The sequence below is a fragment of the Saccopteryx bilineata genome, chromosome 11 (assembly GCF_036850765.1).
Source record: "Saccopteryx bilineata isolate mSacBil1 chromosome 11, mSacBil1_pri_phased_curated, whole genome shotgun sequence".
Lineage (NCBI taxonomy): Eukaryota > Metazoa > Chordata > Mammalia > Chiroptera > Emballonuridae > Saccopteryx > Saccopteryx bilineata.
The window spans coordinates 11343332-11631689 of NC_089500.1; the positions used below are offsets into that span (position 1 = coordinate 11343332).

At 42.6% G+C, this 288358-nt stretch overlaps 1 protein-coding gene, 1 non-coding gene and 1 pseudogene across 2 annotated transcripts; 1 reads left to right on the plus strand and 2 right to left on the minus strand.

Moving 5' to 3' along the window:
* Positions 1 to 11454: 11454 nt before the first annotated feature.
* CDH20 (cadherin 20) lies at positions 11455 to 206187 on the minus strand. Its single transcript, XM_066247016.1, has 12 exons — positions 206069 to 206187; positions 58946 to 59352; positions 50795 to 51089; positions 50106 to 50225; positions 47571 to 47738; positions 44356 to 44543; positions 34926 to 35179; positions 29237 to 29373; positions 26803 to 26924; positions 22560 to 22677; positions 17026 to 17277; positions 11455 to 12874 (listed from the first exon to the last, which is right to left on the minus strand). The coding sequence occupies exons 2-12, from the start codon at positions 59189 to 59191 to the stop codon at positions 12369 to 12371; spliced, it is 2406 nt and encodes an 801-aa protein (XP_066103113.1). The 5' UTR covers positions 59192 to 59352; positions 206069 to 206187; the 3' UTR covers positions 11455 to 12368.
* Positions 148892 to 149105, minus strand: LOC136315763 (small nucleolar RNA U3). The gene has a single exon (XR_010727563.1). It is a non-coding gene; the product is annotated as a small nucleolar RNA U3 (small nucleolar RNA).
* Positions 206188 to 218896: 12709 nt separating the features above from the next.
* On the plus strand, positions 218897 to 219766 carry LOC136315028 (histamine N-methyltransferase pseudogene; annotated as a pseudogene).
* The last annotated feature ends 68592 nt before the right edge of the window (positions 219767 to 288358 follow it).

Genomic DNA, 288358 nt, shown 5'->3' on the forward strand with positions numbered 1-288358 from the left:
AGGAGCACAGAAGCCTTCACAGTCTCATTGCCAGCTGACTTTCTTTTGTTTCAGATTTACTGTGATTATGGTCCCAGAATTTGCCAAGACCTTCAAATGTAACAATTAGTGGTGGAAAGGAAATATGAAGATGAGCTGCTTGTCTCAGAAAGCCATAGAACTTTTTTTTTTTCTGAAGCTGGGGAGAGACAGTCAGACAGACTCCCGCAAATGGGGAGAGATAGTCAAACAGACTCCCGCATGCGCCCGACCGGGATCCACCCAGCATGCCCACCAGGGGGCGACGCTCTGCCCACCAGGGGGCGATGCTCTGCCCCTGCGGGGCGTCGCTCTGTTGCGACCAGAGCCACTCTAGTGCCTGGGGCAGAGGTCAAGGAGCCATCCCCAGCGCCCGGGCCATCTTTGCTCCAATGGAGCCTCGGCTGCAGGAGGGGAAGAGAGAGACAGAGAGGAAAGAGAGGGGGAGGGGTGGAGAAGCAAATGGGTGCTTCTCCTGTGTGCCCTGGCCGGGAATTGAACCCGGGACTTCTGCACGCCAGGCCAACGCTCTACCACTGAGCCAACCGACCAGGGCCAAAAGCCATAGAACTTTGAAGGCAAATATAGATGTCCTAGCCACTTCTCAGGAAGGGGGCATCTTCTTGAGACCTGTAGGAAGCCAGCAGATACTTTGAGATACTTCAAGGAATGACAAAACAGCCGAGCTAATTAAAACATCCCCCAAGTGCCACGGATTGGGAAGATTAATGGTGCAAGCGATGCTTCAAGGACCATCTGTTTGCCTGTAAGGGCTATGATTTCAGATGATGAGGTTGATTTGAGAAGCTTGTAGGCATTCAGTAGTTTGAGAGAAGACCTTGAGTTGGCTTTCTTTGTGTGTGAGACTGAAATTTGCATGTTGGTTGCATTTCAATACAGCGAATCTTAATCCTCATGAAATTGAAATGTGCTGGTTCTCAGGTCATTAGGCCTCCTTCCAAACCAAAAAGAGAAATTGGCTTTGCCTTACACTTGGAAAGAAAGTCAAGTGTATATGGAAGCCAACAGATAGCGCACCTGTGAGCCAACTCATTAAGACCAATAACAAATGAGTAAACAGAGCTTCTGTTGAGGGATGTGGTTCTCATACACAGTCATCAATGACAGGGCTGTATGCACATGGCATCTCATTTTTTCAGACTAACTTGACTTTTGCCTCTTAAGTCTTAGGTTTCTTGTTCTGCCCTCAGTGATTAATGATGTTCCCGTTAGTTCAAACACTCCAAGCCTAGTTCTAGTGGTTGGCTGCCCTTTTCCTTGCCCTGATGTATTCATGGATGGGAATGTTGTAATGGACCATGGAATAGTTGGCATCTATCTATGGATGGACCGATTTAGATTGGCTGCCAAAGAGGCCCAGTTTATTGTTTGGTAATTGGCCATGAAAGGAGCCAACACTAACAGACTTAGTAATCAGTTGTCCTAAATCACTATTTAGTATAAGATGAGAAGTACACAAAGAATAGGGGAGTGGCCACTGTGCCTTCTATAGTTTTCTTAGCCAATATTTCAGAGGCCCTGCTGTGGACCAGGCACTGCTCTAGGTCTCAGAAGGTATTGAAAGAGGGGTTAAAAAACAAGACATTGCTTCTGATCTTGATGGGGTGTATTTGGTGTAAGAAGAGTTTGGACTCATACCCTGATTTACTCAATTCAGGAAGAAGCCTGGAAATTATTAAAGTTTAAGATACAAGGATGTGCAGGACCAATGTGTAATGAGTCATTGTGTAAGAACTCATTGTAAAAATGCCAGTCAGGCAGAGGAGTGGTAGAAAATGTTTAAAGTCACTGTGTTCATTTCCTAGCACTTCTGTAACAAAGTGCTCAAAACTGAATGGCAAACATTAATAATTTATTTTTACAGAGGTCTGGAGGCCAGAAGTCCAAAATCAAGGTGTCAGCAGGGTTGACTCCATCTTGGGGATTCGTGCTTCTGTCCCAGCTTCTGGGGGTTGCTGGCTTCCTTCATGTCACTTGGCTTGCAGCTGCATGACTCTGGTCTGTGTCCATTGCCACTTGGCCTCACTTCCCATGTGCCTGTCCATCTCTGGGTGCAGTGCTATTTTATGCCTCTAATCTTGGAATTGTGTGCTGTTGATTTTGAAGAGAAATGAAAGAAAGTGAAATGAAGTGGTCAATGAAATTCATTCTTGACCATGGAAAAACAAAAGAACAGGGAACATACATTTTTGATGACACATTAGTCGTCATCATTCTATTCATACCAGTTGGTTAGTTTCTGTCTTTTTTTAAAAAAAAAAATTGATTGATTGATTTTTAGAGAGAGAGAGAAAGGGAGCAAGAAAGGGAGAAACACTGATTTGCTGCTCCTCCCATCTATGCATTCCCTGGTTGATCCTTGACTGGGGATCAAACCTACAACCTTGGTGTATTGGGGTGACAAGCTAACTAACTGAGCTACCCAGCCAGGGCTATTTAGTTTCTCTTCTTAAGAGGAGTTGTTTTGCTCTTGTATTAGTCAGGCTAAATTATACTGCCATAATAAGTAACTCCAAAATCTTATTGGCTTTTATACTGGGAAGGTTGATGTCTCTGTTGGATGTCAGCTCTCCTCTGGTCCAGGCCAGTGGGAGGGCCCTACTTAGTAGTCACTGAGAGACCTAAACGGACAGGGGCTCCGTCTTGCACTGACTTTAAGATTTTTTTATTTATTGATTTTAGAGAAAGGAGAGAGAGAAAGAGAGAAGGGAGGAGGAACATGAAGCATCAACTCGTACAAGTTGCTTCTCGTATATGCCTTGACTGGGCAAGCCTGGAGTTTTGAACCAGCAACCTCAGCATTCCAGGTCCATGCTTTACCCACTGTGCCACCACAGGCTGGGCCATCTTGCACCGACTTTAAAGATCGCTGCAGCAGGGAGCAGGAGACGTGGCAAATTCTGCATTGGCTGTAAAGGTCCTGGATTGTGTTTGATTGGCTCTGGGCAGTCACTTGGGCACACTTAACTATAGCAGGGTGGAGAAGAGCAGAGTCTTACTTACCTGTGTCCTACTGCGCACCTGGGAGGGGGAGAACGGGCATGTTGGTGAGCAGCCCCGACGTCCACCTGGTTGAGATGTGGATTTCTTCAGCTCCAGGGTCACTATACCTGGACCTCACTGTTCATTTCAGTTTGGAGAGGGAGAAACCTGCCCTGCACAGTGGAACTTCAGCTCAACAACCGAAGACAACACTAGGCCAACTCTTAGAACGCGGCCATGTGCAGTCACGCCAGTTAGAAGCAAAGACTTGGAAGGAAAAAGACTACGTGGTCATCCCTGGAACAGTCTTATGATTAGTAGCCAATAATTTAGACTCCCAAGTGTGCTGATTAATATAGACAATATAAAAACAATCTGTCTACTTCAGCTTGCTATTTATCTATCTTGTTTATTCATTGGAAAACCGTGCCAACAATAGCTAAGTAATTCAACTGATGCGACCCTCTTTGAGATGGTCGCATTCTTCCTGTGTTGGCATTTTTTATTTTCATGTATCTTTGGCTAGAAGGAGCCTATGGAGACTTCTGTGCTGTGAGTTCCTATTTCCACAACCACAAGTGTCTTTTCGTTTTTTCTCTTTGAGATAAAATGGGAGGGTCCCATCATTTCTTTTTCCTCACTGGAGAGTATTTCGTTGGTAGGGAAACTATTCAACTATGATGATGCTCAGGGGTGATCCTAATTAATTTGTATTTTATGGACCCTGAGATTGACCCATGCACTTAACAATGAGGGGGAGAAATAAGCACAAACCTCCCATTTCAAGGAGAAGAAGCCCTCATCTTTTCTTCCTCAGAATAAAGGGACCACATGAGGGCAGTCCCTGCTTGTGCTGCTGCCTGACTATAACAAAGGAGAAACACTAAATAATGAGCAGCCTACCTTCACTGTGGGGAGCCCAGCTGCAGAGAGCCCTCAGCAACGGTGTGCTTAATAATTAGAATTATGAGCAGGAATTGACCTTCCAAGTCAGGTATGTGATTTTTCACTTTCCTGCTCACTGTCACAGTGGGTGCTGTCACTGAGACCATGACTAAACACCCTGATAAAGACTTCTCTGCCAAGCTCCATAAATAACCGTTTGGCCTGGTGTGCCCGCAGTGTACACGGCCTATGCTTAGGTCCACGTGGGAGCCTGGATGTGGTAATTGGCCTTGAGTTTACAGAGCATTTTATCCAGTTTGAAGGTAAGGGATACGCTATAATTCCGGCAGTGTGCCATTGTTCTCGGAAATAGACTTTGACCTTTTGATAGGAGATTACCTCGGGTTACGTAAGGCCCCGGATAGTGAAGAAATAGTGTCCAATGACACCTATTTTTTACACAATCCTTACAGATATCGTGAAATTAGGATTTCCGAAAAGACTGTCGGACTGAGACTTTGAAAGCATGACCATCCCTCTTTCTCAGACGGCTCACGTCAGCTGTCCCCACCTGGCTTCTCTGTCCCGTGATGAGGCCAGCGTTTGCCCCTCTGCTGCAAGGTGGGGAGGGATATGAACAATCAGCAGTGCTCACTGGATGGCTCAGTGGCACGAACACGGCACACAGCTCCGTGCCCTTGTCTGGGTTTGGGTCTGTGCTTTGCTCATGGCTCAGTGTGCGTGAAATACTCTGTGTGGAAGTGCCAGGCACAGCGTCTGCACGCAGTAGGTGCTCAGTCATCGGCGGCCTTCTTCTTTCTTCTTGCAGTGTTGTCAGCCTGCCCCACGCTGATGAGGCCCTGTGTCCCCTCTGGGGAGTAATTAACATTCATCCTCCAGTAGTGCCCCTCCTCTGAGAATCTCATTTTGCACCATCAGATAATCCAGTAGTCAAAGTCCCAAGAAGTCGCTGGCAAATATAAAAATGTGAAGCTGATGAAGTTAATCCTGGAGGTAAATGCCAGGTCAGACAAGGAGTGTCCCTCCGCGGGCCAGTGAAGTATAGCAATTAGGGTGCGTGGATTTCCCTGCACGTGGCCCTGGCAGAGGCCCAGAGGACTGTGCCAGGGCCCAGAGATAGCCCGAGCATGTCAAGTGCCAGAGGCAGAAGGAAGCCACTTTGAAGGGCAGTCCCTCCACTCTGCAGTGCAGCCCTGCACCCACAGGAAGGGGGACTTCACTGGCAGGGCACCGACATGGGATGCCGGCCGTTGGCTGTGGAGCTTGTGCACCCAAGGGCACTTGGTACTGTTCCCAGCACGCACACACTCTGCTCCATTCTCTGCCCCCTCCTCTGCACCATCCACGTCAGTAGGGTTGTGTGCATGGATATGTCTGCTCAGCCACCTGCTGGTCGTCCCGCCCTCCCCCTGCCTGCACCGAGGGAGCGGCTCCCTGGGGCTGTGCCAGCAGGAGGGGCAGACGCAGCCCACGACCCACCAGACAATGGGCATCTCAGAGGCCGCTACACGCATGAAACATGGGAACGGCTGTTCTGAAACACAAACATAGTCCCACAAGATGAACACACTGATTAGTTAATGAATGAATGAATGAATGAATGAATACGTGTGTGCGTGTCTTGTAGATCCAGCCAAACTGATAGGCACACAAAGGCTTAGCAGACCTTCGAAAATGTACTATATACAAGGCTGCTTTCCAAGGGCTGCCATAGCACCTTACCATAGATTGGGTGGTTTCAAACCACCGAAGTTTATTCCCTCTCAGTTCTGGGAGACTGAGAACCGGTGTGGGCAGGGCCCCTTCCCGAGGTCCTGAGGGCCGTGCGTCAGGGGCCTCTCTTCCGGCCCCTGGATGGGCGGTCAGCCCCGGTGCTGCTTGGCTTATAGCTGCATCACTCCAGTTTCTGCCTCGTTTTCACATGGTGTTCTCGTCTCCGTGTCTTTGTTTCCAAATTTCCTTTTTCTTACAAAGACACTCGTCATTGTATCAGGACCCACCCTTATCCAGTATGACCTCATCTCAACTTAATCACATCTACAAGGACCTTGTAGCCAAACAAGGTTATAGTCACAGGGTCTTCGGGTTACGACTTGAAGGTGTCTTTTTGGCTGACACAGTTTAACTCACAACAAGGCTCAAAGATGATGCAGTTAAGAAGAAAGAAAAAGAATAGCTTTTTCCAGTAAATGATACTAGAACAGTTGGAGATCCATATGCCAATAAAAGAAAACAAAAAGAAAAAAACACAGCCTCAGTTCATACCAAATAATCCACAAAAATAAACCTAAAATGGATTCTAGATCTAAATGTAAAATCTTAAAACCATAAAACTTTTAGAAGAAAACATGGAAGAAAATCTTTGTGACCTTGAGTCGGCAGAGATTCCTTAGAAATGACACCAAAAGCAAAATCTATGAGAGAGCAAATTGATGAATTGGATTTCATCAAAATGAAAACCTCTTGCCCTTCAAGAGACATTGTTAAGAAAATGAAAAGATTAGCCACAGACAGGGGGAAAATCTTTACAAGGCTTTATTCCTGTTAAAGGACTTGTATCTAGAAATAAAAAGAAAACTCAACTAAAAAATGGGCAAATATTTTTGGATACTCCACCAAATAAGATATATGAATAGCAAATAAGCACATGAAAAGATGCTCAACATTACTGGTCATTAAGGTATTTATTACAAACTAAAACCACAGTGAGAGACTATGACACTCCTGTTGCAATGACTAAAATGAACAAAACTGACCCTACCTAGGGTCAGTGAGGAAATGGAACCCCCACACCCTACTGGTGGGGATGTAGAAGAGTAAAAAGACTTTGGAAAATAGTTTTAGCAGTTTAGGAAAAAGAACCACATATCTTTACCATTTGATTCCGGCTATTCCACTCCCACGTACCCAAGAGGAAAGAAAATATATATCCTTACAAAGACTCATACACAAATGTTATTAGCAGTTTAACTTGTAACAGCCCAAAGGTGCAAACAGCCCAAATGACCATTAACTTATGAATTGCTATCTACTGAACTGTGTCTTTCCCAAATTCACACGTTGAAGCCCTAACATTTACTGTTTGGAATAAGGATGTGATTAAGCTTAAATGAGGTCATAAGGGGCCCTAATATGACAGGATTTGTCTTTTTATAAAAAGAGATAGCGGAGAACTCACTGTGCCCTCCAAAATGTGAAGACACAAGGAGAAAGAGCCATCTGCAAACCCGGAAGAGAGTCTTCATCAGAACCTGATCCTGGCAGCACCCTGATCTTGAACTTCCAGCCTTCAGAATTTTGTGAGAAATTTAGCTTCTGTTGAGCCACCCTGTCTATGATATTTTGTTATGGCAGTCTGAGCTGACTAATAGGTGAATTAACAACCAAACAGTGGTATAGCAATACAATAGAATACTACAGCTCAACAAAAAGCAATGAACTATTGATATACACAATGACATGAATAAATCTCAAAATAATGCCAAGCAAAAAAAGCCAGATCTTCCCCACCTCCACAAAAGAAGTACACATTATATGATTCCATTTATATAAAACTATAGAAAATGCAAACTAATTTGTAGAAAGCAAAGCGGTAGTTGCTGGAAGTTGGGGGGGGGCAAGCAGGGATGAGAGGGAGGTCTTACAAAGGGGTATTACAAGAAAACTTTTGGGGGTGACATATTCACTATCTTGATTGTGGGCATGGCTTCCTGGGTGTACATATGTCAAAACCTTCAATTGTGTACTTTAAATATGCAGTTTATTGTATGTTGATTGCATTTCAATAAAAATATAATATACCTGTTACAGGTCAGATATTTTGCTAGGTGCTTTCATGAAATATTCATTTACTTCTGAGAGTACTGTGTGGTAGGGAGAAAACGGAATTTCAAAGAATAAGAATATACCTATAAAACAAGGAGGTATCCCATAGAGAGGAGAAGTGGTAGAAGAGAGAAAGGAAATGGTGAATGGAAACAAAAGTAATTTCTGGACTAGAGGGAGGAGGGAGGGTAGGAAAAAGGGAAAGATGATGTGGTTGATTGTATTTTCCAACAATGGGCACATTGTTTCTTCTTACAGTGTGGCTCTGACACTTTCCCATTGAGAGGTGGAGCCTGTGTTTCTTTGTCTTTCATATGGGGAGGATTGTGATCGTGGACGTAGTGCTATTAGATTGCTGAAGTAAAAAAAAGTTGATTAAGCTTTTACCTGGTTTTCTGCTGATGCTCACTTTTGAAACTTCGCTCCCATGATGGGAAGAAGCCCAAATATCCATGAAGAGGTCTTGTTGACAGCTCCATCTGACTTCTTACCTGATAGCCAGTAGCAACCAACCTTTGGATGAGTCAACTCAAGCCTTCGAGTCACCCAACTAAGGTCCTGACATTATGGAGCAGAAGGAGATGTCATTGATATATTTATCCTTCCTGAATTTCCTGACCCACAGAATCTGTGAGCACAATAAGCGGTTGTCCTTTTACACCACTAAGTTTGAAATGTCTTTTTATGCAGAGACGATAACATAACAGGTCATAGGAAGGAAGGGGGGAGAAATACAAATAATGAAAGAAAAGCTAGCATCCAGATCTTCTGAACAATTAAAAAAGATTTATAGGTAGTTTCAGTGGCTTTTGAGAGTGAAGTTCTCAGAGAAGTTGCCTAAGGTTTTCCAGAATGGGCTGTAGCTCTTGTCATCATGGCTACCAGGAAGCTGACCACAGTAGCTAAAGTATCGAGTGGAAGGAACTCTCTCATCATCAGCCACCTGACAGTCCTTACAAAGCCAAGACTTGTGGCCAACACATGGGGCAAGATTGCCAGCTTCCTGTCCCAAGAAGAAAGACTTAAGAAAAATTGTGTTTTGGGTTGTTAAAGTTAACTACATATACTATAAATTAATACTCGTGGTTTTGTCATAACACGAATTTCAAGAGGCAGCTATGTCTTATAGTAGATCACTTTAAAAAGAGGATTCCTTGATCTAATTTTTTTCATTCCAAATACCAGAACCATGACCTTTAAAATCAAGTAGAATCCTCCCAAACCCTGGTATTTATGCATAAAAATATCTTGGAAGTTCTTTAATTCTGTTATGGAGATGACAAATAGATTTGAGAATGAGTCCATCTGCAAAAAGAACTACTTCTTAAGAGTATACTATGGTCATGTGGCCCCGGCGCCATAAAGAACTACGTGCTATGAATCCTGACATCAAGGTCTGGTTCTGGATCCCTAAAGTGAACCAGGAACAACCCTCAAGCAGTTTGCCTGCGCTGATTTTTGCTTGTTTGAATTTTGTTTTCAGGATTTATATATAGATTCCTTCCTGTGTGAACTACTGTGATTTGCCTTTGCTATCTGCCATGTTGGGGTAGTCTCCTTTTTTGATTCAGGAAATTCATTGCTAATTTTTCTTTCTTTGTGTTCTTGTTCAGAATGCAGTTTTAGACAGAGTCTTAATTGTTTTTCTACAGATGCTCCTGTTTCCTTCCAACATATATAGTAGAGGCTGGTGCTTTACCTGTTAGCAAAGGAATGGCTGAATAAAATTTGGAGCTCTCTTGCCTAACCGGATCATATCCTGCATTCTGTCTGGCGAGGATGGTGTTTGCTTTTCAGAAGGGCTAGCATTTGTGGTAAACTGTGGTGGTGGAGAGGGAACTGAAAACCTCATTTGGAGGAAAAGTCTTTTTCAGCTGCATGTGAGCTGAAACATCTCCTATTCTGTATTTCTGTCTCACTTCCTGTACCACACCATTAAGCATCCTCCAGGAGACCAGAGCTCCAGGAGGTTCTGTTTAGTCACTTAATGCCCAGTATCATGGGTACCACACTTGCAGGATGTGGGGTATGATAACCCCCTGTAGTTAGGATAACAGCTGTTCCCAGTTTTTAACACACGCACCACAAAATAAAATAGTCACAAAATTATCCTCAGGGCTAGTAACAGAAAGGAAGAATATTATAGGGGTTAATTTGCCCACATTCAATTAACTTATTTTTTACAGCCTCGTTTGGATTCAAGTTCATGTTTTTGCTTTGCTAGTTTATTTTTACATCATACCTTACCCTTAAAGAGATGTGTAAAAACTGTCTTTCATGGGATGAAAACATTAGTACGCTCAAACTGAAGGTGAGAATTGGCCCGGCTGTTAGTGTACCATGTGAAAAGCATATAACATACATAGCCTTCTGGCTCCCAGATTCTCATCAGACTTTTCACACACTTCCACCAAACTGTCCTTTGTATTGGAAAAGAGATTCACGATACCACTCTATGGGTGGGTAGGCCCCAGTGTAAGCGGGCTGCTATACACAGGAGTTCTCAAAGTGTGGTCCCTGGACCAGTAGATCAGCATCACCCAGATACTTGTTAGAAACCCACTTCTAGAGCCATGACATGCAGAAAACGGTTTTGTTCACAATTTGTCCTCAATTTTAAGGACACTGTACAAAATATCTTTTAGTGTTAGGATGTCAAAGAAAGAGATCCCTTTATTATGTTCTCATCACACACTTATTAAGCATCTACTGTATGCAAAGGACTGTGCTAGCTACTGTGGGGAAAGATGGATAATACATGGTCCCAGCCTTCTGTGAGCTGATCCAGTGTTGATGAGTTGTACGTATTTGGCACACATGTGTATGTGTGTGTGTGTGTGTATGTATGTATGTGTGTGTGTGTATATATATTTTTTTACAGAGACAGAGAGAGAGTCAGAGAGAGGGATAGACAGGGACAGACAGACAGGAACGGAGAGATGAGAAGCATCAATCATTAGTTTTTCGTTGCGTGTTGCAACACTTTAATTGTTCATTGATTGCTTTCTCATATGTGCCTTGACTGCGGGCCTTCAGCAGACCGAGTAACCCCTTGCTTGAGCCAGTGACCTTGGGCTCAAGCTGGTGAGCTTTTGTTCAAACCAGTTGAGCCCGCGCTCAAGCTGGCGACCTCAGGGTCTCAAACCTAGGTCTTCCACATCCCAGTCCGATGCTCTATCCACTGCGCCACCACCCGGTCAGGCCATGTATACATATTTGATTTGCCAATAGAACAGAGATGACAGTACAGTGTGCTGTCTCCTTGGTGGCTACGTGTAAAACCATATCACAAAGTGAAAGATAGGGGCGAAATTCACAATTGTTTTGTTGATGTTCTCAAACTAGCTTTTGCTCTTTTCAGAGATGGGGGAAGAGTGATCATGGAAAGCTTATCAGTTTGAACCACAGCTGTTCATCTGTTCAGCGACTGAAATAGAATGCACAGCCTCATACTTGGCTGTAGGCTTTGCTTTATGCATCAGTCCCAGCCCCAAGACCCTCAAGCCAGGACAGGATCACCATGCCATCTTGAATCTGCTCAGCAATGAAACAAATTAGTGATAGGCTTTCCCTTCTCTTTAACTTTTATTAAAAGAAGCGCTAAGGTACTGAGATGCAGTACATCATATTTATTACCAAAATTATTAACAAATATACAAAACTTATACATGTAATTCTCTTACATCCATTTATCTTCTATAATACTAATTTTTGTTCAAGTAGGTTATCTACAGTATGTAAACATCCCTTGGATTGACCTCACACAGATTAGGAAAGCCCTCTAATCCATGCTTTTATCAGATACTTCTTTTTTTATTTGGCTTTCATGTGTAGCATCAAATCTTCACATTTGGCACATGGAAGAGACATCTACAGTGCAAAAGAGGCAGATTTTTCTGGTTTCGTTCCAAACAATTTTGCAGGGGCACAGTGAAAGTGTTGAGAGAGCACTCGAACTTGACGGAGTTTAGTTAGTTGCAACGCCAACAACTCTCGGTTTAGCCAGTAAACTTAGGTGCAAAGACAAATTGTCTCTTCCTTCTCCCACCCCACGCATCCCCCATGCAAGGCCGATTTGCCGTCACCTTGTCTCAAAAGGGTTAAAAGAAATTCCATCCATCCCCAGGACAAGTAGATTAATGTCACCGAGTAACATTTCCTTCAGTGTTCTTTCATGTGGTGTTGGTTTGTGTGGTTTGATGAGCCAACAAACTCTGAAGAGGAGAAGAAAATAAAAAACAGTATGAGAGTGGAACTTCCTTCTGCTTTCAATTGCCACCCCTAAGATCAGAGCCTCCTTGGGGTGGCAAAGTGGCAAAGGCCTTGGTGAAAGGCAAAGAAAAGCCAAACTTGTCATACTTAACATTGGACTCCAAGCCTTTGAAGACCGTGTCCCAAAAGTTAAAAAGAAAAAAAAAAGATACGCGGCTATTCTGCCCCCTTCTTCATGTGTTTCCTCGTGTTTATTTAAACCTAGCCAAGTAGTAAAGCTGATCCAGAGACAACGCTGTTCCCCTCCTCCCCCGCCTCTCGCTCTCCAGCACAGTATTGCTCGTGTGGTTGGCGGCACCAGGCCCGCGAAGCACGCGCCTCACACGCATGCACGCGGGCTTCCGTCACCACAGGGGTGCTGGCCCCTCCGACGCCCCGTACAGCTCGGCCAACTTCCGGAAGCGCGGCCCCCAGTCCGTCAGGAAGTCGAAGCTCTGCTCCGAGTCTGACGTGGCCGACTGCAAGGTGCTCAGCGAGCTGGCCACCGAGCCGTCCCCCTCGAACATATAGGTCTGGAGGGAGTCAAAGGGCGGGGCCCACAGGTCCATGTCAGCCTCGTAGAGCTTGGCCAGCACGTAGCTGTGGACGGTGCTGCTGACGGCGCACGTCTGAGGCACGTAGCGGGACAGGCTCTCGATTTCTGGCAGCATGTCCTGTCGCGTCTTGGGCACGCCAGCCACCTGCGCCTCCCGCGGGTTCCACAGGGCCGCGATGTCGAAGGCCTCGGTGTCCTCCTCGCCGCCGCCCTCGTCGTCGTAGCGGACGATGTTCTCGTGGATGTTCTCCTCATCGTCGATGACATATGGCTGCTTCCGGTGCCGCCGCAGGGACAGGATGAGCAGAACCAGCACTGCGGGAAGAGGAGATGGCGAGTCACTGGGGGGGGAGGGGAGGCAAGGGCGCATGCGCGGACTTGTACTGCAGGTGGGGCGAGTCTGAGTGGTGAGCAGGGACGGCCCTGGGGTATGCGTACATGCATATACGTTTTAACCGGATTTATTGGGATGACATTGGTTAATGAAGTTATGTGGGTTCCTGGCGTCCATGTCTATAACACATCATTTCTCCCTGGGCAAGATCACGTGTAGTCTCTCTGTTCTTGGCCATACACTAGTATTGCAGCTGTTCTAAACCAGAGGGCCCGCCTCGCTCTCCCGCAGTTAGATTGAGGGTGCAGACAAATGAAGGCCTAGGTTTTGTCCGGGTGGTTGCATTGGAAGGTGCATGTAAAGTCGTTGTGCATCAGCCTGCATCTGTGAAATTGCGTGCGGGCGCGATCACCCAGCCACCCCGAGTAAAATTCGGTCAGCAAGGCACACAGGGCCTGGGGAAGGTCAGGTTGCGCCGCCTGACTGCGTGGGCACAGCTGTGCACTTCTATTAAAACGTGGATATCCTACTGTGTGCGTGGTAGCTGTTTTATGTGGGCAGCTTAATGTGAGCCTGCTCTGTCAATATCGTGTTATTAACGTGTGTGCAAAGAGACCCACGTGCTACGTCTCAGCCAAAGCCTCGGTCTTTTTATGCCTCCTCCAGAGTAGAGAGCATAAGGGACCGCTGGTGTCCAGTCCTCTCAATTCCTCGCAAAAGCCTTTTGTTATTGGAGAGGAGGTGGTGACTCTCTGGATGCTATGATGGTGGTGGAAGGGAGGGGATGAGCAGTGACATTTTATATGATTCATCGCGTTATCAAAGAAGCACCCTGCTGTTAGATGTGTGCCTGCAGGTGTGTGTACGGTTTTATTCCGATAAATACGTATTTTCCCCAGATGTGTTCACTGAAGTTTAAAGGAGAGACAGAGAGAATTTTATTGAACTGTTTATCCCTGTGACTGAAAATGTTTTCTAGGAAGTGTGTTGGAGTTTTAGCTGTAGACCTGCTATTGATTATTTTTCTGGCTTGTGTTGTCACCGCTGGTGAACAGGGACAGCTTGACAAGGCTGCAAAGTACGACCCCAGTGTATCCAAGGGGAATAAGAAAAAGTATAGTCATGTGCTCGGTGAGATAATGGACGGACTCAAAATACTTAAAATAATGCTTTTCAAAATCTGAATGTAGAATGTACTTTTTGTATATTGCAATTAATGATATTAATACCCAAATAGCTTGAGTGACAAAAGTACATCTAGGAAACAGTTATATACTCTTGTATATTTTCTCTGTGTGCAAGAAATACATGTAACTAGTGACTGCAGGACTGGGATTTCAGAGCAATGGATCTACAGGGCTCTAAGAAGCAGAGGCTTGACTGTGGGAGGCTGGGCTGTGGTTTGGATGGATGCAGATTGAAGAAATGGGATTCTAACTAAACATGCTGTTTGTGGGATCCAGTAAATACTTATTGACCCTAAATATTTTTTAGGCACTGTGCTAATCCATGAGGAAACATGTTGAATAGGATTACTGCTCTTATGCTCTTATAAACTTGCAGTCTAAGGAGTTTATAGACACCTGTAATTAACACAAATCTGGCAGCAATAAGGTCTATCATAGGTTTACATGTGTTGCAAAGAGAATGTAGAGGCAGGGCTGGTCAGTTCTTCTTAAGAGTATGGGGACAACCTTCACATAGGGGACACTTGGTCGGTATTTTAGGAAGCAAAATTTGAAGAGTCTGTGAGTATCTGCTGGAAAGAATTTTGATAAAGAATTAGACCAGGGGTCCCCAAACTTTTTACACAGGGGGCCAGTTCACTGTCCCTCAGACCGTTGGAGGGCTACCACATACAGTGCTCCTCTCACTGACCACCAATGAAAGAGGTGCCCCTTCCAGAAGTGCAACAGGGGGCCGGATAAATGGCCTCAGGGGGCCGCATGCGGCCGCAGGCCGTAGTTTGGGGACGCCTGAATTAGACAGTTCATGGAACTGGTCCCTATCTTAAAAATAAAGACGGCTACATATTTTTTAGGTAATCTGATTTAAATAGCTATTGCAAAACCAGATTTGGGGGAAATGGCCTCACTTAGCCTGAAGGCTTCTCCACAGAAGAGTTGGCCCTCAGGGTGTTCATTCTTTAGGTGCTCTAGGCACAGCATATAGAGCCTGTGAGATTTTTCCAGGAACTGGATACATATTTGAGATGTGAAATAAAAAACATCCCACCAAGTCAAAATTATTGTTTGTTTATTGTCCACAAAATGTGGCTGTTGACAAATCAATTGCAATTTAATCTTTTAAGAATTATATTTATTGTGGGATGTGCACTCTTAGAAATAAGAGTGCCTAAAACTATGAGGATTTTATGACAGCTCTGCTGGGTTTAGCTCCTGACAATGTATTTATTCTGTACAATTCAAAAGACCGGACACAAGGGTTTGGGAGGCACAGTAAACTCTTCCTCGCATACCACTTTTGAGAGCTTTTCCACACCAGGCTCTTTAAATCAGTCTTTCTTTAAAGATGGCACTTCTACTCTTTGTGGGCCAGGGTGAACTTAATATGTAGACATTTTCCAAAGATAGAGCTAAAGACAGCCTGGAAATTTCTAAGAGCCAGTTTCAACAAAGGCCTCTTGAAGGTTATCTTGTTATGTACTCAAGGACTCCTTATGCCACCTTATGGACACTTGGGGAAGTGCAGGAAGGTTTTATTTGTCAATACCAAAAAAGAACAAAATCATGACAATTCTCTGATTCAGGGCTCCAAGGCCTTAGAATGGTTACTTACTTATATATTTCTCCCTTCATATAACATTGAACTAAAACAACAAAATTAAACTACGTGCTGTATTTAAGTTTTTTTCTTTTTTTGAGAAGCATATTCCACAAATCTACCTAAAATGCAATCAAGTGTTAAGATTTGCAGTCAGGACCTTCTTTCTTTGGTCTGACTGGAGTCCCTTGGTGTGGAGGTAAGCCTGGGGTCACAGGGTATGTGGGTATCTGCATGTCTATTTTAATTTAAATCCCCAATGCTTTATTTCTTCCTCTCCTAGGATGCTACGGTTTCTTTCATATTGAATAATATTACTGTCTATTAAGTCTGTCTTTCTCTAAGCAAAATATGTATGCTATGGATTCATATGGATTCAGTTAGAAGAGTTGGGATATATGTACAGATATTTTCTTGGCTTCAAGAATTGGTTTAGGAGTTTCATTGCTTGTTTTCAGTGGGGAGTTCAAAACCAATGACACGAATGGCCATCTGTGCAGGGGAGCTGGGTGGCTCCCTTGCAGTGTGACTTGAGCTGAGGAAGAAAGGACCCCGTATCCCAGTTGTGCTCTTCCACGGGCCCGTTAACACGTGTTGTCATTTCATCTGTAGAGGGCAGCTGACGCTTTTGAGTCAGTGCTCCCTGTTAGATGGCCACAGTCCCTCGGAAGGGAGCTAATGCCCCAGAGTAGACATCTCATTTCCCCAGCTATCCACGTGGTTCACCTCGTCATTCCTTTCAGATCTCCATTTGAAGGTCTCCTTATCGGGGAGTCCTCCCTCACCAGCCTCTTTCAAATGGTGCCTACCCGTCCCCTGTCCTTCTCCCCTTTTCTGTAACATCACCCCCAGAATCTGGGGTGAACATTTAGGAGAAGAGCCGTACGTCTCTCAGACACAGACGTGCACGGGGTAGGGCCAGCCTGCATTCCACCTTGGTGACCCTGTCTGTGACGTTTGGCTGTGGGCCTGTGTCACTACCTCTTTGAGCTTTGGCTAGTACTTATCTGCAGCATCATATGCTGTCCAGAATTGTCATTTTGGCTCTGTGATGTCAGAATGAATGCTTTGTTCTGAAGTAAGCTCTGTGGGGGCTGGGGCTCGTCTGTCTTACTGATCCTCGCACCGACAGCAGTGCCCTGGCCTATCGCAGACACCTGGTAAGTGAGTCCCTGCTCCCAGGAAAGGGCTGTCTTCAGTTTCTTTGCATTTTCTCAGCCTTCCTCTCCCCCCTTTTCAATAAGCATGGCCCAGAAAACCAGTTCTGAACAGCTGTGTTGGGACAATAACTGAGGGACATCTCAGTAAGCATTTGCAGGCCCTCACAGACTGGAAGGGAGCCACTTACCTAAGAGGACAAAGATGCAGGCCAGGATGGCGATGAGGGCGCCCCGGCTCAGAGTGACTGGGAGCATGTAGGCCTCGGGGCTGCAGGACAGGACATGGCCACTGTCATCACAGCTGCACACCTGGATGGTCAGCGTGCCCGTGCTGCTCAGCACCGGCTGCCCGCTGTCCGATACCAGGATGGGCAGGTAGAAGACGCTCTGCTCCTGTTGCCGGAAGCCAGCCCTCCGAGTGAGGATGCGGGCCGTGTTATCTGAGGAGGACAGGGGAGACAGGTTGAAAAGGGGGAGAAGGAAAATGCGAGGGCAGAAGAAGTGGGAAGAACCGGCAGGTGAGTTGGTCCTTCGGGCTGAGGAAAGCGAGAGGGCAGGATGGGGTGTGGGAAGGATGGAAGGGCCCCAACACTCCCTGCAGCTGTGCAGCTGCAGTTAGTTCCATCTGGATCAGCATTTGGATGCAGAAACCAAGATTTTTGCTTGCTTCTAGGCAAAACCCTGAGGCCTAGGAGAGAAGCCCTTTTTGAGATTATGTTTTAGCCTTTGTGACATAAAATGCCCAGGGCGAACTGTCAGACTTCAGATCTAACTGAAATGTCCCTGGGAAAGCTTGACAGAAATGAACAATCACTGGTGACTTGTGGCCCTCAGCAGCTCTCCAAGGCCACGTGCTGCTGCTCCCTGCCTCCAGGAAAAGAATGCTGAGGACCCATGTGGCGGTGGCAGATTGCTTATTTTTGCCACTCTGGCTGGAACGCCTGTCTTTTGCTATTTTCTTTTATGCCTCTGAAATGCATCACCAGCTCCTCCCAGCTTTCTGAGGAACCTGCTCATTTAGCAGAAGCTTATTTGAAATCCCCTCAATATATAACACACCCTGTTCTTTCTCCTGACTCAGTGGCCTAAGTGTAAATAGTTAATGTGAATTTGAAGATTCGTAGTACTGATCAGCAGTACTAGTTTTTTATTTTTTTCCCCTCCAGTTTTAAAAGGGATTAGCAAAATTATTTGTTGCATTTCTACAAAGCTGGTATGTGTGTGTCCTTTTATTATATTTGCCTGATGTGATGTTTCCGGATCTTTAATTTTTTTAATCTGTGTTTTCCAGTTCTCTTGAGTCAGTCTGAGTTGTAAATCAGATACATTTTTTGCAAAGCTCAGATCATTTTCTGCAGGGGAAGAGTTTGAGAGATGTAGTAAGACAAACAAAGACCCAACGCCGATATCCACATGATATCAACATGGAAGGTCCTCTGGATACTTCACACTGGTCAGGGAAGAGTCAGAACTTCACAGAAAATTCTGAGAGCCTAACCAAAGTAAACATTATTAATATCAGTATCACTATTTCTGATTCTCTTTCACTTCTTGGACGTAATACCGTATTTGAATTTGGGCATGTTTAGATGATAAAAAATGAACAAAAAGTCATTCATGTCACTTGCAGGCAGGAACATGTAACAGCTGGCATGTGATTCTCTGTGCTTTGCCTTGGAGTGGCATTTTGAAGAAATGTTTGAGATGGAGATCCAGGCAGCCAGGGTCACTGAGCTGCACAGGGACAGCTATCCTTGGTCACTCAGACTGGCAGTCAGCTGTATATGAGCAAGAAATTAACTTTAGTTGTGTTAAGTCATTGAGATTTTGGTGCGGCATAACCTTGTCTATACCAACTAACATGTTCCCTCGTAATTAAGTTTTCCACCTTCCCCTCCCCCTGCTGTTCAGGGTAGCATCTGTTGCTCATTAAGTGCTTGTGTCAGGTACTTCGACTTTACAGGTAGCATCTTATTTAATCTTACAGCCACTATTTTAAAATTTTTTTTATTTTTCCAAAGTTAGAAGCAGGGAGGCAGTCAGACAGACTCCTGCATGCGCCTGAACGGGATCCACGCGGTATGCCCACTAGGAGGCGATGCTCTGCCCATCTGGGGCTTTGCTCCACTGCAACGAGAGCCATTCTAGCACCTGAGGCGGAGGCCATGGAGCCCTCCTCGGTGCCTGGGCCAACGTTGCTCCAATGGAGCCTTGGCTGCAGGAGGGGAAGAGAGAGACAGAGAGGAAGGAGAGGGGGAAAGAGTGGAGAAGCAGATGGGCGCTTCTCCTGTGTGTCCTTACTGGGAATCAAACCCAGGACTTCCAAATGCTGGGCCTGAGCCAACCGGCCAGGGCTGATAATGTCAACTATTTATAGTGAGAGAGTTAAGGCCTAGAGAGAGGATATAATTTGGTCAAAGTCACTATCTTAGTAGTAGAGCTGGGATTTGAACTCTAGTCTCTCTGACTCCAGTCCTTCTATTGTATAGTGTAGTGTGTCCATAAAGTCATGGTGCATTTTTGACCGGTCACAGGAAGGCAACAGAAGACGATAGAAATGTGAAATCTGCACCAAATAAAAGGAAAACCCTCCCAGTTTTTGTAGGATGATGTGGCAGCATGTGTGCATGTGCAGATGATGATGTAACACCATGTATACAGTGGAGCAGCCCACTGCCATGCCAGTTGAGATGTGGACGGTACAGAGGAAAATTCAGTGTGTTCTGTGGTTCGCTAAATTCGAATCTGTGACCAAAGTGCAATGTGAATATTGGCACGTTTATAATGAAGCACCACCACATAGAAATAACATTACTCGGTGGGATAAGCAGTTGAAGGAAACCAGCAGTTTGGTGGAGAAACCCCGTTCTGGTTGGCCATTAGTCAGTGACGAGTCTGTAGAGGCTATACGGGATAGCTACCTAAGGAGCCCTAAAAAAATCTGTGCGTGAGCCCACATCGAACTGCGCTGAATAGGTATGAAACTGGGAGAGTTTTCCTTTAATTTGGTGCAGTTTTCACATTTCTGTCGTCTTTTGTTTCTTTTGTTACTTTCCTGTGACCAGTCAAAAGTGCACCATGACTTTACGGACACACTGTATTATGTAAAAGCTTATTTAGTTCATTGACATGATGAAAATTCTTCAGCTACTTGAAATCTCTTCCTGCCCTGTTATGGGCCCTTCCCCTTATTTCTCGATAAAGATAGCAATTGGTTGCCAGCCTGAGGATTATGTTCTTATTTCCAGGTGCCGCACAACCCAGCCACTTTTCTGTTTTCCAGATTTAATTGCCAAATATGTTAGTTGTGTTTCGCAGTTTTAATTTGTCAGAAACCAAGTTTTTCTGAAACAGAAACCTTTTTTATTTTTCAGTTATTAACTGAGTGTATGTCATAGGAAGGCCTGACTAGACTGAATTTCATAGAAGGGTCATAGCATGCCTACTACATATCATGTGTTTCTTGATCTCAAAGTTGTTTAAGATTAAAAAAAATAATAATAATAAAGAGCAGAGCATCACATTGTTGAGTCTAGTCCTGGAAGGGGTCTGATTTAATAGCCACCTGTAACTTCTTGTTGAATATGTTAACTAAGGCTTCAGCAACTCATTTGGAAAAGTATTTGTTTCTACAGTGACACAGAACTTTTTTGGGGGTGTGTGGCTAAAACAGGTTCCAACTTCCAGTCCTCATCTTAATGTTTACTTGCTGATTTGGGGACCTTTGGCTTTTTTCCTTATATAACAAATGGAACAGTGAAAATCAAAGGAATTTGTAACGTTCTTCAAACTTATAGTATTATAAATATCAATTAAAGCAAAGTATGGGAAAATGCATCTGAAATTGTAAAGTGCTGGATACACATGATATTTTTCATGCTTTGGGGATTAAAAAAAATAAGGCTTTATTGGAGATAGTGCTCTTCTGTGTTCGTGAAAGGATATCATGCATTGAGCACGGAAGTTGGGGGCTTGACAGTCGATCTACCAGATCAGATGTAGGTCAGACTTTTATTGACCTCAGTAAAGGAGACCTGTGGGGTGGATTGTCATGAGGAGGTTGAGAGTTTATTTTTTCTGTTGAGAATGTGCTAACATCTGTTTTGGAAAACCTTTCAAGAGATGAGTCACTTTATTTTATAGTCCTGCTCTAGTGGCCTATCCTTTTAAGGTATTGGCTCCGTGAATTGGTGCCCAAAGTTATCTTTAAGAAAGTTATTTCTGTATTCATTCTGATGAATACCAGAGTAAAGGAATGGAGTGACAGTTGAAAATGTGAAGAAACAGTATAATGTGTTATTTTCTTCCCTTGGTTTCCCTGTGAAACCAGTCCTAAGGGACTGAACTGCTTCTGGCAGGAAGGGCCCCTGTAAAGCATATAAATGAACAGTTTAAAATCTGACCCAATAAAAATAGCAGAATATTTAATTGTAGTAGTTCTGTTGTTATAATTTATATTATCTTTCCTTCCACAATTATCATAGTGGTTTTATGATAACATGTAGAAGGTTAAGGTTAAAGGATGACTTGGAAGAATGGTTTCCATTTAGAAGAACACAGGTTTGATATTCTCTCCTTTTTAAAAAAAAATTATTTTTATTTATTTTTTCATTTTAGAGATGAGAGAGAGAGAGAGAGAGAGAGAAGGGGGGAGGAGCAGGAAGCATCAACTCCCATATGTGTCTTGACCGGGCAAGCCCAGGGTTTTGAACCAGTGACCTCAGCGTTCCAGGTCGATGCTTGATCCATTGCACCACCACCAGTCAGGCCAGATATTCTCTACTTTTAATAACAGAATATCACACCGTGGAGTTAATACTTTAAGTCTCACATAATTAATGTTTGAGACTAAGGCCAGGCATGCCTAGTCATGACTTTTTGTTACCCTTTGTTTAGATTGTTATAAAGCACCAATTTATATTTTAGAATTAGAATGAAAATGAGGGGACTGCAGACCTTCCTCATCAAGGTCAAACTAGTTGATAGCATAAGGGGTTCACCTTGACAGAGTTAAATTATTTTTTTCACTTGCTCTGACCTTTCTTTGAATGTGGGCTGGCTAGAGAGCAGAAGTCCCTCGTGTTTCCCACGTGTGCCTAAGAGGGAGTTGGCAGCTCTGTGAGCCTGCAGCTGATCTGATGCTTATTGGAGAAGAGGGGCTAGAATTCCATTCCTGCAGAGCTGTAGTGGGAGCTCTTTCTGGAATAGGGAGGTCCCAGCTTGTTTTTCTAAAGTAAGAAAGTTGTTTTAGTGCCAGAACTACCCTCTGTGTCCCCATATTGCCCCCGTATTTGCCCTTAGTAATCTTCATTACTTAGACTTTGCTTCCCTTTTGTTCTGGGAGCTTCTTACTGTTTCCCCCTTTGATTGTTACTTAGAAATGTTCCCTGAGTGTTTCGCTATCTAGTTCTGTTTCTACCACCTTTCTCATATTCTCCCCATAGTTCAGAACTCATAAACAAGGCTGCTGTCTGTGGGGTGAAGGAAGGCTCTCCTGTGGGCCTTGCATAGTGTCTGGGGCAGAGCCGGCGTGCAGACGTTTGCGAACTGACTGAGTTTCAGAGTCAGCAGAGGAATATTCTGAAAAAGACTTTGGAAGACACTACAAATCAGCATTAATGTTGTCTCTGCTAAGGAGCGGGTGGATTTTGACACTGTGTATACCCAGCATATCCAGCCCCAGCTGTAGAGAGCGCCAGGAGCCAGCTATCCGCCTGATTACCTTGGTTGTCCCTCACGGTGAAGTTGGGGTTGTTAGCAGCCTCGGGAGCCAAGCTGTAGTAGAAGTGCTGCCCGTTGTGTGGATCATCGTGGTCCACTGCGCTCACTGTCTGGATCAGCTGAGGGAGGGACAGGAACTCAGGTGAGTGGGAGCCAAAGAAAACGCTGCAGGGCGCAGGAGAACCCAGCCCTGAAATCCAGTAGCGGATTCTTTTCTCTAATGGGAAGGACACCCTGACGCGTACCTAAAAACCTTCACGCCATCACACTGACGAGGATTTAATTTGGGTTTACTGTGGGCCTGAGTACATGACCATCACGGGGGGAATGTTACCCAGCTACCTCAGAGGTTAGACACCGATATCACGTGCTCTCACACCAAAGCCAGCTGTTTTTAGGCGGTCTAAATAGAAGATTCTGAGTAAATTCTAGGATGCTACAAGGTTCTACTTGTCTGTTTCTCATTTTCTCACCCGACCGACAAAAACCCACTTTGGGGTTACTGTTTCATGGTCAAGCTGTTCTCTTTGAGAGGTCCCTATTTAAAAGTGACCAATACCCAGAAGGGAGGTAAACAAGTACAGAAACACTGGTTATGTCTGGTTAGTGGGTCACAGGGCAGTCACTCTGTTGTCAGGAAGGGGAGTTGGACAAGGTGTAGAGCACAAGACCCCCAGGGTATGAAGTGAGGAACAGAGTCACATCAGAAGCCAGGCATGGGCCGAAGAGAGGAAGAGGTGTGCTGGCCTCCTTTGGGGCTCTCTGGTCAGAACTTGGCCTTTCCCACCTGCTTTTCAAAGTGGTGAATGACGTCATGGTTCTGAGGACTGGGATGAAACAGCCACTGAACCATTGGCAGGCCGACTTGAGATGTAGAAAAGGCGTTGAACGGGTGTCTCCTTCTCTGTATTAGTGTTCTCAATGGGCCAGAAGCACAGACTCCTCCCACCCCTCTTGGGCCTGGCCTGTCGATGCAATGTCCTCGCTGCTAAAAGCCAGCCTTGTTTCTGCCAGGCTGGAAACCAGACAGCGAAGGTCAGCGGGGGTCCAGGGGGCTGGCACAGTCTTTATTTCTTCCTCTGTAAGTTCAGGGAGGCCATGCTGCCCCACAGGAAGCTGAGGATTAGACAACAGGGAAGCCGCAGCAAGGGGGCTTTTGGTGGACCCTGTGCTGCTCAGATCCCCCTTCATGGACAGGCTGTGTCCCAGCCTTCACTTGTTTCTTTGGGGATTACCTCGGCTGAGAGCCACCTGCAACCCTTCCTATCACCACAGTTTTTCAGGGCAGCCCACCATCCGGTGACTGATGCAGTTGTGTGAGGGCCTGGCCATCCTGACTCAGATAGGGAAACATTAGTTCGAGAGCCCCATGAAGCCATTAGGGCTGTCGGTGGATCTGCACTGCGGCTGGACTCCTCCCTTTGCCCAGTCCTGTGGGGGTCCTTGCCCTCCGCGGGCTTTGGCCAGAGGCTGTCCTTGATCAACGTCTTAGACTGAACCCCAGCTCACCACCTGCCTCCTGGCGAGCTCAGCTGGCAGCCGGCCTCTGCTGATCTAAAACCTGGGGGACGGTGCTGCAGTGAAGGAGAGGGGTCAGGAGAGCCCTGACAATAAACGTGCCCCTATTCAGTGTGCTGTCGGTACCGCTTACACGAGGGTCACCCTACTGCCTGTCCCTGCCAGGATGGATCCTGTACATGCCATCATGTCTGTAGAGCGAACACATGAAGACATATAGCATATTCATTGATATATGTTAGAAATACGTGGTTATGTATAACTTGTAAATGTAGTTGAAAAGTCATTTTAGATCATCTGACCTGTGAAATCAATTGTATATGTGTTGGTGAGGTGGGGGCCTGAGGCGTGGGACTGGTTGGTGGCAGGGCTTTAAAGGGTAAGTGAGCAAAGATGCAGCCTTGCTGATTGTGAGTCAGGGCATCATGGCTGCTCTCCTGCCCTCTGTTCTCCTGTCGGTCAGGTTTTATCCTTGGCCTCTGGCCATGCGATGTTCTGCTCAGCAGGTTTCATTCTGCACTCAGCCCCACCAAGGGTGTCATCTGATTTCTTTATGGGCTTCCCTCATGGCTGCTCACTGAGAGAAGCACATGTCCCAACGTGGCAGAGGCAGAGGTGACGACAGTGTCCAATAAGCCTAACCCAGGAGGCTTGGCTTTATAAATTGGACATACCTCCTGACCTGCGTGCTTTTGAAAATCTTCAGATATGTCCCAGAACCAAAATCAAAGGGTAGGATTTCATTATCTTGGACTAAGGTGACAGATATGAGAGAGTTGTGGCTCATGACCTGAATTTTACGTCGCAGATAAACTGCTTCAAGGGACTTTATACTAGACCATTAAAAGCTATGTTTAGAGGTGTGGAAACAAGAGATGTGTTTATGTGCCCCAAAAATGAGAGAGGTGGTTGAAGTGCTATCAACCTGGCAGAAAGCAACTTTTATTGGGAAGCCCTTGAAGAGAGGGAATGTTTCTTTTTGGGGAAGGGGGGTTTAATTTATTATGCTACTTGTTACTCTCTTTGTATTCTAGATTAAAATTAGCTTCTTGTGTTGTAATATAAAGTATTATATTTGTCATATTATATCTTTTAAAACAAAATTTTATATATAATATTTCTTATAACAGTTGTAATAGAAAACAAGGATTATGAAAATTAAAGGCCCAAACTCCTGCACTCAAAACCCATCTATGCATAGTAACTACTGCTATTTTTGTTACCTTGTCCCTCAATCTTTGTTCAGAGCCAGACATAATTTTACATAACTTCAAGTATGTACATGTAGTTTTTAAACCACCTCTCACCTCTCTTTACTTATAATAACACGGATCATTTCTTATACTATAGTCTTCATTGTAACTTTTATTAGTTGTGTAATACTTCGGGTCTTTCTTGACTAGAAATTCAGTAGATGTGGAAATATAATTATCCTAGACTTGCTAAAAAAGTTTTAGGAGTGCTAAGACCATTGCACAGAGTTTCAAGACTCACTGGATGAGATAATTTAGATCAGAATCACTACAGGATTTGTATTTCCCCCGGGGATAGGAAAGACTTTCTGCTCTGCCTCAGTACAGTGGTATGATGTGTTGGGTCAGTCTTTGATGAGTTCAAGACACTGGTAGAAGTTGGGGTTGTACAGATGTGATGTGTGCAGCATGACGCCAGGGCGCTGATGCAGGTGAGGGAGAGGTGGGAACAAAACCGTGCTCTAGTTGGAAGGCCTGACTGGCCAAAGCAGGAGTCCTTGCCTTGTAAACACACATGCCACAAACTCCTGATTTTCACAGTGAAACTGTCCTGACCCATTCACACCTCCCCGGCAGCGTCTGTAGGGCCACAGAGCATACTCTGGGGGAACAGGGCTGTTAGGGACTCTGTTGGGCCATCAGTAGAGGGGAAAGAGGCTTACAGGCAGGTGCAGCAGGGGCCAATGCCTGTGATCTGGGGTGTGGAGGGTGGGCGACCACCCTACACCTACATTAATACCTGGCCACTCCAAGCAGAGTTTTGGATGTTTCTCAGTCATGCCACTTGGAATTTGATCAACCAAATATTCATTGAGGTTTAAAAGCAGACTTTTAAAAGTATACAATTTTCTTCTGAAGGTTACGGAACTAGAGTTATTTCAAATAAGTAGAAATTTGTTCCTTTAGATTAATTTCTTTCAAAACTTAGGTGATATGAGCAGCACCGAGGAAATGGGTGTTTTAATTGAGGGTTTGAGGGAGGAGAGGGGATAGGTAAGTAGATCACACAGCATCCTGAGAACCTGGCAGGCAATCCTGAAACAAGGTTCCTGCAGCCAAAAGTTAAAGGGGATAGGAATGTTGAGAAAATAAACTTTCCCTGCCAGAATATTTTCAGAGATTGGTGCTGAACCGAGGAAAGGGGAAGCCTCTTCTTTCTTTTGGTCTTCATGGCTGCTCACTTCCAGCCCCCAGAGCACACGTCATTCCAGTTGGTTCTATACAGTTCAGTGACACGGTGGGTAGGTAACTTATTACAGGCTAGCCACTGAGTCAAACCATCACAAAGCATCCTTTAGGTCATAAAATGTAATGGAGTCTCCCGATAGGTGTCTTAAGAGATACACTGGTGCAGCGCGATCTACAGAGAATTTGGGGACTCTGAATTTCTCTGATGGCAGATTTGGTTCTTTGTCACCGTCATTTCCATGTTTGGGGAGTTAACCAAGGTGCACGCCTCACAGGCCCACTTACCTGCCCCGATTTGGCGTTCTCACAGACAAAAGCTTCATAGAACCTGGGGAACTCTGGGGCATTGTCATTCACATCTAAGACTTTGATTGTGACAGAAGCACTTCCAACCTGGGAAGGATTGTCTAGAGAAAGCACAAAGATATGCAAAGGTGAGGGTTTAGTAGTGCAGGAAAGCCGCTCTAGACACTTAGGTATTTCCCTTTCATCCTGGATTTTAAAGGAATGGCTAAAGCACGTGGAAATGGCAGCCCAAGCATTGGATCATATGTCACCTGGTGAGAGTGTGGCCAGAACACAGAAGCATGGGCAAAGGTGTGTGCCTGCTCTCAGGGAGAGAAGGGCCAGGCTCAAGGGGAAGCAGGTGTCACAAAACGAGTCTTTAAAGGAGGTTTCAAATCCCTCACTTGGCTCATACTTCAGGTTCTGAAATTCAAGGAAGTAAGTTCTATATGCTGGGTTTGAAAGTAGCCCATTTCTAATCGAATGCATACTATGTGACTTGGCGTTATTCCCGTTAAATAATCCATTCTATGAATTATGGTTCAGAAGGCTTCAAGTTATCCACAGGAATACAAATAACACTGCATGTTTATTTGTGCTAAGGGACCCAGAGGATATTACAGGATCAAACATACGCAAATCCCCATCTTTGGCTGGGGAAGGAGAAGTTACTCATCGTCACTCACGGGGAAATATCTTTTTGGTCGGTGTTTTGTTTGGCATTACCACACAGTTTCACAGCCCCAGTAGTTCCCTTCTGTCTTTTTCTGTTTGGGCCACCCTCCCAAGAAGACAAAATAGGTATTATAAGATATAGCAATTATTCTTAGTAAATAATTTTATTAAATCTCAGAATGCTTTATTCTTTTGGTGCATTTTTCTTTCTTAAGAATACTTATGCTCTCCTGTGTTCTGCCCCCTATTTCTATGGCTTAGCCAAAAATGCTGACATATTTACATTTTTTATTATAATGATGGAACTTGTTTATAAGAGGAATAATGAAAATTTCAGAAAAACAGGATAAATATGAACTACAGTCCTACCAGCCTTGTTCTTTATGTGCTGTATGTAATATTGCATATGTGTCCAAAATGCAGAGCTACACACACACACACACACACACACACACACACACACACACACACACACCAGTTAAGCTAAATAAAAAAGTTGGATTCAAAACTAGTATTTTAGGACAAAGTCTTATGTCACTGAAATATCCTTTGAAAGCTCAGGCATTAATATCTGCAGGGAAGTCTCATTGTACTGACTATACCATAACTTATTTAGTCAAATTCATTAGACATTTAGATAATTCCCACTAATAAATAATACTGCAGTAGACATTTTGGTATATATACCTTGGTTAATATGTATGATTATTTCCTTAAGATAATTATTAGAAGCAGAATTCTTGAGAAGAAGAGTATTGTCATTTTGGGGAGTCTTAATACAGAAGATTAATGGCCCAGGGCCCTCCTGAATGGCTCTGCATACTTCTGCCAGTACCATAGGGTCAGCTGTTCTCCAAACCTCTACCATCACTGGGTGTGATTAGAAAAGGAAATGCAGTAGTAAATAATCTAAGTTTTGTTAAGTTTATAATAAACATGTTAATCTCAATTTTGTTACTTTTCTATTCCTTTTTTTTTTTTTCTGAAGTGAGAAGCAGGGAATCAGAGAGACAGACTCCGGCATGGGCCCAAATGAGATCCACCCGGCATGCCCACCAGGGGGCGAACTCTGCCCATCTGGGGTGTTGCTCCGTTGCAACTGGAGCCATTCTAGTGCCTGAGGCAGAGGCCACGGAGCCATCTTCAGTGCCCGGGCCAACTTTTCTCCAATGGAGCCTTGGCTGCGGGAGGGGAAGAGAGAGAGAGAGAAAGAAAGGAGAGGGGGAAGGGTGGAGAAGCAGATGGGTGCTTCTCCTGTGTGCCCTGGCCAGGAATCGAACCCAGAACTTCCATATAGCAGGCTAATGCTCTACCTCTGAACCAACCGGCCAGGACCTTCTATTCCATTTTTAAGTTTATGTTAATCTACATTTTATTTTAAGGTGTCTGAAATTCTTGTATGCATATATGTGTGCAATAAGGGTCATTGTCAGAAGTACTTCCTTTTATCCAGTGATAGTGTCTTACCCTACTTGTGTATTCCCAATCTTGTCAAAGATTGAAAGCCTCTTAGGTTTCTCAGGAACTGTCCCTTTTCCTTATGTAGAAGTCTAGCTCCTTGGTTTAAGGATGCTATTTTTTTTTACAGCTTTTGCATGCTTTATTTTTATCTCTAGTATGGGACTAACTATACAGCAGATGCTTAATAAGTAATTGAACTAAATACAGTCACCTACATGACTACGATTATTGTTTCTTTCTGTGAAGAATACAATTCTTGTTCCACACTATATAGAGACCAGTTTATTGTGTTACTTACTCATTTCCATAGCAAGGATAGTGATGTTATGCCAAGAAAATTCTTCCCGGTCAAGGGGTCTTGCAGTCATCAGGGCACCTGTGGTAATGTCAACATAGAAGAATCTTCCAGGGTCACTGCTTCTGTCAATGGAATATCTGCAAAAAACACCAATTGAACACATCGTCTCATCTGGATAAATATACTGCAGCATATTGCATGAGAGAACTGAGTGTAGACCATGTGAAACAGGACTCCACTAGTTTCGAGCTGTGGACACTTGGAAGACTGAATTTACTGTTTTATTACGTCCACCCTCTCATAACCCCCATAAAACCAACAATGAATTATTAGTACATTGATTTCCTGATTCATAAAATAAACCTTAGGGCATTTAAAGATCAATTTTAGCTATTTTTAAAGCTTAAAACTGCCCAAGGTGTTTGGAACACGCTGAATATCAAGTCCCACATACCTTTGTTCAAAATGAATTTTATTCAAATAACTTCTGAAATGCTAAATTGGAACTGGAAAACACAGTTTAATGATTCTGGTCCCCATAATTAATATTAATTACTGAGAAAAAGAGATTTGCATCAGGTCCTTTGTAAATGTGCTAATGACTGACCTGTCTGCAAACACACTAATGAATTCAGTCGCTGCAGAGTGCTTATCTGTGGAATGTTTCTAACAGGGTGGACCGGGTCTGTCGAGGTTGCTTATTGTAAATAAGCCTGGAATTTATGAATTTATGAGGCACAGCTTGTGGAAAATGTCATGTGAGCTGTGTAATTAATGTATTATGAAAAACAGATGTTTCATAACCACAACAGCTCCTTCTGTTCAGGCAAGGCACTGAATACCAACATCCATTGCTTATACTTTTATGTTCAGTGTGGACCAGCGTGCATCCTTACGCAGGAAAATAAGGATATTAAAATCACTTGTGCCTGATAGTTTCAGACTTTTCCAACTTGTGCCTGATAGTTTCAGACTTTTCCAAGGAAAGAATACTTGGCTTGTACTTTGCTGTTGTCTGTATCCTTTGAGCCATTATTTACCTTGGTATTGGAAAGATCTATAATTCCTTTTGAATATGATTTGACAGTCCGACCCTTTGTGTTATCTCATCTGTGTTAACTTGCTTGGTTCCCATCTTGGGAGATTTAGTAAGTGTGGAGGGAATTTAAGGCATCTGTATATTGAAAACCCTCCATAAGTAATTTTATATGTAGTCATGGTTGAGAGCCATTCTTGAGAACCTTATGTAGTCCTTGGTAATGACCAGTAATTTATAATATCTGTCATTATTGAATACCAGGCATTTTGTAGCTTCTTTTTAAATTCTTACAACATCTCTTGGAGGTTGGTATTATCTCAATTATCAGAGGAAACTAAGACTTAGGTCACTTATAAACAGTTGCACAGTTAATAATTTGCTAAAGTAAGATTTGAACACATACACACACACCACACACACACACACACACTCTTACTCTAATGTATTGGGTTCAAAATTCTATTTAAAGTTGCCAGCAATAGTGAAACTCGGAAACTGCCATTTAGTGGGACTAAGCAGTTTCTTTAGTACATTGCTTTTCAAACTGTGGGTTAGTTAAATTGCTGCGGTGGCTTCTAACTAATGTTGAAAGAAAATGAAATAAAATATCATGTCTGTATCAGACTGTCACATGCAGCTTACTGCCAGTGTTGATGGTGAAACTTCTGTCTCAAATATATGTACATGCATATATATAGTATGTGCACACATGTGTATTATTTGGTAATATATTTTGTTTCAAATATGTATTTTTTCCTGCAGGAGTCAGGATGGCTGTTCAGAGAATTACGAATTAAAAGGAAAGGTGACCACCAAGGGCTAGAGAAGTTGGAATCACTTCAGTGACACCTCTCCAAGAGTTGGGAAATTCAAGGAAGCAGATTAATGTCTGTTTCTGGTTTTGACCCTATTTAGTGACCACTACTGCTGTCAGGTCCTGATATATACACCTCACTCACTCAATCTTCACAATAGGTACTGTTATCTCCATTTTACAGGTGAGAAAACTGGGGTGCGGAAAGGCTAAGTCACTTGTCCAAGGTCTCAGCTGGGAATCATGAGTAGGCCATTGGGTTGTAGGCTCCTGTTCATAATTACCAGGCCAAGTTGCCTCATGGCACATAGAATGAATGAGATTGTTGAAGGAAACAAAACCTGATCTTTTAAAAAAAAATTATTGAATTTATTGGCATGACACTGGTTAATAAAATTACATAGGTTTCAGGTGAACAATTTATAATATATCATCTATATATTGTGTTGTGTGTCTGATCTCTTCTCAAATGTAGATTAAGCCATGATAGCAAACAATAGAGTTTTTATTAAAGAACAAACACATGCCTATAGAGATTATTTGAAATTAACTGGAGCATTCTTTTCCCCTAGGTATAATTAGTGATTTAGTTTCAAAGCTTACTGGCTATTTTAAGGGTTGAATTTGTCTTAGGAAAAACATACCGGGTGGCTCCTGAGTCTTTCTTTGAGCATACCCCCCACCCCATGAGTGAAGCCGGCATTCGGCCCACAGAGCCAGTAACCCTGATGGCCGCTCTCCTGGCCACAGGCCAACTGTAGGGGGGGGGGAGCGCTGTGACGAACCAGCTTCCTGCACTCAGACTGACAACGCCGTGGCGCTGTCACAGGTGCCGTGGGAGACGGAGTGGCAGAAACAGCTAACTGAAAGCCTCCGAGAAGCACGGCCTCATCAGGTGGGATCCCTTTCCCACTTCCACTCAGGGCCTGGACAGAGGCGGTTACAGCATTCAGAACTCCCAGTGGGACACTGAGCCAAACTTCCGGAGGTAGGAGCACAAACTGAAGGTGTTTGTACAGATGGAAATGAGGACATTGGGACACACCAGTGAATTATGTGGGTGGTTTTCCTTTCTCCAACCATCCTATTCTCCTGTGGGCATGGACACACACACAACTCCCTCGAGTGAACCGTGGCTGCTGTGCTTTGGGCTCCCTGCTCACTCGCTTGGCTCAGGACAGCCGCTGAATTCAGAGCAGTTTGGAGGGAGGCTCATAGCAGGCTCGCTAATCCACACACACGCCTAGACGGTGCAAGAGGGCTGGCTGTTTCACACAGCACGAGCGACTTCACTTGCCAAATGGTTTAGTTCCCCGCTTGCCAGAAATTCCTTGAGCGTTTACTAAAATTTTAGGAGATCCAAACATTGTATTTTTCCTGTATAAAACTATATCTGTAGACTAGTTGTGGGATTTGCTAGTACATAACGACCTATTTCTATGCCTGGACACACCATAAATTTCTACAAAGAGATGATAAAAGTTCTAATAATCTTTTTAAAAAGTTAAATGGTTATTTGTTCCTAACATTTAAACTTTAGGTAACATGTTGGCTTTTGGGTAATTTAATATGTATTTTATTTTTAGGAATATAAATCTCATTTATTTATAATAAAAATGCAGAAGATAAAAAATAGCCAAGCAGCATATAACATAGGCAAATTATTTCAAGAGAAAATAATTTTTATAGGAAAAATAAGGATAAATTTGGGGAAAGATAACATAGAGTAATTCCCAAATGGGTTTATTAAATGATGGCCAGACTCTTGACTTCCAGGTGCTTTTCCCTTTGTGATTCAAGGAGCTCTGATTTTCTGCTTGGGTCCAGGGACCATTCTTTGTTCCTGGGGGACAGTACAAAGAGTCAGGGACATCGTATCTAGCAATATGAATAATCCTTCTTTGCAGCTGAAATGTAGAGGGAGAATGACCCTCAGTTCTGAGAAGTGGGATTCTACTTTGCCACTGTGTCCGAGCCCTTTGTTACCGCCAGGCCTGTGGCTGTTGCCTTGTTCTTGCCAGTTTCTCTCTCAGAACCCAGAGCCCTCCCGCCCCCCAGAATAATTCCAGTGGGCTCTGCTCTATACCTCTAGCGTGTTCACTCTTGGGTTCCTCTATTGGAGGAGCAGGCATTTCATATGGACTTCCATGGTGCTAACTGTGTGTTATGCTGGCCAACTAGTAGCTTTCAAGGGCCCCTGAGGTAAAGCAGCACTTCCTGTTAGCAAGACAGGATTCCTCCATTTTGTATTCCTCATTTCATTTCATGCCTGTAGTGGAGCTGGGCCTGCTGGTGTCACTCCTTCCTTCCTAGCTATGTCTTGAGACAACTTTAGTCCTGAAAATGCACATTCACTTAGAGTGGGGGTGGGGGAGGTGGAGTGGTGTGGTGTGTGTGTTTCCTGACTGCATTCAGCCTCTTTTGCTTGTCATTTAGTAATGTGACTCCTAACAAAATCATATTTTCAGTGCTTACCATGGAGGAGTCCAGAGTCAATCTGGAAAGATGTGGAAGTATCCACTGAGTATTCTGTTATACATTTAAACAGCTTAAGGTAGAAATATTACTCCTATAAAGTTGTTATGACTCATAAAGATTAATTGACTTCTAAAAATCAAAGACCAGAATTCAAACAAAATCACTGTACCCATTTTAAATGCCTGAAAATGTAAAATGTTTACAAATTGGTCAGAGGAAGCAGATTTCCTTCAGTGTATTCTCAGGAGAGAACCTCCTTTGTTAAACTGCAAAAGCACATTTTCATTACATACAAAATAGCACTAGGTTGAGGGAAGTAGCTGACAGAAAAGGCATTCAATAAATTGGGGTGTGTTTAAAATGTGTTAGCTGCATTCAAGCCTCAAATCCATTTGTGTGACTTGCAACATTTAATGTGATAGATGGCCGCAAACAGCCTTGGCCCCCTGATCTTTTGTGTCAGGCTTCAGAGGCTTGGCAGTTGCTCTGGAAGGTTGAAGTGTCAACCTGTCCACCAGCTGTTTGCACTTCGGTTCCAGAGTTGATGGGAAGTGACTGTGGCTGTAAGAGCAGTTCTCCTTCCCCGTCTTGGGGGGGGGGAGCATCTTGGTGGGATCCGTAAGTTAACACATTTTGGAGAGACTGATTTGTGGGCTGGCAGTAGAAAGCCCTGTCTGACCAGTCTACGTGGCATTGAAGCCATTGGAAACACGAGTAGTTTTCTGTGTCTGTTCTTTTATGGTGTTTGGAAATATATATGTCATGTTTTCCCCCATTTTTTAAAGCAAAAAAGTCAAAGGTTCATAACAATCAAAAGAATGTGCAATGATCACTTTTAATATTTACCTCTAAGATTCAATAATTTTTAACATTTTGACATCTATATATCTGTTTATCTGAATTAGTGGTTCTCAGGTGGGAATACTTTCACACCCCACCCTCTTCAGGGACTTCTGGAAATATCTGGGGACATTTTAAGTAATTACAGTTTGGGGTGCTACTAGCATTTAATGGTTGGAGGCCAGAGATGCTGTTAAACATTGTGTAATGCACTGGAAAGCCCCCACAACAAAGAATTATCCATCCCCAAATATCAGTAGGGCTGGGATTAGAACTAAGAGGTGTGTGTGTGTGTGTGTGTGTGTGTGTGTGTTGCTGAACCAATTGGCAGTAAGTTGTAGACATAATGGTACTTCACTTCTATCATGAATAGGCCATGCTACTTAAATAGAAAGAATTTTAAAAAATAAGAGAATCTCCAGAGATAGAAAAAGCAAAGGAAAAAAGTGCTAGAAAATTTGATGCAAGGGCAGGGAAGACTCCATGACATAACGGAAAGGTGAAATCAGTGGAAAAACCTGATTGAGTTGTTGGTCACATCTGGGTCCTTGGCAGAAATGATTTGTATGGTTGTTCCAATTGTCACATCTTCAGGTACCTCCACAAAATAAAAGCGAGGTTCAAATACGGGGGGCTCATCCACATCTTCCACACTGATGTGCACTGTGGTTGTGTCCTGAAAGGGGCCCAGGTTCAGAAAACGCATCTCTAGGTGAGGATTGGCTCCCTCCACTTTTAAGGTGTAGCTTTTCTTGCTTTCAAAACTCAGGGGCTGAAAAGTAATGGCAGGAAAGTTGATTAGCCAATAGCATATAGGTCAGGGTTCCAAAGGATGACTGACATTAGTGGCTAGTGGGTAGATCCCCCAATTCATTAAAATGATAGAAAAGAGATACGGGGAAAAATAAGGGGAATTCCTCTTTTGCTCTGTAGTTCTTGGCCTTATTGTCAGTTTCAACAACTTGGGTAAAGAAAGTAAGAAAGGTGCTAGATGCTTCAGAGATGGTGAAGAGAGCCACTGTACTCTGGGCAGGGCTGACTCTAATACAGCTGCTCTTTAATCAGCACAGTCATCTTGTCTTTAGAGCTGTTTGCTCATTTGAAAAGATGTCATGATAATTAAAAGTAGAATTCTGTTTCAGAATACCCATATAACTGGGGCCTAGGCTTTTTTGTTTTCTTCCTTAAAAAAATTCTTGAGTACAAAGGAAATAGTGACTTTTTCCAAGAAACTATCATAAGCACCCTTCCCAAGAGTTCTCAGGGTACTGTGTCAGATCAGTATTTGTGTATTTGGTTTGTATCGTAGATGATATTTAAAAAAAATCTCTTTTAACAATCTACTCTAATGCCTTATTTTACAGTTGAAGAAACAGACTCAGACCTCAAAGACTGAACCAAACTGACATGGTAGGTTCCGAGTCAGAATAGAAATGCTGGACTGGACTTCAAGATGTCCCATTTAGTGCTCACCCACAAAATAAAATTTTATAGCATAAATTTTTTTTTTTTTGTGTATGTGGTTCTTTTTTTGATTTAGCCCTACCTGCAGAATGTTTTATATCAAAAGAAATACAGCACTTCAGGACCGAATGTGAATACTATCTTTTCAGAATAATCCATTTATTTATTTATTTAATTTTTACTAACATAATGTTTAAATGTTTTAAGGAACAATTACTTCAAAACATCGTCAATAATAAAAAAAATCATAGAAAGTCAGTCTTGTAAAGTAATTGCAGAGAATAGCAAAGCTGTTACTAAAGATGTAATTTACATACATTAAAATTAATCTCAGTGTCAAGTTTTGTAGGTTTTGACAGATGCCTGCATGTTTCCACCATGATAATCAAGATACAGAGAGATTCAGTTGTTCATGTAGGCAGCTACCTAGATATTGATGGGAAAAGAGAGCCAACGGAGTTGGACATTCTATGCTATAGAACTTGGAAAGCCTGCTTCAGTAGGAAGCTGCATCATCCCATGTAGCTTAATTAACTGCACATTTCTGGGTTCCATTGTGCCCTCAGAGTCCCTTGTGCCTCAGTCCTCCAGACTCCGGTTTGTGAGGAATCTCCCCAAGGCACATCTGGGGGAAGTTGTTTCTGTGCTTCCACTGTAAGACCTGTGCATGGGAAGCCAGAACGGTGACTACAGAGCCTTGTCAGTCTAGCCTTGAAGAAGGATCTAATTGATTAGCAGGAGGAACAGATCCAGGCCCACAAAGTTTTTAAAGAAACTAATTGATTAGCTTAGGGAATGCTAGTTCTTCTCAGCCTGAAAATAGAAACACAGGCTTAGCAAAGTTCGCTCTCCTGCTTGGAAACGAGTCTGTCCTGCTCATCTGTTCGCGGGGTCTGCAAGCAGCAGCCATGCTGCATAGGCTGGCAGTTGGATGGTCTCCCAAGTATAAGCTCTGAGCAGTGCTTGACCTGGACTGAGCTTTGATATGGGCTAAACCATGGTGCAGGATATCTGGATTTTGGTTTTTATACTGGGCTTAACGAAGAGAAGGTGGAAAGGAGACATTGAATACCGGTAAGCAACCTTATGTTTCAACCTTGAATAAATTTTACTGCAAAAGTCTGAGTTCTCCAACTGCAGGTCCAATAAAATGCTTTTTATATGACACCATACAGAAACCCCACTTCCAGAAGATTCAGAACTGATATCACCATCACCCCTGTTCTCCTCTGCCCTGTGCTCCATTGTGGGAAACCCCTCCCCACTGGCAAGCCCTGATCTATGCTCTATTCTTACTGCAAGAATATCATATCAATGGAGTTGCTCAGTGTATACTCTTTTGACTCTGATTTTTTTACATTTAGCATGATACATTTGAGATTCATATATGTTGTGCAAATGAGTTGTTTATTACTTTTTATTGCCCAATAGTATTCCATTGTATAGATGTACCACTATTCATTCTCCACTAGGGGTGCATTTGGGTTATTTCCAGTTTCTGATGGTTTTGAAGAAAGCCATTGTGAACATTTATATTCAGGTTTTTGTGTGAACATAGGTTTTCTTTTCACTTGGGTAAATACCTGGGAGTGGGACTGCAGGATTATAAGGTTAAGTACTTCTAAGAAACTTCCAAATCAGTTTTTAAAGTGGCCACACCATTTTGCATTTCCACCAAGAATGTATGAAAGTTCTAGTTGCTCCACATTCTTGTCATTATTTGGTTTTATCAGTGTTTTTTATTTTAGCATCCTAGAGCATGTGATGTGGTATCTTGTGGTTTTGATTTGCATTTCCCTAATACTAAATAATGCGGAACATTTTTATAAGTCTTCGCAAGACATCTTTATATATTTTGTATTCAAGTCTTTGATCAGATGTGTGATTTGTGAGTATTTTCTTGCAGTTTGTGCTTTATTCTTTTAATGTCCTTGAAGGAGCAGAAACTCTTAATTTGATAAAGTCTTATTTATCACTGTTTCTTTTGTAAATTGGAGTTTTGGTGTTATATCTAAGAAATCTTTGCCTAATCTGGGTCACAAAGATTTTCTTTTTTTTTTTTTTTTTAATTTAATTTAATTTTATTTATTCATTTTTAGAGAGGAGAGAGAGAGGGAGAGAGAGAGAGACAGAGAGGGAGAGAGAGAAGAGGGAGGAGCTGGAAGCATCAACTCCCATATGTGCCTTGACCAGGCAAACCCAGGGTTTCGAACCGGCGACCTCAGCATTTCCAGGTCGACATTTTATCCACTGCGCCACCACAGGTCAGGCCAAGATTTTCTTTTATGTTTCCTTATAGAAATTTTATAGTTTTAGTATTTTTGCATTTAGGTATATGACCCATTTTAAGTTTATTTTTGTGAAGTATAAATCGAAGTTCTTTTTTTCTTTTAAATATGGATATACAATTGTTCCAGCACCATCTGTTAAGGAGATTAAAGTGAGTTTTTAATTATTGTTAAAATTGCTTTTAAATTAAGTTTTCTAGTGTCTGACCAGGTAGGTGGTGGTGCAATGGATAGAGCATCAGACTGGGATGCAGAGGACCCAGGTTTGAAACCCCAAGGTTGCTGCCTTGAGCGTGGGCTTATCCGGCTTGAGTGCGGGCTCACTAGCTTGAGTGCAGGGTCTCTGGCTTGAGCATGGAATCATAGACATGACCCTATGGTCGCTGACTTGAGCCCAAATATTGCTAGCTTGAAGCCCAAGGCTGCTGGCTTGAGCAAGGCGTCAGTAGGTCTGCTGTATCCCTCCCCCCCGCCCTGGTCAAGGCACATATGAGAAAGCAATCAATGAAGAACTAAGGTGCCACAACGAAGAATTGATGCTTCTCATCTCCCTTCCTGTCTGTCCCTATCTGTCCCTTTCTCTGTCTCTCTCACTGTCACAAGAAAAAGAAGTTTTCTAGTGATCATTACATCGTTTCCTTCACTTAAATAATTTTATTATTTAAAATTGAAAGGCATTTCCCTAAATACCCTAAAATTTTATATTTCCCACAAAAATATGAGCTTGACTTTTTGTTTCAAAAAGTTTTCTTGGCCTGACCTGTCGTGGCGCAGTGGGATAAAGCGTCGACCTGGAACACTGAGGTCGCCGGTTCGAAACCTTGGGCTTGCCTGGTCAAGGCACATATGGGAGTTGATGCTTCCTGCTCCTCCCCCTTCTCTCTCTCTCTCTGTCTCTCTCTCTCACTCCTCTCTCTCTAAAAAAAATCAATCAATAAAATATTAAAAAAAAAAAAAAGTTTTCTTGTTTTTTAACATAAAAGTATTGTTTATTTCTTATTCATAATAGTAAATTACAGAGGTGTAATGTCTCAGCACTCAAGTTCCAAATTCAAGAACTTTCTTAGAGCTGGGACACAAAAGTGAATTGCCGTTATATTCTTAAAAACCGAGTCATGAAAATTATGGCTCAAAATAGTAATGCAAATCTAAGTAGAATTAGTTATTTCTTCCTCTGTTCCCATAACACTTTTCCATAATTTTATTATGGCTCTTCCTATTTTGTACTACAAATATTATTTTCTACTGTCCCTCAAGGGCAAAGGCCATTACTTGGTCAGATTTTTACTCCCCGGTGCCTATTGAGGGCCTAAAACTCAAAAATCAAAAAAATTGTTACATTAAATAGTACAAAAATGTTTTTCTTTCTTTCTTTTTTTTTTTTTTGTATTTTTCTGAAGCTGGAAACGGGGAGAGACAGACAGACTCCCGCATGCGCCCGACCGGGATCCACCCGGCACGCCCACCAGGGGGCGATGCTCTGCCCCTCCGGGGTGTCGCTCTGCTGCGACCAGAGCCACTCTAGCGCCTGGGGCAGAGGCCAAGGAGCCATCCCCAGCGCCCGGGCCATCTTTGCTCCAATGGAGCCTTGGCTGCGGGAGGGGAAGAGAGAGACAGAGAGGAAGGGGAGGGGGTGGAGAATCAAATGGGCGCTTCTCCTATGTGCCCTGGCCGGGAATCGAACTCGGGTCCCCCGCATGCCAGGCTGATACTCTTACCGCTGAGCCAACCGGCCAGGGCCCAAAAATGTTTTTCAGTATGAGTATTAACAAGTATTGGTTGAGTGATTATATATATATATAATGTTACCATATTTCAATGATTTTAAGGTGTACATTTTTTCATGTTTTGACATTTTGGAAATAGGGTTGATTCTCTAGTTTTAGGCCCAGTAGGAGATAGGGTACATTTTTTTCTATTTGTGCAAGTCATATCTGATCAAAGTTGTTCATGTTGTGTATAGTTCAGTTGAATTCTGCACATTGTTGGTATTAAACATGTTGAACTTTGTTGCCTTCTAAAATGTCTTCAAAAAAGTTTGTTTTATGATTCAATATTGAAACAAAAGTTGTGTAGGCAGAAATGGCATGTAAACAACAGCAGGGAGTTATTCTGAGGTTAGTGAAGCAAATATATCTCTGCAAGAGATTTTCAAAAACTGAGCTTAGGAGTAAGAAAACATTGCATCGCTGAAATTGGCAAGAGATTTTTTTTTGTTTTTTTTTAAGTGGTATATAATATAAACAAGAATGGGATTTACATTTCATGGACACCTTAGGTTTGATGAAATCCAGGACTTTGCTCTTTGTGGCCTGCCTAAGAGGATAATGGACTCAGAACTCTTGTTTACTGGGCGCTGGGAGCTAGAAGAAATACTGAAGACGGAGAATGGCATAGCAGCATGCTCACAGAATGAAGACTTCTGAAAATGTATATTTCAAATTATCTTTCAGGCATTTACGAGACTGAAAATCAAATGATTGATTACTTAAAAGCCATAAAGACCCAAGATACTGAATAGTAGTAATCAGTGTGGCTTTATGAAGACCCAGTTCTATCAATTCAGCTTAATTTCTCTTTTTGAAAAAGTATGTGCTTTTTAGGTGAGTAAAAGGCCTTAGGGAAATAAATCAAAAGCAGAACTTTGTTTCCATTTTATACATCAGTAATACAAAGTAGGAAGATGGGTGTGGATCAGTCATCTGAGTGAATGCTGTTCCAAATGCACAAATTGAGCAGTCATGGCCTTTGGAGTATTTATTATATTTGACTTGCCCATATACCCAACTTATTGACCTCTTTCTTAATTCAGTTTTCTGTCACCTTGTAAGTTCAGAAGAGAAATACAAATGACCCTGACAAAACTGACACCTATTTTGATTAAACATGGATGTAGTTTTAGTAGTGACAATGAAGGACTGTGTTCCGTCTTCTGAGATTTAATCCTTCCCCAGGTGTGGGAACTAGAGAGATGACATTCTGAAGTTCCTTTCAGATACTCGGTGCTATGACTCTGCCTCCTTATTATATCTTAATAACGACATAAATTAACATTACATTATTATTTAGAATTATATATTATTTTAAGATATAAAATTTGAAACACATTAAGAATTCTCAAACTCTTTTTCTGATTGCTTACTTTTTTAAAGAAAATTTTTTGCATGAAAGAATCCACAGTTATTCAAAACTTTGAGCGTTTCCCTGTTTACAATTACTGGTCATGATAAGCAATGTATTGACTGTTAACTTCAGCCAGACTGTAATAGAGGAATGTTCTTAATCCTGTCATACACTAAATTTTATTATTTCTATTTCTCTTTTATAAACTTATAAACCCATGTGTCACTAATTCTCAAAGAATGAGAAGAAAATAAGGAACTAAAATATTTAAATTACATTCAGACTTATTGAATGACTCCGAAATGAATCTCAGCATTCTGCACTGTTTTGAAGTCATCATGCGCTGGTTATAAGGATTCCTGGTTGGTGAGATGCTGGTGTATTTGTTCTTCTGCTGAATTTGATTGCACCTTAAGTGAAACAGGAGAGACGTGAGCTCTTCCCTTCTAAAGCAGCGTTAGTTCAACCCTGGGGAACACCACAGAATCAAGTTATTAAATGCATTAGCTTGGGCCACATTCTCCATTACAACTTTGTTGCTTTCATCAAGGTCTTCCATGGTCCTCATGTCTGTGGGTAGTTTTTAGTGTTCTCACATGACCTGCAGCAGCATTTATCACAGGCGGTCATTCTCTTCTCTTGGCAGGTGTTTCTTCATGCCTTCCAGGACACCACACTCCCTTGATTCCCCTCCTTTCTGTCTGCGCTCTCCTTCTCAGGCTCCTCACTTATCCCTGCTCTGCTCCCTGACCTCATCACGCTGGGATGCTGTGGGGCTCATTTCACTGCTTTCTCCCTCTACGCTCAGTCCCTTGGGTTTTTTAAAATTTTACTTTTATTAATTTTTAGAGAGGAGAGAGAGAGAGAGAGAGAGAGAGAGAGAGAGAGAGAGAGAAGGGGGAGGGAGGAGCAGGAAGCATCAACTTCCATATGTGCCTTGACCAGGCAAGCCCAGTGTTTTGAACCAGCGACCTCAGCATTCCAGGTCAACGCTTTGTCCACTGCGCCACCACAGGTCAGGCAGCATCCTGTTTTATTTTCTTTAAGTACCATCTGAGTGCTTATGACTCTCATTTATATTTCCAGGCCAGGAATCTTCTCCAAATGCAGACTCCACTTGGGTATGTAATAGACACTGCAGGTGTCACACGTACAGAACTTAATCTCAATCTTTGTCACCCCTGCCTCCTTCTCTGCTTGCAGACTTCCCATCTCAGTTAATAGCAACTTGATTCTTCTTGTTCCTCGATTGACTCCTCTCTTTCTTTCATAGCCACATCTGATCTGTTAGGAAATCCTCTTGGCTCTACCTTCAAAATACATCCAGATTCTGACCGCTTCTCACCACCTTCATTCCTACTATGCTAGGCCAAGCCACCGTCATCTCCTGCATGCATTATTGCAATAAACTTTCAGCTTGGTCTCTGCTCCCATCCTTGTCACAATGGTGTTTTCTTGACAAAACCTACATGGTAATCATTTTATAATGAAAGTTCAGTCATGCCACATATTTGTTAAAGTTCTCCAGCTGTTCTCCACTTTTCTCAGAGTGAGACCCAAAGTCCTTACATCAGCCTATAAAGTCTTACACAATCTGGCCCTCTTGCTACTTTTCTGAATTTTTCATCTCCTACTAGTCTTTCCCTCCACTCAGTCCTTTTTTGTTGTTGTTATTTATTTATTTATTTATTTTGTATTTTTCTATTTTTTATAAATAAATTTTTATTTTAATGGGGTGACATCAATAAGTCAGGGTACATATAGTACATATATTTAAAGAAAACATGTCCAAGTCATCTTGTCATTCAATTCTGTTGCATATATTTAACCTAAAGTCAGATTGTCCTCCGTCACCCTCCACTCAGTCTTATCATGTCCCTTGTTCTTCAAATAAACCAGGCAAAATCCTGCCTCAGGACTTTTGCACTGATTGTCCCTTTCCTCAATGTCTCCATGCCCATTCATCAAAAGTCATTTATAGGACACCTCCAAGGGTTGTGTATTGTCAACCTGCTCAACTTGGTGCTACGATTCTGCCCACTAATGTAAATCTGTATAAAACATCACTTCTCTGGAAGGCCAAACCCAACCACCCAATTTAAATTTAGTCCTTTTGGCTCTTCTGATACCAGTTTATTCTATTTTATTCATTCCTCATGGTACTTACCAGTTCCTACTCTATTACTTTATTGACTGCCTTGCAACTTTGATTGTCTTCTTCCTCTACTAGAATATAAGCTCCATTAGGGCAGAGATGTTTGGCTATTTTATTTACTCTCTACATTAAATGTCTAGAGAAATACCTGGCACATAGATAGACACTCAACAAATATTTGTTCAGTAACTAATTTAAGATATCTTAGGTTTTCAAATGTATTTAAATTTGAAGAGGAAGAAGATTAAACCAATGAGTTTTTGAATTGATTTTCTCAGATATGTATTTACTAAGATATTAAAACTTTAATTTTTAAAAACTTTTTTTTCACCTGAAGATATCCATCCATATGTGCTTTATACCACCAAAAACAAACAAACAAACAAACAATAGTTTATATTCAGAAAACTTGGTAATGTAACATGAAGCAAAGGATTTTCAAGTGATATTCTCACCCAACAGCTATGTTGGATAAAGCTTTTCCAGGTCTAATTAGCATCTATGTATCTGTAAGTAGCAATTTAAAAATCCTTGTTATTTATTGATTTATAAATATTATTACAGCTTATGTTATTGTTATTTATGGTATACTGTGGTAAAAAATGAGTTATTCAAGTGCAAATATTGATTAAGTCATTAACATTATTAGGGAATTAAGCTATAACAGTTTTTTAAGTGGCTAAGTAGTGAGCTGGGAGAAATGATGTCTTTGTAATGTATTTTTATCATGATCTGCTACTCTCTCTGTAAAATGATGACACAGTCAGTGTTTATAGGTAAGCAAAAGGATTAAGAGTTTTTTAAATAATAAAAAAGTGTGCTTATTAGAGGATTTGAAGCAATACATGTCAGTAGTGCAACAGCCCATATTGACATCTCATATACGTTCAAAGACTCCATTGAAATAATTTGGATTACCTTCTTCACAGTTATGATGCCGACTTGGAAATTGGGGTCTGTGTTAATGTCAAAGGCGTCTGCACCGTCTCCATCCACAATAGTGTACTTCATCTCTGCGTTGATTCCTTCATCCAAGTCCTTGGCAAACACTCTCCCCACAGTGGAGCTGATGGGCGCTGATTCCAGCACACTCATCTGGTAGTGTTCTGTGAAGAAAGGTCAGAGCATGCAGTCTTGTCATTTGTCACTATAAAAAGTGCCTCATCAGTATCACATCATATAAGCCAGGAATGCTGTGTAAACCATCTTTGTCCTGGTTCAATAATTAAAACTTGAGTATTACAGATAAAAACCGAGGTCGGTCCGAAGAGGCAGTGCTGTTGGGTCTCAGCCTGTCCTGGAGGTTCGGTAAGGAGGGGCCAAAGCAGCTTGACCATAATCCTAAGAGTAGGACGAGACACAAGCAAAAATATTTCTTATTTCAGTGCATCTACCTTCAGAGTGGCAGGGAGGACCTTGCTTTTCAATCTTTCAGTCCTTCCTAATGAACTTTCCCCAAATGTTAATTCCTTCTGAGGAAGAAAAAACACTGAGGTTATGAAGTACATTTTATTCTGTTCACATTTCAAATGCCCACGTTTCCCTTTGTGGCCTGGCCAGTGTAGTACTGAGTATCCATCTCTGAGCAGCTGCCCTTGCCCACATTTACTGGTGACCAGCGATCTGTAAAGGAGGAACGGTGGCCAAGAGCGGCTCCACCAGCTCCGTGTGTCGTCTGTCAATGTGGTCCTGCACCTGGGACTGCCCACGGACGGCCTCTTCCTGGACAGAGCTTGGATGTGTCGTGTCCTCTTGTTTTAGCATAGAACACCCCCAAAATTCTCACTTATGTAAGAAGCTCAGGGCTTGTTATGTTCTCCTTTTCAACCTGATATCCTGGATTCACAATGCAGTTTATTTTTGTCTCCATGGATTATAGCCTTACTAACTTACCTTCTCAGGGGCTCAGCTTTTTCATGCTCTTCATCATTTTGTCAATCATAACGTGACTAACAGGAAAAATTACATTTTCAATATGTACATAGTCTCCTGTCTAATATGCATTGCCAGCTACAGGGAAGCCTGGGATGTGAGGGCTTGATTTCAGAAAACTGGGGAGGCTGACAGCACCCAGCCAGCCTGCAGCTCCCTCCCTTGCACAGGAGAAGTGATGCCTGTTCTTTGCCAGTATGAGCCAGGAAATTGCCAATGTCTGTATCAAGCTGGCAGGCATTCGGATTTCATGATCTCTTTCTATTCACTTCCAAAGTCGCTGATGGATTAGGCTATGCTGTTGCAGAACTTTTGGGAAACGCAAACAAGATTCTGCCTGCAGTTTTCTCCACACCAGGAAAGCTGTGTGTTGTGTGGTTTTAAAAAAATACATTTAATTTCTTATCTGGTATCCTGCCTTTTTGTTTCGTGAAATCTCATGGGGACTTTGCGTGTACTAGTTGTGTATAAATATTTGAGCTCTTGCTGTATTTGCATTGATAAAATAGGTGGTACACTTGGTCTGGCTGACTCAAACTGTAACTATTCAGCTGATAGCCAGGCTTGATTCTTTGTTTTTAGTTCAGTGGTTATTCAATCGGATTTCCCTGCTCAAGTCTTTCTCCCTGGAATTGTGTCTGCTGCTCTCAACTCCTCCAGCTACTCCTTCTAAATGTCTTCTTCTTAACTTCCTGTCCCCATTGCTGGGCTCCATTCCACATCATAGCGCTGTGCTTCCACGTTGCCTGAGGACATTTAATCTGATTGTCCTGCTGCTACTTCATATTCAACTCTGTATATGTCTTCCTCATTCCCTGACTGTAGTTCCATTATTTTTTTATTTATTTATTTATTTTTTTTTAGAGAGGAGAGAGAAAGGGAGAGAGAGAGACAGAGAGAGAAGGTGGGGAGGAGCTGGAAGCATCAACTCCCATATGTGCCTTGACCAGGCAAGCCCAGGGTTTCGAACCGGCAACCTCACCATTTCCAGGTCGATGCTTTATCCACTGCACCACCACAGGTCAGGCTGTAGTTCCATTATTATGCATCCTTTGTTTCTATCACTAGTACAGTTTCCCTGTCACCCAGTCATTGTCAGCTTTGATTCCACTCTGCCTAGTTCCTTTAGCCAAGAAATCAGTAGGCAGAAATCCATGTTTTCACATGTCTCAGTCCACTCCTGCCACTTCCTCAAGTCTTATTAGTTTGAATCTGTACCACTCTCAGAGTCTCCTAACAGACTTGCATGCTTCTTGTCTCCAGCCTGGCCAAGCCATTCTGTGCATGGCTCTCTAATCAGGCCTTCTTTTGTGTCTATCCCTTGCTCAAAAACTTTTCTGTGATTTCATTAGACAAAAACACATTCCAAACACTAAAGACAGGTCTTCATTTCATTAAACAGAAAATTACACTTGCAACTCTATTTCCAGGTATGTGTGTATATGCACACATGCATGTATACACACACACATGTAATTTTCCCCTCTTATATTGAGGTGTTCTACTTGAATGAGCTCTGGGAGAGCAGATATTTCCTTTATTTGGTGTACTGTTCTATATCTCATACCTAGAATGGTGCCTAAAACAAATAATTTTTGAATTAATGATGGCTTCCTCTTTCTGGAATGTTTTCCTTTCTGTCTATTTAAATCCTTTATATTCTTTAGCCCCCTGTTGAAGTCTCATCCTTTTATGAAGCTCTCATTCATCTTAGTTTATTGTGAAGGCTTCATTCTGCATTAACCAATAGGTATGGCAAATGCTGCTTCTTGGTTAAGTCTTTTTCTTTCTTTGGTTAACTTGATTATGTGGAGTTTCCCTGTGTGCATTCTCAACAGGGCCCAAAACTTGGTTCTTGCTGGGAGATGAAGAAACCCTAGATACTCAATGGTCGGTGGCTCTCTGAGGTTCAACTTGACCCAATGAAACCTTATTCCTTAGCATTTAACTTTATGAAAAGGGGCAACGCATGGCAATAAGGAAAAAGGTCTAAAAGGGCTCATAGGGGGCAACAATGAAAAATGTAAGAAACCCTGGTTAATGCTGTGGGCTAAGGGAAATGGTTATGTGAAATTTGCATGATGCGGAGGAAAGGAATCCTGAATGGATGAACTTAAGAAAAACTCGGGTCTTCCTCTTTCACCTCTATAAAGCTGTACCCCTCTGGCCTGAGACCTCGATCTCACTGGTTAGGTACTCACTTTGGGGAAAGCGGGGTGGGTTATCGTTGACATCCGAGAGGGTGATGTTGACCGTTGTGGTCCCAGACAACCCTCCAAGCTGTCCTCCCATGTCCTTGGCTTGGATAATCACTTCATAGTATTCTTTGGCTTCTCGGTCCATGTTCATGAGTGCCGTTCTAATTACACCTGCAGGGTAGAAACGACTTTGTTTTTAAAAACAAAACCGTCCAATTTTTAAGATTGAGTTCTAGGTTTCTCCCTTGTGCATTGTTAATACCTAGAGTCAAGATGCACGTCACCTGTACTTTATTAAACTTGAGGTCCGAATCCCAGCCTCAGAGAAGTGCGGTGCTGACACAGTAGGTGAGTAAATGCGTTCCCGTCGAAAGCGCAGAGGGCTGACTTCCTCTGGCTGCATTACCGAGGGAGTGCAGGAGGGGGCAGCAGCGGCCCTCTAACAGACTTGGGGACAGCGGTCCTGGCGATGTCATGCTGCTGTGTCTCACTAAAGGAAACTGCGGGCCCAGAAAACAGCTTCCTGTGTCTGCAAACCTATCATTTTAGCTCGACTCTTCTTCAGCTCTTCTTTCCTTTAGCCCCTAGAGCCCCTGCAGTGTGAATGACTCTCCTCTAAGAGACTCTCCCCTAGTCTGCTTTTTTCTGCCTCCCCAGTGCCTATCAGCAGGGTTGGACTTCTCATTGGCTTTTCCTTTTGTTATATGTTCATTCTGTGTTGTTATGTTCTGGTAACGTTGGTGCTTCACTAAGTTTTGTGAGCTAGGACACAAAAGGTGCTCTGAGTTATTTCGACCACGCATAAGGAACGCACTTCCCCAGACGGTGGGGGCAGTGTGCTAATATGGCTTCGTTAAGAGGAGTAGGAGTCAAAACGCAGCGAGTGTGTTTTGACCCTGCCGGGGATGTGTGGTCTTGTTTTATCTGCCGCTTAACCCTTAAAGTTGACTTCCATACACTCTAGGCAAAGATTAAAGACTTGTTTAGTGCAAGTTTACAACGTGCCCCTTGGCTAAACAGACCTTTACACGCCAAGGGAAGGGGTTGGGCACCACAAACCGCCCCCAGTTTAACCCTTACAATGTATATACTGCATTTTAGTAACAACATTCTAAAGTGAAATATGCAGAGTTTTCTTTCTTAAAATGCCCCATGGGCACAGCAATAACGATCATTTCATGTGTCTTTGACCTCAACACTAAAGATACCTCTGGGAGCTGTCAAAATAGTGTAAGGTTTCTCTTAGGACTTAAAGGACACATTACCCTCTTCCTGTCTGCACTTTTCCTCCCTGTGGGCACCCTCATATCCTCCCCATTTTTAGAATTGTTAAAGTCACTGTTTTATAGAACACCTAACTGTAGTCTTTTTTCCTTCCTCCTACTAATTTACACTCCTTCACTTTTTACCTTTATGATACAATTTTCTGAATGCCTGCTTCCCCTTAGGACTTCTGGGGAAAAAAATTCTATCAGGTTGCTAGAAAAAATGCATTTTTTCCTCTTTCAAATAAAGAGATAACTTTGAGCATGCACCACTGACTCTACCTCTGTGGCTGTAAGTTTCTTTACTTTGGGTACTTGCTAATTATTCTTAGGTCTTCAATTCTCCTGTATGTCAAATGGGAATAATGATACTTCCATGTATTTCACAAGTTCACAGTATTTCTAAGCTCAAATATGGTAATTTGCATAGAACTATTTTAAGAGGGAGAAAGCCTGGCACAAGTGCCATGTAATGATACAATTATTACTCTGCCAAACTCAAAAGCGTTCAAGGGAATTCTTCACGATAAAACAAATACTGAACTTGAAGCTCTCAGGTAAAACTGAAACAAAATGAAATAAACTTCCATTGATTTGTCCTTTTCTGCCACGTTGCTCCTACCCATCAGTTCTCTGCTGTCCCCCTTTTAGAGCCTCCCGCTCAACAGCTGCCTTTGGGGGGCACATCCCATGCTCTGTGCTCTTTTCCTATCAAATCCTGTCTACCAGCATCCATTCATTCTGGCCTTGTCCTCTGCTTGGTACAGGGGTAAAGAACATCAGCCCACTCGTCAGGGGATAGCTCTATAATGAGAAGCACTTTTTCAGGTCTCAGTTTCTAGTTTCCTTACCTATTAATTGAATAGTGATGGATTGTGTGATTTCTAGAAGGCTCTTTCTAGTTTCAAAATCAATGGTTCTAGTTCTATATTGAGCCGGGTTAATGTCAATCCTCTCAGGTCTTCTTAGAGTTATAAAAGGCCTTAATCCTTGGGAATAAATACAACCATAGTATCTTTTGAAGGCTAATGAGGAAGCACTTCTGGGTATGCAGGCCTTTGGGCCTCTCCAGTCCTACCCTGTCTGCACATAGCACTGCACTGCTCTTACAGTGCTGGTTTGCCTTCTTAATGCCCAGGCTTATACTAATTTTTCCTAGTTAATACACTCCCAGGAGGGTCCTTGGAAAGGAGAGTTGGCTCTGTCACAGTCACAGTTATAAATGATTAGGGGATAAAGCAAACACCCCTGATACAACTGTTGCATCAAATACCTGTTTTGGAGTCCACAGAAAAGTACGGTTGGCCCTGAAGAATGCTGTATACTACCCGGGCACTGTTGCCGTAGGTTGGGTCATCAGCATCTGTGGCTGTCACCTGGATAACAGAGGTCCCTGAGGAAGAGAGATGGTGGAAGCCTGGTTAAGTTGAGTTGCTAAAGGCTGAACTCAATCCTACATGGGCAATCTGAAGGCTTGCTAATGTATGTTTGCTTTCTTGGAAGGGCCTGTTCCTAGGTCAGGCATCTATAACTCATATCTTATACCTCTTTAGAGAGCAGGGATGTGAATTATGTTTTAAATTCTTAATAACCAGTAAAGACAACACAGTTTTGGGGTCTTCATTGCTCTTGATTTTACCAAAATGCTTCTCCTTTATGAATCAAACATTAACCATCTATCCATCCATCCATCCTTCCATCCATCCATCCATCCATCCATCCTTTTTAAAAAACTAGAACTGAATAACAACTCCAGGCTTATTATTAATATTATTACTTTTTTTTTTTTTTTTTACTAGAGTTGATTTCAGTAGTTTACTGCCTAAGGACTTGGTTGTCACTTTTGGTTCAGTTTTATAATTTGTTAGCTGTTCTTCACATTCTCTCCTTTTCTACATTTGGACAGGAGGACCGTCTATAGAGGAATCACTCTGTATGAGAATCACTGAATCTCTTCCTTACCCACTGGTGACATTTCTGGCACAGTGGCCACATAAGGTCCATCCAGAAACTTGGGCTCATTGTCATTGATGTCCTGGATTTTAATGATGAACTCTGACTCCGGCTCCATTGGCCTGCCTGTCCGCCTGTCCAGGGCTTGAGCCCTTAGCGTGTACTGGGCCCTTTCCTCTCGGTCGAGCCTCTGAATGGCATGGATGTCCCCAGTGGTGTCGTCGATGGTAAACACGATGCCTGCACCTTCTCCTGAGAGGATGTATTTGATGGATCCATCCCCCCTGTCCATGTCTGAATGAAGCTGGGGGAAAAGCACCGAAATCTCATTAGGGATAACGAACAGGTGTCAGAAAGAAATTGATTTTTAGTTTGCTCCTAACATATGTTCTCTTTTCAAACAGGAAGAATTTTTAATTCAAATGTTTAAATTGTCTACAAAGAACTAATATTCATTGAACATAATTGCATCATAGAGCAAACATAAGTTGGGGAATAAGTAAAGTTTTCCACATCACATTCAGCATCCCAAACTTACTACTTTTTTTTAAAGTCTCTCTCCTTGAGAAATAGAGAAAATAGTAAGGAACTCCAGGAAGTGTAGGTCCCCAACATGAGAATAGGAACAAGGCGAATAGGCAAAACCAGCCTTTCCATTAATTTTATTTTTTAAATGGAGAGTCCTGAACATTTTAAAATAAAAAAAGTGTTGATGTAACTTAGGCTTTGGAGTTTCAGAAACTATGACAATTTTAAGTTGGCTGAAAACCTGGTGAAATGATTGGAAATAGGCTGTGGCTGTGCCCTGGATGCGGTTGGACTTCTGGGGTCTGCAGTGCCCGAGTCTGGGCTCCTGTTCTGCACTTCCTCGCAGCAGACTGTGCCCGCTGGTGCCCCAGCTGCCCAAGTGGATGACAGCGGCTGGTTATCATTCTTTGCATCAGTGCCTCTCTTTCTTCGGTGGGACCAGTTCCTGCCCTCGTAACTGGATCACACAAGTCTGTAAGTGGATGCTTGCATTAGGGACATGCTTTTATGGGCTCATGCAACTGTATTTTCTTCCAAATGACTTTGTAATGACTCTTGAAAGGAGTCCAGGGGCACTGTTTTCATATTAAACCTAGAAATAAATTTCTGCATCTCTAATTATAGACAATGTATATAGGTGGCAAGAACCCTGGAATTTTGTACTATGTATAATTACCAGTCTCTCTCTAAAGGGAGCAACAAAAAATTAGTTATGTTTAGTCTGTTACCACTAACTCTGTTGTAGCTGGGGTCATTAGCATTTTGAGTAGTTTGGAAAAGTGTATGAGATTTAGTTTATAAAACACAACCAGTGTTAGGCTTAGGCCAGAGAGGCAAATATATGTCAGTTATAAATTGAGTACCCTTTGACAAATTATTGTTTATAACTCTTAAAAGTTCTCATATTAGACATAAATGTAGAGAACAATGTGAATACTTATTTGCAGGGTTGTTGGTATCATTAGAAATTAATGAGGTCCTGGCCACTTGGCTCAGAGGTAGAGTATCAGCCTGGTGTGTGGAAGTCCAGGAGAAGTGAACATCTGCTCCCCCCTCCCCCCTCCCCTTCTCACTCTCTTTCTCCTGCATCCATGGCTTGAATGGTTTGAGCAGGTTGGCCCCAGGTGCTGAGGATGGCTCCATGGCCTCACCTCAGGCACTAAAATAGCTTGGTTGTCGAGCAACAGAGCAGCGGTGCCAGAGGAACAGAGCATGGCCCAGTAGAGGGCTTGCTGGGTGGATCCCAGTAGGGGTACATGGAGGAGTCTGTCTCTCTGCCTCCCTGCCTCTCAATTAAAAAAGAAAAACAGTTTAATGAATACTTACTTTGAAGGGCTATTGGGATCATTAGAAATTAATGGATATAAAGCATCTAGCACAGCATTTTCCATAATAAGAACCCTATAAATGATGCCAATTATGATGATGATATATGTGCATAAAGACAAGGGTGTTAACATGCCCAGCTCATCTCTGCTCCCTACAAACCTTCAGGCATGTAGCAGAGTCGGCAGAAACACCTGTTGGCTTTTTAAAATGCATAGCCCACTGGCAAGAGCTGCAGAAGGCTGCCTGAAGCATTGCTGGGACTGTGTGACGCTGAGGATTAAGTGGCACAGACACCAGGAGGACACTTGAAAATGGATTCACAGCGTCCTCAGATGAGGATAGTTGTGAGGCTGTGGCTGGCTTTGAGCTGACCTCGGACTGACTTGTGGCCAGATCATGCAGGCAGAGCAACCTGGCTGCCTGGAGGAGTTCAGCTATGTCTTATCCATGGACGGAAATAAGAGAACAAAATTGACCGAAAATAGCTGTGGGTCTCTTTCTACTTAAAGAATTCTGTTTAGAATACAAAGTGCTCATATTTCCTCATTCTATATACAGTTCATTATTTTTCACAATCTTCTATTTATGCAGTTAAAAAAGCAGAGGTGCCCAGCTGTTACTATGTAGACTAGAAAGCCATTTTGTTCAGACCTGGCCACAAAGAAATGAAAATCCATTCCATGTGAACTGTGTTCCAGGCAGAGGAATGGAGTCAGGAGAGGAAGGGCAAGGATCTCAGGATTTTTTAAAAAAGATTTTATTTATTTATTTTAGAGAGGGGAAAGAAAGAGAGAGAGACAGAGAGAAAGGAAGGGGAGGAGCAGAAAGCATCAACTCCCATATGTGCCTTGACCAGGCAAGCTCAGGGTTTGAACCAGCAACCTCAACATTCCAGGTTGGTGCTCTATCCACTGCGCCACCACAGGTCAGGCTCAGGATTTTTTTAAAATTAAAAAATATATATGCATGCATGTGTTTACATATATGTATATACATAAAGATGGACTGTAAATAATTTAAAGGTATGTGGCATAGGACTTTGATGTAGAATGAATGGGTTAATTCAGGGGTTGGCAGATTAGGGGAAAAAGAAAGAATGGAAGCTGACATAAAGAACCCAAGAGTGTTTTGAGATGTTCTGTTTGTCATCTAAACAGGTTTGTTCTCTGAACCTGCACAAAGCTAAGCATACCTGTGCTCACCATAGGCCAAGTTTAAGTGTTCTGCCCATGGAGAGAGCTTGGCCAAACATCTCTGCTGCGGGAGGAAGTTGTGGTTCCTCAGCAGCCGTCTGGCAGGCTGATGTTAATAGTTTGGACTGAAACTCAGAGCTGTTATCTTTGTTTTCATCTAATGCAGAGGAACTGGAAGAATTTGAAGAACTCTCTAGACTGTGAGTTCCTTCAAGTGAGGAACCATGTGGCTTTCATCTTAGTGTGGGTCCTCACATGTAGTAAATTCTCAGAAAGTTTATTGAAAGAATGGTATAAGACTAGGGTTAAAGCTTTTTGTGACATTATTTTACCTTTGTTTGAAAAGAGCTAGCAAGTATCTTTCAAGTAGCTTCTGAGTGTGTGTTTGCTAGTGGGTCTGTGAGAGAGAGGGAAGGGAAGGAGAGTGAGGGAGGAGGGGGGAGCCAGGGACATCAACAGAGAGACGGGAAGGGCCTCTCATGACCAGGCAGAGCACAGCTATGGGAGGGGCCAGGATCTGGTTTCTGGGGAGCATGATTGTATCAGTTCAGGATCCATTCAGGGAACACATCCAACACCAATTATTCTAGCGCAGAATGAATATGAAAAGGCACAAGGCACGAAGGGAACCCTGAGGTGTAGGAGGCAGTGCCCTGTGGCTGGGGCAGCAGGGTCAAAGGCTGGGGCTCTTAGAATCAAGGTGTTTGGGGGAGGCTGGGCCTGAGAGCTCAGGGGAGGGAGGGCTGCTCTCTGGGGCTGGGGATTCAGGGGCTTGGCGGAGGTGTCCCCAGCACCCCCTCCCACAGAGCGAGGGGTGGGAGAAGGGATGCTGTCCTTGGTGCTGATATTAGGGGTCCGTGCGGAGGCCGGTGCTGGGAGTGTGGAAAGAACCCGGAAACTGGAATACTTGCTGGCTGGGTACAAGGAGCAAGCCCCTTCCCCCCTCCTCCTGCCTCTTGTGGTTCTCCCTCTAGAACATTCTGCTCTCACGACCTCATCAGGGAGCTGGTTGGGAAAGGAGAAATTGTGGCCTGTCGAGTCCCAGCACCAGTGTCGCCAAGTTGAGAAGGAAAGCGTGAATGCAGAGCTGAGAGACGCCGCCTAATAACCAGCACAGAGCTGTGAATTTCGCATAGGGCTCACTGGCCGTGGAGTGCACGTTTGCTTGTGCAGATTGCAAGGAAGAGATCTTAACTTTTTTCTAAGTCACTCAGCAAATTGGCACAGTGATAAAAATGTTTTATATGTGTCTCTTGTTTAATTCAGCTGACACTGCCTGAGCACCAGGCCTTTGGCGGAGGGCAGGGAGGTGCTACAGTGAGGTTGGCAGCACACAGTTATGTGTTTCTTGGGAAAACTCCCCCCCCCTCCAATCTTTTAGACAGAATAAGATGCGTGGATATTCTGCATATCCTAATAATATTTAGTCTATACAATCTTCAGCCAAAGGAGTAGTGAATGATGGGAAGGACACACAGATTATGAAAAATCCTAGTTGATGTAGGATTTTAAACACAAGGGTGAGGTCCAGTCCTCTGGCCTGCTTTTGTAGTGCCTTGTGTGGTTCCAGGAATGCAGTAAGTGCTCTAGTTTGAGGTCAGACGGCTTCCGTGCAGTTGTTAACCTCAGCATGACTTGAAAGCATGAAGCCGTGCACAAACACAAGCTCTCTGCATCCCCTCTTTGCATGTGTCAATAGAATCTAGCTTTAACTGCACACCACCTGTCCTGGAAAGCCCGGTGTGGGTTGTGTAAGGCCATACCAATCTCTGCAGGTAATTGTTGCCATACTCCTTTCTGAAATAAGCAAGTAATTTGGGTGGGCTTTCTAAACAGACATCTTCCAGAGCTCGAGGTGACAGCTGGGGCCCTGTGGTGTAAAGTGAATGAAGGTAGATGAACTCTCTTAAAAGAGAGTGGAGGGGGAAAGTGCCTGGGTAAGTGAATAGATAATTATCTTTTCATGTGGAGGTAGCACACCCACTACCAGGTAGAAACTTCCACTGGTTGCTGGTGTGTTGGCTGGACATGACTTTAGGGATGCACCGGGTGTCCTGTGTCATGGGTCAAGGTGATTAGGACACAGTGAGCACTAATCATGAGTATAGCAGCTGCTACACAGCTAAGTGCTCCCAGCTTCAGGAAACAGTCAGGCTTGGATAGATTCTTGGTCCCATCCTAGCACCATTGACTCTTCTGTGTATCTTTCAGGGCTAGGTCTAAAGTCAGGACTTCATGCAGGGTGACATTAATGAGGCCCATTTCTTCAGTGTCAGATTTCGGTGTATATTTTGATCTGGGCTTTTTCTGTTACCTTTTGTGTAACTTGGAGCAATGACCATGTGAGCCAGGTTCTCCAGGCAGTGGTGTCTTGTCCATACTCCCTCCAGCACTGTTACAGTGAGAACTGATCTCTGTGTGAATGTGACTGACGCACATACCGTGGTAGCCCAGAAGAATGTTAGGGACCTTAGCCTTTCTGCAGTTTTGTGTGTCCAGTTCTGTGCTGGGTTTTCAGCGTTGGGAGGTGTAGAGAAGGCTATTGGTGGCATCTAAGTTTCTGCCCTTGAGAGGGTAGAAGAGGGCTCCAGACTGTCAATGCATATAAAGCAATTACGGAATATATATGTGTGTTCTTAATTTTAACAGTAGCTGTGTGTTCCTAGTTACAGGAACATTTTATAACTATTGGGTAGTTGGAAGTCTTTGGAATTCTGAATGATGGAAGATGTGTTCCCATGGACACATCACCTGGGATGCTGAGGAGTTTGGATGTGACTGAATGGAGAGCAAGGGGCACATGTCTTGGGCAGGGCAGTAGTGTGGATGTATATATCTGGCGTAGGGACAGATGTATGTGTGTCAGGGCCAGTAAGGAGACCAGCTCAGCAGGATCAGAACTAAGTTTGAGAAACTGGGGGGGAGGCTGGGTAAGGGAGGAGGAGTCGTTTCTGAAAGCCATGGATGAGAGCCGGGCCCTCGGCTGAGCACTGGACAGGCCCCGTGCTTTCCTACTCAGAGCAGCACCGGCACGGAAAGGTGCTCTGAGGAGGTGAGTGGCCTGAGCCCCGGGGGAGCAGGGGATGGCTCTCTGCAGGGAGGCGGGCAGTGGCTGCTTGGTTCTTCTGATCACGAGGAACAGGGGGCCCGGAGAGGGTGAGGTGAGTCTGAGAACAGGAGTATGGACCAGATGTGGTGATGCCATCCGTGGAGAAAGGAGAAGGAAACAGCGGGTCCTGAGAAACCGCTAACACGGTTGCTGTTGTGACCATGACCACTGCCACCATGATTGCCACGAAGCAACGATTGTGAAAACTTTCCTCTGAGCCAGGTGCTGTGCTAAGTGCTTCATGTGTGTGAGGCTAGTTCATTCTTACTGCACCGTTCATCGTTCTGGAGCCTCCTCTGTGTGCTAGATGCTGTGCTGGGCCTTGAGGCTAAAGTGGGAGCAGTGTCCTTGACTCATTGAGCGTCTAGTCCATTCGGGGGCTTCAGACAATGCACGTGTAAGTAAACACGTCAACTAGATCCCATTGGTTGTGATGAGAGCTGGGAAAACAAGGGTGGTGAGAGGGTCCAACAGAAGGGCCTACCTTAGAGGGTGGTCCAGAAAGACCCAGATCCAACGAGGAGGAGGCAGCCCTGAGAGCGGCAGGGGAAGGGCGTTTTGTTATGAGCTAACGGAAGGCACAGCTGGGCAAGTTGTAGGAACCAACACAAGCAGTGTCCCTGGAACACAGGACTGGGAGACAGTGGCATGTGACTTGGGAGGCCAGGGAGCACACTGGGTCGGGGAGGAATGGGGGAGGAGTTTGTTTGGGAAGGAAAATAAGAGTTCCTTACTAGACACACTGCATTTGGGAGGACTTTGTGTCAGACGTGTGGAGCTGTCACAGATGCAGGAGGTGTATGAGTCTGCAGCTCGGGTGCATGTCTGAGTCGGAGGGGGGTCTTGGACTCAGTGGTGTACAGCCCACCCCGGGAGTGAGTGTGGGCAGAGCAGAGGCCCGGGCGGAGTTTGTCAGACCTCCAGGGACTGGGGTCGGGGAGAAGGAGAGGACCGGAAAAGGCTGAGAGGCAGGAAAGAGGTCATGTGGAGGTCATGAAGCTGAGAGACAGTGAGTCAAGAAGGGCGGACTGGTCAGCAGTGTCCCAGGTCCCTGTTGGGTGGTTCCATAAAGTGAAACCATTGGCTTTGGCAGTGAGCAGTCCTTAGGAGCATGGAACACACACTTCAGTGCCGCAGTGGTGGGAAGAGAAGGCAGGTAAGGGCTGTGAGAGGTGGGTGGGAGTTGAGAGAGTTTTTGTAGACAGCCTTGGAGAAGTTATAGCTCTCTAATTATCCCTATTAGACATTTGAAGAAACAGAGGCTAATGAGGCTTGGTGACTGAGGAGCAGGGTTTTGAACCCACGTGTGTTTGACTGTGAAACTCCTAGCCTTTGTGCTAAACAAGTGTTTATCACTTGAATGAATTATGTATTTGCTAATTAGTTCCCTGTTTCCCATTTTCTCTCACTTGGTTGGCTTTCATAAAATGGTTTCTAATTAACAACCAAATAATATAAACATAGGAGAAAGCCTGGATTAGAATGAAATAGCTATATCAAGGGAATTCGAATATAAAGTTTATAGGTATATTCCTTGATTGTCTGCAGCTACCCTTTAGGATAGAGCACAAGCTCGTATCTTCTGAAATAAAGAGGGTTTTCTTCTTTTCCCCCCCCATTAAATTTGAGCCTCAGGCAATACCTGTGGAAATGCTTTGGGGAGGAAAGGAAAAGCCCTCTGCCTCCCGTTTGTGTCCCCCCTGGTTCCTTTCTTCCCTCCTCGTTCCCAAGGCCGCTGCTTCTTCTGGGATCTGCATGGCTCTGCAGGGCCCACGCTCTCCCCCTGCTCAGAGCAGAAGCACGAACAAGAGAGAAATCTTCCCTTTCTGACTGGTCATCTGACAAAGCAAAAACTAGATCCACCTAGCTGTCAGGTAACACACTGCTGGTTAAAATTGTTGTCAGGCTTCACACACATGCTAGGCGAGCTCTCATATTCAGTTCACACTTAATTACAGTATTCCATATCCTGATAATTTCTTTCTCTCGGGCAGCTCTTACCTTGCCGACATACAAAGGGTCGGTGCCAGTATACTCTTCCAGAACAAAAAACTGGTTCCAAACCCAGCTCCTCTTTGTCCGCGAGTGTGGCCCTGGCTTGTCTGACAGGAGTGCTTCTAAGTTGCCGGGCAGCGTTGGTGTGCTCGAGAGAACAGTGGTCATAAGGTCCAGCAGGCCCCAGAGGTACAAGGACATGCCAAGTCCCACCCAGCGCTTAGCATCGCTCATTCTACCAGAAGTCCACATGGGCTTGCCAGGGCTCCAGAAAGTCAGGACAGGATGGCAAGCCACTGGAACTTGGGTGTTCTCCAGTGATGATGATGACGATGATGATGATGTAGTCAATTGGATACTTATGCTTCCCAGATGAGATCCCAGTTCAAGTCAATCTGCTTGAAGTTGACTTCCTGTCAAGGAAAACACCATGGAATGATGTCAAATTCTTTTCTATGGGCTTGTAGCAAGTTTTCAAGAAGTGTTAGTATTCTGTTTCCTACTCAACAAATTAAAGAGTCATCACATGTTATTGTTTTAGAAATGTGTGAGTAATAAATACTGTTTTGATAAAAAAAAAAAAAGACTACTATTTTTCTTGCTATAATCAATTCCAAATCTTTGTATATGGATTTCAATGGGAATAAAACTAGTGAATAAATTTCTTCTCATTGGTAGTATAGCTAGGGGGTTATACTGTGTGATTAATTGGGTTGAGTTAATAGTATATACTTTGAAATATTTATGATAAGACAGCCTTCTAAACTCTTAAAAATGGCATTCATTTCCAAAATTTATAGCAAATAACTAATATTTTCATTAACTCAGCTGCTTTTTTTGGCTCATTAAAATCTAAAAGCAAGATCTAAGTATCCTTTTTGCCACCCACAATTATCTTATACCCTACCCCATGTTATTGATAATATTAGGAATCTTGGGCTTCATTTATAAGCAGCCGTGGATCACTTCTGACTTGAATCATTGCCTGAGCACATAGTGGAATTCGAGTTTCACACCCTACTGCTCCGGCTCTGAAGCACTGATAGGGGCTGTTAATGTGACCTTTCTAGGGTCATCTGAATGGCCTGTTAATCATTATGTCATTCACAAGAGACTATAAAGTGCTATTAGTCACATGCTGTGGTGGGCACGCAAAGAGTCTAGCCTGCAAAATGTTTCCCCCTGATCTGGAAGACTCATTTTGGCAAAGGGACACCTTGTCACCAGTCAGACTTCTTTTGTGCTATGATGCCAGATTAGCTGGCCACCTCCCTCCTGTGCTATGACCTCATCAACCTTTTCTTCACTTGGGCTTCCTGAGGTGGCATAGCACTGAAACTGCTCTCAAAAAACAGCCAGAATGTCTTCTGTGGGTTTAGTATTTCCCTTGTTAACGTGGATCACTGCTGCCAGCTTCTCAGAACAAACGTGTGGCCCTGGGAGTTCAGACCCGTGCTGCTAATAACACTCAATTTCTACAAGTCGTTTAAAATGAATGTATCGACGCCAGCTCAGTCACCCCCCCCCCCACTCTCCCCACCCCCTGTCCTCGCCAGGACTTGTTTTAGCTTTTCTCTCAAATACTCACCATTGACGTGAACAAAAGAATTAAAAGATATCTTGTAATCATTTTATACAATATGCCATTTAATTTCCAAGAAATCACTTCAGTGAGAACTGGTAAAGAGGGGAAAGAAGAGGGAGACTCAAGTTTCTGTAACAGAATGGGGGCTGTGCCTGTCCCGAGTTCTAGCTCCGAAGGCGGACTGAGTGCCGAGTCACAGCAAGCCTGGTGTGCCTCATTTAGGGCGATGCGTTTGTTAATCAAGAACAACAGTATGTCGCATGGCGGTTTCCAAGCTTTAGCGATCCTTCCTCCTTGGACCAGTAGATAGAAACCCAGCTCTTGTTTCTCTGATCCCTATGGGAAGATGTTCTGGAAGAAAGAACCTTAACCCAGGAGATCAATTAATGACACAGAATGGTGAGAAATAGCTATGTTGTTTCAGAATATGGACTAAAGGACATTGCCAAAACAGAAAAGAAAAGGCTATTGCCAGAATACTGTGATTGGTAACCATAAAGGGAACATTCCATTTGTAGTGAGACAGAAACCTATCTGTAATTTCCCTGGAGAGCATTAGACTAACAGTCGGTCACTTTAGCTCCTGGTTCTGTCTTCACTGCCTCTGATTTGTTTACTGCGATGCACTTTTGTTCCTCATCAGATAAGCAGGGATGACACTTCTCTCCCCTACATCACAGGACTGCCACGAAGGCCCGTGGGATAATGGAGGTGAACGTGCTCTGAAGATGACTAAGGTGCCCACGGACATTTGAACAGTAACGTAAGGAGAAATGACCAAGATTGTGTGTAAAATAGTAAAGCTGAACCTGAAACATGGTTCCTGGCTACTTTCTTGGACCAAAATTCTGACAGGCTGAGGTACAGATGTTATTTTACAGACTTCTACATCTGTGGTAAGTTCTGCTGGGTAGTGGGTTCTGGCTCAGCCTGATTCTATAGCCAAATAGTGCTCTTTCATATGAGGAAACCTAATAAAAGATGGGCAATTTAAAAAGTCAGTAGGATAGAGAAAATTCTGTTTTTGGATTGCATTAATTAATCATAGAACTATATATACAAATATATTCTAATATATTTCCTTTAAGGTTTGTGTTTCACATGTTTACATTTTGCCTAAGAATTATCTGATTATTTTGATGATTTTTCTGGTTAGTTTTAGCATCTTGCTTTGGATCCGAAGTGCACAGGCGCATGCATGTGGGTGGCGTGTGCTGAGGGCCCCGTCTTATTTCCACTGACTAAATGTTATGGAAAGAATGGGATTTGAGGACATTTTGAGGGATTTTAAGTGCCGTCCCTTATATTCTCCCATCTCTTACGAAGTCAACATGCATTCTTGCCAATTAAAACCCCCATCGTATCCCTGGCCTGGTGGCTCCGTTGGTAAGAGTACCATCCAACAGTACGCCAAGGTTGTGGGTTTGACCCCCAGGTGGGGCACATACAAGAATCAACCAGTGAATGCATGGGTGGGTGGAACAATACATCGATGTCTCTCTCTCTCAAATCAATACATAGAAAAAATTTAAAGCCCCACATTTACCTGTAGGTGCCACTTGAAGAGTTCACGGGAAAATAAGGCAACCTCTGGAATCTCTGTGCTGGGTACTTTGCAGGTGGATTGGTGCAGCTTTCATCCCTCTCCCCTGTCTGCTTGGCTCCTGCACACCAGTGCAGAGCCCTGTGTTCCTCCCTCTCAATGGGCACATTCACAGTGGCTTCTGGGAGTTTAGGACTGTGGAGCCTTCGGTGACTCTGTAAAAAAGCTCTGGTGGCCCATGAGCCCCTCTCCTGTCCCCTTTTCCAAACTTGAAGGCTGCAGTGCCTGTAAACCCTTTCTGTGTTAAGTAACTCAATGGCTGCAGTCACGGAAAACCCTTTATTCCTGCTTTCTCATGGTGGAGTGCATGAAAAATACTCCCTGCCTAACTTGAAAAGTAAAATCTGGGTTATACCATCATTACATTGTTCTTTTCACAATTAGAGCTGTTTTTGTACAAGTGAAGGGGAAATCATGTCTATCAGATATACCAGCCGCTTTGCAATTATTGTCAATAATATGGTTTTCATATTCATGGTTTTCCCCACGGGACAGGAATAAGGATGGTGTGTTTGAAAGTGAGCTAGTTTCTATTGTTCTTATGAAAGAAGAGGCTAATGCATATGTATTTGTGTGTACAGATCAGTTTTAGAGGACCACATATGCCACACGAAGACTGCATTAGTAGAAATTGACTTCTGCATTAAATGAATCTTTTAAAACTTTCCCCCCCATCCTGCCTGAAGAAAGTAAATAGCTTGGTAATGAACAACACAGTAGGAAGAAATTAAAGTTGTATATAAAGTGTGCTCTCAGTGAATTGCTTATTTTGTTATTTGGATTCCTTGCGATATTTAGCATAGGGGGAAGGGATGGTTACTGCTGTCTTACTAAAATGCAGTGGGCTTTTATGGTCCCCCTCTGATTTCTTTCTTTATTATTACCATTTTGCCGAGCTTTTCATGGTTAATGGAAGTACGACTTCGTCAGCTCAAACGCCAGCCCCCTGGCAGCAGGAACTCAGCTGCCTGTGCTCCTGGTGAGCTATGATGGTCATGGGGTGGTTTTCTGACATGGCTTCATGCCTTAAGGGTGAATGTGGACAGTGGTGTTGTGGTTTTATGCAGCTAAACTTTTTAAGCTATTGCTTTTACTTATAGAAAGAGCCTCAAAAATGCCCTTAAAAAGAAAAAAGAAACTTTGTAAAGATTCTAGAGATTCAGTGAAACCTTGCAGTAGACCCTGTGGTGCATCAACATTAAGCCAGAACAGAACTTAACTGTCGCTGTGTTACCTGCCACTCAATCAGGGGTCTCTCTTGACAGATATAGATGCATTCACGGAGGAGCCAGAATCCTTCAGAATAGAGTATAGAACCCACAGAGAACAAAGCAAGTGTGGGTGTAAAGTTCAGGGGAAAATCATATGAGGGTGATGTCTTTGAATTGGTAGAGTTCACAGACAAGAAGCTGGATGTGTCTGTGTGATGGACCCAAGTCTGCACTGGGGATCTGTTCTGGGAAGGCGTGGAGTACGGTTTTGTATGCTCAACGGTGAGCCAGCTCTCTGATGTCACAGTCTCTTTCAGTTACTGCAGACTTCCCGTGTGGTAGATGCTTCATCCCTCTTTCGTGGCCGCCAGCTCACCAGCCTACTACTGAGGCGAGCGGCTCCTAACAGCGCCTGCAGAGCTCCAGGCACTGGGCCTCCTGCGTTATGATCCTCTGCGTTATGATCCTCTCCCACTCCTCCTCCACGTCCAACCTGCCATGACCTCGCCCCCATCCCCAAAGTCTACATTTCTGAAATAGGGCACTTCAAGTCAGTGCTCACATTTAATGTGGTCCTATTTCCTTCCCCAACCCCTCAAAGAGGTTGCAAGTAAATTGATGGTGGGACTGGAGTTGAGGAATTATAATATTAGCTTTCTATTTTTTTCTTTAGCTAGTGGGAGAGAGAAAGAGAGCAAGAGAAACAGAGACAGACAGAAAGGGAGATAAATGAGAAGCACCAGTTCTTCATAGCGGCTCCTTAGTTGTTCATTGATTGCTTTCTCATATGTGCCTTGACTGGGGGGCTCCAGCTGAGCCCAGTGACCCCTAGCTCAAGCTAGCAAACTTGGGCTTCAAGCCAGTGACCTTTGGGCTCAAGCCAGCTACCATGGGTCATGTCTATGATCACACGCTCAAGCTGGTGATCCCACACCCAAGCTGGTGAGCCTGTGCTCAAGCTGGCACCCTTGGGGTTTTGAACTTGGGTCCTTGTCCCAGGCTGTTGCTTATCTACTGTGCCACCACCTGGTCAGGCAGTATTAGCTTTTTTTGTTGTTGTATTTTTCCAAAGTTAGAAGCGGGAAGTCAGTCAGACACACTCTTGCATGCTCTCAACCAGGATCCACCTAGCATGCCCACTAGGGGGTGATGCTCTGCCCATCTGGGGCATTGCTCCAATGTGACTGGAGCCATTCTAGTACCTGAGGCAGAGGCCATAGAGCCATCCTCAGTGCCCGGGCCAACTTTGTTCCAGTGTAGCCTTGTCTGCAGGAGGGGAAGAGAGAGATAGAGAGGAAGGAGAGGGGGAGGGGTGGAGAAGCAGATGGGCACTTCTCCTGTGTGCCCTGGCAGGGAATCGAACTTGGGACTTCCACACGCCAGACTGACACTACCGCTGAGCCAACCGGCCAGGGCCAGTATTAGCTTTAAAAAAAAAAATTGAACAGGAAAACAAAGAATACTTAATTTCCATGGAGACTGTTTAGACAAGTGAGTCTCACTTGCTTATTCTAATTTTGTTTGTTTTTATTTCTGTGAATTACAAGTTCCTCAGAAATTGTGCAAATTCTGAGCCTAAAGGCTCAGCTCGTGCAGTGTTAAGTGGCGCTAGAATCAGTCCCCGAGCTCTTCCCTTTCCTTCTATCAGTCTCCTGCTCTCCTGTTCCTCTCACGACCCGCCCCCCAGCCCTGGAGAGGGCACGCTGCCTGTGCCACTCAGAGATGAAGCTGTGGGGTTGGTGTGGCTGAGAGCGAGGTGCAGGCTGGTTTAGGTGAAGAGTTTAGGAGCAGTATTTGGTTTTATTTGTGTGTAGATGTATGTGTGTGTCCACATGTGGGTGAGAGGAGTGGAAGAAAAAGAAATGGAAGAAAGCTTGAATCATGTAATTTAGAGCTGGCTTTGAAAAACTGGGTCAGTCCCTTGTAAAACCTGCTGTGTGCGTGCTCTGTGGCTCCTGCTCAGGTCACAGGAAAAGGCCTTTCCACTCCAGAAGTCCTTCTGGAGAGTTCATGCCCAGCTCCTCTTTGCTTTTCATTCTCATTATAATCGATTTTTCCAGGGGAGGGTGCCCTGTCTTTCTTTCCCTATCCTCCAAGGGTGGGAAACAGATATTCACTGAGCCTTTCACATGCATTTAGTATCCAGTGAATATTTAATCCTAAAGGAGTCAGGAAGTTCTTGAACTACTTTACCCTTCATTCTGTTTTCCCTTTGAAATAAAGCTGATGAAATAAAGCTGATGAACCTGCAGCTCAGTCCGTGGGCAGTTGCCTGGACTAGAGTTAGATAGGAATGATCAACTGGTTTTCCGGAGTTGTTTCTCAGGCTCGCTAATGGTGAGTCTTATATGGCATTTACACAACATTTACCATTGCATTACATTTGTGCTTGTTCATTTAAAAAAGCATGTATTTTAAAGGTGAATTTTTAACTAAAGTTTTTCTTCAGTAAGAACTTGCAGCTAATTGATACTCGGTGTTTTCTCTTACAACTTTGCCTTGTACAGAACTTAGGAAGGTGCACAGTGCGATCGCCTTCCTGGACCATAAAGATTAATCCACAGGAAGAAGTGTTTTGGGTAAGCGTTTGCTATCTAAAATGAAGACTTAATTTATTAATTTGATAAATATTGAGTATCAACTGTGTTTACTCAAAGAATGGCTTGTGAAGCCAAACAACTTGGGTTTCAGTTTCAGCCCTAACACTTCTCATCTGTGCAGTCTTGAGCAAGAGACTCGAACTGCTTCAGCCTCTGTTCGTTATCTCTAAAGTGGAGGAAATTATACACTCTCCCAGGATGATTGTCAGAATTAAGTGAGAAAATATATATGAAGCTCTTAGCTCAGTGTTTGGCAAAGCCTTCAGTTTGAAAAATAGTAGGTGCTTAATAAATAATAGTTCCCTTCCCCTCCTTCAAGGAATTTACAGTGTAGAGGGCGATATTACCATTAATACTAGCATAGAAAGGAGTAGAAGGGTGTAGGCAGAATGCCATAAATAGCAGTGGTGATAGTGTTGTAGCAGCAGCAGGAGTAATAGAAGTAATCATAGCAAAAGCCATAGCATGCAGTGCTTAAGGTATGCTGGCTGTGTTAAGTAATTTGCGTTTACTTTGTCATTTAATCTTTATAAGAATTCCATGAAAAGGTATTCATTTTCCAGTTTACAAAGAAACAAATTAAGAGTAATATGCTGGTGTGGTTACTGCCAGCTCTCATGAGAGCTGATTTTACATCTCTGCCTTGAGTTGTCCTTGAAATTGTCTGTGATGTGAGTATTTACACCACAGCTATTGGCAGATGCTACATAACAAGGAAGTGGATGAACTGGGATTCTTCTTCAGGAATGACTGCAGCATGGACCTTGTACATAGCTGACTGTCACACAGATCTGTTTGTGATAAGGACCACAAAACTCCTAAAAACAAATGCTACTCCAGGTCAGAAAATGGATAAATGATTTCTGTCAGGGAGGAAAGGTTTTTTTTTTGTTTTTTTTTTTTTGTTGGTTTTTTTTTTGTATTTTTCTGAAGCTGGAAACGGGGAGAGACAGACAGACTTCTGCATGCGCATGCGCCCGACCGGGATCCACCCGGCACGCCTACCAGGGGCAACGCTCTGCCCACCAGGGGGCGATGCTCTGCCGCGACCAGAGCCACTCTAGCGCCTGGGGCAGAGGCCAAGGAGCCATCCCCAGCGCCTGGGCCATCTTTGCTCCAATGGAGCCTTGGCTGCGGGAGGGGAAGAGAGAGACAGAGAGGAAGGAGGGGGGTGGAGAAGCAAATGGGCACTTCTCCTGTGTGCCCTGGCTGGGAATCAAACCCGGGTCCCCCGCACGCCAGGCCAACGCTCTACCGCTGAGCCAACCGGCCAGGGCCAGGGAGGAAAGGTTTTAACATAGCCTGTGAACTACACCTTGAAGGATAGCGAGGAGGGCATTTCAAGTGAAAGAAAATGCAGGTGCAAAGCTGCAGATGTAGGATGCAAAGGGCCGTCTGGGGGGATGGAGTCCATGCAAGAGAGTAATGAGAGATGCAAGGCAAAACCACTGGGAGTTTGAATATTGCTGGACTGAAGTGTTTAGAATATATTTAGTTGTTCAGTATCAAGGCCCTGGAGAGTTGTTATTAATGGATCATTTTGTACTTTAGTGAAATGAAAGGTAAGTAACGCTTTATAGGAGTAAGTCTGTATCAAGTGTTTAATAATCATTCATAATGTTAAGGATACCTAATCTCACAATCACTCGATATTGAGATTTTACCAAAATGGAACAAATTAAAGTGATGGCTTATCTTACACATGTGGCTCTTGGGAGAAATACTAGAATGTAGACAGAGCAATGAAGAGTGAAATAAAATCTAGTAACATTTGGAAATTTAATGGCTCCTCATTTCTTAACTGATACAATGTAAACTCCTTGACGAGCGGCTCATGGCCCTACGCCATCTGTCTCCTGCTTACCATTCTAGCCTCATCTGTCCCTGAGCCCCTAAAGCACAGACGCTATATCTAACAGCACATGCTTGCGTTCAGACGGGACCGCCTTTCCCAGGCTCTGCTTAGCAGTCTTCCAGGAAGCACTTCCTAGTTACCAGGAGTGAGGGCTGTGTCCCCGTGCCCATACGGTTTCCTCTCCCCACTGGCCTGTGCGTGGTCGCGGGGCAGTGGCCGTCACCTTCAGAATTAGCACACTGTTGGCACCAGGCAGGAATTCAATCAAGGTTGGAATAGAGTCAAATGAAATAGAAAGTGAACAATGATTCAGTAATAGAATCTCATTTCAAGGGGATTGTGGCTCTTGTATGGCAACAGGAATAGAGTAGGACTCCGAGGAAGCTCCCAGTGGGACTGGGGTCCTCACCAGAGCTTTGCCAGTTTCTAGGGAGTCAGGATGGCAGTTTGGAGCAGGTACAGAGGAGCCCATGGGTCCCTAAAGATGCACCCTACAGTGGCCCAGTAGAGGAATCACTAAGGCTGCTGGAAAAAAGTTAAGGTTCAGCTTAATAAAGACATCCAAATTTTAAAATTCATCTTCACTGAAGACGGGCGACTCCCAGGAATCGGGAGCAAAGAACGTGGCCTTGGTCAGTAGCAGCTGAGGTTTGAACAGGGACGGCTATTCCGACAGTGATGTGTATAAACTGGGATGGGCTGCTGGTGGAGATGAAGAGCTCTCCTGCCCTTCTCGGGCAGGGGATGCAGCCAGCAGGAGGCTGCCTGCCTGGGGAGAGGTGCCCGGCTGTCTTCAGGGCAGGTCTGCCCAAGGGTGGCGGCGGAGCGAAAGGGGCTTCCGGTTTCTTAAAAACCCTGTAAACCGGTATTTTCAAATGCCGACTTTACATTATAGCCCACATTTACTGCATTTCACTCATTTTGCCTAGGAAAAATGTTGGATTTACAAGCACACAGTGATAAATAAGACTTAGTGGTCCATGTGCAATCCACTGATTCTGCTGCCCGGATCTATTTCTCCTTTTACTTGCTGTAAAGTATCAATGAAAACAGTTTTTAAAAATGACCTGCTGGTTGGGTCCATGTAACACCTGTGGCGAGATAGGCCCATTCGCTGTGCTGCATGGAGACGGTGGGCCGCTGTTCTCTGTGCTGGCCTGCCCTTTCTGTGTTTACTGCCACCGAACAGTGCCACAAGTGCCCAGATGCCACCGGGGCAAGCCGCACCAGCAGTTCCTGTTCCCCTGTGCTCTTTTCTCTGAGTTTCTTTGGAATGGAAAAGGCTCTTATGTAGCTTTTGCAAAATTTGGTTTATTATTACTTTCTCCTATAATTCCTTTCAACTTTCCTTTGCAGTAAGGACTCATGAAAAGAAACCCATATAAACTCTACAAGTTTTTATTCTTAGACTGTGAGGCTGTAGTCAGGCGTCCCCAAATTACGGCCCGCGAGCCACATGCGGCCCCCTGAGGCCATTTATCCTGCCCCTGCCGCACTTCCAAAAGGGGCACCCCTTTCATTGGTGGTCAGCGAGAGGAGCACTGTATGTGGTGGCCCTCCAACGGTCTGAGGGACAGTGAACTGGCCTCCTGTGTAAAAAGTTTGGGGACCCCTGCTATAGATAGTTTAACAGGAACCCAGTCTACATACTTTAATTCATGTTAAGGAAAAAGATTTTGCAAATGTTTCTCTTCAAAGCCCTGAAAGTGAATGAAGGAGGCTCAAAAGAAAGCCTTATTACTGGGAAATACACTCTAATAAATTAAACTGATTCCAATCTTAATAGTCAATTTAAATAATGGAATTGGTTAATAACATCAAATTAGGATTAAAGAAAGGGATAAAATCTATTTCCATAAGTTTCAAAACAAGACATTCACTGGCTGATGCCATAGTATATCAATGTGATTGTACTTTACGTAATAAAGCATTTCTTGGGATAAAACCCTACAGGGAGATGCGTTTAATCAGATGCCTTTGATATTATTTGAGCGAAAACTACTTTGGATTCAGAAGAATCAAAGGTAAAAATCTTGTTCTCCTGCAATCAATCTTAATGCACGGTGGCTGTGAGAGCTGTGCACACACCCGTCTGGGCCGCCTCCCAAGTGTGAGCACAGGCTCGCTGGCTGGGGTTTCAGATCCGTCTCCTCAGAGGCCATGGACAGAAATTCGTTTTGTTTAGTAACCACTTTCCACATCGACAGTTCATTTCTAAGCTTATCATAAATCAAGTCGAGATAAAGATTTTATGTTGGCAGGAATTTTAATGGCCACTGGTGACTACAATTAACAGCCGCCCAATAATTTAAAATTACTATCCTAGCTGGCTTGGTTTGTCGCCCATAGCAACTAAATTGACACAGTCATTTTCCAACACAGACTTTCCGTGTCACTGACCAATTTTAAACCAAATTTTGTGAATATATGTCCTAGAAATAACAGATGGCACGAAAAGTTTTATAACTTACTTTTCTCCTTCTTCTATGGTGGGCACTATTTTTGCCTTCCCCTGAGCTTGTCACTTGAGTTGTGGAGCTCACTTCCTGCTGCCAGCTCCCACTGTATGTCAGAACAGCTGCAAGTGGTCCCCTCTTTGCCAGCTTGAAGCTGGTCTTCAAGTTACGTTCAGCTCTGAAGGAGGCCGTTGGACATGGGGCATTCAGTCCAGCAGCTGAGGGCGGACGCCTGTATCTGGCAGAGGCACTCTCCCCCCGTGCTGTGGGGTCAGAATGCATCTGGGGGTGGGGAGACCCAGCCAGCCACCGCCTTGCCTATGCAACCTAAAGCCACTTGGGAAAGGGGTGACAACAAAAGGCATCACTTATGTGAGGTGATTAGCAGCAAATGATGTATGTATGCTGGGAGGGAGCCTGGCGCATACGAGGAAGGGGGGCTAGCAGTGGCCCTTGTCTAGAGGGGAAAGAACAAAGAATGCTGTCCCTGAGCATGCGAGGCCCTGGGGGATCTGAACAGACCAGACAGCGCAGGACTCTTAGCAGCATTGTGCAGTGAGAGCTGAAGTTCACTGGACATGCTAGACTTACAGAGAGCTGAAAATTTCTCATGGAAATACATCGCAGCTGCTTATGTATCTCAGAAACAACAGGTCGTGGGAAGGCTAACAAATTGCATGTCCTTTTCACTCACCATTGCTTAGTGTTTTCAGTGAGTCAACGCTGTATCTTGGCTGAGCTGCTCTTTCACGTTGTTGTTAATTAAATAACACTCCCTAAGAAATCTATCATTACCGGCAGCCAGGAATGGGTTTGTCGAGTTTGCCTGCGGGTGTTAGTGCTCCAGTAAATGGGCTCTTAATTGCCGTCAGAGGTGACTTCACTGGGGACTGTAGTTCACTTTGCCCAACAATTTTATGGTATAATTTTATATCTTAAACTTCCTTTTTTGTTTCCATGCCTGGAATTCCATAAGACTAGAGGAATCATTTTCTAATGATTCATCTATTGAATTAGCCATTCTTCATAATGGAAAAAAATGCTTGCTATTGAATCTGTAATCCCCCCCCCCCATTTCCATTATGACTAAAGAGAAGCAGACAATAATAGATCTGAAAATTAACTTAATTTCCACCTGTTTTTTCACTTTTTATTCTTTGAAATAAGTGACTTTGGGAGAGACGATTTCTGGTATGTCTTGGACATGACTCTGACATTAAGTCCAGTCAGCTGTTTTCCTAGTAGCTGGGAGTGTTGGATGGCAGAACAGTTAGCATTAGACATGGTAGGAAGGGGAGAGATGAGGGCATCCAGCCTCAGAGAGGACATGAGCCGTGGCCTCCAATGGAAAGTAACCTTTCCACCAAACATTTTCTTTCTGCTCGTGAGCAGACAATAAGGACAAATATTAAGAAAAAGTCAGGTTGTTTTTTTTTTAGTGTCAGAAAGCACTCCATATGCCATTTCAAAAAGAAGTGTTATTTCAGCTTTTTCTTAAATGACCTCTTTTTCATTGTAATGTAATATACTTTGTCACCTTTTGACTAGTACTCTGATTTTTTAATCATGTTACATACTTATTTCAGGAGAATTGCACTTTCGAATGCATCTCGGTGGTATTTCATCCTAACAGTTTCATTTGGTTCGATTGATGTGCAGCTCTATCCTAGAGAAGAGGGGGGTAGAGAGAGAGAGAGGCAGAGAGAGAGGAAGAAAGAGAGAGACACACACTCATAACCCAACCTCCCAGCATACACTCTTCCCTTCCACAGTTCAGTGCCAGTAGAGTAACCTTTATCTGTAATAAAACCATCAAATAGCTGGGTACTGCTATGCATATATATCCACATGATATCAGTGATTTACTGTTCTGTGGTCTAAACAGCCTCCATTCTTTTCCTTTCTTCCTCACCAAGTTCATGTTTTGTTGTCTGCTGTCACTTGATAATCTTTTATTTTCCTTTTTTTTTCCAGGTTCTTGTCTCTCTTTTTCCCAGTAAGATGCGAATAGGCAGGCATCTTGGCCAGTCTGTCTGTACACGGCTGAATGCACTTGGAGAAAAGCCGGTCTCCCTTTGTCTGGGCCCTGGATGGCTGCGCGTCCTTCTGCACCGGTGGGCGGGGCCTACCTCACAGTAGGAACTTCACAATAATTGCCGGAGCCAATTGAGCTCTGGCTTATCGGTTCTTTCCTTTTTCAGTTGGAACGTGGAGGGAATGGGAGAACAAGGTCACTTTTGACCAATGACAATGCAGCGTGGAAATAGATTGGATGCAGCCAGTGCCCACTCGTGTTGCAGACAACAGGCATGGGGTGTATTGTTGGTAAGAGGGACCCATAATCACCTGGCTAACCGGCATTGTTTTCTACACACCTCCTGGGCATTCCAAAGCTAATGACCACTTGTCCCGGTGCCAGCCAAGCCTATATATTTTTAATAACGCTGCCTAAATAAACACTTGGATGTGTGTATATGTGCGTGTGTGTGAGTTCTCATTCAACAGGGGTTCAGCCTTGCTCAGCTGCTCCAAAGCCACTGGAGGTAGACAGACGAGGCTCCGGCCAACCAAATGGCTTTCTGTCTGCCCACCGCTGTGCCTATAAATACCCGGCCAGACCAAGGGTTTTGGCTTGGTTTGGCTTTTTTTTTTTTTTCTTTTCCTGATGTGAAACGGAGGCTAACATGAAATAAACATGGCATTTCCTTTTGAAAACTGCATTCTGGACTGGCTTCGTCTTTCCAGAGGCACAGCACTACTGCACTTCCTTCCCGGGTCTGAGGGTATCACGAACAGTTCGTGCACAGAGCCCCAAATGTGGAGGCGAAGACCACAGGAGGCTTTGAGATTTGGGGGGCGGGGACGTGTTTGGTTTTGGTGGTCATGCAGGGGTATGTTGTAGTGTGATGAGTGGGAATGGTTTCCCCTGAACAGAAAGGGACGAAGAAAATGGGGGAGCAAATTAATAATAAAAAACACATTTGCCAGTCTTTTATTAGCAGTTTTAAAGGAGACACAGGAAAATGTGAAGTCATGCAAATGCGGCTTTTTATTTTTTTCTGAAGTGAGCAGCGGGGAGGCAATCAGACTCCCAAATGTGCCTGACCAGAATCCACCCAGCATGCCCACCAGGGGGTGATGCTCTCTGCCCATCTGAGGGGTCACTCCATCTCAGCCGGAGCCATTCTAGCACCTGAGGTGGAGGCCATGCAGTCATTTTCAGTGCCTGGGCCAACTTTGCTCCACTGCAGCCTTGGCTGCCGGGAGGGAAGAGAGAGATAGAGAAAGGAGAGGGGGAAGGGTGGAGAAGCAGATGGGCACTTCTCCTGTGTACCCTGGCCGGGAATCAAACTCTGGATGTCTGTGTGCTATGCCAACGCTCTTCCACTGAGCCAACCGGCCAGGACCCAAATGTGGCTTCTTGAAGAACTTTATTAGCATCACCCACAAGCTGTAGCTTACAATAAATGGCCACCAGGGCCAACTCACTGCAGATGAAGTGACACTTTCTGTAAGGAGAGTCCCCTGGACGCAGTATGTGAGGTATGGATTGCAGTACATTATCTCAGCCAGGTGCACTGCCCTGATTTAAAATTGGAAGACTTAACATAGCAAGCAGGGAGAAAGAAATATACTAGAGGAATACCATCTATAGCAGAGAGAGCAAATTTGCTGTGTTTAAAATGAGAGGTAAGGAAAAGAACGCTTGAACTTTAGAAGAGATTTACCAGTGTTCTGCCCATCCACAAACACACACGTGCGCGTGCACACACACATACATATAGAATGGAAGGAGATTCCCCTCCTTCACAGCGTCCCCAGCTTATCTGGCAGTCTTGAATCTTTAGAGGATGTAAGGACACCGAGCCGTTTCAAGGTGAAATGAGGACTTGAGAACCCCGACTGCCGAGATGGTTGCTTCCATTCTGCACGCATGCGGTGAAAAGGCGAGCTCTACAACTTGAACTCCATTTCGCTTCGGACTTGTGATGGGATTGTGTCTGCTCCTGCAGACGCGGTTGAGGTATGCTGACTCAGCAGGGTGAGCTGTCACTAGGAAGGACCATGCCGTGTGTGCGCCCCCCGCAGACTGGAACCCTCTGGAGGAGCAAGCTCCCCAGGCTGTGTGAACTTGGGCTGGCACTGCACCTCCTTGTGCTTCCCTTTCCGCACCTGCAGAATGGAGCTGCTGGTAGCTCATTCATACAACCAGTGCCTACATCAGTGCCTGGGAAGCCCTGGCCACTGGGCATTGTGCTGGCTGTGCCCCCCACCCCACTAGCTGTTAGTGCCAGTCAGAGAAACGCTGTGGGTCGTGGATCAGGCAGAACCAGGTTTAGACTCTACTTCCATGGATTTTTCTCTTTCCTTTCCTCTCCTCTCCTCCCGTCTCCTCTCCTCTTCTTTCCTCTTTTCTTTCTTTCTTTCAGCAAATTATTTAATTTTTCTGAGGCTCAGAAAGTTTCCCCAGTCCTCAGAGTTGCAGGCTTGCTATAAGAATTAATTCATGTATGCAACAGGCGAAGCATTGTGTGTGGAACATAATAGGTGCTCAGTAAACATTGGACTCTCCCAGAGTAGGGCAACAACAGTCCTGTGGTGCAGACTATAAGGTTCGCTTCTTCTCGTGATTGTTTGGATTTTTTCCTTCAGTTTTGTGGGGCAGAAGTTCTTTACAGCCTGGGATTTCACATCTGTGGTTGGTCAGCTGTGGTGGTTTCCCTAGAGCTGTTGAAGTCGCAAACATCTATCTGGTGGCTGATAGGGACAGAGCTTATTAGTAATGGGAAGTACAGTTCTACCTGGCCACTATTCTCGACATACTTTGGGCTGAAACAGTCTTCTTAGATTTGACTGTGTGGAAACTGTCAGATTCTTGAGAGGAGGGAAAGGAAAACAGCGCCACATAGGGTCTCTCCAGATGGAGAAGGAACATGCCATGTTTTTCCTAGAAAAATAATTTGCACAGGATTCTGGTCATGGATTCTGACGGTGTCTTAGCAATATGTCTCCCTCCCCACGGCCGACTCACCACTATGGATGGTCCTGTCACTAGAGACTGTCCCACAGGCCTTTGGGGTGCCTGGGCAGCATATTCTGCTCGTGTAAGAACTGCCCCCTCTCACAAAGGTGGGCCTCTTCAGCTCTGTTTGTTACCATAGGCTCTGCCCCTCCCTCAGGCCCAGACTGTAGGGAACAGGGGTGGACACTTGAGGTATGCTGCCCAAGCAGGTTCTGTTCCCTGGGAAGCTGTCCTGCAGAGGCAGCCTGGAGGGGCCCAGCAGGGAAGAGACTGGGAGGGCAGGGGACAGAGAAGTCCCCTCCTCCCAGGTCCTGTCCTGTGGGAAGCCAGACCCACTCCCTGCCCCGATCCCACCCTTTTAAGTGCACGCTGATCTCCCCTTTCTCCTTAAAACCAGCTCGAGGGCATTCTGGTTCCCCCAGACCGAAACTAGATTGGCAGGAGTTCCAGCTCATAGAAAACTGGCCTGACACTGGGGAAAAGCCGTTTCAGCATTTTCATAGTTATCTTCTCCCCTGATCTCTACATTGTTTCAACCACCTCCTAATCAGCTGGCCTGGGGAAGGCAGAGTCTTAACAGGAACAGCCCTGGGAGAAATGGTGGTTCATGTGGTCACAGGCTGCAAGTTCCGTAGCCAGAGCACTACGGTGTGATAGGACTTATGAAGACCGATTCTTGGGGAAGTGCACGCCAACCCAGCATTTGAAGTGGTGACTCTCTAGTGTCAGCGGTACAAAATATGGTTTTTTTTTTTAAGTTTATTCATTTTAGAGAGGAGAGAGAGAGATACAGAGAGAGAGAGGAGAGACAGAGAGAGAGAAGGGGGAGAGGAGCTGGAAGCATCAACTCCCATATGTGCCTTGACCAGGCAAGCCCAGGGTTTCAAACTGGCGACCTCAGCATTTCCAGGTTGATGCTTTACCCACTGCGCCACCACAGGTCAGGCAAGTTTGAACCCTTGAGAGATACTCAAGGTAGATTTTTTTTTTTTTTTGTAAAAAGGTAGGCGGTGAACCACTCTCAGAATTATCTGTTGTGAATCTGATATTTATACTTATTGGTTCAAAAATAATGGGGGGTTCTTCAAACAGAGAAAAGGGCTTCTTCTGACGTGTATGCCTTCATTCAGCTGTCTGTTGTTTAGACGAGGAGTGTCCCAGCTTCCCTGGACAGCTCCCAGCGTCTGGGCAGTGGCTGGCTCTCTGCAGAGTGGGAACGCGGGTCCTTCTGATCGACTCTGCGCTCGCAAATACCCCCTTCCCTCTATTTTCTGGATGCTTTGCTGCACTATTGTGTTCAACCTTCCTGTTTCATTTCCAGGTTAATTTAAGACGAGCTATTAAAATCCACCTGGCTTGATGACAAAACTGCAGACCATTGCTCTTTTCTAAAAGTTAAGAGTATTTTGGTTTCCAAAATACAGAAGTTTGAAAATATTTTGGAGACCAAATATCGATTTATTTTTGCAAATCTGGTGACTCTAACCGGCTGCAGGATTCTTACTGTCATTTCAGCTGGATTTTCTTCAGCATGATGGGAAATATGGATGTCACTAGCACAAGGGGTGTACGGTTAGACGGGAGTGGTGCATTGTGGGTAAGAAGTGGCAGCTGGAATGCCCAGATGCGGAGGTGAGACCGAGAGGGTGCAGTGGCTGCGGGATGGCTGCCGCTGGTGGATGTGATGCCACTGCTTGCTTTTAGGCATAGGAGCGCAAGTGCCTGCCAGTGCCCGTTGACAGTGACCCTTTTTTTGTTATCAATTAAAAAAAGGTATCAGAGTGTTCTTGGGCAACCAGGCCAAGCAGTTGATTTCTAACGAGCTCTGGGATGAGCACATGTGAAGTAGTCTGTAGGATTTACTTTGGGGCGACGTTGTTTGCTGTTACAAGGCACCTTGAAATCATTGACTCCATTTATGGGTGCTGTCATTGCCTACATTTAGTTATCAATCAAGGTAAGTGATATATGTGATAGATAGTATTGAGGATTTTAAAGATATGTTCAGTAGTTCCATAGATTTTTTTTTTTTTTTTTTTTGGTAAAAATAATTCATATCCAGACCTCGATGGAGGGTTCTAACAGGTTTCACCACAACCTCAACTTCAACTTGAGCTCTGTGCTTGGTTCATTAATGCCTGCTTTCACGTTTGAGAGGGCTGGCTGTTTTTCACTCTAATGCTGATAGGTCCTACCAGTCTCAGATGTGATCAATGGGTGTGGGTGCTCTTGCCTCCCGTGGCATTGACTCACTGCCCATGTGCCCCTCCCCCAGCCAGCGTTTAGGTCCGGGATGCTGCAGGGAGGGAAGTTTGGATAAGCAGCTGCCAGCGCCTCACACGCTCTGCCCTGGCTGGGGGCCACGCTGCCGGGGTTGAACAGCAAATCAGTCAACGCTTCCAGAAACAGATGGAATGGGATCTTCCTGGAGTTTGCCTGGCCTCTCCAGCACTGTAAGAAGAGGGCAGCAGGAGGAAGTGTCATGTGGAGGGTAGGGCAGGTGGCAGGTGTGACGTGCAGAGGTGAGGGGTGCAACTGGGGTCAGACAGGAGGGTGAGATCCCACAACTGCAGGGAGAGACTGAATGTTGTTGTTTTTTTACCTTGTTAAACCATTAAACTGTTCTTCCCCCAGATGTCCCCTTGCTTTTTTTTTTTTTTAAGTTAGGAACAGATAGATAACTGTGCTGAATAAGCAGAAAAATTCTGAGCTTACGTAGAGTGTATAGTGCTGTTATCAATAAAATTTTTAAAACGAAATGACCATCATGGCACATATTTAATTAATTGCACACTTACTGTGCCCTATGGTAGTAACAGCAAGTGGGTAACACAAACAGGTTGCTGGCGTGACTTTTAATAGGGACAGGCACCTTGACATCCACTGGGCTCTGTGCTGGGTGACTATGTGTGTTCTCTCCTTTAATGTGAGGGCCAGTGTGAGTGGAGGAGGAAGTCCCACTTCCCGGCCCTGCAGGCCACCTGGGGTTCCGTTTCCTTTGGAAGGGGTACACATTCTCCCCATAGTGTGGGCAGCTTTGCCCTCCCCCAGTTGGGTGGTTTGGGTGTTCTGGGCCCTGAAATCTTAGCTACAGATGGACACAAGGAGGACACGGCTTTCCCTTCCACATCTGACCTGACCTCCAAGTCTCAGCAAGGGCTGCGAGTTGCACTCGCAGGCTGCGCTCCAGCCTTCAGGTGGGAATTCTGCCTGAATGCAGGAAGAAGAACTGAAGCCATGTCTGAGCATTAGAGGGACTGTGTGTAGGCCAGTGGCAGCCCCAGCTCTGCCATCTTCCTGCTTCAGTGAGCAGCATCGCAATCGGGAAGGTGGGAGGCCAGGCAGAGGGCTTTAGGGGGAGGTCCCTCCACCCCTACCCCTGTCACCCCTTCCGACGTGTTCATTTGACAGTACCTGACATTTTGCTATTTAGAGTATGACTTTTTTATCTTTGGGGACTAGGGAATTCTTTAAAAGTATGATAACAATCTTGACTCTGCTCCCCAGAAAAAAGTACTGATATTTATAGTTCTAAGTGAAGACTAATTGATTTTATTTATTTATTTATTTACTTTGATTAATAATTTTATTTTTTTAATGGGGTGACATCAATAAATCAGGATACATATATTCAAAGATAACAAGTCCAGGTTATCTTGTTGTTCAATTATGTTGCATACCCACCACCCAAAGTCAGATCGTCCTCTGTCACCTTCTATCTTGTTTTCTTTGTGTCCCTCCCCACCCCCTATCCCTCTCCCATTCCCCCCTCCCCCCCCGTAACCACCACAATCTTATCAATGTCTCTTAGTTTCACTATTATGTCCCACCTACGTATGGAACAATACAGTTCCTGTTTTTTTCTGATTTACTTATTTCGCTTCGTATCATGTTATCAAGATCCCACCATTTTGCTGTAAATGTTCCGATGTCATCATTTCTTATGGCTGAGTAGTATTCCATAGTGTATATGTGCCACATCTTCTTTATCCAGTCATCTATTGATGGGCTTTTTGGTTGTTTCCATGTCCTGGCCACTGTGAACAATGCTGCAATGAACATGGGGCTGCATGTGTCTTTACGTATCAATGTTTCTGAGTTTTTGGGATTATATACCCAGTAGAGGGATTGCTGGGTCATAAGGTAGTTCTATTTTCAGTTTTTTGAGGAACCACCATACTTTCTTCCATAATGGTTGTACTACTTTACATTCCCACCAACAGTGTATGAGGGTTCCTTTTTCTCCACAGCCTCTCCAACATTTGCTATTACCTGACTTGCTAATAACAGCTAATCGAACAGGTGTGAGGTGGTATCTCATTGCCGTTTTGATTTGCATTTCTCTAATAGCTAAAGAAGATGAGCATCTTTTCATATATCTGTTGGCCATTTGTATTTCTTCCTGGGAGAAGTGTCTATTCATATCCTCTTCCCATTTTTTTATTGGATTGTTTGTTTGTTTGTCGTTGAGTTTTATGAGTTCTTTGTATATTTTGGATATTAGGCCCTTATCTGAGCTGTTGTTTGAAAAAATCATTTCCCATTTAGTTGGCTTTCTGTTTATTTTGTTATCAGTTTCTCTTGCTGAGCAAAAACTTCTTAGTCTGATGTAGTCCCATTCAAGGACTAATTGATTTAAAGATTTCACATGGACTGCCAAGGAGAACCTCTGGGAAGGAGAAGGAAGGAGAGACTAGGCTAGGAGAGTGTAGGAGTCATTGATTCTTCAGTAGGATTATTTTATTCGTCTGCTCACCTGAGATGTGCTTGAGGCAGCAGGAGCTGATGAGAGGGGGCTGGGCGTGGTGATAAGAGGTCATTGGCAGTGTGAGATTTTGTGGGGGAGGGAGGCCCACCTGGGAAAGGTAGTAGGGTGGTTAGACTGTATAGCCTTTCCATGCAGAGTGGTCCAGGGAGTGGCACGGGTATCACCCAGGGGCTTGTAAGAAATGTGGGCTGGCAGACAGCACCCTGCCCTGAAATACTGGATTAGAATCTGCACTTGGACATGATCCCACATTCAGGTTTCAGAAGCATGGTGTAGATTGAGGGCACTAGGAAAGCAGAGGGAAGCTGGGGTCGAGAGAAGAGGCAGCCAGCACCTGGTAGGGGGCTGCTGGGCGGTGCCTGTGGGGGTACCCATGAGTGCCTCATGGGAGTAAAGGGGCCCAGACAGGGGAGGGGGAGGGAGACAATGGAAAGGGCCCTTTATGTGTTACCCAAGGGGCAGAGGGGAAAATTGTAAGTCTGGGAAGAAAAGGACATATTTAAAAAAAGACTTGAGTGTAACAACAATAAGAAGTTGTTTACTACAGTATGTTAAATCACGAATGGTACATACTTTACTAGGGTGAATTATGTTTCAATTGGTATCAAAATTGTCATGTGAAATTATCTGTGATATTTCTAGTGTAAATGACACTAGACAGACTTCTATTGCTGTCCCTCGATGAATCTTTTAACTTTTAACTTTGCTTTCTTAAACCCTGTGCCATCCAGGCAGATGATTTACTTGAAAATCTGAAGGATCTTGAGTTCTGTGGTTAAGGTCTCTTGTTACACACAGGGAGGATTGATGATATAATTGTTTATGAGCCAGTGGAACACATTTTTAGGTAGTAGTGAGGTTACCAGGAGGTGAGAAATTTATATTAGAGGCAGCAGTGTATGTACGATGCTGGCTCAGAAATCTCATCTTAAGAAGAGGACCTGAAGATGGCAGCGGAGTAGGCAGATGCACAGACTCCCAGCTCACACCACCGAACTGGATTATAAACTAATTTATGAACAATCAGCATGAAAAACCAAATCTGGACTACAAGAACAGCTTTCAAAAACCAAGGAGGAAAGAAGCCACAACAAACCTGGTAGAGAGCACCTGAATCTCCTCTGCTTACAGGACCGGGGGGGTGGTGAGGCTGGGCTCTCACTCCAAGGAAAAGAGGAGTAAATACTGCTCACAGCCACTTGCCTGGCAACCAGGGAATGAGGTGTATTGAAAGGGCCCGCTTGTCTTCCAAAAAGAAAGGAGAGAGAGAGAGACGGATAGTGAGGGGGAGAGGAACATAGGTGATGACATGAAAAGCTGACTCATTCAGTGCTGGAGGTGGCCATAACTGGGGGAGGGGCTGATCCTTCAACAAAGCAAAATAAAAAAGTACTTCCAGGTCACAGAGATACAGACATCTCTCCAGCTCCAATCAGCACAACAAGACACAGCTGAAAACAAGAAGTGGGGAGGATGGGCAGTAACTCAGGTCTCCATGGAGATCTGAGATACACCTCCCCCTACGGAAGATGAGAAAGCAACCCACCCTCAGAGATTAACTGGCAGAAGAGGACTTCAGAGCCTCAGGTACCACCCACCGCATTCCTGGATACAGTTTCAAATAAGCCCCCTGCTAAGATCAGCAAACAAGATAATCACCTGTTAAGAAAACAAACAAATCAAGACTTCAAAGTAGCTCAAATCCTAAAGTGGATTACAAATAATAGCTGATGCCAACACAAGAAGACCTAGAAATAACACAAGTAAAAACTGGAGGCAGACAACACCAAGCCTGGACTCAACCAGCTCTACAAAGAAAACACCCAAATACCCAGACACAATGAGAAGACAGAAAAGTGCAATCCAAATGAAACCACAAGAGAAACCTTCAGGAGATGAACTGAGTGATGTGGAAATAATCAAACTTCCAGATGCAAAGTTCAAAATAATGATTGTAAGGATGCTTAGGGATCTTAGAACAACAATGGATGGTCATCACAAACACCTAAATAAAGAAATAGCAAGTATAAAAAAGATATTGAAATATTAAAAAAGAATCAGTTGGAGATGACAAATACAATATCAGAAATGAAGACCACAATAGAAGGAATTAAAAACAGGATGGATAGAGCTGAGGATTGAATCAGTGAGTTGGGGGACAACTGGAATGAAGGCATGAAAGCAGAGAAGAAAAAAGAAAAGAGACTCAAAAAGTCTGAGGAAACTTTTAGAGAGCTCTGTGACAACATAAAGAGAAATAACATCCGCATCATAGGGGTTCCTGAAGAAGAAGAGAAAGAACAAGGGATAGAGGCTTTGTTCAATCATATCATAGATGAAAATTTCCCTAAATTAATGCAGGAGAAACTCTCACAAATTCAAGAAGCACAGAGAACTCCACTAAAAAGAAACCCAAAGAAACCTACACCAAGACACATCATAATTAAAATACCAAAGCTAAGTGATAAAGAGAAAATATTAAAAGCTGCGAGAGAAAAAAAGGCTATCACCTACAAAGGAGCCCCCATAAGGATGACATCAGACTTCTCAACAGAAGCACTTGAAGACAGAAGGGAATGGCAAAAAATATTCAAAGTAATGCAGAACAAGAACCTACAACCAAGACTACTTTATCCAGCAAGGCTATCATTTAAAATTGAAGAAGAAATAAAAAGTTTCCCAGACAAAAAATACCTCAAGGAACTCATTACAACCAACCCAATGCTGCAGGAAATGTTAAGGGGCATGGTGTAAATAGATCAAAGTGGGAAAAGAATATAGCAAAAGAGGAATACAGCTTTAAAGAATAAAATGGCAATAAACAACTACATATCAATAATAACCTTAAATGTAAATGGATTAAATGATCCAATCAAAAGACATAGGGTAGCTGCATGGATAAGAAAACAGGATCCATACATATGCTATCTACAAGAGACACACCTTAAAACAAAAGATGCACATAGGTTGAAGGTAAAAGGATGGAAAAAAACATTTCATGCAAATGGAAATGAAAAAAAAGCTGGGGTAGCAATACTTATATCAGACAAAATGGACTTTAAAACAAAGAATATAGTAAGAGATAAAGAAGGCCACTACATAATGATAAAGGGAGCAATTCAACAGGAAGATATAACTATTATAAATATCTACACACCTAATATAGGAGCACCTAAATATATAAAGCAGACTTTGATGGATATAAAGAGCAAGATCAACAGCAACACTATAATAGTAGGGGATTTTTTTTTTTTGTATTTTTCTGAAGCTGGAAACGGGGAGAGACAGTCAGACAGACTCCCGCATGCGCCTGACCGGGATCCACCCAGCACGCCCACCAGGGGCGACGCTCTGCCCATCAGGGGCCAATGCTCTGCCCCTCCGGGGCATCGCTCTGCCACGACCAGAGCCACTCTAGCGCCTGGGGCAGAGGCCAAGGAGCCATCCCAAGCACCCGGGCCATCTTTGCTCCAATGGAGCCTTGGCTGCGGGAGGGGAAGAGAGAGACAGAGAGGAAGGAGGGGGGGGTGGAGAAGCAAATGGGCGCCTCTCCTATGTGCCCTGGCCGGGAATCGAACCCGGGTCCCCTGCACACCAGGCCAACGCTCTACCGCTGAATAGTAGGGGATTTTAATACCCCACTAACATCACTAGATAGATCCTCAAGAAAGAAAATTAACAAAGAAACAGCAGACTTCAAGGACACATTAGATCAACTCGATATAATAGATATCTACAGAACCTTTCACCCTTAAGCAGCAGAATATACATTCTTTTCAAGTGCTCATGGTACATTCTCTAGGATAGACCACATGTTAGGGCACAAAAGTGGTCTCAACAAATTTAAGAAGATTGAAATCATATCAAGCACTTTCTCTGATCACAATGGCATAAAACTAGAAATCAACCACAACAGAAAACCTCAAAAATTTTCAAACACATGGAAACTAAATAGCAGGTTGTTAAATAACGAGTGGATTAAGAATGAGATCAAAGAAGAAATAAAAAAATTCCTAGAAACGAATGATAATGAGCATACAACAACTCAAAATTTATGGGACACAGCAAAAGCAGTACTGAGATGGAAGTTCATAGCACTACAGGCACACTTTAAGAAGCTAGAAAAAGCTCAAATAAACAACTTAACCCTGCATCTAAAAGAACTAGAAAAAGAACAGCAAGTAAAGCCTAAATGTAGAGGAAGGAAGGAAATCATAAAGATTGGAGCAGAAATAAATGATATAGAGACTAAAGAAACAATACAGAGGATCAATGAAACTAGGAGCTGTTTTTTTGAAAAGGTAAACAAGATTGATGAACCTTTAACTAGACTCACCAAGAAAAACTGATAGAGGACTCAAATAAAATTAGAAATGAGAGGGGAGAAATAACAACTGACACAACAGAAATACAAAGGATTATAAGAAAATACTATGAAGAACTGTATGCCAAAAAACTAGACAACCTAGATGAAATGGACAAATTCCTTGAAACATAAAATCTTCCAAAAATCAATCTGGAAGAATCAGAAAACCTAAACAGACTGATTACACCAAATGAGATCAAAAGAGTTATCAAAAAACTCCCAACAAAGAAAAGTCCTGGGCCAGATGGCTTCACAAGTGAATTCTACCAAATATTCAAAGAAGAACTAACTCCTATCCTTCTCAAGTATTTCAAAAAATTCAAGAGGAAGGAAGACTTCCAATCTCCTTTTATGAGGTGAGCATAATTCTGATTCCAAAACCAGGCAAAGTCTACAAGGAGAAAGAAAATTATAGACCAATATTCCTGATGAATATAGATGCTAAAATCCTCAACAAAATATTAGCAAACCGGATCCAACAATATATGGAAAAAATCATACACCATGAACAAGTGGGATTTATTCTTGGGAGGCAAGGTGTACAATATTTGCAAATCTATCAATGTTATTCATCACCTAAACAAAAGGAAGGAGAAAAACCACATGATAATTTCAATAGATGCAGAAAAAGCATTTGATATAATCCAGCACCCATTCATGATCAAAACTCTCAGCAAAGTGGGAATACAGGGAACATACCTCAATATGATAAAAGCCATCTATGACAAACCCACAGCCAACATCATACTCAAAGGGCAAAAATTAAAAGCAATCCCCTTAAGATCAGGAACAAGGTAGGGGTGCCCCCTTTCACCACTCTTATTCAATATAGTCCTGAAAGTCCTAGCCACAGCAATCAGATAAGAAGAAGAAATAAAAGGTATTCAAGTTGGAAAAGAAGAAGTAAAGGTATCATCATTTGCAGATGATATGATATTGTATATAGAAAATCCTAAAGTCTCAGTCAAAAAACTACTGGATCTGATAAGTGAATTCAGCAAGGTGGCAGGACATAAAATTAATACTCAGAAATCAGAGACATTTTTATACACCAACAATGAACAGTCAGAAAGAGAAATTAAGGAAACAATCGCCTTCACTATTACAACCAAAAATGTAAAGTACCTAGGAGTACATTTAACCAAGGAGACTAAAGACTTGTACTCGGAAAATTACAAAACATTGATACAAGAAATTAAGGAAGATACAAACAAGTGGAAGCATATACCATGCTCATGTTTAGGAAGAATAAACATCATTAAAATGTCTATATTACCCAAAGCAATTTATAAATTCAATGCAATAGCAATTAAAATACCAATGACATATTTAAAGATATAGATCACATATTCCAAAAATTTATATGGAACCAAAAAAGAACACGAATAGCCTCAGCAATCTTAAAAAAGAAGAATAAAGGGGGAGGTATCACTCTTCCTGATATCAAGCTATACTGCAAGGCCATTGTACTCAAAACAGCCTGGTACTGGCATAAGAGCAGGCACATAGATCAATGGAACAGAACGGAGAACCCAGAAATAAACCCACAGCTCTATGGACAACTGATATTTGACAAAGGAGGTAAGGGAATACAATGGAGTAGACAGCCTCTTCAACAAATGGTGTTGGGAAAATTGGACAGCAACCTGCAAAAAAATGAAACTAGACCACCAACTTACACCATTCACAAAAATAAACTCAAAATGGATAAAAGACTTAAATGTAAGGCATGAAACCATAAGCATCTTAGAAGAAAACATAGGCAGTAAGCTCTCCGACATCTTTCGCAGCGATATATTTGCTGTTTTATCTCCACGGGCAAGGGAAATAAAAGGCAGGATAATCAAATGGGACTATATCAAACTAAAAAGCTTTTGCACAGCCAAAGACAATAAGAACAGAATAAAAAGACATACTACACAATGGGAGAACATATTTGACAGTACGCCTGATAAGGGGTTAATAGCCAAAATTTATAAAGAACTTGTAAATCTCAGTACCCAGAAAGACAAACAATCCAATCAAAAAATGGGCAAAGGAAATGAATAGACACTTCTCCAAAGAGGATCTACAGAGATGGTGAATAGGAATATGAAAAAATGCTCAACATCACTAATTATTAGAGAAATGCAAATTAAAACCACAATGAGATATCACCTCACACCAGTCAGAATGGCGCTCATCAACAAAACAACACAATAAGTGCTGGCGAGGATGTGGAGAAAAGGGAACCCTCCTGCACTGCTGTTGGGAATGCAGACTGGTGCAGCCTCTGTGGAAAACAGTATGGAGATTCCTCAAAAAATTGAAAATCGAACTGCCTTTTGACCCAGCCATCCCACTTTTAGGAATATACCCCAAGGATACCATAGAATGGTTCCAGAAGGAGAAATGCACCCCCATGTTTATAGCAGCATTGTTCACAATAGCAAAGATCTGGAAACAGCCCAAGTGTCTGTCAGAGGACAAGTGTATTAAAAAGCTTTGGTACATATATACTATGGAATACTACTTAGCCATAAGAAATGATGACATCGGATCATTTACAATTACATGGATGGACCTTGATAACATTATACAGAATGAAATAAGTAAATCAGAAAAAACTAAGAACTATATGAACCCATGCATAGATGGGACATAAAAATGAGACTCAGAGACATGAACAAGAATGTGATGGTAACAGGGAGTGGGGTGGAGGGGTGGGGAGGTGGCGAGGAAGGAGAGGGAGGGGGTGGGGGGGAGGGGAGGGGCACAAAGAAAACCAGATAGAAGGTGATGGAAGACAAATTGACTTTGAGTGAGGGGTATGCAGCATAATCAAAGGTCAAAATAATCTGGAGATGTTTTCTCGGAACATATGTACCCTGATTTATCAATGTCACTGCATTAAAATTAATAAAAATAAGAAAAAAAAAGAAAATCTGAAGGATCTTAAGTTATTAGCTCCTCTTATTGATGCAGCCACTATGGACATGCCCTAACAATTTTTTTGTTTTGCAAGGTAAATAAAAAGAAATTATAATTTCTGGAGCAGAGAGAGAGAGAGAAAGAGAGAGAATAATATACTTATTTTGTTGGAAGTTACAGGCTATACTCCATCATTGAGAAAGTGCTAGCCACGTGTTTGGCATTGAGCTATGTCTTCCCTCCAAAAAATATATGTTGAATACCTAACCCCTAGTACATGTGAATGTGGACCTATTTTGAAATAGAGTCTTCGTAGATATTATCAAGTTAAGATCAGGCCATTAGGGTAGGCCCTTCATTCAGTAAAACTGATGTTTGATATAGGAATAAAAGACAGAGACACTAGAGAGATGGATTATGAGAAGATGGAGGTTGGAGTGATGCTGCTACAAAATCTAGGAATTCCTGGGACTATCAGCAGCTGGAAGAGGCGAGTGAAGGCGCCCCCAGTGGTCTGGAGGGATCATGGCCCTACCAAAGCCTTGCTTTTAGACTTCCAGTTTCTAGAATTGTGAGACAATAAGTTTTTGTTGTTTTAAGCCACCAGTTTATGGAACTTTGTTATGGCAGCCCAGAAAACGAATATACTATGCTTAACTATTTTTCTGTAGTTAGTAATTATTTGATTCAATTTTGAATGAGTTCATTCATTTTGTATACTCCTGTTTGAGATGGGATAGTCAGTATAGTCATTAAAGAAACTAAAACATATTCCCAAAAGTAAATTTATTTATATTTGTTTATATTTTAGCGAGTGAGAGACAGACAGACAAAGATAGGAAGAAAGAGATATGAGAAGCATCAAGTCAGTTGTGACACTTTAGTTGTTCACTGATCACTTCTCATATGTGCCTTGACTGGGGCACTCCTGCTGAGCCAGCAACCCCTTGCTCAAGCAAAAGACCTTTGGCCCAAGCCATGACCATGGAGTCATGTCTATGATCCCATACTCAAGCCAGCAACCCTGTGCTCAAGCTCAGGAGCCCATGGTCAAACAAAATGAGCCAGTGTTCAAGGTGGCGACCTCATGGTTTTGAACCTGGGTCCTCAGTGTGCCAGGTTGATGCTCTATCCATTGTGCCACTTATTTGTATAGGTCACTTGTATAATTTTTTAAATTTATTTATTTATTTATTTTTTACAGAGACAGAGAGTGAGTCAGAGAGAGGGATAGACAGGGAAAGACAGACAGGAACAGAGAGAGATGAGAAGCATCAATCATTAGTTTTTCATTGCGTGTTGCAATGCCTTAGTTGTTCATTGATTGCTTTCTCATACGTGCCCTGACTGCGGGCCTTCAGCAGGCTGAGTAACCCCCTGTTGGACCCAGCGACCTTGGGTTCAAGTAGCTCTTGCTCAAACTAGATGAGCCCGCGCTCAAGCTGGTGACCTCGGGGTCTCGAACCTGGGTCCTCTGCATCCCAGTCTGACGCTCTATCCACTGCGCCACCGCCTGGTCAGCAGTCACTTGTATAATTTTTATATATAATCTATATATACTGGTTCAATTCTTTTTTATTTATTTTTTGTATGAGAGAGAGAGAGACAGAGAGAGGGACAGATAGAGACAGACAGGAAGGAAAAGATATGAGAAGCATCAATTCTTCGTTGCAGCACCCACCTTAGTTGTTCATTGATTGCTTTCTCATATGTGCCTTGACCGTGGGGCTACAGCAGACTGAGTGACTCCATGCTTAAGCCAGCGACCTTGGGCTCAAGCTAGTGAACCTTGCTCAAACCAGATGAGCCCACCCTCAAGTGGGTGACCTCATGGTTTCAAACTTGGGTCCTCCGTGTCCCAGTCTGACACACTATCCACTGTGCCACCGCCTGGTCAGGCTATACTGGTTTAAATTTACCTTTTAATGGAATGTCAAAGTTTCTATTTTTCTTTTAAAATTAAGACACTCATTTGTATTATCTTAGTGAAAAATATAACAATGTCATGCAATTGTTTAGCGCTAAACCACCAGACATATTCTAAATTATTAATATATTTTCTGATTAAAAATATTGAAAGATGTATTTATTCCTAAATCAATAAATTATTTGAAAATGAGTGAAAAGAAGTTAAATATTGTCTGATGTTGGCAGCTACTGGTGTCTAGGATATCAACTTATTGAAAAAATGGCAAAAACAAGAGGAAAATGCAAATGGCTCAGGAGAAAGGGGCTTCTGCAAACTAGCTTTTGCAGTAAATCACCATATATATTGTCAAGGGATGTCAAAATCTCCAATTTATTTTGAGACCATAATCAGACCCTGCAAGTCACCTTCAGGCAAGGACGGTGGGGCTGCCGCATCACACCCATGGCTGGCTGTCATGAGAGTGAGGATCAGGACAGTTCACTGCGCAGAACACGGCCAGTTCTGAGACGCCATTGGCTGGGGAAGCGCAGACTTTGCGGTGTGGTTGCCCGTTTATGTTATGACCTTCCAGTATCGACCACCTGCGGTTTCTGTGACTGGCTCGTCCACTTAAATTAGAGGTGTTTTGGGTCCTACTACACCTCCCACTTGTTGTCATTTGCCTGAGCGAAATTTAGCATATTTTGCACAGTAAAGGAAATCATCAACACAATGAAAAGATGATCCACTGAATGAGAGAACATATTTGTCAATGATTTATTTGATATGGAGCTGATACCCAAAATTTATAAAGAATTCATACAACTTAATACAAAAACTCAACCCAGTTAAAAAATGTGCAAAAGACCTAAATAAACGCTTTTCCAAAGAGGACATACAGATGGCCAATAGACTTATGAAAAGATGCTCAACGTCACTATCAGAGAAATGCAACTTGAAATCACAATGAAATATCAACTCACACCTATCTGAATGGCTATCATCAGTGAATCAACTGGTGTCTAGGATATCAACTTATTGAAAAAATGGCAAAAACAAGAGGAAAATGCAAATGGCTCAGGAGAAAGGGGCTTCTGCAGCTTGTGAGGCGAGGATGTGGAGAAAAGGGAACCCTCATGCACTGTTGGTGGGAAGGCAGACTGGTGTGGTCACCGGGCAAAGCAGTATAGACATTCCTCAAAAAATTTAAAATGGAACTGCCTTTTGATCCAGCAATTGCACTTCTGGGACTATATCTGAAGAAACCGAAAACACTAATTTGAAAGACTGTACGCACCCCTATGTTCACTGCAGTGTTATTTACAATAGCCAAGATATAGAAGCAACCCAAGTGCCCATCAGTAGATGAGGGGATAAAAAAGTGGTGAGATATATATAATGGAATACTACTTGGCCATAAAAAAGAATGAAATCTTACCATTTGCAACAGCATGGATGGACCTAGAGGACATTATGCTAATTGAAATAAGCCAGTCAGAGAAAGACAAATACCATATGATTTCATTTACTACATATATGTGGAAGCTAAAGAACAGTATAAATAAACAAACACAACAGAAACAAACCCATAGACACAGAGAACAGGCTGATAATTGTCAGGGTGGGAGACTGAGTGAAGGTGAAGGGATTGAGAAGGACAGATTGGTAGTTACAGAACAGTCACAGAGATGTAAAGTAGAGCCAGAGAATATAGTCAATAATATTGTAATAACTATGTATGGCACCAGATAGAGACTGGACACATCAGGGAGAACACTTTGTAAAGTGTATGATTGTCTAACCACTATGCTTACTTTACATCCCGAAAACTAATGTCCTGAAACCAATACAAAATAATATTGAATGGAAACTTTAATTGAAGAATTAAAACTTGAAATCGAGTGTCATCTATGTTGTCTTGAATGCAAGGTCAGCAAGCATAGTCACAAAGGGAACCAGAGGAGCCTGTTCCGATGTAGCTCTTAGGTGTGACTATCACTGCAGAGTTATATTGAGGCCACTTGTATTTATTTTCTTCTAAATAGTTTTTTGACTTTAAAATGCCTTTGTACTTTCCAGCTCAGAATTCTAATCGCTCCCAGCTAGCTGAGTCTCTATGCAGCTTGCTTCCTGCCTGCCAAAGCGAAAGCCTCTGGATGGAATACTGAATTTAGGTCATTTAAAAAAAATGTACCCCAGAAGAAGAGAAATCAAATCCAATAACATCATGTAGAGAGGGTGGTAAGGCAGTTCCAGCAAGAGGGTTTTGCTTCAACAGTTGGTTGGAATGAAGCATGTGCCACCTTTCCTCTTCCCCACCTCTCCCTCTCAGGCCACCAGATCCCTATGGTTGGTTTGAATTTTTAAAAAGTCACGCTCTTCTTCCTGGTAAGCCTGTAGCACCATTCTCTGCCAAGGGGAGTGACGAGTATTCCTAGTGAGTTCCTGAGCTCGATCAAGGTAGACTGCACCGTCGCCCCAGTGGAGGCGATGGGCTGGGTATAGACAGGGCTTTGCAGACTTGAAAGTGCCAGGGATCCTCGGAGGGTCTTGTTAATGTGCAGGTTTTATCCGGTCGGCCTGGGGTGCAGCCTGAGTGTTTGCATTTCTAAAAATCCTGGTGGTGTACATGGCTTCTACATGGTGAACCCCGTCTAGAGGAGAAGGGGCGGCCCCACTTTGGGTGCCTCTAGCTTCAGGCTCAATTTCTTGGCCCAATCTTGCCTAACACCTGGCCATTTCTATGCCTGATATGTTGGGTGCATTTAGGACCTAGCATTGAGCAATAGAGTTAACCCATTCTCCATTCCAGTTCTCTTCCCACCAAGCGCACTAGCCGGGCAGTTCAAAAAATCAGTGTACGCAGAAACTTGCCTTACAGAGAATACATTTTTAATCACATAGAGTGAGGGAGACAAGGAAAGATGTGTATCTACACTGACCTTATATTCTATCTTCAAATAATTCAGGATAGAATTTACCAGCAGAGATCATTACATTAGTATTTACCTAGCACTAAGTAACAGAAAGATGGCAGATTGCAACGTTTAATTTTCAGCTTTCCAGGTGCTCTAAATAAAATGAATTACAATAATATGACTGAAGCTATTATATCCATAGCAGCACTTAAGACTGATAGGTATAATGTTCCACATTATATCATGGCACAATTAACTACATGGTTTTAAAAAGAAGTTTCTTAAAACATTTAAAGTTGTGAAGCTATTCAGAAATAGATCTGTGTTTCTCAAGTAAATACAAACAAGGGTGGGAGTCATTCTGGTAGATAATGGAGGAAACCAACAAGTTGCGTGCTGGCTCCCCACTGATGAGATTTAAAGCAACAAATCTATGCTACTTTATGCAGTTAATATAAAATATACTTAAATTTGGTAGACTTTCTCTGCTGTCACCTTCCTACACAGCCAACACAGCTCCTGGGCTAATTTGCTTTTATCAATTCACAAGCCAGTGTAGGGCAGCTTTTGCTCTCAGATCCTTCTGCACAACCTCCTTCCAAGTTAAGTTGCTGCATGTGGGCACATTAGCTTCTGTTTGCATCCTGGTGGACTTGCAGGTTGCACAAGTCAGGAGCCTTTCGGCCTGATTCCCCACCCCAGAAGGATGCTCTGTTGAGAATGCAGAGCCGAAGAGGCTTGTGAAGAATCGTTTCTTGCCTGTCGCCGGGCAGAGCTCAGAGCCAGCTGCATGGCGGTGGCGGGCTCCTGTGGGAACAGACACTTCCCACCAGGTCCCTTTGATAGGCTACTCTCCTGAGTCCCTCTGCCCTACATATTTAGGAATGAGACTAATAAATTATGATTGAAGGCTAAATAAATCATTAAAAACTCCAGGTGTTTTAGAGTCCTTTTTGGAAATGGAAATTTAGAACATTCCTCTATCCCCTTAACTAGGCAAATTCTATTCGGAGAGAGTAAATAATAGGTGATCTATTGGTTCAATATGTATATTTAATTTTATTTAGAAAACTAACAGGGTGACATTGATCAATAATAGCGCATAGGCTTCAGGTGAACATCTCTACAGCATTTGAACTGTTGCTTGTGTTGTATACCCATCACCCAAAGTCAAGTCATTTTCCATCACCTTATATTTGCCTCTCTAACACCCTTCAAGGTTCGACACGACGATCACAGTGAGTGGGAAAGGATGAGGGGCACAGGAGAAGGTGGGGGAGAAGAGAAGGAGCCAGGCTGAGGGTTCTTACAGCAGCGAGGCACACAGGACAAAAGACAACAGGCACAGAGAGGGAGGGCCGGGTGCCGAGGAAGCAGCAGACCAGCGGACACGCGATTGTGTTTGGTTCAACACTGTGTGGGGCTCCGTGTGTTTTCTTTAAAGGTGTGGGAGGAATCTAGCTTCTTCACTCATAGAGTCAGCTGAAGACCCTGGTTGCTCACTGGAGAATCTGCATTTTAAAAGTAGATACCACATTCCAAAGAAACTGCAGCAGCACGTGGTGGGCCAGGACTGGTCCGGCTGGGCCGACTGGGCGGGGCGGGGGAGGGGCAGAGAAGCTGGCGAATCCTCTGCCCCTCTGCTTTTAGAGTAGCTTTGACTCTGGAAAGCACCCAATTCCTATCCAGATAGCTATGATCTTGCCACATATGTTATCTATTTTATATTTTTTTTCTTACAGATTTGTTATTTTTTAAATCTGTTTTTTTTTTTTTTTTTTTCATTTTTCTGAAGCTGGAAACAGGGAGAGACAGTCAGACAGACTCCCGCATGCGCCCGACCGGGATCCACCCGGCACGCCCACCAGGGGCGGTGCTCTGCCCATCCTGGGCGTCGCCATGTTGCGACCAGAGCCACTCTAGTGCCTGGGCCATCTTTGCTCCAATGGAGCATCGGCTGCGGGAGGGGAAGAGAGAGACAGAGAGGAAAGCGCGGCGGAGGGGTGGAGAAGCAAATGGGTGCTTCTCCTGTGTGCCCTGGCCAGGAATCGAACCCGGGTCCTCCGCACGCTAGGCCGACGCTCTACCGCTGAGCCAACCGGCCAGGGCAAATCTGTTGATTTGATAGAAACATCAATTTGGTGCTCCACCTGTCCATGTGCTCACTATCTGACTCTTGTATGTGCCCTGACTCGGGATCGAACTTGCAACCTTGGCTCATTGGGACATTGGGACGAAACTCTAACTAGTTGAGCTACCCAGCTGGGGCTATAGTCTGTATTTTCATAACAGCTCCGAAGAAGAAGGAGAAGGAGAAGAAGAAGAAAACCCAAAGGCATTCATTCCCCTCCCATCATATTTGATCATTCTAACAATTCTGTGAAGTAGACGAGACAGGTGTTAATACTGACGTCACTAGTGCTATGCCCGATGAGGAAGCGAGGACTGGGGAATGAACCGCTTGGGGAAAATCACCCAGCGAGGAAGAATGAGTATAGTTAATATTTATGGGGGCTGCACGTAGAGTGCTCCACCACTGTAATATGAAGTATTCTCACTGCTCTGTGCCTGGATTGCCTCATGTGTGAAACAGGGGAGGGGATTATAGAGGTGCCTGTCTTTCAGAATTGCTGTCAGCGTTAAGAGATCATATAGCAGGCACCGAGAGCAGCATCCAGCAAAACTCATCAGTGCGAGCTAAAGGCCGGTGGTTTTTACTGTAATTGTTAATGAGGACTCAGCCATTCAGAGCCAGTGCTCTGGATTCACAGCCACAGCGTGCAGCAGTGAACTGTGGCTGGGTGATCACAGAGGCTTCGGTGGTTCATCAGGGATCACCCCCTCTTTTCAGATTCTGGGACTGCTTCGAAGACCAGACTGCTGCCCCGCGGTGGAAGACAGACCAGAGCTTCAGGCAGAACCAGGGTCCTTTTAGAATTTCGGATTGGAAGAGCTAATGGAGATGACTTCACTAATCAAGGTTTTTGTTTATTTTGTTTTTGTAAGATATCTCTTTCTGGAGGAGGACAGGAGAAGCCAGAGTGGATTTCTCAGGAGGAAAGGAAGACCGATGCTCAGAGGGTCTCCGTTACTCAGGGCGACCCTTTCCTCCCTGTGTCCCTCCCCCGTGCTGATCCCAAGCCAGCACACCGGTGGGGTGGGCGATTTGAGGGCAGACAGGGAGCCGGTGGCTTGTGGTGTGACACTCCGGGGAACTATGAACTAAGATCACCTGTCTTTCTCCACTAATCTACTCTCACTGGTTGAGAGGTCACAACGATCCTTTGCCCTCTTGAGAGGGAAAAAGGAAGGATTAGCCACAGAAGAGAACAGATTCTCAAAGATTATCAAGGAGCTCATCACAGAGATCAAATGAATATTTATCTGTCATTCTCATCACAGAGATCAAATGAATGTTTATCTGTCGTTCTCTTTTCCAAACTCACTCCAAACCCTGTACTGCTCCTCCACCAACCAAAACAATGACAACCAAATACACTCCGAAATTGTAAAAAAAATTAATAATATAGATAAGTCTATTTCCATTGTGGAATGTCTCCCATGCAAATCTAGGTTCTTATGGCTAAAATTGTCTGTCTCTCTCAAGACTTCTCTCCTTTCAAACTGGTTTTGTTTTAAAATAGTTATATAATGATATAGTTCTGATTAACCATCCACAGCTTTTATTTTTTCAACATAAAAGGAGCTCTATTAAAATAGCTTAGAAATCTTTGAGCATTGGAAGAGATTTGTTTTGCAGGTCTTAACTACCGAACATGAGAAGTGCACCATCTAGTGGTGTTACCCATGAACAGCAAATAAAGACAAGCACAAGTCTGGCAGAACTTCAGAGAGGTTATCTGCCAAATCCTGTGCAGAGCACAGAATGCCAGGTTATACTTTGTATTTGATAACCTGAAAGAAGGAAAGAAAAAGATGTAAGCTGAATACCATCAAATATGCTAAAATTTATGATCTGACAGGCATTTGGATTCCACACCCACTTGGAGCAAATAAGAGGAATGGGGTCACCCAAAAGGAATGAGGTGGGGACACATCAAGCTGTAAGCTTATCAAATGATAGGGTTGCAGGAGTTCAGGTTTTAGAACTCCACAGGGTACGTTCTGTAGTGAGGAGGGGTGTGGAAGTGAAACTCCTCTGCCTTTGTGAAAACATTTCTCGGTAACTTATTAAAAACCCATTCTGAAAAAAATGCTCACCGTGGAGATGATGTTAACTGTACACTTTATGTAACAAGTATTAATTGCAAGAAAATTAAAGGGTCATCTTTTATATGCCATTTAGCGCAGAATTATATGGTTGTTCTTTATGGTAAATTATGGATTTTTTGCTTGCTTGTCTAACTCAAGTTCTCATATCTTTACATTCCCACACTTAGCAAATAATTATGTACTTTTAGAATTTCTGAAATGATGATAATGTGGCCTAAAGAATCCTGTTAAGAGAATAAGGTGACCTTACAGTGGTTTCAGAATTAGCCATATTGAAGAAACCCACAATATGGACTATATTACTCAAAAGTGGTGTCATTTAAGTATGCACTTGTTCACATTTATAAAGAAGAGTTGACCTCTTTCTTACAATATAGCTTCATTAATGACCTCCAAAATTTTATCTTGCAAGCTGTGCTATTAAAAATTTTACCTATCTATCATACTTTTTAATTAAACTACAGACTTTATTTAGATTTCCCCAGCTTTCCCACCGATGCCTGATTTCTATTCCAGGATTCGATTCAAGGTCCCTCGTTGCATCTAATTGTCGTGTTCTCTTTAGTCTCCTTTAATCTGTGACCATTTGGGGAGCTTTTCTTGTTTTTTTCATGGTATTGACACTTTGAAGAATCCTGGTGAGGCATTTTGTAGAAGGCCCTTCAGTTTGGGTTTGTGTCATGTTTTCTCCAGATGGTTGGAGGTGGCTTATAATAAAAGCACAGATAAGATATGAGACCCTGCGATGATGGCTAGACTTTGGATATAATGTGATCGGCAGACGGTCCTGATGTGGGAGGGATGGTTGAAGGGCTGACATCCTTTATCCTTTTTGAGGAGATGAGGTAGGAAGTGACTCCCCCTTCATTTGGAAGTTTTCATATCAGTGTATACTACGTGTTTTCTTTGCGATAACTCTTCTCTTTCCTACATGTCTAATAAGTGAAAACGCGCTTTTCTTCTTCCCCTTCCATTAAGTATACGGGTACTGGAAGACTGACAGAAAATACTGTTTTGCATTAATTTGGCAATTCACAACTCCACAATTTATGTATAGAACTTTTTGGTTTTCTACTTACTCTGTTAAGGTGAGGTTTTATTATAGTTACCAAAATAAAAGACATAAGCCAACAGAGTAGGAGAGAGATTTTGCAAACTACATATCTAGACAAAGGACTAGGATCTAGAATACATAAAGAAGTCTCAAATCAGAAGCATACAAAAAGAAAAGAGTGGAATTAGAATGTGGGTTAAAGACATGAAGATGTTTCACTGAAGAAGACTCAGAGATGGCAAATCAGCACATAGACAATGTTCAACATCATTAGCCATTAGAGAAATGCTAATTAAAACTACAATGTGATCATACCATAGACCAATCAGAATGGCTGAACTGAATTGTGCGACACCAAAGGCCGGCGAGAACATGGAGCTACAGGGTTACTTGTGCATTGCTGGTGAGAATGTAAGATGGTACAACTATTTTGGTAAATGGTTTGCTAGTTCCTTAAACTAATCGTGCAACTACCATATTATCCAGTAGTTGCACTCCTGGGCATTTCTACCAGAGAAATGAAGACTTGTGTTCACACAGAAACCCACACCAGACTGTTTGTAGTGGCCTTATACATAATAGCCCCAAACTGGAAACAACTAAGATTTCCTTTAGTGGGTAAATGATTAAACAAACTGTGGTACATCTACACCATGGAATACTATCAGCAATGAAGAGGACCATTGCTACGTGCAGTAATCTGGATGAGTCTCCAGGTTCACTACTTAGTGAAGAAAACCAGTTCAAAAAGTTTATACACTACATGAGTCCGTTAACACAGCAGTCTTGAAATGTCCAAGTTCAAACTGGTGGTATAACGTCTGTGATAAATAATAATTAAAAGTATAAAAATCCTACATATCAAATATGTAAAAATACATAATACTTTTTGTTATAAATAAATGTAATTCTGGATCTAGTATATTAATTTTCCCAGACTGCTTTTCTTGATTGCTATTCTAACTTTGAATCTATAGTCACTATTCAGCCTTCAATTAGAAGTGGAGTTGCATCTGAGCCTGCTAACTCTTTTCCCAGTCAGTTGTTATGAAATCTGATATGTGGCTTACTGTTAAACTTCTTCTTACCCATATATAAACTATTAAACTAAAAAAACTTTCTGTTTCAACACTGAATCAAGCCCTGATGTATAGCACTTGCTGAATTCTATGATATATAAGGTCTACCGGAAAGTTCTGTTCATTTTTGGAATAAAACAAAATACAAATTTTTCTTACCGTCAATAAACTTTATTAAATAATATAATTGCCATTATTATTAATGATTTCTTGTCAGCGTGAGGGCAATTTGTATATCCCATTCTTGAAAAATGTTTTATCTTTTGATGCCAAAAATTGAACCAGGGCTTGTTTGATATCTTCTTCATTTTTGAATTTTTTGCCCTTCAAAAAATTTTGTAAGGACAAAAACAAGTGATAGTCAGAGGGTGCTAAGTCCGGGGAATATGGTGGATGCGACAGACATGCTTCTGTAGCATTTCTTCCTTGTTGAAATTTGTAAAAATTACAGTGGCGTAAATGAACTTTATCAGTAGTCATGGGTACACTATGGCTTCACACATAAGACTAACATGAATCAATTTTGTTTTAGTTAATTTGCTATGTCAGTATGTATACATTAAGTGATAAAAATAGAGAGGCACACATGCGCCAAATAAACATGTGCTTACGTGTCGAAACTTGTTGTGATAGAAATGGACAAAACTTTCCAGTAGACCTTATATGTAGATTCCCACCATGACCAATTTCAGGGTGCTGCCATAGCCACTGAACGTGGAGTTGGGGAGATGTGGGGCAGCACGCTACCCTCCCAGCACGATGGCCATCACTGACTTCAAGGGTGTGGGTAGTAGAAAAATGTAGTGAAATGATTCAGAAGTAGTACGCTTTGGGCATTACTTATATAGTGAATATAACTGTAAGTTTACATAATTTCAAAACAGCGGCTACATTTTACAACTGGGTAGCAAAATTTCTAAACATTTGGCAATTGGCTTTGTAAGCTATTGGGCTCTTACTCCCACATATTGCTGTCCCTAAGACAGAGCCACAAGGTAGAAGATCTGAGACTTTATGAAATATTTAAATCATAACAGTAAAAAAATAAAGATGCAAATAAAAGAAAATTCATTTATTTCCTTTCTGGGAGGTAATGTAACACAACAATACCTATCAAAAGATAAGATTTGGCAGTTCCTTGACCAAGCCATTTTACTTTCATTCATTCATTCATTGAACAAATTTATTGAGAACCTATTATGTGGCAGGAAGTTCTAAGAATTGATCTTACAAATATATAAAGTTGTATGAAGTAGGAGATTTTCTACAATGTTTTTATGGAAACAAAAAAAATTGAAAAAATATTCCAATATATTGGAATATATATACCTTGGATTGGTATATTTATTATATATACCAATGTACCTTGAATTGGAATATATATACCTTGAATTGATATATTTAACCAATTCAGGGGATTGGTTAAATAAATGGTAGTTCATTGATATAGTGGAATACAATGCAAACATTAAGAATGAAGCTGTAGATTAATGTTTATTGTAATGGAAATATACCCATGGTACATTTAAAGAGCAAAATCCGCTGGTTTTAAAAGTGTATATATAGTATGATTATGTTTTGTAAAAAACAGTTCTATCTTTCTATATGCCCACGTGTAAAGAAAGTCTGGAAGGACACGAACAAGTTATGACTAGAGGCAAGCCTTTCTACTGTGAACAAATGGGTTTGTAATGAACATGTATGACCTCTAAAATTAGAAATAACAATAAAGCTCTTTCACTTAAAAATCGCTGTGATAAATTCTTTTATCTCATAGGTGAAACATATTCTAGAAATAGGGCTTTCGACTGGGAACTAAAAGCCTTGTTTTGAGTTCTTCATAATACCATTCTCTACTTGAGTATCCATTTTGAAAATTTCCATCATAAAAAGCAAACATTAAAAAAATAAAACAAAAAAATGGGGAATTGCATTTTATCCTTATCTCTATGTGACCTAGATTGAGATAATTTTCCACCCAGAGCCTTATTTTCCTTATCTGAAAGACAGGATAGACTGTTTTAATCTCAGCTTTCCACTTACTGGTGACTTTGACCCAATTATCTAAGTGTTCTGTGGCTCAGTCTCCCCGAGTGGGGGAATGAGGCTATAATGGTGGTGATGGTGACCGTAGCACCTACTTTAAAGAGTTGTACTAAATGAATTAAAATGCATTGCTGGTATTTAACAAGTTATGAATATAATTCTTATCTGCAAAAAAAATGGGATGATGGTGATGATGATGATGATGATCAGGAGGAGGAGGAGGAGGATGCTAAATAAGCCCTGAAGGTTTGCTGTGGTGATTAATTTAAATACTTGACGCCTAGTAAGCATTTACCAAGTGATAGTTGTATCTGCACTGGAAGCGATACCATACAAACACAGTCCGAGGGCTTTCTCTTCAGACTAGCCAACTTGACTTACCTTAGGTCCCATCTACAAAATAGATAACAGAAGATTGAATGCAAAACTCTTGATTTTGACTCATTGATAATTGTTCAATTATCCAATCCATTTTCCTTTTTTTTTTAAAAAAAATGTGGACTGTCATATTAGAACAACAGAAATATTTCTCTTTTATTTCCAGAAATCCCTATTGGATCATTGTAATTCTTTTATTATTCCATTACCTCAAAACAATTTGTATTGCCTTACTTGATGTTCTCTGTAAATGGAAGCGATACAGTTATGCTGTTTTAAATAATTTAAAGTGCCATGTTCCCTACCTACACATTTATATATTATATTACTCTGTGTACTTGGCTATCGGATGCCAACATCTTCATAAAGAGCCATTCAATGCGTGAGGATCAGCAATGATGTATATATTAATGACATATTTTAATTTAACACATAACAGCAAGGGAAGGCTTAGTGATAGATTATATTTAGTTACAAATAAGGACAGTACACATTGCTTAGGAGTGTAGCAAAGGTTTTCATTCCTTCCCCGACAATAAATTTATCACCTTAAAAGTCACCTTTATACTTTCTAGTTGTCATCAGGAAGGCTGCATTCTGTATTTCAATTTTATGTGGACAAGACATTAATTTTAAGAGAAAGAAATTGTTCTGTGCTGTAATTAAATGAGGTCGTTACTGGTTTGAGTGGTAAAGGTGAGGGCAGTTCAGGCTTATTTTCGGCTTTAATGAGGAAAGTACTGTGTGAATATGGTCCTCTTGACTTTTTTGGCCCTGAAAGCAAAATATAAGTGGGGCAATGGACTTGAAAGCCATCAGCAGGCTCTCTAAGTACCTGACTCAGTGTGCAGCTGGCATCAGAAAGGGCATGGAGTATAGGAATAGTCAGTCCCTGCTCAGTGAAGAGATCGCTGTGATCTCTTAGGTATTTAAGATAGAAGAACCCAAGGAGCATTAACTGCTGCTGTTGAGAAAAGAGACCTCGGAGGGCACCTAGTTTAAACAAAGTTAATCCTTTCAGCCATAATGTCTATCCACTTCTTAAATAACGTGAGAAAAAGATCTAGCCACTCCTTCTGATACATAAATGTCATCAAATTGGCAGAAAAGAGAGAAAGCTGCTCATTAGGACAGGATGAATATTTAAAACAACCGTAACTCATCCCAAATCTGAGAGAAAATAAATGAGGTTTTGCTCAAATCAGAGCAAGAAGGCCAATTTTGCGCTATTCAGGGAAAGTTCAGTGGCTTGTCAAGGAGCACCAGCTAATTATAATTAGTGCCCTGTCCTTGCTGTCCTCATGCGTGCGGTGGCCTCACTTCCTGAAAGGAAAGTTTGTCCAGCTTCTGCTTTCTCACTTCCTATGCTCTTGGCCACCTAGTGATAATGGGCTTTGCCTTCTCTAGTCAACTGAAATGGCTTCTGAAACTTACCCAAGGTGTTCTTGAGTTTGTGGACACTTCTCAGGCTTATATTACTTATATTACTTGATCTCCCTGTTGTATCTGAGAGAGGAGGAAGGCTCTTATAATTATGCTGAAGTATGGGGGTTCCTGTTATCCCCTTAAATGGTGTGAAGAGTGAGGGCTGGCCTTTTAGAGCTGCCCCTCTACATCAAGGGAGGTTGAACTGTCCTCAACACATCTCTTGTTTTCTTTTCCTGCTTTTTAAATATATTCCATGGACATTAGGCCCAACATTGGGATCTGTGCTTTTTCACATCTATGTATGATATGACATTTATCCCCACAATATCAATAGGAGGAAGGAGGTAACAACACCTTCATTTTACAGACAAGAAAACTGAAAGTCACAATGATTAGTACTTGTCCAGGGTTATGTACCTAGTAAGTAGTTGAGGCTATCTTTGAACCAGTAAATATTCATTAACTGCCCTTAATTGAGCCCTTGGGTCATAGACCGTTATTGGGATAAACAGAATGGGAGAGAAAGAGTGGGCGAATGTATGTGTGAGATCTGTAACGTGGCTTCATACTGGCCGCGTAGGGAACAGTAACCAAAGTCAAGATGTGAACTTAGAATGAACTTCTCTTTCCAAAGGATAGTGTTGACTTAGCTTGTTCTGTATTTTTTTATTTTAAAAAACTTTTTAAATGTTAATTGAATTTATTGGGGTGAAATTGGTTAATAAAACTATATAGGTTTCAGGTGTACAATTCCATAGTACACTATCTGTATGTTGTACTGTGTGTTCGCCACCAAGCCAAGTCTCCTTCCGTCACCGTTGATCCCCCTGTATGCTCCTCTACCTCCCCGCAGCTCATTACGTTGTAATGACTAATTATGTGTCTGTTCACCCAGTAGGGCGTGGACGTGGCTCACCTTTTCACTGCTGTATCCTCACCCCATAATACAAAGGCAGTTAATGAATATTTACTGAATGTTACAAACTCCTTCCCTCTCGCAGTTCTCTGACATCAATGAAACTGCTGTCTCCATAGTTACCTCCCAATTACTGGCTGTTCCTCACCGATCTCTTTGAGTGTTCTACTGTCTCTTTGACCTCCAGGTATTTCCCACACGTCTACTCTTAACATACATGTCAATCTACCATACTTATGCTGGAGGGTTTATAAACTCCACCCAGTGGCATTAGCTAGCCCCGTGGTTGGCAAACTGCGGCTCGCGAGCCACACGTGGCTCTTTGGCCCATTGAGTGTGGCTCTTCCACAAAATACCTTGTGCAGGCATGCAGGTTAATAACAATGTACCTACCTATATAGTTTAAGTTTAATATATTTGGCTCTCAAAAGAAATTTCAATCGTTGTACTGTTGATATTTGATTCTGTTGATTAATGTTTGCTGACCACTGAGCTAGCCTATATATTTTGCCTTTAAAATCTCTAGTTCAGTTTGAATTTCTCAAAATTTTCAGCTGAGCATCATGACACTGTCTAAATGTTTCCTAGCAAACTCCACTATAGAGTCCATAGGCGCCCCATGTTCAATAAATCTAAGAGAGAACACACTAAGCCCCATATTCAAATATTTGTATCTCTTTGTCAGTATTCCAAAGGGAATGTCTAAAACTTTTATTAGATACTTGAAGAGTACCATGGCCCAAGAAAAGTTTAGGACTATTGTACAGTCTTCCTAAGATAAAACTCTTTCCTGTGAGTCCTGGTCCCAATGGCTGGGCAGATGCTTCTGTGAAGGCATATGGATTGGCCTTGGCAAGGTTTCCCATCTCAGTCTCATGCCCCCATGGTGATAACACAATTGCTCCATTGACACATACAGCAGCATGCTTTGCCGTACTGTCTGTTGTCCATCGTATGCTTGCACTGAGCTCTGCTCATAGGACTGGCCTTCCTGTTTGTGTTGGGCTCTTCTCTTAAACTGAAGGGAGTTGAGGCAAGAAAAACATTTTCCAGGATACAGAAAAGGGAAAAGCTTAGGGAAAGAGTAGGCAGCCATAACAAGTCTTACAGAAACAAGAAGGAAAACGAGAGTAGGGAAGACATAATTAGGGGGGTTGGGGAGTAGTTGGTACCTTCCTAGTGAAACGTTTGAGAGGAATTGTGGGCGAGGAAGAGCTAGTACACAGTGATAACAACAGATAATGAAGAGGGCGTGAAGAAGGGCATCTGAGAAGGGCCCAGATGTAAAAACAAGCTCTCTTTAACCGTTCTTTGCCGTGCTCTGCTCAAACTGCAGATCTAGGAGGGTGCTGGGCAGGGCAGCAGTGAAATGCCTGACCCTGGAGCCCAAACCGAGAGATGGAGGACTGGAAGAGTGAACATGGAGAAAGAGGCTAGCGTTCTCTATGGAGAAGGCCAAGTTCAGGAGCAGGAAGGAAGGGAGATGAAAGCAGGAAACCGTTGAAGAAGGTGAACCCCCTGAGTCAAAATCTAGCATTCGGTGCTTTCTTCAGCAGTGCCGAGGTGGTGGAAGTTGGTTATTTTCACGGACCGTGCAGCAAGATGGAGGTGACACGAGTGAGAGATTGTGGGACAGTGTGTGCAGTCATTTAAAACACATCTGCAGACTGTTCGGTATTTTCCCCATGAGAGGTGTAGTCCAGTACCCATCTCCTGAAATGAAGGCCAGCCTTAGCCATGGACCTCTAACAAAATGCAGTGGAAGGGGTGTAGTGTGGTTGCTGGGACCAGGTCACAGAAGGCGGTGCCCCCTCCACCCGGCCCTCCTGAGGGAGGCTCGCCTTAGGGACCTGGCCATGATGATTTGAGGCAAAACAGGCCACATGGAGAGACAGACCCACATGGAGAGGCACTGAGGTCTGTGACCTTGAGCCTGGGCTGAGCTCCCAGCCCAAATCCAGCACCAATGTGTCAGTCCTGGCAGTGAACCAGGCAGGAAGCAGACCCTCAGGCCTTCTGTTGAACGAGCCCAGGTGATGTCACCTGGAGGGGGGAGGAGCCTTGTCTGCCACGCCCACCCCAGTTACACATTTGTGAGGAAAACACATCATGGGTGACGTGTTTTAAGCCATTAAGTCTGGAAGGTTTGAATGCAGCAGCAGGAAACTGGAATAGAGTTTCAGCAAGGTAATTGACAGAGGTGTTTCTGTATGTCAGTGTGGTCCCTTCAAAGAGCAAACATGTTGGACTTTGCATGATGTATGTTCAAATCTCTGATGACCTGTGGGATTTGGAATGGGTTGCTTAACATTTATGAACTTCACATTTTCTTGTCTTTAAAGGAAAAAGGATATGGACCTCGAGGATTATTGTGTGATTTAGAAATAACTGGTATAAAGCCAGTGGCTATTATGTAGTAATTTAAAAAAATGGTGGCTATTCTTTTTATTGTTAGAGAGGCTTGGATTTTGGCTTCAGGTTCCATTGCAAACTAACTGTGGCTTTGGGGAAATCCTGTACCTTCTTTGAATTATGCATTCAGGTACAGAGATTGACTACACATTTCCTGGAAGCTGTTGAATGTACCTTTTTTTTTTTTTTCATTTTTCTGAAGCTGGAAACAGGGAGAGACAGTCAGACAGACTCCCGCATGCACCCGACCGGGATCCACCCGGCACGCCCACCAGGGGCGACGCTCTGCCCACCAGGGGGCGATGCTCTGCCCATCCTGGGCGTCGCCATGTTGCGACCAGAGCCACTCTAGCGCCTGAGGCAGAGGCCACAGAGCCATCCCCAGCGCCCGGGCCATCTTTGCTCCAATGGAGCCTTGGCTGCGGGAGGGGAAGAGAGAGACAGAGAGGAAAGCGCGGCGGAGGGGTGGAGAAGCAAATGGGCGCTTCTCCTGTGTGCCCTGGCCGGGAATCGAACCCGGGTCCTCCGCACGCTAGGCTACCTTTTTTTTAATGTCCAGGACAAAAGAGATGTTCCACGACTATTAATTATGGTACAGAAAATGCTTGAAGGACTTTGCCAAGAAGAATTATGCATTAAAGAATAAACCTGCCTTGCAGAGGTGTGACAGATCAGAAACAGTGTTTGTAAGCAAATTAGAAACAGCATAGTGACTGGTACATGGTAGGCACTCAGTAAATAATAGATATAATTATAAATATAATAGTTAGTATGTTAGCCCTGAACTTATGGCCATTGACGGGAGTCAAGCAGACTAGAAAATTCTGTGATAAGCACTGAAGCCTTTGAGGCAGTTGGAAGAAAGTTCTAGTAGAAGATGGCAATGAAGTTTTGGAAAAGATGATGTTAATAATAGATATAAGATCCAAAAGAAGAAACTTTTGAATGATGAGTAAAATAAAGACTTAGAAAAAGGATTCTGAGCAACCTCTTTCTTCTACTAGTACTGAGAATGGAAGGAAATAGACTAAGGAGATTAGAAAAATAATGAGTTTCTAAATATTAGAAAAGGCCACAATACTCCAGCATAATGGATGTGAAATTATGAGAGAACAAGGAAGGTCAAAGACTAAAGGAAAGTAGTGTGACTGATGAACAGGATTAGTTTTAGGAATTTTAGTGAAGAAGAGGCAGAACCTCTCCATCATTCCACAGGCAGCTTGTGGTCACGGGTCTGTTCTCCGCTCTAACACTAGCTATACACGTGGGCTTGCATGGGACTGGAGGTCCTCCTCCGGCCCTCCACCTTTGGGCTGAATCTCTCTTGAATTTCTTCAGACAGGAAATCTATTCTTTCCTTAAAAGACTATCAATCAGTAATTTACTAGCTCAATGTCTGGGAACCCTGTTTCTGAATTCTTCCCATATCTACTGACTTCAGTTTCTTTCACAAACATACTGGCCTTCAAGCATTTTCTGTACCATATTTAATAGCCGTGGAACATCTCTTTTGTCCTGGACATAAAAAAAGGTACATTCAACAGTTCCAGGAAAGGTGTATGTCAACCTCTGAAAACATTTAAAATTTGTTTCATCTATGTGATTAGTATAATGAATGCATCATACCTCCGTATGCACCTTGGCTATAATACCACTCATTCACCCTGGGCTCTCCACAAGCAACTTCCCAGACCCTACTGGGGCCCTTCTCGCTCCTTTCCCCTTTCCATCCCTCACAGGGTACTGGGCTTCAAGGAGCCACGGTGGTGGTCCGTCCAGCTTCTGAGAGAGAACCATGAAGAAGGTTCCTGAAAGTTGCCTTTGAGATTAGCGCTACCCAAACTGCCAGCTGTAGTGAGATGGGGCTCACTATGGAAGCGATTCCGCTGAACTAACCGGTGTTCTCAATGACGCCCTCGACTTACGGTCCAGTGTTGCTCCCTGTCTGATTGCAGATTGGGAACAGTTTGTGCACCAGTGTCAATCTGGGGGCCACACGGAGACTAGCACTACTCTACAGGGTAGATCGCATATCGGGGCTCCACGTGGCTGTGTCCATCCAGCCTGCAGATATGTTTCTTTTGGCCTGCACGCTGTTGTAAACGTTTTGAAATGGGAAGGGTTTGCAGAAAATTTCCCATTTCCAATGACTCTTTGTCACGCCTTTGTTCTGTGTCCCTTCCACATCTAATGTCTGTGGTTCACCGTCCTACTGGCAACATCAGATGGACCTGAGTACCTCTCCTTTTGATAGAGGGCATGTACCTTCAAGGAACCCCAGGGACCCTGGCTCAATCTGTTAACCTGTGTTGCCTGCTGGGCCCTAGAGGCATTTGATTCCATTACGGCTAAGACGGGGTCACGGAGAGCAAGCGTGACTGTATCTCAATCCAGTGGGGAAGAGAACTGGGTTGGGGTGTGATCAAGGACACTTCTCCTCTTCCTTTATTCTGCCATCCATCCATGGAGACTTCTTTGTACCCTCTCCATCATAAAGCACTCCCTTCCTCTCAGCTAGGAGCCATAAAACCCCATCATATCTTACAGCAAGTAAAGGAATAAAAACAGAAAATGCAAACACAACTCAGAAAACTCCACCAAAGGACTGATGGTGAGGACTCGCCAGGCAGCGCATCTGTCTTAGAACCTCAGAACTTTCCCGAAGTCTGGCTAAATAAAGGGTTCCCTAGTCAAGTCTTAGGTGCCACCAATGCTCACTTACTGTTTTCAGTCTCGATTAGCAGGCTGCGGATGGCCTGGGAAAATATAGTCGAGGCTTGAACCCAATGAAAAGCCGGCATCAAGGAATCGGACCAAAACTAGAGACGACTGTGTTCTTTCAGAGAAGTCAGGACAAACACCACTTTGTAAAATGGATAAGGATGAGAGGGAGCAGTGAAATGAGAATTTCTGTAACAAGAAGATCGTTGAACTGTTAGAAAACCAAACAGCACTTTCTAAGACTTACTCTGGTATTAGCTGCTCTCTGGGGACGGGTGCTAGTCACTCATCTCTCAGCAGGTAGCAGTGGTACGTGGGGCTGGCCTCCAAGACCCCCTCGCCCCTCACCGATTGGCCCTTGGGCCTGTCAATCTCATGACTCTGATCCAATGGAGCCTTGGCTGCCCGGGGGGGGGGGGGGAAGAGAGATAGAGAGGAAGGAGAAGGGGAAGGGTGGAGAAGCAGATGGGTGCTTCTCCTGTGTGTCCTGACCGGAATCTAACGGGGACTTCACACGCTGGGCCAATGTTCTATCGCTAAGCTAACCAGCCAGGGCCAGCTGTTGCTGTTTTAAGTCATACATTTGTGTTGCTTGTTACACAAGTGTGGTAATAGAGAACTGTCACACAGGGAGTGCATTAGTCAGATCTGGTCGCAATAAAGCTGTATAACAAACGACTCCCAACTCTGAGTGATTTATAATATTTTTTCTTTTTTATTTCCCTCACGGATTTGAGGTTGGCTGCTTCAGGCTGAGGGCAGGGTTTAGGACTGTTGCATGTGTCTCTCATTCTGGGATCAGGGGCTATCCAGGACATGGTTTTCTCGTGACAGGAGGCAGAAACAGAAGAGTCGACCTGAACTACCATGTAAGCAAATTTAGTCTTTGTTTGCATCATGCCCAGAAACATTCTGTTGGGTAGAGCAAGTCACATGGCCATGCCTAAAGTCAAGGTAGCAATGCACCATTTACCAACAGTACTGGAGGCCCTGTAGTCACATGACAAAGGGGATGACACTTCCCTATTCCAGGAAAGAAATGAAGAATTCAGAACAATAATTGACCACAGGGAAAGATAATCAGAAGGCAAAATGGGGAAACTTTTCTGAATTAGTTGATTAAACTCATTAATGCAATAAAAAAATTTGCCCCAGAAAAAGCCAGAACAGACTATTAACGGCCTGTAGCAATGAATATGCTGGTATAATTGGGGAATATTTTTCCCCTAAAACATGTCATTCAGAATAGGAATATGCTAAAAATGTTTGCACTTTTCTTTTTTATTAACCCACATATCAGTATCATTTGGGTATTATGTGATATTTCTCCTTCTCTTGGTTTTACAGTTTTCTTTCTTCTCTTAATTTTATAACTTTACCCCCCTTGGATGAGGTTTCCTTGGGTAACAGTATTATTAAAACAGGAAACTATCTTCTACTAAGAAACGGAGTAAGCAAAAAAGTTGTAGATGCCAGTGGAGGTTAATATGCACTCTAATTATAAAATATTTTTAAATTTGAACTGTAAAATGAGTTGAAACAAGTAAACAAGAGAATATAGTTATTTTATTATAGAAATGCAGGACTCTGTTGTTCACGTGACAAGCTGCACAGACAAGAGGTAGGTCACACTCTTCTCTACCAGAGTCTTGAAATCTAGACAGTTGCCTTTGGGGGTGACTGTTAACATTGCCTCTTTCATTGATTGAACATTGCCTTTTATTATTTAGGAAGTATAACAGTCACCAAATCATTCTTCTTTGTTTAAAGTGAATATATACCAGCATCTTGATATCTAGAGCTACCAGAAAAGTTTATTTGAAATAACATAAAACAACAACAACAAAAAAAAGTACTATACATGTCTCTGATCAGTTTGCTGTATGGACCTGTGCTTTAAACATGATCTGTCCACCTGTCTTCCTGCGCCAAATATGCCCAGCCCTTCTGGCAAAGCACACATCCTCGGGAGAGTCAGAGCCTCTCTAGAGTCACTTTACACCTCCTCTGCCTTCTTTGGATCAACCTCTGTCTTTTCCCTGCCACCAGTCACATGCCTGAGCATCTCTGATGCAAGGGATTACCTTTGTTAGGTCCCTTGGGAGTGATCGATGTCAGAGGAGCAGTGGGGAGAGAAAGCAGGAGACATAGGCACAAACCTGATAAAGGACGGGAGCCAGGGTGGGACCAGAGCACAAGGAAGCGGTGGGAACAGAGACCCACACGGGTTTGGGTGTGGAGAGGGAGAGGCCACCCGAGCCTCTCTGCTTGTCTGGCACAGCTGTGCCAAGGAAAAACAATTTGGGCAATTCTACCCTGAGATTCTCTGTTTCATCCGACACATCCTGCAAGCACAGTGTGGATAAAATAAAGAGGGAATTCACCGAGGGGAAATAAAAGCAGTAGAAACAAATTCTTCAGTGAATATTTTCGTGGAATCAAAAATGCCAGAGCTGGGAAGGAACGGAGACTCTGTCGTCCACCATCTAGTTTATAGATGGAGCTAAGGTCTGGGGAAGGAAGTACCTTGGTCAATGCCATGTGAATTCCAGAGCCAGTGTTTGAACCCAGACTCCTTGGCCCCTGGGCTGGCACTCTTGATCCAGAACTTCCTTTGTACATGCTCCTCTGCACCACTTAACAATGATTTTTTGTACAAGGGAATGTCACAGTCTCTTTCTGTGGCATCTGGGGCAGGGAGGTTGACACATTCCTTCCTTCAGTATGCAGTCCTTTCGGGGTGCCTCTTCCACTCTTCCCTTAACAGTATTTAATAAGGTCTATTTTACAATTCCGTATGTTATACAGTAAGCACACAGGGCCCATAATAGTTTATGCATTTGCGTCAAGAGTGAAATAGTCAGGGCCGTACGTGTCCTGATGGAGGAGGGTGGTGAGCATGGTGGCTCACAGATCACGGCTCCTCGGCCGAAAGCTGAGTGAATCCACAGTCATGGATTCTTCCCACTGGACAGGCCCACAGGAAGCCACTTACCAGCTGGGCTAAATGCATCAAGACAGGTACCATTTGTGTTCTGTCCTGGTCAAAGGAGAAGGGTGGCGAAGGCGTGTTTGCCCTTGCTGCACATTCACCGTGACGCCTTGCTTCCACTACTCATGTCTTCATGGTGACTGTTAAATGCTTACTAAGTGCAAGACCCTGTGCTAAACTCTTGATATGTGCATGCATGCATTCATTCATTCATTCATTCATTCATTCATTCATTCATTCATTCGTCCTTCTTCCCAGTCACTTTACTATTTATGATTTATTGAGCGCCTGCTGCATGCCAGGCTATGCTGTAGTTATTTCTGATTCCTCACAATAGCCTCAGGCTGTAGGTGCACGTTTGCCCTTTACTTACAGGAGAGGGAGCAGACTCAGAGTCTTAGTAACGTGTCTCTAAGTCATGCAGTTATATAGTACGTAAGTCAGGATCGAAGCCTCCAGGATGAGCTTCTAACCCCTGTCTACGGCCTCCCCTGCCTTTAGAAAGTCCCTAGACATGCCACGCAGCAGGGTAGGTAAGCCTGATTATAACTTGTTTAAGCAAGGCTAGTCTTGGGTGTGAAGAGAGTTGGTAGTTGCCCATGTGATACAATTTGTAATTCTTGAAAGAATCCCATGTCCCATCTAGTTTCCACTCAATACCATAATGCCCGAGTCCCACAGATAGAAATGCTTTCTTCTAGAGTACGACAGTATGACTTCCGAATGTATAGACTGCATCTATCCTCACTTCAGACTTTCTACTGAACATTAAACTGCATTTCCAGAAGCTTCCCAGAGGTTTCACGGGTATCTCAAATGAAAGGCATCTAGAACCGGACATAATCAGTCATTGAAAATGCAAACCAAACTCACAGTGAGACACATGGCATTTCACACCCACTAGCGTGGCTAGAGGAAAAAAAGATAGTAACTGTTGCTGAGGATCTGGAGAAAGTGGACCCCTCATAGATTGTTGGTGGGGATGGAAAATGGTATAGCTACTTTGGAAAAATGCACAGCATTCTCTCAAAGGTCACACGTAGAGCTTGTTCTAGAACCCGGTAATTCTGCATGTCGGCATATTCTCAAGAGAATTTAAAACGTATTTCCATACAAGAACTTGCACGTGACTATTCACAACAGTATTACTCACAGTAGCCGAAAGGTGCAAACAACCCAAATGTTGACTGAAAAAGTAAAACATGGTCTATCCATACAATGAAATGTTAAGGAGGAATAAAGCCCTGATATGTGCTACAACATGAATGGACCTTGAAAACATTATGCTGAGTAGGAGAAGCCAGGTACAGAAGGCCATGTGTTGCATGATTCCATTGATACAATATGTCCAGACAAAGCCAAGCCACAGATACAGAAGGCAGACTAGTGGTTGCTTAGGGCTGGTGTAGAAGGGGAGTGTGGAAATGGGGAGTTTAGGCTGATGTGGACAGGGTTTCTTTTGGGGGTGTTTACAGTTTTCTAAAGTGAACTGTGGGGATGGTGGCACAACCCTGTGAATACACTAAGGACACTGAACCATACACTTGAAATGGGTGAATTACACGTTATGGGGATTGTGTCTCGACGAAGCTGTTACAGATAATTTTAAAACCTGAGCTCGTTCCTACTTCCTAGTGTCAGGTAAATGGCATCTCTCCTGTGTTCCCTGACTGCTCTGCGTGTTCTTTGCAAGGACCAGCTTTCTGTCCACATGTGTCACCTGCACCTAGCACCACGCCTTCCCCACATTAGAGCTTCTTTTCCATGTGAACTGCCATATGGAGGACAGCAGCATTCCCCTCTGTGCCAAGGGGGACCTGGACAGGATGAGCCCTGTGGGAACCTGGGGAAAACGGGCACACTGAGAGGACAGAAGAGAAGGGACGGGATGGTGGGAGGTTCGAGGGCATCCTGCCTGTGTCCGTGGCTTTGTCCGTGGTTGGCCTGTGCAGTGCTCACGGGCACCACAAAAGGCAGCATAATATAACAGACAGAGAGTGAGCTCTGCTTGCGGTCACAGAGATAGTAAATGAAGCCAGGCCATGGACCCAACTAGGTGATTTGAATAATTATTTTTCCTCTGTGAGTCTCTCAATTTCCTGATCTATTAAAAAAGGATAGTAATACTTCTAGGAATTGTGAAAGTATAATGAGACTGTAAAGTCTGAAATATAATAAAAATGCTTTGTTATTGTTGCTTTTATGTTATTATTTTAACTTTTAGTCCTATCCCCAGCCACTGTCACAGTAAAGGGGTCAACATGGGACCTCTGCTGTGTTTTCTCTCCCCGTCCTTATGTTGGACACCGAGAGAAAGTATTCTGAAAGAACTGGGAGGTTGTACAAAGCCTGGCATACATGCAGTTCCTATTCACTTTACTGGTCAAAAGGACCCCGTGCATTCTGATCCTACCTTGTGTCACATTAATGCTTTTCATCAGTCTCAGCCCAATAATTACTGAGCTATAGGAGGGAAATGCTGTGACGAATGAAGACTCTGAAAGGAGGATCTGATTCTGGGTGCCTGGGCTGGGCCCCAGGGGGTCTGCTGCAGAAGGCCCAGGGACAGGGACCACAGTGGAGAGATGTGGTTAAGGGTGGCTTTCATGCCAACCTCACTCTGCCACCTGGTAGCTGTCACCTGTTCGTGTGGCCTCTTACCAGGGGATGGAACCTCTCCAGGCCTCCGTCTCCCCATCTGTAAGCATCAGGCCATCATAGCAGCTCTCTCACACGCGTCTGAGGTCAATGTCGGAAACACTGACATGGTGTCAGGTACCTAGTAAGCCCTTAATAAATGTCCTTATGAGAAAGATACTTGGCAGACACTCTCCACATCACCTGTAAACCAGACACTGAGTCCCATACCACATTTTGTAGCAATTTACCTTCAATCAGTTCAATAGGTATTACCATTGCCTATAACGCCAGGGCTGCACTCACTGTCCCTCTCGGGACCATCTTTGGATAAATGAAAGGGACCAGTTAACTGACAAGAAGAGTTATATCATCAAGGTTCCTTTAATTGATTCATACATGTCTCGGTTTTTATTATTATTATTATACAGAATGCTACATGAAAATACATTCAGAGACATACAGGTAATTTATGAGATACAGACTACATTATAATGGAAAGGGCTGTTACTGCTATTGTGTCGGGGCTCTGGAAAACTGCATATGCACACGTGTGTCCCCAAATAATTGGCCCTCCTGGACTCTTCTCCAGGGAGCTTCCAGTCCAATTCTGAGGAATTCAATACGTCCTCTTTGTGCTGTATTGATCCTAACCCTGAATTTGTTTCTAAGGTTCCGTTTTCTAAGCGTAAACAGAAATGACACTTTTTAGACTGTTTCTGTATTGGAAAGCCAATACAAGCCAACCCCCTGCTCTTGACCACCACAAACGATAACAGTAATGACAGCCAACAAACAAGGGTCCCCCAAATGGAACAGCAGCCCCCAAAGAGGCAATTGCCCGAAACACCATCTTGAATTTACACTTTGGAGATCAATAGTCTCCTTAGCTGAGGCGGTTCCCTGGAGCGCATTAGGCCTCTTGCTCAGCCCCAGCCCCAGCCCCCAGTGGCTCATCCGGTTTGGGGAGCAGCTGCTCAGGAGCACAAGGGCTGTGAAGATGAAGATATCACTGGCGCAGCCTTTTCCCTCTGAGCGGCTCTGTTTCCATATGCGAGACTGAACGAGGGAGCAGTGAGAACTGGTAGGGCAGTAAGTGACAGCCCCCAGCGAGTTCCTAAAGCAGGGATAATCTATGACACTCATCGGCTATTTGTCAACATAGATTTCTTCCTCATATCTTAAAATAGAAACGCAGTACAACAAAATAAATACCAAAAATGATAATGCAGACCTATCTATATTTAACTACGAAGAGTTCTGTATTTTGTTGAACAAAATACCAAGTTACCAAATTGGTTGTGTTGGTGTGATCTCAGGTTTGACAAAACTCATATCGATAGTTAATAACACCTACCACTTGTTGAGCACCTATTCACTTTTGGCACTGTGTCACTTAGTCTTCCATTTTTAGTAAGATGTTTTCAAGAGGGTGGGAGAGGGGGAAAGAGAGAGGGAAAGGGGATGGTAAGTAATGTGAAGTATTTTAGAAGTTCTGGAATATAATTCTTTTTTTTTTCTAAATTTTTTTTTTTATTCATTTTTAGAGAGGAGAGAGAGACAGTGAGGAAGAGAGAGGAGAGAGAGACAGAGAGAAGGGGGGAGGAGCTGGAAACATCAACTCTCATATGTGCCTTGACCAGGCAAGCCCAGGGTTTTGAACCAGCGACCTCAGCATTTCCAGGTTGACGCTTTATCCACTGCGCCACCACAGGTCAGGCTGGAATATAATTCTTAACCCTATCATTATTGAACTTTTTCACTGCTTGTTTAACATTTGAGGTGAGAATATTGAGGAATTCTCCCAATGGTTGCGGTCAAGGACCGGGTTGTATCCTTTACTGTTGGGAAGGAGAAATACTGAAGGAAGGAGGATGAATGAGGAGAGAAGCAGTGTGGGCTCAGGAGACCCTCAGGCGTGTGAAGCATTCTGCTCAGGAAAGTCAGGGGAGAGGAAGGCAGGGCCTGGTGGGGGTGGTTGAGGCAGAGGGCACTGACGTGTAGATGAACGGGGCTGTCCTGCCGGAGTGTAAGCCGCAGAGTTGTGGACTGGGCACCAAGAGATGAGGGCTCAGTCACACTCAGAGGAGCTCCAGATGAAAGGAGACCCAGCTGTGCTGTCACTACACCACATGCTCCGATGGCATCTGCCCTGGCAGAGCTGGCAAGGGGTGCCCCCAGGGAACAGGAGCCCTTTCCAAAACCTATCCTCCTGAGCTCTGGATACCTGCTCCCTCCACTTCTTTGATGCTGACCTGAGCCTGTTGACCACATCACTTGTGGTCCACTATTCATGCGATTCCTGACCTCCTTAAGCTTGGCTCCTGTCCCTGTTTCTCCCAGAGGACGAAGCCATTGCTGTCCTCCATGCCTGACGTTTTAGTTGTCTAACAGCTGCCTGGCTCACTAAGCTTTGACTTACTCACATGTTTTCCAAAGTGCAAACATGACTGTCAACTTCATAATTTTGCTTAAGGTGGACCTTTGTGGGTTACCACTGTGTGTAGCAGGTAATGTGGATTGTGATATTGGATAAAAGGAAAGACCTGGAAGGTGTGAAACTAGAGGAGAATTAGAAAGTTATCCTAGGTTACAAAATCAACAACTGTATTTTTTTCTTTTTCCCCCCATTCCTTCAAGGAAGGTTAACTTGCCTAGAAGAAGGGAAGAAAGACTTGCAAATGTTTTAAATTTCCAGGACACATTTCCTCCTTTGTTAACTGGTGATATTTAAAGACTCAGGACAATAAATCAATAAAAGTAATAGAAGAACACATTGCTTTCTGTGAAAAAGAATATTTCCATGTGAACAGGGTCAAAAGCAAAATATAATTGTTAGAACACATTTCCCTGCTGTTTCATATAGTAAGTTTATGTTAAATAGATAGGTCATGGGTAATTTCACTTATGAATTATAGATGTTTTCACACTTACTAGTTCTATTTATAAAATATGGCCATTTATAGAAATATATATACTTAGAATACTTTTGTATAGTACATATATCAATATTTATATATTTACTATATTTATTTAAATAGAACATTTAGCAAATGTGTATTTTTGTTCTCTATATGTATGCTTTGAATAGTTTTTATTAAATCTCATTTAATCAAAAGCTCACATGATGGTCTTTTTCAGAATCCTGGCTCTCACGCTGAGTAGTCATATTTCTCTGAGATGTAAAAATGGTTTGGGTTATTTTTCAAATGTAATCTGCAGTTACACCTGTGTAGTTTTCATCTAATAACTGCTTCTCTCAAAAACACAGAGCAAGAGTCAACAGAAATGTCTGGCTAACTAGAAAGCAATTAGAGAAATTCTCATTAATTTGGCTATTTTTTTAACTTGTAGAAACGTTATTTTTTCCGGGAAACCACTAACTTCTAGTTGAACAGTGACATCAGGACAGAAGAGAAGGAGAGGGAGAGAAGACAGAGAGAATCTGAAAAGTCATAAAGTCACTTATAAAGAGCCTGCAGTCTCGTCTGAACTCCTGGCTGCCCTTCCTTCCCTGCAGCCGTTATCAGACGTGCTCAGAAGAAAATTCCTTAAATGAAACATATGTTTAATTATGTCTTTAAGCTCATGCATGAAGTCGGTTTTCTGTTCCATGGAGCTAAGGAACTAAACCTGTCAATTTAACGTGGCACTTTGCGAGCTTTTTTATATTACCAACTTAAGGCCATGAATGCGTGGACTTGAAACTGTATTAATCCCAAATCAATAGGCTTCTTTTGTTATTTTAGATATTAAGCACAGTAAGCATCATAGTGTATACATTTTTGAAAATGTCTTGGAGAAGGAGATCACCTTATGGTATGGACTTGACTGAAATTAGAATTTGTGACTATTCAAATGAAAGCTATTATTCTTTTTTTCTCATTGACACTAAATAAACCAAACTCAGTTTTTCCAGTGGAATTATTAATTCTGTGCTACCTACCTACCATGTGCCTCTTTGAAGATGCAACACTTGTGATAGTTTTATGTTTGTGAGAGACCCACGAATCCAGAAATAGAGGAAAGTTATGGATGACGATGAAACCGTCAGACATTTAGGTTTGACTGCCAGAGACTCGAAGATTTAGCTCCTGGACTTCTCTTTTCTCAGATGTGCAAGTAGGATTTAAGCCTCTTGTGGTACTAGTGCATTTGCAAAGATGAGAAGAGAGAATATTATGAATTTCATTAAGTGAAATTTACCTTCATGTTCCATGGATCACATTACACTACTTTCAATATGCTGAGTTTGTTGCCATGTTCCTGCTATTTTCTGTTCACCTGCTTTGCTTCATTTATTTACAAAAAGATTCTTGAACATTGTCTTAGACACCATTTTGATAATATCATGACTTGCACTGTTGATCAGATAATGCAAAACTTAATCACTAATTAGCAATTTAAGTTTGAGAAGATCAGATAATACCCGGACCCTTTGTTTCGTGTCATGGCAGTTTTAGAAGGTATTGGTCAGTAAGTAGAAGTTTTGAACACCCAGCGGAGGGCAAGGGGCAAACTAGAGCCAGCATGAGCCTGGCAGGTCCTCCCCAGACTGCAGCCTGGGCAGGAGAGCCAGCATTCTGCATGCACACCTGTGGGTTCCGCCCCAGGACAGCACCTTACACCTGGAGTGCACTGGGCCAATCTTTTGAAAGAATAAATAAACAAATGAGGGCAATGAAAACTAATTTAAGTTTCTATTTTGATGTTTAGGTTACTCAGTTGGTAGACTGTGGGATACTACGCATAAAGTATCTCCTGGATTTCTGTACTCTACTCATCAACTGGTACATGACATCTTTCTGGGGAAGACACGTGTGTGCTATGTCACAGCGTAGTTACTTCGAAGCTTGTCCCACAGAGGTCACTCAAAGCATTTTTTTTTTTTGGAAATGAAAACAAGAGCCTCTGGAAGGAAGCTGTACAGTATGCTGTTACTCTCTTACTTAATAGTTTTTCAGTGAGATGAGTGAAGAGATGAATCATAAATTAGATGACCACACATTTACAGTTCACAAAGAGCTCAATGGGCAGATGGAACAGATAAAAAGTAAAAAATACAAAGTAGTAAAAGAATAAGGCAAATGCTCACTGCCTTGGTTCAAAAAGTATACAAAATATAGGCTGACAAAGATGTGATTTTTCTAGTAGTTAAAAATATAACATCTGCCTGACCTGTGGTGGCGCAGTGGATAGTGTCGACCTGGAAATGCTGAGGTCGCCGGTTCAAAACCCTGGGCTTGCCTGGTCAAGGCACATATGGGAGTTGATGCTTCCAGCTCCTCCCCCCTTCTCTCTCTCTCTGTCTCTCTACCTCTCTCTCTCCTCTCTAAAAATGAATGAATAAATAAATAAATAAATAAAATTTAAAAAATATAACATCAGACTGGAAATACACTTCATTGCAGACTTGATGTGAATTGACGATCATGTGGTATGACTACCAAGATATAAATGATTTGGGGTTGGATCAATAAATGGTTAACATTGGTCTGTGATTCACGGAACCTCTAACATTGTACACATGTTGCATGTATGTGTACTTTTGTTTATTTTTTGTTTTGTGTGTCTTTTTTTAAAGAAAGGGTATATACCTTTTATTAGATTCTTAGAACAGTGACTCAAAATATTAAGACCTCTCAGTTCAGAAGGAGATACATAAAAGTCCTATCTTGTATACAGGTCAGGTCAGAGTATAGTGGTACCATTGTAATCAGTTCCTGGAAATATATTTTAAAAGTGACAGTGATAAATTGAGGTTTCTCCAGGAGGCAGGCTGGGATAGTGATGGGTCCGGAAACCATGACCTGTACAGGTAAGACTGAAGAAACTGCAGGGGTAGGCTTGGAATAAAACATTTTAGAGATGTCGCATTTGACTTCAAAAAAATGTTTTAGGTTGGGAAAAGATATAGATTCTGATAGTGTCTAGTCCTGGTGAGCAGGTGAGGAAATGGGAGTTCTCAGAATCTGTTGGTAGGTGTGAAATGCTGTGCTTATGTTGCATGGCAATTTGGAATGATTGGCTTTTTAGAATGCACATTTGTTTGTAGGAAATGCGTACGTGCACAAAGGTACATATGCAAACAAATTTACAAGGGTATTTACTTGAGTCATTTTATTAATTGCCCCAAGTTGAGAATATACCTACGCAGTAGTTAATCTTTTTATACCTACCGCCCACTTTTGTATCTCTGTTAGTAGTAAAATTTTCTAACCACCCACCGGTTCCACAGTAATGGTGATTTATAAAGTAGAGAACTAACTTTACTTCATAAAATTTATAAAGCGTGCCCTGGCCGGTTGGCTCAGTGGGAGAGCGTCGGCCTGGCGTGCAGGAGTCCTGGGTTCGATTCCCGGCCAGGGCACACAGGAGAAGCGCCCATCTGCTTCTCCACTCCTCCCCCTCTCCTTCCTCTCTGTCTCTCTCTTCCCCTCCCGCAGCCAAGGCTCCATTGGAGCAAAGATGGCCCGGGCGCTGAGGGTGGCTCTGTGGCCTCTGCCTCAGGCGCTAGACTGGCTCTGGTCGCGACAGAGTGACGCCCTGAATGGGCAGAGCATCACCCCCTGGTGGGCATGCGGGGTGGATCCTGGTCAGGCGCATGCGGGACTCTGTCTGACTGCCTCCCCGTTTCTAGCTTCAGAAAAATACAAAAAAATAAAAATTAAAAATAAAAATAAAATTTAAAAGCAGAGTTACAGCAAGTTAAAGCATATAATAATAATTACTTACCAAGTACTTTATGTCGGATTTTCACTAAGTTTGGCAGAATAAATCTTTATAAAACAACTTACTATAGTTAAATCTATCTTTTAATTATACTTTGGTTGCTCTGCTACCACCCACCATGAAAGCTGGAATGTCCACTAGTGAGCAGTAGAGACCAGGTTGACTACCACTGTATTAAGGGATTTATCATAGCAAAGGGTTGTTGTACCTTTGCTACAATTACAGAATACCACGCAGCAATTAAAATGAAAGAGGCAGATCCATAGGTTTGACATCCAAAACACCATCAAGATTTATGAAATGATAAAAATAGGTTGAATGTAGTATATATGTATTATAACTTATGGGAAAACCCCACAAAATGATATAGATCGTTCCCTATGTGCATAAAGAAAGAAAGATCCGGAATAATTCATAGTAAGCTAGTAATAATGGTGTCCTTGTTGGATTGAGGGAAGGTCAGCAGGCTCTTTATGTATATGAATTGTAATTATTACATAAAAATGTATTTAAGGAGTTTTTGAGATAAGAATGAATAACTGGAAGTAATAAATAAAAGTAAATATGTAAAATTTTAGATTTATACACAGGATTATTGTAAAATTCCTTTTTCTATACAGTTCCAGAGAGAAAACAAGGTAAGTTGTATTAGATAGGAAGAATTTCCTAGGATTGAAAATGTTTTAAAACAGATCTGGTTGCCAATTATTGGCTTCATCCTCATTGGAAGGGTTTGAATGGAATTAACTTAGATATTGTACTAGCTTCCAAAGACGTTTTAAAAGGAATCATCATATTCAATGGTAAATATTATTTCTAAGGTAATTTTCAATTTTATGAAGTTGAAATATGACATGGAGTTTGACTCCATGGCTAGTGGATGTCTAAGTGCACTTTTAGGTATAAACTCTGCGATTCTGCATTAGAACTCCTTCTCTGAGCCGCCAGTCTTTGCCTGTCCCTATCCTCAGTTTACCTCTGTAATCTCATCTACTTCCACGATTCTTCAGTCTAGCCCAAACGTTCCCAAATAACAAGGGCGTTTCTTTAATAAAGAGGAAAGATACTGAGTAGGTAACCGATACTTTGTCACAGCTACCCAAAACAGATGGTAACCACCACACATACAAGAAAAACAAATGACACAATTAAACTGTAGATAGATCTTGTTGATACTGAGTTTGAACCCCACGAGCTTCTCTTACATGGTTAAAAAGGGAAACTAGCAACTACTAGAAACATGTTAATGATTTTCTTCTTGATCCCAATCAAAAGAGCTGAAAAAGGCAGTAACTGTTCCCCCAATGACTTGGTAATTCAGTGATTCAGTGTTATTTAATGTCATATGTACTATTGAAAATCACCTCCTGAACAAAGAGTGGTGGGTCTCTCACACTTTGGGAAAGGTTTATAAGTGATGTACGGAAGAAGAAAGAGATAATAAAATTTTAAAATGAATTTAAAATCTTAAACATATCTTACAACCTCTTCTCTGACAATTGGGTACGTTAATCAAATTAAAACTCAAGTTGCTTTCAGTAGAATGCTTTCATTAATAATTGGTCTCATCTGTATCATGCCTTTATTTTGGATGTTCTGCGTGTACTTTGACAGGATTGGTATTATATAAATACAATACAATACTATACAAATATGCTCATATAAGGATAGAGCATACAGACCCAGCATACAGACCCAGCATAGAGATACAACATGCAGAACCTTAAATCATTGATATTGACTCTTGTATACAATGGTGCCTATATCAATTTGAGCACCCTATATTATATTTTAAATTAACCTCTCCATATATCGGTCTATAAATAATATGCAATTAAGCTAGCAAATGATTAAGTGCCCTAATTACTATGGTTCTTTTGGAGCTACTGCTTTGCACAATGCAAGGGTCAGAGGAGGCCACTGCGTATATGGCTGAGATGACCTGATGTTGCTGAGTAGCTTTCTCTGTGCTTCTCCGGTTTCTGAGTCAAGCTGCCTGCGACAAGACTGTGGGATTTTCCTGCACTTGATTATTCCGTATCCAAGACCCACTGGAGTCCAGACTGCATCTGTTTCTTACTTGTCTGGTTTCCCACTGGTTTAATTTCATCCCACACTCTCCATATTACCATCCATGCCTACATCTAATCATATTTTAGTTCTTCTGGAATGTGATGGAGGGGCCATGAAGTCCACCAGAAGACTCACTTATAAGAATTCAAGTAAAGGTAATTTTGATTAAGAGCAGGATACATAAGAACACAGAACAGAATGAGAGATAAAACCATGTCCACATCAAAATTAAGTTTCTCTTGATCTGCTAAGGTTTATTACGAGCAAGTTTCCTGATAAACTAATTTTCTTAAGCACACTGCATTATACTAACATGTATGGAGTTTGCATCACGAACTGTGACACAGGGAAAGTGTTTTATATGATCCCTTTGAAATGTCTTTCTATTTGTATGCTTAATGTTAACTGTCACATTTCTAAGTAGACTCTGGTTTTTCCTAGGAAATTGAAATGCTTTTGTACTCTATGGCATGAATTTCCCTGAAATTAAAAAAGAAAAAGAACACTTCCACCAATGGGGTCCTTTCAGAACACCTACCAAGGATATAAAAAATTTATTGTAGCGCATTGTATTGATGTCAACAGAACTGTGTGTTTTCACCCTGGTGTGATGTCGGAACAATGTACGGCATCTTTCACAGTGCCAAGTCACTGGAATAAAAGGCCCATTCACAAAGAAACCCTTGGATGGTGACAGTTTTTAGGAGTTTTTATGCATGACCACACCAGCTTATAACTTTAAATTTCTCTTACCACACATTATATTCTCCTCCCATGGCAGCCGAGCTTTCGTATTGAAAAGTGAGTATTTTTATATACAGCAGCTGAAACAGGTATTCATTCTCTGGTTAAAAAATAAAAAAAAACAGACATGTTTTGTAGAAGAATGACTGTGTCCCAAGGCCAGGGTCAGCACACTTCATTTATGCTACTGTCTCAAACGCCTGCTGTTAAGATGGACGGACAGCAGAGCACGGATTTTGTAGACCCCACCGAACAAATCCCAACCCCTCAGCCCCAAATGAGAGGTGCACAGGGTGTGGATTGTTTCATGGATGTTTTGGAGATGAGATTAAAACATTTTGTGGTTAGATGTCTAAAACAAACAGAAATCATTTTATTTAGGTGGTTGGAGTTTGGGGAGAGAGAAAATAAAGCGCTCTCTCTTAGTTTAGGGATTCTGCTCCCTCTCCCAACTCTTCAGTTAGTTGTTCGTGAATTTTTACTTCTCTACCTATAGAAATTGGTTGTGATTATTGAGGAAGCTGGAAAATCCAAATAAAAAGAATTAAGTAAATCACCTTGGAGCACCCTTTCTTACTCCACCCAGAGATATCTGTTGTTAATATGTGGGAGTGGGTCCTTCCTTTGGAGTATATATGTTGCAAAAATAGGTTATACTGAATATAGGATCTTATAACCTCATTCTAATCAGTATACCCATGAATCTTTTCCTCTTTAGGTAAATATGTAATGACTGTTAAGTATTTCATTATAGGTGAACCATAGTTTTAAAGCAATAGCTTCATTATGACACTTTGGCTATTTTTGTTTATTTCAATTTTAATTTTTAAAATTTGCACCCCCTTTCAGATGAATCACCGAATCTCTGCCCTGCCCATATTCCTGATGGAGTGTAAGGCTATGCCTGTTTGCCTGTTTGTTTTCCTAGCATAAACAGAACTGCCATGATGACCCTTGGACATATAAATCTTTGTACTCATGTTGAGTATTTACATAGTGTGGCTTCCGGGAAGAAAAATGTCTGTGAAATATGATGTGTGGCTGTTTAAAGTTTTAATAGGTAGTACCAACTGGTTGTTTATAAAGTTGTACCAATTTACACCCCCTACAACAGTGTGAATTCCCATTTTCCCCGCCCTCTTGAACATTATAAACAAAATTTTACCAATCTTATAGGCAAAAGTTCATGTATAATTTAATTTTTATTGCCTTAGTGATTTAAAAAATTACTCATCTTTTCAGTGTTTGTTGTGTATTGTATATATTTTGATTTCAGTGAATCGTTTTCTCTTTGAATCATTTGTGTATTTTCTACTAAATTATATCTTTTTTATCAATTTCTAGAAACTTTTAACCTTTGTTTTCTTTTTTCTTTTTTTTTTTTTTTTTTTTTGTATTTTTCTGAAGCTGGAAACGGGGAGAGATAGACAGACTCCCGCATGCGCCCGACTGGGATCCACCCGGCTCGCCCACCAGGGGCGACGCTATGCCCACCAGGGGGCGATGCTCTGCCCCTGCGGGGCGTCGCTCTGCCGCGACCAGAGCCACTCTAGCGCCTGGGGCAGAGGCCAAGGAGCCATCCCCAGCGCCGGGGCCATCTTTGCTCCAATGGAGCCTTGGCTGCGGGAGGGGAAGAGAGAGACAGAGAGGAAGGAGGGGGGGGGGTGGAGAAGCAAATGGGCGCTTCTCCTATGTGCCCTGGCAGAGAATCGAACCTGGGTCCCCCGCACGCCAGGCCGACGCTCTACCGCTGAGCCACCAGGCCAGGGCAACCTTTGTTTTCTATGTACTTGGCAAATATAGTTTTTCAATCCATCATTTATCTTTTATTTTTTAATTTTTTTAAAGTTTTTTAATTTATTGATTAATAAAATTATATAGGTTTCAGGTGTACAATTCTATAGTGCAACATCTGTACACGGCGTTGTGTGCTCACCACCCCAAGTCAAGTCTCCTTCCATCGCATTTCTCCCCCTCTACCCTCTCCTACCTCCCCACCCCTTCCCTCTGGTAATCACCATGCTGTTGTCTGTGTCTATGAGGGTTTCTCTTTTCTTTGCTTAATTCCTTCAATCTATCATTTATCTTTTAGTTTTACTTATGATTTTTGCCATACAAGTACTCTTCATTGTAGTCCAAATGTCTGTCATTTTCTTTATGAGTTCTAGGCTTTATGCCTTGGCTAAGAAAGGCCCTGTCCTCTCAAAGATTATGAAATAATATTTTTTGTTTTCTTCTAGGGCTTTTCTGTTTAGATGTTTAATTTACTTGAAATGTTTAATCTAATTTCAAATTTTCCCAAAGAACATTCAGTTGTCTCCGACCACTTCTTTTCAATACCGTCTTGGGCCACCCCGTCCCAATAGCAAATTACTATCGCAAATTGTCGTATCTATTTCAATCTCTTTCTATAGTCCAGTCCTTGTTCAAATATATGCTGTTTTAATTATGCTAGCCTTATAATTTGTCTTACATCTGGAATGAAGAAACAGACATTACTTACTTCTGCAAGTGAAATTATTGGGTCAAATTTTATGCATGGTTTGAAGGTTCCAGGAAAGCTGTACCAGTTTATACTCTTGCTAGCAGTTTATGCAAATGCTTGTTTCACCTAAGCGTACTAATACTTGTATATATGTATTTCATACACACATACACACACGTATATAAAAGTTTCCTGTATGATAGTGAAAAGCAGTCTCTGATAAACTTTATTGTACTTATTATCTTTGATTACTGGTAAGGCTGAACGCTTCATACACTTATTCATTTGTGCAATTATTTAAAAGTATTTTCAGTTCAGTTTAATGTGCTCATATTAGGAGAAATATAATTTTTATTAACAGCTTATGCCTTAACTAAGGAGATCTTGGTTGATCCAGGAGCAGGATCAACCTGAAACAAAAAACTAAGGAACTTCTTACCACAAGGAGACCAGGATAATAGCCAACCTTTATTCAGTTCTGTTCTAAAAGCTTTATATTCCTTGGCTTATTAAATCCCCTCAGCAGCACGGTGAGGGAGGCGTTAGTCAATCCCTATGCCATACTGAAAAACCAGGATGCAAGGAGATACATACCTTGCCCAAGTATACATAGCTAGTAGGTGGCTGGACCGAGCTGTGTATCCAGGCAGTGTGGTGTGTGGCTTCTGAGTCCAAATGTTTCCACAAAGGATCTCCTGAGTCCGCTGTCCTTTCCCCAGGACAGCCATGAGAGCACACTAAAGGAGCCTTCCCTAGTGTCAGACCAGCAAAGACATAAACAGTGGCCTGTTCCTTTAAAAGTGGGCTCTTAACCATAGCAATCTTGAGAAAGAAGAACAAGGTTGGAGGTATCATGCTAAACCATATCAAACTATACTACAAGGCCACAGTAATCAGACAGCCTGGTACTGGCATAAAAACAAACACATAGATCAATGGAATGGAACAGAGAGCCCAGAAATAAACCCAGGACTATATGGTCAATTAATAGATGACAAAGGAAACAAGACCATACTGTGGGGTAAAGACAGTCTATGTAATAAGTGGTGGTGGGAAAATTGGACAGATATATGCAAAAAAGTGATAGTAGACCACCTTCTTATACCACGTACAAGAATAAACTGAAGTGGATTAAAGACAAATGTAAAACCTGAAATCATAAAACTCCTAGAAGAAAACATAGGCAGTAAAATCTCTGACATTTCTCTCAGCAATATCTTTTTTGAAATATCTTCTTGAGCAAGGAAAACACAAGAAGATAAACAATGGGACTAAAAGTCAGGTTCTGAGAGTCTGGAAAAGAGGTTGTGAGAGTTCTGCCTCACGGCGAGATGCGTGAGGAAGACTCGCATTGTTTCTGACCACAAGACCACGTATAGATGAAAACATTTCTAAGCAACCATTTCAGAATGCTCAAATCCTTTGAAGGCATAGCATACATTTATTGTAAAAAGTAGTAACATTTCAGTGTCTCTAAAAAAGACATTGTTACCTGGAAAGGGTCAGGTTGTAACTATTTCTATAAAAAAATGCAGAGTAGTATGTTGCTGATTAATGTGACTTAGTTGTGCTGACTTTTCAGTTGCAATGTGGCAGGAAAGAGCTGATACTAGAATTACAGATGTCAGTTCTGTCAATTTTGTAGTTTAGCAAGGGAAGTTCATCTGGTGCAATATGACTAAATAAAAAGTAGGTGGTGATTTTCTCTCAGCTCTACACCTGGCTGAATTAAGAGGACCAAAAGATTCAGCATGGGTTTTAGTTTTCTCTTTATTTCTTACTGGTTTGCTAGCTATGGTTTAAGAGTCATTAAGGGGTCATGTGGAAGGAACGAAATGGGTCCAGTGCTAAGCATTGATAGGAAACAAGTTTTCTATGTGCAGGTTGTGTCTTGTACACAGGTCTAAACTGGGATTTGAAATGTCTGTATCCACCCTATGAGGAATCATAGTAAAGTCATATATTGATCACTATAATGTTGATCTATGCCTTCTGCTCATTCACAGGGAGCTGCACTTATGAGGTGACATTTTAGAGGAGGGGCTGAAACTGCAGGTGATCTTGCCTAAAACGCAGTGTCCCCCTAGTTCTATCTGAACAGATGGCATGCCCCAGTACTTCCTCATGTTCAAGTACTGAACCCTGTCCTTCCCTTCCCACACTGAGATCTCCAAATACTGCCAATTCCTCCTCAAAAATAGACCTTAACTCCTATTTCTCTCCATCTTTGCTGCCACCATCTTCAAACTCCTCTCTACCACGTGGGCTGTTTTCATTATCCTCCACTGGCTTCATCGCCTTTATCTGTCCCCACCCCCACCCTACTTTATCAGTTCCTCACTCAGTAGCTTAAGTGATGTTTTAAAAATGTCAAGTTTTGAAATAATTTTAGACCTACAGAGAATCTGCAGAAATAGTGCCGAGTTCCCATACGTCCTTCACCCAGTCCCCCTCCAATGTTAACATCTTACATAACCCATTATGGAAGCCAGGAAATACACACGGATGTAGTATTGTCCACTAAGGTAACAAATCTTATTTAATTCTCTCTAGTTTTCCCACTCATGTTTCTGGTCTAGGATCCCACCCTGGATCCGAGGATACATTCAGTTGCCAAATCTCTTTTGTCTCCTGGAATTTGTGATGGTTCTGCAGTCTCTGTTTTTTTATGTCCTTGACATTTTTGAAAAACATTGGTCAGTTCTTTTGTAGAATGCCCCTCAGTTTAGGATGATTGAGGTGGTGCATTTTTGGCAAGAATGACCACAGAACTATGTCATGCCCTTCTTGGTACATCATATCAGGGGTCTTATTAAAGATATAAATTTGATCCTGTCGTGAACCTTCAGTGGGTTTCCATTTCTCTGAGAGCAGAAAACAAATGCTTCTAAAACCCTAGAGAATCTAGTCTGTTACGTATTCTAATTCATGCTTCTTGGAAGGGCAAATCAAAGGAAAAATGAGAGGTTTAATTCTCTCTGTTGCAAATCAGGGAAGAGACTTCCTCCTCCTTCCTGTTCTTAGAACATTTACTTTAGAAAACTTGTAAGTTACCTCTCTGTCTCTGAAATGTCTGCATACCTTTCAAAAGCTAAATAGACTCTTGTCAGCTTTGGGACCCAGAACTGACTTTCTGAAGGACCTAGGAAACATCCCTTTGAAGAGGGTAGAGCCCCTGTCACCCAGTCACCCAGTCTCTGTGGGGGGAGAGAAGCGGAACTTGAGCGGGTACCTCACTCCAAGTTACAAAACTACTTCTTGCTGTAAAGTGAAGTTTGTTTTTCTTTGGGATAAAGCCAATTAGCTAACACAGATGGTCACCCCAACTACTAAGTGAATTTGGGGGAAACTGTGTGTGACAAATGGTTCTGTCAAGTTCTCTTAGTTGACTGGTTATTGTTTATCTTGAGAACAGGGTTGTATCTGTGAGGCTATATAAAAGACAAGATGTCTTTCAGTCTTTGTAATCTCTTAGCGGATTACCCATAATGAGTATCACATCTGGCTCAATGCTTATTCAATAATAAAATTGTTTTCTTTCTCTCCTGTGTTTGCAGAAAGGTTTTCTGGGTTGGGAGAAGATTTTGTTTTTAATTATATTTCCCTAACGCTCTACTCCATTGACTCACTATAGCTTTCTTTCATGTCTTGAAAAATACCAAGCTGTTACTTGCAGTAACTAAGCTCGCCCTGACGTCTTTCTGCTTTCTCTGCTTTTTTATATAAGAAATTCTTTCCATTCTCCAAGCCTGAGCTCAAGTATAATCGGCCTAAATAGGCCCTTGGCCACTGCCTTGTGTAAGGAAGCCACTCATCCCAGGGACTCCTTATCACATCAGCCTGTTCATATCTACTGAACACAATCTGTAACTATTGAATGTATTGATTTGTTCATGTTTTTCATAGTGTATTCCTTCTCTCCGTTAGAGTAGAAACTCAGGAGAGAGAGAGTCCTCCAACTCCAACTCACCTGTTCTGTTCACAGTTGAATCCCTGTGCCTAGAACAGTGCCTGGCACCTGTAGGTACTCAGTGAGTATTTAAGGAATGAGCAAATGAATAAAGTATAAGACAAGCATGATCAACCAGTTAGGGTAGCCATATATATATATATATTACACATATACATTTCTATGCACACATCTGTTTTTATCACATTTCTTTTCAACTTGTCAACATCTTACTGTAGCTTTAGTAGTGCATGTATTTAATGAACATATATAAGGTCTACCAGAAAGTTCTGTCCGTTTCTATCGCAACAAATTTCGACACGTAAGCACATGTTTATTTGGCGCATGTGTGCCTCTCTATTTTTATCACTTAATGTATACATACTGACATAGCAAATTAACTAAAACAAAGTTGATTCATGTTAGTCTTATGTGTGAAGCGATAGTGTACCCATGGCTACTGATAAAGTTCATTTATGCCACTGTAATTTTTACAAATTTCAACAAGGAAGAAATGCTACAGAAGCATGTCTGTCGCATCCACCATATTCCCCGGACTTAGCACCCTCCGACTATCACTTGTTTTTGTCCTTACAAAATTTTTTGAAGGGCAAAAAATTCAAAAATGAAGAAGATATCAAACAAGCCCTGGTTCAATTTTTGGCATCAAAAGATAAAACATTTTTCAAAAATGGGATATACAAATTGCCCTCACGCTGGCAAGAAGTCAATAATAATGGCAATTATATTATTTAATAAAGTTTATTGACGATAAGAAAAATTTGTATTCTTAATTCCAAAAATGGACAGAACTTTCCGGTAGACATTAATAAAATATGGAATAAACAGTACCTGGGTGCAATACATGAATACTCCTTCATGGTTGAGTAGAAATGGGGTCCAAATACTTGTTTTTTCAAACAGGAAAATCTGTAGCATTTTAAAAAACACTGAAATATTTTAGGGAGTCTTTCATATTCATTCTGGATCCAGCTGGGGCCATCTGAATTGTAGCATTGACTGACTGACCAGTGTGTGTACCGGTTGGACTTGAGTAAAAAGCCAGAGACAAATGCCAAAGGGAGGAAGCGGGGATTCTGATCAATTAGCAAATCCGTGCACCTTCATGACCTAACACAGGAGCCCTCAGGGTTGTGCTGACATTTGAAGGGAGCCTGAAAACACTGTTTCTCAAACTTACAAGTTTCTAATGCAGACTTGTTTGCATTTCTAACAACTTTCCAAGTGCTGCTGCTGCTGGCACTGCACTTTGAGAATCCTCACTTTCAAGTATCAAAGACTAGAAGCAGCTGATGGAGTTAATTTATAATAATATTTGGGGAGTGGACAGTGCCTTCTTTCAAAAAATTAAACAAACATTACATTTTTTTTAATTGCCAAGAAGAAGAGTCTTTCTTCTGCATGCTCCCTGTCTCAGGTTCCATCTCTCAGCTCTCATTTACTGAGTGTGCATTCGTTACACACAATATCCATTGAGTGCTGATAGAGCTCCATTTCGCCCAAGAGGAACTGAAGCTTCAAGGTGGTTTGACTGCTGCCCAGCGGTCCCACCTGCTCTGCGAGGAAACTGGGGTTCGGGGGAACTCTGACCTGATTCCAGGGGTAGGACTCTTTTCAATGGGGCTGTTTCTCGGCCTGAGAAAAATTCAAACTAATTTTAAGACTAATTGGTGACACCTTGGGGTGTCACAAGGCTAAAGTGGAAATTACTCAAGAGCTTGAGAGAGCCTGACCTGACACAGAAGGCTGGTTCAGATACGGAAATCCTCACGTGAATTAGAGCAGTGGTCCCCAACCTTTTTTGGGCCACGGACCAGTTTAATGTCAGAAAATATTTTCACGGACCGGCCTTTAGGGTGGGACAGATAAATGTATTACGTGACTGAGACAAGTGTCAAGAGTGAGTCTTAGACGAATGTTACAGAGGGAATCTGGTCATTTTTAAAAAATAAAACATCGTTCAGAATTAAATATAAATAAAATGAAAATAATGTAAGTTATTTATTTTTTCTCTGCGGACCGGTACCAAATGGCCCACGGACCAGTACCGGTTCGCAGCCCAGGGGTTGGGGACCACTGAATTAGAGCATCCAGGTGCATTGGTACCCAAGAAAGATGGTGGACTTGCTCACCAAGAAGGTGAGAGTATTTTAAAGTTATCTTTAGTAAAACAGTCACTATCTCTTTTTACTTTTTTCCATCCGCTTTTTTATTAATTTTACTAGGGTGACATCAGTAAATCAGGGTACATATGTTCAAAGAAAACATGTCCAGGTTATCTTGTTAATCAATTATGTTGCATACCCATCACCCAAAGTCAGATTGTCCTCTGTCACCTTCTATCTAGTTTTCTTTGTGTCCCTCCCCCTTTTTCCTCTCCCTCCCCCCTCCCCGTAACCACCACACTCTTATCAATGTCTCTTAGTCTTATTTTTATGTCCCACCTACATATGGAATAATGCAGTTCTTGTTTTTTTCTGATTTACTTATTTCACTTCGTATAATAAAACAGTCACTTTCAATGAGTCTGAGTAGTTTTTCTAAGTTGCAAAAACAAATGGACTTTCCATTTTTGTCTGATTGCCTACATGACTCAATGAATTCTGTGTCAAGAAACATGAAGACCAGAGAGGTTCTCCTTAACGTCCCAGGGGTGCGTGGAACAGCTCGAAGGACTGTGAAAAATGAGTAACAAGAAACAAATGACTGAGTTCTTAATTGTTTCCCTTTCTGTAGGCCAAAAATTGATGGCCAGTAAGAACTGAAATCCAGTGCACATGGACGCTATTTATAAGGTCTTGATAGTTTAGACTTATTTGCACCATTCGTCCTAGGATCATAAACGTGGTTGTTAAAATTTATACCATATTAGTCTGATTAACACTAAGATAAGTAAAATAAGAGCTTGGGGAGAAATATTTATTTCACAAGGTTAGGGAATTTAATATACAGAGAGCTGCATAAATCTGCAGTTTTTCTAATTAGATTCAGCTGAACTGCTTCAGGATGCAGGGTAACATGGATTTACTCTGCCAACAACGGAGAAGAACTTTTCTGATGCAAAAAAATGTTCAGCTTTCAGTATTGAAACATAAACTACCCCAGCCCAAGGGATAGATTCTTGTCACATCAGTTTCTTCTTTGGCTCAGATTCCTTCATCGCATACGTTACTTCTTTATTATACGACAGCAACACGATTTGCTAAATGGCCCACTAATGGTCTTTTCCCCAGGCCGTACGTAGTACCTGGGACCCTATTTTCAGTTAATACTTAAACATTAACCTTAGATCACGAGAATACTGCCAACCAAGTTACTTGTGCGCTTAATTTAAAATTGGGGAGCAGGGTAGGCCATGAGAAAGCCTGGCTCATAAAGAGGGAAGCGTTAAATCAAGGGATGTATTTCATAGGTATTTTTGTCAGTTAATTTCCATTTCTGTGTGTGTGAATATATGTCATTTTTTAATCTCAGGAAGTTAGTAATTCCTGTGGCCTGGAAGGTAAACTTCAGCAAATCTTATCAGTGTCCGTTGAGGCCAAGGTTACAGCCAGAGGAAGGCATGACCCCTCCTCCAGCATGGGGATCCTACTTGGTCCCAAAGGCATGGGGGTCTGTTGGGAAAAAGCTCTGTTGGGCTTGCTGGCTTCTTTATGGTTGCAAGCACTTTGCCTGATTAGTACATGAGTGCGTGGCAGCACCACATCTGTGTAGTCTATGTAAGGCTGTAGGTGCTTGCCCTCAGGGCGGATGGTGGATGGCAGATTGCTCTCCTGCCACTGGCAGGGGCCATTTAGCTGTTTGAGTGAGTGAGAAGCTGTTTCCCTGCCTGTGTACTTGTCTGCCTTTGTGAGACTCTATTAAACGGGAACGGCCCAAAGATTCCTGGTTCCGCAGTTCCTCTACTGTCAGTCCGAATCCAGTGAGGACCCGCCTGGCCCCTGCCACCGGCATCACAGGGTCCCTTTGGTATCTGCCTTCAAAAGTTCCTTCAACACCAGAAGCATTAGGCTTCCATAGAACTTGGCTGTCAGACTCAGCCTGATATTTTGATTGAACAGTTTCAGCTCTCAGAAGGCAAGGTGAGAGAGAGTGTCCCTTTTCAAAGGATATCGAGGGGAATGTGACAGGGGCCATGTCTGGAACCTCATGTTCCATCGACTGCCCCTTAGACAAGCCAACCTTTGGTCAACATTCTCTCAATTACATTTGATAAGCCAACCTATTCCCCTTAATGAAAATATTGGCAGGCAGTCTTCCTGGGAATTTATGCCAAGGATTTGTTATAATCTTCTGGTTTTGTGATCTCCCATTTTGAGTAGGAAAGAATGATTTCATGAGCCCTTTTGAAGAAGAGGCTCTGTAACAGGACAATTTTATCTCCTTCATAATCTTTTTGGATCTCTGAAAATTTGTGTGAGACAAACAAACAAAAAATACTTTTCCCACACATTGTTTTAATTTGTTAATTAAAAAACATAGTCCTATAAGGTATTTGCAAGAAATTGATTTGAAATAGATGTTACTGTCGTGTAAGCATTAGTTTGCAAAATTGGGAAAAGTGAGCATAGAAAATCAACATTATTTATAGACTTACCAGCTCACTATTACTGTGGAATCCGATTCAGGAATATTATAAACTATGTAGACCCGGGTCCCCACATTTACATTTAACCCTTGGTTGTCCAGTATCTCAGTGACAGTGCCTTGTTTCCCTGTGATCCTAAACATAAACTGATAATAATATAATAATAATAAGCCCTGACCACTGATGTAAAAAACCAAACAGTGCTTATAAAAGGAACTCAGGAAGTGTGAGTTCCCTTGGCCCATTCCATACCCTCCTTCTCGTTTCTTGAGCATTATCTTTTTTCCCCTCCCTGTTGTCACAGGGTAGGTTGGGCATAAAAAGGAGATGGGTTTGGAATAAGCCTATTAGAATGCCTGGCAGCACATCGTACACGGAGATATTGGCAGATGAGCTTCAACATGGGGAAAATGAGCACAAGGATGATAAGTGCCTCTCCCTATTCCCAAGCAGCGTTCTCCAGTAGCGTGGGCACGGGAGATGTGGCTGCACAAGACAGGATGCAGGTCAGATCTGCGGAGCGGAGTGGGGAGGCACCCCAGGAGAACCATCTCTCAGGGGGGTCAGATGTTCTCAGCCCCAGGTCCGTCTCCCAACTCCTGGGCTAGGCCCCAGAGGCAGCCACTTCCTCTTCCCATGATTCAGGCCCTGGTCATCTGGGCTTCCAAACTGGGATAATTCATATTGAATGTCATTGAAACCTCAAAGACTGAGCCCGGTCATCCTTTGAATCTCAATTCCCAGATTTTGTCACCATGCTAGGTATCTGCTGGGATGCAGTCTGAGCTAAAAGCACACAGTTTTGCTTTTATTGTATATTCCAAGGTCCATACCTTGCTCTTTACCCACCCACATTTGATAACTCTAGACAAGAAATCTTAGAAATGAATGGTGTTGGTATTAGAGGGCTGCACATACTTGAAGCTCTTTAGCCTTGTGGGAAGAGAGGTGAGTGAAGGTTGTGTTCCCTCTGCGTGTTTTTTTTTCCTTTGCGTGTTTTGAGTGAAAGGACTTGCATCGTAGTAAGGAGCAAAATGTCCTTCAAATCTAGGTCTTGCCACTTACTCTGTGTCCCTTTGTTCACTTTCACTTGCATGTAATCTGACTTATATGGCACATCTCAGAGAAGAGAATCTGGCTTTGCCTTCAAACCTTTCCCAAGTTAACCAGAGAAGGAATTTTTAATCATCTTCTCCCTAACCATAATTCCCACCACCATCCCCCATGCTAGACAGGACCTAATGCAGGCTGGAGAGTCCCTGGGGAGCGTGATGTCACGTTTCCTCTCTTCTGATAGAATTTGGAAAGAGGTTGAGAGCACAGGTCGAGTGGAGGGACATGCAGCAGGAAGCAGCCCTGTTGTCCCCTCACTTGGTCACAGTCTCATAGCCCAGCAAAACATTCTGCTCCCAGTATAAAAGCAGGTGTTTTGCTTTAATTAAGACCAACAAAGACTTTCCTGTTCTCAATAGGCTTCTTATATTTTTAGACACCAAGGTAAGGAGGACGAGAACATTATCCCAGTCCGTGCATAAAAATAAAGGTTCAGCATGAACTGCATAATTAAGAACTGAAAGGGGGGGGATGCAATTCAATTAACACTGACAGAATAATACACGAAATCAATGGCATTATTTGGTATTTAATGATGACACTGTTTTCATTTCATTATACATGAGTCATAACCAGCTTTGCCTCAGTTTAATTGTATTCCTCACAGAGTAAACCTAAGTATGCAATTTGCAGTAGACTCAATTGAAACAAGGCTTATATAAGATTACCATAAATTGATCTTTGAGGTTGAAACCCAAATTTTTTCCATTCCAGTATATCAGTTCCTTGGAATAAAGAACAATTTTAGGCAGAGGTAGAGGGGGGCATTGATGAGGGAGATGAGGATTCCTGTGCAAGGGATAAAGCCCAATTTCCATAAAAAAAATAATGATAGTGTGTTTTCTGGTGGAAAAAATGATACAATATACGTATGATCCACTGAGCCGGACAAAACACAATGGAGTTTCAGACCGGAGAGGAAGTGCCAGATCGGGCTGCCAATGTGAAGTGAATCACGATATGGGCACAAAATTAGGTGTAACAGGGAGATAGCTTTTCTACATGTGGCCTTATAGCCATAGAGGTTTTTAAATTGGGACAAGGACCCAAGGAAAGCAGAAAGGAGGGAGAGTGTTAGAAGTTAGGTTGCTTGACTGTGTCATGGAATTTAGTGGGCAATGCCCATGACCAACCTGCTCTCCTCAAGAGCGGATAGTAGGTCGGGTCCAGGGAAATGGCACCTTTCCCTCACCAGGGAGTCAGGCGATCATCCTGTCCCCCTTGGGTGAGGAGGGCAGGTCGCTCAGGCCAGGCTTATGTAGGCTGGATCTTCCCATACCATGCATGGCCTCCTAGCTCGTTTCTGTTTTCTAACATCAAAATAATCTCCCTTCTGACTGGGGCGCACTAGACCAGCTCCCCAGGCCAGTGATTTCTTCACAGTGACCTGGGTTGGATGGATGGAGAGACAGCAACACCCAGCAAAAAGGACATGTGCAGGAACCTGGAAGCCCAGAGTAGGAACATCTCAGATAATGGAAACACGTAGACTCTCATACATGCTGTGACATAAAAGCAGACCGTTCCATAAACTTAAAGTTTAGTCAAAAAGGGGAGTGGGATCTTGGAGCTAATTCAGCTTTTTTTTTTTTTTAATTATACAGGTAAGGGATCTAATTTCCAGAGACATCAAAGCGTCTGCCAAAGGACTGCCAACCGTAAATTCACTCTTTCCTTGACGCCATGTATGTAAATATCCTTGCAGATCTATTTTCTCCCATGTCAAATGTCTTTGAAATGTATTATTTTAAAAATTGCTTTTTAGTTAACTTATCAGGAAAAAGATTACATGAGCTTGGGGACACAGTGGAAAATAATGTTTAAAAGATGTCTTCGCCATTTATATCTAGAACAACGTGACTGAGCTGTTGACTAAATATTGACTTAAATCTTCAACCACCCACTACCCACAGGTGCCAATCTGCGTATAGTTGTATACACTTTAAATTTGCTGCCAAAATGTGTAGTATCTCTTGACTCCTTTAAAAGTAAGACCATCCCCTGGCCAGTTGGCTCAGTGGTAGAGCGTCGGCCTGGCGTGCAGAAGTCCCGGGTTCGATTCCCGGCCAGGGCACACAGGAGAAGCGCCCATCTGCTTCTCCACCCCTCCCCCTCTCCTGCCTCTCTGTCTCTCTCTTCCCCTCCCGCAGCCGAGGCTCCATTGGAGCAAAGATGGCCCGGGCGCTGGGGATGGCTCCTTGGCCTCTGCCCCAGGCGCTAGAGTGGCTCTGGTCGCGACAAAGCGACGCCCGGAGGGGCAGAGCATCGCCCCCTGGTGGGCGTGCCGGGTGGATCCTGGTCGGGCGCATGCGGGAGTCTGTCTGACTGTCTCTCCCCATTTCCAGCTTCAGAAAAATACAAAAAAAAAAAAAAAAATAAGACCATCATCCACTTCGAACCACTGGCCTTCTTCTCCCTTAACGTCTTTTGTCTTCCTACCTGCGGTCAGGATAGCCTCTCTGAGAAATGGGCTGGGCTCTACACATTGGCTTGGATTCTTTCCTGCATTGACAAGTTAACACTGATTATTGCTAATGCAGTTCCAAATTTTATACAGCCAATGTGAGCTGGGATTCATGGAACAAAACTTAACTCTGGGGAGCAAAATGTCTGTCTTGAGTTTCAGAGGTGGTTAGGGGTGGATTTGGTGGGCACTGCAGTGTAGGATATGGGAAGTCGAGAAAGAGAGAGAGAAGATAAAAAAGGAAATTAGTCTCCCCTGTTGGGTTTATTTAGTAAAATTCCCCTGAGAAAGTGGAAGTACCTTAGGGCCACAAAGAGAGTGAGAAGTAGAAGTCATGAATCATCAATTCAACAGAGAATTTTTGATTTACTGTGTACAAATGGAAAATAGGACTGGCTTTATTATTCACAATTGTATGAAATCAGGGCTCTGGCTTGGAGGTGGGTCTGACTCTTGGCATCAGAATGTGGCCCTGCTCCTGACAATGAACCTACCATCTTGTCTGAGGCAGTAAGGAACCACCAGACGATGCACCGTCACTTGGCCATTCTCATAGGTGTGTAGTGGGATCTCTTTGTTGTTTTAATTTGCATTTCCCTAATGACATATGCTATAGAACATCTTTCCATCTGCTTGTCATTTGCCTTCTGTATATAATTTTTGGTGAGGTGTCTGCTTATTACTTTTATGGTTCAAAATCTGTGATGGATGTACACATTTTTATTATACTAATCAAGAAGTTCTTTTAGCTCTTGGTCTTTTTATTGACTTTCAAGTAACAGAGTGCTGAATCCTTACTCTCTGCTTTCCTTTCACCCTCCCTTCCTTCACTCACCAGATATTTCAGTGCCTGACACGTGTCAATCTTTAAATTGTGTTTAATATGTATGTGACATATAATGTCCTCACTGTGAGGCAGATGGGTCATAATGAGAAAACTACAATTATCTCATTGCAAATAATGATGCCGTGATCAAGGAAAAAGATAGGGGGCTGTGAGAGTGCCTAAAGGGGGTGCCGACCTAGGAGTGTGGTCAGAAAAGACCTTCCCGAGGAAATGGTGTCTGTGCTGAGTGCTGCCTGGTGCAGAGGCATCAACAGGCATGGCAGGAGATGGAGGTGCGGAGTGGGCAAGGAGGTTCCTGAGAGGGACCAGAGCTGGAATGGTGGGGGAACAGAAGACATAAGGAGGCCCCTGTAGATGGGGTACCTACAGCAAGCGGGAGGGCGCTGCAGGAGCAAGCAGGGACCAGATCTGGTAGGACACTTTCCAGGGGGAGTAAGGTGATCAGATCTGAGCATTCTAACACTATCATGCAGGTGCAAATTCCACAGGGGGAAGGGGCCAGGGAGGAGAAGATGCTGCTTTTGCCAGAAGGATGATGAAGATGAAAGGCAGGATTGATTTAAGAAATACTTAGGAGGTAGAATTGTTTTGTGATCTACTTTTCCCACTTGACATATAGTGGATATCCTACAATATTTCAAAAATGTAGGTCTGCATAATTGGGTCTCCATAGTTTCTTGGAGAGATCGATTGTGACATATTCAATAATCTCCTATTGATGGACCTTTTTTTTCAATTATAAATGACTCTGCAAAGTACATAATACTTTATGTATTAATTGTTTGGTTATTCCCTTAATGGATATTTTACATTCGATGCCAAACTGACTCCCGGGAACTTTGTATCAGTTTACTCTCACGTAATAATGCGTGAGAATTCCGTCCCCTGTCCCCTTGCCAATTAATTGCATTGCCAACATTTAATCTCAGCTGGCTAAGATAATAGGTAGAAGAAATTTGATATTTTAACTTGTATTATTTTGGTTACTAATGAGGCTGGCTATCTTTTCACATGTTTTCAGATCATTTACATCTATTCTTATGTGAATTATCTCTTTCTTTTCTCATTTATCTATCGGGATGTTCTTCTCTCTGCTGATTTAACATCAGTCATTTGTAACCTTTATCATATGTATGATGCAGAAATGTTTGCTAGTTTTTCATTTGCCTTTTAATCTTACTGACAGGGTTCTCTAGTTTATTGTATTTTTACCGTGTATGTTTTTTTACTTTTAAGTTGTTGCGTCTGTCATTAATGTTTTTCTTTACGATTCTAGCTTCGTTGATATTTAAAAGGCCTTTCTCACCCCTAAGGCTATACAATTTTTTCCCCAATATTTTGCTGTTATAAATTTACTTGGAATTTTGTATGAGGAGGAAAGAAGGGTTATTTATTTAGCAAAGTACCTAGGCAGTTGCCCCAAGACCTTTGATGGGATAACCATCTTTCCCCAGTTTGAAATGCTATCTTTTTTATTTACAAAATCCTCAAATATATTTGAGCTCAATTCTGAACTCTGTATTCCATTTCTGGTCTCTGACCCTCTGCCAGATCCACGCTGTTTTAATTGCTGTTATTTTGCAACACAATTCTTATGTCTGGTAGTGCAGTTTTGCCGACAATCTACTTCCTTGTCAAATTCTCCTAGTTATTTAAAAAAGTTATTCCCCAAAGTAGATTTTAGAATTATTTTGTGAAGCTATACAAGAACACGTCATTGCGATGTTGGTAGGGGTTAAATTACACTGATAGATTAATTGACTCCAACATTATGGGTCTTTGCAATTTTTTTTTTTCAAATAGCAGTTGAAATAATTCAATTTGGGATTAAATAAAATTTAGCACATGTTGCGATTTGTCCTTCATAAATATATGAGAAATTGGCAAGCTCTATGTTACCTATTAAATGATCATATGGTTCTGGATGATTTATTCAGAAAACAAATATTGAGTGAGACATATGGTAGGCGCCGTGCCAGGGGCTGGCGTACAGCAGTGACGGGGCAGGACCCCCTCTGTTGCATTCCAGAGGGGAGAGGTGGCGAGGCGTGTCTTCCACCGTAAGTGTGGGTGTGGGAGGCCTGCAAAGGCTCAGACAACTCTTTCTAGAAATACTTGTTTTGAAAGGAGGAGGTGGCAGTTCGTCATGGTGGCAAAGAAGGTTTCTGCTTTGTTTTCAATACGGGAGACTGCACAGCCTATTTAACTTGCTGCAGGAAGACCATCCGCGAAGGTGAGAGTGGGTGGGAGGCACCTCACAGGCACAGTGCTGGCTTTTCCTAGAAGGAGCAAACTGACAAGAGGACGTTCGACGAAGGTGGGCCCAGATACAAGTAGATTAGTGTTTATATCACTACTACTGAAACCGAAGAGGTCCTTTTGGATGGGCAATCATTCCACTTCTAATACTCTGCCTATTATCTATTGATTCCAGAAAAAAAAAAAGTTTTAAAAATTCCACCATTAAGCTTGAGTGTCGTAACTACTTCGTTTGAAACTGAATACAGTGTTGAAACCAGTACATAAAACAATGAAACAATGTCTGGGCACACATCTGATGCTTAATGTTTACTGAATGAACACAGAAATTAGTGAATGAACTACAGTTTTATATTGCTGAGCAGAACTTCCGGACCTGCACAGGTGATGTCATTGCGCCTATAAAAATGTGCACTGATTCTTAGCACTTCTGTGTCGGTGCATAATAGTTTTTAACTCCTCCCTTTAGTGCAGCAGGAAGGACACTGGGCTTAGAAACAGGCGGCTTGAATTTAACTGTCTGCCTAACAACCTTATACTTACTTACAGCTGGGGAAGTTCTTTAACTTCTCTGGGTTTTACATTTTTATTGTAAAATGGGCTGTTGGAACAAATCAGTGGTTTTCAATTTTTTTAAACCATGAGACGTATTTTTCAAACAGAAGCTTCCCTGGAGCCCAACATGTAAAGCAGGTGATTGAGGACCCCTCAGGTGAAGTGGGGGTGAAGCGAGGGCACCCCCCACGTGGGGCAGCAGGGTCCCTCATTCTGCTCCCACTCTCCCTCGGCTTGCTGTCATGGGCTCTTGAGTGGGGCCTCTTGGAGTGAAGTTTAGAAACCTAATGAGATTATTTCTAAGGTCCTCACCAATTGTATAACTGATGACATGCTCCTTCTGCTGTGATTTTAACCATTCCGTGAAGTAAGGATTATGTAGTATGTACCACAGTGTCTATTTCATGGATGGGGAAACTGGTTCAGAGTTCTTCATCTGCTATAATCTCTGGACCAGTAAATGGAGGACCCAGGGTTGGAGCTCAGTCTTCTGTCCCTTCTCTGGGCTGTCCTTCTGTCACCGTCAAATGGTTGCCCCTAACTGGCTCCATGCTGATTCAGTGGAGTCTATGGTTACACTTCTGACACGATTTCTGCTAGAAACTATTACTGTATATACTTATAACAGTGCACATTGCCACATATGTCATAAAACCACTTCACTATGTTTTCTGAACATTGTTCTACACCTGAATTAGCTAAATTACAGAACTTTTCATGAAATTGCTAAGAAATAATGAGCTGTGGGGAACCATTATAATTTCTCCGCAGAAATCTTTAAAATGCACATCAAATGAATTGACTGAACACTTAAATCTGTTTAATTTTGAAATCAGTTTCATTTTTCAAATGATCTTCACATTGAGACAGAGAAAGCATATAGTCTTGTGGAATATGGAACATATTAAAATTTTAATCAATTTTAATCCAAATGCATATTGAGGAATTGAAAGTTAATCAAGATTAAACATTGGGTTGGAAGATGGTGGCAGTTGGTATGGCCACATCAAGTAAAGGTTGTTCAATAAAAATGAAAAACAAACAAACAAACATGAACAAATATCTGTGGTCAGGTAGCTCAGTTGGTTAAGGCCTTGTCCCCATACACCAAGGTTGTGGGTTTGATTCTTGGTTGGGACACATACAAGAATCAACCAATAAATGCATAAATAAGTGGAATAACAAGTTGATGTTTCTCTACCTCTCTCTCTAAAGATCAATAAATAAAAACAAAAACAACCAGATCAAGGCTGTTAGCTCAGATTAACTGCCGTCCTATTCCCAGCGTGCCCGTGCTGACCTCTCTCTTGGAACGTTCTTCTTGATCAGATACAAAGATGGCTCATCTTTCAAGGCCCCTTTCATCAACTGCTTCCCTGTGAGGCTCACTGAACCTCGTGTCTACTCTTCCTTCTTGGAGAAAATTAATCTTCTCCATCAGCAGGGAGCTGCCTGAGAACTTTTCACGTGGCTGTAGTGCTCTCTCTCTGGTCAGGGAGCAAGTTGTAAATCTCTGTCCTTCTTGCCAAGTGTTCATTTCTGCCAGGGCAGAGACTACCACACAGGCTAAAGGTCATTTGTATTTGGTTTTTTGTTTGTTTGTTTTTTTTCTATTATAAAAATAATGTATACTCAACAAATGAAAATTTGGAAAAATGCAGAAAAGTTAAAATGAAAGAATCGTGTCATTGATTCACTGCTCTAATGCAGTCACAGTTCAGATTCGGAAATAATTCAGTCTGACTCTTCCCAGCGGACCCGGAAATGTGGAGTTGAGTTGGGAAGACACCGTGGATGCTGGAAGGTGTGCGGCAGCTCTGTCCTAACCCTAAGAATGTGTTGCTTACCCTTTGAGCACAAACCTGGGCCATTCTTTACCTGGGTCCCCTGTCCTCGTTCCCTGCTGCTGGGGCAGGACTAACGGTCTGCGCTACAGTGAGAGAGAGCCTGGCTCCAGAGCGGCGGGGAATGCGTGCGGCTGGGGGCAGGGGGCGGCGGGAGACGCGTGTCAGCTGGGGGGCTGCAGCGATGGTCACCGCTTCGGTTTACTCCGTGAACCTCGCCAGTATGGCGGGAGCGGTTTCTCTGTGGGAGTTGAGGAGAAGTGAAGTATGGATAGAAGCACATCACTAAGCCCTGAGCCTCTTGCTGACAACAACTGAGCGAGTCTCAGACTTTCCACCTACAGGTGCCATTAGTTGAGACTGTCCCGTTTTTCTAACATTTGTTAAGAGCATGATAGTTAGGCAGGTTCTCTGTGGAGACTTTGGAAAATGCAGAAATACATTACGATGTAAATCAAAAGCGACCATACCCTTACCACATATAAGTAACTACTGTTGACCTTTTTATTTTTATGTATTTAGCTTTCAATCTTTTTCTATCAGTATATACAGTGTGTCTGTAAAGTAAGTCATGGTGCACTTTTGACCAGTCACAGGAAAGCAACAAAAGACGACAGAAATGTGAAATATGCACCAAATAAAAGGAAAACCCTCCCAGTTTCATACCTATTCAGTGCAGTTCGATGTGGGCTCATGCACAGATTTTTTAGGGCTCCTTAGGTAGCTACCCCGTATTGCCTCTACAGACTTGTCACTGACTGATGGCCTACCAGAAACGGGGTTTCTTCACCAAACTGCCTGTTTCCTTCAACTGCTTATTCCACTGAGTAATGTTATTCCTATGTGGTGGCGCTTCATTATAAAAGCGCCGATATTCACCTTGCACTTTGGTCACGGATTCTAATTTAGCGAGCCGCGGAACACACTGAACTTTCCTCTGTACCGTCCACATCTCGACTGGCATGGCCGTGGGCTGCTCTGCTGTATACATGGTGTTACATCATCATCTGCACATGCACACATGCTGCCACATCATCCTACAAAAATTGGGAGGGTTTTGCTTTTATTTGGTGCAGATTTCACATTTCTATCGTCTTTTGTTGCTTTCCTGTGACCGGTCAAAAATGCACCATGACTTTACGGACACACTGTACATACCTATTTCTGGTCATTTAAGATATAAATAGTCTCTTTTTTATTTAGCTTTAGGTATCTATATCTTGATATAGATAATTTTCAAGTTGTCAGTACTGAAGCATTTCAGAAGTTAGCTTAAAATTCTGTCATAAGGATGAACTAAAATTAACCATTCCTCTGTTGTTTACTAGTTATGCTGGTTCCAATTTCTTCAAAGCTAGATATAACATTTGAAAGGATGTCTTTTTATATACCTTATTGTATATATAAAATTGCAAAAAAATTTTAATTATTCTCAGGATAAATATATAATATAGAAATGATCTGAACAAAGTATGAAATAGCTAAGAGTCTTTATTCTTATTGATAAATTTCTGTTAGAAAAGTTAGAGACATTGCCCTTCTACATGTAATTAATTGTTCCAGTATATTTAAAAAATATTGAGTATTATATTTGAAACATTTGATTTTTTGATAAATTTAAGAATTCTAGGAAAATTGATTATTTGTGTTCATACACTTATCTACTAGTGTTTTATCTATGAATTATTAAAGTCTTTTATGTGGGGTCTTAATGTTCTTAAGCACTTATTTCTTATTTGCCAGTAATATGACATTGCCTGTTGGCTTAAGGTAAATATAGTTTATTAGATTAGGACTATTGCCCTGTATTCTTTTTTCACTAGGAGCATAAGTAGTATATTAAGATGCATTAAAGTCAAGGTTCAGAGATAAGGTCTTCATCAAATTCTACAGTGTCTCTAAGCCTTAATTTTAAATGAAGTCGTATAATGTTTCTAGTTATTTTTTAAAGGGTAAATATTAATGTGGGTCTTATAATAATCCTTCAGCTAGAACTTATCAACTTAAACAATTGATTATTTGGAATTAAGCCATAGATCCTGAAAATTCTGGAAGGGTGTAAAATCAGATATCAGTATGACTTATCTATCAGATATTTACTTGGTGCTCACAGCTGCAGTTGGAAGACATTGTCAGGCCGCCTTCCTGGCCAAGGCCTTGCTGCCCCTTTGTTTAGATTTTCTGAGTTATTGGGAGGGATTCAATGAGAAAAGATGGCACTCATGAGAGGGCATACTAACTCTTCCTTTAGTTTTCTTGGCATAAGGCTGGCATTCCTTTGCACCTTCAGAAGATATATTCCAAAGATTGAAAAACTGAAGACTACATTAACTTACTGTTAAACTTAGTGACACATTTTCTGAGTGCTTTATTATTATTAAAAAAAATCTCTAAAGTGAAGATACCTACTGGTTGCCTGAGACAATAGACTGATAAAATTTAGTAGGTAGTTTTCATCCAATCTGTATAAATATGCAAGAACTGCTGCCCCTGCTTCTCTCAATTAAGGGACTAGGAATAAAAGGTTTGTCCTATGAGGAGACACCTCAGTGACAGATTTGTGCATGGGGCAGGGAAGCCTGGTTCTGACATCTGCCAGCCTTACACACTGCAAAGCTGGGATCACTTAAAACATCAGAATGGCGTCAAGGGCTTCCCTACTGGGCACTCCCACTCGGCTGAGCCCTTCCGGCCCATGGTCCTGCTCTGGCATCCTTTCCAAGAGCTAGCCTTTCTCCCTGGCTCTCTTTTCAATTCTGAAGGCATGGGGGAGAAAAGACATCCTTTCAGCTACTAAAATAACATCTACTTAAAAATTCTGAATCTAGATGCAGTGTCTCATTTTCCTGTTACTCTCCCTGGAATTCCAGATACATTATTTCAGATACCTGAACTTTTCCACCAGAAGCACCAGACCTTTGTAAAGAATGTAATATTTTTGATTGAACTAATTCTCAAAGGTATTGCCACTTCTCTTTAAAAATAGAGGCTACCACTTATGATCTTGGATGATTCAGTCTTTCCACTCAGCATTGCTGATGACACGGTGACGTAAGAAGGACAGCGAGCGCTTCTGTGGTCACTCACTGCAGGCCGAGAACCGTGTAAGTGCCTGTTTACCCCGCATGTACCCACATGTATCTATGACAGACACAGGGATAGTGTCTGTTTTACAGAGAGGTTGAGAAACTTGTCCAAGACGATGAGCCCGCTCGCAGAGAGCGAGGGTCTAGGCTAGTGCAGCAGGGTTGTGCTCTTTGCGCCTCTCGGGGCAGGTCTCCCTGACTCATCACGACTCTCTGCCCAGCTCCTGTGCCTTTTGAGATCTTCCATCAGAAAGAAACATTTCCTGAAGCTTCCCGGCTGTTACCTCCCATTTTCTCCATCTTCGCTCTTCCTGCCTGTCAGTTTGCGGCTGTTTGTTGGACTTGGGTTTGGGAGATCAAAATGAAAAAGCTTTTTGGAGTTGTGTATTGCCACCGAGTACGAACCTCTCTTATGGGAAAAGTATATGATCATGGTATGTGAATCTGTGGACTTTAAAAAATTAACTTTATTGGGGTGACATTGGCTAATGTAGTTACCTGGGTTTCAGGTGTACAACTCTATGACACACCATCTGGGTGCCGTGCTGTATTTACCACCAAAGTGAAATCACTTCCTATCGCCATATATTGGACCCCTTTACCCTTTACCCACTTCCCTCCATCCTGTTCCCCTCTGGGAATCACCAAACTGCTGTCCATGTGAGGTAGTTGCTGTTTGTCTGTCTGGTTTGTACAATTGTTTCAGTTTAATGTGGCACAAACATACAATGGAATCTGTGGATTTTTCAAAAAACCTCTGCAATAAATAGCCTTGATTTTGAATAAGGAAGAAAATCCAGTATTTCCTCATTGCCTTGTAACAAGAGCAACAATAATAGCAGTTTTGGGGTTGAGAATCTACTGTCATTCTGGACCGGACACTTAGCCTCTGTGACCTTATTTAAAGCCCTTACCAGCTCTCAAATTGGGGACTGTACTCCCCAAGTTAACAGAGGAGAGCACAGGGGCTCTGAGAGGTTAAGGCAGTGGTTCTCAAAGTGTGCGCCAGGGAGCACTGGTACGCCCTAGAAGATTTCCAGGTGTGCCCTATGGTATTCCAGAGAAATATGTGCCTGTTGGGGACCAAAACACCAACAGGGTTTTTGGAGTTTAAATTTTGGGGGGACAGAGGGGTGGGGAATTGGCTATAAACTGACAGTCTGCCCAACCCCCCACTTCACTTGCCTGATTAGGTTGCAAAAGGCTGTTAAGCTGTGGTACTGGATTGTTTATACTACCCACCATGTTTCCCAGAAAGACTGGAGGCAAGTTTCTTCTATCCTTTATTTGGTGTCAAGTTAAGATGCTATGTATGGTGGGGGTTTTGGATTGATGATTAAACATAAGAAATTGTCTCTTGAAGCCTTTTGGATTTCTATAAAAGAATATGTGGCAGTATCTAAAAAAGCTTTGGACATTTTACTCAATTTTCAACATCCTATTTATATGAATTAGGATTTTCTACCCTCAACACAATTAAGAGTAAAAAGAGAGGAATTCTTCAATGTATTGACGAGGAAATGAGAGTTTGTCTTTCAAATATATGCCCAAACTTTGAAGAAATCGCTAGGACACATCAGGCTCATGTTTCTCATAAACACAAGAATGAAAAAACTTAACACATTTGTGCTGGGACCTGCCGAATTTACTAAATCTTACTAAGAATGTATCTATTTATATAAAAAGATAACATTTTTGTTGTTTTTAAATTTTTTAACTCTTTTTTATGAATTCTAAAAGGCATAACTCAAATAATATAACATAAAAATGTTTTTAAATATCAGAATAAATTTAATTTGGTCATATTTATTTTGTTTACCATAAAAGCATGCTTGGACTTTATTTTTTTCTTTAATATCTGACATAATTATTATAACATTTCTCAAAAATTTGTATACAGTGCATCTACAATTATTTGTAGGATTTTAAATGCGCCCCAACTTCAAAAAGTTTGGGAACTACTGGGTTAAGGGATGTGACCATTCTCCATTTAGCATGTAAGCTGGAACTTGGGGCCAGGAATTCCTGACTCCAAAGCCCTCTTCTCATTCTCCCCTTTGGCCCTAGTTATTACTCTGTATTCTTTTTTTTTTCTGCTCAGACTGCGTTCTCTCCCTCTTACTCTCTCAAAGGAAGAGAAGAACGATCATCAATGGCAACAGGCAGTTGCACAAGCAACACCGAGAGCTGGCTTCACGCTCAGGAGAGAACACTGCAACTCCTCCTCGTGGCTTCGGGTACTCTACACGATCAGAGAAACTTCTCCAGTAACAAACTATAGAAATGATCCCTGAAAGTATAGTCTTTTACTCTGTATTCTTCAGCAAACATAACTTTCTTTTTAAGTAATGTTGCTTATTGTTAGTTTAATTACTGCAGTGTACTTAGAAGTGTGGACTTAGGGAACAAAATGGTCTGAGGCTTTGCATTAGGAGCAGTTTAAGACATTTTTGGAAGGCTGTTTTTTTAACATTGTTCCATGATCTTTGTCACTCTAAGAGCAATGAGATGATGGATTGAAGATAGATGTGTCTGAAGTCCAAAAGCCCAACCAGGCGTTGCTGCGGTGGGGCATAAGACATTGATTAGGGCAGGGAAACGGCAGAGGTGAGCAAGAGACGAGCCAACAGGTGTCCCGGGTGTGGAGTGGACAGAAGTTATGACCGTAGTGGGAGATGGTGGCGGAAGAAGGGTCAAGAATGGCTTTGAAGTTTCCGGTTTGAATTGGGAAAGTGGTATTATGCTCTGAGAGGTGGAACACAGAAGATGGAAGGGCTTTTGAGGCGGAGGGGAGTTTCATTTCAGACATTTGGATGTGATAAACTGTAGGCCATCCATCCAGGAAGAAAGGCGCAGCAGATGCCTAAAAATGAGGAGGGTTCGTGACCTGGTTATATTTACGTTAACAGAGGTTCACAGGTCCCCGGTGAGCAACTCGAATGATATCTTTGGAGGTGGAGTGCCACATGTATCAAACATTTTCTGGACTGGCTTGCCGACCTCTGAGCTTCCCTTTGCCAGTATCGCAGTCACTCAGATTTGCCTCTAGAGAAGTCCTCTTTCCTAGTCTTAGCCGAGCTCTTAGCGTGGGACTAGTCCCCTCCCTCCTCCATAAATAAGCCCTGAGGGCTTAAGATCATGATCACATTCATCTTCTGACTCCTCAGAATCGATTTTTATCAGTTAGGGTGCTTTAGGCCGCAAGTAATAGAATATCTGATTAAAAGTGTTATAAAAAACAGGAGGTAACCCTGGCCTGTGGTGACACAGTGGATGGAGCGTTGTGTTGACCTGGAATGCAGAGGTCGCCAGTTTGAAACCATGGGCATGCCTGGCCAAGGCACATACAACACGCAAGCAATGAACAACTAAAGTGAAGCAGCTATGAGTTGATAGTTCTTGCCACACTCCACCCCCCACTAAAAAATAAATAAAAAGTAAAATCTTAAAATAAAAGAAAAGCAAACAAAGGAGGTTAGTTATCTTTCCCCAACAAGATTTCTGGAAGAAAACAGCTCCAAGATTTCTTCCATGGCTCAGTGAAGTCAGTTCCTGAGTCAGCCTTTCTAAGACTCCCATGTTTACACGAGTAAGAGGATTGCCACAGTTTCAGATCTCATGTCTTTATGTGACAACATCCAGAGTAGGGGGTAGAGATGGCAACTTGAATTTCTCTTTATTAAAGAGGACAATATTCCCCACAGGCCTCTCGGAGACTTCTGCAAAGGCCCTATTGACTGGCATTGCCTGTGTCCTAAGCCAGTCCCTGGAAAACACTGCAGCATTAGCACAGTGACTTACTTCAGTTATGGTTCATTTTTTAGACTCAGGAACTGGCCCGCTTCCCTGAGCCCATTGCTGCTCCGCACTCGCACCAAACTAAGATTCTGTTACCAAGGAGGAAGGGGGTAACAGTTACTGGATGGGCAGCAGGGAAAGTCTTTTGTACGGGGCATAGGACAGGAAGGCATAAGCTGAGCTTTGCAGGAGCATCCTGCTTGTGACTCACCTCCCTGCTCTTCTAAGGTTCTGCAAACATTCTCTTTTTATTGACCACAGGACAGGTGGCCCTGATTTCTTAAACTGCTACAGCCAGTGTTGCTGCTCAGCGGGGTGCGTGCCTGAGGATGGGGACGGCCCAGGGACAGGGCACAGTTGTGTGAATTACAGTGAAACACAGCAGAAGCCTGGATTATATGGTGGACTCCTGGATCCCACCATACCTAAAGCCAGCACACCTCTGGACATCCAGTTATAAGAGAAAAGCCGTACTCTATTTTTGCTTAACCCACGATAGGCTAGATTTTCTGCTGCATGCAGTAGAATTTTTATAGCAAGAGGGTTGGGAATTTGGGTAACAAGGCCTTCCTGCTCCTTTCTATCTTAATGAGGGATGCCTAACCTTATTTTCAGTTAAATAGCATTGAGCATGATTGGTGAATTTCTGATATGCTTTTTATCTTTGTAGCAAGGTAATTTTACTTACTCTAGACAACTGGAGTGATAAGACAGCAATATTGCTCTAGCGACACATAACTTTGAAGTTCTGTAAGAAATATAAATAAATAGACCCTCTTCAAATCCTCTCTGTTTATGAGTAGAACAACGCTATTTTTCACATTCTTCTCTGTTCCAAGGATTCTTCTAGACGGCATTTAGAGTAAGATGCCCTATCAGAGATTAAATAAGGCATTCACAGCTCCTACTTTTAAATCCAGGATCTGCTCTGGTTAAACCTACAACATAATGCTTCACTTATGAACAGAAATGTCACTGTGTCTCTTAACCTCTTATTTTGGCTCCAAGTCCTCTCTGAGTGACTGGTAACTCAGTGACATTTTATTTTCTTCTGTCTTTCAGGAGTAATTTCATTTCAGATAAACAAACAGGTGAGCAAGAAGTGTTTGAAGCCTGCTTCTTCCAAATGAGCAATGCCCCTGTCTTCAGGGCCTGTCAGCTTTATGTCCTTAGATGAACAATAATTACATTACTATCTTTAAGGGCTGATTAGCATTTTATAGTAAACACATTGTTCATCACACTAAGGGGAGGGACGGCTGTACTCTTTCTGCAGCATAATTGCTTTTCAAAATCAGACCTCGTTCATCTTATTGCAGCAAGACGTGCTACCCACTGACCAAGAAAGACTTCTGTGCCGATTCTTGCTGAGCTCGGGTCTTGTTGCCTCTGACAAAAAAAAAAAAACTGCAGAGATTCAAACAGTGAAATATGGAATAACTTTAGTTGCTGCGTGTGTGAACCAAACACAAGCAACTAGCACCTTGTCACCCACTCCTCAGATACCCCACTTTTCCCAACACGTTCCCTACTTTGTTTTGCTAAGGTAGGTATGACATATGTTCAGTGAGAAATGCTCCCCACTTCTCAGTCCCCAATCCCAGTGCAGTGCAGGAAATTGCCATGGTTACGTCTTTATCGCACCAAGTCCTGGAAATACACTCTGATTTCACTTTAGATTTTGCAAGTTCAAAGTGGACTGTGGATAAATCCAAGAAGACTTTTCATCAGGATATTGACCCTCCTCCCCTTGGGCCCCCTTTGGGGGGTCTTCTCTGCCTGCAGCCACGGCCAGTACTTCCCTGAACTCAGTTGCAGCTGCTCCAAATCGACAATCTTGTCAGAACAAATGATCTAAAATAAACATCCACTTGTCCGCCTGCATTACTAATCCTTACAAGGATGCTTTGCCCGTCTGAGCTGTGTGCCGACAGTCCTTAGAAGCACTTTGCTCATTGCTCGAGTCCAGCGGCAGATGGAGGGCAGATATGAGGCTTAGAGTCTGACTGGGAATGGCTCATGACAGAAAATCCAAATGAAATCATCAAAGGCACACCTGCCTGCTTTCTCCCCCTCCACAGCCTCCTTCTTCTCGGTGATAATCCTTATCTTGTTTAAGCAAAACACCTGGTTTGTCTCCAGATCACAGGAGAGTCCTCCCAACAATCACCACTTTCTGTACAAAGACACTAGAAGAGGGAGAAAAATAAATCTCAAGCCCATTCTCTGGGCTAGGCTTCCGCTCTGATATTTTCTTAGCTACTTAATGCACACTAAAACTTTGATATCCTTGGGGGAGTCATACTGGGAACTATCTTACCGACTGAAACCATCAGTTAATAACAGATATTCTATCATTTTGTTCCTAAAGCATATTTTGTAGGTCTTTCCTTACTCTTAATAAGAAATCTATCAGTTATTAGTAGTCATTCTAGCTCTTTGGTCCTAAAGAATATTTCATAGGTCTTTCTTTACTCTCATTAGGCTTTACTGTGAGCCTAAATATTATAAAGAGAAGAGCTTCTAAATTTGTATATTGTTTATCTTAAAGCTGGGAAACGTATGCAGTACTTTGATGGGGTTTTTCTATTAATGTTTTAAGGCTTGTTGTCCTTGATAAAGTCATGAAAATTTTGACATTCCAGTTTCCAAGGAGCCTTGACAACAATTTTAAGGGAGCATAATGATGCTTCAAGTCTGCTAACATTATATGTGCCCAGCACCAATTAGGTGGAAATGGCGTGTAGGCTTATCCGATCAATTATAATAGCCAGTTGGAATAAAAGAAATTCACTCTTGTGCCATAATAATCTAAACTGATTGTCTGTGACATTGTTTGAGTCATTATCATTTTTATGCATAATTTCAAGAGACACAAATAGGCCTAAAAGCCTGCAAATTATTTTATAATGGAAAGATCCTAATTGCGGATGTTATTCTTAAATTTTAATTCTATGTCAGTATTTATATAGCATCTCTGAAAGTCTTTAATACTATGGGAAAACTACTGAGAGGCGAAGAAAAGGCTACCATCCAAATTTATCACAAAATCTTCTTAAAGGGCTTCACGTTCTCTCTCTGACTGCCTATTTGCAGTATATATTCTATTCCTGCTAAGTAGTCCTGAGTGTCTCATATTAATTCTGCTTGAAGTGTGGTTGTTTCCTTAAAATATATTCCAAGTCACAACTAACTAAGATGAGATGCCAAATGCCAGTTCTTTAGAAATTAAAAAACAAACAAACAACCTAATGTTTTTCTCATCTACCTGATATTTTTGTCATAACTTGATCTAATGAACAACTTTTTCTACAGAGAATAAGGGTGATCATCAGCTATGATGGTTAATTTGATGAAATTGACTGGACAACAAGGTGCCCAATACTGGTGTGAAGATTATTCTGAGTGTGTCTGTGCGGGTGTTTGTAGATGAGATTAACGTCTGAATCAGTAGACTAGCTAAAGCTGATGGTTTTTCCCAGTGTGCGCTGGCATCGAATCTGTGGAGGGCTGAATAGAACAAAAGGACTGGGTTAGGGGCATCTGCTCTCTCTGCCAAACTGTCTTCAAGCTGGAGTATCGGTCCTCTCCTGCCTTTAGACCAGAACTCAGACTGGAACTTACACCATTGGCTGTTTGGATCTCCAGTTTGCCAGCTAAAGCTTTTAGGACTTCTCAGTCTCCATGATTGTGTTAGACAATTTCTCTCTCTCCTGTTGGTTTTCTTTCTCTACAGAACCCTGACTACTACATCATCTAACTGAAGTCAATACAATTTTGAAAATGAAGTTATTTCGTAACCCTAATGTGTAAAATTTAATTTTGAATGCTCATAAAAATATTTAATCTGATTCTTATAGAATACATCAATTGCCAGCAATCTATATACTATGGTCTTTTCTGACCTAAATAGGGTTGTAGTAACCCTGGAGGATCTCCAAGGAAGGTGGGCATCAAAGGAATTAATGCCTAGATTCGTGCATAGACATCCTTAATTGGTACAAGTTGGCATACTCTACAGATATCTCTTGTTTGGGTAGACCCTTCCTTAAAGTAAGACCTCACATTTCCGAATGTGAGCTAAGTAACCCGCTATTCATTGGGACTTGGACTCAATCTAATTAAAATATAGTAAGTGTCCTAATATATGCAGATCTCTGGGGTGAAGTGTAACATAGATCCAATACATAATTTCTTCCCTTAAGATTTAGACCCACAATGTCAAAACAGATAAAGGGCAGTACTGGGGAACCCATGACAGAGTGCTCAGGTAAGCACCTGCTGATTATCTCTCAGTGTTGTTCTTCCTTAGGGTCATTGAAAAAGACTATCTGGGGCATTACTGCCCTGTTAGAGACTGCATTTCCCATACTTCTTTGCGGCTAGATATAGCAATGAGACTCAGTTCTCTTCAGTGAAATATAATGGGTGTTCCAAATACCACTTTTCCAAATTACTGTATAGAAGGAATTTACTTGCTCCAGACTTCCTCTTACCACTTCCCCTGGAAAAGGGAAAAGTGATATGGGGGTAAAATCAACTTTGACTATATAAATTCTAAGGTTTCCAAGATGGAAGAGACTCATGTCCCTGAATGACCTCATGAAGCAGAACTGACTCACCTTATAATTGTTAGGAAAGAGAAATAAACTACAAGTCTGTACTTTGTTGTTGTTATATCAGCTTAGTCTTTCCCTGGCCTGACTAATATATTAGCTATCCTTAAATCCCTAGGTTAACCCTGTCATTCAGCTCTAATCCCTCCCATTCATACATAGCAAACTCTGTGTCTGCTTGCACACCTCTTTCCTAACCATTACCATACCTCTCTAATTGCTGATCTTTGGGGGGCTGTTCCACCATGAAATACCTCACATGTTATTTACAGAACCTTGTGAATAAGTTAAAGCTACACCTCCAAGGAGATATTTGAGATATGTATATATGATAAACTTACTTTACTCATAGAAAAACCTTCTACAGAGTATCTGTTCTTATCAGTAAAGTTCGAGCTTTGAGGTTTTTAGCATATTTATTTTCTCTTCTTATTCTCATTATCATTCTCTTTCTCTCTTTGTCTGGCTCTTTCTTTCTCTCTCTCACACATTGTATGTGTTTTAATAATAGTAAATTAGAACAGATAATCACAAATCTAACAAGAAGCACTTTGTTGTTGTTGTTAAGGAAGAATGAAGTTGGAAAACTTCTGTTTTCAAGAGAATCAATACCTAGAAGCTTTTCATTTGTGTTTCATAATTAATGCTACAAATTTTTCTCTGGACAATACCAACAATACTACTAGTAGTTTGAGGAAAAGTGACTTTCTGATGACAAAATAATAAACAGATGAGGATGTTTTATATCCTAATATAAACCCAAACCCAGAAAAGTGTATATGTAAAAATTCAGCATAGCTAGATAGCCACAATTCTTTTTCTTTAAAATAGAATTGATTGGTTTATAAAATGCCATCTTGAGAGAGCTGAGTTGTGCTGCCTTGAGTCTTTTATAATTTCATAGGAAAATCAGGACAAAGGACAAATTGCTGTGTATAGATCTGTGCATTCCTTTGATGTGTGAACCAGATCTGCTGGAACAGTCTTGGAGGTGAGCTGATTTCGCACCTCACGATTGGCCCACAGAGAATCTCGGTGGCCCCGCTCTATTTTAAGGATGGAGGACACATGTCATTGTGCTGTTATAAAGGCTTCTTATCAAAATATTTGCAGGCTCAAACTGCATGCCAGAACTTCATTAAATTAAGAAACATAGTCTATCAATGTATGATGCTTGGCATTAGGTCAAGAACTGAAATATGTTTATGTGTGTTTTATGGCTCCCTATATAATTAAGTGAGTCATATTTTCAGAAGATACTTTTATTAAGTCAACAGGTAATTCCTTCCTGCTTATTCTGGGTCTGATTTGAGGCCAAGATTGCTTTCCTGTTGAATAGAGAGTTTACAGAGTTTTAAAGGAAGTATTTATTGGTTTGACCAACTTATTTATTACTTGCTTGCTACATACTTATAAATATTTGTTAATAAATTATACAGTACTTATCTTATACTATAGGTTTAGTAATTCTCAGATAATCTAATATTTTTGTTGTCTTTTCAAAGGTCCACATTAAAATAATCTAAGTATTGCTAAAGATGTCTAAACTCTTTTCAAAGGTCCACATTAAAATAATCTAAGTATTGCTAAAGATGTCTAAAGTAAGTGAAAAAAACTGATAAATAATACAATAAAATGTACCCAGAGTGGGTAGACCAGGAAAGTACACCCTCTGCAAAATGCATAAGGCCCACGTTTTTCCGTTGTCCTTGCTCTGTGTAGACGGGTCCCTAATGACTTCAATCTGAAACTGAGAAGACGTAATTACACCTTTAATGGAGAACTAGAAGCCAAAGTGTTCAAGTCTACAAGAATCTACAAACCCTAAAAGTATTTGGAAATGATTTAAACAGAAATTTTTTTGTAGGTTTAAAAAAGGGTAGGGACTGACCAGGCGGTGGCGCAGTGGATAAAATGTTGGACTGGGATACAGAGGACCCAGGTTTGAAATCCCGAGGTCGCCAGCTTGAGCACAGGCTCATATGATTTGAGCAAGGGTCACCAGCTTGAGCCCAAGGTCGCTGGCTTGAGCAAAGGGTCACTCAGTCTGCTATACCCCCAGTCAAGGCACATATAAGAAAGCAATCAATGAACAACTAAGGTGCCACAATGAAGAATTGATGCTTGTCATCTCTCTCCCTTCCATTCAATCTGTCCCTATCTGTCCCTCTCTCTGTCTCTGTCACAAAAAATAAAATAAAATAGGGTAGGGACACAATTCTGTAATCTGTCATTTGTATATTGTATTGTGTTCATTACCCCAAGAAACCTATAACCAATGTCCCTCTAATAAACAATAAAAAAATTAAAAAAAAAAAGATAAAAAAGTGGGTAAATTTGTGTAAAATGCTAATTGATCTCTTTTTAGTATTTTTTTTTTATCAAATGAGAGGGAGGGAGGTGGGGAAGACTGGCTCCCACCTGCACCCCAACTAGGATCCACCAGGCAACCCTCATTTGGGACTGATGCTCCATTGCTCGGCAACCAAGCTATTTTAGTGCCTGAGGTGAGGCCATGGAACCATATTCAGTGCCCGGGGTCAACTTGGTCATTCCAGCCATGGCTGTGTGTGTGTGGGGGGGTGGTTTGGAGAAGCAGACACACAATTCCCTGTGTGTCCTGACCGGGAATTGAACCCGGGACTTCCACATGCCAGGTCGAGGCTCTACTGCTGAGCTAACTGGCTAGGGCCTTGTTTTAGTATTTTGAAAAACAAACACAAGCAGAATATGAAAATTCTTCTTTCCTACAGGAGTTTGTTTTGTGAAATACTAATATATGCTAACGTGCTTCTATATACCTTTTAAAATAGAATAATTATAATTACAGTTTCTTTTTAAAGGACTAGACCTCAGGTTTTATGGTTTTCTCAGTTGAAAATATGACCTTTTAAAGTCACAGGAATTTCCTCACATTCGGAACAGACTGTCTTTTTGTTCTTCGGGGGGGATTAGTAATGCAGAATAACGCAAATACCTAACCTTTACTCTCAGGATGTGTCGACAGTAAGGCAATTCAATAAAGAAGCCTCACACTGAAGTATTGAGTTGGGTTAAATAAAGGAGATTCACTCTATGACTTATGACTCATGTATTACCCCTCCATACATACAAACTCTATTTTTTTTTTACAAGGACAGAGAGGGATAGATATGGAGGGACAGGCAGGAACAGAGAGAGATGAGAAGCATCAATCATCAGTTTTTCGTTGCGACACTTTAGTTGTTCATTGATTGCTTTCTCATATGTGCCTTGATCGTGGGCCTTCAGCAGACTGAGTAACCCCTTGCTAGAACCTGCGACCTTGGGTCCAAGCTGGTGAGCTTTTGCTCAAACCAGATGAGCCCATACTCAAGCTAGCGACCTTGAGGTCCCGAACCTGGGTCCTCTGCATCCCAGTCCAAAGCTCAATCCACTGCACCACCGCCTGGTCAGGCCAAACTCTAAATTTAAATACAGATGCTCTCAGCTTGAAAATTATGATTTGCTCTGTGTATGATTATAAGTTAAGACAGGGCTTGGAGAGAAGAGCACACCTGATTTTCTAGTCACTTCATGTTAGAGAAAAGATTGTGGCACAGAGAAGAAGACCACTGAGACGCTGGGTAAGCTGCACTGACAGACTTGTTTCTGGGCCAGGGCAACCCATCTATCCCTAGTCTTTGAGGACACGGTTTCCCCTGAGGAGAACAAATGTCTGGAGAGAAGGTGAATCTTCCCCCACATGGAGTAAAACATGGGAAGCAGTCTTGGATTGAGAAGAGCAACTTTCTCTACATCTGACAGGGGCTAAATTGGTCCTAGATACCTAAGGCGAAAAGGTCAGTAGTGATATCCTAGAAATGGAAGGTTCTGGTTCCAGCAATCTTGAGCTTTAAAAGAAGCCATATGAATAGCAGTTGTCTCTCATGTTTTGTGTTGTGCTTCTGCCCATCATATCTAAGCCTTTATGCAGTCTTAGACTCAGACTCTTGGAATCAGAGTCTGTCCTACGCTTTGGAAAGAGCAGCCAGGAGAAGAGCATTCAATAGCTTAGTTATGGCTGCAGCGGCAGCCATGGACAGCATGTACATGCATGCATGAAAGACACAGACAAGAAGGATTGAGATGAGAATCATCAGCTCATGATGGTTTCAGCACTTTAGTTGTTCATTGATTGCTTACTCATATGTACCTTGACTGAGGGGATCAAGAAGAGTTAGTGACCCCTTGCTCAAGCAGGCAACCTTTGGGCTCAAGCCAGGGACCATGGAGTCATGCCTGTGATCCCATGCTAAGCCAGTGACCCCACGCTCAAGCTGGAGATTTCAGGGTTTCAAACCTGGGTCCTCAGTGACTCAGGATGATGCTCTATCATAGGGATTGGAAACCTTTTTGGCTGAGAGAGCCATGAATGCCACATATTTTAAAATGTAATTCCGTGAGACCCATACAATATGTTTAACACTAAATACAAGTAAATGTGTGCATTTTATGTAAGACCAATACTTTTAAAATACAATAAGTCTCTGAATTCTTTTTAATAATGTTGTTATGGTGTTACTAACCAATGATGAATAAAGTACTTCTTACCATTAATGCTACTTCTGGTGCTGCATGGCTTTGTAGTCTGGTTGATATGTAGTGAGGTTAAGCTTCATGCAGGCATTGAGACTTCCATCTGTTAAACGTGATCATAGCTTGGTCTTAATGTTCTTTAGATGTGAGAAAGACTGCTCACATGCATACGTAGAGCCAAACATTGTTGGTATAGCAATACTCACATGCTGCAGTGTGTGGTATGTGATGGGAAGTGCGTTCCAAGTTTTGATAATCAGCTGGTCCATGGGTTGGAGTTTTTCCATTTCTCCCACTTGTGTTTGCTTGCCAACTCTGCTTGCTGTTGTGCAAGTCTTTCCGAATCTTCATTCAGTGACTTAAACTTATTCACCCACATGTCTGAGGCCTTCAGGTCAGCATCTTGTAGCTCAAAATCTCTGATGGAGACACTGGGGATATAACTCAGGTCGGTGCTGTCCACTGCACAATTGTGTGGATGGGTGATGAACTTAAAAAGATGAGTGTGCTCATAAAATTTTCCAAAGCACTCTTTGATTGACTGCAGGAGATTAGATGTGAAGCCTGCTAGCTGCTGGAGATCAAGATGTTGAGCAGGGTCACTTGCTGTGCATGCATCTTTAAACTCTCCCAGTTATTCAAAGTGTAGTAAATGACCTGTTTCAATGTCGGTAATGAAGAGTTTCAGCTTGTTTTCAAATGCAAACACTGCTTGTTGAAGGGATAAAACTGTATTTCCAATGCCTAGCATTTTCACATTGAGCTGGTTCAGATGTTCAGTCATGTCCATGAGATAGTAGAACTTCAGGAGCCACTCAGTGTTAGCTAACTCAGGATGCTTGACATTTTTCATTTCAAGAAAAGTCCGGATTTCGCTCAGACAAGCCACGAAATGGCTGAGCACCTTCCCTCTTGACAACCAATGCACATTGCTGTGCAGAAGCAGACCAGGATAATTCTTCCCAACTTCACCCAGCAGTGTTTTAAACTAGTGATCATTTAAAGCCTAGGCAACAATAAAGTTGACCGCCCGAATGACCAGTGACATCACCTCAACAAGCTGCTCACCACACATCTGAGCACCAAGTGCCTCCTGATGTAGGATGCAGTGAAAACTTAGGATGGGTCTCTTTTCATGTTCATGAAGAAGCACTACAAATTCTCTGTTTTTCCCTACCATGCATGGAGCACCATCAGTACACACCAAAATAAGTTTATCCATCAGTAGGTTTTTTCTTTAGTGAACTCAGTGAAAGACTTGAATAAATCCTCCCTTCTTGTTGTCTCTTTCTTAGGTAAAACAGCAAGACTTTTCTCACATAGTGTGTCACCAACAGCATAACTTGCAATCATGCTGAACTGGGATAAATGGCTTACGCCTGTTGACTCATCCAAAGCGAGAGAAAAGAATGGTGTGGCATTTATGTCTGTCACTTGTGTTGCCCAATATGATTTGTCATCATGATGGTACAATCATGAACAGTTCTTGCCAACAGAGGGATGTCTTTTGTTCATTTGATTATCTTGTCTTTATCCGAAAAGTTGTCACAAAGTTCATTGGCAACATCAAGCATGAATGTTTTGACATACTCCCTATCTGTGAATAGCTTTCTGTATCTCACAATTGCAAAAGCACCAGCAAAGCTAGCCGAATTCCAGTCACCTTGTTAGGTTAAAACACAAAGTTGCTGCTGACTAGCTTGCACTCTGCACAGTAGCTCTTGACATGCTTTCTTCCTGCTGTCCCCCACTGGATATTTCAATGCAAATGTAGTATGGCATGTGTCGAACTGCTGCTTTATATTTAACCATTTCATTGATGCAATTTTATCATTGCATATTAGACACACTGCAGAACCTGCTCTCTCCACAAAGGTAAATTCCTCTCTCCATTCCTGCTGAAAAGTATGATACTCCTCATCTTTTTTTCTTTTAGCCATCTTCTTTGTCAAAAGGGTTTCTGCAATTAGCTAGTTGACTACTTGATTAAAAGGAAGGAAGTTTATTTCTTGACCTCACAATGACCCATGTATGTTACACATTATCTAATAAAAATTTGGTGTTGTCCCGGAGGACAGCTATGATTGGCTCCAGCCACCCTCAACCATGAACATGAGCGGTAGGAAATGAATGGATTGTAATACATGAGAATGTTTTATATTTTTAACATTATTCTTTTTTTTATTAAAGATTTGTCTGCAAGTGAGATGCAGCCATCAAAAGAGCTACATCTGGCTTGTGAGCCATAGGTTCCTGACCCTGCTCTATCCACTGCCCCACTACCTGATCAGACCAATTTTATATAGTTTTAATGTCATAGAATATTGTTTTTCTTTTTTCCCCCCAACCATTTAAACTGCAAAAATCATTCTTAAGCCTGCATACTAGATAAAAAAAAGCTGTGGGTTCTATATTACAAGTTCTTCTTTGGGTAGATGTTGTCCATTAGGGAGCATTTGAAAAATTTTGGGAGACATTTTTTTTTTTTTGCCTTCTAGTGAAGTCTTTCTTGAATATTTACATATTAAAATATGTGCCATTTTATTATAAACTATTTTCCTTTTATTAATAAAGTATTATCAGATGAGAAATGAATACACTATCTGAATGGATCACAGACACAGAAAACGTTTTAGCATTGCTATTCTGTACAAGAAAGCAAAACAAAATCTAGGACACTAGAAATTATGGGAAAATAGATCCTGAGAAACTTCTAGAGAACTAGGAAGGACACATGGAAATTAATAGCATAATGCTCATTATTTCAAATTTTAAAATGAGCAAAACAGGTCTGTTAATTATCTTTATTTAGTATGCACTGCTTATACAAACACCAGAGGCACAGATATTCAGTAAGTAAAAAGTGTAATAGGCACTTTTATAGATTCTGTCTTGACTATGACCTCCAACATCATTTTTCTACAGTGATACTTTCTCAACTTGTAATTTTACTCCCACAGGGATTTTCAAGAACATGACCTTCATGTTATGAGAAGGGAATGCCTGCAATTGAAATATTTTCTTGAAGTTGGTGCATTTCTGACTAACCAAGCTTTTACAGGTAGCATTCCTCTCCTGGAACTGTCTGTGAGATGTGCTGGCTTGCAGAGGTGGATATCTGGTTCTGTAACGAAAGGAGACCACTTGGAAAACGTAAGGCTGATCATAGTATTTGTTACAGTTTTAGCTGTAGGATATAAAAAGTCATTGCTTTGTAGCTCCTAATGAGCAATTTGTTTTTGGCCATTTATTAGCCTTTCCTGAGACTAAGCCCTCTGGGCAGCTGTCAATCATTATTATGTAATGACACATAGGGCATGGATATTTTTGGAAAGAAAATACCCCATTTTTCCCTTTTGTTCTATTACAAAGAAGTTTTTATTCCTCCTGATATCCAAGGAAAGGTGTATTTTATATCTATGTATGTGGATGACAAAACATGTGTGACCTCATTTCCCTGAGTCTAGCCTCCTCAACTCACCAAAGGCCATGCTCCAATACTATGGATGGTGAGTGAGCACTGTACAGTGCCTATAACAAGACAGACTCCATGTCATTATCACCAATTAGCTTTTTATCAGCGAGAAATAAAAACTAAACACAAGCAAGGCAGCACTAATGGAGAACTACTGCCTCAAGGCTCGGCCTCACTGGTTACAATGGAAAGTGCTTCCATTCATGAGAAGCACACATGTATGGCAGGTTAATTGCAGGCTACTAATTCCTGCCCCCCTTTTTTTCCCTTCAAACCTAGAAAACACAAATGCAAGAGGAGATGATCTCCCTTTTTAATAACTATTTCTTGTTATTAAAATTCATTCTTAATCCAGAAGATCTAATCTGAAATCATAACCCTCTCAGGGGGAGGTAGAATAGAAAAAATAGTTCTTTCTAATAGCCACCATTTATCAATGATTTAAAATATCTGAGGCATCAACATATAGCAGGTATACCAGATTTCCTAATAAACACTTGACATTAAATAAAAAAAGAGAGGGACCTGAAGATGGCAGCAGAGTAGGCAGATGCACAGACTCCCAGCTCCCACCACCAAACTGGATTACAAATTAATTTAGAAACAATCAGCGCCTGACCTGTGGTGGCGCAGTGGATGGAGCGTCGACCTGGAAATGCTGAGGTCGCCGGTTCGAAACCTGGGCTTGCCTGGTCAAGGCGCGTATGGGAGTTGATGCTTCCAGCTCCTCCCCCCTGTCTCTCTCTCCCCTGTCTCTCTCTCTCTCTCTCTCAAATGAATAAATAAAATAAAAATTAAAAAAAAAAAAAAAAGAAAGAAACAATCAGCATGAAAAACCAACTCTGGACTACAAGACCAGCTCTCAAAAACCAAGGAACAAAGAAGAAGCCAAACTAAACCTGGTAGGGAGCGCTGAGGAGCAGTAAGTCTCCTCTGCTTACAGGAAAAAAGTGGGTGTGAGGCTGAGAGCCCAGAAGGGCTCTCATTCCAAGGAAAAGAGTAGTAAATATTGCTCACAGCCACTTATCTGGGGACCTGGGAACAAGGTGTGTTGAAAGGGCTGGCTTATCTTCTAAAAGGAAAGGGGGGAGAGAGAGACAGACGGCAACTGGCAGAGGAATGCATGGGAGGACCTGAGAAGCTGACTCATTCAGAGCTGGAGGCAGCCATAGCTGGGGGAGGGGTTGGTCTTTCCACATAACACAAGACTAAAGTGCTTCTGGATCATACATCTCCAACCATCTCTCCAGCTCCAATCAGTGCAACAAGGCACAGCAGAAAACAAGAAGTGGGGAGGAGGGGCAGTAACTCAGATCTCCATGGAGATATGAGATACACCTCCCTCTACTGAAGCGAAGAAAGTACCCCGCCCCCAGAGAGAGTAACTGGCAGATGAGGCCTTCAGAGTCTCAGGTTACACCCACCACATTCCTGGATACAGTTTCAAATAAGGTCCTGAGGAGATCAGTAAACAAGACTACAAGTGAGAAGAAAAAAAACAAATCAAGACTTCAAAGTGGCCCAAATCCAAAAGTGGATTACAAATAACAGCTGATGACAACCCAAGAAGACCTAGAAATAACACAACTGAAAAGTGGAGGCAGACAACACCAAACCTAGACTTAACCAGTCCTACAAACAACACACCCAAACACACAGACATAATGAGAAGACAGAGAAGTGCAATCCAAATGAAACCACAAGAGAAATCTCCAGAAAAGGAACTGAGTGAAATGGAAATAACCAAACTGCTGGATGCAGAGTTTAGAATAATGATTGTTGGGATGCTTAGGGATTTCAGAACAACAATGGATGGTCATTACGAACACCTAAATAAAAAGATAGCAAGTATAAAACAGGACATTGAAATATTTAAAAAGAATCAGTTGGAGGTGACAAATACAATATCAAAAATGAAGAACACAATGAAAAGAATTAAAATCAAGATGGAGGAAGCTGAGGATCGAATCAGCGAGTTGGAGAACAAGATGAACAAAGGCACAAAAGCAGAGCAGAAAAAAGAAAAGAGACTCAAAAAGTCTGAGGAAACTCTGAGAGAGCTCTGTGACAACATGAAGAGAAATAACATCTGCATCATAAGGGTTGCTGAAGAAGAGAAAGAACAAGGAATAGAAATTTTATTCAATCAAATCATAGCTGAAAACTTCCCTAAATTGATGCAAGGAAGGGTTTCATAAGTTCAAGAAGCACAGAGAACTCCATTAAAGAGAAAAAGATCTACACCAAGATAAATCATAATTAAAATACCAAAGCTAAATGATAAAGAGAAAAATATTAAAAGCTGCTACAGAAAAGAAGGCTATCACCTAAAAGGAGCCCCCATAAGGATGACATCCAACTTTTGAACAGAAACACTTGAGGCCAGAAGGGAATGGCAAGAAATATTCAAAGTAATGCAGAACAAGAGCCTATAACCAAGACTACTTTTTCCAGCAAGGCTATCATTTAAAATTGAAAAAGAAATGAAAAGCTTCCCAGACAAAAAAAAAAAAAAAAAAACAAACCCCTCAAGGAATTAATTACAACCAAACCAATGATTCAGGAAATGTTAATGTTGTAAACAGATCAAAGTGGGAAAAGAATATACCAAAAGAGAAATATAGCTTTAAAGAATAAAATGGCAATAAACAACTACATATCAAAAATAACCTTAAATGTAAATGGTTTAAATGATTAAATCAAAAGACATAGGGTAGCTGCTTGGATAAGAAAACAGGACCCATACATATGCTGCCTACAAGATGCACATAGACTGAAGGTAAAAGGATGAAAAAAAATATTTCATGCAAATGGAATGAAAAATAAAGCTGGGGTAGCAATACTTATATCAGACAAAATGGACTTTAAAACAAAGACTATAGTAAGAGATAAAGATGGTCACTACATAATGATAAAGGGAGCAATCCAACAGGAAGATATAACCATCATAAATATCTACACACCTAATATAGGAGCACCAAAATATATAAAGCAGACTTTGATGGATATAAAGGGCGAGATCAACAGCAATACTATAATAGTAGGAGATTTCAATACCCCAATAACATCACTAGATAGATCCTCAAGAAAGAAAATTAACAAAGAAACAGCAGACTTAAAGGACACACTAGATCAAATTGATTTAATTGATATCTTTAGAACCTTTCACCCTAAGGCAGAAGAATATACATTCTTTTCAAATGCTTATGGTACATTCTCTAAGATAGACCACATGTTAGGACATAAAAGCAGTCTCAACAAATTTAAGAAGATTGAAATCATAACAAGCACTTTCTCTGATCACAATGGCATGAAACTAGAAATCAACCACAACAGAAAAGCTCCAAAATTCTCAAACACATGGAAACTAAATAGCAGGTTGTTAAATAACAAATGTATAAGAATGAGATCAAAGAAAAAATAAAAAAATTCCTAGAAACGAATGACAATGAGCATACAACAACTCAAAATTTATGGGACACAGCAAAAGCAGTCCTGAGAGGGAAGTTCATAGCACGACAGGCATTCCTTAGGAAGCTTGAAAAAGCTCAAATAAACAACCTATCTCTTCATCTAAAAGAACTAGAAAAAGAACAGCAAGTAAGGCCCAGAGGTAGTAGAAGGAAGAAAATAATAAAGATAAGAGTGGAAATAAATGACATAGAAGCTGAAGAAACAATATGGAGGATCAGTGAAACCAAGAGCTGGTTCTTTGAAAGGGTAAACAAGATTGATGAACCTTTAACAAGACTCACCAAGAAAAGAAGAGAGAGGATTCAAATAAATAAAATTAGAACTGAGAGTGGAAAAATAACCGACACAACAGAAATATAAAATATTGTAAGAAAATACTATGAAGAACTGTATGCCAAAAAATTAAACAACCTAGGCGAAATGGACAAATTCCTTGAAACATATAATCTTCCAAAAATCAATCTGGAAGAATCAGAAAACCTAGACAGACCGATTACAACAAAAGAGATAGAAACAGTTATCAAAAAGCTCCCAAAATACAAAACTCCTGGGTCTGATGGCTTCACAACGGAATTCTACGAAGTATTCAAAGAAGAACTAACTCTTATCATTCTCAAGCTATTTCAAAAAACTCAGGAGGAATGAACACTTCCAAGTTCCTTTTATGAGGCGAGAATAATTTTGATTCCAAAACCAGGCAAAGACAACACAAAGAAAGAAAATTATAGGCCAATATCCCTGATGAATTTAGATGCTAAAATCCTCAATAAAATATTAGCAAACCGGATCCAGCAATATATGAAAAAAATCATACATCATGGTCAAGTGGGATTTATTCTGGGAAGGCAAGGATTGTACAACATTTGTAAATCAGTTAATGTGATTCACCACATAAACAAAAGGAAGGAGAAAAACCACATGATAATTTCAATAGATGCAGAAAAAGCATTAGATAAAATCCAGCACCCATTTATGATAAAAACTCTTAGCAGGCCTGACCTGTGGTGGCGCAGTGGATAAAGCATCGACCTGGAAATGCTGAGGTCGCTGGTTCGAAACCCTGGGCTTGCCTGGTCAAGGCACATATGGGAGTTGATGCTTCCAGCTCCTCCCCCCTCTCTCTCTCCTTTCTCTCTCTCTCTCTCTCCTCTCTAAAATGAATAAATTAAAAATAAAATAAAATAAAATAAAAAAAAACTCTTAGCAAAGTAGGAATACAGGGAACATACCTCAACATGATAAAGGCCATCTATGACAAACCCACAGCCAACATTACAATTAATGGACAAAAATTAATAGCAATTCCCCTAAAATCAAGATGAAGGCAGGTGTGCCCCCTTTCACCACTCTTATTCAACATAGTATTAGAAGTACTAGCTACAGCAATCAGACAAGAAGAAATAAAAGGTATTCAAGTTGGAAAAGAAGAAGTAAAGGTATCATTATTTGCAGATGAGATGATATTGTATATAAAAACCCTAAAGTTTCAGTCAAAAAACTACTGGACCTAATAAATGAATTCAGCAAAGTCGCAGGATATAAAATTAATACACAGAAATCAGAGGCATTTTTATACAAGAACAATGAACTGTCAGAAAGAGAAATTAAGGAAACAATCCCCTTCACTATTGCAACAAAAAAAATAAAGTACCTAGGAGTAAATTTAACCAAGGAGGTTAAAGACTTGTACTCAGAAAATTGTAAAACATTGATAAAAGAAATCAAGGAAGACACAAACAAGTGGAAGCATATACCGTGCTCATGGTTAAGAAGAATAAACATAATTAAAATGTCTATATTACTCAAAGCAATTTATAAATTCATTGCAATACCAATTAAAATACTAATGACATACTTCATAGATATAGATCACATATTCCAAAAATTTATATGGAACCAAAAAGAACACAAATAGCCTCAGCCATCTTGAAAAAGAAGAATAACGTGGGAGGTATCACACTTCCGCATATCAAGTTATACTACAAGGCCATTGTACTCAAAACAGCTTGGTACTGGCATAAGAACAGACATATAGATCAATGGAACAGAACAGAAAACCCAGAAATAAACCCACATCTTTATGGACAATTGATATTTGACAAAGGAAGTAAGACCATACAGTGGAGTAAAGACAGTCTCTTTAACAAATGGTGTTGGGAAAACTGGACAGCTACCTGCAATAAAATGAAACTAGTCCACCAACTTACACTATGCACAAAAATAAACTCAAAATGGATTAAGGACTTAAATGTAAATCGTGAAACCATAAGTATCCTAGAAGAAAACTTAGGCAGTAAGCTCACTGACATCTCTCGCAGCAGTATCTTTGCTGAATTATCTCCACAGGGAAATGAAATAAAAGACAGGGTAAACAAATGGGACTATATCAAACTAAAAAGCTTTTGCACAGCTAAAGACAATATGAACAGAATAAAAAGACAAACCACACAATGGGAGAATATATTTAGCTATACATCTGATAAGGGATTAATAACCAAAATTTATAAAGAACTTGTAAATCTTGGCCCTGGCCGGTTGGCTCAGCGGTAGAGCGTCGGCCTGGCGTGCGGGGGACCCGGGTTCGATTCCCGGTCAGGGCAAATAAGAGAAGCGCCCATTTGCTTCTCCACCCCGCCCCCCTCCTTCCTCTCTGTCTCTCTCTTCCCCTCCCCCAGCCAAGGCTCCATTGGAGCAAAGATGGCCCGGGCGCTGGGGATGGCTCCTTGGCCTCTGCCCCAGGCGCTAGAGTGGCTCTGGTCACAGCAGAGCGACGCCCCTGAGGGGCAGAGCATCGCCCCGTGGTGGGCAGAGCAGCGCCCCTGGTGGGTGTGCCGGGTGGATCCCGGTCGGGCGCATGCGGGAGTCTATCTGACTGTCTCTCCCCATTTCCAGCTTCAGAAAAATACAAAAAAAAAAAAAAAGAACTTGTAAATCTCAACACCAGGAAGACAAACAATCTAATCAAAAAATGGGCACAAGAAATGAATGGATACTTCTCCAAAGAGGACGTGCAGATGGCCAATAGACAAATGAAAAAATGTTCCACATCACTAATCATTAGAGAAATGCAAATTAAAACCACAATGAGATACCACCTCACACCAGTCAGAATGGCACTCATCAACAAAACAACACAGAATAAATGCTGGCGAGGATGTGGAGAAAGGAGAACTCTACTGCACTGCTGGTGGGAATGCAGACTGGTGCAGCCACTGTGGAAAACAGTATAAAGATTCCTCAAAAAATTAGAAATGGAACTGCCCTTTGACCCAGCCATCCCACTTATAGAAATATATCCCCAAAACACCATATCACCAACTGAAAAAAAGAAATGCAGCCCCATATTTATGGCAGCATTGTTCACAATAGCGAAGATCTAGAAACAGCCCAAATGTCCATCAGTGGATGAGTGGATTAAAAAGCGGTGGTACATATATATACAGTGGTATACTATGGGGCTATGAAAAAGGAGGAAATATTACCTTTTTCAACAATATGGAGGGACCTGGAAACTATTATGCTGAGTGAAATAAGCCAGGCAGAGAAAGAAAAATATCATATGACCTCACTCATTTGAGGAATTCAAGGAATAATGAGAACTGAGGAATGGAATTGAGACAGAGGAGGGATCAAAGGGTCCAGAGGAAAAGAGGACAGAGGGAAAGGGGATGATAGGATGGGATAAACCTGAAGGGAAGGGGGGAGGGCACTGTGGGGAGGGGAGCAAGGGAGATGTTGAGCGGAATAGGGGGGAGGGGGGAAGCATTCAGGGTGACCCTAGAATCTATGTAAACACAATTAATTAAATAAAAATAAATAAAAAAGAAATAGAGTATGGTCTGTACAATAGTGATCCCCCCCTTTATAATAAAGACATCCACATCCTTATCCCCAGAACTTGTGAGTATGTCACAGTGAAAGGGGGAATTAAGAAGCAGATGGAGATAAGGTTGTTAACCAGCTGACTTGGTTCCTGAATTATTCAAGTGAACCTAATGTAATCCCAAGGGCCCCATTATGTGTTGAGTTGTGCCCCCACCCTGTCAAAAAACAAAACAAAACAAAACTCATATGTTGAAGCCCTAGCCTCCATTACCTCAGTAGTGACCTTTGGAAATAAGGCCTTTGCAGAGGTTACCAAGTTAAAGTAAGATTAAAGTGACCCCTTATCGAACTTGAGGAGCGTCTTTATAACAAGAGGAGGTCTGGACCCCGACAGGTGGAGAGGAAAAAGGACGTAAAGACGCAGTGAAGGCGGTCCTCTACAGGCTGAGGAGAGGCAGGAGCAGGTTCCTCCCTCTCAATCCGCACAGGGCACAGACTCTGCCAACACCTTGAACTGTGGGACAATACATTTCTGTTGCTTAGGTCGTTGGTCTGCAGTACTTGGCTACGGCAGCCCCAGCCAACTTCCGTGGGCCCTTTAAATGTTGGCGAGGGAGGCAGAAGAGTCATAGATTCAGTGTAAGACTAGACCTGCTACTGCTGATTTTGAAGATGGAGGGGGCCATGAGCCATGAATGAAGGCAGCCCCCAGAAGCCAGAAAAAGTTGGGAGGCAGAGTCCCCCCCTAGAGCTTCCCGGAAAGAAGGAATGCCGCTCTGCTGACACCTTGACCTTGGGCCAGTGACACCCAGCCTGCACTTGAGCGATAGACCTGGACGCTGACCATGGGGCTGTGTTTCCTTGGGGTTCTGCTTGGCGTCCTTTTGTTCTGGCTTGATCTCAAAGGGGTCAAAGCTTTGGGCCAATTTTTCCCTGTCTGCTACTTTAGAGAACATGCAAAAGATTTTTAAAGAAACTTGTCATGCTTCCTCTCTTCTTACTTTCTTAAGAATTGTGAACAATTCATTTAGAATATTCCCTTGCTCTACATAACAGGAAATGTTTTAAAAACATGTACCTTTTCTAAAAGGGCTAGAGAAGCCCTTTATGCTAAGACACACAATAGACCCATTTTCTTTTTCCCCTTTTCCAAAATGACAATCCTGGATGTAATTTTTAAGTCACATCACAGATGGTCACTTGTATACTAAAAATTAGGAATTGACTCTCCTGTTTGACTCCTAATATATTCATTCTGTATTTCCACAAGACTTCTCTTGTTTTTTTCCCCATAGTAATTTATTGTTGTATCAAGTAGCAGTTAATAGATAATTTTTAGGTAAAATACAACCATGCACAAAAAGATTTTGTTATACTCTCTCTGTGTTTCACTGTCGGAAATAAAATTAGAAAAAGAAGTTATGAAAGGTTGTATGTGTGCAACATTATACATCTCCAAGTAGCATTCAACTTTCGAGAATAAGCAGTGTGACAAATGTTTTAAAATTATAATTAAGGCATGCCTAAATCAGAGATGCTATCTACTTATTATAGGCTAATTTCACATTTAAGAAGTACAAATCCCATTATTTTTGTAACTTATACCAGTTGATCTTCTTTAAAAATATCAAATACCTGTTATAAAAACCCAAGAATTTATGGGCATGTCCAGTTCTTTAATGTATATCTTAAAGAACATTCATACTACAAATGTTAAATTTTCTTCGTGACTTAACTTTAATAAAGTCTAAGAAAACTTAAATGGGTCTAAAGAAGGCCGTAAGGGAAGCAGAGCCCTTTTATTCTAACTTCAAAAAACAGCCTCAGTACTTGCAGTGCTTACCACAAATACTGCCTACACTGATGGTGTTGGTTTAGATTCCTTGCTTCATACCAAATGGCAGAATGTGAGTTTATTTTTCTCTGGCCCTGACATTTACACAAGAAATGAATGCAGCCTAGGATAAGAGAATTCAGGAAGCCAGTTTTAGAACCAAGTGAAATTTGAGAATTTAGTGTTACAGATTAATTGATAAAAACCTCACAATAGCCTACATTTATGAATGACCACCATGAGTATCAAATTAGATAATGCATATGAAAACTGTAGGTGGCTTACAATGTGCAACATTCCAAGTAATTTTTTTAAAGTTATTACTGTAACGATAAAACTAATATTTTTCCCAAAAAGATTTTCCCTAAGGACTTTTTAAATACTTTAAAACTTTAGACACATCAAGTCCTTGAAGATCATTTCTATTTTGTAAAAAAGACTGAAGACATGTGATATCTAGTGTGTGGCCAAACAGTGTCATGCTGAAAGGTTACTTTTACCAGTTCAGTAACTTCCAAGTTTGTAGATTCCATAGTGTCAGGAAAGCATGTACTTGTTAAGGGACTCGATTTCTAAGAATCTGTAAAGGTTCTAAAACTACAAGAGTGTTTAGGTTTGGAAAACTTAACATCTCAACTATCCAATCAACAGTCTCATCTCTCTGATTCAGGTTTGAGAAGCGAAAAATAAGTTTAAAAAGCAGGAGCAGGGCAGAGTGTGGTTCTGAGCTGCCAGGAGAGAGTTCACAGAATTCTTTCATTAGAGCTCATATTGTTGTTGCTCACTGGCCCGTTTCTTCCTCCTGGGACCATCCCTGGAAATCCATTGCTATGCTAGGGTGTCTGAAAAAAAGAGAGTGGCGGTCAGGTTTCCCAACAGATTAGGAATAACTAAAACTCGGAGTAGGAACTGAAAACCCCATAAAACCTGGGACCAGTTAATACAGAGGCAAACAGTCCTGAACTCCTGAGTAGGACCTGGAGGACTCTCTGTTACAATCCAGCTCAGCAACAGATGTTCACAATGAAGTCTGACTCTTCATTGACAATCTTTCTAAAGGCGCTTCCGTCGTCAGGATAAGGGTGCTGCAGAGACAGTCCCCAAAGGCCATCGATCACCTCCTCCATGTGAAGCAAAGTGACTGAAACATGCTTCCTGCACCTGTGGAGTGTACACAGGCTCTACTGGGATAGCAGACAGATGTGAAAAGAGGTCATTTCTAGATAGGAAGTTACAGGTCCTGAGAGTGGAGACAGAACACTCTGGAAGCACAGGCTTTTCTTAGTTAAGAAAAAGGGATTTCTCTGCCCAAATTAAAATAATAAAAATAGTTTAAATGCTTAAAAATGTAAAACCTCAGCTCTAGCTTAGCGATTTAGAATGACTCATTCCTTAAACATTCCGGTAGCCATGCAGCTTTGGTGTGTTTTTGCCTAATAATTACCATGTTACAAATGTGATTTAAGAAGTTACAACTCATTTACATTCATTATATTGTTTAGTTGGAGTAGAGGCTCCACTCTAAGTCATTCTAACAGGTTCTCACTTCAGCCAGTGCCACATAGGATGGTCTCAGTAGCCCTGCACCATGTGAAGATGAGCTTATTGGTACTTTGTTTTCCTTCTTTTTATTTTTTTAACAATGTAACAAATCAGTTAGAGGAGGCCTGTCCATCTCATTTTATTTAGGTCATGAAGTCATACACCGTTGACAGTTGAGTCCTCCTATCATCAACTTTGATGTAATAAAAGGCTGTCATTACCTTTCAGCAGCATGAATTCCCTGTCTCTTGTTTTGAGTAAAATAAAATACAATTTAATAGATCGTCTTCATAAATCCACAAGAAGGCCTTTTGTGACATGCGGCGCAAGCCCCAGAAATAAGCGCTTCTTTAAGCCACATGAATATTCAAGGTTTTACACTTAAATCCAGAGAACAAAAACAATGAAAATCTATGGAAGCCCACCTTTTTATTTCTTTATTAAAATCATACCGAACGCATTAAAAGAATGCTATGTTTCCACTTCTCCAATGTCTTATATTCATCTTAGTCTTATTATTGAGAAATTCTCTCCTTCCCCCACCCCATGAATCAGCTACAATGGCAAGGATGAATTATAGCATACCTGTTACATTATTATTTGATGGAGGGTAGTGTTCTTTCATAGAATTTTGGAGTTCCCTAAAAAGTACACTGCCCAGTAAAGGGATTCACACCCCAGACTTCTGTAAGCAGCCTTCTCATCGCGCCCTGAAACCCTGCTCCATCCTACAGCCGTCCTGCTTACCTGCATCCCCAGTGACTCGTGGGATGTGTTAAGTATGTTTTGTTTTAATCACCCAAGCTGGATTGTAAACTCCCCAATGACGGGGCCAAGTACCCTCTTTGTTTTCTCCACAACTCAAGTAAAGATCCGAGCATGTTAGGAGAGCAGGATAAACACTTGTTAATTAATCATAAATGTTTCATCTGGTTGCTTTCATTTCTGCCCTTGGATTGTGAAGATGGCAGAACAGGACCTAGAAGTCCCCCAGGCATTTAAATCTTTCAAGTCTCTTGTCTCAAAGGCTTTGCCATCTGAAGGTTACTGAACTATGATTTTGCTCCTACAGCAATTTCCATCATTGACCAAAACTGATCACATTTTTGAGGAGCTCTGAATAAATGAACTAGAATACATATATAATAGAAATGTGCATATTGGAGCAAAGATCCTCTATGCTGTGTACTCCGTGGCTACTCAACTTGGAGCTGCTGCTTCCCTGGCCCCATGCTCATCTCTTCTCCCTTCCCTGTTTATCTGCATGATGCATGTTTCATTAACTTATCTATCATCCGTTTGTCTGTCCCCGCTAGAATGTAAGCTGCAAGAGGCTGGGATTTCTGTTTGTATCATCAACACCGGGAGAGCCCTCTGTGCCCAGTACACTTGGTAACTATGTGTTGAATAAGTTAATAAAAGAGGTGATGTTTCCTGTCGAAAGGATGTCAGTCCTGACACAGAACACCTGTTTAGCCGTGATCCCGACGATAAATCACACTTATGTTTTTGGGTCTCCATTTTCCCTTTCTGTGTAACAGGATGAGGAGTGTGTGTGTTGTAGACTTTAGTGTCACTGCTGACAATAAAATGATCCATAAACAGAAAAAGAATTTTTAAACACTAGACTGAGCCCTGCCCTTGAAAAATTTTAAAACATTTCTTCCTACTGTTGGTAAATTTTCTTAAATTTTTTGAAATCTTATCTTTAAGTTTTGAGTTAGGGTAGGAGAAAAGGAACCTACCTCCCTTGGAATAAGGAACTGTGGGTCCTGGTTCTAGCCTGCCAGACTTGCTGCGTGACCTGTGGATAATTCCCTAACCTCTCTGGAGGCGAATTTCTTCTTCGTAAAATGGTGATTAATAATTAGCAAGGTTGCTACCAAGAGAATGCTACTGCGGGAATGTTAAAAAAAACATAAAAATCTGTGCAACTGTAAATTAATATTGTAATTATTAGTATTATAGTTCTGAGAATTAGCTTAGGTCTGGCCATCGAACCATCTGTGCTGGCAGATTGGCTGGTTTTAGTTTCTGATCTGTTGTGTTTGGTTGCTTACATAAGATATAATACATGAGACTTGACAGATAATGAAATGGGGGGAAAAATACAAGCCCAAATTTAAAATTTATTTTTAGATTTAATAGACTAAGTATTTCTCTGTCAACTTGCTATAAATGTTTATGGTCACTTACAATTTCTATACTTAGCTGGTCGTGGAGTGGCACTAGCTGGCACTTGTGTGACCTCTGATGATTCTTCTGGTTTGATGACTGTCAATGAGTGACTGATCAGAGAGGTATATATTTTAAAATTATTGTTTTCTGGTCTTAGCTCAACAATTGTTCCTATGTTTGTATTTCAAGAGGCTAATTGACTTAGATCAGCAATTTTCAATCTTTTTCATCTCATGGCACACGTAAACTAATTATATTCCGCACCACACCAAAAATATATATTTTTTGCTGATTTGACAAAAGAAAAATAGGTACAATTTTTGATGCATTCATACCAGATGGCTCTTGTTGTGTTGACTGTTGTCATTTTTTTATGTGACAATCTAAGGGGAAAGAAGTCAGTGCCCCTGACTAAAGAGTCAGGTGCTGTATGTTTTTAAAATTCTTGTGGCACACCAGTTGAAAATCGCTGACTTAGATGATAAAATTTATGAACAAAAATCAGGTACAGTGAACTTAGAGAAAAAAAAATAGGAAAAAGAAACACACCACTGATAGAAAAAGAAAAAAGGCACTGAAAAATCTTCTAGAAAGACAATATTCTCCCTTGTTTTAAAATTTCATTCAAGTAAACAGCACTGCCAATGGTGGTATCGTGTGTGTGTGTGTGTGTGTGTGTGTGCACGTGCGTGTGCACACACACACATGCATGCATCCCCTCTTCTCCTAGCCCCTTTCCCTGCCCCCAACTCTAGCCCCTTCCCCTGGTTTTCCCAAGCTCCTTCTCCAAGCTCTTTCTGCAAGCTTCTATTACTACCATGCCTCTAGCTGAGGGGAAAGGTAACTGCAAAGCAATGGGGGAAAATGAATGGAATTTACTTTTGCAAACTAATTAAAGTACTTGTTGTCACTGTCACCATACAGGGCTTGCTAGCGACATTCAGAGAAATGATACTCAAATTAGTTGTCCCCCTTGATGGTAGAGTGCCGAGGACTCAGGCTGAGGTTTATGTGTTTGAAAATTCAGAGGCAGAAATCATGGTTGTTTCTACATTACTAACATGCGTTGGCAAATATGATTTCTACAGACTGCAGCTGACACACAGGAGAAAATTGTGAGTGTGGAAAAACATTCAAGGTCTGAATGGTAACTCAAGGACGTGGTCTCCCACCACCCCCTCCCTGCGCCCAGCCCTGCCGCATGCAGAATTGGAAGAGAGCTGGTGTTCCTGCCTTCGTCACCGGGTACATTTTCATTGATTCTTCTCATTGATTATCATCTCCCCTCTGAGGCCTGACTCAGTGCCACCAGGCAGAGCACGTAGGGTGCCTGTGTCTGCAGCCCAACCGTCGGCACGCCCCCTGCCCTGCACTATTCCACTATACACTTACCACGGGCTGGTGTCTGCTGGTGTGCTGTGCAGGGGCGGAGCACTTCTAGGACACAGTTTGTTTCTTTCAGTTTGTATTCCCTCCATAAATGTTAGTGAATAAAACATTTCATTCATTCACTTATACATGCATGCTTTCCTTTCTTTTTTCCATTCAGTAATCTAATATCTAGTATTGTCAATTTTAGAGAACGGCTTAGTTGTCAAGACAAAAGCCCTGTCCCACCCTATTACCATTTAAATAGCTTGAGGCGCCTTTTCTCATAGTGAAGCTCACAAACCATCAATATCAAAATCGCCGGAGGAGCTTGCTAAGTGAAGGTTCCAGGCTCCCCATCTCACCTCCCCACGACCCAGCCTTATTTCAGCTCTGTTTCTACTTCCACTTCACCCAGAGAGTCTGGGCAGCCATCCTTACTCAGGGCAAGCAGAGCGAAGAGAAAAAAATGGTTGCGTTTTTCTACAGGCTGTCCAGTGACTCTTGGACACCCTAACATCAACAGCCACTCTTTCTTTGGAATGTCGTAAGAGATTGGGAGAGTTTCTCTCTCTCAAGGGACACTTGCCTGTGTTTGTTGTCTCTCCGTGCACAGAGGGTGGAGCCAGGGCTCAATGCTAAGCCCAGGGCACTGACCAGGCAGCCCAGTGCGCCTACTCTTGGGTTGAGGCTGTCAGAAAAATAACGCTAGTGATGGGTGACGCATGATTACCAGTGACTGGAACTTAAGGCCACAAAGATCAATTTGGGTTCACCGGTGGGCAGTGGCTTTTCACATGTTTTCACACATGTTGAACTCTCCTTCTCAGTGTTTCCAAATATTCTGGTCTCTGTGAAAAGAAACCCCAGGGATGGGACAATCTGATGGTTTTTAAAAGATATACCATGCCTCAGGCTTCTCCAGAAGGACCTATTCTGGGTCAGCACTAGCTTATAAAGCATACTTCCCACCCTTACCCGGTGAAGTCAGAGAGGAAAGACGGTGAATTCTCAGAAGATGGGTCAGGAGAAAGTACCCATGTATGCCCATGAGGCACAGGGGAAAAGAGTTCAAGTTTGGTGTGTTCTTTTTCTTCTTTCTTTTTTTCCTGGTCTCCTAGCTCTTTGTCTCTGCAGTGGGACAAATTAATATAAAGGGAAAATCAGCCCCCCCCCAAAAAAATCCATAGAAGCTTTGAGCATAATGCATGTTACATCTTTGAGGTTAGGAAAAGTGGGTCCCTCAGCAACGCTCTGCAGAATCTGTCGTGCGGCTGCAGGGGGGAAGGTGTGTAGGAAAGTCACATGAAGGTCATTCACTGTATCTACCAAGTTTGTCTCAGCAACCAAAATCAGACAGTCAGAAGTATTTGTATTCAGAGACTTAGAGATTTGTTTAACAGTGGACTGTGAACATTTAATGTCTTAATTGTTTACTTCATAAGGGATCTAGAGGCGTTTGTGAGGAATTATCTCACTTATGTTCTTGGACTTTAAGAAAGAAAAGGGTGCAAGACAAATTTTAAATAGGAGTCTCTAGAATACAGAAAATGCAAAAAAAATATTCATGGCACAAGTACTTATAATAATTAGAGGCAGAGGCTTATAAATGATGGGGGGTCAAAGGTCCAGTGTACATATCAAATGATTAGAAATCACTTCCTCAAATATATTTAATGACCAAGAAAAATCATGCTTACAAAAGCCAACTAAGCAATATGGAAATCTGAGAAATCTATGACATGTAATGAAAAATTCAAATAGAATCAAGCAGTATTATGCTATCAAGTGAACAAGAATGCAGGAAGAAGGGTTCAACATTTAGGCCAGGACAGGGAAACCACTGATTCATTGGTTGTAATCAGACGAACTCAGCACCTACCCTGTGCTAGGCACTGCTCAGGCCATAGATGGAGCAGAGAAAACACAGGGAAGCCTCGTTATTCCAAGGTTTTATTCTTTTTTTTTTTTTTTTTTTTTTTTTTTGTATTTTTCTGAAGCTGGAAATGGGGAGAGACAGTCAGAGAGACCCCGGCATGCGCGCGCCCGACCAGGATCCACCGGGCACGCCCACCAGGGGCGACGCTCTGCCCACCAGGGGGCGATGCTCTGCCCCTCCGGGGCGTCGCTCTGCTGTGACCAGAGCCACTCTAGCGCCTGGGGCAGAGGCCAAGGAGCCATCCCCTGCGCCCGGGCCATCTTTTGCTCCAATGGAGCCTTGGCTGCGGGAGAGGAAGAGAGAGACAGAGAGGAAGGAGGGGGTGGGGGGTGGAGAAGCAAATGGGCGCTTCTCTTATGTGCCCTGGCCGGGAATCGAACCCGGGTCCCCCGCACGCCAGGTCGACGCTCTACAGCTGAGCCAACCGGCCAGGGCCGAGGTTTTATTCTAATACAGGTAAAACCAGGCACATATAATCGATCTCAAATATGAAGAAATGCTTTGAAGGAAGTAAAGTAACAACAACAACAACAAAAATGAGTCAAAATAAAAGCTAGCGGGAGACTGGAGATGGGATGGGGACTGCATCTGATGAGGGACCAGATAAAGGATAATGCTGCCTGTAGGAGTTGACGTTTGAGAGATGTGAAGGCTAGAGCCATGTGACCATCTGGAGAAAAGACGTTCTGGCAAAGAGAACCACAGCGTGCTAAGATCCCGAGATAGGAATGAAGGACGGAGGGGCCAGGATATCCAGAGCATGGAGAATGGAGGAGATTAGGAAATGAAATAACAAAAAACCCACAACTCTTGATTTTCTCAAGATGCAATAGCTCTGTGACATTGTCTTCAACAATGAGATGACAACTATGGTAGTAGGTGGAGATTCTGAGAAAACATTGTTTTCCTGATTAAAAGTCATAGACTCAGCTGACATGCAGTACTTTCGTCCTTTGCTGCTTCCCTTCCTATTGCCTGGAATGCAGACACAGTGCCGGGAGACAGAGTAGCCCTTTTGCAACTATGAGGATAAAAGCCACATGATGAGGCTGGTGGAGCAGGAGGTCACAGAGCATTTGGTTCCTAATGACTGTGTTGAGCAGCCGTACCAGTCCTCAACCTCTAGACCAGGGGTCTCAAACTCAACTCAGCATGTGGGCCGCAGAGCAAGATCACAGCCGTTCCACGGGCCGCACTAGGTCTACAAAAGACAACTGTTACGCAAAACTTTTCTCACTGCAGTTGAAAACAAAAAAAAATCAGTACAACAAGCACAATCGTACATGCAGTTTACTCAGTGTCACAAAACGACCAGAAACTGTAGTTCGCATCACAACTGCTGTTAACTAAGCTAATATCTAGCTAGGATGCTAGAAAAATGAAAAATACAAGTAGGCCCCTAGGCTTACTTAACTTTATCCAAAATATTTTGAACTTCGTGGATTAGTCTGCAGGCCGCACAAAATTGTTGAGCGGGCCGCATGCGGCCCGCGGGCGCGAGTTTGAGATCCCTGCTCTAGACTGTTACATGGAGAGGGAAAAAAAATAAACCTTTTACTTGGTTAAAGGTAAAGTGCTAAATCTCTTGCTTGTTTAAGTGTTCCATTGAAGCTGTTATAGCTGGGTTTCTAATCCATGCAGCTGAGCGTGGAAGTGGTCAGGGACCAGATCGTGTAGGGTTTATTTGCTGCAGTAAAGATTTTTGCATTTTACCCTAATTGCAACAGGAGGCCGTTAGAGGGTTTTAAGCAAAAGAGCGATATATTCTAGTTTATTCCTGGAGTGTTCTGTCTGCTGGATGTAAATTAGATAGCAAAGAGGCAAGATGGAAGCAGAGAGAACTATTAAAGGCTGTTGCAAGAGATAATGTCCTTTCCATTCATTTTACAAGTATTTGGTACAGTTCTGCCTTCAAAAATTAGATGTTACCACAGCATTGACAACTGCGCTGTTTGACAAGTTCCCCGTGTCTCAGAATATAGGACTAGGGGCTACTCTTTGCAGCAAGTATTTCAAGGACTTGTCAGCCATGCAGGGATACTTTTAGCTTGCAGATGTTTAAGTGATGAGAGTTAATTAGTGGTTATGTACTCGGTCTCCTTGCCTGATATGGTTTATCGTCACCATTGCAAATCTCCCTCCACCGTATTTTTTTCCTCTTTTTTGTTTCCCTTGCTAGGGATCATTAAAACATTAGCCAGAGCTGTCGCCAAACTAATTGAAGGCCACCTGCCTGAAGGATCATCCTAATGAAAAACAAGGGACTTGGAAAATTGATCAAATTGGGTTTCTTAACTGCCTGTGAATTGCTATTAGCTTGGGAATTAAAATAGGGACCAAAGTAAAAGAATAACACACAGTCAACCCACACATTCTGGATAGAAAGTTGTTTTTCCATATTTATGAAGGCTGCAGAAGAAAATAAGTATTTTCTTAGGCAATATAATCTGCATTTTAGTATTATTAATACAGGTAAACAGAAGTAATATTTTATTGAAGAAATAATATTTTACTTATAATACCTAAACAAATACCTGATTTCTCTCTCCCTCTCCTTTTTAATTATTAAATGAGAGGCAGGGAGGCAGAGAGACAGACTCCTGCATGTGCCACAACTGGGATCTACCCAGCAAGCCCCCTGTGGGGTGATGCTCTGCTCATCTGGGGCCATTGCTCCGTTGCTTGGCAACCAAGCTCTTTTTTAGCACCTGAGGCAGAGGCCATGGAGCCATTCTCAGCACCTGGGGTCAACTTTCTTAAATGAACACCATGGCTGCAGGAACAGGGGGAAAGAGAAAGAGATAGAGAAGGGGGAGGGGTGGAGAAGCAGATGGTCGCTTCTCCTATGTGCCCTGACCGGGAATTGAACCTGAGACTTCCACAGGCCAGGCCAATGCTCTACTGCTGAGCCAACCAGCCAGGACCACAAATATCTGATTTCAAGCTTAAGGTAAAAGAATCTATATGATAAAAACATGAAAAAATAATAAGACATAAATGGAATAATACTGTTTAGTGCCCTAAAAATGTCTTAGAGATAGAAAAGATGCATTGCACACAATTGCTACATATTATGGAGATCCAAAAAGTAAATGACAAACCCAGAAAGAATTTATTTTAATTATAAATGAGAACTACATTTCCAATGGCTAAAAGAAGCCTTATGTATGTTCCTCTAAACTTACATGTAGCATTATAGGATTTTAAAACTAGAGAACTCTTAGGTTCAAGTGTGTTCACGTAGATTTTGAGGGGGGGGCACTACTTACTCCTGCTCAGGTCATTCTGGGGCCAAGAATTATTTCTTGAATGAATGATAAAACAAAAGCAGAGATTAAGAAGGATTTGACCAAGGTTTCAGAGCCATTTAGAAGTGGAGCCCAAACTTGGTCTCTTTCCCCTGGTTTTAATCTAGGATAACACTAGAATATTCTTTCATCTTTTTCCTTCAGTCTTTGTGTGTGTGTGACAGAGACAGAGAGAGGGACAGATAGGTACAGACAGGCAGGAAGGGAGAGAGATGAGAAGCACCAATTTTTCGTTGTGGCTCCTTAATTGTTCACGGATTGCTTTCCCATATATGCCTTGACTGGGGGCTACAGCAGACCAAGTGACCCCTTGCTCAAGTCAGTAACCTTGGGTTCAAGCCAGTGACCTTTGGGTTCAAGCAGTGACCGTGTGGTCATGCCTATGATACCATACTCAAGCCAGAGAAGACCCTGTGCTGAAGCTGGTGAGCCCATGCTCAAGCCAGCAACCTTGGGGTTTTGAACCTGGGTCCTCTGTGTCCTAGTCTGACATTCTATCTACCACTCCACTGCCTGTTCAGTCTCTTTCCTTCAGTCTTATGCTATGACCTTTATTTTACTTTTAGCAACATTATAAGATTTTTTGTCCAAATTTATTCACTTATCTCTCTATAAAATCCATGCAAATGGACCTCCACATAAATCTTTATTTTACTTTTATGTGTGTTTGGCAGTGCTATATCACCTTTTTCAATTTAAAGTATGCATACTTGTTTTTATCTTTACTTTTTTTTAAAAAACAGGGCATGTGTTCTACGGATTAGGATTTTATCAAGAGTTTGTTGACTCAGTTGCCATAAATGCAAACCCAATGATAGTTCATGATTACTATAAGCTGTAGATTTCCTCCAAATTGACACTTCCACAAATAAAGCAGTATGTGTTGAATAACTTCCTAACCAAAATTGCTACCTACTCTCTTTCCTCTTGTTCAAATTTTGAAATGGAGCCTCAAGTCATCGCTAGCCCCTCATGTGCAACACAGTTCTCTGTGAACCCACAGAGTCCTTATATAGCCATAAAACAGATACAATATCCACATTTTGTAAATTTATATATTTTGCTCATATTTATCTAATATATATATAATTTTTATTTTCCTTTGTATTGTATTTCCTTTTTTATGAAAAACATGTGTTTGTTTAATTATTGAATGCTGAACAGTGAGATGACTTGAACTTAAGACATTTATTTCTTGTGACAGCCTCGTGAATCAAAGGGAACAATATGGCCCCAGATGAGATAAATTTTAGTCATATTAACAGATTTTTGACTAGCTCAGTCTCCATTCTTTATTGATAGGGCAGCAGCTCTGAACGTGACCTTTTGTAAAAAAAAAAAAATCCATGCATCACTAGTCCTAGTTAGTGCCCCAGTCTCAGTGTGTCTTCTCCAGCCAACCATTTCACTCTGAACAGTGTCCTAGACTGGATGACAAATGTACATAGTCACCCTCTTTGTAGACAGCATTTAAACAAAAACTAATGTGAAGATATACTAGTCAGAAGATGTACTTAGAAATGTGTTGGTAGCCCTGGCAGGTTGGCTCAGCCCAGTGTGTGGATGTCCTAGGTTTGATTCCTGGTCAGGGCACACAGGAGAAATGCCCATTTGCATATTCATCCCTCCCCCTCTCGCCTCTCTCTCTCTCTTCTTCTCCTGCAGCCATGGTTTGATTGGAGTGAGCTGGCCCTAGGTGCTAAGGATAGCTTCATGACCTCTGCCTCAGGTGCTAAGAAGAGCTCAGTTGTTGAGCAACAGAGCAACACCCAGATGGGTAGATCATTGCCTCCTAGTGGGCTTGCTGGGTGAATCCAGGTGAGGTGCATATAGGAGTCTGTCTCTCTGCCTCCCCTCCTTTCACTCAATAAAAAAAAGGAGAAAGAAAGAAAGAAAGAAAGAAAGAAAGAAAGAAAGAAAGAAAGAAAGAAAGAAAGAAAGAAAGAATCCTACCATTCTGGCATGGTAGGCTAGCTCAAACCATGCCAGAATTAAAAATTAAAGATCGTGATAAGTTGGCTAGATGAGATAAAATAGGAAAGAGTAAATGCACTAAGGTTTAACGGGGACATTACCTGTAGATCTCCAAAGTTGATTATCTAAATGTAGTGTGAGGAAAGCCTAGCTTCAAAGCTGTCCATTCAGAAAAGACCTGGATATTTTAATTCGCCAAAGGCTTGCATGCTATTTGCTAGCAGAGCAATGTGGCTAATCACACAGCAGGGGAGCAGTGCCTCTGTTGCTGGAATAGTGTCTCGACCTGCGCTCTCCAACAGAACTGTCTGCAGTGATGGGAGCGGCCATACCTGTGCTGTCCAGTGACTAGTCACGTGTGGCTAATGAGCACTGGGACTGTGGCTAGTGAGACTGAGGAAATGAAGGTTGGATTCTACTATACATTCATGAATGTGAGTTTAACACTGAATAGCCATGTGTCCTTAGTGGTAATTATATATGGACAGTGTGGGTTGAAATCAAGAGAGATCCTAGTGGGGGTTGGGTTGGCAAACTTGGGGAATAGTGGTCAAAGTGCCTTTAATTCAAGTGAACAAAAATGTTAATGAACATCAAACTCTGGGCATAGCACTGTGGTAGACACCGTAGGGTTGCCCCAAAGCAAGTAAGGCTGTCTGTGCAACTACAGATCTTATAATGTCCTATTGAAACCAACGGGAACACAGTAAATCAATCATTAGTGCTGGTATTGTGATTAGGAGTCCATTTTCTGGGAAGCTAGGGGCTGGAGGAGTGAGTACCATGCTATGGAGTTGAGGTTTGGTAGAAAATGTGGGCTTTGAAGAGTGGTCAGACTTAGAGAGCGAGAGGTTAGCATTTAGGTGCGAAAAGGCCTAGGGTTAGAAAACGATAGGAACGGAGAGAAGGCTATGAGCAGTGTGAGCTCTCTGAGGGGACTGCCGTGGGAGAGAACGCTCATTTGGGAGCAGATGGTGGAGAAGCTAACGCAGTCTAAAAGCTCTGGGCTTTGTTCTCAACATAATGAAATGAATATTTGAAGTTGGAAATTGATGTATCGGCCCCTTCTTTGGTAGGGGCCCACCTCACAGGGTGATGGGAAGGGTGACAGCAGCCACTGGAGGGTCACCTTGGAGCAGGCCCAGTGGGCTGCCAGAGTGGAGGCGGGGGGGGGGGGTCTGCCCTGCTTCACACGTTGGAAGGGCTGTTACAACAGAAGGAATGAGAATCATTTTGTGCACCTAGAGGACCCAAACTGGATTGCAAACCTGGGAAGGCAGATTTTGGATGAATAAAGGGAGTACATTGTAATAATGAGAGCTTCCGTAAATGAAAGAGACACCTGTGAGATGCTAAGCCCTGAGAGACTGAGGATTTTTTTGTGCCTGCTGGGATGTTCCAGGAGACTAGTCAAAACCGCGTTTTGTTGCTAGCTTTTCATTTTGCCAAATAGGAATATTAAATACCTCCAACTTAATCATCTAGTAATTTTAAAATAAAGAGCGGCCCATTCTCAGGAAAAGATAGTGGTCACCCTGATCTCGCCCTTCGCCCTTCCACCTCCCCTCCACAAGGTGAGCTGTGTGTCTCTGAGAACTTCAGCCACCCCTCCTCTGCAGCCTGGCCAATGTAATCAGCAGTAATTGGTGTTTGTTTAACTCTGAGAGGCAGCTAAGCAGTCCTGCAGCTCAGGCAATTATTATTTCTCAAACTTAGATTGGAAAAACCATCATTGTTGAAGCAGTATTATGATAAGCCTCCAGGAATTTAACAGAAGAGTTACAGAAATGAGATGGTGGTCTTGGCGCAGAACGGTGTAATAATTAGTACAACAAGTGTCATTTGTAAAGCCTCCAGAAAAATATAGCGGAAAGAGAGAAATACCAGCCATCACTAGTTATCACAGAGGGCAGAACTTGCCATTTCTTTATTATCATAAAGCATGAGGCTTCACTGATGCATATTTTATCCATATTTGATCAGAGCACTCTTGCCATATGTGATCTGAAGTTTCGGAGTGTGTCCCCAGGGACCACGGTTACTGATATAATCAAGAATTCCTTTTAAGCTCCTCGCAACACCGCAGCAGCTCAGATTGAAATTAGCATCTTTTACAGTGAAATGCCGGTTACCGTCACAGACAGACTTGACAGCTGGAGCGAGAGGCCTGTTTGCCCAGTTATTCTTCACGTCTGGAGTTCATTATGGTTTATTAAGACTCGTACTGTAAGTTCCTGAGTGAAGAGACAAGGAGCTTTTGCCATGATTATCATCTAAATAGAGGCATTAAGAAGCTGTTGTCACATGGGGGTAGGGAGGTGATGAAGTTCACAGATCAAAAACCACCCTAATAAGTGTCCACTTGAAACGATAATCATTTCTCAAAGCACGTCATTCTAAGATGGCTTTTTCTCATTTGCATAGTTTGAACATTATTTTCTATTGTAGAAACCATTGTGAGGGGAGCTGCCACTCAACGTGCATTGAGCACCTAGTACAGCAGTTCTCAACCTGTGGGTCGCCGGGTCACGACCCAAGGTTGAGAACCGCTGACCTAGTAGGTTACAGGCTCTGTACTGCCTGCTTCTACCTGTTGTCTCAGTCATGACATCAATCTTGTGACATAGGAAATAGGAATCTATTTTAAAGAAGGACGCCAAGTTACTTGGCCAAAGTCACACAGTTCATACATAAGCTTTAGGCATCTCAAACCTGTTTTTTAAACCACCTCAAATTACCTAAAAATTGTTACTTTAAAATTTGATTTTGCAGTTATTTGTCGGCTAGAGGCAATACAGAGGCAAACTATGTATAGTCCCTATCTTCCTCCGACAATATTTGTAGTTAGCATTTATTGTATGTTTTCTACATGCAAGGGAAGGTGCAAAATGCTTTCTATAGAGAATCAAAAGAAAATCCTTTGAGAATGGCATTATCATCCCCACAATGACTGAAAGCCAAGGAGACTCCAGCATCTGATGGCTAAACCCCTAACTGGTGCTGCAGGAGCTAATCATCGGATGGGGACAGTGACACCCACACCCTCAGAAAGTGGGTGGGCTCTGGGCGGTGTGTGATGCTGGGACCAGCAGCACCAGCTGTACCCAGGCCTTCTGCTTCCCGAGAAAATGCACCTAACCATTATATACTGCTGCTCTGTTCTATCTCCTGGGCTTTGTTAAGGGGTTTGCATGTTATGTCATAACTCAAGTGGAATTACCGGGAATTATTTAGTGGTCTCCTACTGCCATTCCTCAGTCCCCAATGCCACCAAACCAGATGAGTTCACCCAAGAACCGAGATGTGTCCTGCTAGTTAAGAAAAGGTGGTGAGTTGTGTCAGAGATGGACCAGGTGCTAACAAAGATCATTTCCTCTTCTTGGGCACACAGAAAGAGGACGTTAGCCAGCCTCCCTTGCTGCTAGCTTGGGGTCATACAGCAGGGTTCTGGTCAGTGGAAGGCAGTTGGAAGCGACAGACACCAAGTTTGTTAGTAACCAGAACACATTCTGAAAGGTCTCCCACACGTTCCATCTTTGATCTGCTAACCTTGAGCAAAGATGTCTGCCCCTACGGGAGGGAGAGCCACAAGGTGTCTCAGCCTGAATTTCTGAGACACTGCTTGGAGGAAGAATGCTCAGAAGGACCACCTGACGTGGAGCCAAACTGTCATATGGGCAAGAACAGCAGTTAGCAGGCATTACCCGAACTACTGTTTACAGTGGTGGCCCTGAGCCCTCACTCGGCATGCTCTTTATCCAGTGCATGGCAAGCTCCAGGCATCCGCTCACGGTTCCTATAGATTGAAGAAGGAATCTTGCAGCTTCACCCCCAGCTGCATAACTACCTTGACATATGGACTCAGCACCCCCGGGATTCCAGTGCTAGGACCAAGGAGATTGTTACAGGCAGTACAGTCTTGTTCGAAAGTTAAGGATCCTACTAGAAGAAGAGAATGGAGACTTGGAGGCCAGCAATAATTGTATGCCAGAAATTTAAACAAAAAATGACAAGGGCCAGAATGTAAAGCAATAGGCTGGAGAGAAAGACCTCCATTTTTTAAAATATATACATTTCTGAAGACTAGACAGCAAACACGAAGTGCGGTGGCCACCTGAGCAGCGCTGAGGCGCGTGGCAGGGAGATGGGGGAGGGCAAGGACAGTGGCATGGGTTCCTGAAATCTAGGCTCAGAGTGTCAGCTACTGTGTGACCACTGGGAAAGCCACTTAAACTCAGTGGACTCAAACAGCATTTAGAGATTCCTTAGTGCTTGTGTCGATCTGAATGTGACAAATATCTTAATAAGCTTTATTGGATGAAATGTCACTGTTACGGGCTAAATGGATTCATCTCCCTTAAATTCTTACATTGAAGTCCTAATCCCCACTGTAGCTGTATTTGGAATAAGGCAGTAATTAAGGTTAAAAGAGGTCATAAGGGTGGGGCCCTGACCTTATAAGATTAGTGTCCTTTTAAGTAGAGACACCTTCCATTTTTCCCTCCCTCCCATCCACTCCCCTTCTCTCCCTTCCCTTTCTTTCCTTCCTTCTCTTTCTCTCTTCCTGCCTCTTCTCTTTTTTTCTCTACTATTTCCTTCTCCTCCTTTCCCAGTGTACATACAAGAAGAAATCACGTGAGTGGACATCGAGAGGGAGGCCATATAAACCCAAGGAGAAGGCCCCGTTAGACACAATATTGTCGGCACCTTGATCTTGGACTTCCAGTGTCCTGAATGGTGAGAAAATAAATTTCTGTTGTTTCAGCTGCCTAGGCTGTGCTGTTTGTTATGTCAGCTCTAGCAGAGTAATGCCCCACCTCTGCCCCGATTCCCTCTGGTCATCCATTTACATCTTCAGCTTATGTTAGCTTGTGGGAAAATACACCAAATGACATTGTGGCAAGCCACAATGTGAGACTGACCAAAATATCCCATTTTTATACTGTTTATTCTACTTTTATCACATGCATGTGGCAATTTAGGAGTTTGTAGAGCACTTTGGCCTAATTTGGGAGGTCTTTGTCTTTGGTTTTTAGTCTTGGTTTGGAGAGAGAGTGTTTGAATGAGTATGTTCTAATTCTCTGTGCAGAACCCAGTCTAGAAGCTGTACATATCCACGGAAAAGTAATTGTGCTACTGGATAGGAGCGAATCTCTACCAAGGGCCTCTAATGACAGTGAAGAGGGCATTCTTCCTCACACGGTAAGAGCAGCAGAGTCATTATGGAATCCATAGGAAACATTCATTAAGGACTCAAACTCCTTGTAAATGAGCCTGTTTTCTGGCTGTCTCATACTCATACATCTCACCCTGGGAAGACATATTTGGAGCAAGGCTGTGCTGTAGCTCCAACTTGTAAATGAGCATTTCAAACTGCTAACAGTTAATGGATTTCTCTGGTTTTCCCCAGGAAAGTGCCAAACCCCAGGACGTAAACCTACCTGTTCACTCTGGATTTGGGTTGGGTTTGCTAGGAGAGGGGGAGGAGAGAGGCACACAGACGGTCTTACAGCTAGTAGGGCACAGAGGACAGACTTGTCAGAGTGGCACCTGGTGCCTGGAACTCGGAGAGGGAGACCATGGGCAGGTGTCGTGGTGACTTCAGTTTTTCACAGCTACTCACGAAGGGTACACACTGCAGCCCCTGCTGTCTTCAAACTCTAAAGCACAGCTTGTATGCCGCTTAAAAATAAATTCGCTTTCCTCAACACATCACAAAGATACACTCAGGCTCCAAGACATAAACATAAAATGTAGTTACTCACGTTTTTAAAAAGCTGCAAACTCTTCCCCTTTTCCATACAGTTCTGCCTCCCTGCTCCCTCCCACACCCTTCCTCACTTCCTGTCTTCCCGCCCTAGCTCTGGCCCCCCAGCTCTGGCCCCCCGTGGGTCACCTCTGCAGCCTGGCTGTTTGGAAATGGCAGTGACAGTGACTATGTGGAGTTATCTTTCTGCATCCCTGTCAATCAGACAACAGGCCGCTGGGGGTGTGGACTGGGAGCCTTCCAGCGGAGCTGGCACAGCGAAATGTTTCAGGGGTGTCGGTGAGCCCCCACCATTCAGAGTGGGGAACTCTTGAGCCCTAGAAGAAGAGCACATCCTGGCTCTGCTCTGAAGAAGTTATGGCTCACTTGCTGGGGAGGGGGTGGAGAAAATTTCCACCGGAGACAACCACCATCACAGGTGAGGACCCCATCGAACATGGCACACAAGTGGAATTCAGTTCAGGAGAGAACGACAGAGTCTTGGGGTGGGGCTGAGAAATCCACGGCCAACTGTTTGCTGTCTCACTCAAGAAGTCAGGTGTTGAACCAGCCCTGGGAGGAAGAGGATCAGCGATAGTTCAAAGGGCGCACGGGCTCCTCCGGAAGTGAGGCGGCGAGCTAGGCTGTGGCAGACGCAGTTCCGAAGAGGGAGAGTCAGGAGAGGAACTTTTTTTTTTTTTTTTTTGGCACGGCATGTCAAACTTTTATCTCAAAACATTTGTTGAGACCTCAAATGTTCCAGAGGACCAAAGCAGTTGTCACCAAGAGAGGGGTTGTTGACATACGGCATCGAAATCAGGAAACAGCGCATTGAAAACCTTGTAAAGGCAAGGCTCCAAACACCCAGGGTCACCTTTATTGCTAGAGCCATAAACTAATGAAACTAAATCGGGTTCCTTAAATGCACACAACATGGGAGGGAGGAAGGGCAGTTGTAATAAATGGCCAGAAATACATCATGAATTTTAAGAAAACATTAGCAACGTGTCCATCTGAAAAGGAAGAGAGTTTTATCTGAATTTCTCAAAGTCTCTGAAGAGTGACATAGGGAGTTTCCCCTGTGAAATCATGTAGGAATACTTCAGATGCTCCCGAAGGGGGCCATGTGAGGAGAGAGGTAGAGGAGAGAGAAGACATAACGTGGCTGCTCCCAGGAAGATCATTATTGCACATTTATTGACAGCATCTCGCCTCCTTAATTATAGCTTTGGTGACAGCTATTCACTTGCCGTGCATAGAATCCTTTTGAAACAATTCATATTTCAATTTGCCTGGGGACCAGACAAATGTTTAAGAGAGATGGTATTTTTGTTTTTGTGTTTTTGATGGAGGTAAACCCTTTGGGAACTGTCAGACCTGGGGCTGCGTTAGTTACTGTGGCAGAAATGTTTGGGGTTCCTTCTCGGCACCTCCTCCCATTCCTGGCTACTGCCCTCCCTCCGCCCCATACATTTATACAATCACAGGTTCCTAGGGGAACAGAATGCAAGAGTACAACCGACAAACCATCAGGGTATGTGGGAACCCAGCAGAAGGTAAGCCCAGCTTTGGTCTGGCGAGCATGGCTGCCCACACCTCGGGACTGGCAGAGGAGCTAAGAGAGAAGGGGAATAGGGAAGGTTTTCAAGCTTGGGCATCTGAACTGAACTTCACTTATGAGATGTCCTTATCTTTTGAAAACTGAAATACTATATCCCTGGGCTTACCTGTATTCAAATCAAAGGCCAAAACACTTCCTTAGTTAACTATCCACTGATTTTGGATCCTCGCAGGGGTCCCCAAACTTTTTACACAGGGGGCCAGTTCACTGTCCCTCAGACTGTTGGAGGGCCGCCACATACAGTGCTCCTCTCACTGACCACCAATGAAAGAGGTGCCCCTTCTGGAGGAGGGGGCCGGATAAATGGCCTCAGGGGGTCGCATGCGGCCATGGGCCATAGTTTGGAGACACCTGAAGTTTCCCATAATCCTGACCTCTTCTGTTCTCTCAATTAATGTAGAAGTGATCAGAGAATTAAGCTTTGCAATTAACCTCATATTCACCTGTTTTATTTTTTGCCAAGCCTCAAAGAGAAATGTGCGTGTGAAACCTGCCTTTTACTATGTATTTTTGTGTTCCTTGACAAACCCTGTTTATACTCATGAATAAAGAACACTTGTCAGAAGCTATGCTTTTCAATTTTTTAAAAAACATTTTTTCTGGGCTCCTCCCATGAATTGTTTATTGTTCAATATGGCTGTGATTTTTCAATGTAGTTACTTTATTTTTGATGCCTTCAGTTTGGCTTAAATATTTCTTTTACCCAGCACCAAATGTATGAAAGGTTTCCTTTTATCTCAAACTTGCAAGACGAATCTCTGGTACCTTCCGTAGGACATAAATGACATGATGGTGGGGCTGGGATGGGGAAGGGAAGATGACAGATCTCCATGCTTAAAGGCTGCATATGCTAATTAAATGAGCTTTTAATAATGACGTATTACCTCTCTGCCCTTACAATAACTGAGGCCGTGCCTTGGTGGTCATTCATTTTCCCCTCCAGATTTCACTGACTCCTCTTCCAGTTATTCGATCCCCTAGCCAGTGACTTCTAAAGGTCAGCTGCACGTTTTAGAATTTTGAATGAGGTGGAGACTGATGTCACATGGCTTTTGACTCAAGGTGTGTAGCATCAGCAATTGCCTGGTACATTCCTCAATACTCATAGGTTGTTCCTTTCTCAGGTCGCTTCCTAATTTATTCTGTCCATGTCCCCCACATCACCTGCCGGAGCCTACATCCTGGTTGGCTCACACGTGATTGAAGGTGTGCGTTCACGATTTCACACTCTGCGCTTCTTGGAGTTGTAGAGACTCTTCCCATGGCATGGTTATTTAGGAGATGTCTGGGTTTTATTTTTGTTTTTTGTTTTTTTAACAGAAAGAGAGAGAGAGAGTCAGAGAGAGGGATAGATAGGGACAAACAGAAATGGAGAGAGATGAGAAGTATCAATCATTAGTTTTTTGTTGTGAAACCTTAGTTGTTCATTGATTGCTTTCTCATATGTGCCTTGACCGTGGGGTTACAGCAGACCAAGTAACCTCTTGCTCAAGCCTGCAACCTTGGGTCCAAGCTGGTGAGCTTTGCTCAAACTAGATGAGCCCGTGTTCAAGCTGGCGACCTCGAGGTCTCGAACCCAGGTCCTCTGCATCCCAGTCCAAAGCTCTATCCACTGCACCACTGCCTGGTCAGGCTGGGTTCTTTTTTTTTTTTTTTAATATATTTTTATTGCTTGATTTTATTTTATTATTTTTTAAAATATTTTATTTATTGATTTTTTTAGAGAGAGAGGAGTGAGAGAGAGAGAGACAGAGAGAGAGAGAAGGGGGGGAGGAGCAGGAAGCATCAACTCCCATATGTGCCTTGACCAGGCAAGCCCAAGGTTTCGAACCGGCGACCTCAGTGTTCCAGGTCGACGCTTTATCCCACTGCGCCACCACAGGTCAGGCAAGGCTGGGTTCTTGATTTAGAATTATTTCCCAACATAAAGTATACCAAAAAAACCTCTATTTATAAAGGTTTCCCCGGCAGAATAACGTAAAAACAGGAAATCCGTGAACAAAAACATCAGAGTGCTGACCTCCCTGCCACTTCATAAAGGCATATAAACGTTCTTCAAGCCACACAGCCTGACATGGCAGAGTGATACCCTCCTGAGTGAGTGTTCTGGGAAGAGGCTCAGCAAGGAAGTTATTTTGGACACGAGCCTGGGTGGGCTGGGAATACACAGCACAGAACTATTTCATTAGCAGTCGCTAGCCCCAGTCAGGGACAGGTAAGGACCGGGCTTCTTGGCCACACCTCCTGCCTTTTGGCAAAAATAGGCGCCCCGCAGAGAGCTGAGTAAGATGCCATTTTAAGTCCCATGAGACGTGTTTGGGCGCCTCCTACAATTGCCCTGACACTTTGTATGAATGATAAACAGCATGATGGCTTCTGGTAAGCGCTGAAGCGCCCTGAGCACCAGGACGGCATCGCGTTTAGAACGCAAATGCCAACCTGGGTGTTAAGTCTTTTGCTGGTTAGCATCTGCAGTGGTGGGCAAACAGCAGTGCCACCCAAGAACAGGAAGTCCCCGGATTAAATGGGCACAGTGGGAGTTCTCTTTGACTCAGAGGTACAGACAGGCATTATCCCCTGTTCTCTGGCAGAAGGGTTCGGAGCTTGCCAGTGTCTTTTTGGTATAGTAGTAATAAAGTCACAGATAATAGTTTTAAAAATTCAGTTTGCCTTTATATAAAATATCCACCAAGATAATTATAAGAGAGAAGATAATCCAACAAGATAATCCTGGTCAGAAGAGGGCCCACTCTCTAATGATAGAATTGTCTAAAACAGTGACCATTAGGTTTTCCTGAATTTGTGGCAATGAGAAGTATGAGTCTTGTATTCACACTGGTGTTTTCAGCCTGGAGGCCTGGGTTCTAGTTTCTTCGTTTACAGAATAGTGTCTGAAATGCCAATACGAATCTTCTTCTATCTACTTAAAAAAAAAAAAAACCTCTACAAACACTATTTTGTTCATTTACTTAAAGTCAACTCATAGCAATCCATACTGTTTGAAGGGAGCAATATCTGGGTAATAGAAAACCCTAAGTAATTTTTAAAATGGTGTATTTTAAAAAACATCATTTGGAAGATATTTTAGGTATTTGCATTTTAATAGCTGTATGTCTCAAATGCTAGAAAGTGCCAACATTCCAAACAGAAGCGCGCACCCTTGCTGAAAGGAGGTGGTGGTGACTGTCATCCACATGGGAGAGGCTTTGTTAACTTTGGACTGACCTGGGTTTGAGCAGCAAGGTTAGAGTTACTAGCTGTGTGATCTTGGACAAGTTACTAAACTTCTCTGTGACTCGGTTTCCTCAGTCACACACGGGATGATACCAGTTCCTATTTCATGGGGTTTTATGAGGACTAGATGAGATGATGTGGTGCAGGGCTTACAGAGTGAGTGGCATCCGGGAAATGAGTCCTGCTCTACACGGCACATGGTAGGGTCTCCTCTCCTGCTTATTCTGTTTACCCCTATGCCTCTGAATATGTGGATTCAAGAAAATGTAGATCATGCTTTTATTAATGGAATCACACGGAGCTGTTTACAAGGTCTACACTAGCCTATAAGAAAGCGATCACAGCCTGACCAGGCATTGGCGCAGTGGATAGAGCGTCAGACTGGGATGTGGAAGACGTCGGTTCAAAACCTGGAGGTCACTAGCTTGAGTGTGGGCTCAGCTGGTTTGAGCAAAGCTCACCAGCTTGAGCCCAAGGTCGCTGGCTTGAGCAAGGGTTCACTCAGTCTGCTGGAGCCCCCGATCAAGGCACATATGAGAAAGCAATCAATGAACAACTAAGGAGCCACAACGAAGAACTGATGTTTCTCATCTCTCTCCCTTCCTTCTGTCTGTCCCTACCTGTCTCTCTGTCTCTGTCTCACACACACACACACACACACACACACACGAAAGCTGCGGGTTAGAAAGCACTCCAGAGAACCTCTGGTGCTTCCCCCCATCTGTTCAGACTCAGACTCCCAGAGGCCGGCCATCTGCATGCTCCCTTCTGATGACGGAGAGCTCACCACTGCCCGGGGAGTCTGCTCCATCCAGTGTCCCACCAGTCTCCACTAGGAAGCTCTTTGTTATGTGGGGCTAGACTCTGCCTCTCTGTCTGTCACTTCCATTCAGGGGTCCCCGTTCAGTTCTCCATGGCAATGCATAATTAATTTAATTTCTGTTTTACATAGATATCCCAGATTCTTGAAGATGACTACTATGGTCCCTCTAACTCAACCATCTCTCTCATCTGACACGTTTTTGAGCCCCTCCTCGGCCAGTGGCTATTTTCTACAGACACAACTCTGGTAGAATATGCGTGGTCAGAATGAGATCTCTCAGGTGCACCCGACCAGGGACTGACTCACCCCCTGGAGGTCTGAGGCTGACACCCAGCCCTGCCTTGCCTTGGCAGAGAGCCTTGGCCTGCCACTCAACCCTCACACGGGTTATTGTCCTTGCTGGCATCTGTTCATGTTGGATTCAATCCTGTTCCATCGAGCCCTTCCTAGTGGTGTTTTTCCTATTTCCTCCTCTAAGGTATTATCTATTCCTTCTGGTTGCATTACATTTATAAATACGATTGGCAAACCATCATGTGCACATCCATACCACCACTAGTCAAAGCCAAACGTACTAACATCAAGTCCAAACAGAGGCCTATAATAGAGCATTCAAAACTTGCGCTAGGTTAAACGTGATTTCATTCACTTGTGAAAAGTATTTATTGATCACTGACAATGAGGTAGGCATGACGTTTGGTTCAAGGGATATAAAAATGAACAAGAGTCTCCATCCCTGTTCTCCTAAGACCTGGAGTCTTGGGGACAAACTATTGACATTTGGGGCACTGTGATTAAAATTTTGTCAGCCATTGTACCAATCTTTGTTGGTATAAATATATTATCACAGAAATCTCTAATCACCCAGTTTGGGCCCCAAAGGAAATGAATTTAATGGGGAAAGATCTGATAAATGAAGGCATATTGATAATAATTTTTTCTTTCAAAGTTTTGTCTATTTTTTAAAATAAATTATCTGTAATGTGGCTAACAACTGTGAGAATTATCTATATTATTACGTGGACAATGGATGACCTATCCTTAAGTGGAAAACATGTACTTTAATAACCAGTACACGGAGGTTAAATTAAACTCCATAGCAATGCCTCTCGAGCAAGGATTATTTTGCTCCCCAGGGGACATGACAATGTCTGGAGACATTTTTGGTGATCAAAACTGAGGACCCGGGTTCGATTCCCGGCCAGGGCACACAGGAGAAGCGCCCATTTGCTTCTCCACCCCTCCGCCGCGCCTTCCTCTCTGTCTCTCTCTTCCCCTCCCGCAGCCAAGGCTCCATTGGAGCAAAGATGGCCCAGGCGCTGGGGATGGCTCTGTGGCCTCTGCCTCAGGCGCTAGAGTGGCTCTGGTCGCAACATGGCGACGCCCAGGATGGGCAGAGCATCGCCCCCTGGTGGGCAGAGCATCGCACCATGGTGGGCATGCCGGGTGGATCCCGGTCGGGCGCATGCGGGAGTCTGACTGTCTCTCCCTGTTTCCAGCTTCAGAAAAGTGCAAAAAAAAAAAACAAAAAAACCTGAGAGGATGCTGCTGGAATCTAGTGAGTGGAGACCAGCCTCCTACAATGGGAGGGAAAGTTCCTCTCTCCTTCTTCTGATAAAGAATTAAATTATCTGGGCCAAAATGTCAGGAGTGCAGAGGTAAGAAACCCTGCTCTAGGGGAGGCAGTGTGACTGCGAGGTTAGGACTACAGACGCGGGACCTGGACAGTCTCGGGGTTGAAAGCTGTCCATGGTTGCCACTTAGCCCTGTGCCTCGGTTTCTGCGTGTGCGGGAAGATGATAAGAATACCAACGTCACAGAGAGGGTCAGCGAGCTACGCACGCGGAGCACTCCGCGTACGCCCCGCTCGGAGGCAGGACTCAACAAATGCAGGCGGTTTTTATTGTTCTGTTTGCTTTCTCTCTGAATGCTACTCATTTTAATTGACACGAGCAAACGATACAGATGTATCCAAAGACATGGACAGCCCTTCGACATCATGAAGAAATCTATTGTTTTCCTCTGTCTAAATAACACCCCTCAGCAATTTGATCTCCAAATGTTCACCAGCCGCGTGAATGGGATGATAGCCTCTGTGCTCAGCAGCCTGAAGTATTCCACAGAGATGCCGAGTTGCCAAATGGATTAATTTTTTTAATGACTACTTGAGGATTTTGTTTCCAAATGCAAGTATGCCTCAGATTTTTAGACTGAAATAAATGTTCCCAATATCATAGAGATGAGGATATAGGCTGAGGGTAAAGCTAGTTAGAAGGATCGAATTTCAAAACTAGAATGTTAATGAAGATGGACTTTGATTGCTAGATACAGTTTGCTTTCAATACAATTTGTAGTGATAATAATATTGAAAGCACAGGACATGATACACGATAGTTATTTATACGATGACCATCCTTGGGAGTTCTTGCTAGTTTGTGCAAAGTATGTGCACAAATTTAGTTCTTATTTAATGTCCAAAAAAAGAAAAAAAGGTTTACAAGACGCATACTCCCAAATGTGGCTTCCTCGTTCAGTGATGTGCTGATGGTGCTTTTGCAAGCTCATACTCCTGTGGAGTTCTGGATGCAAGGAATCAAGAGATCTGAAAAGGAGTGACATTGGAACGTATTGTTTCTTGTATTAGAAAGTGAAGATAAGGGGAATGAATGGAAGGGCCTGCATTGTGGTGGGAACAAGGATGGTTGTCATGTCTAGCTGACATGACACCACCACCTTAAAAGGTGGTAAGTAGGTGACACTGCCTACTCTCCATGTCTAGTGAAAAACATTTGCATGCAAAAAGGTCTCAGATGCAAAGGCTTGAGTATTCACTTCCATATGTTTTGAGACCCTTATCAGAATGCTAATACTCTTTCAAATTAAAAACATCTATTTGGCTGCTTTTAGAAATTACTTCTAACTGAAATTTCTTTAGCCAGTTTCTAATTAAATTGCTAAATGAAACTCCTTCTGTTGGTTTAAAAACAAATTATGGTAAGCTCATTGATTATTCATAATATCTACAAATTAACCCAAATTAGGACTTGATAAGGGTTCACCGATATCAGTTTTATAAAATGAAACAGATAAAATGAGAATGAATATTATATAAAATGTACATTATTTCATCAGGAAAACATTATATACAATAACTTCAGCTGAGGATTTTTATAAATAGGTCTAAAATACCTAAAAAGTTTATCCATCAACTTGCATAAGCTACTATTTAATAAATTGTACTTGACTGCAGGGAAGTGGAAACCAAAGTTTGGTTCCACCCAAAAATATCAGCCCAGAGAACAGGGGTCCTGCCCCACTCCCCTCCCATGTGGTTTAACCACAGCCTGACTCTAATCCTAGTAAACCACTCTCTCTGGTTTTCCCTTGACTACTAGCTCCCAACTCGGCCAATAAATGACACCATGTACTACTGTTCTATAGGAAAAACACTAAGACCACCTGTTCATTCAACTGAGGTCAGACCTAAAAAAACAAAAACAAAGAATCAGGTTGATGATTCACCTATAGACATTTTAGTCCCTTCTGAGCCCTTATCTGTCATTTTGGGTGGAAGGTTCATATAGCTTATTTTAGTTATAAATCAGGCACAGGAGCAGGTAAGTGTCAGTGCATCAGCCACAGGTAATTTCAGTGTGAGGTAATCCGGGTTAGGTTTCTGTCTTCTTGCCAGATGTTGAACACCAATGGTTGGGCTTCACCAGTTGGCCATCTGTCAAGTGAACCAGATGTAGCCATTGCCAGGAATGAAATTATTATTTTATAAATTACCCTTTGATTAGTTGACATAATAGAAAACATGTCGCCATTTAGTCATAGTTGGTCCAATACTCAGTACTTCAAAGGTGGAATCCATGAGATGACTCACAGATAATAGCCACTTGGTGAAGTGCTATCTTTATTATGAAGAGAAACTGCATTTTTAAACCACTCATATGGGCATGAACACACTTAATATTTAGGTAAAACTGAAAAAAGAACAGGAAAGCCTTAAAGTTTTCTCATTTTCTTATCTCCCTCATGTTCACACCAGATTGTTACCAATAATTATTATTAGTGGTCACAGGCATATCTTGGCAGTTTATAGAAGTAATTTAAAATAACAAAGACCATTTAAATATTTGACTTAAAATATAAATTCATCTAACTCGAAAATTTTGTTAATTTAATTTTCCTTATAAAAAACCAAGTCAACACATATTTGTTGAATCTCCTACATGTGAGATTTCAGCTAGGAGCTATAAAACTATAAAGAAGCATCTCTTCCATATAAGATACATTTTGACTCTTAACATGGCCATGACATTAGTCAGAATAAACACTAAACTTCTGATTAAATCATGAAACTTTCTTATAAATAGCAAGATACCCCATTTCAGGCAGTGTTGGGCATGTCTTTGACATTTGTACTTTTCGTGGTATTTTACACAACCAGCTCTTACTGCTTTGGAAGAAAAAAAATGAGTAGTACCATTATAACTTCACTTAGAATATTTTTAAAAGATCCGCAGTTTATAGCTTCCCTTACTCTTTTATTATAGTTATTCACTAATGTATTTCCATTCCAAACGTTCTCTTTTATGATTCCTTAAGCTTAAAATATTTTGTATAGACCTTAAGGGGAATTGGATCATTTCTGTTTTGCGTTGCACTTGAGTAATGCTTTGAGTTGAATATTCTGAGGGTTCTAAAATTAAGTTAATCCATATGTAATTAGGACTGTTCTCAACTAGACAGTCTTGGTTAGCAGGAGACTGGCAGATTATTCTGAAAATCTAGAAACCATGAATAGCGGTTAAATGAGAAAAGACATTTCTCTTGAAAATGGATTGTTGCCATATTTTCATGGAACAATAAAATTTTCTATTTTTAATTGCTGTAGATGATTTTGTAAAGTAGAATTTTGACTTCTTTGATCTAGAAAGTTCCATAATTTGTACCACTCATGCTTTTAAACACTCCAGTGAGCATTTTGCCCTTGCCATCCTGCCTGAGTCACGGTGGATAAAATAAACTAAAGGTCAGTAAGGATAGTTTTGTATTTCTTAAACCCACTGAGACAAAATGAATATCTCGGAGACCCTCAAGTATTTCTGTTTATGAGATGTTATGACTGTATGTAATTTATTATGGTTTTTAAAATATACAACATAGTACTTTTATTCCCAGAACAATTATACTTAACACTGACACTTAAAGGTGTTCCTGTTTTAATTCAAATAACGGGAACTTTGCTCCCTATCCCATGTCAATGTCAGGATTCAGAGAGGGTCTGAACGTGCTAACTGCGTGTTTCTTCCTGTTCCTGCCCCACGTGTCAAGTACTTAGTGCTCTCTGTAGCCCCAATCCATGTCTTCATTTGCACAAGTCATTTCAGAAGGAATTTATGGCAGTGCCACCTTTCAGTAAATAACAGTAAGTCACAGTCTACTGAGTAAAATGATTACAGATACTCAGTTGCTTAAAATCATCTTTATCACATAAAATACATTTTTTCTTTGTCTCTAAATTAGTATGAAAACACCAGGGGAGTCTATTTCTTCAATGAAATGGGAAAGATTAAGAGCTCGGCAGTTTGTGTCACAGTAGAAAACAGTTAAATGTCAGAAACGGGATATTTACGCCTTCGGTCCTGTCAGCCTGGAGAAAGGGGTGGAGAAGTGCAGAAGGCTGGCTGGCGCTGGTGGTCCAGGTTCTGGCGCTGGTGGTCCAGGTTCTGGCGCTGGTGATACAGGTTCTGGCGCTGGTGGTCCAGGTTCTGGCGCTGGTGATACAGGTTCTGGCGCTGGTGGTACAGGTTCTGGCGCTGGTGGTCCAGGTTCTGGCGCTGGTGATACAGGTTCTGGTGCTGGTGGTCCAGGTTCTGGTGCTGGTGGTCCAGGTTCTGGCGCTGGTGATCCAGGTTCTGGCGCTGGTGGTCCAGGTTCTGGCGCTGGTGGTACAGGTTCTGGCGCCGGTGGTACAGGTTCTGGCACTGGTGATACAGGTTCTGGCGCTGGTGGTCCAGGTTCTGGCACTGGTGATACAGGTTCTGGCGCTGGTGGTACAGGTTCTGGCGCTGGTGGTACAGGTTCTGGCGCCGGTGGTACAGGTTCTGACGGAGCTGGCAGTAAGGTTTGCCTCGAACTAAAAATCTATTCATTAATACTGGAATTACATGCATCATTCATTCTTACTCCAGCTTCCCACGCTGTTTTTGGAAGATGAGAAATTCTGTCCATATCCAGAGGAGGGGGAAATGGCGGCAGGGGGGAGGTTCCAGTGTTCTGGGAACATAGATATGCTTTTTTCCTTTTTTTGAAAACTATCAGCATTTCCCGAAGTCTCTTCACCATGAAACACATGAGGACAGAAGTGGTGAGCTACTTTTTTGTGTTTCCCTTGCTCTCATTCTCACTGCTCTGCACTCCTGGACGCAGCACCACCAGATCAGAATGAACAATTAACCGGCTAATTATTCCGGTCACACCAGCCCACAATGAAATCTTTATTCCGTGTTTACAGCAATCTTTGGCAGAGGCTGTCTTGCTGTTTCTAAACTGAGAAGAACTGCCCTTTGGCTCCTCTCGGCATCAGCTGCCTTGGTTTCAGCCTTGGATGCCAATAAGCAGGCTTCTTTTTCTTCCAAAGTGGACATTTTTTTTTTTTTTTAGGGTGAAAAGACCTATTCTCATCACCCCCCATATATTTGGGCTGATTTATGTTCTAGCCACTGCAGCTCTTCCTTCCGTATCTCTTTACATTTTTCCTCTGTCCATAGAACACCACCAGGCAAACCCCCATTCTCAGTCCAGAATTGGAAAAAAAAATTCTTATCCAAACAGTGCTTGCTACTATGAAGGAAAGAGAAATACAACTATTGGTTTATGGGTAGAGGGAAGTCAAGGAACTCCCTCCTGCTTTTCTAAACTGCTAATTTTCTAGCTCAGGAGGTATTCAATAACTTCTCCACCAGGGGAGAACATATTCCCTTTTCGGTGGCTCTTGAGATTTCTTCCAACCATTTACTTCAACTCTCCAACAGCTGCCCGTCTTTGAGAAGCTTCAGAAATGGGGGCTATTTACAAATATAAAAAGGGCTGAGCAAGTTCATCTAAATCTCTCTGAAATGGCAAGGGATGGAGAAGTGAACTCCACCCAGAGAGAAGGTGAAGGCCATGCCCGTACCAAAGGGAAGAAGGGAATGCACCTTGGTTGGACCTCCTTGGTCCATCTGATTGAGTCCCCATAGGCATTTGAGAGCAGATGGTAACCAATGCTGGGTCCTATTGCCCTACATGCACGACTGTTTCTTCCAGAAGAGCCTTTTCCTGCTTTACAGGGGTGATGGCATCTTTTTTCCCATACCAGTCTCCAAGCTCTCTGTGACTGGTCCCCTAACGACCCTTTGATCCCGCTTCTCAGCCCCCAGCACTTCCGACATTCGCCATTTGCATTGCCTTTCCTGGGAAAAGGGGGTCATAAAATTTTTCAGGGGAGAAAGGTACAAGGGAGCATTTCAGTAGTATACACACTGATTACATTCCCGGGCAACTCACCCCAAATGAAAGGTAATTTTTCTACAAGTATGCACAAGCATGTCAAGAATGCTAAGTCTTTTTTTTTATAATTTATTTATTTTTTTACATTTTATTTATTCATCTTTTTAGAGAGAGGAGACACAGAGAGAGAGAGAGAGAGAGAGAGACAGAGAGAGAGACAGAGACAGAGAGAGGAAAGAGATAGAAAGAGAGAGGAGCAGGAAGCATCAACTCCCATATGTGCCTTGACCAGGCAAGCCTGGGGTTTCAAACCGGCTACCTCAGCGTTCCAGGTCAACACTTTTACCCACTGCGCCAACACAGGTCAAGCAAGAATGCTAAGTCATTTTTATGTTTGTACTTTTCCATTTTAATTTTACATTGCCACATGGCGCCCATGCTAAAAATGTATCTCTTTAACCTACAGTGTAGCAAACTTTTCACCAAACATTTAAAACAACAACAACAACAAAAAACCACGTGTATTTTATAGACTATCCTTTCCCAAGATGCTCAAAGAATTTGGGGGCCACAGAATTAGATAATGTCATGACAGCTATTCTACTGGAGAAGCATGGCTGCTTGTGCCTTGGCAAGCAGGGAGGACCAGCGCGGAAAGGGAAGGTCGTACCAAAGTCAGTGCCAACAGCCTGAGTAGACTGGGAGTTTGATTCCAATTTATATGACTTTCCGCCGGCTCTCCAATCGTCGTTTTTTCTCTGACAGGAAGGGATGTGGCAGGCAAGGAGGCTTGACCTCATCTCCTGTGCTGATTTAAGTCTGACACCCCGTTCTCACATACTCTTGCCCTATTTTCTGCGTCATCAGCTGGCCAAGCCTGCGACCTGGAGGAGCGCTGACCAGGGGCCAAGCCAAGAGGAGGCCGCCGCAGGTGCCCTGTGGCCGCCTCCAGTGTTGGGAAGTGGAGCCGGCCCCTGCCGAGTACCGTGCCCAGGGAGACTGCGAGGGTCACACTCAGAAGAAAATTCATTTCCAGATGGTATAATACATGAGAGGAAAAAGCCGGGTCAGATGTGGGATTCAAGATTGACGATGCCTTCCCAGTTTCTGACACTGAGGAAGGTAATCGGATAGAAACACAGGATTCATCTGTGGCCTTGGAGCAAGCCCTTTACACAGTTGCGAGTTTTTAATGTTTTTCTTGTTCTTACTTAGATTCGGTTCCTGGCTGGGACACATACATCCCTGAGGGACAATTTTCTTTGGTGGAGAGCTACATCAGAGATGGGAGGGTGTGGGGGGACATTTTGTTTGGGGAGGGGCAGACTCAGTTTCCAGGCGACCTATAACAATCAGAAGACAAAACCCTTCCCGGCATTCGTGCTAAGAACAGTGATAATAATGGCAATAATGAAACCGTAAACTCTGAAGCTGCCAGGCAAACCCCAGGGCTCTGCTTCCAGCCCTCTTACTCCCTGTCTGGCCTCCGCGGGGGGGGGGGGGGGGGGGGGCTCTGCCTCTGCCTCTGGGCTGCCCTCCGGGTTCCAGGCCCCCTCACTCCCACCCCGCCCCCCAGGTGTAGCCGGGCAGAGGCTCCTGCTTCAGCCTCAGTCCAGTCCACAGCGTCTCCTGTTGCTAAGGGCCGGTCGGGACACTGAGGTAGCGTTTCCTTTACAAATCTGCAACTTTCACCAGATCCGACCCCTCTCGCGGCCTCCTCACCCCGGTTCTCCCCCCACCCAGGTCCCCGGGCAACTCCAACGTGCAAAGCCCCAACAACCGGCGCGCAGTCTAGCAATTCAGAGCTTTCCCCGGGAGTGTCAGGGCCCAGAGACAGGAAATCCGGGGAGTTAGCGATGTCCGGCAGGTGGTGGGGACACAAGTCACCACCACATTCTTCTCCCACAGCCAAGCTGGGATAGGGGTGCGACACTAGGCACCGGCCGGAACCAGACTCGCAGGCGCCCGCGCCTCCCCAAAGCCTGGGTCTCCAGTCCCCATTCCCTCGGCGCGCATCCCCGTGCAAGGGACGCAGCTGGCCCTCTTCCACTGGCAAGCCAGAGGGAGGCGCCGCCACCCGCGGGGCAAGCGAGACAGAAGCCCCGCCAAGAGCCCCGAGAGCCGCGCTCTTGGGTACCCTGCCTCCATGCCCCGGCGCGCGCAGCTCCGGCTGCCAGCGCGCCGCGTCCTCCGCCAGCCCCGCTGCGCCCGGGCTTCCCTCTCTCAGAGAGAAGCTCCCCAGTTCAGACAGTCCCTCCACGTCGCCTTCCCCCCAAAGTCCAAGGAGGTCAACTCCCCCGGCCGCAGGCTCGCGGCGGGGGCAGCTAGGTGTGGAGACAGCGAGTCGCGGGGCGGTATCGCGCGCAGCGCCCGGGGCGACTTTCCCCAGAGCGCGGGTTCCAGCGCCCCGAACCCGGGGACAGACTCACGGGGCCTGACCCGAGCTTTCCGCTTTACCTGGCACAGCCGGCGACTCTCCGGGGATGTTCGGTCCAGGCTCCTCCGGGGCAGCGTCCAGCTCACATCGCTGTCTACCCCACCCGGCGGCCGGCGGCCCGCTGGGTCCTCGCCTCCGCTCTCGGCGCTGCCCCCGCCCCCCACCCCCCTACCCCCTCAGTCAAAAGTGTCACAGCTTTTCTGCCTCCGGATCTTTTGCAAAGTCTCGGCGCGGTTACCAGGAGTTGGGCGGCAATGTCAGGCGCGCGTACTCCGCAGATGCCCTGCCCCACCTCCCGCAGTCCCCGCGCTGGCCCCGGCCGGGTAGAGGAGCCGCCGGGTCGTGGTCACCGTACCCGGAGCGCAGCGCGCCGTCCGCTTCCCCTCCCTCGCGCTTTCCCGCGCCCGAGTGGCTGCCGCCTGCCTGTGCCGCGGGTCCTCATTCCCCTGCTCATGAATATTCTGACAGAGGCTAATGTCGGTGAAGTAAATTGAATTAGCCAATTGGTGCCAGGAATGTGCACTCCTTCCTTCTGAGGAGCTGTCTGGAACACCACAAGATGAAAGCAATTAGCGTCCGGCTGGCACCCTGTGGTTTAGACCAGCGAGGGGCAAAATGGGTTAATTCTTTAAATGCAGTTTGGATACCGCATTTAAATGTTTAAACTCCTCTATTGGCTGAGAGAGTAAGGAAATGTTAAGAGGGAGAGAAAGAAAAGGGGGTAGGCAGACTTGGGGGGAGAGGTGGTGTATTTGCACCCAAACTCCCCTGAAGTCGAAATGACTTATTCTGCATAGATTCTAGATTCTAGAAGAGGCAGTTGATGAGAACAGAGAAAGATAGGCAAACAGGGTCAGAAAAGAGGTGGACATCAACCCAGGTTTAACCTTGACCTTGAGGATGCAGAGGACTGTTAATAAAATTTCAAGAGGTGAGGTGAGGAGATATCGCCCAGGGAGAAAACCTCACTCATTGATCTACTTTTAAGAATTTCTCCATTTCGATGCTGAGATTTCCTTCCTTTGTCATCATAACAGAACCATAGAGTTTGAGGCCTTTGGGTGAGGTAAGGTTGGAGCAGAGGTACCTGAAAGGTCTGAAATTTCCAGGAAATTTCCTGGGTGAAGAGAGCTTCCCAGTGTTCACAGTAACTGGGACAGGGCGGTTCTAGAAGGCAATCCCAGCTGGAGTCCACCCTTCTCCATTCTGTGGTCAAACAGCAAGGTCAACAGGAGGGACAGTCTCTCTCTTTTCTTGCCTCCTGCCCTAGAATGCCAAGTTCTTTGGTCATTGATTACATCTTGGCTTTAGTCAGTGGTTAGAGAGGGGCGTTTTGGCCAGTTTGGCATCCACATCTCCCTCTATAATCTTCACGTGTGGTGCTTTTAGGATTTCCTTTCCCATCACTGATTTTCTAAATACAGGAAGTTATTTTGATTGAATTGCTTGGTTACTAAATGGTCTACTTGTGCTTGTGGCCAAATGATCTGCATGGATAAACAAGTGATAAAACTGTGTGGGTAACTTGATTGGGCCTGCATAGTTGTTCAAACGTTATTCTGGGTGTTTCTGTGAAGGTGTTTTGAATGAGATTAACATTTAAATCAGTATACTAAGTAAAGCAGATTGCCCTCACAGTGTGGTGGGCCTCATCCAATCAGTTGAAGGCCTGAGTAGAACAAAAAGGCTAACCTTTCCCTGAGTAAGAGAGGATTTTCCTGCCTGATGTCTTGGAACTGGAAACCGTCAGCTTCAGTAGTTGCATGAATCAATTCCTTATTATTTATCTCCTATTAATTCTGTTTCTCTGAGAACCCTAATACAGATGGGTATATTCAATAAATACTACTATTTGTAGATTTCCCATGAAGGTCTGAATATTTTCATCTCACAACACATTGTCTGGTACATAGTATATAATAAATATACATTTTTATTTGAGATTTTCTAGACCAATTATCCTATTATTAATAAGGGAGGAACAATTATATATATATATTTATATACACACATTTTTAAAATTTAAGTGAAATTTTATCTTTGAAGAAGTAAAAAATGGATTATAATAGATTGGCTTAAGGCAAGATTTATAGATATGATATGAGGGGAGAAATTTTAGTATTACAGTTTTAGGGGTAAAAATGATCACGTTAAATCTCAGAATTCAAGAGTAGTTGAGTACCTACTAAATACAAGCCACATTTCTATTAAATATTTCCTATTGATATTCACAGTTCAATCAGTTAAAACAGTTGAGGATCTGCCATATTTTATTCCCTGAAACTTTGGGTAGTTTAAAAATCTTTGCCAAAAAAAAAAAAAAAATCAAGGTATATACTGTTTTATCCCTGTATTAAATATTTAAGAGGTTTCCCATCATGATTCCTCCCTTACAATGCTCTGTTGGATCCTTCTTTTAAGGAGAGTATCCTCTTAGGATTTAGAGGCAACATTTCACAGAAAAGTCTTCAGATGTTGGAATGTTTCTATATATGAAAATGTTAACATGATTTTTAGGGCCCCTGAAATGTTACCAGGACAAGTGTTTTTTGCTTGTGCTCTGGTGTTTCAGGGAGCAGTGTGTGTGGGGACCGCCAGTCGGAGATGGGCCGCTGCACTGGGTGGGGATGTGGGACAGTCTTGGACAAGCCGATCTCCTTTGGAGCAAACCAAGTCAGTGCAAATAATAATACTATATTTATTTGCTTTGCTACTTCCATATTGTTCTCCTGCTCTCTCCTTCCAGCCTCCTGGTGACCCTGTGAATTCAGCATTGTTATTCATATTTAATTGATGAGGAATGTCAAGCTCACAGAGATTTAGTAACACGCAGAGTTTCTCCCAGGAACAGGTAGAACAAGGACTTGAATTTAGTGACAAAGTCACCTTCTCGGGGAAGCCATCTTTGATATCTCCCTCTCTCTGCACCTTCCCCCATGCACTTCTTTTTCCAGTGGAAGTACAGTGCCCTCCGTTGTGGCCCCCTGGGATTCCTACGATACCTAAAGAAATAATTAGAAGACAATGTGTTGTCTGTACCATGGAACAAAAGCAACTTGAAGTTAGGAACCCTGTCTTAATCATTTTTGTATCCTCAACTTTAGCTTGGGGGGAGGCACTCAGAAAACCTAGTAACACCACTTCTGCACGGTTCCGAAAATGTGCCCCCTTGACTTTGATGGGTAATTCAGGTTAACGGAAATGGTTAGCAGGCTTTGGAAATGGGAAAACACCCTGTAATGATAGTATTATTTTTGCTGTTCAAAAGCAGATTTGGAAATAAACATAACAATTTTAGCCTTGAACTCTGACTGATACATAGGGGTAAGAAAACAGTTGGGTAGCCAGTACATCAGCTACTGTTACTTAGGACATGGATGGATAACGCTTGCGCATATCATCACTTGGTTAACAGTAATACTGAACCTGCCCATTAAGCAAGCCTTACAAAGGTGAGTGAATATGTGAGATGGTGTTTGTGTGTGGGCGCACATATGTAATCTTCCTGCAGTTTAAGATTGTTTCGTTTATTTATTTTTTTTGTGAATGAGCAGCGTCAGCTGCTAGCATCGTGGTGTTTCTCTAGGGAAAGGACTGCCTTTCTCCTACTGGATGATCTTTGCTGAGAGCTCCCAAGGTCACAGAGTTCATGGTGGAGCCGGGGCTCCTGACCCTCGTTCTAGGCTATTTTCACTACCACACCCTGACGCTGCCTGGCAGCCGCTGTCCATGTGGCGTGGTTTATGGTTTTACAATTGAGACAACGATAAGCAGCTCAATACCTCCCGAGACATCTCCAGAGTCAGCTAGTACCCTGGTAATGCAATTTTGTGATTTAGATTATTCAGTATTATCCATCTGAGATATTTTTGGATCTGTGATGATAATTATTTAGTAGAACTGATGACAAAGGCACACTAAAAATACATGGTGGCTTCCGAATGTGCCTTTACATTGAATATTTATAATGGAACTGTTGTTTTGGTTAGAGATATGGACCCACATTCACAAAACTCGAAATTCCTGTTAATCTACAGATTCTTTTCCACAGCTCTGATTCACAAGTCAAAGGAGGTTCTATGCTGATTTGACGAAGGCCGTTTGCCACTCTGTCACCTTAGTTTTGCTTTGGTCTAATGTATACATTTATTATGTCCTTTGAATTTGTGGGTTAACTAGTGGCTTCCAGTCATTCTCCGAAGAAACTGGTTCTCTCTCTGTTGACGTCTGTCATTTCCTGTCTGTCTTACTCTGTTTGTGAATACAGGAGCGACAACCACACCCTACCCCTGTCACCTCCAAGGAGAAGTGGCCTTAGAAACAGTCAGTGCTTGTGACAATATTCTGGAAGTTGACACGGCTGATCCAGTCAGTTGAATCTGACAAAGTTGAATATAGTATCCTTGCTGTGGGCAAGGTGCTACTCTGGTTACTGTAGATGTTTCAAAAAGAAATAAAGCCAGTGACTGCTCTCAAGAAGTTTATACTCTGGGAGAGTGTTCATCCTGAGCGGGTAAAAAGTATGGAAGGCAGAAATGGGTGGTTTCTATGAAAGGATCAGAAATGGGGCGCTGTGGGAGCCCTGGGTGGGGAGAGCACTTCCAGTGGAGAAGGGACAGGAGACTGCTCTGTGGAAGAAGTGATGGTAGGTCCGGTAATATTTGGATGCATCAGAAAGGGCAGAGTGACCATCAGTGGTCCCAGGTGGAGACTCAGGGAAGCACCGCACAGTTCTGAGGGGGCGTTTTGATTGTCATTAGCCCAAGTACACATGACATTAAAAGGAGGAAGAGAGGGGAAGCCTGAAGGGCCTCTGACGGCATGTGGAAAAATGGAGATGTTACTCTACAGGCAATGAGGAAGGGTATGCTTTGGAGCCAGGGGTGACGGGGGGTGACACATTGCAGCCATGTTTATATTTGAAAGGCACGTTTCAGAGGTGGGAAACTGAGAGGATGGGGACCAGCTGGGGGAACTGCAGGAGCTGAAGCAAGATGTGATAATGGCCTGAACCAGGGATGAGGCAGCAGGACCCGAAAGGAGAACAGAGACAGAAAACTATCAGTGTATGTGTCGATAATACATTGAAATAATGTGTCTTGCATGCTCCTGCCTCAACAACTCTCACTCTCTCTCTGTCTCTGTCTCTCTCACATAGGCACATACTACATGCCCACATAACATACACACATGCACACACACATACGTGTTCCTACACACTTGCATATGCACAAAGCATTCTTTTGGCACTAGGTCACTGCTGAGTGGAATGGAAACAATGGATGAGGGACTTAAGAGAAAATGAGGAATTGCAGAATATTGATCCTGGTTAGTGTTGGATTTTTCTAAGCCAACTACAGAAATTCTCCTCTGTCCCTTACAAATTGGGAGAAAAAGAGTATGCCTGGAGTCGAAGATGACTTCTGGCTGTAGAAACGTCTGAGAAGATGAAGCTCGTTGGTGAATCTGATGGTGGGCATAGTTGGAAAACCCCACGGCTAGAATGTACCTTCTCTCTGAGGACTGAAAGAACTTCTTGTCTGAACTTCAGGACATTGTATCAAGGTCTCCTTTTAATCATTTAGAAGCTGTGGTGGACAGAATGATGGTCCCTCAAAGATGCCCACTATTTAATCTCCAGAACCTGGGACTATGTTAGCTCACAGGTCAAGAAGAGTTCAGGTGCTGATCAGATGACACTGTAACGGAGATTACCATCGATCATCAGGGTCAATATAGTCATAAAGGTCCTTCAAAGTGAAAAAGGGAGACAGACGAGGCAGAATCAGAGTCAGATGATGAGCAGGTTCTACCAGCCATTGCTGGCATTGACGATGACGGAAGGGGCCACAAGCCAAGGACTGAGAGCAGCCTCTGGTGGGAGAAACAAGGAAACATCCTCCTGGAGCATCTCCGGAGGGGAACGCAGCTCTGCTGGCGCCTTGATTTTATCCCACTGAGATGCAGGTCAGACTTCTGGCCTCCAGAATTATACGGCCATGAACTGGTGCTGTTTTAAATTTGTGGCAATAGAAAACAAACACAGAAGGATAACCGGCAGGCTCACTATTTTGGATATATTATGACATGTTAGTGTCTGTAATCCCCCAAGCTACAAGAGCTATGGTTGTGTGATGTCCTAGACACAATTATAGAAGGAGTTTTGTTATAATATTCCAAATCCGGGTCTGAATAAAGTATCCGACAACCTCAGTGGTGTGAAGACGGAGTGTGTGTTCTTTGATCATGTCGTACTGGGTACAGTGAGCAGCTGGTAGTTTTAAATTCAGCTCTCTCTGCGGTCCCTCAGACAGTGCTCATGAACGGGACATGAGCTTCTCACGAAACACAGCACGAATGCACAAAAATCACAGTGTGTGTTTGCAACCTTGTTTCAGTCACCCGCTTTTTGTTTTCCTGAAACAAAACAATCATTTTTAAATTTTCATTTTTACGGTTCTCTTTCAAGTGGCATATCTTGTGGAAGAATGTGTTTAAATCACTTCTTTTTCTTTCTTTCTTTCATTGTTATTTGAAACACAGGTATCATGTGAGATGGGTTAATAATTGAAAGAGGATAGTAATAATAATGTTAAGTGTAGCTTTATCTAAAGATGTAACTTGTCTGTAGCTGAGTAGGAATTACTGTGCTTCAGCAACATACAGGTTTGGCCTGTTACTTCATTTTGATGCTTTGTCAAAAAATAGAGTAAATGGCAGAAAAAATGTTTGAGGTGCATTCACCATATGCACTCAGCACGAACCACGTGTGTAATGATCACTCCTTACTCATAAGCCTTTGAAAGCTGGGCAAGGTGCACATTATTTAAAAATACGCTAATTTCTAAAACTAGCATGGACTAAAAATTAATTTTTGAACATGAGCCTCTGGTAAGTCAGTCTCACAGAGAGAATTTCTGTGACTTTTGATATTCAGCTATACCAAATGCTAAGGGAACATAGAGCAACCTAAAAATAAAGTATAAAATAGGATGACTAATTTTATGTGGAGAGGTTTTGCAGATGAGGGAGACTCAATTTGCAAATCCTTTTGTAAGTGAGCACTGTTTGTTATTCTTGGCATTATTCTGAAATCTTACAGCAACAAATAATTGCAACGAACAGCTCTACATATGCTTACTGATAATCTATGAATGGCCGACTTAGAGATGACTTAAATTAGAGGATTCATGCTGTATAACACTGAAAAACTAATGGCCACTAATTACATAGTTTTCTCTCATTGAAAAGCATAAGAGAATGAAGGCAGTAGAGGCTCGTGGTTAAGATGGCTGCCCCTAGAGTGTCACCGTCTGGGTTTGAATCTCAGCTCAGGTACTTGCCAATGACCTTGAGCAAATGATTTAATCTTGTTGTGCCTGCATTTTCTCATCTGTGAAGTGGGTATAAATAGTATAACCTACATCCTAGGGTTCTTGTGAGGATTAAATCAGATGACCCAGGACAATGGTTTAACATCATCTGGCACAGAGTGAGCATACATTAAAGATTACCCATTATTATTAATAAAAGGGTTATGAATATCTGTGTGTTCCTATGCTTTTTAACATCATCTTTGCCAAGAAAGGAGAATGAAATATTTTGTTGATATCATTTGTACCATTGTTGAAATAATAAAATCACAGAATTTTTGAATATAAAAGATCTTGAAGATGGTTAAATCCACTCCTCTCATTTTATAATGGAGAAAACTGAGGTATAGAGAGTCAAAGGAACCTGTCACATCATTTTCCCTTTCCACATGAGTATACAGTTTGTCCGGCTCCTATGGATTTGTGAACCAAATGAAACTTATAGAACCAATTAGTCAGATTATCACCGTTGCAAGGGGTGGGGCGGGGTGGGGGCAGCTTTATCAGCATGGGACACAGAGGGGAGAGGGGATGAATGCAAATGGAAATGGTTTTCACAGTAGGGTGCTGTGCACCGAGCCCCCCACCCCCCAAGAATATGTGGAAAGCCGGGTCCGTTTTTGTCATACAGAGAGTGTCACCACTACAGATAAGCTGTGGGCTTATCTATATTTCTACTCCTCTAATGGACTTTAGGCAAGTTCTTCATTTCTGGTGCTCGCATTTTCTCCTCTTAATCTGACATCTGATCAAACCCCCTCCCAGGGTGGTCGGGAGCTCAAAACAGATAAAGCTGTCTGGTAAGAGATGTCGGGCAAGAGGCTGCAGGTGTTAGTTCAATTACAGAAGTGGCGGAAGAGGCAGACAGAGGCAGTTAGAGCTAAGGGTAGGTCGGATTCCTAAAACCTCCTGGGTTTAGTAATCGGTGTGAGCACCCTGTTGTGGAACTGAGAGGTTTGAGTAAGACTTTGTAGCATGTGTAGAGTCCATTACGATGGGAATTTAGAAGGGGTTTCAGAGAATGAGGAGAAGGCAGGGAATGGTTGCAATCCTAATGGCTGTTTTGTCTCTCTTGGCTTTCACAGTTTATAGGGAGGAAGGAATAGAATACATAGAAAAGTAAAGGGCATCCAGACAGTTTGTCAAAGAGGTCAGGGGCACCATAAACATGCCAGCAAAAGCACACTTGTTGCGAGGATTCCTTTTACAAGGGACGGGGTCATCTGTCCAAGCAGACATTATGTGGCTGGGCACCCTGATTATATTATAGGGTTAGTTAGGATGTTCTCAAGGAAATTATTTTTCACTGAACTGGATTCTTCCCAGTAAGACGTTTTATGTGAGCCTTAGGTCAATAGAGAAAGTGGATTTATTTTGGTAATTTTATAGGAGTAAAAGGTATAGGAGTCTTAGAAGAAATTTGTTGAGATTTTACTTAGCATGTGTAAGACTAAAAATTCTTACCCTTGTCTCTGGAAATAAAGCAGTGGGATTGAGCCACTGGGACTTCTTTTGGGATGGTGGTTTTTGGAAAAGAAATAGACAGTTTTGAGGATACAGGTGAGATGGAGTTAAACCACATTCCGGGAATTTTTCATCTAAGGAACGAAGGACTCCAGTTTGTATATGACAGAGCTGATGATGTTGATGATGACACCAACCATAATGGCTAGCATTTATTGCTCGTTTACTATGGGCCAGGGACTGTACCGAGCATTTGCATACATTATATCATTTAAAATGCGTCACCACAATTTAAGGTGGCTACTATTATTATCCCCGCAGAGGACAGTCAGGCTGAGAAAGGGTAACTAATTTTACCAGAGTCCAAAGATGAATGGCTTATGGGTGCAGTTTAAAGAAATAATTCCAGCAAATAGGCTGTTAGCGGGAGTCTTTCAGGTGTGGAGACCAAGGGCACAGCGGTGATCTCTTTATGTAGACGGTCTTTGTGAGGGAGAAGAGCACCTCGCGCAGCTTCTGGAGAGCGGTCCAGAGTGAAACGGCAGGAGACAGGGTTGGTGCCCTCTGCCCGTACCGGGACACGGGCGCCACCTAGAGGTGGAAGGTGAAATAGGATGAGGGGCCACAGAAAATGCTAGTGGGAAAAATACAGGGTTGATTGATGGGAGGGAGGGAAGAGAGCAGGGAGGGGCGGTGGACACCCCAGGGGTGAGCCGGAGGAGCTGCCACGAGCAGTGCACGGAGGAGCTCTCCTGCTCCACCAATGAGATGAGATGAGACTCTCCCAGAAGGGACAGGTGCACAGAGGAAGGAGGGAGAGGGAGGCCCGTTATCCATCCTGAGCTGGAGAGACCCGAAACAAAGGAAAAGGATTCAGCTGTAGAACGCGGGACCCTAGTCCCAGAGGGAAGAGCGAAAGACAAGGGTACAGGACGTGAGGCGGAGTGGGTAGGAGGAAGCCTCGGCCTGAAGACGAGTCACAGGTGCCATTACACCACCACCGTAAGGCAAGTGACTCTGGAAGGTTGGACGCCAGAGAAGCCGGGTCCTGGAGGCACCACCGCGGCCAGGCCAGGCCCGGGTGTGGAAGGAGGCCGGGGTCAACACCGCGATCCTGCACAACCCTCGTCAGTAGGGTTAAGTGTGTGATTCGGGCTGGGCTGGTCAGGCTGGGGGGTCCGGGAGGGACAAGGATTGTTTTAAAGGCGCATGTCGTGAAATCTGGGACGGAGGAAGTTACATGGTAATGAACTTTCAACCAAGGAGGGAGAAGGTTAGGCTTGTAGACCTATTGAATAAGGAATTGTATCTCTGGGGCAAAAAGTGATAGAATTGAAAATAAAGAGGGACCAATGGAAGCGAAGTTTAGTCAGTGTGAGAAAATTGATTGAAGTATCTCTCTTCTATTTCTCTGTGCACAGACCCCCCCCCCCCAATAATAATAGTTAATGCTGGTTGAGTGGTGGTGCTCTAGGAATGCTTTTAGAGAGGCACTTGCCTGATACATGTATTCTTCCCAACCACCTACAGGGGGCACTGTTGGCACCTACCTTTCTTAGAAGAAGAGCAAGGAAGCTGCACAGAGAGTGAGTGGAAAACAGGCATTTGGACCCAAGTATTCTGGTTCCAGAGCCCATGCTCTTCATCCCCGCGCAGCCCTGCTTCTCCGCGCCCCCCTGCGTACCTAGTTACAGGCCAGGACATGGTACCAAAATGGCGAATGAGCTCACAGAATGGACAGATGTACATCTAACAAAAAATACCAAGCAGAACTGCACCGTGAGCAGGGGTCCTTTCTGCCTGCTCTGTCTTATTCTTGGCTGTATTTGTAAGTGTTTGTATATGTTATCAAATTATCCCAAATTTAGTGGCCTAAAGCAACAAATATTTATTATGTCAGTTTCCATGTATCAGGGAGCAAGGAACGGCTTAGCTAGCTGGGTGGTCCCTGTTCAGAGTCTCTGCTGAGGTGACAGTTAAACTGTTGGGGGCACTGCTGTCATCTCGAGGCTCCACTGGGCAAGGATTTGTTCCCAAGCTCCTGCCACTGGCTGCTGGCAGGCTTCGCCGTGTCACCACAAGGACTCCCCATGGGGCAGCTGGCTCCTGGTTCCCCAAGCCTGCCTCATGACCTGGCAGCGGGCTTCCACCAGAGCACGTGATCCAAGAGAGACCGAGAGAGAGAGCTCCAGATGGAAGTGGCACTCTTTCTAACCGAACCTCCCCTCCCGTCTGCTGCATTCTCTTCACTAGAAGTAGGCTGCCGCAGGGAGCCCCTGCTGCAGGGACAGAATTACACAGGGCGTGGGTACCAGGAGGTGGGGTCACCGGGGGACGTCTTGGCTACTATGGTCCTCATGTCCTCCCTCAGTAATTTCTCCTCTTTCTGTGTCTCCAATTCCTGCATTCCTCCTTTTATTCCTACACTGATGGTGGCCTCTTAGGTTCCTCTAATAACTTCCCCCCCTTGCTCCGTCCTTGTATGCTTTTCTTTGTTGCACACTTTGTACTCTCCCTTGTCAATATCCTACATGCCCGTGGTTTCACACGTATGCTGACTCCTAACTTGTTTATCTCTGGCTCTGATTCCGGTCTTGAGCCCCCATGTGATTCACTTTAGCCTGTTCCAAATCCCATCTGGCTAAAGAAACCAAATTCATCACCCACATTCCTTCCAACCCCATAACACACACACACACACACACACACACACACACACACACGTCTCAACCTCTGAGCATAACACAATTGTCCACCAAGTCGCACAAGTCAGAATTCCAACAGCCTCTCCTGAAATGCCTTTCTCTCCGTCGTCCTCAATGCCTGGCCAGTCATTACGGTCTGCCCGTTCTAATTCCTAATTGATTCTTGAAACTATGCCTTCTTTTCTATCCTTACGACTGCCTATCCTGATTGAGGTCCTCATCGTGTCTTCCCTAGGTTATTAAAATATTAAAATAGTCTTCTTAAAGGACTTCCTACCTGCAGTTCATCTCTCCATAAACCAGTTTTCTCCAAAAGGCAAACCTGATGGAGTTCCTGTTCCCCACGAAACTGGATGGTGGCTTTCTAACACCTGCGGAGTGAAACCTACAGGTGATGTGGGCAGAGTGAAGGAGGGACGGGCTATGCAGTCGGCACCAGCTCCGTCCATGCCCGAATCCACCATTCATTAATTGATCGAGATAGGACAAACTTTACAAAAATCTTTGAGCCTCAGTTTCTTCATCCATAAAATGGAAGCATTGCCCTCGTCACAGAGTTGTTCGGGTGAAGCGAGATCCGAAGACTGCTGAGTGTTCCGCGAATGTGGGCCCTTGTTGCTTAGAGGCTGGCTGCAGGATTGGCTTTATCTTTGTTAAGTTAAGTAGCACTTGTAGTTCCCTAAACACATCATTTTCTCTACTTTTCTTTGACTTTGGATGTGATTTTTTTTTTCCTGCTTGGAATGCCCTCTCCTGTCTACATTCCCTCTTGCTCCTTGGCTTTCTGATTGGCAGACTTCTGATTTCCTTTAAATATGTCACTTCCCCTTCTGTTGGGACCTGTGATCACTTCCTACTGATGGAGACATCTTCAACCTACCTGCAGGTGGCACGTGCCTCACTGGATGCAGTTGTCATTTTTGCACAATTAGCCCCACAGTGAATGTTGAAACTGTGAGTATGGACAGTAGATTTCTTCATCATCTGTTTACCCTGAATGCCTAGTACATACAGTACCTATTAGACAGAGCTAGTAAATAATTTTTTTAAAAAAACACATTTGATAACATCTGAATGAATACTGCTTTTCCCTTTTAATTTTTAGGTAATAGCCAAATACATTTGTAGAATCTGGAAAATTTAGTTTAGAACTATGTTGGAGAAATAAATTCACATTAAAATATGTTGGAATAAAAAGATAAAAGACAAAACTTCATTTAAAAAGACTGTGGAAGGTGCACCAAATCTTAATTAAGTAAGGAGGAGAAACCTTCCTTCCCCTCCCAGACTTCTCAGAAAACCAAGTATGGCATCTTCCATGAGGAGCTTGTTGTCTGATCATAGTACATATGTCAAAACTTTCTGGAGGTTCCTCAGTGAGTCCGTGGAACACCAGTGCATACAGAAATTCATGGACAAGATGCTACCAGGCATAATAGTAAGGATTGGAGACAAAAAATATCAGAAATTAAGGTTCTGAACATTGGTGGATGTGCAGGTGAACTTGATCTTCGAATTCTCTCCAAAGTGCAGGCTTAATATCCAGGAATTCATATCAACAATGAAGTTGTACCAAGTGCCGTGCAGATTGCAAGCACAAAGAGTTTTCAGCCAAGTCATCAAGCCTTGAGAACATAAAGTTTGCTTGGCATGAGGAGACATCGTCTGAATATCAAAATAGAATAATGGAGAAAAAAGAACCTCAGAAGTGAATCATATTCATATGATTCAGATGCTGGATTATATAAAGATATCCCAGCTACCCTGAGACTTTTCCATAGTCTCTCAGCTACCAATCCTCCAATTCTTATTATTCCTGTGTCAGGAGCCAGTGCCTGGGACTAGCTAGGGGAGAAGTACGGATCCCGCTTACCCCACGCTGCCTGTACGTCATATAGACTGGTCTCACTCAGATGTTGGACAGGTTGGGGATTAAGTATGAGTGTTAAGACCTTCTTTCCACCATGGATGTATCTGACTGGTCTCTTGATGGCCATGAAAATGGAGACCTGGCTTTGGGGTTTTTTGACAGAAACCTGCAACGTTAATATAATAGCATCACCTGATCTCAGAGCATAAATTGTGAAAGATGTGCAAGGGCCTGAATTTAGTGTAAAGAAAGAGAGCAAGATTCTTTTTTACTAATAGTTTGAGTTCCATAGTTGTTGAGATATAAATATCAATGATGAGAGAGTATTCAAAAATTACATTTTAAACAATACTGATCATTTATTTCTGAATTAATATGACAAATACATCTCATAATCTAATATGAGATTAGAGCATTATCTCTAATATGTAAGAGTATAGAAAATTCCAAGGCATTCTTGGACTTCCATGTACAATTGTGTATGATATTGCTGGTCTTATCTCATCCCTTCTCCAGGTAAGACGACCACATGCTGCTAAACATAAATAGCACCTAAGCTGGAAAAATGAGATAGCTAAGTTTCACCGGCTGATTGACAATAAATTTTTTTTCCATTTGTTGATTGTACTGGAATTTCCTAGACCACCAATAAAGTAGATACTATGGATTCTTTAAATACTAGTGAAGTATATTGATTATTGATACTTTGGGGAGGATTAGGAGGACAGGGGATGAGACTATAGGCTTTCAAAGAAGAAATTTATTGGTATAGGAACATAATAAAGAAATTAGAGCATGACTAGCAGATATTAAAAACAAAACAAAGGCAGATTTATATACAGGATAAGTTGATGGAGGAAGAACAGAAGACAAGCCATGGCCAATCCACGTGATTTACAGGAAAAAAAGGGGCACCTGACGGGAGAGGAAACCAGACAGACCGAAGGACGCTGAAAGGGTTACTGTGAGGGAGGCAATACTTTGAGGAACTGTTTCCAGGGAAAGAAGGGCTACGCTGTGAGATGAAAAGATGTGAGGAAATGACAGAAGCCAGCCAAGAAAGTCAAGAAGTCGAGCAGTTCATGGCTCAGAAACCTTCAGCCTCTGACGCTCCACAAGGCGAGGGTCAGCTGACCTTGTCAGCCGGTCTCAGGCTTCTTGAGAGGCACCTGTTCCTCAGGCTGCTCCTGGTCACCCCACTGCTTTCACTGGTCAAACCCGGCTCACCTCCTAATGGCAAGCCCAGGTAGTCTGGGCAGACAGGTATAAGCCCCAAGAGAGAATAACCTGAGAGGATCTGGGAGTGTAAAAAGGTGTGTGTGTGTGTGTGTGTGTGTGTGTGTGTGTGTGTGATTTAAAGAAGCCAGTTAGTTTCTTTTTTTTTTTTTTTTTTTTTTTTTTTTTTTTTTTTTTCTTACAGGGACAGAGAGAGTCAGAGAGAGGAATAGATAGGGACAGACAGACAGGAACGGAGAGAGATGAGAAGCATCAATCATCAGTTTTTCGTTGCGACACCTTAGTTGTTCATTGATTGCTTTCTCATATGTGCCTTGACCATGGAGCTACAGCAGACTGAGTGACCCCTTGCTCTAGCCAGCAACTTTGGGTCCAACCAAGCTGGTGAGCTTTTTGCTCAAGCTGGCGACCTTGGGGTCTCGAACCTGGGTCCTTCCGCATCCCGGTCCGACACTCTATCCACTGCGCCACCACCTGGTCAGGCGCCAGTTAGTTTCTTGCCATTAAAACAGTTCTACAAGGAACATGGTTAATAGTAGCTTTTGAAAATTTATTTACTTCAACTCAAAGTTAGCAATGGGATAATGGGGCCACCTTCTAAGGGATGGCAAACGGGCCTAACTTAGATGGCTTCTTCCTGTGTTCTCAAAGCCTGAGTAAACAAGTGTTTGAAGTTCTCTGTGGCACATGGAAGAGAAGCGAGGTGACCAGGAGAGAAAGGAGGAGAAGGCAGGCACTGGAACTTGATTTCATTGACATGTCAAATGCCGATTACGGAATTAGTGGGAGAATTCTGCCTTCTGAAAGGCTTGGCAATACCAGAGTCTTACACAGGCTTCTAATCACTTCTGCAGATTCTTTTTTTTTTTTTTTTTTTTTTTTTTTTAGAGGAAGGGGTGGGGGTGGAGAAGCAAATGGGCGCTTCTCCTATGTGCCCTGGCCGGGAATCGAACCCAGGTCCCCTGCACGCCAGGCTGACGCTCTACCGCTGAGCCAACCGGCCAGGGCCACTTCTGCAGATTCTTATGGGCAGAAGACAGGTGACTGATGTTGGGCTTCAGGAAGAAACAAGGAACAATGTCAAAGGAGGGGATTTTATTAGGCTTTGACTGAGAACAACCTTTGGGTCCAACGAACAGAAATTTTCTTTTCTTTGAGATTGTTGGAAGCTGTGGGTGCCAGCCAAATTACTGTAAGGCATGAAGAGTCTATACAAAAGTGAAAGGCATCCAATATTACTCTAAATGGAAATTGCTGGAATAAGAGGCATCATAGCCCTTATAATATTGTGGATTTTAGAATATTTTCTTGGGGAAAATACCACGAAAACACCAGTTATCTCCTTTGAGGCTGGTAGATTATAAAGATGAAAAAGAAATAACAGGTAGCCAAGCCCACATGACAACTGACACTGTGTCCCACTGATAATAAGGAAAAAAAAAGAATCAGTATTTGACATGTAAAAATTATACCAGGAAAATTGACTGTGTTATTTCCAAACAAAGGGGAACATCCTGAAAATGTAAGAAAATGGAAAATATCAGGACAGTAAGAGTTCGGGCATGTGGTGCAGTGACAAAAGCACTCTACAGTGGAGGGAGATGAAAATGTAGGAAGAATACATACTGGATGTTCACAGGCCATTATTAGAGAGCACAGGTTAAAATCTGTTGCTTGGAAATGTTATGTTGAGCCTTACGGAAAAGCTGGTCAAATTCCATGGCACACTTTGCTACAGGCTATGAGCACTGGTGAGTTGCAATGGGCTTTTGCATGATTCTCTGTGAGGAGAGTGGTATGTGGTATGGGTGGGGGCTGGAAAGTCTCTTGTTCTCCCCACCGAATGGAAAGGACCGTCTGCAGGAGAACAAATGTTCTGGAAAGAAGGAAGAGATGGGTGACCAGACTAAAGGAACACGGTGAGAAAGATGATGGAATGGGAGATAAAGGCCAGAATTCTTAAAGGCAGAGCCAGCAAAGTTTCACACACACACACACACACACACACACACACACACACACACATGTCCAAGGTTTGACTATAAAACAGTATTTGAAAGATTCAGAAGTGGGAACATTCAACTCATCCTTATAAAGGCTTCAGGAAATAGACAAACTAGGGCAAAGGATCAGTGTTGCATGTGATGTTTCATAGGGCAGGTTTCCGCAGAAAGCCACAGATGATCCATTGGCCCAGGACAAGCATCAGGAGGAAGTGACAACACATTTCATCCCCCCAAATACTACTCAGCAAAATATTTTAAGGGTCAAGCCAACAAGGTTATCAGGGAAAGAGGAAGCAAGTAGAAGTAACCAAAAGGAGGTTCTTTTTTAAGAGAAAGAGCACAAAACAAGATCTGAGGTGATAAGAGCTCTTTAGCCTGGTATAGCCTTGCTGTGGGAGACGGAGTGACTTATTAGACTCCCAAAGTGCTAGTAGTGTGGATAAAGCAGAAAAATAAAGATAGAACAAGTGATGATTTAAATAAAATGGAATATAAGTATCTCAAACTTGTAAGAAATTGATATGGTGTATTTCTAGAAATATAGTTTTGGGAAAATATTTATCTGTAAATTGTATATAAATTATTTTTATTTATTTATTTTTTATTAAGTGAGAGGCAGAGAGGAAAGGAGACAGAGAGACAAATTCCCACATGTGCCCCAACCAGAATCCACCTGGCAAGCCCACTAGGGGGTGATGCTCTGCCCATCTGGGGCTGCTGTTCCATTGCTCTGCAACCAAGCTATTTCAGCACCTGGGAAGACCATGGAGTCATCCTCAGCACCCAGGGCCAACTTGCTTGAACTGTTCGAGCCATGGCTGTAGGAGGGGAAGAGAGAGAGAGAGAGAGAGAGAAAGAGAAAAGAAAGAGGGGGAGGGGGTGGAGAAACAGATGTTCACTTCTCCTGTGTGCCCTGACTGGGTCTTGAACCCGGGACTTCCACATGCCAGGCTGACACTTTACCACTGAGTCAACTTGCTAGGGCCATGAACTATTTTTATAATTTGTTCATTGATAGGAAATTAAAGGAGATGTTTAAATAAGAAAACTTCTAAACATGAGGAGTCCTCTAATATTTGGAATGAACAGGATTCTAGTCACCTTGTATGGATTTGTGCATAGTAACATTTTTGTGATTAGAGATATTGAAAAGTGAGATTTCCTAACGGTAATTTAATTAGGCTTCTTCAAGTTCATGGATGTGCTCTCGTGGCTGGAGACTCTGAATGCCAATCTGGGGACTCCAGGGACCTGTCACAGTTAGACATGAATGGGAAAAAATGAGTGACCATTTCTGTAACTCACACTGGATCTATGTCAGCCCAAAATAAACAAAACAAAATCTGTCAACCAGCTAGTTCATTTATATATATGAGACCCAGACCGTGGCTGACTAATTTTTTTCCCCCACCAGAATTGGCCTTTTAGTACCATACAGAGAATACTTTTGTCTTCACTTGGAAATGTGCTCTTGTGATTGGATTATGCCCAAAGCACCAGAAACTGTGCTTGAACTGCTGTACTAAGAATGCATATAAAGGAAAGCTCTGGGCTGCAGTCTGGGCAGCCAGTGATTAGAGGAGTCAGGGAGTCGAAGCCGGGCAGCACAGGAAGGTGCCGTCTCAGGAGGACGGGCCTCGGGGAACATGAACGCACGGGGACTGGTATGCCCTGACTTGTGGTGAGTGCAGGGGACCACAAGGGCCTGCTCCATCAGGGAGGAGCAGGCCTGTCACTTCTCTCCCAGCCTGCCCAGCTCCAGGTCAGCAAGACGGGGACGAAGAGCTCGCCCTGGGCTATTGTTGGCTAAGTCCTGTCACTCTGGTCCCAGGGCTGCTCAGGGACGGGGGCTCCTCTTACCGCACCAGCTGGTGGACTGCTGAGTCAGGCTGCGGCAGGAAACGCACACTCAGCATGCCCAGGCACTGTGTGCGGTCACCCTGGGGTCTATGAAACACAGTGACAGCACTTTCCTTCATGCCGTGTGAGTGACAGCAGGGCCAGGAGCCCTCAGGCCTGGGGAGTGTCTCCAGCTTTATGCAAACCCAGCCCTGCCCTGCAGATTCTGTCACCACCAGGCACCTGTTTTGGTTGGACAGCGTCCCTTTGATTGTTCTCCCCGGAAGAGGCCATATCCTGTTTATTATTAACTTTAAAGAGAGAAACAGAAGAAAGAGAAACCGGAAGAAAAATAGTCTTTTCAACAATGCGAAGTTCAACGTTGAAATATAAAGGTGGTAGCAATAACTACAGAGCTTGACAGAAATCAGATTTTTATATAATTCCTCCAAAAAAATAATCATTCAAAACCCTCTTGTGCATCTTTTCAGGATCTAGGGTTCGGAGTGTTCAGAAAACAACAGTCTCTGACCTTTAAAAATAAAGGATTAGTGCGCCAGGGAGAGGAGAAACAACAAGTAATGAGTCTGATGAAAATATTAGTTAATACGTTTTCCTCTGAACCCTTGAAATATTGCCAATTGGTGCACCTGCCTTGCTGGTGAAGCCAATGAAGGGGATGTTCCAACACCCATCACTGCCCAGCAGTGACTGCCCTCCATTGTTTGCATTCTGTCTCAGAAGGTGAGGCAAGGATTTTTCATTAAATGCATCATTGGCAGCTCGCTGCAGTCGTTGGACAAAGTCAGTACGTGCCCGCCGTCAACAGAAAACAAAGGAGGAAGCATGTCAGAGAAAGAGGGGGACAGAATAGGAGCCCAGCCGCCGTGCACCCGGTCCGCCACCCTCCCCAGCGCCCCGCCAGCCGCTCTGACTGCCGGCAGAGAGGAAGGGCCCTGGTCCGCCCATCTGTCCGTTCTGAGCCGCTTCCCTCGACGGCGGGGCTGCGCAGCTGGGAGCCAAGCGGGAACTAGCAGGCAAGTCCGACTGGGGGGAAGTTAAGAGACCACCAGCTGGTGTATTCTCGTTGTATTTTAATCCCCAGAGTCACAGGAAATATTTTGCTGAAATGGCATCAAATGACCTCGAATAACTATCCTCCCTTCCCAGCATCTATCAAAACCCACTGAAAGGGGCAGTGGAGTGAGGTTCCCTTCTCAGAAATCGTTGGGGCATCAGGCCATGAATGCTCGTTAATGCCCCCCCCCCCCGCCCCGGGGGTGGGGCGCTTTATGAGAGGAGTTGCCTTAACGGGCCATAGAGCTCTAAAAGGATGCGGTGGATTCGTTCAGTAACTCAGGGTGTTAATTTGGTTATTTCACAAACAGTTCCGGAATCTATACTGTGTCAGACATCGAGGTAAGAGGGATAAAAATAAATAAGAAATGAGAAACAGTCACTTTCCTCAAGAAATTTAGGGTCGCGCTAGCTAGGTATTATAAGACTAAACCATAGAAGACCTTTGTCAAGGACTCCTGACAAATAACTGTCTTAAGGTAAACGTACCAGGGGTCTGGGTGTGCGGGGATAAATGTGATGGATGGGGTCATGACGTGGGGAGGGGCACACACAATACTGTGTCCAGATGATGGGCTAGAAGTGTGGGTACCCCAAACCTGTATAATTTTGTTAAGCAGTTGTCACCCCAATACACTCAACTTAAAAAAGCTAAAAGAAGTTCTGTTTGCAAGGGCATGGCTATTTTAGTAACCCAGGAAATTTAATTCGTCAAAAAATTTATGCCTTAACAGAAGCAAAAACTCGCTCTGGATTATTATTATTTCGCTTCATGTAGGCTGTTCTGTATATAAAAATAAAACCAACTGTTGGCTTCTATAAAAATTAAACTTTTAAGTGTTCTAAATTGACTGTGTTATTAATGTAGCAGGCTAAGGAAGTCAGTTCAAGGAGATTTGTCTCGAAGGAGATCTTCACGACATTTGTCCAGAGATCTTGAGGAAATGTCTACTTTTTTCAGTCATTTCAAATTCTGTTTTCCTTTGATTGCCGCAGAATCTGTGTTTGTGAAGGGATCCTGAACATGGCTATGAGGAAGAAGCACTTCCTAGAGTACTTTATTTTTAGGGCGCCCCCCCTTTAATGGCTTTCGGTGGTTTAGTGAACAGTGTGGATGGACAGACCCATGGAGTGTCTGTGGAGAGAGCGAGGCCATCAGGAGAGCAAGCACGATCCGAGAATAAAAGTTCTTCACCAGCACAGGCTGACCTTTCTGACCTAGGCTCCAGGACCAGCAGCCAAGGTATCAGTGACTCTGTAGGAGAAACCGGGTTCTGCAGGTGCCTTCCTGTGGGCTTCTGAGAAGTTGCTAGAATGTCAAGGCAGCACTCTGGTGAGCAGCCTGTGTGCTACGAAATAAAAAAACCGAGGAGTTAACGATTTACAGGGGCTCTGGCTGCCGGCTGCCTCGCCTTGATAGTTTGCCTCCTTGTCCTCTTTTGTATTCAGGGCTCAGTAACGGTCAGTCCATTGGCGTCGCCACGCTTGCCAGCATGACACTACGCCCTTTCCGTCTCTGCACCTGCCAAAGCAGACCCAAGTGGTTTTTGAAAAATAATTTCCCATTCGGACATAGATTTTTTAGAGCATTAATTTTTCCTATGATTTTTTTTTTTAGTTACTATAATTTCAAGTTATAGTAACTTTTTGGTTACTATAATTTCAAGTTATAGACTATAAGTCTATAATTTCACCTGCTACCTGTCGTCTCTGGCGGAAGATGGGAATGAGCATGTCTGAAGGTGGACAGCAGGCCATGAGGCAGCAGAATCGGATTATTTTATAAAAGTCACGGGAAATATGGTAGGGATGATGCTGTTTGTAGAGCTGCTTAGAGTAATTGCCTAATGTCTTCTGAGATTCAAATACGGCTTTTGGATTTTGTTTTTGTTTGCCATTTGGCTTAAAACATCCAATGCAAAATTTCATTTCTATTGTTTCTTAAATATGAAATGCTCAGATCCACAGAAATGTAGACCCGCTCTGCTGCCGCTGAATTATGTATTTCTCATTTGCAAAACTTCCTAAGTTGACTATAAATAAATTAAGTCAAGTTTTGAATAAATGAAGACATGTTTTGTTGTTCTCAAGATGCCTATTTCATTTTTGGATTTTAGTGGCTATTTCTTAGGTAAGAACTTTACATCTAAAACATTTTGTTCACTGGAATTAATTTCATCTTTTTCAAGTCAGGCATTTTAGTCATAGTAACATTAGGGACTTTTCCTGCATTATTAAAACCTATGCATATTTCACACACTTGCAAAGTTTAAAATATAAACATGGTATACAAGTAAAAATGCCAAGAACAAAAAGAACAGTGCCAGATTTACAATAGGAACTTAATAAATATCTGTTGAATGAATTAGTAAATGGTGGCTGATGTTTTCAAGTATTAAATATATGACAGTGTGCTAAATATCTTCTGAAGACAAATTTATTGAGATATAATTAGCATATTTACAATTCACCCATTAGAGTGTATAATCTAGTGGTTTTTGGTATATTTACAGATATGTGCAAACTTCATCACAGTCGATTCTAGAACATTCTTGTCACCTGGAAAGAAGCCTCAGACCTTTAACCATACCCCTCCATCCCCACCACCAGCTTTGAGCAACCTCTAACCTACTTCCTGTCTTCCAGACTCCTCTGTTCTGGGATTTTAGATGGGTGGACTCAGAGTATGTGTTTTTTTGTGACTGATGTCCTTCAATTAGCATAATGTTTTCAAGACGCATCTAAACTGTAGCAGCTATTGTACTTTGTGTTCAGTATCTTACACACGATTAATGACCACAGCAGCCTTCTGAGGTGAGCTCTGTTGTATTTCCATTGAACACATGGACATGATAAGCCTCTCAATAATTAGGTGACTTGCCCAAGTTCACCCAGCTCATAAAATTCCAGGATCAGCCTTCTTAGCTATTCCTCTGTTGGTGAGAAGCTTTTCCATCTTGGGCAGTTTGAGACTTCGATGTCTTTCCAGAGGCTGACACAGAAAAGGCTCCTAGGTAGCCCCCGTGGTCATCAGAGCTGTCTTGGGAGAGAGCAGCTCTATAATGGGGTCCCTTGGTGCCAGCTGAGCCTTCACTCAAGAAATGTGAAATGTGTTGCAAGGACCCTTTGGAGCACAGGCTGCTCTGAGGAGAACTGAAATAAATGGGTACTAACACAGTCATGGAGTCTTCTCAGGTTGAAGGTCAAAAATTGCCCTGTGGGACTGAAAGGAAGCACCTTTGAGGGATGGGGACTCCTGCTCTGTAGCCGAGGTGGTGTGGAAGGAAGTGGTCCCCGTGGGTGCAGAAACAGCTCTCCCTGTGCCTCCAGCATCCGGGTCTCATGTCAGCCTCGCATCCCTGCAGCCCTCGCTCACCAACATGAAGCACATTCGCTTTTATAAATCTCCCTCAAATTTTCTTCTGTGCCTTTCTTTTCCCTTTTCTGACATTTGGCAGATTTAAACCCCATTTCACTTGCATGAGACACCAGGTTAGAAAAGGGCGGAGATTTCTGGGTTCTCATTTGGGCAACTGTGTAGAGGATTTACACTGCCTGGGCAGCACTGTGTGTTCGGGTGAACCAAAGAGCAAGCAGTCTAGGTGGTGTAGAGCCACCCTGGGGTGTCATCGTGGGCCTCGGTCTCCGACTCCAGCTCTACATCTCTGGAGGTGGCCGATGTGGGGAAGGTCAAGCTCTGGTGGACTGGACTGTTACCCAGCTCCAGATTTCCGTGGGGCACATTTATATGCCTGATGGCTCTTAAAAGTGAAGCTGTATTTGTGACCCTATCCACCCTGCCTAGTCAGTTCTCAGCGTAAAGGACTGATGGGGCACGTTGCTAATTCCGCAGAGGCTGGCTGGGCACCTCTTATGTGTTGGCACATTTCCAGGCTCTGGGGACAACTCAGTGAGCTAAAGATCCCTGATCTGGCGGCACTGATATCCTGCTGCCTTATGTCATGCCCCCCCCTGTATCCCCTCTTTTATATTCTGGTGAGGATGTATTTTTTAGGCATTTTCTGGATAATTAGAATCTCCATCAGAGGGTAAGTTGCGCAGGTTAAAAAAATAGAATACATTTTGCTATTTCAGTTCTGTTAAAAAGAAATTACATGGATTGTGATTTCACCTAATAGATAGAATGCTGTTTTTCCATTCGGCTCATATTTCAATGGTCTGTGCTAACCCTTATGCTTAGTTCCATGGACAATGTGGTGTGGGCTCCACTCTGGGGCTCATTCTGAATGGGTTTCATTTTTGTTTTGCTTCAATATCAGTCAACAAAGAACTGAGGGGGGCGGTTCTCAACCCGGAGAGAGAGGGAAGATATTTCGTAGTCCTTTCCTTCAGAAGGATGATCTAGATAAATTTGTACATACTTTATTTCTACCCATCACAGCGTAGCACAACACAAGCTACTTCAATTATCTCAGCAACAAGCTAGCTATGCAACTTTATCATTTCAATTTTTCATCTTTTCTCTTTGACTTGATGTGTGTTCTGTGCAGTAGATCAGTGAAATCTCATCAACCCCAGCCTCCTTGAGGCTAATAAATCTCAGTCACAAATTAATCTCAAACAAAATGAGAAAAAAAAGGAAGATCAGAACAGGAAAAAGCTAATGGCCACAGTAAGTCACCGTGGTATTTGCTAAAATAAATACGTTCAAGCTGCGCTATGGAAGTGCAGCTTCTTCCCCCAACACCCAATTGTTAACATGTTGGGCTTTTGCTTTTCTTTCTTTGGTGCCATGATACTGTGGGCACAGTGTGACCTCTGGGATATTGCTTATTCAACCAATGAAGTCATCAGTGTCCCAATCACATTGGTGAGAATTGTTGTTTGTTTGTTTTTTTTGATTAAGTAAGAGATGGAGAGGCAGAGAAACAGACTCTCTCATGCTCCCTGACTGGGATCCACCTGGAAAAACCCCTACTGGGTGATGCTCTGCCAATCTGGGGCCGCTGTTCTGTTGCTCGGCAACCAAGTTATTTTAGTGCCTGAGGCGAGGCCATGGAACCATCCTCAGCATCCAGGGCCAACTCGGTCCAACCATTTGAGACGTGACTGCAGGCAGGGAAGAAAGAGAAAGAGAGAGAAAAGGGGAAAGGGGAAGGGTGGAGAAGCAGATGGGCACTTCTCCTGTGTGCCTTGACTGAGAATTGAACCTGGGACTTCCACACACTGGGGAGACACTCTACTGCTGAGTCAACCAGCCAGGGCTGAGAATTGTTAACACAGTTTAAATGATGTTCCTCGCCAAACTTGGATCTTTGGTTATATCAGTTTTTCTTTTAGCATAAGAATTAAACACATTTCTGTCATTAGGATGGAACTGTCCCCTCAAATACCTAGAAGACCCAGAGTGTACTCGCATGGTGGTGTTAGTATCCTCTTGTTCTTCCTTGAGTAGGAAATTCTCTGATGTAAAAAGTCTCCAGGCAAGAGCTTATGTCATCATGTCTAAAGAAATAAAATGCCATATTTTGCAATCATGGCAAACTACTAAAAGTTAGAGGAAAGAGAAAAAAATAGGATCTGGATTGTTTTTTACTTTGTTTCTCAGCATCCAAAGCAGAGGCCAATGTTATGAGGCAATACTGCAAACGATGACATTAAAATACAGCTTTGATGGCACCAAATATGCTTTGTTAAACATAAGCGATCCCTCTGGAGAGTTCTGCCAAGTGATTGTGGTACAAATGTCATTATTGCTAAGCGCTCATGGTTACCTTTTAAATAAACCACAAAGCAAAGTCACCGAAGTGTAAATATTACTTATAATATGTCTATGTTTCTAAAAGTTCTGAAGTGTCACAGTGTGATAAGATGTTTGTCACTCAGAGGACAAGAAGCTCTGAATGCATTCTTCATAATCCTGGTGAAATCTGGGAACTAATTAAAATGATACGCTATTTGAGGGGCTAAACTCAGGTTTGTTAAAAATATTTGAAGTCACTAATTAAAAGTGAAAATCATTAGAATCAGCACGTGGTGTTTTCTCTTTCTTTTTGTTTGTTCTGTACATAAAGCCATCAGATTAAAGTCTCTGCCTCAAGTGTTGTCTCAGGGTTAGCAGTTGCATTAAATTTTCTGCCACTTATTTCTTTAGTGTTTTCATTAAATTTGGAAAATAATTCAGAAGTAACCCAAAAGGGATGGGGTGCTGCTGTCACAGACAGCCACTGACCTTGTTGCAGAATGTTCTCGTTCATTTCTGCATGCCTCAGTCGGTCTGTGTGTCTGTCTCTCTCTCAACATGAAACTAAGGCAGACAGTGACATCCAGTTCTTTACTGTGACTGCTTGGGTCCCTTCTTGAAACTTAATAAAGACTGAGACTAAAGCTTTTTAGACACTTCAAGGAACAAAATAGCAATAGTATTGCACAGGGCCAAAGAACACGTGAGAAAAGCAATGTTGCAAAATACGATGATTTCCGGATCAAAAAGGTAAGCAGCTATGGCTACCTGGGTGGCCCGATCTTCAGTCTCTTGGGGCTAACCTGCTGCCTTCCATCCCAGGATGAAGAACCTGTGGTTCCATAGGACTTAAAAAATAAATATTTACTTTTGGTTCATTTCTTTTTATTGGTTATTTTCCTTTCAAAACTAGAATTGGAATTCTGAAATAACAAATGTTCCAGAGGTTCCTTTGGACGAAGCTAGAATTTCATTCTTACTGACGTTCCAGGGTCATAGACCAGGCACCAGCTGAAGTTTTCTTCACCCAGTGAAACTCCGGAACTCGCTTCCTGTTGGAGTTCTCCAGGTTCCCCTCCTGCCTGTGTATATTGATAATTAAACATAACAGGGAGGCAGGAAACTTATCTATGATGTTCATGTCAATCTCCTATCAAATAATATAGATTATTTTAGATATTTAACTGCCATATATATATATATTCTGTAATTAATAACTTTATATAAATATTTTTACATACTTAGGTTTCTTTAGTATTAATTTCTGTAACTAGCAAAATGAATAAAGGGTACCAATATATTTTACTTTTTTTTAAAACTATGTTTTACTTTTATACATTCTGCCAGGATCCTTTTCAGAAACCTCCAGAAACCTGCAAACATTTGTAGTCTTTAAATAGCAAAATACAGAAAAGTCTCTGTAATATTTTTTGTTTTGATAAAACAAAATCACCAACAGTTTAACAGAAATAAGAAAAGGAGCAGAGGGCTGGAATGATGCCTTCTTGGTTGTACAAAATTTGTGAAAGCCAGAGGCCAAAGGAACTCATTTTTTATGAAGATTTCAAGAATTCCTCTATGAAATAATTTTTCTTTAAAAAATTCATTTTGATTTATTTTTCATATTTCTTTCTCATCCTCCCTTTTCCTTTAGGGTGTACTTTAGGGCTTTTCCTGTATCAGAAATAGCTGTTGTCAACAGTTTTCCACTGTTGGTTAAAACTTTTAGTCCAAAGCAGTTCTCAGGCACGAGTTCACAGGTTCCGTCTCTGCTGAGTTAGAACAAGCTCTCCCGGGCCTCTGCTCTTGGGTAGGGAGGATCAACCATCAGTTTAGACATCTGAGGACTAGCTGTGTTCAAGATCAAGCGTGAAAGAAATGTCTTCAATCGCCTCTGTTTTTCTGTTCATGTTCATGCCACATCTCACTTAGGCACAACATCTTGGCTCTCTTTGCACCATCTCCACTGCCAACATCCCAGCTGAAGCGCCCATCTGGACCACCATGGAAGCCAATAGTGACTCCTTGTGCTTCCTCCCCTCTTGCCTACCGTCCATTCTCTACCTGAAAGCCTGGGTGTTCTGTGTGATGCCCAACCAAGACCATGTCTCTTCTTCCTCCTCCGCTGAATTTCCATGGCGTTCAGAATGCAGTCCTGTCTCTTTCCATTGGTGCAGGAGGCCTTACCGGACCTGGCCCTGGTCTGATGCAGATCCTCTCGCCTCTCACTCTGTCTTTGTCCTCACTCCTCCAGCAGTGCCATCTTCCTTCTGTCTCTCTCTTCCGCCAGGCTTGCCCCTGTCTGGATGTCTTTCCACTTGAACACTTCTCTCCTGGGGCTTTATTGGCAGACTCTTCTCACCAAGTGCCCCCTTGAAAGGCCTTCTCAGATTAGACAACCCCCTCCCCCTAAAACAGCACCTCCCACTCTCCACTCTCTATACCAGTGACATGTTTTTCCTGAGCATTTATTAGGAGCAGAAGGGTATTCCTTGTTTTTCAGTTTATGTGTGGCTCCTTCATACTGCTCAGAGGAACGCAAGCCCCAAGATGTAGATATCTTGTTTGCTGTATTTACCAGTACATGGAACATTACCAGTACATGGAACAGTATCTAAGGTAGGACTGACACTCATGAGTTATTTATTGAATGAATCATTGTGGAAACTTCCCTCTTCCACAGCCGAGCAATTTTCCTGGTCTGTTGATTTTTCTTCTTCAATATTTCTTGCATCTATTTTTCATTGTCCTTCTCTACTGTAGTCTAAGCTTCATGTCCCCAGTCCGAGACTACTGGATGAGCCTCCTAACTGTCCTCAGCCTCTTCCTTTGCCTCTCCCTCTGGTTCATCCTGTGCACTTCCTAAGGGAGGGCTTTGGTCATGTGATTTCAGGGTTAAAACCTTTGGTGGATTGCTTGACAGCACCTAGTGAGCCATCTTAATGCTGTCTTCTGTTATGGCTGCCCTGGGCATATACATCGTTATTGTTAATAGACTTGTCTTCCTCTGAGCTAGCATGTGATCCAGGACCCCATTGCCCTGGACACGGACTCTTCTCTTAAGCCCTAAATGAATATTCAGAGAGAAAGCTTTTTCTTTTTGCTGTGTTGTGAAGCTGGAGTCTCATGAAGGCCAAGGTCTTGGCTTAGGGGTGGTAGCCCATCTGCAATAAGACAAGAAGAAAAACAACAACACATAGAAGAAATCAGAAGGGATTGCAAGAACAAGAAGAGTAAGAAGAGAAGAGAGAAAATGAACCCATAACATCATCTGAGTGCTTGAATCCAGCTCTATCTTAATTTACTTCTACCCTTTACTCATCAATTGGGGGAACCAATATCCTCCTTTTGAGTAACCTAATTGGGTTTTTATCACTTTCAGGCCAGATATCTGATTAATATGACTTGGCTTTCAGACCCTTCTATACTTGAATCAAATCTTACATCTCGCCCTCACCTCTCTCTCCTGCTCCCCACTGTCCTCAATGTCGCCCTGGTCATGATTCATACTTTTCCACCCCTGACTTTTCTTTCTATCACTACAGTGTCCCAGATGGCTCTCCTTTCTGCTTAAGTCATTTCTGTTCTTTAAATCTCAGATTAGATTTTTTTCCTTCTCCATGATGTCCTGGAAAAGACTCAGGGCCTTTTCCTCCTCTAAAACCCTCTAGTGTTTCTTGTTTGTGACATTTATTTAAAAATAACCACCTATACCATCTTGCAATATTGGTATTGCTGTTATTAATCTTCATATTGTAGATTAAGTTGTCAAAATTGCCATGGCCTGTAGGGTGTTGCATGCAAGTGTGTGTATTGGGCCAGGATAACAGGATGAGGTGTGGTGACATGGTGACTAGAAAAGTATATATCCTGCCTAATGGCATTCTCATTAAAAAAATGTAAAAGTGGTCTGTTGACCAAATGAGGGAGTTAGTTTTCAACCTTTTCATTTATTTACAAGCATTTACTTTTTATGCCTTATTTGTTCAAACATATTTAAAGGGCATTAAAGCCAAGGACCTTGTACTTATCCATCCCTTATCTCGTGCAATGCCCGCAGCACAACAGCTACTCTGTATGTAGCTCTTAGTGGATTGATGTGCTGTCTGGACCAGAAGGTTTATTAACTATGTTATTTTCCCACTGTGCCTCCACCCCCAGCTCTTAATCGGACATTTATGTTTTAGAGAGGAGAAACCAAGGTTGGGTATTGTGTCTTTACTCTCCTCTAGGGGACCATCAGTGTCATATTCCTTAGAAACATCATTTTTGGAAAGAGATTAACATTTTTTTTTTAAGGGGACAAAAATTTGTTCAAGTCCACAACATGTTTTTCCTGCTCGCCTGATCAATCAATCATCACAGTTTGGAAGTGGAAAGGGGCCTTACAAGTTGTGTATTCCAATCTCTCCCCCACTTCAGAAATGCTGTTTACAACATGACAGATGGCTTCTACTAGGTATTTCCAGGGGTTGGGAGCTCAATCCTCTGTTGAGAAAGCCCATTTCTTTGTAGAGCAGCTCTAATTAGAAAATCCTTTCTTATAGCTAGACGGAGTTGACCCCTTAAACTTATTGTTTTTAGTTCTGTTTAACAAATATACCACATCTGCTTGTTATGAGCATGCACAGGTACTCACAGTGACAAATGAAAACAAGTTATACCAAAGCAAACTTTCTTTATGCTTTGAATGATCATGACTGCTTAAGATAACCATGTGGGATGGAGGAAAGGTGGATACAGCCACAATGAACTTCTAATGGTGCCGTGCTTAGGTCTAAGAAGCACTTTTAGTATATAAAGTTGTATGATACTCATAACTATGAGCTCTTTGTTACTGTCCAGTGTGTACTTAATACCACTGTGGCCTCCAAGAGTGGCAATTTTGGCAATCCTATTCTCCACCAGGAGGGGGCAGAACTGGACTCAGGTCTTCAAATGCTGTCTGTTTATTTTCCCTTCTTGGTAAACACTCAGCTGGAGGCCCAGGAGGCGCCACTGTATGTCTCATAAGTATCTCTTCTTGAGACCCATCTAGTCTTTGGAAGTAATTCAATAATTGGTGTAGAAAAACATTATATGATAGGCTGTGATATGGGATTATCTGATGTAGTATTTATTTCATTTAACCAAAGCTTTCGAGTTCTCTGTGTGTGTTCAGGGTAGGGCATTGGTACCAAAATGCTGGACTGCCTAGTAGAGTTTCCTTAAATGTCTGGGGTGGAGGCTTAGCTGAGGGTCTTGTGAAACCCCATTGACAGATTGGGGTCCTTATTTTCATGGTCACTTCTGATAAAAGGGTGACAGTCCTTTTCACCTGGATCATGCTAGAAAGTACTTGTTCCCAATCTTTTCCTGATGAACCAGAACGCTGGACGGAGTAGCGGAAGTGGAAATGATGGCAATCCTAGTTCACCCGGTGAATAGTTCATCCAGTTATGAAGGGACATACTTAGCGTTGGTGTCGCTTGTTCTGCTCCCCCCCCCCCCCCCCCCCCCCCCCGCCCCACAGATACAGGGCATGCTCTTCACTCGCCTAAACTTTGGTCCAGATGTTAAAAACTGACAATGCCATGCACACACCAAGGAGGGCGTGGGACGGTTTGTTATTCACAAGCTGAGGCTTCCCGGGGCAAGCAGGGCAGGTGTGCAGGCTGAGAGAGAGAGAGAGAGAGAGAGAGAGATTGAGAGAGAGAGCAGGGAGCGGAGATTGGCCTGGCTTTTACTGCAGCTGGAGGGTGGGCTGGGATGAAGGTCCCCTCCCGCGGGCTGGGGCTTGCATGTTGGGCCTTCTTGCTGCTCGAAGGAGGGAGCCCTGCACTTTCTTCCCAGCTTAGGCAGGTGTGGAGCATAGGGACTGGTGGAGCTCAAAGGCTGTCAGGAGCCAAAGTACCCAACGTGGAATCAGTCTTTTCACTGCTGCCCTGCGACGTCGCACTTTTAGGTAAAGTCAGACTTTTCTGGGCAGGGGCTCAGTCTCCGGGATGAAGCACTCCCAGGTCTCCCACCGTTCGATTGCCTCCCCTGGACTCCCTGCTACCCTTCCATTGCCCTCTTCCCTGTGAGGTCTGCCTGCCCTCAACCTCAGCAGAAATACTGGAATCGTTCATTGGAAACTTTCGGCTCAAACTCTTGCTTCTCTTACTAAATTTGCATTCCTGCTTATGTATATATTCATGTTCGAACAAACATGTGTGTACTAGACACATGTGTGTACCAGACTGGAGGGGATTCAACGTCCTTTCCCCCTCCGGGTTCGGAGTGTGTACTGAGGTTGGAGTCAGGGCACACATGCTCAGTGGTGAATGGGCATCTCCTCCCCTGGGGGAAGTGAGGCTGTAGAGAACGAAGAGGGCAGGCCCACCTCGCCACTTCCTTACACTGTCCGTGTGGTTATCCGCCCAGACAGAGTTCTCGGAGATGCAGCTTGGGAGCTGGACGTTGAGTGGAAAGGAGCCTTAGGGACTGCCAGGCGTTTAAAAAGAGCATATTCACAGTGAGTATGTTCTGTACAGATAGAGCTCAGAATCCAGTGCTTTCTGCACTTGTAAGTTGCAGAAACCACTCAGGGGCTTTGAAGGAGAATTTGACATGGAAGAGATGATCTGAGCCTAGATTTTCAATGGGTCTGTTTTTCTTGGAGGCAGGTGGGTGTTTCTCACTGTTGGGTATGCTTGCTTGATTTCCAGTTTCTGATCTTTCTCATGGAAGAAGCTCTGGATGGCTGTTGGGTGGAGAAGCTACTTCTCACTCATTCCTGAGAGTCGGAATGTATTAAAAATAGAAACATTTTTCATTGAGACAGATCCTACCAAGTGATTAAAGGCATTTGAAATGAACACTTAGTGCAGTCTTCCTAATGATGTGAAAATATTGAAGTTAGAGTCTGTCAGGTGCCGAGTACCTAAAGGACAGAGCAAATCACACAGTCAGGCAACGTGTCGGGTAAGATTTCACTCTGTTTTGACTGAGTTGTACAAGCTAAGTATCTGCTGGGCTCAGGTGTGGCACATAGTGGGGCGTGCCCGCAGCAGGAGTACCCAAGACATCCGCTCTGCTTTGAGCTTCAAGGCAAGCCCATGGCTGACTACCATTGTTACTTTCACAAAGATTATATGCCAACATTGTCATTCTGGCCAGGGTAAATACAAAACTTGAGAGGGCCGTTCCAGTCTCTACGACAACACACTTCCACCATGATGTTTTAAAACCATTCATGTGTTTTTACTTAGCATTGGTGCCATGCTTTCTGCTTGGAGCACTCATGGAAATTCCTCGTATTAATCATCTTTCCAGCAAGCCAGTGAGATAGGTTAGTACCCCTGGCACTGGCGCACACCCTGGGGCGCAAAAGCAGAGGAAAGTCCCTGGACTTGAACCAGATTATAAAATTGTAATACAATACTGGGAACTAATAGCTCTGGCGTTTCCAGTCCATTGTTTAAGTCAGCTGGGTTTTGTTCTTCCCAGTCTCATTGTTGGTGTGGGCTCGGGAGAACTGTCAGGCCCCTGAAAGGTACATCTTTAATAGGGAGCAAACCGGAGGATCAGTTGAGTGGAGTTCCCTCTCATGAGAATACCCTTCAATTGATTGCCTACTACAGTTCCTTCCCCCTTCACTCCTACCTTATATTTTCCATGTACAATGCAGAAGAAAAACTTCTATAGAACGTTAACCAGAATTTTCTTGGTGTTTTAGAGCAAAATCAAAAAATGAAAAAACAAAAATACCCTCTCAAATATCTGTGGAAGCTCTTTGTTTTGAAGCTCGAAGTTTTGTTTTGGGAGCTAGAAAGCCAAGAAAGAATTTTTTTTTTAATATTAATATTTTTTAATTAAATTTAATGCAGTGACATTGATAAATCAGGGTACATATGTTGAGAGAAAATATCTCTAGATTATTTTGACATTTGATTGTGCTGTATACCCCTCCCGCAAAGTTAAATTGTCTTCTGTCACCTTCTATCTGGTTTTCTTTGTGCCCCTCCCCTCCCCTAACCCCTCTCTCCTTCTTCACCCCCTCCCCCCTCCCCAACCCCCCCGCCCCTGTTGCCATCACATTCTTGTTCATGTCTCTGAGTCTCATTTTTATGTCCCTTCTATGTATGGATTCATCTCAGTTTTTTTTCTGATTTACTTATTTCACTCCGTATAATGTTATCAAGGTCCATCCATGTTATTGTAAATGATCCGATGTCATCATTTCTTATGGCTGAGTAGTATTCCATAGTATATATGTACCAAAGTTTTTTAATCCACTCGTCCTCTGACGGACACTTGGGCTGTTTCCAGATCTTCGCTATTGTGAACAATGCTGCCACAAACATGGGGGTGCATTTCTCCTTTTCGAGCCATTCTATGGTGTCCTTGGGGTATATTCCTAAAAGTGGGATAGCTGGGTCAAAAGGTGGTTCGATTTTCAGTTTTTTGAGGAATCTCCATACTGTTTTCCACAGTGGCTGCACCAGTCTGTATTCCCACCAGCAGTGCAGGAGGGTCCCCTTTTCTCCACATCCTCGCCAGCACTTATTCTGTGTTGTTTTGTTGATAAGCGCCATTCTGACTGGTGTAAGGTGATATCTCATTGTGGTTTTAATTTGCATTTCTCTAATGATTAGTGATGTTGAGCATTTTTTCATATGCCTATTGGCCATCTGTATGTCCTCTTTGGAGAAGTGTCTATTCATCTCTTTTGCCCATTTTTGGATTGGGTTGTTTGTCTTCCTGGTGTTGAGTTTTACAAGTTCTTTATACATTTTGGTTATTAACCCCTTATCAGATGTATTGTGAAATATGTTCTCCCATTGTGTAGTTTGTCTTTTTATTCTGTTCTTGTTGTCTTTAGCTGTGCAAAAGCTTTTTAGTTTGATATAGTCCCATTTGTTTATCCTGTCTTTTATTTCACTTCCCCGTGGAGATAAATCAGCAAATATATTGCTCCGAGAGATGTCGGAGAGCTTACTGCCTATGTTTTCTTCTAAGATGCTTATGGTTTCACGGCCTACATTCAAGTCTTTTATCCATTTTGAGTTTATTTTTGTGAGTGGTGTAAGCTGGTGATCTAGTTTCATTTTTTTGCAGGTAGCTGTCCAATTTTCCCAACACCATTTGTTAAAGAGGCTGTCTTTACTCCATTGTATTTCCTTACCTCCTTTGTCAAATATCAGTTGTCCATAGAACTGTGGGTTTATTTCTGGGTTCTCTGTTCTATTCCATTGATCTATATGCCTGTTCTTATGCCAGTACCAGGCTGTTTTGAGTACAATGGCCTTGTAGTATAACTTGATATCAGGAAGTGTGATACCTCCCACTTTATTCTTCTTTTTTAAGATTGCTGAGGCTATTCGTGTCCTTTTTTGGTTCCATATAAATTTTTGGAATATGTGTTCTATATCTTTGAAGTATGTCATTGGTATTTTAATTGGTATTGCATTGAATTTATAAATTGCTTTGGGTAATATAGACATTTTAATGATGTTTATTCTTCCTAACCATGAGCACGGTATATGCTTCCACTTGTTAGTATCTTCCTTGATTTCTTTTATCAATGTTTTGTAATTTTCCGAGTACAAGTCTTTAGTTTCCTTGGTTAAGTTTACTCCTAGGTACTTTATTTTTTTGGTTGTAATTGTGAAGGGTTTGTTTCCTTAATTTCTCTTTCTGACTGTTCATTGTTGGTGTATAAAAATGCTTCTGATTTCTGAGTATTGATTTTATATCCTGCCACTTTGCTGAATTTATTTATCAGGTCCAGTAGTTTTTTGACTGAGACTTTAGGGTTTTCTATATACAATATTATATCATCTGCAAATAATGATAGTTTTACTTCTTCTTTTCCAACTTGAATGCCTTTTATTTCTTCTTCTTGTCTGATTGCTGTGGCTAGGACTTCCAGGACTATGTTAAATAAGAGTGGTGAAAGGGGGCACCCCTGCCTTGTTCCTGATCTTAAGGGTATTGCTTTTAATTTTTGCCCATTGAGTATGATGTTAGCTGTGGGTTTCTCATAGATGGCTTTTATCATGTTGAGGTATGTTCCCTGTATTCCCACTTTGCTGAGAGTTTTGATCATGAATGGGTGCTGGATTTTATCAAATGCTTTTTCTGCATCTATTGAAATTATCATATGGTTTTTCTCCTTCTTTTTGTTTATGTGATGAATCACATTGATTGATTTACGAATATTGTACCAGCCTTGCCTCCCCAGAATAAATCCCACTTGATCATGGTGTATGATTTTTTCCATATATTGTTGGATCCGGTTTGCGAATATTTTGTTGAGGATTTTAGCATCTATATTCATCAGAGATATTGGCCTATAATTTTCTTTCTTTGTGTGGTCTTTGCCTGGTTTTGGAATCAGAATTATGCTCGCCTCATAAAAGGAGTTTGGAAGTCTTCCTTCCTCTTGAATTTTTTGAAATAGTTTGAGAAGGATAGGAGTTAGTTCTTTGAATATTTGGTAGAATTCCGTTGTGAAGCCATCGGGCCCCGGACTTTTCTTTGTTGGGAGTTTTTTGATAACTGTTTCGATCTCCTTTGGTGTAATTGGTCTGTTTAAGTTTTCTGATTCTTCCAGATTGATATTTGGAAGATTGTACGTTTCAAGGAATTTGTCCATTTCATCTAGGTTGTCTAGTTTTTTGGCATACAGTTCTTCATAGTATTTTCTTACAATATTTTGTATTTCTGTTGTGTCAGTTGTTATTTCTCCTCTCTCATTTCTAATTTTATTTATTTGAGTCCTCTCTCTCTTTTTCTTGGTGAGTCTACTTAAAGGTGCATCAATCTTGTTTACCTTTTCAAAGAACCAGCTCCTAGTTTCATTGATCCTCTGTATTGTTTCTTTAGCCTCTATGTCATTTATTTCTGCTCTGATCTTTATTATTTCCTTCCTTCTACTACATTTGGGCTTTACTTGCTGTTCTTTTTCTAATTCTTTTAGATGCAGGGTTAAGTTGTTTATTTGAGCTTTTTCTAGCTTCTGAAAGTGTGCCTGTAGTGCTATGAACTTCCCTCTCAGCACTGCTTTCGCTGTGTCCCATAAATTTTGAGTTGTTGTATGCTCATTGTCATTCGTTTCTAGGAATTTCTTTATTTCTTCTTTGATCTCATTCTTAATCCATTCATTATTTAACACCCTGCTATTTAGTTTCCATGTGTTTGAGAATTTTTGAGCTTTTCTGCTGTGATTCATTTCTAGTTTCATGCCATTGTGATCGGAGAAAGTGCTTGATATGATTTCAGTCTTCTTAAATTTGTTGAGAGCACTTTTTTGCCCTAAAATGTGGTCTATCCTAGAGAATGTACCATGAGCACTTGAAAAGAATGTATATTCTGCTGCTTTAGGGTGAAAGGTTCTGAAGATATCTATTAAATCGAGTTGATCTAGTGTTTCCAATAAGTCTGCTGTTTCTTTGTTAATTTTCTTTCTTGAGGATCTATCTAGTGATGTTAGTGGGGTATTGAAATCCCCTACTATTATAGTATTGCTGTTGATCTCGCCCTTTAAATCCATCAAAGTCTGTTTTATATATTTGGGTGCTCCTATATTAGGTGCATAGATATTTATAATAGTTTTATCTTCCTGTTGGATTACTCCCTTTATCATTATGTAGTGGCCTTCTTTATCTCTTACTATATCCTTTGTTTTAAAGTCCAATTTGTCTGATATAAGTATTGCTACCCCAGCTTTTTTTTCATTTCCATTTGCATGAAACATTTTTTTCCATCCTTTTACCTTCAATCTGTGTGTGTCTTTTGTTCTAAGGTGTGTCTCTTGTAGACAACATATGTATGGGTCCTGTTTTCTTATCCACGCAGCTACCCTATGTCTTTTGATTGGATCATTTAATCCATTTACATTTAAGGTTATTATTGATATGTAGTTGTTTATTGCCATTTTCTTCTTTAAAGGTGTATTCCTTTTTCTTTTTTTTTTTTCTGTATTCTTTTCCCACTTTATCTGTTTACACCAGGCCCCTTAATATTTCCTGCAGCATTGGTTTGGTTGTAATGAATTCCTTGAGTTGTTTTTTGTCTGGGAAGCTTTTTATTTCTCCTTCAATTTTAAACGATAGCCTTGCTGGATAAAGTAGTCTTGGTTGTAGGTTCTTGTTCTGCATTACTTTGAATATTTCTTGCCATTCTCTTCTGGCCTCAAGTGTTTCTGTTGAGAAGTCAGATGTCATCCTTATGGGGGCTCCTTTGTAGGTGATAACTTTTTTTTCTCTTGCAGCTTTTAATATTTTCTCTTTATCACTTAGCTTTGGTATTTTAATTATGATGTGTCTTGGTGTAGGTTTCTTTGGGTTTCTCTTTAATGGAGTCCTCTGTGCTTCTTGGATTTGTGAGAGTTTCTCTTGCATTAATTTAGGGAAGTTTTCAGCTATGATATGATTGAACAAAGTCTCTATCCCTTGTTCTTTTTCTTCTTCTTCAGGAACCCTTATGATGCGGATGTTATTTCTCTTCATGTTGTCACAGAGCTCTCTAAGAGTTTCCTCTGACTTTTTGAGTCTTTTTTCTCTTTTCTTCTCTGCTTTCATGCCTTCATTCCAGTTGTCTTCTAACTCACTGATTCGATCCTCTGCTCTATCTATCCTGTTTTTAATTCCTTCCATTGTGGTCTTTATTTCTGATATTGTATTTGTTGTCTCCAACTGATTCTTTTTTATACTTGCTATTTCTTTATTTAGGTTTTCAAACTCCCCCTCCATTGTTGTTCTAAGATCCCTAAGCATCCTTACAATCATTATTTTGAACTCCGCATCTGGAAGTTTGATTATTTCCATATCACTCAGTTCATCTCTCGAAAGTGTCTCTTGTGGTTTCATTTGGATTGCACTCCTTTGTTTTCTCATCTTTTTTTTTTTTATTTGTAGAGTTGATTGAGTCTAGGCTTGGTGTTGTCTGCCTCCAGTTTTCAGTTGTGTTATTTTTAGGTCTTCGTGGGTTGGTATCAGCTATTATTTGTAATCCACTTTCGGATTTGGGCAGCTTTGAAGTCTTGATTTGTTTGTTTTCTTAACAGGTGATAGTCTTGTTAACTGATCTCAGCAGGGGGCTTCCTTGAAACTGTATCCAGGAATGCTGTGGGTGTAACCTGAGACGCTGAAGGTCTCTTCCTCCAACTAATTTCACTGGGGGCAGGGTTTTTTCTCTCAGCTTTAGTAGGGGGAGGTGTATCTCAGATCTCCATGGAGACCTGAGTTACTGCCCCTCCTCCCCACTTCTTGTTTTCAGCTGTGTCTTGTTGTGCTGATTGGAGCTGGATAGATGTCCGGAGATCTCTGATCCGGAAGCACTTCAGCTCTGTTTTGTGAAAGGTTCAGTCCCTCCCCCAGCTATGGCCGCCTCCAGCACGAATGAGTCAGCTTTTTTATTTTGTTTCTTGCATACCTTAGCCCCTCACAGTCTGTCCCTCTCCCTGTCTTTTCCACTTGGGAGATAAGCTGGTCTTTTCAACCCACCTTGCTCCCTGGTCACCAGGTAAGTGGCTGTGAGCAGTAGTTTCTGCTCTTTTTCCTCTGTGAAATCCTCTCTGGGCTCTCAGCCTCACCCCCCTCCTTCCCTTCCTGTAAGCAGAGGAGATTCAGGCACTCCTTACCAGGATTATTGTGGCTTCCTCTTTGCTCCTTGGTTTTTGATAGCTGTTCTTGCAGTTCAGTGTTGGTTTTTCATGCTGATTTTTTCTAAATTGATTTGTATTCCAGTTTGGTGTTGAGAGCTGGGTGTCTGTACATCCGCCTACTCCGCTGCCATCTTCTCTCCCCAAGAAAGAATTTTTTCAAATTAGGAGGCAGTCAGCTAAAAAGCTAACAGTAGATGATGAGAAACACCCAAAGATGTTTTTGTGGTGCAGACCTTGGTATTATTAGAGCATTAGGCAAATCTGGATTCAATAGTACAAATGATTTACATGGATTTTTCATAGATGTGAACTAGAAGCTTTATCAGGGAATCAAGTATCCATGTAGAACATTTTTAGCTGTTTGGCAAAATGCTGTGGCCCAACAACAACAAAATTCAGATCTTTTGGTAACAGATGATGTGGAATAACTTTTTATAGTACATATGCTATCATGTGGCATAATTGGTGAATTTTCTAAAAATAAAAATAAAAGGCTGTCAATGGAGGCCTATGTTTGTGGGTTTTGTCTATAAAAACAAAAGACCTAGGTTCCATGAAAGATAAAATTCACAGCTTATCAACATTCAAAGTAGACTTTTCAATGCTGTTTTAGGGAGGATGAATGAATTGGAAAATTGTTCATGATGAGCTTCCAAACTTATGGAACACAATTTAGAAAATAAAAATTGAAGTTTCATATTATTTGTTGTCAGGGCTAGAAAGTAGTCATAAAGGGATTTCCAGGAAGCCATGAGGCTGTCTAAATACTTTTAGATGAAGTGAAATTCCCTTTCAAGATTCTTTCTTTTTTTTTTTCTTTTCTTTTTTTTTTTTTAAAGCAAATAAATTTATTTATTTTTCTTCCACATAAAAAAAGTCTGGACAAAGCATTTCAGGACTAGCATAGTGAACCCATGCTCATTGGCCATTAATTACAGTAGAAGACTTTCTTATACTTGTCCAACCTCCCTCTTGTCTTCAATTATCTATCCATTCTTAGACTATCTACCTATCCTTCAAGATTCAGCACACCTTCTCCCTTCTCTGTGTAGCATTCCCCGATAATTCCATGGGTTGGGGGACCCCAACTCCACTCTCAAGCTTCATTCTTCACTGGGTGGACTTGCAGGGATCAGAGAAAGCTGATCATGGTTATGGTTATTATTTATCACAGTGAAAGGGTGTGGACTAAAATAAGCAAAGGGAAAAACACATGGGTGAAGTCTAGAAGAAACCAGACACGAGCTTTCACGTGTTCCCTCCCCCAAGGAGAATCAGATGGATGCGCTTATTTCTCCCAGAAATGATGTGTGACAACGTGTGACATGTGAGCAGCAAGGGGAACACACTAGCGCCTTGGCGTCCAGAGTGTCTATTTGGGGTCTAGTCACACAGACAACAGCTGACCTCAGCTACACAGATGTTAGTCCACTCAAGCAAAAATAGGCATCTACTATAACTTTTGTTCTTTGCACAAACCATCTGATCCAACTGGTTTTGGTTGGCCCAAGGCTTCCGGCAAACAAAAGCACTCTTATCAGGGAGAATATTCCAGCGCTGGGAGCTTATTTCCCGGGAGCTGAGCCAGCCAAGGACCAATCCTGAAGTAGGCAGTTTTGGAAACGCGCTGGTTTGAACCACCCAGGCCTGCTGACTGCTGACTTATCTCTTCCCCACAAAGCACTTGGCCTAGGCTCTCTTTCTCAAATGCGCATACCTTTCTGAATGCATATATTCAGTATGGTGTTTATGGAACAGACATTAGCAATAATGTGCTTAACATTTGGAAAATCCAGGGATAAACTTAGAAACAACTAATCCATTCTGTGATGGCATTATATACATTTTTATATATTTGTACTAATTTGATTACTTTCTGACCCCTTTGATCCATTGTTATTTGTACCTTGTAATAAGTGTGTGTAGAACTGTTTAGCATAGAAATCACCTGATGATTAGCCAAATCCAGTTTTTCCTGAGGACAGTCTTTTCCCACCAGTATTACATCCTGTTACATCCTGAAGCAGTGTTAACTCTAGCTTTCAGTGCATTTGATCATCATTACAAGTATAACTGTATAATTTATTGATTGATTTATTTTTATTGACTTTAGAGAGAGAGGAAGGAAGAGAGAAAGAGATAGAGTGAGAGAGAGGTTTGTTGCTCCACTTATTTATCAATATATGCATTCATTGGTTGATTCTTGTATGTGCCCTGACCAGGGATCGAACTCACTACCTTGGTGCATCAGGGTGACACTCTAACCAACTCAGCTACCCAGCCAGAGCCTATTGTATAATTTCTTTACATAAGGCAGTTGAATCTTACCAGTAATGCCAGAGCTATACCATATTCCAATACAGTCATGGCACAATTCTATGTTATTACAGAACAAATCAGTAAGATTACAGAGGTATTTGCTATGTCTTCTTAACAGAATTGGCCCTTGCCCATACACCAGATATTATTATGGACAGTAATCATTAAAACTGAACAGGGTTTGATTATTTCTGGGTTCCCAGTCAGTTGAGGACAAAGCCAGTTACCTTGCCTTTGTTCACAGTCTTGTATCGAGAGAGTTTTTACTATGTGCTCTTGAAATCCGAACTCAACTGCCCACTATGGAAAGGATGAAAGTGTTACTCATTAAAGTTCCTATTCCTGCCAACAGGATATGTCTTATTCTGATCTATTTTGGGGGTGACAGCAGTCAATGTGCATCCATGTAAATTACAGTTGCCCCAGGGAACTTCCCTAGGTTTGGAGATCCCTGGGTCCCATAGGTGCACCCGTTAAGCCTCATCAGCTGGATGAAGGGCCATTGCCTCAGGGCTACTCCAGCCTCGGTCTCTATTAAAATAGCCAAGAGGTGTCAGTGGGTCAGGATGCAGGTGCTTTCTCAGTGCTGGGTCCTAGCACCATCCAGCCTTGTTTGTTGGGTCAGACCAGCTCACGTCACTCAAGTCTCATCTTCTTCCCAGGCTGACCCTTGCCTTCCTCCTGGGAGAGAATTTCCTCTCATCTTCTTATTCTAGTTCATACACCTTTTCCCTCTGAATGCTGATCCTCATTCAAAGTGAACTCAGCTTGTCCCACGATGCCTACTGGATACCTATCTCCCCTAAAACACTTTCTATCTGTGGGCTGGTGCTGTTTAACCCACCGAGCACGTTGTTGCCACTGGGGACTTATGGCCTGAGTGCTGTTAGGATGCATGTATTGTGCTACAAAATATTGGGTCTCTCCTATGAGGGTCATGTGAGCGGTCTTCACACCTCCTCTTGCTTTATTCTCATCAGAAATCCATTGCTTTTTTCTATTCTATTTAATAGCTTTCCACCCACAAAAACAAAAGTAATATGTACTTGTTCAAGCTGCACAGTGCAGCATGGCAGCTGCTATATTTTCTCTGTTATAAGCAGGGACCTTTCCAGGCCTGAGGTCGTTCAGGTTTACAGTTGCACAGTGATCAGTGTGTCAGGAGTGGTACACTGCATAGTTAACAGAAATTTCTTCACAGTAATATCATTTATAGTGTATATAACCTGAAAAATAAGCTGAAAGATATTGGCACATAACTAAAGCTCCCAACAGGCATCAGTAATTTGTCTAGTTCATCATCACACTGTATGACCAAACATCTCCCAGACTAGGGGACCCATGTGTCTCTAGGTTCATGTGTCTCTAGAGGGTGCACGTTAAGAACTCCATTGAAGCCCTGGCTGGTTGGCTCAGTGGTAGAGCATCAGCCCAGCGTGTGGATCTTCCGGGTTCAATTCTCAGTCAGGGACCACAGGAGAAGCAACCATTTGCTTTTTCTCCCCTTCCCCATCTCCCTTCTTTCTCTCTCTCTCTTCCTCCTGCAACCATGGCTTGATTGGTTCAGGAGCCCCCCCCCCCCCCCAGGGTGCTGAGGATGGCTCCGTGGAGCCTCAGCCTCTGGTGCTAAAATTAGCTCAATTGCGAGCATGGCCCTAGATGGGGGTTGCTAGGTGGATCCTGGTCGGGGCGCATGTGGAGTCTGTCTTTCTATCACCCCTTCTTTCACTTGAAAAAGAAAAGAAAAAAGAACCCTGTTGCTACATTCTGCTCTGGTGACAGCGCTGAGAGCTAGCTGGCTTCTGCAGATCTCCACGGGCTCAGCTTGGCCACACCTGGCCAGTGTCCCTCCTTCATCCCAGAGTGCTTAAGTGTTTCTTTGGGTTCCCACTCCTTCACCCTGGAGGGGGAGGTGTTTCTTCCTCTCTACTCGCAAGGTCACCATACTCCCCCATTAGGCTGGGGACTTCATTTCTATTGTGACTGAAGGCCCACAGGGAGCTCTTAAGCAAACCGGAACTAGCAGCATCACAGTCAGAACACCTTTCCTACAGAGAGACTGTGCTTTGCAGGACACCGCCTGTGGCCCTGACATCAGCTCTGACATCACGTGTGTTTATTCTGCTGGCAGGGAGGGGGCTCTGAGGAGCAAAATGTGTTCCCTCTAACCTGGTTCTCAGATACTCACCTTTAGGACTCATTCAGCAAACTGGCACATGATCATATTTGATAGAAATAGAAAAGGGTGAAGGCTTCTCCTAACTTCCCAGGAGAGATCCGTGGGGAAGCCTGTTTTCCGTTACCTTGTCGCAACTCGAGTTGCTGCGATCATTTGCCAGGCCTGTTATGGAGTTATCTGTAAACCAATCCCAGAAGGGAAGCGGGCTTCAGGTATTTACATTTTTAAAATGACACTTTTATAATTTCAAGGAGGGAGGAGCTGGATGCAGAGGTTTCATGTCATTGTCTCTAATTTAACGCACTCTCTTTTCTTTCTATCACTGTGTTAACCAGAGATCTGTGCCCAAATCTGGGGAGTCCTCCTGATGAATCTGGCGATATGAAATTCAATCTGCGGTTTTTTCCAGTACCTGCGCAGATACGGGGTTGACACACCAAGCACACTGTTTCTCACAAGTTCAGGCGCGACGCGAGCTCAGCAGCAGGGCGGAGACTTAGTATCTGACTCCCTGAGCGTGATTCAGACATGCCTCGGGGAGTGGGGACCGAGAAAACTCTCCGCGTGACTCGGGCAAAAGGCATTTTGGGCTCAATGAAATATATATTATATAGTTTATCGATGGCCCCAAATAGTAACTGCAATTTTCCCATTTGTTTTCAAGATTTCCTGTGAAAAATAACTCAGTTCAACTTTTTCCTGGTTGGAGTGTCCTAGAGGACAGTTACAGAGTTTGTGACACGTTGCCAGGTGCTTGGATATTATTTATTACAAGAGAACGATCTCTTATGAGGCCATCAGACTACAAGCTTTTGGAGAACGCACATTGTGTCTTTTTCCTCATCATCTCCCACTCCCTGACCCAGGGCTGCTCGGTGTACACACTTAAATATTTGCTGAATGGAACCAGACCCCTGCACTGCCTAAGTGCCAAGCTCTGTAGTGTGTGCTCTACATTTATTATCAATTCACTTACGTGTCACAAAACCACTTATAAGTATGTGCTATTCTTATCTCTGTTATGGCTGGGAAAACTGAGGCAGAGAGAATTAAGTAACTTCACCAAGTCATTGGCAGAGCTGGAATTTGAATCCAGCTTTGAGTCTACAGGTTTCAAGCTTAACCACTATATAACCTACCAGTCTTCCTAAGTCTAAGTACAGGATGTCCTATTGACATTGGGGTGTAATGTATCGCACGGTGATGATAGCTAATAATACCATATTGGGTATTCGAAAATTTCTAAAGGTAGATTTTTAAAGTCTTTAGCACAAGAAAAAAAAAGTAACTATGTATATGATGGACATTAACTGGAAAAAAAAGAGAGAGAGAGATCTTTGATAGATCTTCGACAGACTGACGTTCTCCTAGGCAGAGTCTGTTTTCAACAGATATTTTATCAACAGATATTTTCCCAACAAGTAACGTGTTATACTGTCAGCACGGGGCTTTTCTAATCCATTCTTAATCCCTCAGAATGCTCACATTCTAGATACTGCTGCTTTCTTACCGTACTAGAGGGACGTCTTCCTTGCCAGTAGTCCCAGTTGAACATGGGATCAAACCAAGGCTTAGTGGGGAAAGACCAGTTGCCAGAGGCCTAAGCAGAAACCCATAGCTATGACCAATAATGAAATTAATACAAGGAAAGAAACCCTATTAGGATGGACAGATGACTAACCGAGATCAGAGCAAAGGTCCTAAGTGGATAGAAGTTAGAGAAGACGCAGACATTCACATTGAAATACGAGGGGATTACAGAGAGAGAGAGAGAAAAAAAGAAAAATGGTAAGTCCAATAGGTTTAGCACAAGGGTAGCTTATGTTTACTTGGGGAGCCAGGAGAGGTTGTATCTATGAATTGTAGAGAGAGGCTAAAGTAGACTTCAGTCACACACAGAGCTGATGTCTCAGTGTGGAGGTCCCCAATACAGTAAACTGTAATGGCTGCAGTTTTTCAATGGAATCTTCAGCACATCGGTTTGGAGGCCTCCTCCACTATCGTAATTCCAGTGATGTAGTCTTAAAATAGTAATTCAAAACGATATTGTCATGTCTGTCAACTGCCATGAAAAGACCAACTACTATAGTCTGTCTAATCAAAACTACAAGCATTCACCCATTTATTTACCACTCAGCAAATATTTATCGAGAGCCTGAGTTAAGGACATAAATAACTGAAGCCTCAGACATATTGGGGAGTTACAGCTCTGCTATGGAAATACAGCTACTCATTTCTTAGAGCGCTTGTTATGATCTGTAGAACTATTTAGGACATAACTTTTGGGTTCATATAAATTTAGCTCTTAAATCTGTGCGAAGACCATCCTGCAAACTATCTGGATCTGTGTTCTGCTACAGTAGGTTAAAGCCCTTTCCTCCTTCACCTGTTGGCTCACAATCCAGTTGGCATATTTATACCTGGAGTCCATCCTCAAATCTAGGACAGCCTGGATGGGGACTTTTCTGGGGACAATCCTGTGTGACCAAGATTGCGCGTGCTTTGAAATGACAAAGAATGAGGGAAGCAAAAGTGAAGTGAGAACTGAAGTCATCAGTTGGGGAAAATGATGTTTGGTTGGGTTTGCTTGGGGGGGAGGTTACCTGGGTTTTATCAGTGGGGGCTTGTTTCCCTCATTGTTTGCAGCCACTTACACTTCTGGTCAGTTGACTTATTCTAGTTATTATGTTGGAACTAGGCTCCACAGGGAGCCTAGTTTCTCATGTCTCATGTCTGAATGGCTCAGTGGTCAGCAGCGACTCAGGGAGAGGCTGTGCTCACACACCTTGAACCTATAAAGGCTTCACCCCTCTGTTATGGTTGGAAGTGTAGTCCACGTTCTGCCATTTTTTAGTCTCTCTTGGTTTTTCTTTTCCCCTGGGCTTTCTTGGTTTTCATGTGTCCTGCTGTTCAGGGAGTGTAGAGAGCTTCCCCAGGCCTTCTGTGGTGCCCATTCGCAGCACTGCCCAAGCTGTGGCCACAGCTCAGGTGTTTCCTCCTTGGGTCTTTCTCTCCAGGCCACCACTTTTAGAAGAATGCCATGAGTTGTTCCCACCCCACCCCCACTCTTCCCCAAATCCAGGTAAAGACCCTTCAGGTCAGAGTGGCCAGTTACACAGTCCCTACTCTAGAAAGACGTCCACTCTTGCCTACGGAGTTGGGGGTTGGTGTGTGACCATCCCCAGGCCACAGGCTGCAGATGGTCTGGGCTTACCTGAAGCTTTACACTTCTTCATGATGAAATACTTTCCAATGTGCTGTCCGCCATAGGTCTATTTCCAGAGCCCTGGAATAGTTGTGTTTTGACCATTTTGACCAGTCTTACGCATTTTTTGGTGAGATTTGCTGACCTCTTCACCCTGCGGCAGCTAGAAGTTCATCTCCCATATACTTTTTCCTATTCTTTTGTTTTCAAACTTGCTGCCTTGCTTAGTTTCAATTTGCCTTTTATCAAAATCAAGAGTTGAATTTTCCTCTGCAATCTAGTGCAAAAATTTTTCCCCTTTTTTATTTAAAAGGAATCAAACTTACATTTACTGATTTGACATATAAACTGTATTCGATCTCCATCTTTTTGTATTATTTTATATAATAGTTCCTGTTTTGTAATGTTGTTAAAGTCTTAACTATGATCCCTTTTGGTCTATTAGTTTGTGTGTGCATGTATGTTTTTTTTTTTTTTTTAATTTTATTTTTATTTTTTATTTTTTTTATAATAAATTTTTATTAATGGTAATGGGATGACATTAATAAATCAGGGTACATATATTCAAAGAAAACATGACTAGGTTATTTTGTCATTAAATTATGTTGCAAACCCCTCGCCCAAAGTCAGATTATCCTCCGTCACCCTCTATCTAGTTCTCTGTGCCCCTCCCCCTCCCCCTAACTCTCTCCCTCCCTCCCTCCCATGTCCTCCCTCCCCCCCCCCTTGGTAACCACCACACTCTTGTCCATGTCTCTTAGTCTCATTTTTAAGTTCCACCAATGTATGGAATCATGTAGTTCTTGTTTTTTTCTGATTTGCTTATTTCACTTCTTATAATGTTATCAAGATCCCACCATTTTGCTGTAAATGATCTGATGTCATCATTTCTTATGGCTGAGTAGTATTCCATAGTGTATATGTGCCACATCTTCTTTATCCAGTCTTCTGTTAAAGGGCTTTTTGGTTGTTTCCATGTCTTGGCCACTGTGAACAGTGCTGCAATGAACATGGGGCTACATGTGTCTTCACGTATCAATGTTTCTGAGGTTTTGGGGAATATACCCAGTAGAGGGATTGCTGGGTCATAAGGTAGTTCTATTTGCAGTTTTTTGAGGAACCACCATACTTTCCTCCATAATGGTTGTACTACTTTACAGTCCCACCAACAGTGAATGAGGGTTCCTTTTTCTCCACAGCCTCTCCAACATTTGCTATTACCCGTCTTGTTGATAATAGCTAATCTAACAGGAGTGAGGTGGTATCTCATTGTAGTTTTGATTTGCATTTCTCTAATAACTAATGAAGCTGAGCATCTTTTCATATATCTGTTGGCCATTTGTATCTCTTCCTGGGAGAAGTGTCTGTTCATGTCCTCTTCCCATTTTTTTATTGGATTGTTTGTTTGTTGTTGAGTTTTATGAGTTCTTTGTAAATTTTGGATATTAGGCCCTTATCTGAGCTGTCGTTTGAAAATATCAGTTCCCATATAGTTGGCTGTCTGTTTATTTTGATATCAGTTTCTCTTGCTGAGCAAAAACTTTTAATTCTGATGTAGTCCCATTCATTTATCTTTGCCTTCACTTCTCTTGCCATTGGAGTCAAGTTCATAAAATGTTCTTTAAAACCCAGGTCCATGATTTTAGTACCTATGTCTTCTTCTATGTACTTTATTGTTTCAGGTCTTATATTTAGGTCTTTGATCCATTTTGAATTAATTTTAGTACACGGGGACAGGCTGTAGTCCAGTTTCATTCTTTTGCATGTGCCTTTCCAGTTTTCCCAACACCATTTGTTGAAGAGGCTTTCTTTTCTCCATTGTGTGTTGTTGGCCTCTTTATCAAAGATTATTTGACCATATATATGTGGTTTTATTTCTGGGCTTTCTATTCTGTTCCATTGGTCTGAGTGTCTATTTTTCTGCCAATACCATGCTGTTTTGATTATCGTGGCCCTATAATATAGTTTAAAGTCAGGTATTGTAATGCCCCCAGATTCGTTCTTTTTCTTTAGGATTGCTTTGGCTATTCGGGGTTTTTTATAGTTCCATATAAATCTGATGATTTTTTGTTCCTTTTCTTTAAAAAATCTCATAGGGATTTTGATGGGAATTGCATTAAATTTGTATATTGCTTTGGGTAATATGGCCATTTTGATTATATTTATTCTTCCTATCCAAGAACAAGGAATATTTTTCCATCTCATTGTATCTTTTTCGATTTCCCTTAACAATGCTTTGTAATTTTCATTATATAGGTCCTTTACATTCTTTGTTATGTTTATTCCTAGGTATTTTATTTTTTTTGTTGCAATCGTGAAGGGGATTATTTTTTTGAGTTCGTTTTCTAATATTTCATTGTTGGCATATAGAAAGGCTATGGACTTTTGTATGTTAATTTTGTATCCTGCGACCTTACTGTATTGGTTTATTGTTTCTAATAATCTTTTTGTGGAGTCCTTCGGGTTTTCGATGTATAGGATCATATCATCAGCAAAAAGTGATAGCTTTACTTCTTCTTTTCCGATTTGGATGCCTTTTATTTCTTTGTCTTGTCTGATTGCTCTGGCCAGAACTTCTAGCACCACGTTAAATAAGAGTGGAGAGAGTGGACAACCCTGTCTTGTTCCTGATTTAAGGTAGAAAGTCCTCAGTTTTATGCCGTTTAATAGGATGTTGGCTGATGGTTTATCATATATGGCCTTTATTATGTTGAGATATTTTCCTTCTATACCCATTTTGTTGAGAGTCTTCAACATAAAATTGTGTTGTATTTTATCAAAAGCCTTTTCTGCATCTATTGATAAGATCATGTGGTTTTTGTTCTTTGTTTTGTTGATATGGTGTATTACGTTAACCATTTTGCGTATGTTGAACCATCCTTGAGATTCTGGGATGAATCCCACTTGATCATGATGTATTATTTTTTTAATATGTTGTTGTATTCGGTTTGCCAGTATTTTGTTTAGTATTTTAGCATCTGTATTCATTAGAGATATTGGTCTGTAGTTTTCTTTCTTTGTGCCATCCTTGCCAGGTTTTGGTATGAGGGTTATGTTGGCCTCATAAAATGTGTTTGGAAGAATTGCTTCTTCTTCAATTTTTTGGAAGACTTTGAGTAGAATAGGAGCCAAGTCTTCTTTGAATGTTTGATAGAATTCACTAGTATAACCGTCTGGGCCTGGACTTTTATTTTTGGGGAGGTTTTTAATAGTTTTTTCTATTTCCTCCCTGCTGATTGGTCTGTTTAGGCTTTCTGCTTCTTCATGACTCAGTCTAGGAAGGTTGTATTGTTCTAGGAATTTATCCATTTCTTCTAGATTGTTGTATTTGGTGGCATATAATTTTTCATAGTATTCTACAATAATTCTTTGTATATCTATGATGTCTGTGGTGATCTCTCCTCTTTCATTTTGGATTTTATTTATTTGAGTCCTGTGCCTTTTTTCCTTGGTGAGTCTTGCCAAGGGTTTGTCAATTTTGTTGATCTTTTCAAAGAACCAGCTCCTTGTTTTATTGATTTTTTCTATAGTTTTTCTGTTCTCTATTTCATTTATTTCTGCTCTGATTTTTATTATCTCCTTTCTTCGGCTGGTTTTGGGTTGTCTTTGTTCTTCTTTTTCTAGTTCCTTAAGGTGTGAAGTTAAGTGGTTTACTTCGGCTCTCTCTTGTTTGTTCATATATGCCTGAAGTGATATGAGCTTTCCTCTTATTACTGCTTTTGCTGCATCCCAAAGATTCTGATATGTCGTATTTTCATTTTCATTTGTCTGTATATATCTTTTGATCTCTGCGCTTATTTCTTCTTTGACCCATTCATTTTTTAGAAGTATGTTGTTTAGTTTCCACATTTTTGTGGGTTTTTCCCCCTCTTTTTTGCAGTTGAATTCTAGTTTCAAGGCTTTATGATCAGAAAATATGCTTGGTACAATTTCAATTTTTCTAAATTTGCTGATATTGTCTTTGTGGCCCAACATATGGTCAATTTATACTTTTGTTACAGTAGTTATCTTTAAAATTAAATTTTTATATAATAATAGCATCAGTCTTATATTTCTTTAGTCAATATCTATTGATTTTTACAGTGAACAGTGATGTTTTCTTTTCCATTTTCTCTCTTTTACCCGGCTCTATTTTAGTTCTTAGTATTTTCTTAGTGTTTACATTTGTATTGCTAACCTATGCTTATATTTCATCATCTTTATGATATTATGGAATAAAATCCTTTGACTTTTAACCATACGGGTAAAATATTAAACATCCTGTATATCCTACCTTTTAACCTCTTTGTTCTCCAAATAGTTGTATGATTCCTGCACTTTCGGGAGATAGAATATTTTCACTTTATCACCTTAATTGTCACATTTGTTTTAGTCCAGGTTTTACAATTGAGTCAATTCTCATCGCAGGTCCTTTTAGCTCTTTCTGCCAAGGTGTTTCTCGGTTGGCTGCAGCTGGTGGTCTAGTCGAGTGCTCAAGAAGAGCCCAGAGTACCCTATTTGCATGTTCAGATGTTTGTAGCTTTGCACCCAAAGCTTCACTGAATGGCTGTGTGTATGCAATCCTTGACTTCACTTTCTCTTCTTGACTTTGTTCCGGTATTGACTCACTTTGGGTATTGTATGTTGCTGCAAAGAAATTTGAGGCCACCTTGTGACTTTTCCCTTCTACTCCAATCACTTTAGGGGGATGTGACTGACTTGCTGTTAACCACACCAACAGGCACACGAAGGGCGCTTTGGTGTGGAGAGTCGGGAAGCTTTTCTTGAATGGTGTACTTGCATATTTTTCTGTTGTTTTAGAGTTTCTTAGCCTCTCCACTTATGCAGAATTGGATAGGCTTTGGCTGCTTTTCATAATTATTTTCCCTGGAAGCCTCGTAAACTTTTCCTTACTGCCTCTGCATTTTGTTCACTTGGTAATTTCTGGCCTTTCTGTCTCTAGCAGTGTTCCCAATAGGGGTCTGTCTGCTCAGCCTTTCTGGTTTTTCAGCTGATGGCTCTTCCTTCTCTCTGTCCGCTCATGTGTCAATTTCTTCTGTTTTCTCTCACACTTTCCCTGAGTTTTGCATTTCTACTTTGTGATCTTTCTTCTTACAGGTGACATTTTAGTCTCCTTGGGCTGCCAAACAGAGGACCACAGACTGAGTGGCTTAAACAAGACACATTTGCTTCTTCACAGTCTGGAGGCAGGAAGTCTGAGGTCAAGGTGTTTGGTAGGGTAGATTTGCTCTCTCCTTGGCTCACAGATGCCGTCTTCCCCCTTCTCCCCTGGTCTTTCCTCTGTCATAGCTGCATCCTTATGTCCTCTTCTGATAAGGACACCCATCATATTTGACTATGACCCACTCCATTACCTCATCATCACATGATCACCTGTGAAGACCCTGTTTCCAAATCAGGTCACATTCTGAGATACTGGTGATTAAGACTGTAACACGAATTTTGGGGAGACCACATTCAGTGTGCAAGTGTTTGTTATTTTTAAAAGATCCTTGTCAGATTATTTAGCCATTATTTTTATCCAATTCTGTGGCTCCATTTTCTGGTAAGTGTTCTCTATCTAAAGGTCAAATTTTACCTTTTTTCTCCACACTTTTTACTTCTAGTATTTTCATATCGACCCTGTGGGCATTTCCTTTAATTTACTCATTGAATGACTTGAGTTTTCCTGATTGTGTCTTTCTGTGGGGTTTCTGTGTCTGCTTTTGTGTGTGTTTGTGTCTCTGTGTGTGTGTGTGTGTGTGTGTGTGTGTGTGTTGGGGGTGTCCATGGCAACCTTCCAGGCTTCTCAACCTAAATGCTCTCTCCTGCTGCTTTCTATAACTATGGTTCCTGAAAGTGACTCATTGGGGTGCCTTCCCCTCTGTTTTTCAAAATAAAATAGAACTGAACCAGGAGAGCTCCCTTTGTCTCTTTTCCGTTTTCGCATTCCCCTTCCCCGTCCCAGTGGACAGCTTCAGGGTTTCGGTGAGAGGTTCTGCTTGCAGAAGTCCGTGTTTCCGCAGTCCTTTACGTGGTCTGTGTCACTGGGCCCCGTCCGCACTCTTACTTAGCGTTTTCTTTGCGTGACCTCCCGGGTGGCTTTATTTCTGCTAATTTTGGTAGGCTTTATGTATGTCTATGACTCAGTGGATTATGTATCTCTCTTTCAGTTTCATTGAGAATAGAGTTTTAAGTTACTGTTTTCATTTTTTCCCCCTTGGATTCTAAACTGGAAATGTAATTCTTACTCAGCGATGTTTATGCTGGAAGTCAACTAGTAACTTAGTGACTGATCACTTTCTGCCAGATGCCGGGCTAACTAAGTACCGTGCTTGCATTTGATCCTCTTTAGCCCTCACCCCCGTGGTGAGTGCTAGGTGGATTGATACTGCAGAATAGCTCTTTCCTCTCCACTCGGGCTCCTTTTAGAATGTTCTATTGCGGTGGGAGCTGAAGAGTCAGTGCACATTTCTCACACTTCTGTATAGTAGGATGAGAATATAAGTAGGATGAGAACACAAGGTAGCATCTTATTTTTATACTGAGAGATGTTATGATTTGATTTGCAGCTGGTAAATGTTGATTGAAGGCTGACAAGGTGGTACAGAACCTGCACCCAGCTCTTGGCAGTTTTCCCCTGCAAGGGCATCATGTCTGCTAGGCAGTGATTCAGAAGGGAAGGCATTTCTGACACCTCTGCCCAATCCTCACTCCAGTAGTCCTCGGGGATTCTTTCACCCATAATGACCCTCCCGCCCAGGAACTGCAGCCAGGGATTAGGCAAAAGGCCCAATCTCTCTCCACCACCACCCTGGGGGCTTGGCAGGGCTTCCCAGAGGTAATGTGGTATTTCCCTGCCCTAGTTTCTTGTGTATAGCATACTTAACTCATCCAAGACATGAAGTTAAGAGAGTTGAGCCTTTACACTTATGTGGAAGAAAGATTCTCCCATTTATTCTTCTCACATCTATAACTTTTAATTTAAATAACTTCCTTGTTTTTTAGCTGCCATCATTCAGATATAGTTGTCACAACTTCCCTTGGCAATGTAAAAGGATACTGGGAAAGATTAGCTAATTTGGTCATATAATACTTTTAAGTGTAAAAGAAATAATAAATAAGAAACAAATCCGGGAAAACATGCAATGTATAAGAGTTTATATCTCAACAGGGTTGTGTGTGAGCCGGTATGGCTCTGTGCTGTTCAGAGTCCACGCTCGGTTGTTCCGGCAGGTTCCGTGACAGAGGCATTGGTTGTGTTGCGACAATGGTAACAGGGTGGTTGGAGAGAGGTCGAGCGTGGGCCTCTGTTCTCTGGTGCTGTGCCTTGGAAACCTGCAGGCTGCTAGCAGTGTTGGATTACTGGATGCTGGGGGCAGCGTCGTGGAATTAGCAGGTGGGCAGTGATTTTCCGAGTCTCTCTATCCAGGTTACGCCAGAGACTGCTGTCCAGGCAGTATGGTCCTGTCCTGGCTGAAACTTCTGAATGCTGGGTCCAGAGCCTGCTCCTCCATCTCCTGCTCACACGCTCTTCTGAACTGCTGATTCCCTGAGCTACATCTCCTTTTGATCATGCTGGCCAGGATGGGTTCTGACGTTTGAAACTGAACTTTGGCTGGTAGATACTTTCATTTCCATATTGTAGAGAGGGAAAGGCCACCTAATTAGTTAGCAACGGAACTAGGATTTAGTCCTAGTTTGTCTGACCCCAGAATATCTCATCTAATGGTGCCAGACACTGTTCTAAACCTTTTACAACTAGTGCTAGACTTACGACCACGATTGGTTCCGACAGACCAGTCATAACATGATTTGGTCATAAGTTGAGTAGGCTATATGTACAGTACTGTGAAATGATGTTATAAAAATCTTTAAGTCATATTTTATCATAATTGTCTTTCATTATTGTTATATATTATAATTTTCTTTGTTCATTTTATGCCATTTGTATCATCTCTATACCATTTTGTTTCTTATTTTTACATTCATCAGGTTTAAGTAAAACACTGCATTACCAATACAACTGGTTTAATATTTGCAAAACATACAAAAATACAAAATACAGGTGAAAAAAATACCATAGGGAACATTTTCCCAATTGCAAAACATATCAAATATATAAACATGTACGAAACATTTTATTGGCCGCTGGTGCTTGGCTGCGGATCTTTGATGTCGTCATCTGGGGCAGCAGTTGGGGTTACTGGAGTTGGTTTTTTCATAAACATGGTGAGCTTTGTCTGAATTGTATGTTTCTTTTTTTCTTCATAAATTTCACAATATGGACGAAACACATCATGTGCCATCCTTTCAAATCTTGCAAATTGTTTGATGTTTGGGTCCATTGCTTCGAAATGTATCAGAAGTTTATTCAGTAAAGATAAACCTTCTGAAAATCCCTTAGTGGTGAACTTTCTTTCTGGCTTCTCCTCTTCTTTCTCTGCTGGCATTCGTTTCCAAAAGAATCCAGTTTCATCAACATTGGAAATCTGTTCTGCTAGATATCCCTCATCTGTAATTAATTCATCCAGACTATCAACAAACTTACGTGCTCCTTCCTCATCCGCACTCACTGCTTCTCCAGTCACTCAAACTCTATGCATTTGGAATCTTTTCTTGAATCTCTGGAACCAGCCAGTGCTTGCTACAAATTCTTGACTGTAATCTTCTCCAGCATGCTCCTTCACAGTCTGAAACAGACTTCTCACCTTCATCTGCACAGTAAAAAGATGTAATGGTGTCCATTTTTGAATTTGATCTTCCATCCAAATATATAGCAATTTTTCCATTTTGTGGATGGGCCCGCTTCATTGCTTTGTTATAACTGTTGATCGCATGGGTGCAGAACCTTTCACAGCTTCACAAATTCTTTCTTTATCTTTCAAAATCGTCGACACAGTCGAGTGTGATAACTTTGTATCACGTGCAATCACATTCACTTTCTTTCTTCCTTTGTACTGCTTAATTACCTTCATTTTCCTGTTGAGATCGATGGCCTTTCTTGCCTTCTTGGCAGGCTGAGGTGTGGACAAAGACAATTTCCTCTTGGTAGACATCTTGGGAGGGTTTGATGAAAAAATATCTAAGACACAAAACACAAATTGCTGTACCGAGTCTGGGATAACAGTTGAAATGGTGTACACGGAGATGGTAGTGCTGCCTGAAGCTGGTTTGTACTGTCATATGCCCAGCTGGGCAACGCTTGCGCTGCCTGATGTGGAGCAGTCGTGGCTAGTGATTGTGGTCGAAAGTCGAATGGTCATAAGTTGCATAGGTCGTAAGTCGATTAATACCTGTATATTTGTTAACTCGCTGATTCTCACAACAATCCTATAAACCAGGTATTTTTCACAACTGGTTTCGCTACATAAATAAAGAACTAAGACTCAGGGAAGCTGAGAAAATTTCCTGGGAACATTCGGATTTGCTCCAAAGTCCATGTTCTTTTTGTTGTTGTTGTTTTGACAGAGAGAGACAGAGAGAGGGACAGATAGGAAGAGACAGACAGGAAGGAAAGGAGATGAGAAGCATCAATTTTTCATTGTGGCACCTTAGTTATTCATTGATTGCTTTCTCATATGTGCCTTGACCAGGGGTCTATAGCAGACCAAGTGACCCCTTGCTCAAGCCAGTGACCTTTGGCTCAAGCCAGCAACTATGGGTCATGTCTCTGATCCCACTCCTGAGCCAGGTGAGCCTGCACTCAAGCTGGTGAGCTCAGGGTTTTGAACCTGGGTCCTCTGTGTGCATCCCAGTCCGACGCTCTAACCCAGTGCCACTGCCTGGTCAGGCCAAAGTCCATGTTCTTAATGGCTAGGCTGCCTTCATCTCAAAAATGAAGTTTGCCTTTATTGTACATTTTGAGGCTTTGTTTTTTTAAAGTTACTTTTAAGATTCACTCTTAGATTTGTGGTACAGATGTTGAGTATAAATTTTATTTTTATAGATTCATCAGTTTGTCCCTATTTAAATTCTTCCCACTAGAATATTCTGAATAGCTCTTCAGGATGTTGCCAGTATAATGGAGATGACGGCAGTGTCATAGAATTATGGAATCTCAGGATTGGAAGAAGGCCCATTAATTATCTATTTCAAGGACTTGAATTCTTGCCTATTTATCAGTCATCCTGGGAGATTCAGCATTTCCTCTGACAGATATTCCATCTTCAGCCAGGACCTATCAGTCAAGTCTTCCTAAGATTGAACTAACTATGCATTGTCACGACCCCCATTCATTAACTCTGGATAAATATATACCAGCTATTATTCCTCCTTTACACGATGGCCCTTCAGAGATTTGAAGATAATTTTTATGTCTTCTGGAATCTTGTCTCCTCTTCTTTTTAGGTGACCTACATCTGATTTCTTCAACACTCTTTCAAGGTTTCAGTTGGCTTCAACATAGAGATTGCTCTGGATTCACTGAGACTGAGCCCAAGCTTAAAGTTGAGTGTGATAAGCAGTGAGCAGAACAGGACTTGCCATCCTTGTCCTGGATGCTGTACCCTTTGAAGAATGACATTGTGCTATTGAATCATATTGAAATTAGAGTTAATTAAACATGTAACCCTTTTCAACTCTGCCGTTAGGATGGGCTCTTCCAGCCTTTATTTCTCAGGGGCTGCCCCTTCTTGGTCTCTCTGTTCTAGCCACACTGGACTCCTGTCAGCTAGTCACTACACCATGGCCACATCTGCATGTGTTCCCTCCACCAGGATGGTATATTCTTCTTTTTCCTCCTCCAGTTTCCCTCCCTCCTCCATTGTGACACCTTCCCATTTGATTGTCCATTCCCGAGCATCTGAGTTTTTCATGTATATGTTGACTCCCATGGGCAGCCTTCCTGACTTTCTGTTTATGTTAGGTTTCCCTAATACACACTCCAAGGCTCTGGGCTTTGCCCTCTATGAGCTTATCACACTTGTAGTTCTTTTAAATGTCTAATTTTCATGTACAAATATGAGTTTGATGACCTTTTTGTTTATCTTTTTATTCCCAGCTCCTAACACATGTTCAAAATACACACATTGGCCCTGGCCGGTTGGCTCAGTGGTAGAGCGTCGGCCTAGTGTGCGGAGGACCCCGGTTCGATTCCCGGCCAGGGCACACAGGAGAAGCGCCCATTTGCTTCTCCACCCCTCCGCTGCGCCTTCCTCTCTGTCTCTCTTCCCCTCCCGCAGCAAAGGCTCCATTGGAGCAAAGATGGCCCGGGCACTGGGGATGGCTCTGTGGCCTCTGCTTCAGGCGCTAGAGTGGCTCTGGTCGCAACATGGCGACGCCCAGGATGGGCAGAGCATCGCCCCCTGGTGGGCAGAGCTTCGCCCCATGGTGGGCGTGCCAGGTGGATCCCGGTCGGGCACATGTGGGAGTCTGTCTGACTGTCTCTCCCTGTTTCCAGCTTCAGAAAAATGCAAAAAAAAAAATAATAATAAATAAAAATACACACATTGGCTAGTTGATAATTACAGAACTTCAAACAATTTTTATCAAATATTATGTTGTTGGTTTTGACCCATTTAGTTCGAGATCTTTGGGATTCATGACTGTGTCACTGAGAATATTTACCGTTGTCACTCACAAATTTTGCTAGCATGTCATCCATGTTCTTATCCAATCAATGGCTAGACTTCTATGTATTTCAATACTAGAGCGCTCCCTCCCGGCTGACGTCAACTCTTTGAATTATGTCCACTCAGATAAGGTTGGATTCACTTTGCCACGAGATTATTCAACCATCTTTCTATCTATATGATATCCAGACAGACATTAATTGCCTTTCTTGAATTTTGTAAAGAAAAATAAATGAAACTAAATCCTGTTCCATGTCCCTGAAATAGCATGTCTTCTAAGCTCTCAAAAATCAGTCTAACTTAATTTAGTAAACATGCAGCTGTCTTCTAGTAAACATGATTCCTTCTGCTGGGCTCTTGCTAACTAATTTGTAAATAGAATCTTGCTTAAGATTACGATGTGTAATATACATATGTATAATTTTTGTTGAACTATTTGAAAACGAGGAAGATAGTCTCAAAGGACTTTTTTTTAAAAAACATCATTACAGAATGTTTATCACTCTCAAGAAATTTATCCCTAACATATAATCTAATACATGGTTCATATTCAGATCTCCTCCATCATCACAGTGATGTTCTTCAGAGCAGGGTTCAAATAAGGGTGATCTGCTACATTTAGTTGTCATGCCTCTTTAGTCTCCTTTAATTTAGAGGTTTCCCTGCTTTTTTCATCCTTCACGGTATCGAAGATGTTTGAAGAGTTCAATCTAGTTGTTGTCCAGGCTGTTTCTCAATTTGATTTGCCTATTTCCCCATGATCTCACCCTGGTTCTCATCCTGGTTAAACATTTTTGGCAAAAATACTATGTAGGAGATGTGTCCTCCTCAGTGCATTACATGAGGGTACAGGCGCTGTCTGTTTATTCCATGGTTGGGGATTTTTGTTTCATCTCTTGGCTACGGTGGTGTCCACCAAGGTGCGCCTCTGTAAGCTGTCTTTTCTCATTGCTGCCTAAAAAAGACTCTGTGATATTTTCAGGTCTGCTTTTGAATTCAAATGACCATTGTGTTCTCCTATTCTCCTTTTGTGACTTTTTAGGAACGTATGCTTGTATTCTTCATAACAGTCACTGGGTTCCTGCTGACTTGTTCAACAGGGAGAAGAATCTGAACTGTCAGCTGTGGTCCATCAATCTCCTTACCAAACATGAGCTTCGCTTCTCTCTTACCACTGTTTGCTCAGACATGGCAATCACTCTGAAGAGCAGTCTCTTTTGTGGAACAACTGTGAGCAACAGAGTTGAGCACTTTCGTTTCCCTCTGTCCCCTATTAGAATGTCACTATCGGCCCAAGCAGCTGTCCTTTCTGGGTGTGTTCATTTCCATCCCACTCAGTTATTTTTACCATTTGTCTTATTACCTTTGTCCTCCGCATGCTGGCTTGGAAGGCACAGTGCAAGGTGTTGCACTTTGATTATTAGTTGCTACATTTGCAAATACATAATATATGATACATTCACATCTATTGCAACATGCTTACCCATGTGAGCCCTATATTCTGGGCATTAGCCTTCTGATACTACAGATCCAGGACAAAAGCACTAAATTTATCATTAATTCAGTAATCTTCATGGGAAGTTGGCTTATTTCTTTTTCCTTTCCTTTTCTTCTGCTTTACATCCGATGGTGCCACTTAACTGGAACTGCTCTTGCCAAGGTCATCCCGGTGGTCATTTTCTGCTTATCTTCCTGGGCCCTGCCATATAGGTGACTCTGATGACCATTACATCTTTCTGCAATTTCTCTACTTCCTGAACTTTCCAGACAGGATCCTGTTCTGTTCTCTGACAAACAACTGACTGTCTCTGCCACACGGAGACTCTACGTTCTTTCAACATATATTAATTATTATGTGTAAAGCCAGAAGCCATGGCCACCAACACAGCAGCCTGGCCCATGCAGGTTCGCATTGGATTCAGACAGTCGGTAAAGAAACAACGGAGCCACAAACTGGTGGGCGATAGTCTTTAATTCTAGCTTGCACCCGGCGGGCAAGTAAAAATACACACTGGGCTCCAAAACCCACTCACATTCAGTGCTCACAAAGCTACTGACTTATCTGAGTTTCCTAGAATCAAAGGTTTCTAGCTCACCAGCCTCATTCTCCTTAGTTCCTCATCTCCTTCCTTATCCCAGATACAAACTCTGCACAAACTGGCATCTCACTCAGCACTCCGCCATCTTGGCTCTGTCTCCTGGCCACATGGCCTCTTTCTGCTCTCTGCTCTGCTCCCTCTGCTCTCTCATGCTAATCATCCCAGGAACCAAGAGCGCAAACTCCCGTTCTGCCCCCATTTTATATTGTAGCTTCACAACCTCTAATCCAATATACAAAATAGGCAAGTCTCTAATACAAAGTCACTTCTCTGAGGCATGATTGGATTGTACCACCCCACATCAAAAAGGGTGGGAAAGGCTTAATCCCAAAACCAAGCCCCAGGCTACAAGGATTCTCAACACACATTAATATCACCTGGGCGATGGCCTCACGTGGGCAGCGCCATTTTTAACAAAGTGAGAATAATACATTTTATCTGCCCAACATTATGTCATACTATATTTATTATATTATATTATATGCCAGTGTAAAAATCATTATTATGTATGTTAAAATTTTGGCATGAGATATATCATTGCATATAATTATTGGATATTTTTGTTTTATTTCATTATGAAATCGTCTAACAGGACAAATGATCTCAAAATGATTCATCAGAAATCCTGTGTGCTGTCAAAGAAATATTGCACTGGTGGAGTTAAACAGACAGGAAGCCTTTACTGGAGATCGTTGTAATAGTGGGAGAGTTTGTCAGCTTTGGAGTGAGCCAGTGGAAAAGTACTGGAAGCCTTTAGGAGGGAGGTGGTTCAATGGGATGAGTCCATCCAGTGTTGGCTAATGGTCTTTGTTGAAGTTGAAGCTCCTAACCTCCCACAGAGACTGGAAGACAGGGGCAATATCTTCTTTTTTCATTTGATTAAAAAAAGTTTTGGGTGTTATTGAATATATTGGCTGACATTGGTTAATAAATTATAGATTTCAAGTGTATGATTCTATAGCACACCATCTGTATATTGTACTGGGCATTCCCCACCCCAAGTCAAGTCTCCTTCCATCAGCATTTATCCCCCTTCACCCTCTCCTACCTCCCCCACCCCTTCCCTCTGGTCATCAGCATACTGTTGTCTGTATCTGAGGTTTTTTTGGTGACAGTTGTCAATCTGTTCTCTATCTAGGAGACAGTTCCTATTTTGTTTGTTAGAATCTTTCTTAATGATTGCATTTCAAAGAGATGGCGCCTGGGTTGTAAAACTGGTGAGAGGCTGGGGAAAAGATGTATCTACATTTCAAAGGGGCAGAGAAAGAAATTTGCAATTACAAGTTTTCTGAAGTATGTGCTTTAAGAAAAGGGAGGTCAGCGGCCCAGAGTCAGAAGAAACCCGTCTGCAGTTTGTTCAGGCTGAGGGGATGTGAAGGCCACTTTGATAGATGCAGAGTTGTGGCCTCCTGGGTGCCTGCCCGTGGGAAGGACATCATGGGTCCCTGAATTGTGAAACACGTTCCTGCTCGTACATGGAGGCCACGGTGAGAACAGGCACGCCACTGCAAGTCGAGTCCCATGGCGTGGACAGAGGCAGGTGGACAGAGGCAGGTGGACAGGGGCAGGTGGACAGAGGCAGGTGGACAGAGGCAGGTGGACAGGGGCAGGTGGACAGAGGCAGGTGGACAGAGGCAGGTGGACAGGGGCAGGTGGACAGAGGCAGGTGGACAGGGGCAGGTGGACAGAGGCAGGTGGACAGAGGCAGGTGGACAGGGGCAGGTGGACAGAGGCAGGTGGACAGGGGCAGGTGGACAGAGGCAGGTGGACAGGGGCAGGTGGACAGGGGCAGGTGGACAGAGGCAGGTGGACAGCATCAGCACGTCCCAGGAGCCCTGTTTGTCACGACCCTGGTGCTGCCCTATGGGGGTTTGTAATCTCGTCTCTCTGTGTTCCATACACAAAGAAAGCTTTTCATGTTTTTCTATCTTCTAATTAATTTTACTTTGAGGCATTTGGGGCTGGGAAAAAGCACAGCTATTAACTCCCACATTTCAATCCCACCTCCTTCTCCCCTCATGGCCTCCCTGTGGTCCTTTATGTAGGATTTTAATATGATCCCTCCTGTCTTGCTATTGATGTTTGCCTGCTTAATCTCGCTTCACACTCTAAATCTTTTACATGAAAGATGCAGTTTTATTATGTTCATTTTTGTCCAGATGACCTTGAGGGAGCTAAATATTAGTAAATATTTTAAATGGTTTAGGATCTTACGGGTTCTTTTATTTCAAAGCCTGGATCTTTATCTTTCTTCATTTACAGATTTCTGTCTGATCTTACTCCACAAAATAGTTCATCTCCCTGATTGCTAGCAATCTTCCATCATCTCGAGCAGCTGAGAGGCATGTAACTGCTCACTGTGTTCGTTCAGAGCCCCCGAAGAACAGAGGTTGCGCAATTTGGGGACATAACTCACTGCTTCGTGATTCTTCACTTCCGCCCGGATGCTGGTCCTTGTCTAAATTCAGAACTTGTCTAAATGCAGATCAATAGACATTGTGAGGCTTGTTTAAATATGAACAAAGTCTAGAGATCTAGTACTGTGATAATTCTCTTCTTCAGATTCTGAGGACAAGCCCAACTCCTGTGCAGAATGATATATCGTCGTTTGGTTGGCAAACACAGATTTTTTTCTTCCATCTTCAAGTCATTGTTTGTTAGCTGTTTAATTTTTTTTTGTTTCCAAGCTTATATTCTGAGTTCTTTCTAAAAATCAGTAATAAGAGTAAATATCTAGGCAAATGTTTGATTGGATCTTATAAAAAACATTTTGGTACCACTGAGTCATTCAGAAAGAAGACTTGAAACATTGACAAAGGATTGATGGCCAGTCGAGTTTCTAACAAGCTTATTGTATACATTGCAATGACTGTGTTGGTGGTTTTATCAAGAATAGGAAAACTCATGCTAAATGATTTCCCCATATGAAGGGAGTCCTATGAAGATCGATAGCATCAACTAATTGCACTGAGCCTTTTCTATGAGCTGTTATGTAGAAGAAGGTAGGATCAGTGCCTACATTCATTTAGGGTCTACCAAGTAACAACAGTATAGAAAACTCACCTATTTAATTACTTACTTTCACAGTATGTATTATAATGCCTCCGAAACACAGAGGATTATATGACATCACTTAATGCTTATTTTTTCCCAATTTCAGCCACCAAAATACGTGTTGTTGCATTATGTGCAGATCTCTTTAGATTCCTTGGGTAGGGAATGGATAAACAGGTAGGCGGTTTTAGTCTTTTTCCTATTTACTCCACAAAAGCCTCCACCACACTGATTTTTGGTGGTTTGAGGTGTACCAGAGTTGAACTACAAATCCTAAAGCTGTAAAAAGTGTGGAGTGTAACACAGAACATACAAGTAAGTATGACTGTTCATACGAATGTATCATATAGAATGTTAACCTTTAAGTTGTGTCTATGGCACCAAAGAGAATAGATGGGATGTTTGAAAGTGGGGTGCCCAATTCCAAGAGGGCATGTCGGTGGCCATGACTGAGCATTGGAGAGATGGCTCAGAAATCCACAAGTGAGACACTTCTGGGTAGAGGGGGGAGAAGAGGGCTCCCAACTCGTTGTCCTGGGAGAGCACTGTGACTGTCCTGGGAGAGTAGAGAGTGGGAAGGACTCACTGAGAAGCCTGTCTCCTGGAGCGGGGGGCACCGGGTCTGGGGCCTGGCTCACATCCGAGAAAGCAGAAGCAGCATGAAACATGGTGTGTGTGTGTGTGTGTGTGTGTGTGTGTGGAGGAAGGGGAGAGGGTGATGGCAGATGGTGGGCAGGGAGGGGGACAGCAGGGAGAAGGAGGGTGAGAGGGCATGGGGTTAACTATGCCCCACCACGAAAGTGTTCCTGAAGACTCCTGGGGTACGTGGGAGAGAGCCAACCTGCATGAAGACTTCGTGGGTGCTAGAGGAGCTCTGTGCGGTGGGGGGTGCCAGCAGTGCAAGCCTATTAGCACAGTGGCCTGGCACCAGGGCAGAGGAGCCTCGCTGGGACCCTCCCAGGAACCCCTTGAAAGTTCTCATGGGAGAATGGATGACCCTCAGATTGCTGTTGGGGCTAGTGAGCCCAAAGACCATTTTCTGCAGAGGCAGGTCCCAGCCACTAAGGCTGTCTGATCAGTCCCTTCCTGCTCCGCCACCTCCAGTGTCAGCCCCGGTGAGTAGGGCAAGAGTAAGCCAGGTGACCTGTGGTGGCACAGTGGATAAAGCGTCGACCTGGAAATGCTGAGGTCGCTGGTTCAAATCCCTGGGCTTGCCTGGTCAAGGCACATATGGGAGTTGATGCTTCCAGCTCCTCCCCCCTTCTCTCTCTCTGTCTCTCTCTCCTCTCTTTCCCTCTCTGTCTCTCTCTCTCCCTCTCTCCTCTCTAAAAATGAATAAATAAATAAAAAAAAAATTTAAAAAAAAATTAAAAAAAAAAAAAAAGAGTAAGCCAGGAAAGAATGGGGAGATGGGCCCTGGCTGGTTGGCTCAGTGGTGAGCATTGGTCCAGCGTGTGGATGTCCCGAGTTCAATTTTCAGTCAGGGCACACAGGAGAAGTGCCCCACAGCCATGGCTCAATTGGTTTGAGTGCATTGGCCCTGGGCACTGAGGATGGCTCTGTAGAGCCTTCACCTCAAGCACTAGAAATAGCTCAGTTGCAAGCATGGCCCCAGATAGGCAGAGCATCAGCCCCAGACAGAGGTTACCAGTGGATCCCAGTTGGGGTGCATATGGAAGTCTGTCTCTGTATCTCCCCACCTCTCACTTGAAAAAGAAGACGAAAAAAAAAAAAGAATACTGAGATGGTAGGTCTGCCCTCAGCTCAGAATGCACAAAGAATTCTGGTCCTCTGTAGTTTTCCTACAGGACTGGGAGGACCACCCCACTTGGCAAATCCAAAGGAACTTCGGGAAAGAAAAAATAAGTTGTATTTTAATTGCATCCACCATGTGCCCGGCCAGCATGCCAATTATGTGTGTGTGTGCGGTGCTGGTTCTGGAAGATAATGGCATCATAAAGACATTCACAAAGCAGCTTAAGTACTAAGTCCCTCAGAACTTGGAGGAGGGGGTTTGGGAGGCATTTGGCCATGTTCCTATCCCCTGAATATTTCCACCGAGCCACTTGAAGAAAGCTGTGAAGGAAAAGCTTCTTCTAGGTAGCAATTGTGCCGGTAAATTGTCTTTAGGATTGTCTTCCGGGGCCGAGACAATCAATCCTCAGCCTGAGATGGGTAGTCTTTAAACTAAAGGTCAAACAGATTTCTCCTGGAAACCCCAGGGAGAAATATTTAACGATCCAAATTGCTGTGCCCTGTTGGGGACAGGTATTATTTAAATCAGGAGCTTACCCCGTGTTCCTGAACATAACATCATGGACATTGCCATCTTATCTTACATCACGTGCTCAGGGAGTTTATGTTTTACTGGAACCCAAGCATGTGAAGGACATTACAGTCAGGCCGAGGCTGGTGTGGTGTCTCTTCTGCTTGTCTGTGAGGACCGGCCCTTTGTCCGCCCTCACGCAGCTCCGGGTCTGTCTCAGGCGTCCTGTCGTCCTGTCCCAGATGCAAGAGGGGCAGAGAGGGTCTGAGCGAGGCTGCAGCATTCTCCTCAGCTGTCACCCCCTCTTGTTGACCCAAGGGGCTCCCTATGATGGCAGCTCTCTAAGGCCCCCGTTCCTGTTGGGGCTTCTCCTATTAACTCAGGCCTGTTCTCACGGGAGTCCCTGTTAGCCCCGTGGCCTCCCACACCTGTGGACACTGTCATCTCTTCCCTTCCCTCCCACCACCTAATCTAAGTGCCTCCTGCTTCTCATTAAGACCCTGAAAGATAGGTACCCTGTCTCTTCTGTGGGTCACTTAGCACATAAAAATATAACACATATTTAAAACATCATTTTCATAACAAGAAAAAGGTTATAGCGATCACTGAGTTTACTTCTCTTGTGATCCTAACCCTCATGCTAGAATTTGAGAAACTCCGCTTTTTTCACTCTATCCCAGACCTTCCTGCTGTTTTCCAAACTTAGCGTTGAATTGAGACACACCCTCCCAATTCCATGGGGACCACTTTCTGGGGCTGGGGGGGGGGGCGGCAAGAGCAGAGTAGATGGGGCTCAGGACCCCACACTGTAGCTGTCTCAGAACAGCTCCCCTCACCTGTTCTCCAGGGTGAGCCTCTTTGTCGGAATAAGTTTGTAGTTTCACAGGAGAAGTCGACTGTTTAAAGTATGCGGACATCAGTAGGTTAAGTGCAAATCATTGTTCTGCAAAGACCAGTACCTGTAAGCCAGAATCACTCCCGAGTGGGGCTCAGGAATGTCCAGAGCTGGGCTGACCGTGTCGGTCCTCGTGGGACATGGTCAGACTCAGGAGGAATGCTGGAGAGACGAGCGATGGGTCCCCGTGTGAGGACGCGCGTCCCGTAGCTGTTCTCCCGAAGCTCTCCGGAGACCGGGCTGCATCGCCCGCACGCACTGGAGCCATCCTCCAGAGGAGCTGTGACTGATGGCTGGTGCCTGGCACTCTGTTATGAAGACAGAGATTGTGGGGAAGGAGCTAATCGCTATCTGATTATCGTTCGTGCCCGGAAGCTGGTGACCGTCTCTCAGGCTTCCTCCTCCCTCGGTCCCACATCCCATCTATCACCACACGCATCGATTCTCCTTTTGAATGTATCTCAATGCTGCTCCCTCCGTCCACGTTGATCCTTCCGCCTGGGGCATCCTGCCTCCCATTTGTCACTTGGCTCAATCCTCTAGGACTCGGCTTAAAGTTACCCCTTCAGAGAAGTCTTTAATCTTCCCGTCTAAACTGGCCTCCCATTACGACCTCTTACCACATTTAGATTTCCTTCATAGCTCTTGAGGTGAATTTTCTTTGTGTTTTTTTTTTTTTGGGGGGGGGGTTAATGTACATGAAGTTTAATTATATCTTTATTTGTGGTCATGGGTTTGGTATGTGACCCTCTCAATACTTGGACCTTAGGGAGGAAGTATGGGTCTCCTGGTTACTCCTGTATTCTTGGCACATACAGTGCTTAGGATGTAGTAGGTGCTCAGTAAATATTTATTAAGTGGGTGGATTAGTCCCGATCCTTGGCCCCTTTGCCCAGACCTCCAGGCTCCTTGGTCGGTTGGTTCTCTCCTGTATGTCTCTCTATTCTCCCCCCTCCGTGCCATCTGCATTGTTTCTACTCTGGTTTGTGCCCTATCATCTATCACCTGGGTCACGGTGCCTGTCACCAGGCTGGACTCCCTGAGTCTACTGTGGCCTTGGCCAGGACACCCTCTGCCTCATAGCGAGGGGCTTGTCTTCTCTTGCTTAAAGCCCACGAAAGCTCCCATTGTCCTCGTAGGAAGCCCCAGCTATTTAACTGGGCTAATTATAGTCCCGTCTGAGTTGATACCTGCCTGTTTTCCAGACGCATCTGGTTTCTCTTCTCTAGACATTTGCACTGATTTCTAAATCTTCAGCTCCTTTTCTCTTTGCTTCTGAATTGTGCACAGGCTATTTTAAAAGCCCGAAATCCTCCTTCATTTCTCTCCCTCCTTTTCCCCGTCTTCCTGTCCATGACTGACACACGTTGTTCCTTCAGGGTTTTCTTAGATGACTGGTTTTCAGCTGCTGGTCCATGGGTCAGTGCCAGTCTGCCAGAAATTCTGTGCCAGTCTGCAATGTGAATCACTCTGATGTTGGGTGATGATTATAGACCCAGTGATCTTAGTCAAATTCACTTATTCTCAGGGTGATTGCCACTTATCCTCCTGTATCATCGATGAAAATACTATTGAGGCTGTGTAGGTATCTTTGAAACTTGTTGGAAAGGTTGAAAACCACTGCCTCAGATGTCACTCTATTTGGGAAGCCTTCCTTGGTCCCAGTCCCTGTGCCTGGGCGTCAGCGTCCCCTCTGGCTGTGAGACTTCCCTGTCTATTTCCTGTCACAGAACTTTTATGTTGTCTTCCGTTTGCCTGTTGACTTGTCTCTCTCTCCTACGGGATAGTAAATCTGAGATAGCAGGGACCACATCGGCCATATGCACAAATGGGCCACCTCCCAGCGCTGAGGACACAGGAGACACTTACTACATTCTTGTTGAATGAATCCATGAAGGTTGATTTTGGCGAACAGGGGCTAGGGCGTTATTAGGAGATAATAGAATTTGACCAGCTGTGACGGTTGTTGAGATATTTATTAATTTATTTTCTCATCACCTTTCTCTTTCCTACCTTTTCAAGCAGGCATCCAGACCCTGCCACTCCTGACCTCGGGAGGAGTGGAAAGTGGGTGGGCAGAAAGAAGAAACTGCTTGAACTCAAGGACAGTTCTTATTGTTTTAGAAGCCAGAGCTCTTGGAAGAGATGATGCCGCTTTTCTCAGAAAGGGCACATAAAGAGGGGAGAGAGGCTCCTAAAGTGGGTCAAGGGGGCATGTCTTTGAGTCTGAAGAATGGACTTCACCTTCGCAACAGGTTGGGCTGTGAGGAGGCAGTGGGAGCTCAGGGGAAGATGGGTCGTATGTCTGGGAAGTGAGACTGTGGGATGCTAGCATCTCCAGAGACATTGGATATGCTCTTTTTGGGACGTCATGCTCAGGGAATAGAATGCTTACAAGAAAATAAAATAAAACGTACACGTTAAATTTATTGTTAAAACAGTTAAAAAGCCTTTTCTTTTAATGAAGTTCTTTGAGGGCTTAGTATGTTAGAATCCAGCCACATTTGCAATTTACTGGGCCTCCTTCCCCAGGGCTCTGGTTGTGTCTTTGGTAGGTACGAGCGCCTGTGTGGGGTTTTTGGTCACGGGATTTCTGATACAATGGGTTCACCCTATTTCTAGAAGGAGACATTGTGAGCTATAGGAGTTCAGATGAACTGCTGATCCACAGAATGAAGTGAAGGCAATAGAAATAAAAACATCTCGGGCTTTTGTAACTTGCTTTCTCATTGTATAACTCTTGTTTGCTTTCAGATAATTAGACCCATTTGGCCTATTTCAGTAGTTCACTTGTTTATTCATAAACATTTATTTTATGTCTGCTAGTGCTGGGCTAAACACCAGGGATTCATAGCTGAATAAAGCAGGGGCAGAGTACATCTGAGACGGGGGGGGGGGGGTATTTTAGTTCCAAACCATGTTTTTAGAATGGGATTTCTTACATTCTCCTTTGTTTAAAGAGGTTTATTTTATCCACAGTGCATGCACCAATCCAGGGGACTGTCTCAGCAAATGTAATGCTTTCTGGTGGCACATTTACATCTGAATAATCTTAGATTTTTTTGTAGTGATGTCAGTGATGGTTACCATGAGAGTGAAGTCTTCTAATCTGACTTTGAATAATATCCCTCTCTTCTTTCTCTACTCTGACAGGAGTGAGCATGGGTGTATTTTCATCATTATCCTTCATTCTTCAAATAGTATCCATAAGATGGAAGGAAGGGAGAGGATGAACCATAGATGTTTAATCTTCTGATTATTGAGATAGATTCATATTTTGATCAAATTGACATTATGGAGCATAAATCACCGTTCTGATAGCTGATAGCATTTATTTCTTTGGGGAATTGATAAAAAGTGATCCACAAAGACATACTGAGTGATCTAGATACAGAGGTTGGTGGATTTTGAATGGGCTAGTCACAGAGAATTCTTGAAGTACCTTCTGCTGGTGACTTTGCACAAACACCAAGAGCAAAACTACCTGCCCCCTGCTGACTAGGTTTCAAGAGAAGAGTTCAGTTTGGTTTTACCATCCGCATTTTCAGTGTCTGTAAAAATTGGTTTCTAACTTTACCAACTAAGATGCTAATCAAAGGAACAAAAGCTATTCATAAACTTTGAAAAACTGAACTGAATTGGGCTTTACCTGGAAATCTCTGGTTTGATTAGACTCTTTGTCTCCAATGTCAAGTCAGACCCCAAGGGTACTAGCTTGAACTTTGTTGGGACCCATCATGTTTTTAACCTTTTCGTTGTTGTTACCTTCCAGTCAAATGCTATTAAATTAAAAATAAAAAACAACCCATGAACAAACCAACCCAACAACAATGGCAAAATCAAGACTATGCTGGCCATAGGGTACTTTTAATGTGGTGGTGAGCATAGTACCCACCATATAGCACATGCATCAACTAACATTAATATTGTTTTCTAATTAACCTTATATAGAACATCTGGACCATTACTGATTAGATTTGTTTTACCTTATTAATTCTTATTAAAAATAGACTTAATAAGCAAAATACTAATACACTGATATCATTCATTCCTGCTCTTTCCTACCTCTTATAGAAGAGTAACACCCTCTGTTGCAATAAAGAACTGTAATTGCTGGAGGCATCGGTATCAAGTTAAAATAACTCAATGCCATATTCTTACTTATGAATCACAATAATACTATAAGTTAAGATCTTTCCTTTCCTTTTTGGGGGAGGATGTCCTGTAACATTAAGTCTGAATGCACTGCTCAAATCTGAGGGAGTGATTCATTGCTTTCCTTTTTATTTTTCTCCTTTCCTTTTGTTAAGGTTAAACTACTGCAATTCTCCTTTAACTGGTCTTCCCACTGAGCAAATATAACCTCCAAATGGTACAAAACTCTGCAGTTTATCTTTCCATTTGGAAACTAGCTAAATCTGCATATATTCTCTTCACAGAAGGATTTACCTCCTTGCTCTCCCAGAAGGCTCCATGGTGATTTGAAATGTTATCATACCTTCATTAGAACTCAGCTCTGGCTTCTACTTCCAGTACCTACAGATAACACATAACCCACAGTTGCCATTCCAAGACCCTCTTAAGGACACTGCATTAATCAGATAGGTTTTAATGTTCAAGCTTTTGCATTTGTTGTCCTGACACTTGGAATGTTTATCTTTTAGACAAGAAGGAATTGCTAGTCTGTTTTTAAGTTTTACACCAAGATAAAAGACACATTTTTATTTGAGTGTGTTATATAAAAGCATCCTAACTAGGTGGTTTTATTTTATTTTATTTTTTAAGTTGGAAACTGTGAAAATAGATATGCTCTAGAGTTAAGAGGTGCTGTGCCAAGCTGAGACTAGATTAAATTTGTGTGGGCTGTTGAAGTTGATATTCCAAAAGCTATCTTAACCAGAGTTATAGGATTTGTTGAGTATAATGCAGAGTTTGGGATTAAAATGGATTAAGTGCTCATGAAAAAAAATACCCCCCCAAAAATACTAGCAACTTCATTCAGTTCAAGATATGAATTATGTTATAACCATTCAGAAAGAAAACTTTGCCACTTTGCTTGGGACTTATCTCTGATCATCAGAATTGTATACTCCATCCATCAAAAGACCCAAATTATTGATTGTGCCTATCACTCATCCTTCACATAGAGCTTGGATGGTATCCTCTTAGGGAAACCTTCCTCAGCCCAACTGGACTCCTCCATGGATGCCATGACACCGTTGGCTCACAGGTCTTTATAAAACATTTCAAATGTTGCTGAGCTTAACTGTTAGACTGCTTGTTACCATCAGTGGAAAGCCAGTATTTTTGGGATAGAGACCTAGTCTTGTTTATCTCACCTCTAAAAGCCAAGAACCTCTCTCATGGCTCTAAATGTTTGCCAACTGTGAAATTGATAAATGCACACATGAGGCTGATGAGGCACAACATAGGGAACATGACTCAGGGGCCAGCGCTGCTCATGAAAGGAAGAGGGAGCCACTTCTAAGACTCCTGCACCTTTGTTGAAGAGCAGAGTTGTGAGGAGGGAACCACTTCTAAGACTCCTGCGCCTTTGTTGGGGTAACTTTGTTGGAGTTACCCAACTCCATTATGTCTGTTCCTTCTAGTCAAGTGGGACCAATTTGGGCCATGATTACTGATAGGCTCAGGCAGAAGCTGATCATGACTTTTGAATGTCCTTGTTGCCCAGAGACTCCTAGTTTTGTTTATTTTTATTTTTTACTTTTATGCAGCTACCAAACCTTTCCCTGGCTTCATTCAGCACCTAGCACTGATCACTGGCTGGTCCTGACAATACAGTGTTGCTACACAGGGGCTCCGTGTTTGCCCTTTTCTGGGAACTGGTCTTATGCTGTGAGAGTGCCAGCATGCCACTCTTTGCTCATGCAGCCTTGATTCAGCTGCTTGCTTCTCTGAGTCTGTTCCTTCACCAGTGGAATGCATCTTGGGCTGTGTGATGGAAAGTGCTGCGAGGACTGGGTGAGGGTCTCCATGAGTCACACCAATCACGTTGCCTGGCACGTTGTTGTGTCTAGAGTGGAGGCTGGTTGCTACCGGCTGCACCTCCTCTCACATGCTCCCCCAGTGCGGTACACACATTTCTTTGCTGAACTATGTGTGCCTTGGGAACCAGGGATCCCTAGAGGAAAGGCTCGCTCTTTGGGGTACCTGCAACAGAATGGATTTTTAAAAAAATCTGAGCCCCTTCTTCTGAATCCCTGTGTTTCTATAGAGTCGGGCTCAGAGCAAAGGTTGCCAACCTCATCAGATGCATCTTTGTGGGTACACATTATCCTAGATTATAGTGATGGCCTTTGACTCATTGGGTTTGGGATTCAAGGGAAGGCTGGTGAGTTCAAATGCCATTATGAGAAACAAATATCTGGCTCTTGTAGAAGAGGAGGAACAATGGAAACGTGCAGATACTTGGAGTGATTTGGTGCCAGCAGGCCAGTGGGTGGATTATATTCGGGTTAAGGAGGCAATGCCCTAGTCTCAAGTTCCAGGAACTCTGTGCAGTCTAGATGCAGAGTAGAAGGTCCCATTTGGGTCTTGGTCAGTTGGCTCAATGGATGGAGCATTGGCTTGGCCTGTGGACATCCTGGGTTCAATCCCTGGCCAAGACACATGTGAGAAACAACCATCTGCTTCTCTTTCCCTCCCTCTCCCCCTTTTCTCTCCTTTCCTCTCTCACAGTGGTAGCTCGGTTCGAGCATTAACCTCAGATGGGGGTGCCGGCTGGATCCCAGTTGGGCGCATGTGGGAGTCTGTGTCTATATCTTCCTTCTTCTCATTAAAAAAAAAAAGATGGAAAGCCCCATTTGTGCTCTCATGTGCATTTAGTTGCCATGGAGTCTGTGGCTGTTCTTCTTGGGCATTGAAGGGATCTTTGCTTCTTGGAGAAACTGCAGCAAATCAGTTTGACAGATTGATTAAGAAAGATCTCAGAAGCCAGTGAGGAGGGGTTCCAGGCCGCCGGTCAGAGGAGGAACATCTGGTGGTAGTGCCCGGTAGGCATCTAATCAGGAAGGCAAAGCCCGTCGGAAAGAACTGACGCCTGTGTCAGCTTCTTCCTCTCTGTACCACTGAGGCTAAACCAGTCCCTTCAGCATAATGAATGTAAGTTAATATTGGATGGTTGAAGCCATCCATTAATACCAGGAAAAACAGAGAGTGTGAGGAAGGAGTTACAAGAGAGCTAAGGCTGATCAGCAATAGGGTCTTCTCGGCAGAGGCTGATGGACAGAGGGCATTCTGGACCTAAATAAAGGCAAAATCTCAGACTTGGAATAAGACAGAAGACCAATTGCTTACATGGTGTACATGACCAATCTTACACATAATGCCATAGGCACGACCCTGGTTACTGGGATTCAGAATTGAGTCGTCCTTGCTTGGTTCCTGCTGAATATTAGGCAATAATGTAGATGTTTAAAATAAAGATCGTGACTTCCTATGTGAGGTAGTTTTTATTCCAGGTTTTCCAGTCAGATGCATTAAAGTAGAACAAAATAGTTTTTCTATCCGAAAGAGCGTGAGCAGTAGCCGACAGTTACTGATCACAAAGCGCTGTTCTAAAAGCGTGTGTACATGAACTCACTTAACGCCTGCAACTCTCTGGAGCCACTTCTGCTATGGTCCGCATTGCAATGAGCAAACTGAGGACAAGAGGGACAAAATCACTTTTTAAAACCTTAACTTTTTAAAGGCAGCATCTTACTGGTGGTCATGATGGGGTGCACATCCAACAAGTCTGTCTTTTTAATCCAGTTTCTTTTTTTTCATATTGAATTGATTATGTGACATTAATTCACAAAACCATGCAGGTTTTAAGTATGCAACTCAACAAAACATCATCTGCACACCGCCTTCATCCACTTTCATAACCACTGTTCAGCCCTGTACATTCTGTGGAGAGGTGCTGTGTGCACCATCATCCTTGCAGTTAGAGCTTACAGGCATTCTTTCCAAATACAATTCTAGCAAAGGTGAAGAGATCAAACAAAAACACACACATTCAAAAACAAAACTCAGCCAATAATATGATGATTAAAGGAAGGAAAGGCGGTGGGGGAGGTAGAAGAGGGTAGAGGGGGATGAATGGTGATGGAACACACAATACAGTGAACAGGTGATGTACTATAGGATTCTATGCCTGAAGCTTATATGATTTTATTAATCAATGTCATTCCAATAAATTCAATAAAAATAAATTAAAAAAACAATGTTTCTAATTTAAGCAATGTTTGTGAGTTACATGCTTCTAAATTAAGCAAACAATTTGACAACTGTTTACTTTGGCTTTTGGACACAAACAATAAGTGATCACTGCCTACCAAGAAAAGACATTTTAAAGTGAACAGGCCTAGGGATATGTTGAATTCTAAACATATAACATTTATATTTGACTTATTTGATAAGGAAATTAATAAAAAATAATACCATCAGTTGTTCTCTATTGTCAAAAATATCAAACTTTTATAGCATTCTTTGAAAGGATCAATTTTGGAAATTAGGGAAGTCTACAAAGCTTTAGTTATTATTGCATTTTGAAACAGGAAAAAATTGTGGCTAGCTAGACTATTTTAAGGGTATGAGACATTTACACTAATTTGATCTTTTGTGGTAATTTATTTTAGACTTCTCAGTGGTAACATTAATCTTTAGTAACTTATTTGAGGTGATATTGTAGTCCAAAAGTATTTTGAGAAGAATTTTATTGTAGTACTATGTGAATTACCTATCTTTATATGAATGTTAAATGTTATAAAATAGGTAATTTTTCAAAGCAAAAACCATTTCTGATAGTCTAAAATTTTAAGCAAAATTGTTGGCATTTGTTAATTTTCATTTTTTAAGTAACTTTAAATATAACTCTTTCATCATATCATAAAATTCCAGGATCGATATTAGTTTTAATTAAAATGAAAATATGTCCTAATTATGACATTATTTCTGCAAGGCTATCACTCTACTTTGAGTATTATTAGGCCAAGCCAGTATCACCGGGAAAGGAAAGAAGTTAAACACTGGATTTATTACTTAGCTGACACAGGGACATGGAACCCACTTAGTGTAGTGGTTTCCCACATGTAATAATTTCTGTAACAGGGTGATGAACAGAGCCTTATAGTGCTGGGCTGAAAATCTACACTTCAGCCAGTGTAAGCTCCTGTGGAGTTTGTAGTAATTAGGAGAATTGGAGTGCACGGAGAAGTGTCACCCACAAATCTCCCCTCCGTAACAGTAGGTTAGGGTTGTCTTTGAATACCAAGTGCCTCCACGTACTCCCACTTTCCCACAAAGGTACTTGTGACAAGACATTTGCCTGTGAGAAAGATTCCTAGTGAGAACTTGAGGGATAATTCATACAGGTTCATATCTAGACTGAATGAATCTGCTCACAAATAGTGAATGATGGATTTGTTTCAGGTATTGAGAGGACTTGCGTGTTGGGACAAACTCCCATCAATAGAGGCGTCTCTAGAAATAGTGTACGTATAATAAAGCCTTTGGTTCAAGGTCTAACCTATACATAGGTCTGTGGAGTTTAACTCTCTGTCCATCTTTCTCCCATCCCATTCTGCCTTTAATTGTTTTGTTTACCTTGGAAGGTAGGGAGTAGGTTTGACATATAGGTTATAAGATAGTTGTTTCCTGTTCCAGAGAGGCACAGCTTTGGGATGGAGGGAACTAACCCTAGGCAGCCTCTGGCAGCTAAAGATGCTGGGCCTTATCTTTAGCCTGCAAACTTGAATGTCCATCTGAACTAGGGGTTATAGAGAGATATGATGAGATTTGAGGCTATTGGTGGATATTTGCTATTATTTGATTTCTTAAAACTGTAATGATGAATAAAGCACAGTTTAAAAGAAGGCAATTATACATTTCTTGGTTGATGACTAAAAATGTCATATATTTTCATACATTATATATAATATATATTTATGCACGGTTTAAGTAATTTGCAGTAAGGGTGCCTGGTTGGTGCCTGGAGGTGATGCATAATCTTTAGATTCTGAGAACACTGAAGGACCGTGTTTGCAAATGATCAGTGATGTGGGGAAGAAAGTTAATCTGTGCTGTAATCCTTGTTCCCAAAATTATGGGGATTGCAAAATACATTTTAGTTTTCAGACTAAAATCATCTGGCCATGTTATGAAGTTGGAGGGCTTATTGATTATTCACTAAAGAAACGGGCTGGACCTAGAACTGTTTAAGAAGAAACCTGCTTTGCCTGTGGGTACTTTTTGTCCATCCATGCAGGTGAGAGGGTTGGTGAGATTCCTCAGGTTCTGGTCATGAACTTCTATCTTACTCTTTTAGAGTTTGTCTACAGTGTGTAGATCTGCCTGCAGTCACCAGTACAAGACTGCTTCATCCAGGTTTTAGGTTAGACTTTAGATTTAACCTTAAATTGCCAAGCGATTATCAAAGTCAACTGGAGAGTGATAACATTTGCTTTATATTCATTGGCTCTCAGGTGTGCAGAGTTGGATTGCCATCCTTGTTTCATAATATAGAGTGACAGCCTATAAGGACATTTTTTTAAAAGGAAGGTACTTACACTCATGACTTAAGATTGATTTGATTTCAGAAAGTTGCACATGTAGGTCACACAGTTGCTTTTAAAACTGTTCTGTGCTGGTGTCCTGTCTGAGTTTTTCAGGACCCTGTGCTGAAAAGCCTGACTATTGAGACTGCTATTGAATTTGCTGAAGATGTTATTAGACCTGATTATAAAATTTGAAGTTGGATAAATCTGAGGAAGAGATCAAACTTTTAAAAACAATGTATATTTGTAGACCTTACATACCCATTCTCCCTATTTCTGGAAATAACATCCCTTAAAAGTATGAATCATATCCAATCAAGTATCCAGTAAGCAACTCTACCCTTAGTTTATATGGTTAGAATGGTACTGATTCTACCTTTCCTTGTGAGGACAGTTTCGGCCAATTAGAATTTTTCATTCACCTTAATATAATATTAGATTCAAGGGTGGAAATGTGACTCAGAACTTATCTCAGATCTTCCAGGAAAACAAGAGAGGCATAAACTCTTTTCTGTTTTATTTATTTATTTATTTATTTATTTATTTATTTTATTTTTTTGTATTTTTCTGAAGCTGGAAATGGGGAGAGACAGTCAGACAGACTCCCGCATGCGCCCAACCGGGATCCACCCGGCACGCCCACCAGGGGCAACACTCTGCCCACCAGGGGGCGATGCTCTGCCCCTCGGGGCGTCACTCTGCCATGACCAGAGCCACTCTAGCGCCTGGGTCAGAGGCCAAGGAGCCATCCCCAGCGCCCGGGCCATCTTTGCTCCAATGGAGCCTTGGCTGAGGGAGGGGAAGAGAGAGACAGAGAGGAAGGGGGGTGGGTGGAGAAGCAAATGGGTGCTTCTCCTATGTGCCCTGGCCGGGAATTGAACCCGGGTCCCCGCACGCCAGGCCGACACTCTACCGCTGAGCCAACCGGCCAGGGCCTTTTCTGTTTTATTTAGAGAGTGAGGGGATGACATTTGGGCTGTTGGTACCATTTTGTCACTGCAGAGCTGAGATGGAGAAATGTAAGTCCTGATGACATGGTGTGAAGCCTTGGATTCATCTGTGCCCAGACTTTCTGGCTACACAATAAGTTCAAGTAGGCAGCAAATCCCACCTTCCCTTAAAACAATTTGAGGTAAATGTAAAGAATCAAGAATAATAACTTAGTAGCTAGATCATATGTAAGTCATTTAATTTCTCTATTTTTCAGTTTCTTATTCTTTTTTTAATGTTTATCTTTTTAAAATTGATTTTAGAGAGAGAGAAAGGGGAGGAAAGAGAAAGAGAGAGACAAAGTAACATCAACCTATTCCTGCATATGCCCTGACCGGGGATTGAACCGGTAACCTCTGCTCTTCCAAACGATGCTCTAACCAACTGGGCTGTCTGGCCAGTGTTCAGTTTCTTATTCTGTAAAATTACATATAATTTGTGGCTCTGTTAAAGATTTTCTGCTCTGCTATCTGTGTTTTTTTTTTTCTTATTCTGTCTGTATTTCCCATGCTTATTTGTATATTATCCGGCCCCAATATATGTCTGTTTGCTTGTATGAATGTGTATACATATATGGTATGGTATGGCTTTCCTGAATACTGTACTAAATACTTTGTGGAATAAGATAAAGTATATAACTTAATTTAACATGTATTTTCTAACAACGTATTTTAAAATAGCCATTGTATTCATTGTATCTACATGATGTTTTATATTTTATAAAATTCTTGGAGACAGGGATACTATACATTTCAATTGCAAAATAAAGCCTCAGTTAAGTAGGAGGCTTCTACCTGTGACGATAGTCTATCAGCAGTTTCATATCTATGAAGCAGTGGCATTTTGATAGATGTTAAGCAGATGAACTAACATTTGAAAGCATCATACAAGCATTGTTGGTATTTTGCATACACTGTCCTATACAATTCTCACAAACCTTCCCAAGTTGTCTTAGTTCCAAGTATTGTGGAAACAGTGACCAAGAAAGCTTTTATAACTTCTTAAGGACATAGAAATAGTAAACTACAGAACTGGGGTTAAAACCTATGTCTTTCAGTCTGAAGCATGAGTTTGGGCTCTCCATGATGGTGTAGCATGAAAGCTGCCCATTCCAAAGCCAACATTTAGTCGCTCCTGGAATACTGGATGTCCAGCTAACTCTAGGGTATTCATTCGTCCCTTCTCTAGTAACTCCTAAGGCCCGCTGGTAAAAATCCGTGTGTAGGTGCTCTGGTGGGTGCTGTGCCGTCTCCCTACATCTCCGTGAAAACCAAGACACTCATTCTCCAGCTCCGGGAGCCTTGCCCACCGGCGCCTCTCAGCGGGGGCTTTTCTGGGATTTATCTTCCATTGCAAGATACGCGTTTCCCAAAGTAACGCCCCGCTCCTTCTGTTGACGCCGGGTGTAAAGGCCCACGTCTTTGGTCTCAGGGGCGGTCCCTGCTCCAGAACTCCTCGTGAGATGAGCTGGGGAGACCTCTTGAGACCAGAACACCAGTTAGCTCCTCCCCTCTTCCACCCCAGTTCCCGCACATTTTTAATAGTGAGAGCCCAGCTCTGCACGCAGGTCTCCTGCTCAGGGTCTGTCCCCGGGTATGGTGGGGGCATCTGTTTACTTGTCCGTCCCGTCACCCGCACCATTCCCGTCACCACGTATTCACGCCCCACGTTCCCACTGGTCACCTAATACGTGCCAGAAGAGCATGTTGTTATGGTTACAGCTCGCTAGCCACCTAACTGAGAAAGGAAGGAAGAAAGAAAGGAAGAAGTAGCAGTAACTAATTGAAAACACCCTAAGGTGTATTTCAAAATGTTTATTAAAATCCTGTTTAGGCATCCATCGTGTGCCTTGAAACCAAGAAATTATATTTGCTCTGTAATTGCTTGAATCATACATCTTTTACCTTGATTAGCAATTTCAATCAGCCAGGACATTACTGAGTATTTTGAACTAAAAAACTGTCAATTTCTCAACCAGAGTCCTTTTTGCAACCTTTTCATTTTCCAAACACTTGTAATTTGCTAGGATTGGGTGGTATTATGTCTTGTAAAAATATTAATTTCTCTAAAATGCAAAACTCTGCAGATATGGATATAATGAGATACTTAAGATGTTTATTATATTTTTAATGTCATTTTTGTTTTGTGTCCCCTGATTTCTATCTAGACTTAGTTTCTTTTTGGTCTTATGATCCTCTATATCAGCAGTTCTCAACCTGTGGGTCGCGACCCCTGTGTATTGGTCGTTCGACCCCCGCCTGGGGTCGCGACCTACAGGTTGAGAACCGCTGATCTATATCTAGAGCGGCATCCTAAATTTTTTTTTTTTTTTTTTTTTTTTACAGAGGCAGAGATAGACAGGGACAGACAGACAGGAACAGAGAGAGATGAGAAGCATCAATCATCAGTTTCTCGTTGCGCGTTGCGACTTCTTAGTTGTTCATTGATTGCTTTCTCACATGTGCCTTGACCGTGGGCCTTCAGCAGACCGAGTAACCCCTTGCTGGAGCCAGCGACCTTGGGTCCAAGCTGGCGAGCTCTTTGCTCAAGCCAGATGAGCCCGTGCGCGACCTCGGAGTCTCGAACCTGGGTCCTTCCGCATCCCAGTCCGACGCTCTATCCACTGCGCCACCGCCTGGTCAGGCGCATCCTAAATTTTGATAGTAAGTGTACTTAGATTTTTTTTTTTTTTTACTTTTTAAAATTTTTTTTTTTTAATTTATTTTTTTCTTTTTCTGAAGTTGGAAACGGGGAGGCAGTCAGACTCCCGCATTCACCCGACCGAGATCCACCCGGCATGCCCACCAGGGAGTGATGCTCTGCCCATCTGGGGCATCACTCTGCCACAATCAGAGCCATTCTAGCGCCTGAGGCAGAGGCCACAGAACCATCCTCAGCGCTCGGGCAAACTTTGCTCCAGTGAAGCCCCGGCTGCGGGAGGGGAAGAGAGAGACAGAGAGGAAGGAGAGGGGGAGGGGTGGAGAAGCAGATGGGCGCTTCTCCTGTGTGCCCTGGCCGGGAATTGAACCCGGGATTCCTGCACGCCAGGCCGACGCTCTACCACTGAGCCAACCGGCCAGGGCCGTACTTAGATTTTTAAACAGCAGAGTTGCTTAAAATGTAGCCTTGGTCGGATGTCTGGAAAGCTTAAGTTTACTTAGGTGCTCAGAAGAGCAATAACGGGCTGTTTTCTGGTGAGTCAGGTGTGAGGGTTACTGTTAGTTGAAATAAACCTGTTGCTAAAATGTGGAGTTAATTGAACCAGTGAAAACAATGTCTGCTTCTATCTTGAAGGTTTTTTTTTTTTTTTTTTTTTTTTTAAATTTCCATTTCAGAACGCATTTCAAAGGCAGCAATCTACATCTCTTGCCTTTGCTTGATTTCCGAGTTTCGCCGAACCGTCCAGTCCCGTGGGATCTCACCTTCTGCTTCTTCCCTGGGTTCTCCTTCTGCCAAAGAGCCTTCCTCGCTGCTTCACAAAGGCTCAAGCCAGTCAAAGGAGGCTTCGTCGCCATGTTTAGGCAGAAACACAGTATCAGAAATTGTAGTGAATGCTTTTGCCTATAACTGCTGCTGGTGGCTGCCGCCCCCCTGGCCATCTGGTGGCATGTTTTCCTTTCTCTTCATTTGTGGACCATGTGGCAGTCTCTCTCTCTCTCTCTCTCTCTCTGTCTCTCCACCCCACCCCCCATTTATCCTTCCCTCTGCTGTCATACACTTAAATCTTATTAAGAGCATTGTCTGATTGTCTGAGTCCCTCTTTATTGTGTGCAGGGTATTTGAAATCCTCAGGAAGAGAAGGGACACAAGCCCCTCATTCTGAACAAACATTCTAAAGCCTGGAGTCCTTTGGGAAGAAAGAAAATAACAGCACAAGATTGCCCTTTCTGTGACAAGTTGCTATTTATCTAGGTAATGCGATGTACTCTCAATAAATCATGGTTATTAATTTAGTATGACTTTACTTGGCTATATACCAAGCTATCCTTTCAAGATCCAAATGTAATAACAATAGAAATATGCTTTTCTTCTGGAATCAAAGCCAAACAAAGACATGTCACCTGTATTTCTATATAGTACATTGATGTTAATAGCTTATCTAGTTCATATCTGGATTTACACATGGCCACCCCTGCATCTCCTGCAGAGTGTCACCTGGGGCAATCGGCCAACAGGAAGTGAGGAAGGAGTGTGCAGCTACTGAAATGTATAAAAAGACTAAAGTAGGCACGTTTTAATTACCCTGGAATAGAACTTGGCCAGCACACCAAATTGTTCTTCCTCC

Excerpts from the sequence above, each read along its gene's own strand:
- CDH20 (XM_066247016.1), bottom strand. The coding sequence starts at position 59,191 with ATGTGGACTTCTGGTAGAATGAGCGATGCTAAGCGCTGGGTGGGACTT. Across the intron at positions 47,739-50,105 it reads TTCTGTGGACTCCAAAACAG|GTGTAATTAGAACGGCACTC; the intron begins GTATTTGATGCA and ends TCTACCCTGCAG. Across the intron at positions 35,180-44,355 it reads GCATCATAACTGTGAAGAAG|CCCCTGAGTTTTGAAAGCAA; the intron begins GTAATCCAAATT and ends ATTACTTTTCAG.